This window comes from Cervus canadensis, chromosome 30, assembly GCF_019320065.1.
Source record: "Cervus canadensis isolate Bull #8, Minnesota chromosome 30, ASM1932006v1, whole genome shotgun sequence".
Lineage (NCBI taxonomy): Eukaryota > Metazoa > Chordata > Mammalia > Artiodactyla > Cervidae > Cervus > Cervus canadensis.
In genome coordinates, this window is record NC_057415.1 from 17,869,674 (window position 1) to 18,158,031 (window position 288,358).

General features: G+C 45.0%; 2 protein-coding genes across 4 annotated transcripts; both read left to right on the top strand.

The window, feature by feature from the left end:
• Positions 1-1,525: 1,525 nt before the first annotated feature.
• FAM120A (family with sequence similarity 120A) lies at positions 1,526-123,906 on the top strand. Its single transcript, XM_043453807.1, has 18 exons — positions 1,526-2,212; positions 25,892-26,138; positions 29,766-29,848; positions 52,438-52,566; positions 53,317-53,413; positions 71,372-71,469; positions 71,709-71,986; positions 82,111-82,198; positions 85,205-85,432; positions 87,956-88,130; positions 97,952-98,201; positions 104,781-104,895; positions 110,217-110,426; positions 112,412-112,595; positions 113,181-113,318; positions 115,447-115,588; positions 115,891-115,987; positions 121,991-123,906. Exons 1-18 carry the CDS (start codon positions 1,739-1,741, stop codon positions 122,300-122,302), a joined length of 3,345 nt encoding a protein of 1,114 aa, XP_043309742.1. The 5' UTR covers positions 1,526-1,738; the 3' UTR covers positions 122,303-123,906.
• A 13,986-nt stretch (positions 123,907-137,892) lies between these two features.
• On the top strand, positions 137,893-220,480 carry PHF2 (PHD finger protein 2). Of its 3 annotated transcripts, none has more exons than XM_043453146.1 (22): positions 137,893-138,386; positions 183,981-184,066; positions 189,071-189,185; positions 194,742-194,902; positions 197,682-197,823; positions 198,621-198,807; positions 199,885-200,047; positions 201,016-201,103; positions 201,574-201,680; positions 203,264-203,355; positions 204,662-204,751; positions 205,362-205,721; positions 206,938-207,057; positions 207,492-207,610; positions 209,391-209,569; positions 209,716-209,786; positions 210,629-210,792; positions 215,063-215,316; positions 216,119-216,214; positions 216,733-216,842; positions 217,431-217,836; positions 218,489-220,480. In XM_043453146.1, exons 1-22 carry the CDS (start codon positions 138,289-138,291, stop codon positions 218,575-218,577), a joined length of 3,297 nt encoding a protein of 1,098 aa, XP_043309081.1. In that variant the 5' UTR covers positions 137,893-138,288; the 3' UTR covers positions 218,578-220,480. The 3 variants fall into 3 exon arrangements, with proteins under 3 accessions (XP_043309081.1, XP_043309080.1, XP_043309082.1); XM_043453145.1 differs by having other exon boundaries at positions 137,895-138,386; positions 215,042-215,316; XM_043453147.1 differs by lacking the exon at positions 137,893-138,386 and adding an exon at positions 138,817-138,956 and having other exon boundaries at positions 215,042-215,316.
• Positions 220,481-288,358: the final 67,878 nt, after the last annotated feature.

A 288,358-nucleotide genomic window follows, 5' to 3' on the forward strand; every position in this document is an offset into this window, starting at 1 on the left:
GCAAGAAGGATTTAAATCATTTTCCTTAGGAGGGGCTGCACAGTCTCCGGAAAGCGAGAGTTAGAGAAGATAGATATTTCACAGTTGGAACCAAATAGAAGGGAGGCATTTCACGTGCTGTAACAGATCTGCTGTTTTTAAAGTCTCTTTGGTGATATCTGACACTAAGGCTACTTGTATATTACATTATAGATTGTCATTTCAGTGCTGGGCTATGAAATGTTACTAGTGTGAAAACAAAAAAGAGGAGCCTCCGGCTCCTTCAGACAGTGAGAGCACTTTGAGTGCGTTGAGTCAGATCTATCTGGAGGGAGATCTGCTACCTCAAAGGGAACCACCAATGAGGATTCTGCTCACGTGGCTCTTAGATTTCTCCCAAAAAACCAGTGAAGCAGTAAACCCAGCAGGCAGTGGGGTCAATCTGCCACTTTTCCAACTTCCTCAGAATTACCACCCTACTCCTGTGAACAACCAAAAGTCTGGAGAGTTATTTCCCAAGTTAAAGATACCGATGCAATTAAGGTGAGAGAGCAGGTGATCATTTCTAAAACCCGGTTGCTACACTTGGGCACACAGCGCAGAAACCGATTTCCGTTTGGGACTTGTGCTCACTCCTCCCCCTAGACACATCCCGACTTCCAGTTCCTGACCATCTCTACCTCTGCAGCCGCCTCGGCCAGGGCACTGGTCCCACCTTGGGAAGACTGGCCCTGTGGGACTAGGACGGGATCTCTTTGGGGTGATCAGACCCCAGGCATTAGGCCTTCTCAGATGACTGGCTCTCAAAACGAACGCTGCCTCCTCGAGTTGACGAGATCCCAAGATTGGGTTGGGGCCTTCTCAGGGTGACCAGCTCCTGGGGATGGAACTTGGGACTCCTCAGGTGGCCGACTCCCGAGAATAAGGCCTTCTCGGGGGTGACCGGGCACAGGGACAGGAAAGGGCCTCCTCTGGGTGACCGGTCCTTGGGGACGAAACAGGGCCTCTTCGGAATAACGGGACCCGGGGAAGAAGATGGGGCTTCCTTAGGGTGACTGACTTCCGGGATGAGGCTTCTTTCAGGGTAACCAGATCCGTAGGTCCGAACGCGGCCTCCGTGAGGTGACCGGCTCCGATCGTGGACGGGGACAAGGCTGCCTGACCGGCTTCCGGGGACAAGGCCGTCCCGGGGTGACCAGATCCTGGAGCCGGGGATGTGGTCCTCGGTGACCAGCTCTGGGAGACCAGGAAGGGGACGAGATGAAGCTACCGCCCCGACACCTCCTGGGAACTCGCGCAGGCACAGCTGCGTCGCTTGGACCCGAGAGCTCCTTTCCCTGGGCTGGGCCTCGCGGACTCTGCCAGGGCTGGGACCGAAGTTCGGAGCCGGAGTCCGAGTCCTGGGCCGCCCGGCACCGGCCCCTCTTCTGGTTACCGGCTCCTCAGTTCGCAGCACCGCCTCTTCCGCCCCTTCCGCCGGCCCGCGTACGTCAGCTGGCGCCGCCCCGCCCCGCCGCCGCCCGCCCGCCCGCGCGAGGCCGCCTCAGCTTGGCCTGGGCCTGGAGCGGCGCACGGCGCAGGTCCCTCCCCGCCATGGCCCTGGGAGGCGGCAGCACATGGCGGCCGCAGCGGCCATGAGCGCGCCCGCGGCTCGGCCCGGCCCCCCCTAGAGCCCGCCGCCCCGGCCCCGGCCCGCGCCACGGCCCCGCCGCCCCCGGCCCCGCCGCCCCGCCGCCCCGCGCCCGCCGCCGCCGCCGCCATGGGCGTGCAGGGCTTCCAGGACTACATCGAGAAGCACTGCCCGAGCGCCGTGGTGCCGGTGGAGCTGCAGAAGCTGGCCCGGGGCAGCCTGGTGGGCGGCGGGCGGCAGCGGCCCCCGCACACGCCGCTGCGCCTGCTGGTGGACGCCGACAACTGCCTGCATCGCCTCTACGGCGGCTTCTACACCGACTGGGTGAGCGGCGGCCAGTGGAACCACATGCTCGGCTACCTGGCCGCGCTAGCCAAGGCCTGCTTCGGCGGCAACATCGAGCTCTTCGTCTTCTTCAACGGCGCGCTTGAGAAGGCGCGGCTGCACGAGTGGGTCAAGCGGCAGGGCAACGAGCGCCAGACGGCGCAGCAGATCGTCAGCCATGTCCAGAACAAGGGCACCCCGCCGCCCAAGGTCTGGTTCCTGCCGCCCGTCTGCATGGCGCACTGCATCCGCCTGGCGCTCATCCGCTTCCACGTCAAGGTGCGGCCAGCCGGGCGGGCGGGCGGACTGGGGTCCGCGTGGGCCGGGGGCGGGGTTGGAGACCGGGGCCGGGCGTGGGTCTGCGTGAATTTAAGGGGTCGCTTGAATTTGAGGGTGGGTCGGGGTTAGACTGGAGTTTGGGGGACCAGGGATGGGCCAGGGGTCTGGGCCTGAGTCCGGGTGTGGGGTCTGGGGTCAGGGTCCAGGCCTGGGTCGGAGTCTGGAATTCGGTTGGGGTCTGGGTCTGGGCTCCGGGCAGGCCAGGGTCTGAAGTTGGAGCTGGGTCGGGTTTGGGGGTCTGGGCGCGGGGGACCGCAGGCGCCTCTCCCCTCCAGGTCTGACCTGCTGCAAAATGGACGCGCCGCCTGGATCCCGGCCGGCTGCGAGTGCCCGGGGTCTGGGAACCTGGGCTACACCAGGCCGGCCGAGAACCGTAGGACCAGCGGATAGCTGCAGGCTTGGAAGGTGCAGTGGCACTCGCTGAGATCCCGAGTATTCCTCCACACTTTGAAGCAGGCATATTACTAACCTGAACTTTTATGAGTCCTGGTTTTCGATTTCGGAAGGCTTGAAAAGCAACAGGTTTTTTGCGGGATCAAGTGGGCTAGATGGCGACAGCAAGGGGTCTCCAGCCTCTGAGGGTGGATAGAAGGTCTGCCTACTGCTGTCACCCCGGTTCGACCTGGGCAAGGCCTGTGGAGTTGGCTTTCTCTTGAGAACACAGGGCTAGGACCAGGTTCCCAGTAAGATAATAGTTTTTAGAGAAATTGTCGGATTTTTGTGTGTTGGGTTTTAAAGAACCATATAGTTTGACATGATGGAATATTTTAAGTGCTGTGATTTGGTCTGCGTGAAAAAGTCTTTGGTTCTGTGTGTCTGATGTGAAGAGAGTAGTCCAGAGTCAGGCAAAGTCAGTGAATCAGAGTTTCCAGGATTTATTTCTCCCTGCACAGAAAGAACTCCACCACTTTGGGCTGTGCACTCAGGTAATCAGAGCTTTGGGTGTCCAGCATTCTGCTGTCCTTTTGGCAGAGGGCTCCTCCCTGAACTCAGGCTAAGGAGTGCTTCAGGACCTAGCAGCCAGGGCAGAGATAACATGCAAACCAGTGACCCTTGACTTGAGTTTTGATTGCTTCGTTTTTCATTGTTCTTCTTTACAATTCTTAGGGGGGGCTGCTTTATTTTTCTGACTTTGGCCACTCTGCCTTCCAATGTGTTTGTCATTCCTTTATTTCTGCTTGAACTGTGCTTGATCCCAAAGTTTGTGAAATTCGAACTTCCTTACTGCTCTTTGCCTGTGCTGAGATGGTGGTGGTTAAGCCTAAAGTGATAGCGGAAGTCCCACCCCGATCCTAACGCAATTGGTGACAGGGTTTCTAAGTCTGCGGGTCGAGGCTGCTGGAAGAGCTGCGATTGGTCTGTGAATATGGCAGAGACCTAGCCTGTGTCCCTGGGGAAGATCGGGTGAGAGTAAGGGACTACTGCTGGCATTTTCTGCCTTGGAGCCTGGGCTCTCCGAGAAGTGAGACGGTGTAATTCCCCAGTGTGATCCATCTCCAGAAGATGCTTTGAGTGTTAACACTTTTGTCTTGTGCAAAGATGGAAATTACTTACTACTGAAAAGACGATGAGCTTTTTAGTCAAATGGCTTTGAAAGGAACATCATAATTTTTACTTAGGATTAGATTCAGTGTTTGTACATGTTCTCTATCTTTTGAAAGAACTGCTATATACTTTTTTAGTTGTAAAATTTCTTGATATTTCTCTTTGTGCCCCTATAAATGTCTCACCTGCTAGGTGCTTAGAATTTTGACCAATGTGTGAGTAAGTAAGAAACTAGAATTAAGATCATTACTTCCACTTAGATTTCTGGACGCAAGGTATAATTGAGTGTATAATCACTTTGCTTTAGATGAACTTTGAATTCCTGATATAGAATCACAATATAACATTAATTTTACAGTTTAATATAGTAGTGACTCAATTCCCTGGTGTACACTTACCAGGCAGACTCACCTTTTTGGAAAATGCCTAAGAAACTTAGCTACTAAAAATTTCTCAGCAGTCAAATGAGAGGTCAGGAAGTTTTGGCATAGTGATCCAAAAAGAAAAGAAAAAGCTTCCTGTTTCCTCATTGAAGAATCAACGTTTCTCCCTTGTAGACTGCCCTCTCGTTTTCAGATGTAATTCTGATAAGCTTAGTTACCTGTTTCTAAACTCAGCTTGAGAAAAGGGTGCAGAGGAAAGTCTGACATAGGCAAGCGCACCATTAATAGCAAGAAGTGACTCTTTACCAGGGAGAAGATAGAAAATGCTATAAAAAGCACACATAATTCTGGGGCATCTTTAGAAACAAAGAAAACAACCCTATGTACTTCAGTAGCCCCTGAGGGATAGTATGGTTTACTCTGTGAGGATGGTTTGGGGGAAAATGTATGTTCAGCATTCTTCAAAGAAGTGAAGCAGCATGTACTGTTTTTTAGAAAAATGCCTATTAAAATGGTTAAGTGAATTAAAACCATGATGGCATATCACTACATACTTGTTAGAATGGCTAAAATAAGTAATTCCGGCAATGCCAGAATGCTGGCAAGAATGCTGAGCAACTGGAATCGTCCCACATGGCTGGTGGGAATGCAAGATGGTATGCCACCCTGAAAAATAGCTCCCTAGTTTCTTATAAGATGGGTTTACCATATGATCCAGCAGTTGTACTCCTGGGTATTTTCCTAATGAAACTATTATTCACAGAACAACTATACTTGATTGTTCATAGTAGTTTTGTTCATAATAGCTCAAACTGGAAACAAGCAAAATATCCTTTAATAGGTAAATAGTTAAGCTATGGTACCAAGCAATACTACTTAGCAATAAAAAGGGAGAAACTACTGATACACACAAGGAAGCCAGGCTCAAAAGGTATAATTCTATTTATATGACATTCTCTTGCAGATAAGGCTGTAGATGGGGACCAGATGACAGGTTACACGAAGGTGTGAATGTAAAGGGACAGCAGGAGGGAGCTTTTTGAGGTGATGGAACTGTTCTGTAGCCTGATGGTTGTGGTGGTAGCATGTTTTAAAATTGTAGAACTTACATCAAAAGTAAATAAAAGTTAATTTTGTTGTATGATTTTTTTAAATAAAGGTTAAGTAAAAACTGGCAAAGCAATTTACACAAGCATCTCACCATATATAATGTTGGGTATATGAAGCATTTTTCTTATAAAAATCTACCATTGTATTGGCCTTCTCCAGGGTTCTGTAAACTGGCAGAAAGTCTTAATTTCCTGTCAGCTTTGCTTCAAGAAATGTTTTTTGGCTTAGAAGTGTGTGTCTTCACTAGAGTAATAATTGTATTTCTTTAACCATTAGAAGTTGGCCCACACATCAACTAATTTTGTTCAGGTCATTAAACTGCCTGGCCTGAATTTGGCTTCTGTTCGTTACTAGGAGCATTTCCTCTTGTGTGCCTTGAGTCATCATAACCTTTGAAACTTATTGAGGAGTGATGTTTACTTAAAAATCTTGGTGGCGTTAAATCCCTGGAACTTTCCTAAATGTTTCTGCCTCAAGACTTGTGGTGGTGTTGGTGTGCAAGTTTATAATGAAGTCCTTGTGTATTCACTGAGATCTCACTTAAAGCAAAGCTGGTGTTTTAAGTCACTGGAGGAATGTGAGATTAGACTGTGGCCTGAGATCTTGTGGTGATGATCTTTCTTTGTGTACTTGATGGGGATAGAGGGAATGCTCTGTAGGGTGCCAGTTCCATGCTGGGTTCTCTCTCCTGGTGCTGTCTCATTTAGCCCTCAGCGTTTTGTTGCCAATTTTATATGGCTAGAAATGGGATTGAGCAGTGTCTGGGGAAAGGTAACCAGTAACCTCTTTAAGAGGGAAGTAGTGTGCTGAAGTCAAAGTTCAGTTTCATTGTGTAAGAATGCTATAGGGGTGTGCCTACCTGCAGTTCACTCTCAGGTCAGACCTGATAGCAAAAATGCTTTTGCTAGGTAGCACAGTTTCTATCCAGGAGACACTGAAAACTAGCAATATACTTTTATTCTTAACGATCACAAATTGATCAGGGAATACTTAGAATTCTAAACTGACCACATTATAAGTCAAACCAGCCATCCATTTAAAATACTCATTTAAAAATATCTATTTCCTTCAAGTGTGCCAGTTTGGTGACTGGTTTATTTCATTTAGCCTAATGTCTTCAAGGCTCATCCATATTATAACACTGTGTCAGAATTTCCTTCCTTTTTTCTGTCTGAATAATACTCTGTTGTATGGATGAGCCACATTTACTTTATGGATTCTTGGGTTACTTCCCCTTTCTGCTCTTGTGAAATAGCCAAATGAATAGCCCTAATGAGTAGTGCTCTGGTGAACACGGTTGTGCAAAAATCTTTTGGCAGTCCCTGTTGTCAGTTCTTTGGGATGTATATCCACGAGTGGAATTGCAGGGTCATTTGGTATTTCTATGTTTAATTTCTCAAGGACTCACCCTACTGTTTCCCACAGCAGCTCCCTATGTATATTTTATTTATCATATATTATCATAGTAGTTTTAGTTTTAACATTAGTGTGATCACTACATTATTCAGCAGTTTGCTTTCTTTATAAGTATATAAAAAATCTTTTCATGTCTATACTTACAGTTCTGATTCTTTTTAATGCCATAGTGTTCCATAATTTATCCATCTCCTACAAATGGTATGACACACATACTTGGTGGATCCAAGAGTGTGCACATTTTAAAAGCCTTACAAGACTATAGAGGCAACTTTGCCAGACCTTGAGATTTTCAAGGAAGTTAGAAATACAGATTTTTATTTGAAATCATCCCCTTTAAAAAACACCTTTGAGCCAAGTAAAATGGACTCCAGGCTACATTCAGCTCTTAAGACACCAATTTGTGACTTAAGCACTGACATTTATCAACAATTACCACCCATTTCTAAATCTTCCCCCCTTCTGACCTTTTTTACGATTAAAGTTAGACTTATCAAAGCCCACTGCCTCTTCTCTTCTGCCTTGTTGAACCCTTTTTGTTTATCAAAGCACTTCCATTTCCTCGAGTTACTGAAATACAGCTTTCCACAAATGCCATAATTCTCTGGAACTTTTCTGTTTTATTGTTGTTGTTTAGTTTCTAAGTTGTTTCCAGCTCTTTTGCAACCTGATGAACTGTAGCCCACCAGGCTCCATGTAATTTCAATTTCCCAAGAATACTGGAGTGAGTTGCCATTTCCTTCTCCAGGGGATCTTCCCAACCCAGGGACTGATGGATTCTTTATCAGTGAGCCACCAGGGAAGTCTATACATAGTATCAACTTCAAAAGAGATTATTTTGGGGATTATGAGAAGAGTATATAATGGAGAGGGCTTCCCTGGTGGCTCAGTGGCAAAGAATTGTGGCTTCAATCCCTGAGTTGGGGAGATCCTCTGGAGAAGGACATGGCAGCCCACCCCAGTATTCTTGCTTGGGAAGTCCCATGGACAGAGGAGCCTGGCGAGTTACACTCCATGGGGGTCTCAAAAGATTTGGGAATTACTTAGCGACTAAAAACAAAACTATGCACATACTCTTTCAGCTTTCAGCTTTTGACAGATTCCAGTGCACCCTTTTACTGTTCTCAAAGACTTGAGCAGCTAGTTTAGCTAGTTTTATATACTTAAAGATTATTTCTACAATATCCCGTTCAGCACACAAACTGACTATTTTCATCTCTCATCTGGTCTCAGATTACTCACCTCTTAGTGACTGTTGTAATTTCACTTTAGCTACCCTAGAGTTTGTTCCCCATGATTATCAGGAAGATGATAAGTCTTCAAACTGCATGTCCCCCCCGCCCCCCCGGCCCCGAACCTGACTGCTACTGATGTATCCTTCATTCTTTTTTCACTTTCCACAATTTTCTCTTCTCCCAGTCTGTTCTGGTTTCACTTTTAGCCCTAACTGGTTTGAACCTCATGGTCACCCACTTCCAAGTTAACACTTAAGCACCCTAGAATCATCTTTGGCATTTTTATCATTCCGTCCTCCACTCCCTGCAGTGTGACACGTCAGTTCTAGCCCAGCAGCCTCTCACACTTCTCTTCCTCATTTCTAGTATCGCCAACCTGTGAACTCACCAAATTTACCGAAAAGGCCTAAGTGCCTTGCACACATGCTGGTGGGTTGTAAAACCGAATTATTGGGTGTTTATTGGCATTTAGAAAAGTTGACACAGAATGAAATAGAATAAAAAGTAGAATGCAAGACATATCCTAAGGGTAAATATCATATTAAATCGTGTCTTTACTGTGGGTGGTAGTCTGGATTGCCTCTGGATCTGACTGGTCCCCCACCCTGGTGTCAGCAGGGGAACTCGACCTGTACGCAGTGTCAGAGCAGCCTGCAGGGTCGTCAGGTGAGTCACTCTCCTGGCAACCCTTAATCCAAACTTACTATTTAGGCTTTTAGACCCTCCTGCAATCTGAATCCGTTCTATCTTCTGTCATATTCACAATTCTTCTATTATACTTTTAAAATGCTCCCAACCAGACTGTTCACTGTTTCCTAACTGCTGATGTTGCTCCCTCTTGTCTACCCCACTTTTGCTTGTTAGAATTTTACTTCCACCACAAAGCTCATCTCAAAAACTTTATTATAGCTACCTGTGTATGTATCTCTCCCATTAACTATAAGCTACTTGAGACTGGGGACTAATTTTACTCCTCCTGTATGTTTAGTATAGGCATTCAGCTTGTTAATCATATATTTGCCTTGTTCTATTTATATAGGCAGACAAATGTAATTATTTTCTTTTAAAACCTGGATCAATGGCCATTAAGTAAGATTTATTTTCTCACCTTAAATTTCTCATACTCTCTTTTCTGACTTGTTCCCAGTGATGATTCATGCTCCCTTTAGCAAATATTGAGTGCCTGTTATAGGCCAGGCATGGAGGAGTGAATATAACAGAAAAGAATGGAGTCCTTTAAGGAGTTTAATGGAAGCTGGGACTCCTTTACATCATTTTCCCCAGTCAGTGTTTGGAATTTTCTTTGATGCCATAGGACAGTCTGTTGAGTCAGTGAAGAGTAGTGAGTGGTTCTCAACCGGGGCTGGGGATTGGTGGTTTTGACAATGTCTAGAGACATTTTTGACTGTCACAACTGAAGCATTTCAGCTGCAGGCTAGGGTTGCTGCTAAACGTTCTGCAATGCACAGTTCAGCCCCACAGTAAAGAATTACCCATTCCCAAGTATCAGCAGTGCCAGTGCTAGGAAATCCTGGTGATCACAAGTCAGAAAATTCTAGGCTTTGGGCCTTAGTTCAGTTCAGTTCAGTCGCTCAGTTGTGTCTGACTCTTTGCGAGCCCATGAATTACAGCACGCCAGGCCTCCCTGTCCATCACCAACTCCTGGAGTTTACTCAAACTCATGCCTGTTGAGTCGGTGATGCCATCCAGCCATCTCATCCTCTGTCGTCCCCTTCTCCTTCTGCCCCCAATCCCTCCCAGTATCAGGGTCTTTTCTAATGAGTCAACTCATCACATGAGGTGGCCATAGTATTGGAGTTTCAGCTTCAGCATCAGTCCTTCCAAGGAACACCCAGGACTGATCTCCTTTAGGATGGACTGGTTGGATCTCCTTGCAGTCCAAGGGACTCCCAAGAGTCTTCTCCAACACCACAGTTCAAAAGCATAAATTCTTCGGCACTCAGCTTACTTTATAGTCCAACTCTTATATCCATACACAACTACTGGAAAAACCATAGCTTTGACAAGATGGACATTTGTCGACAAAGTAATGTCTCTGCTTTTTAATATGCTATCTAGGTTGGTCATAACTTTGCATCCAAGGAGTAAGTGTCTTTTAATTTCATGGCTGCAGTCACCATCTGCAGTGATTTTGGAGCCCAAAAAATAAAATCTGACACTGTTTCCACTGTCTCCCCGTCTATTTTGGGCCTTAGTAAAGCCATATAAATGTTTGAAACAGGAAGAAAAGTAATTAAAAAGAATTGCAACTTAGTTTTCTATATAAGATACACACATATACATACCTTCTCTCTAGTATATTTCTAGACCCACAGTGCTCTTCATTTTGTTTTATACAGTGAGAATTCATACAGTGGACAGAAATGAATTAAAACATACTCCACATTCCAGTCTTAGTAAGAAATTGACCACAGGAATAAATGCCTTGTAGTATGAAGAGGAGTTACTTTTTTAAAAACATTGAGATGTAGTGGACATACAGCATTATATTAGTTTCAGGTGCACGGCATCATGATTCATTATATTTATATATTTTGAAATGATCACAGTAGGTCTAGTTAACATCGATCACCATACATATACTTTTTTTTTCTCATGATGAGAATTTTTAAGCCCTCTCAGCAACTTTCAAGGATACTGTGCTTAGTCTCTAAGTGGACGTGTCCTACTCTTTGCAACCCCGTGGACTGTGTAGCCCGCCAGGCTCCTGTGTCCATGGGGATTCTCCAGGCAAGAATCCTGGAGTGTGTTGCCATGCCCTCCTCCAAATAGAGATGACCCTTGAATAGCACCAAGTTTGAACAGTGCAGCTCCACTTACATGTGGATTTTTTTTCAATAGTAAATATTACAGCCCTACAACCAAATCTGTGGTTGGTTGAGTCAGTGGATGCAGAACCGTGGATGGAGGACTAACTATAAAGCTGTACACAGATTTTTGACTGTGTGGAGGATTGGTGCCCCTAAGCACCTCCCTCCCAGTTGTTCAGGGTCAGCTATAACTGGAAGTTTGTACTTTTGATTTTCTTTACCCATTTTCTCAACCCTCACCCTAAGAAAATGATACTTTAGAATTTGAAAAGTTAGATTGATTTTCCAGTAGATTTATATAGAGAATTTTATAAGTAGAACAATTAGATATAAATGAATCAGAGTTCAGATAGAAATACTCTAAAATCCTGCAGATGTCTCTGTATAGCTGACGTTGTTTGTTCTTTACTTATGTTTATGTTTTCTCAGAGTCTGACACAGCTTAGTGCCTAATAACATTTTCTCTAGAGAGTAAGTCCTTTGATGGATGACCAGCATTCCTCAGTCCCCTTTGCGAGACAGTGATAGCAGAAAGATGGTAGAAAGTTTGTGTTCAAACCCAGACTCTTGTCATTCCCACAGATAAGTAGTCTCAGCTTGGTTACCTGGTGCAGAGGCTTTATCTTTGAGTAAACCGTTTATGCTGCTTAATTTAGGAGTCGTGTTGAAGAATAAAAAGGGTGACTGCTTAGGGTAATTGGCTGAAGTTAGCCATCGTTTCTCCCTTCTTATACGTGACTTTTATCAAACATTGTTTCTAGGCATTTTAGAACTAGTGTCGAGTTGAATTTGGCACTCTGATTTATCTGCGAAGGTGATGGTGAATCTGTGGAATTAAGGGTCTGTGATCTAGAAGCGTGTTTCTTTTGTACCCTGGTTACTTGCCTCCCACTTGTCACTTGGAATAAATTTATTTCTTTGGAAAAATTGAAGCTACCCTGTTGATATTAGGCTAAATATTGTAGGGAGATATACTGAAAGGGATATTACTGGAGGGTTGAGTTTTCATGGCTCTGGAGTGTATTGTTCATCTTCATGAGCAGGAGTGCCAGCCAGTCCAGACAGGGAGGGCCTCACTTGACTGCTTGGATAAGCATAGGCTCCATGGGTTTTCAATCTCCTGTACTTATGTGGGGGCTTCCCTCGTGGCTCAGGCAGTAAAGAATCTGCCTGCAGTTTGGGAGACCTGGATTCGATCCCTGTGTTGGGAGGATTCCCCTGGAGAAGGGAACGGCTCCCCACTCCAATATGCTTGCCTGGAGAATTCCAAGGACAGAGGAGCCTGGAGGACTCTCATCATGGGGTTGCAAAGAGTTGGACATGACTGAGTGACTTAACACTTTAACTTTCACTCCTGTGAACCATGCCTGTGTACTTATGTGAGCCATAAAATTTTTAAATAAAAGAGTTTGCAAGTGTCACCCCCTTGAAATAGATTGCATCAATCTGAGATTCATTTTTCTAAATTCCAAAACTTGAATTTTGATGTTCTGTAACTAGATTTTTAAAAAGAATAGTATTGCTGGAAGTTAACTGAAATCATTAGATTAGTATAGTAGGCTGAATAAACACTGAATACAAATGATGTTGGTGTTTCTACAATCCTTTTATCATTTTATTTTAAAAACTTACGAAGTTTAACTTGCATTTCTTTTATGACATTCACTCTTAAATTTTTTTAAGCAGAGAAAGAAAACTGTTTTATTATTGAATGAGCGTTGAAACAGATTGCAGTTGCATCACAGACAACATGCTAAAGAGATTGCAAAGAAGAAATCTCACCCTTTTATGTAAGCTGGCAGATATAATACATTACATATATATTGTCATTACTCCAAGGAAAGATAAAACTTCTCTTTTGACAAGTAGGAAGTTATGTCTTGGCACCAAGTGCCTAGGTTTCCTGAGAAGACAGGGAGATGGGGTGCCACTCTCTTATTATTATATATTTTTATTTTTTAAATTGTGATAACCTATATACGTAACAAAAGCTTTACCATTTTAAATATTTTTAAATGGAATTAAGCTTAATGGAATTAAGTACAATCTTCCCTTGGGTATATGCAGATGACTGATTCCAGGATCCCCCTCAGATACCAAAATCCAAAGATGCTGAAATCCCTGATGTAAAATGACATAGTACAGTGAGTGTAGTCAGCCCTCCATATCAGCGGATGCACAACCACTTTCACATTGTCATGCAATCATCACTGCCATCAATCTTCAGAACTTTCTCATCTTTCCCAAGTGAAACTGTGCTCATTGAACACTAACTCCCCATTCACCTCTGCCTGCCTCTGGCAGCCACCATTTTACTTTCTTGTCTCCATGAATCTGACTACCTCATATGAGTGGGATCACACAGAATTAATTTTTTTAACTGCATTTATTTCACTGAGCATAATGTCCTTGAGGTTCATTATATTTAGCATTTGTCAGAATTTCCTTCCTTTTTGAGGCTGAATAATAATTTGTTGTGTGGATAGACCCCATTTTGCTTATCTGTTCTTCTGTCAGTGGACAGTTAAGTTGCTTCTACCTCTTGGCTATCATGAATAATATTGCTGTGAAAATGGGGGTGCAAATATCTGTTTGAATCCTTGCCTTCAATTCTTTTGAGTATATGCCCACAAATGGAATTGCTAGTTCATATGATGATTTTATATTTTGAGATCTGTTATATCATTTTCCTTAGCAACTGCATCATTTCACATTTCCACCAGCAGCATGTGAGGGTTCAGGTTTTTCCAAATACTCGCCAACACTTGCTTACTTCTGTCTTTTTTATAGTAGCCATCTTAATTTGTGTGAAATGGTATCTCATTGTGGTTTTGATATACATTTCCCTATGACTAATGAAGTTGAGAATATTTTCATGTGCCAGTCCCTTATTTTAAAAGAAATTGCTTCCCTTGCTTTTAAGACCACTGTAAACAATTCTTATAGAATGACCAAGAGCTGTATAAGGTAAAAGAGTTTGTTCAGCCCCAATTTCAGATTTCCTGAAGAGGAGAGATTTACTTTTAGAGACATTGCTAATGTATGTCATGACACTGAAATTGCTCTTTTAAACAACAGTAAAATCTTCCACCAAATTGGCATTGACTTTCATGTTCTCACTTTTCAGCTCTACTTGTTCAGTTGTCAGACTGTCGTTCAGTCAGTCAGTCGTGTCTGACTGTTTGTGACCCCCTGGACTGCAGCATGCCAGGCTTCCCTGTCCATCACCAACTCCCGGAGTTTACTCAAACTCCTGTCCATCGAGTCGGTGATGCCATCCAACCATCTCATCCTCTGTCGACCTCTTCTCCCATCTTCAATCTTTCCTAGCATCAGGGTATTTTCCAATGAGTCAATTCTTTGCATCAGCTGGCCAAAGTATTGGAGCTTCAGCTTTAGCATCAGTCCTTCCAATGAATATTCAGGACTGATTTCCTTTAGGATGGACTGGTTGGATCTCCTTGCAGTCCAAGGGACTCTCAAGAGTCTTCTCCAACAATACAGTCCAAAAGCATCAATTCTTCAGTGCTCAACTTTCTTTATAGTCTAACTCTCACCTCTCTACATGACTACTGGAAAAACCATAGCTTTGACTAGATGAACCTTTATTGGGAAAGTAATGTCTCTGCTTTTTAATATGCTATCTAGGTTGGTCATAGCTTTTCTTCCAAGGAGCAAGCGTCTTTTAATTTCATGGCTGCAGTCACCATCTGCAGTGATTTTGGAGCCCAAGAAAATAAAGTCTGTCACTGTTTCCACTGTTTCCCCATCTGTTTGCTGTGAAGTGGTGGGACCAGATGCCATGATCTTAGTTTTCTGAAGGTTGAGTTTTAAGCCAACTTTTTCACTCTCCTCTCTGATTTTCATCAAGACGCTCTTTAGTTCTTCTTCACTTTCTGCCATAAGGGTGGTGTCATCTGCATATCTGAGGTTACTGATATTTCTCCCGGCAGTCTTGGTTCCAGACTGTGCTTCACCCAGTCCAGCATTTCACATAATGTACTCTGCACATAAGTTAAATAAGCAGGGTGACAATATGCAGCCTTGATGTACTCCTTTCCCGATTTGGAAGCAGTCTATTGTTCCATGTCCGGTGCTAACTGTTACTTCTTGACCTGCATACAGATTTCTCGGGGCAGATCAGGTGGTCTGGTATTCCCATCTCTTGAAGAATTTTCCACAGTTTGTTGTGATCCACACAGTCAAAGGCTTTGGCATAGTCAGTAAAGCAGAAGTAGATGTTTTTCTGGAACTCTCTTGCTTTTTCTATGATCCAACGGATGTTGGCAGTTTGACCTCTGGTTCCTTTGCCTTTTTAAAATCCAGCTTGAACATCTGGAAGTTCACGGTTCATGTACTGTTGAAGCCTGTCTCAGAGAATTTTGAGCATTCCTTTGCTAGCATGTGAAATGAGTGCAATTGTGCAGTAGTTTGAGCATTCTTTGACGTTGCCTTTCTTTGGTATTGAAATGAAAACTGACCTTTTTCAGTCCTGTGGCCACTGCTAAGTTTTCCAAATTTGCTGGCATATTGAGTGCAGCGCTTTCACAGCATCATCTTTTAGGATTTGGAATAGTTCAACTGGAATTCCGTCACCTCCACTAGTTTTGTTCATAGTGATGCTTCCTAAGGCCCACTTGACTTTGCGTTCCAGGATGTCTGGCTCTAGGTGAGTGATCACACCATCGTGGTTATCTGGGTCATTAAGATCTTTTGTGGTATAGTTCTTCTCTGTATTCTTGTCACCTCTTCTTAATATCTTCTGCTTCTGTTAGGTCCATACCATTTCTGTCCTTTATTGTGCTCTACTTTGCATGAAATGTTCCCTTGGTATCTAATTTTCTTGAAGAGACCTCTAATCTTTCCCATTCTGTTGTTTTCCTCTATTTCTTTGCATTGATCACTGAGGAAGCCTTTCTTATCTCTCCTTGCTCTTCTTTGGAACTCTGCATTCAAATGGGTATATCTTTACTTTTCTCCTTTGCCTTTAACTTCTCTTTTTTCTCAGCTATATGTAAGGCCTCCTCAGACAGCCATTTGCCTTTTGCATTTCTTCTTCTTGGGGATGGTCTTGATCCCTGCCTCGTGTACGGTTTCACAAACCTTCATCCATAGTTCTTCACAGGCACTCTATCAGATCTAATCCCTTGAATCTACTTGTCACTTCCACTGTGTAGTCATAAGAGATTTGATTTAGGTCAAACCTGAATGGTCTAGTGGTTTTCCCTACTTTCTTTGATTTAAGTCTGAATTTGGCAATAAGGAGTTCATGATCTGAGCCACAGTCAGCTCCTGGTCTTGTTTTTGCTGACTGTATAGAGCCTCTCCATCTTTGGCTGCAAAGAATATAATCAGTCTGATTTCGGTATTGACCATCTGGTGATGTCCATGTGCAGAGTCTTCTCTTGTGTTGTTGGGAGAGGGTGTTTGCTCTGATCAGTGCCTTCCCTTGGGAAAACTGATAGCCTTTGCTCTGCTTCATTCTGTACTCCAAGGCCAAATTTGCCTGTTACTCCAAGTATCTCTTGACTTCCTACTTTTGCATTCCAGTTCTGTATAATAAAAAGGACTTCTTTTGGAGGGGTTAGTTCCAGAAGGTCTTGTAAGTGTTCATGAAGTGAAGTGAAGTCGCTCAGTTGTGTCCGACTCTTTGCGACCCCATGGACTGTAGCCTAACAGGATCCTCAGTCCATGGAATTTTCCAGGCAAGAATATTGGAGTGGGTGACCATATAGAACTGTTCAACTTCATCCTCTTCAGCATTAGTGTTTGGGGCGTGGACTTGGATTTCTGTGATGTTGAATGGTTTGCCTTGGAAACTAACTGAGATCATCCTGTCATTTTTGAGATTGCAACCATTTTGAGTACTGCATTTTGGACTCTTTTGTTGACTATAGGGGCTATTCCTTTCCTTCTAAGGGATTCTTGTCCACAGCTGTAGATATAATGGTCATGTGAAGTAAATTCACTCATTTCCATCCACTTTAGTTCACTGATTTCTGAAATGTCGATATTCACTCTTGCCATCTCCTGCTTGACCACTTCTAACTTACCTTGATTCATGGACCTCATATTCCAGGTTCATAAGTCATATCCACAACTGGGTGTTGTTTTTGCTTTGGCTCCATTTCTTCATTCTTTCTGGAGTTCTCTCTCCACTCTTCTCCAGGAGCATATTGGGCACCTACTGACCTGGGGAGTTCATCTTTCAGTGTCCTATCTTATTGCTTTTTCATGCTGTTCATGGGGTTCTCAAGGCAAGAATACTGAAGTGGTTGCCGTTCCCTTCTCCAGTGGACCACGTTTTGTCAGGACTCTCCACCATGACCCGTCTGTCTTGAGTGGCCCTACACGGCATGTCTCATAATTTCATTGAATTAGACAAGGCTGTGGTCCATGTGATCAGTTTGATTAGTTTTCTGTGATTGTGGTTTTCATTCTTTCTGACCTCTGATGGATAAGGATAAGAGGCTTATGGAAACTTCCTGATGGGAGAGACTGACTGTGAGGGGGAAACTGGTCTGCTTGAAACAGCTCTACTTGAGTAGGTAGTAAATAGCCTGAGTAAGTCTTACCCATCTAAAACCTAGTGTCTAGAATTCTTTGGATAAAGGTCAGAGCCTGATTTTTTTTTTTTCCTTCAGAATTTAGCTCAACTTATATCCTCTTCTGTTCAGGTTAAGTTACGTCTTTTAAATCTGGCAGTTGGTTGGAGGATGTGTCACGAAATTCCCTGAGCTTCTGAAAATTATTCTAAAGAAGAACCACATAGGATATTTTTTTCTTTGTGTCAGAAAATCTAAGAACTCATAGTGTTTTAGGTCCTGCATGAAAAGTGTGAACAAGCAGATCCTTTCTCACAGAGCTTACTAAAAGTAAATAGTAGCTGACATTTGTTGAGTGCTTATTTTTTATGAATGATTCTGAGCTGTTTACACGTAGTAACTCATTTAATCATCACGGCTACCCTCTAAGGTAGGGGAGTACTATTATTTTTACAGATGAATAAATGGAAGTACAGAAAGTAGGTAGTGGATCTGGTGCCAGAGATACAAAACCTCACTGTACAAGTGCTTCTTCACTGGAGATTAGGAGTAAGTAACAGTGTTACTTTTTCATTGTTACTGGATTTTCCCCATAGCTGCTTTCAGCATTAATAAATAAATACATTTGCAAAGTAAGCTTGAGAATTCTTTAGTCATTATTCTTTGTAAAAATAGTGAATTTTTGATATATCTGCCTTTTTAATAATGAAAATTAAAACTATTAAGATAAAAAGATTTACCTAAGATTCTGTGGCAGAAATATAGTAGCATAAAGTTACCCCTAGGTAAATATGAAGTACTTCACTGGGACCAAAAATAGGGTGCTTTGCCAAGTACTGAAGCTCTTCCACATGGATTGTGTACACTGTGTTTCCTGGTGACACTGTGTTTCTGGGTGGAGAGATGAGGTGAGATGTTTGGTGGTTCCCAGCCTGGTTGTGATACCAAAACACATATCAAGAGTCAACATTGAACGCTCTATGCTGTGTACACAGGAGCTCCAGGGTTTCACACTCTTGATCTGGAGTTGCATTTTGATGCAGTGATGATGGCAGCCATGTCTAAAATCAGTCAAGGCCTAGTGCCTTTTAAGGTGGTGGGTGGTCTTTGGTTCTTAGCCTGGGGTTTTCTCTAAGAAGGCTATGCATAATTCCAAATCTAGCTCACTCTCACTGGAGGCCTTAACCCCTTCTTTATCACCTGTAAGTAGGTAGGTCTCAGGGCTTAATTTTTTAGCTTGCTTTATACTCTTTGGGAGTTCAAATTGAAATAATCTTCGCAGCATTGTATTTGATAGTTTTTACTCATTTCTAAAATAAGAATTAGGCACACCATGTTCGTTAAGCATCATATGCCCAGTCTGAGCCAGGAGCTGGAAGGCTGGGGAATTGGAGAAACGGAACACAGGGAAAGGGATAGAGTAGATAAGATGGGAAACAGGAGGGGAAGATGTTCAGACCAGAAGAAAGACACAACTGGTACCTGTTAGACCCTGATTCTCAGAAGCTGAACCTCTAGAATTTAATTTTTAGTTTTAATTAAATAACTGCCTCTCAGGTTTTGTTTTGATACAACCCAGGCATTTTCCTATCCTCACCCAAACCTTGCATCGAGTCTTCTTTTCATCCCATCCAGTTCTCTGGCCCAGATTCTTTACCAGGCTCTTTGATGTGAGTCTTGAATTGTTCCCTGGACCTTTTGCAGGTATTCTTGGTTGTTGAAGTTCATCCATCCGTTCATAGGTTTATGCCATCTGTGCTGGGCGTTCCTACTTCCCTCAGTTGGACTGTCTGGGGAGAGTTACATTTTCATATGATAGACTCCCGGAGACTTTACCTTTCATGCCTTTCAGTGCTTTGTTCACCTCATGAAATAGTTTAAAACAGTCTTTAAAACAGTCTCCTGGTGTCTTGTAGACTTTTTTTTTTTCTTTTTAAAATAAACTTACTTGGGAATAATTCTGGTTTATAGAAAAGTTGCAAAAATGGTACAGAGAGTTCCTAAATATCCTTCACTCAGCTTCCATACATGTTAACATCCTATGAATTAGTGCAAGTATTAAAACTAAAAAAATTAACTTTGGTACCTCAGATATGCAGATAATACCACTCTAATGGCAGAAAGCAAAAAGCAACTAAAGAGCCTCTTGATGAGGGTTAAAGAGAAGAGTGAGAAAGCTGGCCTTAAAACAACATTCAAAAAACCAAGATCATGGCATCCAGTCCCATCACTTCATGGCAAATAGGTGGGGAAAAAGTAGAAACAGTGGCAGATTTTATTTTCTTGGGCTCCAAAATCACTGTGGATGGTCACTGCAGCCATGAAGTTAAAAGATGCTTGTTCCTTGGAAGAAAAGCTATGACAGACCTGGACAGTGTATTAAAAATCAGAGACATCACTTTGCTGACAAAGGTCTGTATAGTCAAAGCTATGGTTTTTTCGGTAGTCATGTATGGATGTGAGAGTTGGACCATGAAGAAGGCTGAGCACTGAAGAATTGATGCTTTTTTATTGTGGTGCTGGAGAAGAAACTTGAGAGCCCCTTGGACTGCAAGGAGATCAAACCAGTCAATCCTAAAGGAAATCAACCTTAAATATTCATTGGAAGGCCTGATGCAGAAGCTCAAATACTTTGGCCACCTGACGTGAAGAGCCAACTCATTGGAAAAGACCCTGATGCTGGGAAAGATTGAGGGCAGGAGAAGAGGGCAACAGAAGAGGAGATGGTTAGGTGGCATCATCAACTCAATGGACATGAGTTTGAGCAAACACTGGGTGTTTAGTGAAATAGTGAAGGACAGGGAAACCTGGTGTGCTACAGTTCATGGGGTCACAAAGAGTCAGACATGACTTCGTGACTTAACAGCAACACAAATGTACCATTAACCGCATTGTGTATTTCATTCAGATTTCTTCCATTTTCCACGTGTATCCATTTTGGAGTCCCTGTTGCCTTTAGGCATCTTGTCTCCCTTAGTGACCTCTGGCTTCTGCTTGTCTCTGTGTGACCTCAACACTTTTGGAGAATTGATCAGGCATTTTGTAGGCTGGCCTCCAGTTTGAGCTGTCTGATGTTTTCTTGTGATTTGGGGAGAATGCCCCAGGGCTGCAGTGCCCTCCTTCTCTTCAGTGGTATTTACAGGGCATCTGCTCGGTGCCGTGTCTGTTGTCCTCTTTGCTGGTTTGGTTCTTTGGAGCTGTCATAAAGTGCAGCATACATCCAGAGGGAGGGGTGGGGGTTAAACGGCAGCTGTTGGGAAGGAGTTTTACGTTACTATTTGAATTCTTCTGAGGGGAAGATTTGTCTTTTTTTTTTCCCCTCTTTATTTCATTATTTGTATCAATATCGACTTATGTGTTCATTGTGCATTTTGGTTATACCCAGCACTACAATATTTATTTTGTAGCACAGATTGTTTCAGCTTTGGTCATTGGGCATCTTTCAGGTGGGCTTTTGTGTGCCGCTGACATACCGCATCCTTTGTTTTGTGAACACTACCTTCCTTCCTGGCACCGCAAGGTAGATGTTCCAGGCTCACCTTGGACTTCTCTGCCCTGGCGTTACCCACTTTTTTCCCAGAGGCTCTGGGCCCTTTTAGTGAAGAATGGTATTTAGAAACCCAACTGGAGTATAGAGGTTCTTTCTCCTGGAGTGCTGCTGCTGCTTGGCTCTCTGCTGACAGATAGGAGATGTATGTGTGTGTTTATAGACCAGCCCGCGTGTATATGCTTACCTCTGATGATTTCTGTGACTGTCTGTGTTGTCATCTGTGGATCTTTCCATGGCTAGCCTAACACCACAGGAGCATGCTAGCCTCTTCCCTTTGCGTATTTGTAACCCTATTCTCTGACAGGGAGACACCCAGATCATCTCCTGTCCATTTACCCCAACCTTACACATGTGAAAATGATTGCAGAGTTGTTCACCGGCACCCCTGTGACAGACAGTTTATAGTACAGTTCAGTACATTTGTCAGTTTGCATCTGTACTAGCATTCCTGACTGCTGGCTAATTTTTTTTACATTGTGCATATTAAAGTTTATTCTCTGTATGAGGTGTACAATGATGTGTGCTTGTACAGATGCAGTCATGTTGTATTCATCAACCAGACTCTCATTTAGGTGTTTTGTGAGGTTTTTATTTCCCTAATTGAGAAACTGTTAGACCATACTTCCATTGTTCATTTACTGAAAAGGATTTAATGTTTAATGTTCTGTACTCAGTCATGTTCGACCCTTTGCAACCCCATGGACTATAGCCTGCCAGGCTCCTCTGTCCATGGGATTATACCATCTAGAATACTGGAATGGGTTGCTATTTCCTACTCCAAGGGATCTTCCTGACCTGAGGATCTAACCTGCGTCTCCTGCATTGGCAGGCAGTTTCTTTACCACTGAGCCACTAGGGAAGTTTGCACTTCTGTTACCCTGTGGCTCTTAATGCCATGTAGCCTCTCCTCAGATAAAGGCATAATAGATGTTAACTAGTAGGGAAGAATACTAGAATTTTAGAAGGTGAAAGAACCTTGAAGATTCATGAATTTTATTTTCCTCACCAGATAGGTTGGGCATCAAGCCAGAACTGGAACCTGGTCTTTTTGGTTTTCCTCCCCATCACTCATGGTACTTGAAATAGGAAAGATGAACAGGATGAAAGATGAGCAAAGGGCACAGATTGCTTGACCTTGCTTTATTATTGTTATTATTTATTGAAGTACAGTTGATTGGCTTCCCTGATAGCTCAGTTGGTAAAGAATCCACCTGCAATGCAGGAGATCCTGGTTGATTCCTGGGTTGGGAAGATCCCCTGGAGAAGGGATAGGCTACCCACTCCAGTATTCTTGGGCTTCCCTTGTGGCTCAGCTGGTAAAGAACCCACCTGCAATGCAGGAGATCTGGGTTTGATCCCTGGGTTTGATCCCTGGGTTGGAAAGATCCCCTGGAGAAGGGAAAGGCTACCCACTCCAGTATTCTGGCCTGGAGAATTCCCTCGACTGTATGGTCCATGGGGTGGCAAAGAGTCGGACACGACTGAGCGACTTTCACTTGATTTACAATGTTGTGTTAGTTTCTGGTGTACGGCAAAGTGACTCAGTTATATGCCTTGCTTTAGATTTTAAGTCTGTGCTTACTTAAGGGTGGGATTCCGTTATCTTTTGTTTTAGGTCATTAATTGGTCTTCCCTGGTGGCTCAGATGGTAAAGAATCCTCCTGCAATGCAGGAGACCTGGGTTTGATCCCTGGGTCAGGAAGATCCCCGTGAGAAGGGAATGGCTAGAGAATTCTATGGATAGAGGAGCCTGGCAGGCTACAGTCTGTGGGGTTGCAAAGAGTCAGACACGACTGAGCAGGTTCTTTTATCTTTTGTTTTAGGAGATTAATTCTAGCAGACAACTATTTGTTTCATGTTAGATGTGCTTTGGGAGAGGATTAAGATATTTAATCAAATGAACTTACAAAACAGAAACAGATTCACAGACTTGGAGAACAAATTTATGGTTGCATGGGAAAGGAGGAGGATGGGGTAAAAGATACTTAAGGAGTTTGGGATGGACCTGTACACACGGCTGTATTTAAAATGGATAACCAACGAGGTCCTACTGTATAGCACATGGAATTCTGATTGATGTTATCTGGCAGCCTGGATGGGAGGGGAGTTTGGGGGAGAATGGATACATGTATATGTATGACTGAAACTTAGCTGTTCACCTGAAACTGTCACAACATTGTTAATTGGCTGTGCCCCAATACAAAATAAAAAGTAAAAAAGAAGAAAGATAGTGTTAATCATTTGCAAATTAGTCTTGTAGTGAATTATTAATAGTTCATTTACCTCACTTTTTAATGCCAGTCTGAAATAAGTGTTCTGAATGAACAGGAAATTGTGTTTGGGGAAGGGTCTGTGGAAGGAAATGACTGTGAAAAGTGCTATATGCCACTCTCTCCACATAGATGAAACCACTCTGTAAGGCTCTGAGGGATGTTGGTTTCTACTGATTAGAGTTTATCCTATTAACCTTTATAGATACTTTAAAGACTGGGGGCCTCTGAACTGGGACCTGCAGAGTTTTTCATTTCTTAAGTAGTTTTTACTGTATGCCAGGCACCAAACTAGACCCTTGATACTCAGATGAGCAAGTTGTATGCCTTGTCTGGTGAGAGATGCATATGAAAGGAGGAATATTTGACCCCAGGGCAGTGGCATAGAGATGGCCTTTTACTTTGAAAAAAAGTTTTTTTCTTTAAAAAAAGCATAATTGCATCACCCTCAACAACCATGTCAGTTTTTGCTTATTCCTTTGTGGTTGTGTGTACTGAATACTGTGTTCTGAAATGGTTTTGTTTAATATTTTGTTCCAGGCTTTTCTCAGGTTTCTTCACAACATTGTGTAGTTTCTGTATTTGCCCAGCTCCTTAATATTATATTATTTTTCCCATAGAAGGCTACCTTCATCCTTTTCATGTTCCCAGCATTTTTTTTATCTGGTAGGTTGGTTTCTTAGGCTGTATTTCCTGGAGTAAGATTACTCCAGGGTCAAAGAGTATGAGTGCTTTACAGCTCTGGAAATGTATTGCCTGTTGTTTTCCGTTGCCAGTAGCCTTCCTTGAAAACCTGCTATAGACCTGTCCCACCTGCTCTGACTCCATCACCAGCTGCTTACCCCTGGGTCACTAGGATGGGGCTGCAGATACCACACTCACGTCTGAGCCAGTACACTGGCTCTTCCGCTGCTTTTTGAACACCCTTCTGAGTGACCACACAGGGCTGGCTCCTTTCCCCTTGCAGGTTATTGTGAGGGTAATGAGGTAATATGCTGTGAGGCATGTAGACACAGGGTGCTCAGGGAGGGTGCCTCTGGACTGCTCTCATCCTAGAGCTGGGTAGAGCTAGGTTCTGAACTGCTCTTAGCCTCAGTTTCCCAGAATAGGTTAGTAAACTCTTGCAAAACATACATTATACACTGACTCAACTCATACCTTTAATTCTGCTCCATCTGGTGGCTCAGTGGTAAAGAATCTGCCTGCCAAAGGAGGAGACACAGTTTCGATCCCTGGGTCGGGAAGAGTCCCTGGAGCAGGGAATGGCTACACACTCCAGTATTCTTGCCTGGGAAATCCCATGGACAGAGAAACCTGGGATGCTATCCTCCATGGGGTCAAAAAGAGTCAGATGTGATTTAGCAACTATGTAACAACAATCTCCTTTACAGGATATCTGATTCTGTGAAGCAAGCAGCCATGCTGCCTTTTTTGATCTCCTGTGAGGGGAGTGGAGCAAGGAAATGGTAACTTACAGTCTCTTTTCATTTCAGAAACCTCTTAGGAGATTATGCAGGCTTAATGTTAAAGATGTCTGGAAAACAGGAATCACTGGTGATTTTTAAAATGCCTTAAGACATTGCTGTAAATATAAAATTCTACATAATAAAGTGATTTGATGTAGAGAGCATGGACTTGAAGATTATCATTTCTAGATGCAGCTGACCTAATTTTAGAATTTTTTTAATTATAGTTTTCTGTACTCTCACATCCATACATACTGGAAAAACCATAGCTTTGACTAGACAGACCTTTGTCGACAGAAATGTGAGAATTGGACCATAAGGAAAGCTGAGCGCTGAAGAATTGATGCTTTTGAACTGTGGTGTTGGAGGAGACTCTTGAGAGTCCCTTGGACTGCAAGGAGATCAAACAAGTCAGTCCTAAAGGAAATCAGTCCTGAATATTCATTGGAAGGACTGATGCTGAAGCTGAAGCTCCAGTACTTTGGCCACCTGATGGGAAGAACTGACTCATTGGAAAAGACCCTGATGCTGGGAAAGATTGAAGGCAGGAGGAGAAGGGGTCGACAGAGGATGAGATGGTTGGATGGCATCACTGACTCGATGGACACAAGTTTAAGCAAGCTCTGGGAGTTGATGATGGACAGGGAAGCCTGGCGTGCTGTAGTCAATGGAGAAGCGAAGAGTCAGACACGACTGAACTGAACTGAACACATGTTCATTCTTATTATCCCATACACTCAGTGCTTCGGGATCTGTATTAACTAGTGGACAGATAGGTGGTGGATAATACTTGGCTTTTATTTTTGTTTAGAAAATCCTTCCGATTATTTCACCTATTTGCTATGGTCTTTGAAGAAATTATTTTGGTTTCACTGAAAGTGGCTGGCTTCTTCCTTTATCTCCTTCCTTTTCACGTCATTTTCCTGCTCTGTCTTCCCCTTCTCCCCCCGCCCCTTCCTTCAAAATACTGTCACAGGGGCCACCTGGTGGTGTGTATTTTTTAAATAGGGTGATCTTTGAATTTGATAAGAATTGAAAATTAATCTGCAGTATGGTTGGGATCATAAGTTAGTGACCGGAGATATTTCTCACTGAAATTCTTCTTTGGGCAATGTGCCTCATGCTTTATTATGGCAGTTTTGACTATTTGGCTCTCTCGCATATCGTCCATATCTGGCAATTGCAGATTCTGTACAAATATGTCTGCATGTTGAGCACATGCTGCAGTGGTACTGGCCTCTGATGAAGTGCTCTTCTTACTTGCACAGGTTGCACAGAGCATCGAGGACCATCATCAAGAAGTGATCGGTTTCTGCAGAGAAAACGGCTTCCATGGCTTGGTTGCATACGACTCTGATTATGCACTGTGCAACATCCCCTACTACTTCAGTGCCCACGCCCTAAAACTGAGCCGGAATGGGAAGAGTCTCACCACGAGCCAATACCTGATGCATGAGGTTGCCAAGCAGCTGGACCTGAACCCAAACCGCTTCCCTATCTTTGCCGCTCTCTTAGGTAAGTGGCAGTGTTAAAGCTCTCTCATTTTGTGAAAAAGTTCTGTGTATCAGGAACATAATATTTTGGATTGTGTCTTAAATTTAAAAAAACCAGGGAATGGGTTCCTTTTCAGTAATATTCTTTACTCATTATTTTTTGCTGTTAATGTGCTTCTTTTGTTCTTAAGTGTTTGTTTATGTATTGTTTTATCTAGGCCAATACACTAATTTTGGGGAAAAAATGCTCTTAAATTTTGGGGGAAATAACATTTAAAAATCACAAATGCTAATACATTCTCACCGTGAAAAACATTTAAACCTTTGACACAAATTACAGAAGAGAATTTGCTGTGAAGTTAGCACTGTTCTGTGTTCCCCACTTTTTCAGGATTCTCACTACTTTAAAAGGAAAACAATAGAAATAAACTATCCTACCTTTGTTTCCAAAGCCGGCATCTTAAGTAAATGTATAGATATCTTTAAAAACTCCCTTGGAGGAATTGTTTATGCTGAATATCTTAAAAGGATGAAATCTTGTTTTCAGTTTCAGTTCAGTCGTTCAGTCGTGTCTGATTCTTTGCGACCCCATGCAGCACACCAGGCCTCCCTGTCCATCACCAACTCATGGAGTCCACCCAAACCCATGTCCATTGAGTCGATGATGCCATCCAACCATCTCATCCTCTGTCATCCCCTTCTCCTCCTGCCCTCAGTCTTTCCCAGCATCAGGGTCTTTTCCAATGAGTCAGCTCTTCGTATGAGGTAGCCAAAGTATTAGAGTTTCAGCTTCAACGTCAGGTCAGCCCTTCCAATGAACATCCAGGACTGATCCCGTTTAGGAGGGACTGGTTGGATCTCCTTGCAGTCCAAGGGACTCTCAAGAGCCTTCTCCAACACCACAGTTCGAAAGCATTGATTCTTCAGTGTTCAACTTTGTTTATAGTCCAACTCTCACATAAATTTTTCTCTTCAAAGTAACTTGGTAATAGGTAATCCATTTATTTATCACTTTATGTCTGTAGTTTGTAGTTATTTCTATCTTTTCTGTCAGTTTCCCTTTCTTGTGCTTGGAATGTGCATGTCTCTTAGCTACTTGAGTATCTGGCTCTAGTTTGCTGAGAGTTTGTAACAATTGTGTCCACAGTATAAGTAAATGTGTTCTGAGCAAGACCCTTACTGTGCAGGCTCCTCTGTCCATTTTCCCACTGGAAAATCCCATGGACAGAGGAGCCTGGTCAGCTACAGTCCATGGGGTCACAAAGAGTCAGACACCACTGAGCGACTTCTCTCTCTGTCTCTCCTGTGAGTAAAACCCAAGAACTTCAGTGATGAGATTGAGAGCTGTTTGGGATACTCAGGCCCTCGTTGAGAGATGTGTGCTTTTAAGAAAAAGTGAGATCTTACTGTACTCTCTCAGTTTTTATTCTGCAGTGCTTAGCAACAGGTTCTGGTTGTGCTTACGAGGGGGTCTTTTAGACCCCCTATTGTGGGCTCTTTTAGAAATTCCTAATTAGCAGATTTTTCTAATTAGCAGATTTTTCAATAAGCATTCCAAAAGAGTTTTATACAACTAGAAATTATAGTGAGGGAGCCATAATTTTTCATATGTTATTTGGTGATAACATTTCAAATTGTGTAACTACAAATTAATAAAAAATATTTTTGATTTTACAAGTTGTCTTTATTTGGTTCCAATCTCAAATACATGTTTTTAAGTTAGTACTTGGCTATTTTCTGTCCATTTTCTTAGTGAACTCCTGTGAGTTGGGATTCAGAGGATTAAAACCTAATTTCTAAATGCATATAGTACTTTTATATTTTCAGATATTAAAATATAAAAGGATATTTCCTCAAATGTTAAAAAGTGATGAAGTGGATGGACACATGAAAAGTTTCATATTTATTTAAATGTTACACCCATTGACTTGGGCATGTTAATTGACTTTAAATGAATGGGAATATTGTATACTTGTAGAATATGGGTACCTTAGCTACCCTGGGAAGGATATTTGTTTATGATATTTAAGAAACATTGAATAAATTTCTTGGGAGATAATACCAACTAATAGTTTATGAAATATTAAAAGAAATGAAAAATAATAACATTGTGAATAATTTAGTAATAATTTAAGGCTTGAAATTTCTTCAAAAAAATTAGGCAAATTATAAACTCTTAATTGGGTGAACATTTTTTTTTTTTTTTTTAAAGTCTTTATTGAATCTGTTACAAGATTGCTTCCGTTTTATGTTTTAGTTTTTTGGCCCCAAAGCATGTGGGATCTTAACTCCCTGCCAGAGATCGAACCCTCACCCCCTGCATTGGAAGGCAAAGTCTTAACCACTGGACCGCCAGGGAAGTCCCTGGGTGAACATTTTTAGAGCATTTTAGTTTAGATTTTTGTGAAAATTTGAGTGTCCTCAAATGAGAAATATTATTTTCCTTTTTTTTAAATAGAAAGTATAATTTCTCCTTTTTGTAATAGAAAGCATAGCAATATAAGATGTTTTCTTTTAGAAAAGTTGAGTGAAAATGAGTGAATACTCATTTAAGTATTTGGCCCAAGTTTTAACAGACTATATTTGGTGTTGGAATTGGCTTAATATTTTTTCAGATAGTAGCTTCAAAAACAAATCTCAGATACTTTATACTTCACAGTAAAGTTCTGCAGTATCTATGAGCAGAGGAAAGTAATACAGAACTCAATAACTGGACACTTTGGACCTAGCTCTGCGCTTGTGAATATCATGACAGTTTGGTACACCTGTATCATGTGCCTGTGTTTAGAGTATTATGATTAGCAATGCTGAGATGCACTCACTTTGTTTTACCTTTTGTTAGCAGCTCAGTAATGCATCTGCTTAGTGTGGAGGTGACTAAATCATAATATACAATTCACAGAATTATTTAGGAAGTCATTGCTTTTAAATTGTATCAAAACAACTAGCAAATATGTTAGTGTATCAGGCATCCAAGCATTATAATGAAGGGAGAATGTTCACCCCAAAAATGTAGTTTCTCATCTGAATGTAGTTCTTACTTGTGACACGGCCCTGGTGATAGTGCAAAGAGCTGATTGACACTTCTTGGTGGTAGTGTAGTCTGTGCTTTGTACATCTATTTTTTGGGTGGTGCTAGAAATTTAAGGAGGAGGGTGTTGATCCATGTCACAAACTGCAAGCATTGTCACTTAACCTTAGGTTTTATAACTGTGTAGATTCTGCATCTGGTGTCGAACCTACTTCACAGAATGTAGTTTGAGCCATAGTCTCTCATAAACACATGAAAACTTGTATCAGATTGGTATTTGGCATCTGTCATTATCAGACTGGCCTTAATACTGTGCTGGGGAGTTACTTAGGTTTTTATACAGTTTATTCAGTTTGAATGCTGTTAAGCCTATAATGGAAATGTACTTGAAGCAGCTTCAAGAAGTTGGCCTGCTGTATGTTTTGTGTTAAAAGATGAAGAAATATTCTCAATGTCTGTGTGGAAGTTTTATGTGGTGTATTAAACAAGGTGGTCCTAAGGAGTCATATTGCAAAGTCTTAAAACTAACAAAGATAATCTACAGATTATAACATGCAATGATATTAAGTTTCCCCCATGTCAGTAATGGCTTTTGTGGTATCCCTGTTTGTATTCCAGGAAATCACATTCTACCTGATGAAGATCTGGCTTCCTTTCATTGGAGTTTACTTGGTCCAGAACATCCACTAGCTTCACTTAAGGTACAGATTCATTTTATTTCCAACATTTGTTGCTTTTCCTTTTCCTTTCATAATCTAAGTAGTGTTTCTTTATTGTAGAAGGAAATATACCTCAAAATTAGCAATATCATGCTTCCCCTTAACTTCAGAATCTGTGCTGCCTTAAAAAAAAAACCTACCTTATATTGTTCCCAGCACCCATATTTTAGGGAAATATATACAAATGTTGTTTAAAATTCCCTCAGATGAATTCTTCATGTCATGTACCTAGATAGGTGTAAATTTTTTAGCTAAAGTTTTTATGTATTAATTTTATTTTCTTACAAATATTATTTTTTCAGTAGATAATATCACCTTCTGTTATGGATCAATATCTTAGCAGAGTTTGAATTTCATAATTTTCTTACTGATTTTCTAATATTGTAAAAATCTATAGTTTTAATGCTTTTTGAGTGATCAAGGAGACCCAAATTCACTAGAAAAATGGTCTATTTGTACTGTTCCATTAATATTTATTTTCTTATTTTTCTCCCCTTCCTGTTTGAAAGTAATGAACATCCAAGAAGATGTACTTAACTTTGATTTTCTGAAGTGGGAAGGTTTACAGTTTGATGTGAGTGTCGTAGTGGAATGGTATGAGTCACTAGGGAACTTGTAGTTGTGCGTGGCTTCCTGTGATTCTCCGAATTCCCTTTGCTGGGTAAATTGGTGTGGTGTTGTCTGCTGTCAGTGTTGTGGGCATAGATGCCACTGACTAGATAGGGAGTTGGGGATTCTGAACCTAGACTGGCCTGCAGCCCGGGCCTCAGTTCCTTGTGGTAACGGGGAGGTTGCATGGAGTGGTTTCTGAACGCACGTTTTCCTATTGTCAGAATTGTCCTCCAAATAGGATTTTTCAGTGTTTAGCTTACAGCAAGCTTTTGTGATACTTGGAAGTTCAGGTGGCATTCCTCTCCTGCCTCTTTCATCTTGTTCCTTGGTGCCTAGAACCCTTTTTTTTCCATTTCTTATTGATGGGCCCTGATGTTTTCCTTTTTATCCTAACAGTTCTTGGTATGGGGCTTTTCAGCTTCTGTTGGAAGATCAGTTTTTCTCCTTTTGTTTGAGATTACTTGTTTTCTTTTGCCTTTTTTTTCCCCCCTGAAGGAAAACAGCTCTCTATTTGCTATTGGCCAGAGAGTTCTTCATGTGTGTTTTCATTTACAAAGTACTACAATTTTTAAGCTTGATTCCAAGCTCCTGGTGATACCATTAATGACTCGCAGAATGGGAAACGTACAGTCTGAAATCAGGTAGACTCAGAAGTATTATGCTCATTAGCTTATTAAACAGTATGCTTTTATAAGTTGAGACAAAATGAAAGCTCGTTTTTTACAGGGTTTGTATTGTTTTGAGTAGCAGGGGTGAGTGAGAGGCTCCCAGGATCCCCAAACTGTATCAGTCAGGTCAGTTCAGTTCAGTTCAGTTCAGTTCAGTCGTGTCCGACTCTCTGCGACCCCATGAATCGCAGCACGCCAGGCCTCCCTGTCCATCACAAACTCCTGGAGTTTATTCAAACTCATGCCCATCGAGTCGGTGATGCCATCCAGCCATCTCATCCTCTGTTGCCCCCTTCTCCTCCTGCCCCCAATCCCTCCCGGCATCAGGGTCTTTTCCAACGAGTCAACTCTTCGCATGAGGTGGCCAAAGTATTGGAGTTTCAGCCTCAGCATCAGTCCTTCCAAGGAACACCCAGGACTGATCTCCTTTAGGATGGACTGGTTGGATCTCCTTGCAGTCCAAGGGACTCTCAAGAGTCTTCTCCAACACCATAGTTCAAAAGCATCAATTTTTCGGTGCTCAGCTTTCTTCACAGTCCAACTCTCACATCCATACATGACCACTGGAAAAACCATAGCCTTGACCAGATGGACCTTTGTTGGCAAGGTAATGTCTCTGCTTTTTAATATGCTATGTAGCTTGGCCAAACTGTATACATATGTTTAAATTGAGCTCGCCTTATCTCGTGTGTCAGAGGTTAGAAGTAAGGAACAGTTTGAAGAATTATTGGAAAACTAACTCAGTCCACTGATAGGTCACAAGCATCATTATCATGTATTTTTCCTAATAGTTTGTTAATAAAAATAAAAATATATAAAAAGTTGAAATAGAAAATATCTATTCATATATCCATCACCTTGGTTCACCTGTTGTTAACAGTTTGCTGTAAAGTATATTTGTATCTGTGTGTTTTTTAACTCAACTATTGGGAAGTAAGTTGCAGACATCATAACACTTCACCTGTGAAAACTTTGGTTTACATCTGCTGCTGCTACTGCTCCGTCGTATCTAACTATTTGTGACCCTGTGGACTGTAGCCTGCTAGGCGCCTCTGTCCATGAAATTTTCCAGACAACAATACTGGACTGAGTTGCCATTTCTTACTCCAGGGGATCTTCCTGACCCAAGGATTGAACTAGCATCTTCTGAATTGTCAGGCAGGTTCTTTAGCCCTGAGCCATCTGTGAATCCCTTGGTTTATATCAACACCACCACCTAAAAAGAAGGATAATTTCTTAATTATATTACTATTATCACATCAACTAAATTAATGTCATTTAATATAAGTCCACATTGACATTTTTCTGTTTTCTCTCAAAGTTGTTTGTAGGATTGTGTGTGTGTGTGTGTGTGTGTGTGTTTTAAAATTATTTGTATATTTTTGGTTGCGTTGGGTCTTCGTTGCTGTGCACAGGCTTTCTCTAGTTGTGGTGCGCGGGAGCTATTCTTCGTTGTGGTGCGCAGGCTTCTCACTGCAGTAGCTTCTCTTGTTGTGGGACACAGGGTCAGTAGTTGAAGCTTGTGGGCTTTGTTGCCTTTGGGCACGTGGAATCTTCCTGGACCAGGGATCAAACCCATGTCCCCTGCATTGGCAGCAGATTCCTATCCACTTGTGGATTTTTTAAAAAATCAAATTTTTTTCATTATCAACATGCATATTTTAAATATTAGCTAGGTATTTTTATGGCATAATAGCGAAGCAGTCCAGCATAATTTTTCAATGACTTGATAAGTTGTAGGATTTTTTAAAGTCACATTATGAAAAGTAAAACGTCTGGCTTTGAGTTAAAAAATTGCAAAACTGTTATGTTTTGATCTTAATACATAGTTTCTCTGTGTAGTATCATTTTAACAAAGACTGGGATTTTTTTTGTCTTTTTAAGTGGAGTATTGCTTTATAATGTTGTGTCAGCTTCTGCCATACAAAAACATGAAGCAGGCATAAGCATACGTATGTCCTCTCCCTCTCAAACCTCCTACTCACCCCCCTGCCCCATCCCATCCCATCCCTCTCGGTTGTCACAGAGCACATTGCTGAGCCCCCTGTATCGCGCAGCAACTTCCCACTGTCTGTTTTACGTATGGTAATGTATTTGTTTCAGGGCTACTCTCAATTCCTCTTGCTCTTTCCTCCCCCCACTGTGTCCACCTGTGTGTTCTCTATGTCTGTGTGTCTGTTTTTGCCTTGCAGATAGGTTCATCAGTACCGTTTTTCTAGATTTCATATATATGCATTAATGTATGATATTTGTTTTTCTCTTTCTGACCTGACTCTGTGTAACTAGACTGTGGGATATTCAATATGGTTTTTTTTTCTCATGAACCTTACTACTGTTTAGAATTGTCTGTACCCATCTGCTTTTTTAGTTGCTTCTTCTTCCCAGTAATAAAACTAACTACATCTTTTGAAAATTTGGTTAGTTGTTGATTATAAAACTTTATCATGGGGGAGGAGCCAAGATGGCGGAGGAGTAGGACGGGGAGACCACTTTCTCTCCCACAAATTCATCAAAAGAATAACTGAACGCAGAGCAAACTTCGCAAAACAACTTCGGATGGCTAGCTGAGGTCATCAGGCGCCCAGAAAAGCAGCCCATTGTCTTCGAAAGGAGGTAGGACAAAATATAAAAGATAAAAAGTGAGACAAAAGAGCTAAGGACGGAGATCCGTCCCGGGAGCTCTTAGGTGGCATTGCTTGGGGTAGGGTCCGGCCCGAGTGCCCTGAGGACAATCGGAGGGAACTTCTGTGAGTTTCCAACTTGAACTGTGGGAGACCAAAAGAGAGAGAGTAAATTAACCGCCCGAACACACTGCCGGCCGTTCGCAGAACAAAGAGACCGAGAGGGTCCAGAGAGGAGCTCGCAGGCTGCGGACCGGCCCAGCCCCGCCGGAGGCAGGAGGCAGGGGGGAGGGGAAGGTCGCGGCGAGACACAGGGCGCAGGCACCCGACCGGCGCGGGCGGGGACTGGGGCTGGGGACGCGGAGGGCAGAAGGCGCACGCACCCGACTGGCGCCAGCGGAAACTGAGTCTGGGTCCGCGGAAGGGAGGGGGCGCGCCACACCTGGGTAGAGTGCGCCCACCAAGCCCCTGGCTGCCTGGACCGCTCTGACGGGGAAGGCACAGAGAGCAGGCGCAGCTTTTCCTTCCGCGCTTTTGTGGAACACCCGAGGGCTGGAACCTCGCGCAGCGCGGGGCGCGCTCCATATAGAACAGCCGGGAGCCTGAGCAGCACAGACGGAGAAAGCAGCGTCAGCCCCTCCCGGCAGCGCCAGCCCGTCCCCCGCAGCGCCAGCCCGTCCCCATAGCGCAAGCCCCTCACTGCGCCGCAGAGCGACGGAACTAGCTACCTGAATAAGAGTCCACCTCCGCCCGCCTGTGTCAGGGCGGAAATGAGGCTCTGAAGAGACGGCAAACAGAAGCCAAATAAACAAAGGGAACCGCTTCAGAAGGGACTGGTGCAACAGATTAAAATCCCTCTAGGAAACGCTGACTACACCGGAGGGGCCTGTAGATATCGAGGAGCGTAAGCTGGAACGAGGAGCTATCTGAAACTGAGCCGAACCCACACTGACCGCAACAGCTCCAGAGAAACTCCTAGATATAATTTTACTTTTTTCTCTTTTTTTTTAAAATTTTTTTTCTTTTTTTTCTTTTTTTCCTTTTTTCTTTCTTCTCTTTTATTTTCCTTTAAAATCCCCTATTACTCCCCCATTACTCCTTAACTTTCATTTCCACAGACTTTTACGATTTTTTTATTTAGTGGAAAAAAAATTTTTTTCTTTTTCATTCTTCAATACACTAATAACCTTACCAAAAAAAAAAAACAGAAGAGAAGGCCCTATTTTATAAAACCGAAGATTATTCTCTCCAATCTGCTCTCTGTTTCTACCTCAGAACACCTCTATTTCTCCTTTCCCCCTTTCTCTTCAATCAGATTCTGTGAATCCTTGTAGGGTGACGTGGGCTACGGAGAAACACTCTGGGAACAGGAACAGCTGCGGTAGATCTCTCTCTCCTCTTGAGTCCCCCTTTTCTCCTCCTGCTCATCTCTATCTCCCTCCTCCCTCTCCTCTTCTTCATGTAACTCTGTGAACCTCTCTGGGTGTCCCTAACAGGGGAGAATCTTTTTGCCATTAACCTAGAAGTTTTCTTATCAGTGCTGTATAGTTGGAGAAGTCCTGAGACTACTGAAAGAATAAAACTGAAATCCACAGGCAGGAGACTTAAGCCCAAAACCTGAGAACACCAGAAAACTCCTGACTACATGGAACTTTAAGTAATAAGTGACTGTCCAAAAGCCTCCATACCTACACTGAAACCAACCACCACCCAAAGCAATAATTTTTAGAAGCAAACATACCACGCAAATTCTCCAGCAACGCAAGGAAACATAGCCTGAACATTCAACAACAGCTGCCCAGACACACCTAACACATAGACCCATCTCAAAATCATTACTGGGCATCCATTGCTCTCCAAAGAGAAGAAATCAAGTTCCACGCACCAGAACACTGAACGCAGCTCCCCTAAACCAGGAAATCTTGACAAGCCAATTCGTCTAACCCCACCCATGGTTAATCCTCCACCAATAAAAGGAACACAGACCTCCAGAAACAGAAAGGCCCACTCCAATACAAGCAATCTAGAACAAGATGAAAAGCAAAGAAAATACCCAACAGTAAAGGAACATGAAAAATGCCCACCAAGTCAAACAAAAGAGGAGGAGATAGGAATCTTACCTGGAAATAGAATTTAGAATTAATATAATAAAACATATCCAAAATCTTGAAAACGAAAATGGAGTTACAGATTAAATAGCCTGAAAACAAAGATTGAAAGATTCAAGAACTGTTTAAAAGACCTAGAAGAAATAAAAAAGAGTCAATTAAAAAATGAATAAGTGCAAGATGAGATCAAAAACACTTGGAGGGAAACCAAGAGTAGAATAACCGCCGAGCAGAAGATTAGGAAGTTGAGTAGAAGATAAAATGGTGGAAATAAAGAAGCAGAGAGGAAAAAAGAAAAAAGGTCAAAAGAAATGGGACACCTCAGGACTCTGGACACTGGAAACCACGCCAACATTCGAATCATAGGAGGTCCAGAAGAAGAAGACAAAAAGAAAGGCCATGAGAAAATACTCGAGGAGATAATAGCTGAAAACTTCCCTAAAATGGGGAAGGAAATAGCCACCCAAATCCAAGAAACCCAGAGAGTCCCAAACAGGATAAACCCAAGGCAAAACACCCCAAGACACATATTAATCAAATTAACAAAGATCAAACACAAAGAACAAATATTAAAAGCAGCTAGGGAGAAACAACAAATAACACACAAAGGATTCCCATAAGGATAACAGCTGATCTATCAATAGAAACCCTCCAGGCCAGAAGGGAATGGCAGGACGTCCTGAAAGTAATGAAAGAGAATAACCCTACAACCTAGATTACTGTATCCAGCAAGGATCTCATTCAGATATGAAGGAGAATTCAAAAGCTTTACAGATAAGCAAAAGCTGAGAGAATTCAGCACCACCAAACCAGCTCTTCAACAAATGCTAAAGGATCTTCTCTAGACAGGAAATACAGAAAGGTTGTATAAACGTGAACCCAAAACAACAAAGTAAATGGCAACGGGACCACACCTATCAATAATTACCCTAAATGTAAATGGGTTGAATGCCCCAACCAAAAGACAAAGATTGGCTGAATGGATACAAAAACAAGACCCCTATATATGCTGTCTACAAGAGACCCACCTCAAAACAAGAGACACATACAGACTAAAAGTGAAGGGCTGGAAAAAAATATTTCATGCAAACGGAGACCAAAAGAAAGCAGGAGTCGCAATACTCATATCAGATAAAAAAGACTTTCAAATAAAAGATGTGGAAAAGAGACAAGAAGGACACTACTAATGATCAAGATCAACAAAGAAGAAATATAACAATTAAATATATATGCACCCCACACCCCCAATAGGACACCACAATATGTAAGGGAAACACTAACGAGTATGAAAGAGGAAATTAATAGTAACACAATAATAGTGGAGACTTTAATACCCCACTCACAACCATGGATAGATCAACTAAACAGAAAATTAACAAGGAAACACAAACCTTAAATGACACAATGGACCAGCTAGACCTGATTGATATCTATAGGACATTTCACCCCAAAACAATCAACTTCACCTTTTTCTCAAGTGCACACGGAACCTTCTCCAGAATAGATCACATCCTGGGCCATAAATCTAGTCTTGGAAAATTCAAAAAAATGGAAATCATTCCAGTCATCTTTTCTGACCACAGTGCAGTAAGATTAGATCTCAATTACAGGAAAAACATTGTTAAAAAACTTCAAACATAGGAGGCTAAATAACACACTTCTGAATAACCATACAAATCATAGAAGAAATCAAAAAAGAAATCAAAATATGTATAAAATGAATGAAAATGAAAACACAACAACCCAAACCTATGGAACACTGTAAAGCAGTTGCTAAAGGGGAAGGTTCGATAGCAACAGGCTTAATCAAGAAAAGAAAAAAACCAAATAAATAACCTAACTCACACCTAAAGCATTAGAGAGGAGAAAATTGAAGAACCCCAGGGTTAGCAGAAGGAAAGAAATCTTAAAAATCAGGGCAGAAATAAATGGAAAAGAAACTAAAGAGACCATAGCAAAAATCAACAAAGCTAAAAGCTGGTTTTTTGAAAAAATAAACAAAATTGACAAACCATTAGCAAGACTCATTAAGAAACAAAGAGAGAAGAACCAAATAACAAAATTAGAAATGAAAATGGAGAGATCACAACAGACAACATGAACAGAACCAAAGGATCATAAGAGACTACTACCAGCAGCTCTATGCCAATAAAATGGACAACTTGGATGAAATGGACAAATTCTTAGAAAAGTATAACTTTCCAAAACTGAACCAGGAAGAAATAGAAGATCTTAACAGACCCATCACAAGCAAGGAAATCGAAACTGTCATCAAAATCTTCCAGCAAACAAAAGCCCAGGACCAGATGGCTTCACAGCTGAATTCTACCAAAAATTTAGAGAAGAGCTAACACCTATCTTACTCAAACTCTTCCAGAAAATTGCAGATGAAGGTAAGCTTCCAAACTCATTCTATGAGGCCACCATCACCCTAATTCCAAAACCAGACAAAGATGCCACAAAAAAAGAAAACTACAGGCCAATATCACTGATGAACATAGATGCAAAAATCCTTAACAAAATTCTAGCAAACAGAATCCAACAACATATTTAAAAAAATCATACACCATGACCAAGTGGGCTTTATCCCAGGAATGCAAGGATTCTTTAATATCCGCAAATCAATCAATGTAATACACCACATTAACAAATTGAAAGATAAAAACCATATGATTATCTCAATAGATGCAGAGAAAGCCTTTGACAAAATTCAACACTCATTTATGATTAAACTCTCCAAAAAGCAGGAATAGAAGGAACATACCTCAACATAATAAAAGCTATATATGACAAACCCACAGCAAGCATCACCCTCAATGGTGAAAAATTGAAGGCATTTCCCCTGAAAATCAGGAACAAGACAAGGGTGCCCACTCTCACCACTACTATTCAACATAGTGTTGGAAGTTTTGGCCACAGCAATCAGAGCAGAAAAAGAAGTAAAAGGAATCCAGATAGGAAAAGAAGAAGTAAAACTCTCACTGTTTGCAGATGACATGATCCTCTACATAGAAAACCCTAAAGACTCTACCAGAAAATTACTAGAGCTAATCAATGAATATAGTAAAGTTGCAGGATATAAAATTAACACACAGAAATCCCTTGCATTCCTATATACTAACAATGAAAAAACAGAAAGAGAAATTAAGGAAACAATACCATTCACCATTGCAACAAAAAGAATAAAATACTTAGAGTATATCTACCTAAAGAAACAAAGGACCTATACATAGAAAACTATAAAACACTGATGAAAGAAATCAAAGAGGACACAAACAGATGGAGAAACATACCGTGTTCATGGATTGGAAGAATCAATATTGTCAAAATGGCTATTCCACCCAAAGCAATCTATAGATTCAATGCAATCCCTATCAAGCTACCAACGGTATTTTTCACAGAACTAGACCAAAGAATTTCACAATTTGTATGGAAATACAAAAAACCTCGAATAGCCAAAGTAATCTTGAGAAAGAAGAATGGAACTGGAGGAATCAACCTGCCTGACTTCAGACTCTACTACAAAGCCACAGTCATCAAGACAGTATGGTACTGGCACAAAGACAGAAATATAGATCAATGGAACAGAATAGAAAGCCCAGAGATAAATCCACGAACCTATGGACACCTTATCTTTGACAAAGGAGGCAAGGATATACAATGGAAAAAAGACAACCTCTTTAACAAGTGGTGCTGGGAAAACTGGTCAACCACTTGTAAAAGAATGAAACTAGAACACTTTCTAACACCATACACAAAAATAAACTCAAAATGGATTAAAGATCTAAATGTAAGACCAGAAACTATAAAACTCCTAGAGGAGAACATAGGCAAAACACTCTCCGACATAAATCACAGCAAGATCCTCTATGACCCACCTCCCAGAATATTGGAAATAAAAGCAAAACTAAACAAATGGGACCTAATGAAACTTAAAAGCTTTTGCACTACAAAGGAAACTATAAGTAAGGTGAAAAGACAGCCCTCAGATTGGGAGAAAATAATAGCAAATGAAGAAACAGACAAAGGATTAATCTCAAAAATATACAAGCAACTCCTGCAGCTCAATTCCAGAAAAATAAATGACCCAATCAAAAAATGGGCCAAAGAACTAAACAGACATTTCTCCAAAGAAGACATACAGATGGCTAACAAACACATGAAAAGATGCTCAACATCACTCATTATCAGAGAAATGCAAATCAAAACCACAATGAGGTACCATTACACGCCAGTCAGGATGGCTGCTATCCAAAAGTCTACAAGCAATAAATGCTGGAGAGGGTGTGGAGAAAAGGGAACCCTCTTACACTGTTGGTGGGAATGCAAACTAGTACAGCCACTATGGAGAACAGTGTGGAGATTTCTTAAAAAACTGGAAATAGAACTGCCATATGACCCAGCAATCCCACTTCTGGGCATACACACTGAGGAAACCAGATCTGAAAGAGACACGTGCACCCCAATGTTCATCGCAGCACTGTTTATAATAGCCAGGACATGGAAGCAACCTAGATGCCCATCAGCAGATGAATGGATAAGGAAGCTGTGGTACATATACACCATGGAATATTACTCAGCCATTAAAAAGAATTCATTTGAACCAGTCCTAATGAGATGGATGAAGCTGGAGCCCCTTATACAGAGTGAAGTAAGCCAGAAAGATAAAGAACATTACAGCATACTAACACATATATATGGAATTTAGAAAGATGGTAACGATAACCCTATATGCAAAACAGCAAAAGAGACACAGAAATACAAAACAGACTTTTGAACTCTGTGGGAGAAGGTGAGGGTGGGATGTTTCAAAAGAACAGCATGTATACTATCTATGGTGAAACAGATCACCAGCCCAGGTGGGATGCATGAGACAAGTGCTCCGGCCTGGTGCACTGGGAAGACCCAGAGGAATCGGGTGGAGAGGGAGGTGGGAGGGGGGATCGGGATTGGGAATACATGTAAATCCATGGCTGATTCATATCAATGTATGACAAAACCCACTGGGAAAAAAAAAAAAAAAAACTTTATCATGATTTTTATTCCTTTTCAGCAGAGTATGTTGTATATAGTTTTTAAGGATACTTGATTTTGCTTCCCGAATTTCAAGCATTCCTTTTCTCCTACTTTATTTTGCCAAAGTATTTCACTGAGTTCGTATCTACTAGTTTATTGTTCACAGAGGGTTGGTGTTATATGAACTTATTATCTAATAATTCAAATCCCCCCTTAACATGTAATATCATAATCGTATCCCTGTCAACATTTCGACATCGCCATTCACAGTGCTGGTTGGGCCAAGAGGAGAGAGCGGCTGGGGTTCTGGATTCAGAAGCAGAAGCAGAACCTGGAGTGGCTGGTGATAAACAGCTGAGGCAGTTGGATCATGAAGTGATGGCCATACGCATGTGCCAAATGAGTGCCTTTTTTATATGTGCTTTTTGAATTTTTAAAAATGGTTTTATGATTTTGAGTCCTTGAAAGTTACGGAACTTCTTATTTGGGTTTGGCATTGAATTTTTAAACTGGAAGTGTTTTCTTAAGTAGAATCATAAGTTGCAGGTCTTTGTATTCATTTTAATGCTTTTTGTGTTGCTAAACTTCATATTCAGTTTCATGTATTTTGAGTTTTATCCCTGTCAGTCATTCCTGAGCCCCAAGTATTTCCTGCCCCAGAGTCCCTTTGTCATTTCCGCTTTGCAAGTTTTATGCTCAGCTTTCCTCTCCTTAGACTTCCTACAAGTGTTGTTCTCCTGTATAGCTCTTCAGGTTCTATTTTGATCTCTCTATATCACTTCCCGAGTTGTGGCAAGCGGGCAGAGGAGGCCTTCCCCTGGACACAACTGCCCACGCCACCATCACCACCCCACTGCCCCAGCCCAGCTCTGCCCATCAGCCACAGGCTAGGCAGGTGCTGGTTCCTCTTGAACTCCTCCCTGTGTGTGTCCAGTTAAAATGTCTCCTCGAAAACATCCTTGCTTGCTTCTGGCTCTTCTCAAAATCTAAATCCTAGCTCTTGTACATGTCTCTTTCTGATTTAAATGGTCTTTAGTGTTTATACCTCTACCTTTGGATTCACTTTTTAGTCACCTTTCTTTACCAGCAATATCTTTTCCCTGAGGCAGCTGTATACCAGGGCACTCTAGCAGGTCACCTCAGGAATGTTTTGTTTTAAAGTTATCTAGAATTTTACTAAAAGTTATCTCTGTATGTTTTACATCTTACTGTCTGCCACCAAAAGTCACTGAGTAATCCTTTTTACAAGTGTCTTTAGGGACAGGATGTGGCGGTTGACCCTGGGGAGAAGGGAGTCTGGTTCTGGGAAAGTAGCCTGTCAGGGTCCCCAGGGATGTGGAGGTGGACAGAAGAGCCGTCTGTGTCTCATTGTGCAGGCCACACAACCCCAGCATTCTCAAAGTCATGGCAGATGGCACGGCTTGCAGTGGGCCCTCAGAATGAAGGACTTCATCTCCTCTCTCTTGGCTTCCCAGAATGGGCTCCATGGGTAGCACCTGCACCTGCTGACCAGTGTCCAGCCAACCAGTGATTTTCATCTCCACTCCACATGGCCCCTCTCTGGGTTTCACACCATGGAGCCAGCTTCAGAGAGAAGAGCAGCATGATTTCAGGCCTTTTGAAGTTTTACGGTATATCTAACATACTGTGCAACTTTACTAGAGTGAGATTGGTGATCAGACTTTCTGGAATCTTTTTTGAAAGAAAGTTGACTGTAACTTGTGCATGAATAGAAAGATGGGCTTCATTTATTTTAAAGAGTTCTACCTTTTAAGGATCGCAAGAGGTGGCAGCGTGGGCACTGTAGAACATCCTAAAGAAGGAATTCCTGCTTGTATGTTAGTGTTAATTGAAGTTAACTCATACCTTTTTTCCCCCTCAAAAAGTTGTTGTATTATAAGAGCTAAAAAGTACTTCCTAAAACCCAAGGACTTTGGGGGCTCTAGAGAAAATATTGTTAGGGACCTAGAAGCTTGAAAAACTCAACCATTATGCAGTGTGTTAATGGGAGCTATTTATAATTTCACTCTTGGAAGAGAACCACTTTTAACAGATTGATATTTGTACTCCAAAATTGTTTTAAAATGTACACCCTACTAATATTATTATTACAATGTCATGCATTCAGTGAGCTGCACATTATTAACAGTCTATGGTATTTCAGTGCACAGATTCATGGTGCTGGGATGTAAGCTTTTAGGTCGTGGAAACTTAGGTAAGAAGTTTTATTCTTTGCTTATTTAAAATTTATATAAGGAATCCTTAGATGGAAAATATGAGACTGAACTCAAAAGATCTTTGCTTATTTGTATCTTATCTGAACTTCTTTCCCTGTTCCCAGTTGCTTTTAGAGTAAAGATGGAAAGCTTGGTGTTCGAGGGAATCTTCTGGGATCACTGCGACTCAATAGCTTTTCTGTCTTTGGACAGAAGTCACTTTGCTGGGAAAGAGGGACAGAGTCATGGGAGGAGTCTGTGTTTCCTAGTTGTTGCAGGGTTACTTTTAGCTTAGCTCCTTTCTGTAGGGACTGTGCCTGCCCGCAGAACTCTTCCTGAGTGAGCCAAAATGCATAACCTGGTCAGGAAGAGAGATTCATGGTTCAAAAGCCGTCTGAAAGATACAGTGTTTGTAGTGACTGACTTCTCATGCCTGTGGTGGTGAGTGGTAGGGTAAGTTAAACAAAAGGAAGCTTACTGGAGTACTTTTGGTTTTTCTGTTTGTTCTCATGACCTGGAATCTTCTAGTCTTATGTTTATTTAACTAAGTGACATATCCTCAGTTTTTAAAATGTGTGCAGACAGTTTCAAGTGTGTTTTCTCCCCTCTGGGTCCAGAACCTCAGCATTGTTCCTAAATAGGTCGTCTCCATCTCTCTAACAGAATAGATCACTTCTGCTGAAAATGTGACTTGCTTGGCAGCTTCCTCACCCTGTGTCTTGGGTGCATGCAGCTATACCCCTCACCTTGCCAGTGGTCTCTGCCCTGGGCACTTCTAGGCAACTCAACCAGAGATGTCACTTTTCTTGATCCCAATCTGGGGCCAGGAAGATGTGACAAAACTGGGATTTGCTGGCAGTTTACTTCCAAACTGCCATTCCTGATTAGAATGTGTTTAAAATTTTCTTTTTATAACAGTTTTATTGAGATACAATCACATGGCATAAAATTTACCCCTTTAAAATACAGTTCAGGGCTTCCGAGGTGGCTCAGTGGTAAAGAATCCACCTGCCAGTGCAGGAGATGCAAGAGACATGGGTTCAATCCCTGGGGTGGGAAGATCCCCTGGAGAAGCAAATAGCAATTCACTCCAGTATTCTTGCCTGAAAAATTCCATCAATAGAGGACCTTAGTGGGCTACAGTCCATGAGGTTGCAAAAAGTCGGGCACAACTGAGTTAGCATGTATGCAAAATGTATAATTCAACGGTTTTTAGCTTTCACAAAGTTTATGCATCTATCATCACTGTCTGGTTTTAAAGTACTTTCATTCCCCCCAAAAGAAACCCAGTACCTCACCTGCTAGCAGTCACTTCCTACTTCTCTCCGTCCTCTACCCCTTGACAACCACTAGTCTACTTTTTTCTCTATGGATTTGCCTCTTCTGGACATTTCATATAAGTGGAATTATATGACCTCTTGTGTCTGGCTTCTTTCATTGAGCATTTTTTCCCCCCAAGGTTGAGTCACATTGTCGCATGTATCAGTACTTCATTTTTATTAATGGCCAAATAACAGTCTGTTGTGTGGGTATACCTACCACGTTCAGTCTGTTCATCAGTCAGTGGACATTCAGATTGTTAGCCACAGTTTGGCTACTGTAATGCTGCTGTGAATATTCAGGTACAAGTGTTTGTATAGACATGTTTTCATTTCTCTCAGGCGTATGCCTTGGACCGGAATTGCTGGTCATCTAGTAATTCTGTGCTTAACTTTTTGAGGTACCGTTTTCCACAGCAGCTACACTGTTCACACTTACCAGCGATGTGTGAGGATTCTGACTTCTCCATGTCCTCACCAACACTTGTCTGTTTTATTTCTAATTGTCACAGTGGATGTGTCATAGTGGATGTGATATGGTTTTGATTTGCATTTCTCTGATGACTAATGATGTTGAACACCCTTCCTTTGCTCACTGGCCATTTGTATACCTTCTTTGGATAAATATCTATTCATATCTTTTGTCCATTGAAAAATTTTTTTTATTGGGTATATGAGTTTGTTTTTTTTTAAATATATTCTGGAATTTAAGTCCTTATCAGATACATAATTTGCAAACACTTTCTCGCTTTTTGTGGGTTGTCTTTTCACTTTCATGATGGTGTCCTTTGATAACTCTTTAGAGACTCAGGCACGGTCATGTACTAGAGTTTACCCACAGATAACTTGGCTGCATATTCTTTCTTTGTCTCCAGTGGTGTCTTCTATACTGCAGCCTTCTACGCCAAGTCATACACTGGGTCTTCTCCCAGAAGAGTTCTGATTCCTATCTTACACTTAATATCCTTTTGTCTCTGTTGCTTCTATCTTTAGTATTCTCACAAGCTGACACTTCATTCTTTCACCCACCCTGGGGCTGTCTGCCCATTTACTCACTGTTTCTTTCTTCCCTAGCTGGCCTGGACCTCTTGATGGGTCATCTTGAACCAAGTGTATCAGCGTCACCCTTCTGTTGCTCCTTCTTCCATCTCACCCATCCAGCAGACTTCTCCACCCTAGATAGGTACTATCTAGAGAAGATCTTGAGAACCACACAGCTGATGGATGCCACTGCAAATTTATGATCTAAGTTAAAGAAGGATCTAAATAAATGAGGAAATGTATGTGTTTATGGTTCAAAAGACTGTTGTTATATAGATTTACTACATCCTCATCAAAATCCACCCTGTAGAAGGGAACAGCTACCCACTCCAGTATTCTGGCTTGGAGAATTCCGTGGGCTCTATAGTCCATGGGGTTGCAAAGAGTCAGACACGACTGAATGACTTTCACTTCACTTTCACATCAAAATCCAAGCAAGCTTTGTTTTAAAGTGGAAATGGAAAAGCTGGTTTTAAAATTCATGTGGAACTGCAAAGCACCTAGAATAGCAACAAAGATGTTGAAAAGAAAGAACAAATTTGAAGGACTTAGTGTTACCTAATTTCAGTATGACTTTAAAGCTGTAATAACCAACTCAGTGTAGTACTGACATCAGGGTGTTGAATAGATCAATGGAACAGAGCAAGTTCAGAAATAAACCTGTATATACATGGACTTCACTGGAAGTCCATAAGTAACTAAATGGGGAAGGGTTAGTCTTTATAATAGCTGGATAGTCATATGCAAAAATTAAAAATATAAAAATTATTCTAGGAGAAAGTAGAAGATCTTTATGACCTGGAGTTAGAGATTTCTTAGTTAAAAGAATGAAAAGCAAGCAACAACAGTGAGAGAAGCTATTTGCACAATATAATTCTTACCAGAGGACTTGTATTCAGAATATATAAAGAACAACACAATGATAAGATACACAACCCAACAACAAAGAAAAAGACGGGCAAAATTTTGAACAGACATTTTACAGAATATTCAATAAGCACACAAGGAGATGCTCCATGCCATTAGGTGATGCAGATTAAAACCACCATGAGCTGCGCTACTAACCACTAGAATGGGCGAAATTAAGGAGACAGATGATGAGAAGTGTCAGTGCATGTCAGCACCTGCAGCTCTGCGATGTGGCTGTTGGGAAGCAGAATCCAGAATGGTCACTTTGAAAACAATCTGACAAAGTTTCTCACAAAGTTAAACATACACCTGTCATATAACCCAGCAATCCCACTACTAGACATTTACTCATGAAGAATGAAATCCTCTGTTCATGCAAATGATTCAGTCTGAGTCTCCGGGCAACTTGATCTATTAGTCTCAAAGACACTAGGCAGTAGTCAGCTAGTGAATGGATGAATAGATTGTGGCACAGTCTTAAAATGAAATGCTGATAGCAGAGAAAGGACCAACTAGTTTCTTGCAGTATGTATGAATCTTAAAGCATTATCTTAAGTGAAGAGTCAAAAACAAAGGAAATAATTGGTTTTATGTAAAATCCTAGAAAAGGCAAAAGTATAGTGCTAGAAAGCAGGTTAGTGGTTGCCTAGGGCTATGATGGGAAGGGGAACAGGAAACTGTTTGAGGTGATGGAAAAATTGTATTTCATAATTGTGGTAGCTTCTCTAATTGGAGAAGGAAATGGCAACCCATTGCAGTACTCTTGCCGGGATAATCCCACGAACACAGGGGGCCTGGCAGGCTACAGTCCATGGGGTCACAAAGAGCCGAACATGATTGAGTGACTGAGCATGCATTACACTAATGTATGCATTTGTCAGAGCTCAGTGAATTATCTGCCTAAAATTGGTGAATTTTACTGTAAGTAAAATATCTCAGTAAAACTGATATTTAAAATTACGGTCTCCAACTTCAATCAAGCTATCAATATCAACAGTTAATCTTTTTATTCTCCTTAATATTTATCTTAAACATTGATCATGTTTACAGAGAGGTCTTTTGTCTAAGGACGATGAGAGTCCTTAGCTTTTTGTTGCCCTGTTTGCCTTCTTCTTCATCCAGGCTCACTTTACTTCCCTTTTCCAGCCTGAGACTGGACTATCCTGACATTGTTGAGCCCGTGTCACTGAATGCATCTGGGGAGCCCTTCCTTGCCTCATCCGGTCACCTCCTTGCTCCTATGTAGACACTGCCTCTTTGGGTCCTTGATCCTCAGTTTGTAAATGTGGTCTAGTCTCCCATGTTCTCCTAACTCTCTTTTCTCATCCTCGAATCTTCCAAGGGCAGTCTTCCACAGTGTCCCCAACAGCTTAACCCACCCTCACTGCCCGCTGTGCCCCTCCCCACCTATTTCTAGCAGACACAGGTGGGTCTTTGTCCAAGGCTGTGGATTTGACAAATGATTTGTCAAATGATTTTCAACCTGTTTGGAGCATTTGACAGTGTCAGTTCTCCTGTTCTCTTCACCCCTCTGGGAAATTCCTGCCTTGATTCCAAGACCCCAACTTCATTCTGTATTCCTTATTTCTGCATCCTTTCCTTAACTCTCCTGTGAGCTGGCTTCCCTTGATTGCATGTGCATTCTTTAGGGTCCATCTGTACCTTGCTGTGATCCTCACACTTTCTTTCTGGCATGTCTCATTTGCCTTTAAGGCTATAAGTACCATCTCTGTGTTGATGATTCTCCAGTGTACTTCTTCCACTGAGACCCCTTCCTTGAACTGCAGGGTGTATCCTACTAAGTCATTTCCACTTGGGCATTCCACCTGTGCACCAAATTTGATGTTTCTAAAAATGTCATCACCCTGCCTAAATGGTTTTGTCTTCCTGTGTTATGTTTCTCAGCTAGTGATACCACTGTCCCTGTCGTCATCTGGTTAGAAATTGGGAGTTATATTTGATTCTTCCTCTCGCTGGGTCTAACTCATCTGCCCTTTTGCAACTTGCTCATCCTAGCCTTCTCTGCCACCTGTGTTGTTGTTGCTTGAGTTTGAGCAGGAGCTGCTAATGTTCCCTCCTTTGTTCCTTTGCCTTCATGCCCATCCTCCACATGTCTGACACCAGGCCTGATCTCATACCTCCCCTGTTGACAGTCTTTCTGTAGCTCCTTTCATCAACAACAGGAGTTTGGATTTCATAGATCTCTTGGGGGAGGGGAAAGTTGGGAGGGCTACTGTTGTGTTGCCAACTTCTAATTTTTCTAAATAAGGATGTTAGAAGAATAAGGAGCTCGCTATCGACCATCATTTTACAGAAAAGGACATTTAATGCTAAGAGAGGCATAATTTAGAAGACAACTAGGCCAGAGTGTGGTGGTCAAGTGTGCAGTCTTGCGGTCGGGTAGAGGCCCAGCTACTCACCTTGTTGACTCCTATGGGTGCCGTAATGAGCTTCTGTCAAATGGGAAGTACATTGAAGAGTGCACCTCACAGCATTGTTCTGTGGATTAAATGAAGCGATGCGTGCCAAGAGCAGTGTGTGGCATACAGTCTAGAGGAACTCAGTCACAGTACCCTGCAGCCCCAGCTGGATGCAGACACTTCTGCAGGAGGGAGCCCGAGCCTGCCCGCCTTTCCATCAGAGCCTCCGGGGACCCTTGCTCACAACATGTGATGGAACTTTTCTTTGTTTACAGTTAACACTTTAAATTCAAATCTGTTGAAGTCTTCGGTATGTCTGCGTAACAGTTTCCATGTGCAGGGCTCTCGTTTAGCATTGTGTGTGATTAATTCCATTTTAACATCCTTTTCAAGCTTGATGGCGCTAATGGTAAAGAACCTGCCTGCCAATGCAGGACACGAAAGAGATGTGGGTTCAATCCTTTGGTCAGGAAGATCCTGTAGAGGAGGGCATGTCATCCACTCCAGTGTCCTTGCCTGGAGAAGCCCATGGACAGAGAAGCCTGGTGGGCTATGGTCCGTAGGATCACAAAGAGTTGGACATGACTGAAGCGACCTAGCATGCATGCATGTACAAGAGATTGATTCATGTCACAACTTTTTAAGAATCTCAAGGCATAGCCACTGGTAGTTACCTATGATTATAGTGTTTAAATGTTTTCCTTACTCTTGACTCTTCTAGAAACTACTAGGCTTCAGGGTGTGTTCAGTAATGCAATGGTTAGAGGGCTTATTACAACAAACTGCCTTAGCCCCCTCACATAACTCTTTTCATTGGTCTGGGGGCACTAAGGCTGCACTCAGTTGGATCTCAGGGCTATGCTTTAAGAATCACAAAGGATGCAGAAACCTTTCTTCCTCCTCAGCTGGGCCATGATTTTCCTCCAGGCTGTCCTCTGAGGTCTCTTTTGGAGTTTGGTCAGCATTTTTTTCTCCAATAAGAGTGTGAGCTTCTTGAATTCAAGTACTGGGGAACTGCCCCATATTCTTGTTTCTAGAATAATGCCTTACTCACAAGTGAACGTTGATCAAATCAGGTTTCTAGTTTTCTTCCTGAAAATTGCCAAAATTTGGCCAAATTGCCAAAATCATTTCCATGTTGCTGTTTTCCAAATGGCAGTGAAGTGGGTCAGGTTCTTCTGCTTCAGCAATGATATTATGTGCAACTTGTGTTCATACTGAGTTTCATTTAAAAAGCAGTTAAGAGATAGTTTGGGAGCAGTAGCACCAACAGTCTCAGAGGAAGATGTGGCTGCTCACCCTGAGCTAGATTTGGAAGTCTGGATTGGGAATGAAGCTGGGGGAACGAGGAGGGGGTGAGGTGTGAGGGAAGAGTCTGGGCCATGGGAAATTATAAAGGATATAGTTGACGGTGGTGTTAAATTAGCCGCTCAGAAGGATTCAGGGGCCCTCTAATGACAGGATCTGTTCACTTCAAGGATTATATAGCCTTAGTGTTGTAGAAGGTAGGAGTAGAGAAGACAAGGAGATCCATAGGGGCAAAAGCGACAGACTGTCCTTTTCATTTGAGGTGGGATGGGGCAGTGTGTGGCTGCCCAGTCTGTTGTTCATCCCCTGGGAGAGGCTGCCTGCACCACCCCATTAGCTCTCACCTCCTGGAGAAAAGCCCTTTTCATATTGTGGACATTTTTATTTCTAATAAACTCTTGTTCTCACTATGTTAGTTGTCATTTGTTCTCTATATAAACTCTTTCTGCAATGGCTGGCTTTTCCAGTACTCTGCAGCATAATGAGGTCACCATAGACTTTGAGACAGCCAAGGGGTGTTCTGAGGCCAGCTAGCCTCGAACTGTAGTCAGAGACAGAAGGTTGAGGCCCAGAGAAGGGGGTGTCCAGGGGCCTCAAGTCTGGTGGCCACGCAGGCTGTTCCCTCCCCTGTAGTGTGTGCTCACTGAGAGTGAAGTGTTGATGGTAGGAGGGCTCAGGGTTTCTCTTCTGGCTTGTCACTCCTGGGGCCGCCAGCAGCTGGCCCTCCTCCCTGCCCTGCTGTGGGACTGTTAAACACCCCAAAAGACAGAGAGTGGACAAAACTTCCATTTCTCCCAGACTGACTGGAATGTGCTATTCCAGGGACCTCTTCACCGTGGAGCATGTATATGTCAATAGTTTTTCATTCTATAGAGGGGGAATTGGGTTTCTAGGAATGTGCTTGTGGTCTGCAGCCATGGACATCTTACTAGTTCCCTGGAGTTCATTATGATGGGATTGACCTTTATCAAACACTGACCAGAACAAGGAGACAAACCCTCTAGGAGACAGAGCAGCTAACGTTTTTCAAACATGGAAAACATTGTTTTAAAAAAAAGATTGCTTTTCCAAAATGAAATTGAATATACTCTTGTGTGTTTGAAAATTTGTGTGATACTGTAATAGTGTAAGTATCTTATTTTTCCAGAGGTTCTTCCATTCTGTTTATGTTGAGTTTCTCTGATTTTCTTCTTTTGTTTTTTCTTTCATTTTTTCCTCTATTATTTATGTTTGGTGTCTTAAAACATCACAAAGTTAATAATCTTACAGTTACAGAGATCACAACCAAAGTGGGTCTCACTGGGCTAAAAGCAAGGTGCGAGAGGGCCACGTTTCTTCTGGAGGCTCCAGGGAGAGTGCCTCCTGCCTTTTTAGCTTCTGTAGGTGCTGTATTCTGTGGCTCACAGCCCTTCTTCCATCATCAAAGCCGTCAGTGGCCAATAGGGTCCTGTGCTCCCTCATGTATGAAACCTGCTCCTCTGCCTTCCTTTTACATTAGAGGATCTGTGATGACACTGGACCCATCGGCATCATCCAGGGTAACAGCCCGGCCTGAGGTTAGCAGTCTGCCCACCTCTTCCCTCCTGCTGTGTGACGTACCACATTTATAGGTGTGGCGGGCCGGAGTGCACAGCTCTGAAACCACAGCATTGGCCTTTAGAAGCTTTTGCCATCTTATTTATCTTGATGATCTTTGTGACTAAACAGGACATAAAACATCATTTTATATAATCATTAAATTAAAAATTTTATAAACCAGGTTCGTATGTGATTCATCTTTGTTTCAAAGAATATGGGCATACCTTAATTTTGCTAAATCAAGGTATCTTTCTTTCTTCATTTTTTTTTTTTTTTTAGTTTTTGTGAAAAAGTCCAAAAGAAACCTTTTTTAAAAAAAATATCCTTACTTACCATTTCCTGGTGTCAAGTGTAAAATATTCCTACACTTTATTCCGTGTGTCTTTCACCAGATGTGCCCCTCAGCACTCAGGGATACTGTTTTCCATCCATTCCGAGCTGACCTTGGCTCTTTTAGTGGACTCGGGAGCTTGGGGCTGCATAGCCTTCTGCTGTGCTCACATGAGCAGGTTGCAGACATCTCTGAAATGATGGAAGGCTGTCAGATGCTTTTTAACATAGTCAGGTTGAAGCCGCTGAGTTGTATTTCAAAAATTGAAAGGGAGATCCAGGGCTTAACCCTTAGACTTTCAAAGTCTTAGGGACAAGAACTTACAAATTGATAATAAGCAGGCCCTTCTAAGGATAGCATTACCTGTAGTTTCTGGGCCCTGTGTTTGGAATTAGTGTATTGACACGTGTGCTTGTTTTCTTAGGTCCGGGCCCACCAGCTGGTCTTGCCACCGTGCGATGTGGTGATCAAGGCTGTGGCTGACTATGTCCGCAACATCCAGGATACCTCGGACTTGGATGCCATAGCTAAAGATGTTTTCCAGCATTCTCAGGTAGAAATGCAAGCTCTTGGGTAGTGCTTCGTGCTCTGGTGTGTGCTGAATTTGGAAGGGTCTTGAGAGGCACACACCAGCCATGCCCAGGAGTGCTCCCAGCTGTCAGGCCTTGGTGGCCAGCCGGGAGGGCTGGCCCCTCGCCTGGCTGCTTCTCTAGCCTCTCTGGCCTGCACAGAGGCAGACAGATAGTAAGGCCTCTGCTGCTCCTAGATCCTCCATCATAGTTCAGTGGGATTTCTACTAAGACAGACGGATCAAATGGGCAGACAGAATTGTGGATCTGATTTGTCCATCCCTCCAGTTGATGGTTAGGGATTTCTTCTTCCTTTTTTGAAAAGTAAGAAATTCAAGGGAGGTTGGACTTTAATAGAAGCGATGAAGTTTGTGTGACTTCCTGTTTGGTCTCTGAAGAGCTAAAATTGTACCTCCACTTTGCTAGAGATGGCAAGTAAAACCTTTGCAGGTAGCGTCAGAGACCTTGCCAAGGAAAAGTTGGAGGACTGCATCCCAGAACTCAGGTCTCCTGACTGCCATGTCAGACTCTGATAAGTACAGTGTTCTAAGAGAATTAATGTTTGATTTGTTTCTTTAATGATAATCTGTTGATTTTCCTTAAAGGTTTTAATGTTTATTCTAAACTCTCCTCTAGCTTTAAAGGCTACAGACTTATACATGTGTTGAATTATATTAATATACACATGACCAGTGGCATACTAATTTACAAAGGTTTTCCTGCATTTGTTTCAGTCTAGAACAGATGACAAAGTTATTCGATTTAAGAGAGCAATTGGCTATTATTCAGCGACTAGCAAGCCTATGGCATTTCACCCACCACATTACCTAGGTAAGTAATTCGAGGCCTCTGTGATGCTAACCATGCAGTAATCAAAGAGTTTTAAATATTCAGCCAATAATCTTGTGAGTTTATTGTTTTGAAATAAGATTTCTATCATTATACAAATAAGTACTAGCAGAACTTCCTGGGCAGACTCAGTAGTAATTCCTGGAAGTGTTGAAAAGCAAGAGAAAACTTTTGAGACTTAAGAGATTGGAAGAGAAAAGGAGGCAGCCATAAGGACCAAGGCTAGCAGTAATGGTGATGCGTAAATCTGTGTCTGTGAGGTGTGGTCTTATAGAGTGCACCAGGGACACACAAGACCCACCCCATCTTTAGGTGCCTTCAGCGCAGTGGATTGATGTCTCCTCTTTGTTGCCTTTTTGGGCAAAAGATCAGATTTCTCTCAGAGAGTTGAAATTGGGGAATTAAAAACAATTGTAAACTGCCTGAAGGCTGCTTGATAGTAAATATCGCATGGGAGGTTGTAAAGCACTAACCCTAAGTACCAACCTCCTTCCTAAGTCGGATTGCGTTTTTTAGGTTCCAGATCAGTAAAGCTATGAGAAATCATCCTGCCAGCTGTTGCTGCAGTTGTGCTTATTTTATATCATTTTATATCAATGAGACTTTTAACTGATTTCATATTAACCCTGTGGTTGAAAATGTTCCTGACCGTGCCCTTTGCATGATAGTATGCACTCACCCATTTAAGCAGTGTGACTGTGCTGTGTATGTGGTTGGTGGGGGCGGGGGGGACGACACAGATACAGGTAAGTGCTGGCTTTTGATGGCAGTCTCCGTGCGTGGGTAACAACAAGTGCATATGGATTGTGACTGTGGACAAGTGAATATGCTGTGTGATCAAGGAGGGTACAGGCCATTTCATCTGATGACCCAGTTCCCCATCATGGGATACCCACCCCTCTGTCCCTAGCAGTTTCTTTCTTCCCAGTAGTCAGAGTAGTGTTTAAAAATGTCAGTCAGCCTATTCCGTTCCTCTCATGCTTATAACGAACTCCCAGCTGCATACCTGCTTCCTGCCCCCACATCAAGCTCCTTCTCTTGCTGGCTTCTGCCCCTCACCCTCCAGGCCCCGCCTTCTTTCTTGGGTGAAATGTACCACACTGGCTTCTGCTGTGGGGTCTCGGCACTGGCTGTGGACCTGGAGCTCTCTCCCTGACTTCCTGGGCCCGGGGCATTCCCATTTCTGTTGTCCAGGCTTCACTGTCACCTTTCTTGGCTCCACTAGGCCATCCTGTCAAGTGATTCTCTGCACATCTCCTCAGACATGCCCTCCGAACCCCTAAGAATGTCAGGGGTCCAGGGATGGACAACCCCAGGATCTCAGCTGCCACCTTCATCCTTTATAAGAGTGGGGAAATATTTGCCCAAATGGCTTAATCCATGAAGAGCTGCTGAATCAGAAAAGTGAAATGATTAGATGTAACTTAAGGTTACTCTTGGAAAGGCGGACAGGGAGTGCTGGGTGGGGGAACTCAATACCATGTGTCGCTTCAGTGAAGGTGAGATGTAACAGGGGCAGGTTGTGGTGGCTGTGTTTTACTGCTGGCACGGGAATAGATGCTGTTGAGACAGGTGAGTGGCCGGGGTACTGATGCCAGGTTGTGGACATCTCTTTTCCATTGCCTCCTGGCTTCGTTTTTCCTGTTTTATTATTAAAATGGGATACTTATGTTAATATTTAAAGGGGAAATATAGGTAAAGTGCTTTAATGAATGCTTGTTACAAGCAGATACTGTCATTTTTATTCTTGTAGGAAGGATGTCTGGCAAAAGCTCTGAATGTTGAATGATCAGATAGCCTGAAAGAAGTTAACACAAAGACGTACTTGGTGCCTCATATATCTGTAGTGAAGTTTTAGTCCTCATATGACAGTTGTACTTTAAACATTCATTATAATATACTTGGGACCGGGCTTCCCAGGTGGCTCATTTTGGTAAAGAATCTGCCTTCAGTGCAAGAGATATAGGAAACTCAGATTTGACCCTGGGTTGGAAATATCCCCTGGAGGAGGAAATGACAACCCACTCCAGTATTCTTGCCTGGAGAATCCAACGGACAGAAGAGGCTGGTGGGCTACAATCCATGGGGTTATGCAGAATTGGATACGACTGAAGTGACTGAGCATGCACGTGTAGTTGGGACTAGAGCATTTATTAGAGAAGGAGAATAGGTGGGAGAAGGAGAGAGACAGGATAGATTGACTTACCATTTGGCATTTACCTGAGCTGATACAGTTCGAAAGATGTTCTGAAGAGGAAGATGAGTTTTAAATTAGGTTTAAATTTGAGCTGCTTAAAGATATTTGCTGTTCTATAAAGTGCTTTCTTGTTCTTATTAAATCGTCAAAGAACATTATGGGGTAAGTATTTTATAAAAGAAGTTAATACTCTTAAAATTCTCTTTCACTTTCACTCAGTGGTTTATGAAGAACAGTGGTGTAATTGGTAAAGAACTGGGGATATTTAGAGTGATGTTCTCAAGCAGGTTAATGTAGGTGATAACCACCTACAACATCGTTCTATAAAGCGTTTCCTTTTGCTTCTGACTATTGCAGTAATCTTAATTGTTCAGCAAGGGACTTAAGAAAGCACAGGCACAGACAGTTTGGGGCAGTGTGGAGTTCAGTGTGTGACCATATACTGACCTTGAGAGAGGGTGAGGCAAGATTGGGAAGGAAGGTTTATTTCAAGCAGAACCAGCAGAATCAGATAAATGTAAAAATCACTCCTATTTTTTTTTTTTCTGGTAAGTATAAAGAAACAAAAGTATCTGGAAACAGTGCTCACTGATTTTTGTCTACATGTGCTGCTGCTGCTGCTGTTTAGTCACCGACTCTTTGCAACCCCATGGTCTGTAGCACGCCAGGTCTCCCTGTTCTTCACCATCTCCTAAAGTTTGCCTAAGTTCATGTCCATTGCATCAGTAATGCCATCTAGCTGTCTCATCCTCTGATGCCTTCTCTTCCTTCTGCCCTCAGTCTTTCCCAGCATCAGGAACTTTTCCAGTGAGTCGGCTGTTTGTACCAGGTGGCCCGAATCCTAGAGCTTCAGCTTCAGCATCAGTCCTTCGAATGAGTTTTCAGGGTTGATTTCCCTTAAGATTGAGTGGTTTGATCTCTTTGCTGTCCAGGAGACTCTCAAGAGTCTTCTCCAGGACCACAGTTTGAAGGCATCAATTCTTTGGTGCTCTTCCTTCTTTATGGTCCAGCTCTCACAATCATACATGACCACTGGAAAGACCATAACTTTGATTGTATGGAACTGTGTCGGCAAAGTGATGTCCTTGCTTTCAACACACTGTCTAGGTTTGTCATAGCTTTCCTGCCAAGAAGCGGTCGTCTTCGGTTTCATGGCTGCAGTCACCATCTGTAGTGATTTTAGAGCCCACCAAAAGGAAATCTGTCACTACTTTGACCTTTTACCCTTCTATTTGCCATGAAGTAATGGGGCCGGGATCTTAGTTTTTTAAATATTTAGTTTTAAGCCGGCTTTTTCACTCTCCTCCTCCTTCTTCACAAGAGAGTCTTTAGTTCTATTTCGCTTTCTGTCATTAGAGTGGTGTCATCCGCATATCTGAGGTTGTTGGTGTTTCTCCTGCCTATCTTGATTCCAGCTTGTAACTCGTACAAGCCCGGCATTTCTCATGATGTGCTCAGCGTATAGGTTAAATAAGCAGAGTGACAGCAGACAGCCCTGTCGTACTCCTTTCTCAATCATGAACCAATCAGTTTGTTCCGTACAGAATTTTAACTTGCTTCTTGACCCACATACAGGTTTCTCAGGAGACAGGTAAGATGGTCTGGTATTCCCATCTCTTTAAGAGTTTTCCACAGTTTGTTATGATCTGCACAGTCAAAGGCTTTAGGTAGATGCTTTTCTGATGATCCCTTGCTTTTTCTGTGATACAGCGGATGTTGACAATTTGATCTCTGGTTCCTCTGTCTTTTTTAAACCCCGCTTGGACATCTGAAAGTTCATTGTTCGTGTAATGCTAAAGCCTAGCATGCAAGATTTTAAGCATGACCTCACTATCATGAGACTTCCCTAGTGGCTTAGCTGGTAAAGAATCCACCTGCAATGCGGGAGACCTGGGTTGGAAAGATCCCCTGGAGAAGGGAAAGGCTACTCACTCCAGAATTTCATGAACTGTGTAGTTCATGGGGTTGCAAAGAGTCGACCAGGACTGAGTGACTTTCCTTTTCACTTTACTAGCATGGGAGACGAGTGCAGTTGTCTGATGAACATTAGTACTACGCTTCTTGGGAATTGGGATGAGGATTGACCTTTTCGAGTCCTGTGGTCACTGCTGGATCTTCCAGATTTGCTGACATATTGAGTGCAACATGTTGATAGCATCATCCTTCAGGGTGTTGAATGGCTCTACTGGAATTCCGTCACATCCATTAGCTTTATTGACAGCAGTGCTTCCTAAGACCCACTTAACCTCACACTCCAGAATGTCTGGCTGTGGGTGACAGACCACACCATCATAGTTATTCAGTTCATTAAGATCTTTTTGTGGTACAGTTCTTCCATATATTCCTTTCATCTCTTCTTGATCTCTTCAGCATCTACTAGGTCTCTACCATTTCTGTCCTTTATTGTGCCCATCTTTGGGCGAAATGTTCTCTTGATATTTCCAGTTTTCCTGAAGAGATTTCTCATCTTTTCTCTTCTGTTATTTTCCTCTATTTTTATGCACTATTCATTGAAGAAGGCCTTCTTGTCTCTCCTTGCTATTCTTTGGGACTCTGCGTTTAGATGGATGTACCTTTCCCTTTCTCCCTTGCTTTTCACTTCTGTCTTCAGCTATTTGTAAAGCCTCCTCAGAAGGCAAAAGCCATTTTGCCTTCTTGCTTTTCTTTTTCTTTGCAGGGATCCTCTAAATGAAGAGTGATGACTGAAATGGCAATCAGAAGCCTCGAAGAGTTAGGGAAATGCTTTCTTGAGTTAGGGAAATACTTTCTTGGCATGCCACATGAGCACCTAAGACATATTTTCAACAGAAAATATTCCTAAAAGCAGTAGGTTGATCATAAGTGGTCTTTTCAAATCATAGTTCGTTATGTTATTCTACAAGAAAACACATTCAGAATTTCGAACAACCAATAGCAGAACATAACTTTCTTGTTCATAGAAGCTGTCTCTATTAATCATTTTAGAAACTGGAATATGTGTAGAGTTTTGGAAAATATCTTACAGAATCATTGTAGAAGCTCAGGAGTATGACTACTGAGAATAAAAATGGGGAGAGTTGATTTTATCCCAAGTTCTTAATCTGGCTAGAATTTTAGGTTCTACCACAGAATAGTTTTCAGAATCTTATTTGGCTTCAGGATTCTGTATTTTCAAAAGAAAAACCTTCCTGGCCAGATCCATGTGGACTGGCATTAGGAGGTGACTGCTGAGTCTTACATGCTTTTCCTTCTGAGTCTAGGTAGTTTTCTGCAGGATTGAAGACAAAAACCTCAGACCTCCATACTGGATGGTGTGGAATATATAGAAGGAAGTGAACATGCTCCCTGACCCATTGCTGGGAGGCCTCGTCTGCGTGATGTATAGTCCCTTTCTTTTTCCAGTCCATACTGTATTTATACTGAGGACTCCCAGAAATTATATATTATAGATTAAGAATATATATAATAATGGATATATATAATATCAGTCTGTGTTTATATATTTATGAATTATATCTACTAGGTAGATTTTTTAAGTAAGTTACAGGTGAGATTAATATTAATTTTTAAGCATTTACTGTATCAGAAACACTGTGTTGGGAATTGGGGATCTAGAGATGAGTATACTTTTTCCCTTTCCATCATTGCATTGAATGTCCACCATCACCAGAGAACCCTCAGTCTAAATGTAAGCACAAATAACATATGTCAAAATTGAGTTGTCAGTAGTATTTGGCTCCCTGATTGAACAAGTAGTTCTTAAACCTTAGCTGTGCTCCAGAATCATTGACAGAGTTAAAGAATAACAAAAACACAGAGATGTTAGAGGCCACCTCAAGTCCTTGCATATGGATTCTGTAGGCATGAGCCAATCCTTGTCTATTTGTGAAAAGTCATGCAAATGATACAGAGGCCCACTGCATCAGTAAAAGCATGAAGTGTGTCCTCTTGGCCTTCCTCAGTAAAAAACGGATGAGCTATCCCTGCATACCTACTAGAATAGCCACAGTCCACACACTGTCACCACCAAATGCTGGTGAGGTTGTGGGACACAGAGATCCTCACTCCGAGCTGGTAGGAGTACAATATGAAGGTAAAGCCACTCTGAAGACATGGTGGCAGTTTCTTACAAACCCGAACATACTCTTACCATAAGATCCAGTAACCCTGCTGCGTGGTATTTACCCAAAGGAGCTGAATACTGATGTTCACACAGAAACCTGCACATGAGTGTTTATAGCAGCTTTATTCATAGTTGCCAAGACATGGAAGTAACTAGGATATCCTTAACTAGGTGAATGGATAAATAAACTGCTATATCCAGACAATGGGCTATTATTATCTAGTGCTGAAAAGAGATTGGCTATTTAGCCATGAAAAGACATGGAAAAACCTTAAATATACATTGAAAGAAGCTAATCTGAAAGGCGATATACTGTTTGATTCCAACTGTGACATTCTGGGAAAGACAAAGCTATGGACACAGTAAGATAGTCAGGGGTTCCAGGGTTGGAGGGTGAGAGAGGAGTGAATAGGCAAAGCATGGAGTATTTAGAGCAGTGAAAATAATGCTTTAGTTATGTCATTGTAAATTTGTCCAAACCCACAGAATGCACACCACAAAGAGGAAATCCTAATGTGAACTATAGACTTTAGTTAATAGTAATGTATCTAAGCCAGGCTTCAACAGTGCATGAACCGTGAACTTCCAGATGGTCAAGCTGGATTTAGAAAAGGCAGAGGAACCAAAGATCAAATTGCCAACATCTGTTGGATCATGGAAAAAGCACAAGAGTTCCAGAAAAACATCTATTTCTGCTTTATTGACTATGCCAAAGCCTTTGACTGTGTGGATCACAACAAACTGGAAAATTCTTCAAGAGATGGGAATACCAGACCACCTGACCTGCCTCCTGAGAAATCTGTATGCAGGTCAGGAAGCAACAGTTAGAACTGGACATTGAACAACAGACTGGTTCCAAATAGGAAAAGGAGTACGTCAAGGCTGTGTATTGTTACCCTGCTTATTTAACTTATATGCAGAGTACATCATGAGAAACGCTGGGCTGGAAGAAGCACAAGCTGGAATCAAGATTGCCGGGAGAAATATCAGTAACCTCAGATATGCGGATGACACCACCCTTATGGCAGAAACGCAAAGAAGAACTAAGGAGCCTCTTGGTGAAAGTGAAAGAGGAGAGTGAAAAAGTTGGCTTAAAGCTCAACATTCAGAAAACTAGGATCATGGCATCTGGTCCCATCACTTCGTGGCAAATATATGGGGAAACAGAGGAAACATTGACAGACTTTATTTTCTTTGGCTCCAAAATCACTGCAGATGGTGACTACAGCCATGAGATTAAAAGACGCTTGCTCCTTGAAAGAAAAGTTATGACCAACCTAGACAGCATATTAAAAAAGCAGAGACATTACTTTGCCAACAAAGGTCAATTTTGTTAAGGCTGTGGTTTTTCCAGTAGTCATGTATGGTTGTGAGAGTTGGACTATAAAGAAAGCTGAGCGCTGAAGAATTGATGCTTTTGAACTGTGGTGTTGAAGAAGACTTGAGAGTCCCTTGGACTGCAAGGAGATCCAGCCAGTCCATCCTAAAGGAGATCAGTCCTGGGTATTCATTTGAAGGACTGATGTTGAAGCTGAAACTCTAATACTTTGGCTACCTCATGTGAAGAGCTGACTCATTGGAAGAGACCCTGATGCTGGGAAAGACTGAGGGCAGGAGGAGAAGGGGTCGACAGAGGATGAGATGGTTGGATGGCATCATGGAGTCAATGGACATGGGTTTGGGTGGACTCCGGGAGTTGGTGATAGACAGGGAGGCCTGGTGTGCTGTGGTTCATGGGGTCGCAAGGAGTCGGACATGACTGAGCAACTGAACTGAATGTATCAATATTGGATCATCAGTTGTAACAAATGTACCATAGTAATGCAAGGTGTGTACTTTGCTTATGTTTTCTGTAAAGTATAACTCCTCAAAAAATAGTCTATAATAATTTTTTTAAAAAGAGTAGATTAGCTGCTTGATATGTTTACTTCCTACCAGGCACTGTGCTGAGTGTTGAACAAGGTAGTAGACAGGACAGATGTCATTGTTGTTCTTTTAGATGACTGAGATGAGGAATAATACAGGAATGTAACAAGACAGTCAAGGAATACCAGCCTGGTTAAAACAATACTTGATTAAACCAGTGTTTGGTTCTGTTCAATTAAATTAATGTTTAGGTGAGGTTTGAGTGTGAAGTAGGAATTTAGCAAGATTATAATAGAGAGGAAGAATACATACAGAGGAGACAGAAGGTGTAAAGGTTCGTAGGTGGAGGACAGGATGTAGAAGAAACAAGAATGTGGTTGGAACATAGGAAAGCAAGGGAAGGAGTAGTAGGTGATGCTTGTTGGGCTGGAGTGCAGTGGCCATGTAGGACCTTAGACTTTAGACTTACTCTTTGGACCATGAAAGCTCACTGGAGGCTTTTTCACTGTAAAAACTTAAAATTATTTTGAAACTATCATACGCACAGTATATGTGTACAGTAAATAAAGCAGACATCAGTGGAGTATTACTAGTATCAGAGTCCTATCCTTGTCTCTCCATGGACACATTCCCCTGCACTCCAGCACCGTGAATTTTGTATTAATGTCTCCTTGCTTTTCTTTATTGTGTCTGTGCCCTGAGTACTAATTAGAGCTGTGGAAATGGGTGGGATTCCTTGGGGAGGTTTTTTGTGGAGGGCACTCTGTAGGGAGGTCTTGAGATAGTGTGCCTCAGGTCGAGGAAAGGGGGTGGAGTTGGGGACACAGGGAGAGCAGTGTAACAGCCAGAGAAGTTGTGGCAGGAACAGTTGTCAGAAGAGGGGACGAGGAGGTGCCTGCGGCACTCAGAGCTCCCAGACCCCGGGCAGGTGCATGTGGCTGCCTGGTTCTCAGCACGGTGTGAGGGATCCTAGGGAAAATAGTGTTTTAGCTTTGCACCTTCTTCTGTACTGTAAAATATGGAAGAGGTAGGATAGGTGGCCAGCACCAGTCCCCCAAATCTACCTGAGTTGTTTCCATAAAGGATAGGACTTGAAATGGGAGGGAGGTTTGAACATACTTAACCTTTTAGGTGGATGACGAAATCTGAGAGGGGGGCTGTGAAGGGAGATGGAAGTTGGGAGGTGATCGTGGCCCCAGGTCCCTTGGAGCACAGATGTAGGCATCTGGTGGGGACCAAGGGATCCATCAGGGCAGCAGTGCATGTGCAAATAATAGAGAATTGTGCAGAGAGAACCATATTGAAATAGGAGCTTCACCACTAAAGCAAAGAACACATTCTATATAGTGACCACAAAGAAAGGACCTCTGGCTATAGATACTTCGTAGGTGCTGGTAGAGAGGCCCCATGGGCGTTGTATCTGGATAGGCTTGCCCAGGTCAGGGGCCTGCACCAGCCTGTGTCCTGACATACCCTCAAGGCTGGCCACATTCTTCCAGACTGGGTCAGAGGATCCTGATTTACAAAATGATGAATGGCAAACTTCAGTTCCAACCACTGGTGACCCATCTACAGGAGAACATAAATGCCTCCTGTCTTAACAGGAATAATTAGACACTGTAGTTGGTGCTCCTGGACCCCAGCTCTTGGGACTGGGGCTCAGAAAGATGCAAGTTCTAGTATAAGGGAAAAATAAGAACCATTCAGTGGGCTGTCATTCTGGACCATGACTTTGCTGGAAGGCATCACTTTCTGTTGTCTTGAGAAGGTGGCTTCCTGTGGATGTACAGTCTGCACGGTGCTCAGCAAACTTGTGTTTTTTGTTGCCGGGCTTTCTAGGTTGTGTTGACAATCTTTGAAAATATAACTCTACCTCCCCGACAACATGCATTCTCAGCATGGGAGGGAATGGTCAGGTAATGTCCCCTCTGAACATGAAGACAGTCTGTGAAGAAAGATATGGTGCCTGCTGAGCTTCCTTGGCTGATGAGAAGAGGCTGTGAGGTCTGCAGGACCCGGGGCTGCCTGTTCAGGCCCACTGTGGGACACAGTAGCTGTGCAGAGTCCATGGTGTGACCTGACCAGAACAGAGGGTGATGGCGTTGCTCCTGTGGCTCTGTTGAGCTCCTCAGCTGTCACTGCGCGCCAGGTGACGTTGCCCTGAGGACCTCACCCACCTGCTGCCATTGCCTGTGCACCCAGGCTCACTATGCAGGGTCTCCTGCCTAGCCAGGCCACGGGATCCATATAAGGCAACTTGCCTTGTTCCCACCCAACAGTGTACCTTTGGGACTTCGTTGTGACTTCACAAAGGTTTGTTTTCGTAGTAGGTTTTTTTTTTCTGCTTTAGTATTTTTAAAGCTCGTCTAATGTTTCACAGTGGGGATGCGCTGTAGTCTACTTAACCATGTCCTGTGGTTATCATCTAGAATATTAAATGTTTTTTTTTTTTTTTTACTGTTACAGTGATCATTTAAAAAATTTTTTATTGCCACCAAGTATTTGACATTATACTGTTGCTATACTTCAGTAATAAGTTCTTGAAATTTGGCATTCTTTAAAAAAGTTATATAATATTCATTCTTTAAAACTTTGTTTACTAAGCCCACTTTTTCCAGTATTTTTGCTTAAATTTTCTTACCATGAAAAGCTTTAAATGTAACTGAAAAATACAGAGGATAGTATCACGAGCATTAGGGTACCCACTAAACAGGTGGAACAGATGTCTTCAAAGAAATACATTAGGCTTTTCTAAAAGTCATGTCTGTCCCCCTCTTAAGGTTTTTATATTTCTTTACCTCATATATGGAATAATAATTCATAGTTTTGATTGTTAATTAAATGCTGTATTGTACCTGCCATTCTGTATTTGCGCCCCCCCCCCTTTTTTTTTTTGAGATGTGTGCATGCTCATCTTTTTCAGTTTTTATCTTTTTAAAGCTAATGCAGATGGCATTGATGTCAAGCCCCCAGGGGTCTGGCAGAATAGATACTGCCAGAGAGAAGCTAGGAAGTTTTCATGTTAAATAGAAAGTCCATTTATTCTTTCTCCTTCTTTCTCGTTAATTCTCATGCAGGTCATGGGAGTCTCTCATTCCATTCCTGTGACCTTTCATTCAGTTCCTAGTGAGTTTATTTCAGTGGATGTGGTATGAAGTGCTATAGGCTGTCTGGTCTTGTGGTATTTTGGAAGATCATTAAAAAAAAAAACCCTGAAAATTAAATCATTTTGGAAGAACTGAAAATCCGTCTCCTTTTACTTATCTGGTTTAAAAGACTGCAAGGGTGTCTTCCTGAGGTGGACACAGCTTGTCATCGGGTCTGTTGGTAGCTTCTCAGTATTCAGTGACAGAAGGGGACTGCCAGTTCAGTTTATCAGTGACTTCTGAATAAAGGCCTTTAGACTTTTCTTTGAGGTTGTGCTCTTTAGAATTCACAGATGGACAGGAACTACTTTGTCTTGATTTACCATAAACTGTGTAGGTGACTAGATGAGATTTAAGAGTTCTTTTCTTTTGCTGTTTAATGCCTGCAATTCAAACCTGATTAAGTGAACCCAGGAATCTAATAGATTTGAGTGAAATTTGGGATAAACTTGTCACTGCTCTGTAAGACTCAGATAACACGTGGATTTGAATCATGCTGTATCCTTTGAGGTCATGCACATGCTGTTTAAACTCAGGGGCAGAAGAAATTTGGATAGCCAGGGATTCTGTGTAAGCACCTGGCTACCTCCCGACTATGGAATATTGCTAAGGGTTAAGTGCTCAAAGCAGTGCCGTCATTGGTGAGCTGCTCCAGTTCTCAGAAGGGTCTTTATATTTATGTTGACCTGAAATGTGCTTCCCCAGGTTGTTTTTCATTGCTTATAATTCTTTCAGGTACCTACTTCTTTATTCATGATCTTACTTTTCTTGGCCCCATACTTAATCTTCCATTGTGGGGGCTTCTCTCCTGAACGGTGACCTCTGACTTTTCACTGTGTGGTCTTGCGGGCTGATGCTGCATCAGCTGCCCCAGCTCTGAGCTCTTGGGAGTTGGTACTCACTGGAAAATAAGTTCAGTCTTCTAAAAGCCCAGGACGACTTCTGTCTCCCCCTCCCCAGAAAGCCCCATGACTCCCTTGGCTGAGCCCACATACCTGGTCTTCAGTCCAGCCAGAACTACCAGGCTTCATAGGCCACACCAGTGTCCTATTGGTTCACACTGTCCCCTACCCGAACTTGCCTTTAGAAGTTATTCATTTGGGAGAGGTGTTAGTTGCTCAGTCATGTCTGACTCTTTGTGACCCCATGGACCTGTAGCCCATCAGACTCCTCTTGTCCATGGGATTCTCCAGGCAAAAATCCTGGAATGGGCTGCCATTTCCTTCTCCAGGGTATCTTCCCAAACCACAGGGATGGAACCCAGGTCTCCTGCATTGCAGGTGGATTCTTTACAGTCTGAGCCACCAGGGAAGCCCAAGGATGAAAACAAATTATGTAAAATTCTCCTTCATATAACTTTGCCTTAACTTCTGTAGAATATTGGTATTGAGTAAATGTGTCAAAATGGTTACCATAGTTCGAAAATTTTGCATTGTGTTTTATAGGCACCGAAAGCTAGTTGGTGGTAGGGAATATACTGATTTATTTCATCTTTAATTTTTCAAAGCTATGTTTTTTGTGTAACACTTGAAAATCATGTATCAGCACCCATCTCAAATATTTTTAGAATATTACTTTGTTACTGATGTTTATTTAATGTAGCAACGTCACAGTAACAGGCCTAGTAATAGATGAATAAATCTTACTTTTAATCTAGAGAAAAACTGGTTAGCTTCATACAGGCACAGTGAGTAATTCAAGAGAGTGGATACTACACAACGTGTCTCATGAGAGTTCACGGCTAACTAAGAACAGTTGAAAGGGCTGCAATGCATGCTTTCTTTCTCTTATTCTCAAGTGTTTAATATTTACATATGTTTTAATTAAGATATTTTTCATGTAGTAATCGAACACTTTTTTCTCCTTTCCTCTGTCTGCATGCTGCATACTTGAACAGAAGTCTACCTCTGTTAGTAAGCATTTGTGAAAGGAAGAGAATGAGAACCTGGTGGTGGTAATCTCCGCTCAGTGCACTGGTGTCAGTTTTGAGAAAGACGCCTTGTCACACAGAAGACAGACAATGATTCTGCTTAGCTGCATGAGGGCATTGAGAACAAGAACTGATTTACAAGAAGGCACGCAATACGCAGAGGCAGGCTCTTGCTTATCAGGCATTTCTGCAGCCATCAGAGAAATGTAGACAAATTAATTCACTTAATAGACTAGGTTATGACAGAAGAGTAACTAGTTCTGTGGGTTCTCAAAGGTTTGTTTGAGGTCAGTGATTGAAATATGACTTTAGAAAAATATTCTCTCCTTGGGAATTTTTGCTTTTAAGTTATAATTTTGTGTGTATGTTTGTATTGGAGGATTTCTTTCTTTCATTTTTTTTTTAGGGAAAGTGTGTGCTTTCAGAAAGTTTGTAGCGTATGATGGTCAAAAATAGAGTGAAACATAAGTGTTCATCCTCACTTGAAAACTGCTGCATAGTTGAAGGGTCCAGTCTCTCATTCTTATTACTTGGAAGTTAAGTATGGCAGGTCAGCTATAAGGGACTGTAAACTAGACCTTTTACAGTGATTTAAGTTATAGTATTAGAGCTTGAGTGGACTTCATAATACTCTCACCCAAAATCTGGCTAAAATTCCTGATCACCAGGTGAGGGACTTTAACAGTTATGGCATCATGTATCTCATACTTGGAGGTTTGTTAACTCATGGACTTACCTGTTTGATCAGGAGTGTCTCCGTGTGTGTGTGAGTGCACGGAAATGTGCATGTATGTCTGTGTAGTGAAGGTATGTGTTCGTGTGAGTGTGTGAGGTGAGCATTTGCCTGTATGTGAGCATGTGGACATGTGTGTAGATGGGCCGTCAGCTCCATATGCACATGTACCAATGTCAGCATTCCCAGCTCTTTGTCCTGCAGCCGTCTCTGTTCAGCGAAAGGTGGAAGCTGGGCCACTGTTTGTGTCCGTGCGAGCTGGGATCAGAGAATTGTGGCATTTCCAACTTGAGCTCCAGGAACTAGGAGATGGGATCTTCCAACAGACCATGACTTCCGAGGCTCCTGACTCTCTAGGGTAGTAAGAAGTGAGCAATGGCCCAAGCCTCAGTGCTCGAGTGTTCTTTCAGTGAATGAGAGGGTGCATTTGGGGGCATGTTATTATTTTGGGGGGGCTATCACATGTACATTACCAGATGGTCAGTACTGAAATCAAATTGATTATATTGTTTGCAGCCAAAGATGGAGAAACTCTATACAGTCAAAAACAAGACCTGGAGCTGACTTGGCTCAAATCATCAGCTCTTTTTTGCAAAATTCAGCCTTAGACTGAAGAAAGTAGGGAAAACCACTAGGCCATTCAGGTATGACCTAAAACAGATCCCTTATGATTATACAGTGTAAATGACAAATAGATTCAAGGGGTTAGATCTGATAGACAGTGTGCCTGAAAAACTATGGATGGAGGTTAACATTGTACAGGAGGCAGTGACCAAAACCATCCCGAAGAAAAAGAAATGCAAGAAGGCAAAGTGAGAAAGGGAAAGATATACCCAACTGAATGCAGAGTTCCAGAGAATAGCAAGGAGACATAAGAAAGCCTTCTTCAGTGAGCAATACAAAGAAATAGAGGAAAACAATAGAATGAGAAAAGACTAGAGATCTCCACAAGAAAATTAGAGATACCAAGGGAAAATGTCATGCAAAGATAGGCACAATGAAGGGCAGAAACTACAAGGAGCTAACAGAAGTAGATGAGATTAAAAAGAGGTGGAAAGAATACATAGAACTGTATTAAAAAGGTCCTAATGACCCAGATAGCAGTCATAATGTGGTCACTACTCTAGAACCAGACATCCTGGAGTGTGAAAAGTGGGCCTTAGGAAGCATTATTGCAAACAAAGCTAGTAGAGGTGATGGAATTCCAGTTGACCTATTTCAAATCCTAAAAGATGATGCTGATAAACTGCTACACTCAACATGCCAGCAAATTTGGAAAACTCAGCAGTGGCCACAGGACTGGAAAAGGTCAGTTTTCTTTCCAATCCCAAAGAAGGGCAGTGCCAAAGAATGTTCAAACTACTGTACAATTGTGCTCATTTCACGTGCTGGCAAGGTAATGCTCAGAATCCTTCAAGCTAGGCTTCAGCGTATGTGAACCGAGAACTTCCATACGTGCAAGCTGGATTTAGAAAAAGCAGAAGAACCAGGGATCAAATTGCCAACATCCATTGCATCATAGAAAAAGCTAGAGGATTCTGAAAAAACATCTACTTCTGCTTCATTGATTATGCTAAAAACTTTGACTGTGTGGATCACAACAAAATGTGGAAAACTCTTAAAGAGATGGGAATACCAGACCACCTTACCTGTCTCCTGGGAAACCTGAATGCAGGTCAAGAAGCAACAGTTAGAACTTTACCTGAAACAATGGACTGGTTCAAAATTGGGAAAGGAGTACATTAAGGTGTTTATTGTCACCCTGCTTATTTGACTTCTCTGCAGAGTACATCATGTGAAATGCCAGGCTGGATGAATCACAAGGTGGAATCAGGATCGTTGGGAGAAATATCAACAACCTCAGATATGCAGGTGATACCACTTTAATGGCAGAAAGTGAAGAGGAACTCAAGAACCTGTTGATGAAGGTGAAAGAAGAGAGTGAAAAAGCTAGCTTAAAACTCAGCATTCAAAAAACTAAGATCATGGCATCTGGTCCTATCACGTCATAGCAAATAGATGGGGAAAAAATGGAAACAGTGACAGATTTTATTTTCTTGGACTCCAAAATCACTGCGGATGGTGACTGCAGCCGTGAAATTAAAAGACACTTGCTCCTCGGAAGGAAAACTATGACAAACCTAGACAGCATATTAAAAAGGAGAGACATTACTTTACCAACAAAGATCTGTCTAGTCAAAGCTATGGTTTTTCCAGTAGTCATGTATGGATGTGAGAGTTGGATCATGAAGAAGGCTAGGTGCCCAAATTTGATGCTTTTGAATTGTGGTGCTGGAGAAGACTCTTGAGAGTCCCTTGGACAGCAAGGAGATCAAACCAGTAAATCCTAAAGGAAATTAACCCTGAATATTCATTGAAAGGACTCATGCTGAAGCTCCAATATTTTGGTCATCTGATGTGAAGAGCCAACTCATTGGAAAAGACCCTGATGCTGGGAAAGATAGAGGGCAGGAGGAGAAGGTGGTGGCAGAGGATGAGATGGTTGGATGGCATCACTGACTCAATGGACATGAATTTGAGCAAATTCCAGAAGATAGTGAAGGACAGGGAAGCCTGTGTGCTGCAGTTCATGGGGTCGTAAAGAGTCAGACATGACTTAGCCACTGAACAGCAACAGTTATTTTTTGAATTAAATTAAATGTGTGTTTATTTTTCTTGACAAATTGTGATTTGTGGGTTGTTTGTTTTTCACCTGGTGTCACTTGGATTTTGAGGTAAGGAAAGCACTCTTCCTGTGCTAAATGATGTTTGTGTTGTGGTAACTCTAGACTTGGTTTTGTTCTGTTTTTAAATGAAACCTAATGAGATCGTGTGGCCATGGGCGTTTCAGTAGCGTCTACCGTGTGTTCTCTCAGGGTGTGTTTTCCGCGTTTAATGCAGTCTGAGTCCTGATGCCACCCTCGGGTCTCGTAGTATCCATGCTTTCCCTCATAGGCTGTCTTCTCAGACACCCCACAAAACCCTAAGGAGTCTCCTCATTTTTATCACATCAGTAAACCGTGATATTTTGAAATGTATTTAGCCCAAGGGCCACACTAAACCCCTGTCACTGCATGCGCAGGCCATTGGCCTGCCGGCCTTGCTCATGCTGGCCCCTCTTCTCCTCAGATTTGCAAGGAGACCAAATGTTGTGGATGTGGAGTTTTCTGGACCTTGGACTGAGTTGATTGCTTTATGTCATGTCTTTAAGCTGATAGGCCACCCAGTCCTGCCTGATGCTGTGTTTGGGGCTACTTCGCTACATGGTTTCCATTCTGTGCTTCAGTTTTTTAAGTTAGCAGGAGGATAATGAAGAGTGAACACCAGCGTACATCAGAACCGGTTTATAAAGTCATCTTCTAAGGAAGCACAAAATCCCAAGTTACTGACTCTGCACTGCCTGTGTAATGCATGTGTAACCTGATCATGGCTTCCTTAACAGTGAAAAAAACAAAACAGGAATATATATAGCAACTACCACATTTCACTTTTTATACTTAAAAGTGTGCTAGTGGCTTAGAACCTAATTTTGGTTTAAATTGAAGAATTTTGTTGCCTCACATACGGTAGGGGAAGTGCTGTGTCCTTTTATTCGTTTCGGACCTAGAGTACTACAGGGCTTCCAGCTTTGTCAGCAATGAGCAGAGAAGGAGAACATCTGTTAGGTTACAGACAGAGACAAACCAGGCATTCAAGGAAATGAACCTAAACAGAAACACTGTCAGATAGTAAATGAAAATTCTTGAAAGTTAGAAATCTAGCCCTAGTGTATGAAATTGATCATCATCAGATTAAATATTTTTTAATATTAAACATGAATTTCTAAAGGTGTCTGGGAAGTGGGGCCGGTGATGTGCTTGCACCCTGGAGGTGTAAGTCAGATGGCAATGTGTGTTAGCTGTATGTGTCTTGGGGAATGTCCTGCTCACAGTTGTTTATTGTTTTCTTTCCGTATTGATGAAACAGCCAGACCAAATCCGTTTGGAATGCCTGGGATAGTGCCACCGTATGTCCCCCCCCAGATGCTCAACATTCCACAGACCTCTCTGCAAGCAAAGCCTGTGGTAAGGCCTTTCCTGTCCATCCGCAGCTGGTCTGCCCAGCCTTGGTGTGGGGGCCAGCTGCCTTGAAAGCTGCATATGAATCAAATCTTAATGAATGCTAAGATAATTTCTTAACACTCATAATATGTAAAGCAGGGGCCAGACTTTGTTGAATTAAAATTTAGCCAAGACGGGGTTATGCTAATGTGTTCTGGGTCATGCAGTGTGTGTGCATGCGTGATTTGTATGCTCTGTTTAAGGCCCCCCAGGTGCCCAGCCCAGGCGCTCCGGGCCAGGGTCCACACCCGTACAACCTCGCTGAGCCGGCTCTCACCTTGGAAACCAGCGGAAAGAATCTGACTGAGCAGAACTACAGTAACATTCCTCATGAAGGAAAACATACCCCACTGTATGAACGGTCCTCCCCAATCAACCCAGCTCCAAGCGGCAGTCCCAATCACGTGGACTCAGCATACTTTCCTGGTTCTTCTACGTCGTCATCTTCAGACAATGATGAAGGCAGTGGAGGAGCTGCAAAGTGAGTGGTGTACGGAGTAGCTGCTGCTTCCTGGTAGTGTAGCAGCTGCATTAGGCTACTTAAGTAGCTTGTAGTCCCCAGGGAAGCCGCCGTCTGGCTGGGGCTGGCCGGCCCACAGCACTGATGGTGGTGCTCAGAGATGCTGTTTGTTCTGGGTAGGTGACAGTTCCCCTTTGCTTGACTGGGATTCCTCAGACCAAGAGAAAAGGTTAGACATTTCCTCTGGGCTTCCAAGGTTGAAAGTGTGTACTATGCCAGCCCAAATTCTTGGGTTCCCCTCTTTTTTGGATGTAATTTTAGGAAAATTAGTTTGTGTGACCACCAAATGTGGTAAAGTTATCTGATCAAGTTCTACCTGACTCTCTTTGGACTGTGATTTCCCTACTCCCACCCTCAGAAAGCATTTTAAGTTAGACTCGTATGGTTTTCAGTCTCTTGGCTCCTGGGTTGAAGGGGAATCAGAATTTCCTTCTGAATTCAGTAACTAGAATCCTAGCTCCCCAGATCATAGGACTATTCTTGACATAAGACTGTTCACCTAACCAAAACCGTAGAAAGCTGCCAGACCCAGGCTGAAATTCTCCTTGTAGAGAGGAATATTTTAAGCAGTGTGTGTCCGTGAATAAATGAATTTTCAAATATTAATTTGTTAGAATCTGATCGAGAAAGTCTTGAAACGCATAGTCCTCCTCCTCCCCTTACATAACCTTATGTTTCTAAGAAACCTGGTTCAAAAAAAGAAAGAAGAAAGGAACAGTCTTCCTCTTTGCATCTGCATCTCTTTTCCTCAGTTTGAACTCTGATTCACAGTAGATGCCCGAGGCTAGTTATTGCTATGTCAGTTTCTGCTGAAAGAAAATCTGAGACACAATTTCCAATCTTCCTGCAAGTTCTTATGGGTGTGTCACCTGAAGCCAGAGAATTTTCCTTTTTTGTACTCTTTCTCTCCATCTGTAAAATGGGCACTAAGTCTGCTGACCTCCCCAGCAGGGAGGTCACCAAGTCACCACTTAGTCACCACTAAGTCCCCAAATGGGCAGTTACTGAGGAATTTGCTGCCATCCAGGGATGTATGCTGTTCTGAAACAGAGAAGCATAAAGTGCACAAATGTTTACTTGCTGTATGTGCAGTTCTAAAATTCTAAAAATGAAGTAAAAAGTTGTAATTTATTGTTCAGACTTTTAAATTAACCTTCTAGGAAGGTAACATATTGAAGACCTACCGAATGAGAATTGCTCTGTTGGGGCTTAGAAATCTGCATGTGTAAATGACACCATGTGACTCTTTAGTGCAGAAAGTTTGAGAGCAGCTGATAGATGCCTTAGGAGCCCTTTCACTCTCTAAGGAACTATATTGAGTGAGTGAAGTAGCTCAGTCGTGTCCGACTCTTTGCAGTCCCCTGGACTATAGCCTACCAGGCTCCTCTCTCCATGGGATTCTCCAGGCAGGAATACGGGAGTGGGTTGCCATTTCCTTCTCCAGGGGATCGTCCCGAACCAGGGATCAAACCCGGGTCTCCCACAATGCAGGCAGACGATTTAACCTCTGAGCCACCTTCTCTTAAAAATCGACTCATGTCAGCAAGACCAAAGTATCTATAGTATACAGTGGTAAAGATCTGCCTGCGTGCAGGAGATGCAGGTTTGATCCCTGGGTTGGGAAAATCCCCTAGAGAAGAAATGGCAGCCCACTCCCATATTCTTGCCTGGAGAATCCCATGGACAGAGTATCCTGGTAGGCTACTATCCATGGGGTTGCAAAAGAGTCCGACACAACTGAATGACTAAGCAACAAGAGCAAATTCTTTCTAGACTCCGAAACATGGGTAGGAATAAAACACAGAGCCACTCTTTGTGGCTCAGAGTGCTGTGCAGATGACAAGCTTGGTGAGCAAAGAAAGGCCCTGGTCTGGGGAGGTCCAGTGTCGATCCTGTTCCCATGGGTGGAGTTGCGGAGCTAATGTGAGTTGCCTCCTTAATTTGGCAAACTGCCCTGTTAGGAAATGAGCTGGACTTGAGTGAATAAGATTGAGAGTGACTCCCTCTTTCTGTGCATACTCAGCTCTGCCCTGTTCCCAAAGGTTCTGAGCAGTTGCCTTCCCTGGAGCTTTTTCTCAGTCTTAGTTGTCTCTCTTACCTCTAAGCTCTGTAGCACTTAACTGTCTGTTCCCCCAACTGAGGGCATTTTTATTGCATTTTTCTGGAAGCGCCTCTCTAAGATCTCCATATGTGGGAGTAGCGTGGGTGTCTCACCCTCTCATGGTGTGAATTGTGGTGAAAAAGGCAGAGCACATCCACAATCTGGAATTGAAAGATTGCTAAGATTGGATCAAGTTATATGGCTTAGGAATGTTTTCATTTCCTTGAATCCGTTTTTCCATTTATTATAACAAATAAGAAGTAGATGTGGCTGAGACGGTAAAGAATCTGCCTGCAGTGTGGAAGACTCAGGTTCAGTCCCTGCGTTGGGAAGATCCCCTGGAGAAGGGAATGGCAACCCACTCCAGTGTTCTTGTCTGGAGAGTTCCATGGACAGAGGAGCCTAGCGGGCTACAGTCCATGGGGTCACAAAGAATGAGACGTGCCTGAGTGAATAACACACAAGAGGTAGACATGTTAAAACTGAGAGGAATGACAAAAGGAAAAGGGAATAGGGAACTTGTACCAGAGGTTCAAGGTCATGAGCCAGGCAGAGTAGGACCTGGGATCAACCCTGATTATGGGCACCCCTTTCAAAAACAGTGTTCATTATTTCAGGGTGAGGATTCTGGTTGAATAAGTTGTGTGTGTGCACTTTTGAGGCCATGCAGAGGACAGAGGATTCCTTTCCTAGTTTAGAAACTAAGTAGGGGCAGTAAGTCAGTTAAGATTTGGTTTACCTTTGGTTTGGACTTAAGATTGGAACTCCTGGGTCTACACTGTGCTCTCAGGATGGTCTTGAGGGAAAGAAATCATCAGTTCATTTAGCCAAGCAACACTTAAGCACTTGCTGTCTATCAGTGAGCATGGTGGTAGGCAGCACCCACCTGATGAGCATGTGAAGCAAGCACCAGATGAGTGGGCCCGGATGAGAGTGCTTCCAGAGAGGCAGGATTTGAGCCATGACGGAATGGGGAGAAAGCTGGACGAGAATGCAGGGTGGAAGAAGGGGAAGCCAGTGTGGCTGCGGTGTCAAGTGAGATGGAGGCTGGATGGTGCGGAGTCTTGAGTTCTAAGTGTGACAGAAAGCATCCAGTATTTGCTTGGAATGATCCTGGGGCTGTAAAGATGCCAGAGTTTCTTGGGAAACGAGTTTGCTCTGATCTGGGTGCTCTTTGCCCTGGGGATGGACAGGTGTCTGGGTCACCAGGCCATTTGGCTGGGGAAATTACTGTACAGTTTAACTGAAGTGCAACTGTTCGTACCAGCTTCTACAGATTGACTGTAGAAGCGTTTGTAATTGCCCTTCCCTCAGACACTGAGTTGTTCAGTAGAGAAGAGGGAGGCCTGTACTGCCCCTGGCTGGGTGTGCCCTTTCCTGTTCGATTCCCTCAGGCGTTTCCACCATGTTCCCCATGGTCCTGGGAAATAATCTTGAACCTGGAAGATTACAAAATAAGTGACCTCATTTCCCCAATGGAAAGGGAATGGCTTTTTTTTTTTTTTAAATGATGGTGTGGACAAGTAATGGGGACCGTTATAAGAGTTAACCCTATATAAAAAAAAAAAAGAGTTAACCCTCCCCAAAATACCCTGCCCCAGAATTAACACCCAAATAAGCCCCTCCTCCCTCCAAAAAACACCCAGCTTCCTACAAATTAAAAAGAATATAAACATGTGATTCACAGAGGAAACAGATGGTCAATAACATAAAAGGATGTTGCTTACTCTCATTTAAAGAAAAAAAAAAAAAGGTAACTTTAAACTCAACAGTATCTTTTTAACCTATGAAATTGGCAAATATTGGTGTTTTTTCTTTGGTATTTATCTTTATGTATTTATTTATTTGGCTCTGCCAAGTCTTCGTTGTAACAGGCAGGATCTTTGGTCTTTAGCTGCAGCATGCAGACTCCTAGTTGTGGCACGCGGGAGGGACCTAGTTCCCTGACCAGGGATCGAACCAGGGCACCTGCACTGGGAGCACGGAGTCTTAGCCACTGGACCAGCAGGGAAGTCCCACATTGGTTTTTGAAGATAAAGTTCAGTGGGGGACATTGGTGGAGTTGGTGGGGCATGAGGTTTGGGCTTTCCTGGCACGTCCTTGGTCTTTGCGCAACCTATAAAAGGTTGCTGTCAGTGCCCGAGGGACTGCTGACCACTGCAGAGACCCAGTGCTGTCAGGACCCAGTCCCCCAACCTCCCGTGAATCGTCTTGCTAGGTACTAGTTGCCACTTGTAACCACAAGTGTGTGGCCTGGAGCTCCATGGGCCCAATGCTCCCAATGTGAATAGGAGATCTTTGGGTTGTATATGGTTTAAATTAGTTGATGAGTGACCACAGTAAGTGACAGCTATCACGGTTATTTAAAAAATAACCATGGAGCCAATAAAATATCAAAACATTTACTTCACTCTTAATGTAAAATACCTCAAGAATTTCATTTAGCATCCTTCATATAGTGTCCCAGGAAACATGCTTCTTCTAATGCATCTTTTTTCCTTTAAGTGGTATTGGTGTTCTACATTTCTAACATCTTCTGAGAAAAACTATTCTGAATTACTTTTACGCTTGGTTGAAAATACTTATTATCTTTGCCATCAAAGGTGGAGGGTCTGTGTAAGTTCTAGCCACTCAGTGACCCATGCAGGCATTTTATGTCCAGCTGGTATTGAAGTCCTGTCAGGCTTCCTTTCCAAAGAAACTGTTGATGAAGATAGTTACATTTTACCCTGACCCTAGGGTACCCAGTCCCAGACAGGCTAAATAAGCTGCAGTTTTCCTTTCAGATTGTTACACTGTGTGCCAGACAAATGGCTACTTTACATTTATATTTTGAGTTTTTTTTTTTAGTACCAGGTAACACTTATAATATCTTTTGAGAAAAGCTATTCTGAATTATTTTTATGTTTGGTTAAAATTAATTATTACCTTTGCCATCATAGGTGGAGGGTCTGTGTAAGTTCTAGCCACTTACTGACCCATGTAGGCATTTTTTGTCGAGCTCTTCTGACTCGAGTGTTTCTAAACATTCGCTTGGGTAGGAAAAGCCGTGAGAAGTCCTCTGGCAAACACGTAAGAGGAGTGTTCAGGACACGAGCTCCATCCTGACTGCTGCAAAGAATGAGACAAGTACTTCTGAAAGAATCTGAATGTATGTGACCCTAGCTTAATTTGGGGCATAGGGAGATGTACCTATAAAGGATATTTAAGTATGTGATACTCTTGTGGCCTCCCTTACCAGGAAGCACAAATCTTCACCCTCTGTAGTAGGAACACCTGGCAATCAGAACTCTTGGGGGCCTGTTGAATGAGAGCAGGCTGTGGGTCAAGTCTCTCTTCCTTTCCTGGGAGCAGATGAAAATGAAAATGTATGTACGTTTGTTGAAATGCTCACATGGTTTAACCATATCTATGGCCTTATCCACATACACTAGATAGTGCTACTGAGGATTTGATCTTGCTCATGTTTTACTTCTTCCCTTTTGTTTTTCTTAATTAATTAATTAATTTTTGGCTTCCCTAGCTCTTTGTCATGTGGGCAGTAGAGGCAGGTGGGGGCTACGCTCTAGTTGCAATGTGTGGGCTTCTCATTGCGGGGATTTTCTTGTTGCAGAGCACGGGCTCTAGAGCACTCTGGCCTCAGTAGTTGAGGCTCAAGGACTCTAGAGCGCGGGCTCAGTAGTTGTGGCACATGGGCTCAGGTGCCCCACCGCATGTGGGATCTTAGTTTCCAGACCAAGGATCAAACCTGTGTCCCCTGCATTGACAGGCAGATGCTTAACCCCTGGAAAGCCCCACTTTTTGTTTTATTTGCCTTTTCTTCCTTTTTTGTTGACAAATAAGTCAGCTTGCGGTCAATGCTATCTTCCTTTTCTGTTCCACAAGAGCAAGCCACACCCAGGACAGCTGTGCCTGAGTGAGAAGTCACTGTGATGGGTCAGACACTTGGTATAAATCTGGACACCAGTCTACTTCCATCCTAGCATCACCAACCTGCTAACTAAAAAAATGGGTTTGCGAGAATTCAGTGGTTAGGACTGTTGGCTACTTTCAACCAGCCTTAGTGCAGAAATAGTCCCAGGTGTCCAGGACCGAAGTGAGGCTTTGCATCGCCTGTTGAGAATTCACAGAGCCTGGTGAATTCTGTGTGGTGCTGGCCTTCCCCTTGCCACCAATCTGGATATGAGGGTAGTTCTTTTCTGTTGATTGCCTGCTGCATCATAAATGCATTTCATGGCTTTCTGGTAATAGCATGGGGTAATGTCTGGAATGGTGGGTCTAGGTGCTGTGGCTGTGAATGGATTCCTGAACCTGAATTTTACCCGCAGAGAGTTGTGCCTTTGGCTGAGCAGGAAAATTCAAATCCAGAACACATGCAGGCTTCCTGCCCTGCCCCATCCACTTCCCTGTGGCCTGCCTGGGTTTCAGCAGGTTTTCTCAGGGCAGAGCTGATGAAACTTCATGACACCGTTAGCAGTTCCAAGTGTAATCATAAGGTGGGAACAGTTGTGCAAAATGGAACCTAACTGAATATGCAAATATCCAGAAATTTCTAATCCATCTTGTTCTTCAAAGTACGGCATTTGTTGTATCAAATATTTTGTTTTCTTACGTTATAAAGTCATATAATTATCCTATTGAAATATTCTGAACTTTAAAAAATTAGCCACTGTCAAGATGATTTTCAGACAGAATTTTTGATTTTATAGGACAGTATTAAAAAATCTTGCAAACATTTAGGTTATGATAACATTTTAGTTTGGTAATCTTTATAAAACAAAAGTAAGATTTATAAATAAAAATTGTATGTCATCTTAAGTGGGACAAGCTTCCACGTTAGTCACATGGCATGATCTCCCCACTACAGTGTATCCGTATAAAACCCAGATTTTATGCCTTTTTTGCCATATCCATTTAGGCTACAGTTACGTGATTTAGTCATTCAACTATTGAACTATTGCACACCTGTTCTGTAGTGACTATGGTTTTATTATCTTTGTAGAGTTCATGACTGAGTGATACAGACAGTAATTAGAAATAGTACTGAATGTGATGCATACCATGAAACACAGAAATGAGAATAGCGAGCACAGGGTGGTTCGGGAAGGCTGCACCCAGTCGCAGCCAACTTGTACAAGATGAGGCATCACATGTGGCCGTTCTTTAGTCACCCAGTTGTGTCCAACTCTTGGCGACCCCTGCAGCACACAAGGCCTCCCTGTCCCTCACCATCTTCCGGAGATTGCCCAAGTTCATGTCCATTGCATCAGTGATGCCATCCAGCCATCTCATCCTCTGGTGCCCTCTTCTCCTTCTGCCCTCAGTCTTTCCCAGCATCAGGGACTTTTCCAATGAGTCAGCTGTTCACATCAGGGCGTCACTTGCAAAAGCTTAAATCTGTCGTAGGGAGGGAGGGGCGTCAGACCAGTAGGACATGGAAGATAATTGCAGTCTATGGACCTGACCAAGAACCTGTATCCAGAACAGATGATGACTTCCTGTAAGTCCTTAAGAGCATTCTGCATGTTGTCCACTTACTGTAGAATGTCTGAACAGGCACGCCACAAAAGAAAGTATCACACATGGGAAGATGCCCATCTTCATTATTATCAGAGAAGTGCAAATTAGACTGTGCTGAGTCACTGCTTTTCCTCCCAAAAGGCCAACCGAAGAACAACAGAAAATACTAGGTGCTTCCGGGGCAGGGATTTCCTGTAGGACTGGGTTGTAGACCCAGCTGTGGTGTGCCCCACAGTGCTGAGTGCATGTGGCCCTGAGACGGAGCCAGCGCTGCAATAATATTGTTGAGCCCAAACTCTCAGACATAAAAAGTGTACAAATGCATGACTCTGTGTATACGGTGTATAAAAGCAGTCTTTGCTGTTAGAAGTCATAATAACTATTGCCCTTGAGGAAGTCTCAGGAGCAGGTCAAGAAGGGGATTCTGGGATGTCAGTCCTGTGTTGCTTATGTGGTGTGTTTGTAGATACTCATTAAGCTGTTCATGTGTGCATTTTGTAGATAGGATATCCTTAAATATATAAAATTGTAGGTAATAAATGTTATATTTCTTTATAAACCATGTGTCAAGTAATTTGTTCTAAACTTTCACACAATAAATGTTACTGACTTTTTAAGCAACTCTATTTATACCACCTTCTAAATAAACCACTTCAGAGAAGCTCACTTTTCCTCCCCTTTGCTTGAAATGCTCACTTTGGACATGTGTATGACAAGATTGTACACCTTCTGATTCCCTATTTCACGGGTCTTGACATAGTTATCACATGACAAGTCCTGATCAGTTGAATAATTGCCTGACCAATCAGTTTGTCCAGCTTCTTATCTGCTCACTCATGTAGTAGCTGCTCTTTTGGATTTCAAATAGGATGGATCACTATGCTCTTAGAATACTTGTATTTATTTTTATGCCTTCTCATCCCTAGAGTTTCCTCTGGTTTTGCAAAGTTGTAGCCTGAGATTGTACACATGAGTAAGAAACTTGGACAGAGCAGTGGTTTCTCTGAGTCTTCACTGAAGCCTAGGAGCCTGGATGCTTGGATAACCTTGTTTGTTGTGGGGGTATTGGGGTGACTGGCATCAAGGAACTAGACTCCAAAATATCACGACATGGGACATGATTCTTGGTTTAAGATGGGTCAGTCTCACTCTCCTCTTTTTGTAATGCCTTTTTTTTTTTAAATAGAACTAAAATGAAGTTGATTGGAAGATGGAATTACCAGGTTTTAAAATCTCTTGTCACACAAGTCAGATAAGGCAAGCCAAATAAAAGCTCTCTGTGTTGGCTTGTCTTGTGGCCAGCACTGGTTTTAGAAGATAATTTTGGCTTGGAGCACTGCAGGGAGGGGGCAAGTGAAGGGTGGATGCGTGTGGTGGCTCAAGTGATCCCCGTGATCGTCAGCATCTCGTCCCACTCAAGCCCCTCTAGATTCCCTACTCCCTCCAGGATACTGCTTTTCACAAAGTTTGTCCAGGTACCAAAGTAAATTTTCTTTTACATTGTGGCCCGTAATACACAAATGGAGAAAGAGTTTTTGAAGTAATGGGATTCATACCACACTTGCTGCATCTGGTCTATTCTGTTTCTCTCTCCCCTCCGGCATGTGGAACCATAGTTTCCTGACCAGGGGTCAAACCCGTGCCACCTGCAGTGACAGTGAGGAGTCTGGTCTGCCTGGGAAGTCCCCATTTCCTTTTTTTTTTTTTTAAATGCTTGTTAAATCCCCTACATTGTTTTCTCAGACTGCTAATTGGTCACAACCCACAGTTTTTAAGAACGTTGATTGAAAAATACTTCATTCTGGTGTTTAAGATACATTGTAATCTTCTGCATCTCTTTTCCCACTTTTACTTTGCCAAAGAACATCATTCCCCAAGTAAGATTCAGGTAGCTTCTTATTCTCTGCACTCACAAATCCGTTGCCTCTCCTTAGGCCTGCAAGGCGCACACCTCTGAGTGAGTTAGCGCTAGCCTTAGCTCCCATGCTCCCTACCATGAATAGGAATGCCCCCCATGAATTGTCATTGGCATATAATACTTTACATTTATTTATAAATTATGAGTAACATTTGACCCGGATAACATTTAATCTTCTACTGCCTGACGATTGTCAATTGAATGTGATGTCTTATTTCTCCAAGATGACTGAGCTCCCAAAGGCAAGGCCTGCGTTTGTCTCCTGGATACCCGCAGCACTAGCACATCCTAGACCATCTCTAAGCCGAGCCGTGAGGCATAGGTCAGGTGCTTGATTTCTCTTGCCCAGTGGGTGGTTACCGCTGAAGTAGGTGGAAGGTGTTGTTGTGATAGGATTTTCTCTGGACATAGGTGGTGTCACAAGGTGGGATCAGTAAAGCCTAGGTATCCTTGGTTTGTAGGCTCAGGGCAGGCCCTTCTTATCATCATGAGTACATGTGGGAAGTGGTCAACACTAATTGGTATTTTTGTTCATTTTATGTTCAGCCATATCAGTGGGAACAAGATTGGCTGGGAGAAGACAGGAAGCCATTCAGAACCTCAAGCACGGGGAGACCCAGGAGACCAAACAAAGGTAGTAACTCTGTGCCTTCTCTTCTTTCAGGTTCTCATTCTCTCAGCATGTAGTGCCAGGGATTGATTTAAAGTAACATTCTCTCTCTCTCTTTTTTTAAGCATGTTATTTATGAGTGATACACTGGCAAGGGTGAGTGGGGAAGGGCTATGCTACCCCCGGTTTGCTCTCTCCCAGGGCAGGGTGGTGACCTAGGAGAGATCCTCTTCTGTCTGCTCACTACATAGCCTTTCAGAGCCCTCATTTCTTGTAAGGTTTTGTCATGATTAGGTGAGAAAAGTTTTGTGATGTATACATTAAAAATGAAAAAATAAAAATAAAACTAAATTTTATCCCCCCCCCCCTTTTTTTCTATTTCTACTTGTTAATATTCATCTCCAGATGAATATCCTAAACTTACAAAGCCACATCTGTCCCCACCTGTGGTCACTTAGGATGAGCTGGTCTCTGGCTGGAAGAGGGCTTGTTTTTATACAGGATGATGGAATGTTGGAAATATGTGTAAAACTCTGAAATATTCTCACTGTTGAATGATTATCCTGAGAATAAATAACAGAAATGCTTTCTGGATACATACTCCTTGCAAAGTACCTCCCAAAGCATTTTCAGTTGTTTATGTCTACATGCTGTGGAATGGAAAGTGTAGAAAACTTTCGTGAGTTATCCATGAATTCTTCTTAAGGCTCATTTTGGCACTTTGTGTTTTAAAGGATGAAATTAAGCACTGAATGCATACCACTAAAAGAATACATTATGTTTCAGAACAGAAAAATTAATATTTTTTGTTGTTATTGTTGTTCAGTCTCTAAGTTGTATCTGACTCCTTGTAACCACATGAACTGCAGTGCACCAGGCTTCCTTGTCCTTCACTATCTTCCAGAGTTTGCTCAAACTCGTCCATTGAGTTAGTGATGCCATCCAACATCTCATCTGCTGTCATCCCCTTCTCCTTCTGCCCTCTAGTCTTTCCCAGAATCAAGTCTTTTCCAGTGAGTCAGCTGTTCATATCAGGTGGTCAAAGTATTGGAGCTTCAACATCAGCATCAGTCCTTCCAATGAACATTCACGGTTGATTTCCTTTAAGACTGTTCAAGGGACTTTCAAGAGTCTTCTCCAGCATCACAGTTTGAAAGCATCAACTCTTGGGCACCCAGCCTTTTTTATGGTCCAACTCTCACATCCATACATGACTACTGGAAAAGCCATAGCTTTGACTAGATGGACCTTTGTTGGTAAAGTAATGTCTTTCCTTTTTAATACGCTGTCTAAGTTTGTCATAATTTTCCTTCCAAGGAGCAAGTGTCTTTTAATTTCATGGCTGCAGTGATTTGGGAAGCCCAAGAAAATAAAATCTGCCACTGTTTCCATTTTTTCCCCATCTATTTGCCATGACATGATGGGACCAGATGACATGATCTTAGTTTTTTGAATACTGAGTTTTAAGCCAGCTTTTTCACTCACCTCTTTCACCTTCATCAAGAGGTTCTTGAATTCCTCTTCACTTTCTGCCATTAAAGTGGTATTGTCTGCATATCTGAGGTTGTTTTATTTCTCCTGGCAGTCTTGATTCTAGCTTGTGAGTCATCCAGCCCAGCATTTCGCTTGATGTACTCTGCGTAGACGTTAAATAAGCAGGGTGTAATACACAGCCTTGATGTACTGCTTTCCCAATTTTGAACCAATCTATTGTTCCATGTCCAGTTCTGTTACTTCTTGTCCCGCATATAGGTGTCTCAGAGACAGGTAAAGTGGTCTGGTATTCCTGTTTCTTTAAGAATTTCCAACAGTTTGTTGAGATCCACACAGTCAAAGCTTTAGCGTAGTCAATGAAGCAGAAGTAGATTTTTTTTTAAATTCCTTGCTTTTTCTATGATCCGGCAGATGTTGGCAATTTGATCTCTGGTTTCTCTGCCGTTTCTCAATCCAACTTGTACATCTGGAAGTTCTCAGTTCACGTACAGCTGAAGTCTAGCTTTAAGATTTTTGAGCATAATCTTGTTAACATGTGAAATGAGTGTAATTGTACAGTAGTTTGAACATTCTCTGGCATTGCCTTTCTTTGTACATTTTTTAAGGTGCCACAGAAGCGGTAAGTGAGCAATTTTTATTTCTAGAATTTATGGTGAGGAAAAAAGTTTGCTGCAAAAATAATACTTGCTCTTAGTAAACAATTAGGACTCTGCTAAAATTTGTGAAGAGAAAACTAAGAATCTCCCTTCAGCACTGAGGTAGCCATTTGGTGTCCATACTCTTTCCTATTCATGTACATATATTCTGTATTTTGGTGATTGGTTGTACAGAGTGGATATTTTTCACCTAACAATTTACCATGCACATATTTCTGTGTCAGTTTATGTAGATCTGACTCATCAGTTTTAATGGTTTTAGCTTGTTCTTTGGTTTTAATTTTTGGCAGACAGTTCCCTCTGTATACTTTATTTGGGACTTTAAGTACCCTAAGAGAATACTTGGGGTTTGGTTTTTATTTCTTCTTTAAATAAGAACTGTGGTGGTGGTGAGGACCTAGTGTGGTGGACTGAGACCCAGTTTTAGTCCCAGTTCACTAGTTACTGGTCTCATTACCACAGACAAGAGACATCCCCTCCTGGAGAATTGGTTTTTTCATCTGTAGAGAGGATGCTACCCATTGAGTTGAGGAAGGGTCTCCCAGGAAAGCAGAATCACAAGAGTTGGTCACATGGGGGAGCCAGATGGGGCTTCGGTTAGCAACCACGAAGGCTGTTCATCTCGTGGGGATCCCCAAGGGAGGAGCCATGAGTGGGATCACCCAGCGGAAGCTGCAGCAGTTCTCTAGGTTCCCATCCCTGACACAGGCACAGTGGGTGTCCATTCACATTTCCTCTGTTCAAGGAGGAGTGAGTCATGGCTCCCCTTGTCCTCACTGAAGTTGTTAATCACATCTCTCTGTGTTACAATTGGACAGACAGGTTAAAGGAGTGGGAATGGACATGAACCCATTTTTTCCTCTCACCCATTGCTCTGCAGGCAGAAGGTTCGTCCACTGCCTCTTCTGGCAGCCAGCTTGCTGAAGGAAAGGGGAACCAGATTGGCACTGTTCAGCCAATTCCGTGCCTCCTGTCCATGCCCACCAGGAACCACATGGACATCACCACCCCACCCCTGCCTCCTGTCGCGCCTGAGGTGCTGAGAGTGGCCGAGCACCGGCACAAGAAGGGGCTGATGTACCCCTACATCTTCCACGTCCTGACAAAGGTATGCCCTGGGGCCGTGCGTGTGGCCGTCGCCTCTCAGTGGTCGCTCTCGTGGGGTGTGTCCTTGTTCCTGCTGGAACTGCTTTTTATCTTACAAGGTATTTGAAATGAAGTTCATTTTCCCCTTTCTAATCTTGGAGGAAAAAGATGGATATTTATATCTATAATCAGAATAAAATTAGAACTTGGGAAAAGTCTTTATTTTTCTCGTCAATTTAACCCAAAATTATTTTTGAAACTTCTGATTAATGGCACTTCGTGTTATTCTCTGGTTTGTAATTTTACTTGTATTTCTAATTTCAAAGTTTCCTGCATGTTTTTGCTGTAGTGTCAAGTTTAATTGTGATGTCAACATACTATATCTGGTTTATCATCTGTCCTAGAGGCTCCCAACTTCTGAGTGGCTGATAGCACTTCATACTTTGACTTATTCCTCTACCTCATTGAGTACTTACAGCAAACAATGGAATATGGGGCTTCATCACTTTATTAGTATCTTCCTAAATGTATGCTTAAATAGATATACAGTGTGACATTAATTGTTTCTGAATCTTGGTGTTTTGAACAGATCTGTGTTTATTTAAATTTCCTCAGTGACTTGTCATATTTATGTTTATAATCATAGATCCACAATTTAACTTGGTGACCAGATATCTGGTATAAAATTGGTTCGTTACTATATGTATTTTATTATGTTTTCATCTGTATATGTACCACCATATATAATCAAACTTTTCTTATTTTATACAGTCCATGTATGGTTTATAGAATGGAGTCAGTAATTACAAGTGACTTCCATTCCACAGCACTCTTGAGCTGCACTTTTAACCGTTAATTGACTAATTTGAACTGCTTAATTTTATATTTTATAAAATAAAGGACAGGAAGACCAGTGCTATTATTTGGGTCCTTTAATGTATTTTTGAATTGTCTTGCCTCCAAGTCTCATCTGTTATTTGATATGGGTATGCATGTGTGGTATCACTTCTCACATTATGGTTATAAAGTAAAAATTTTATCTTTCAGGTCCAACATAGATTATAAGGGTAAGTGAGGGTAACTGTTACGGGAAAAGGATTTTGCTGAGTTTAAAGGGACTCGAGCGTTGGGAAGGCTGTGCCCTTTCACTCTGGGGTTGTTGGGGTACAAGGTCCCTGGACTCCCTGCTGTTTGTGCCTGCCATGCTCGTGGGTCTGACTCAGGGACTTTTGGTTAAGTCAGTCTGAGTGATGCAAAACTGCCTTTCCTCCTCTTCAGTACTCACTGATTTCAAGGGCAAATACTGATGAAATGACTGTGGTTGAGAAAAGTGAACTTGACTATCTTCAGATTTTAAGGTGTCACCTAAAATTTTTCAGTATATTTGGGGAAAGTTTAGACTGAAATGTGTGCTGTCCTGCAAGCTGAGTGGCTCTGGTGTTAAATTTTCCAGGCTGAGACATTTGCCGTGAATTCAAGCTTGAAGTGAGAATGTAGAGAATCGTCAAAGCCTCATAATTTTGGGAGAGTAAATACTCACTAGATGAGTGTTGACCACATCTGTAGCTATTAGATTAATGAGTATGAAGGTTCTGATAAGGGAAAAGATCAATTCTAAATTAAATTTATGTGAAAGAAAGAATGAATGTTATGACATGATTAAAAGAGTACATATCAATAAGTTTACTAGACATTGGGGTCATAAATATATTTTTACATTAAGAATATGCATAATTAAATTCCTTGTGAAGTCTCTTGAGATGTCCCATGATAGCATAAAATATTTAGGACAGGACCACAGAGTTTTTGGACTGATCTCAGGTGCAGGTGGTCACAGAGTCATTTGTCTCCTGGAGCCACAAGGAAGCCCTTGCTATGTTGGCAGAGAGGAGTGGGGGTGGGATGAACAGAACAGGGCTTCCTTCATGTCCAGCCCCTGGTGGCTGTCTCATTCAGTGGGACTCGTCTGTTGAGTTATGTGATGCACTGGGGCAGAGGCCTGATACATGCTGAATACTTTAAAAACAAATACCACTTAAAAGAGTTCTCTTAGGTAGGTTTTTTGTACATGATAGTTTTTTATGAAAGAGCTTGGTAAAGAAAATTTGTGACCATTTTATTTTTAGGGTGCTCTTTTCTTGGATTTCATATAGGTCATTGAAAATTATGAATTACATTACATATGACCATCTTGACATAAAATTTGACAGTTCTCAGCATTTTCTATTCTATTTGTTGTCTGGTGTTACCTATCTAGATTTTTTTGAAGACTTTGGAAGCATTTACATGGTTTTTGTTCTTGTTGTTGTTCTAGGTTAAAAATAAAACAATGTAGGTTTTATTTTGACTCTTTGAGCATATATTTTGACTAAACCTGCTGAATGAACTCTCCCTAAACATCTTGATATAGGCAACTTGTTAAGCAATTGATTTGGAATAGAATTGCAATTTCGTTAACTGGAGATAATACAGTATATTTCTGTGAGTTTATTGTAAATTCAACATGAAAAATGTGCAATATTATTCTGCTTTCTTCCATGCAAAGGGTGAAATCAAAATTGCTGTTTCTATTGAAGATGAAGCCAGCAAAGACCTGCCTCCCGCCGCCCTGCTCTATAGGCCAGTTCGTCAGTATGTTTACGGAGTCCTGTTTAGCTTGGCAGAAAGCAGAAAGAAAACTGAGAGACTTGCTTTTAGAAAGAACAGACTTCCACCAGAATGTATGTACTGTAAAATCCATTGTTTGTTTTCCTCGGTACCTCGTAATCTCTTGTGCATTTTTAAAGCCTTAGAAGAATCGTGACTGAGTTCACCCTGAGAGTCCCCACATAAAGGAGATGGGCTCCATCGGGGCTCTTACGAAAGGAGGACAAGCCACAGGTTGTTTTCCTCAGTAACATCCAAGCAGTGGTGTTTATTCAGTAAAATGATAAAACAACAGGTTTACACTTCAAACTGAACGTTGATCTGGAAACAGTCCTGACGGTCGCCATCCTCGTGGCTAACGTGTCCTGGGCAGACTGACAGCAGTTTCTGCTGTGGTGTCCACGAGATGTAGTTGGTTCCCTCTTTGCAGAAATCAGTGTTCCTGGGGAGGTCCCACAGGCTGCCCACTGGGCTGCTTCTGTGCAGTTGCTGATCACATCCCTGAAGCCAAGAGGGGACTTGTAACGATTTCCCTCAGAGGCCTCCAGCTGATCCATTCTGGGGATGGAGGGGGTAGCGGGAAGACGGAAACTGTTTGAAATTTGGGCAAAAGTCGAGGTCAAAGTATTTCCATCTTCAGCGGGCCAATGTAATTTTGGAGGAGAAAATCATGCCTTTCTGTTCTAGGTAATTTTATCTACTAATGTAGGGAATATAAAAGTCACTGTATATTTAGTAGGAAATACAGAAATGTTTCCCAAAATGTGCAATCTAAGAGCATTATGAAGTGTGGAAATTGTAGATTACTAAGTCATCCTCTAAACTGAGGATATTTAGTGACAGATCACCTGCTTGAATGGCAGGTCACTGCAGGCCTGGTGACATGGGTGAAGCTGAGCTCAAGGACAAGTATGAGAGTAGATCTTACCTTTGGAACTCAAAACTGGAGAGGTTCTAGCAATTTTATCTAAACACACAGTTCTATAGATTCTCTGTTTCTATTACTGTGACAAAATTGTGATTCTGTAAGCCTTTTAAATGAAGCCATCTGTCACTTCCCTTACTTGAAGATAGTCATACCTAGTGTGGCTGCAGAGCTATTTGTGTGACTGTAGCCGGAGAAGGTGATGCCGGCTGCACAGGGCCTCCTCTAGCTGATGTTTCTACCACCTTGATCAGGCCGGAGGCATCATGTGAAACACCAAGTGTGTCAGTGGACACTTTTCAAAGGCCCAGTACATTCCAGGTATACAAATTCTTTTCCCTTTCTCCCACTGTGTGACTTATTTGCTCAGAAAAGAAGACCTTTTTAACTTTGCACAGGATTGGCCAGTTTTCTGTGCTGGCCCTCCCAGGCCACCCTGGCCCCACAGCTGTGACCTCCAGTTCACCACCAGCCCTGAGCATCTTAGTCCCTGTAGCCTCTTGGGTCTCTGTTGGGCCTGGAATGCCGCATCCCATGCGGCCCTACTTCCTGCTGTGTCCTCAGCTCCATAGCACCATATTGGCTTTCATGGTGAAAGGCTGTTCTTCATTTGCTTGTGTGTTCCAGAAACACAGTTATCTTTACACAGAAAATCCTCAAGAGTTTTCAGTGATCAAAACCTGAATACCCTCAAGTATATCCCAGGTTGGGCTCCCCTTAGCAGTGTCCATAGCTTCATAGAGCAACCTGCATAGGGCTCGTGTGCTCTGTTCATGTCCTCAGCAGTGGGCGCTGTGCATCCCTCACCTGTTTCAGGGAGTTCTCTGTCACAGGTGAGCTGCAGGTGCCAGGTGCTCTTGGGAAGTAAGAGTCTTGGTCTCGTCTGCCCTGCTGCCGGTCTGTGACTTTAAAACACTGTGAAACACACAGCTGGCAGCACCTTACGTGCCCCACTCCCTCATCAGTGGACTTGTACCTAGTTGATACAGGTGTCTTACTGGCCTGGGAGAGGCTGGCCTTTTAGACAATAGGGGAAGCAGAAGCCAGGGGAGAGTATTGACTAAGTAGATTAGCATCCTCTAAACATAAGCAAGAGGGAGGCAAACTGTGGTAAAGAGCTGAATGTACAAACCACACCATAGGGCCCAATGCAGCTCTCACAGAGAAATGACTAGGTCGGCCTGCCTTTGGCAGGTCAGTTCTGGCTAGGGCTGGAGGGCATGGGGAATGGCATGATCAAGGGAAGGAGAAGGGTGGAAAAGTCTGAGGTGACTCAAATGAGCTCTTAGAGGCTCTGGATGGAGGTCTCTTGACCTCATTTGGAGGCTGGGAGGCAGAGGGAATACAAAAGAAAGGAGGAAAGTGTCCCAGTGTGAGGTGGATGGGGGAAGGGTCGGTGAGTGGGAGAAAGCCTTAACTTCAAAGAGAATTTGGCAGGCATGTCTGTTTCCTTTCCTCCTGCCTCTGCTCCCCTCCCCACTCCACTGACTTCTTTTCAAGGATGGCACACAGTCATTTGTCGTTGCTCTGTTACTTTGGGCCAGTGGAAAACACTGACTCTTACAATGCCACTGGTTTAGGTTTCCATACCTGAAACATCTACTAAGTGACTATTTTATGGAGAAAATATTGTAGCTTCTTTATGACCTGGATGAGGTGGGAAAATAACAATGTCTGATCATGCCAGAGAGACTAACCTTGTGCAGTTTCTCAGGAGTTCTTGGTTGATAATATTTGAAATCTTGTTTTACCTACACTTATTCATAGACCATATGTAGATGAAATTTTAAAATCAGTGGCACTTTGCACATGAAAGTGCACCATAAGGTCCTTGGGACAGATTTGTTCTCCACGTGCCTGCTGCCTTTGTCTTCCACTTTGGTAGCCAAATCTGAGCTGTGTGGGTTCCAGGTAAACCCTCCTACTCATGTGGGTGATGTAGCTACTTCTGAATGTGAGGGTTTTGATCTAACATGGTTTCAAAATGCTGTGCATACAGATGAATGTTCTTGGTGTGGTCACTGTGGCAATCAAGAATTTTCTCAGGAGGGGTTTGTTGTCAGAACTAGTCAAAGGGCATATTGAAGCCTATAGGGTTGTTCAAAAATACTTAGCTCCCATTAGATGTAAGACATGTATCCATTTGGAATTATTTCTCTTGATTAAGTCATATGATAAAATGTTCATAATCTACAATGAATATTCATATGACTTACCAAAGTTTCATTTTTTAAAATATGGCTAAAGTAGGATATATGCAGTCAAATCCTTAAAAAATCACAGCCATCTAGAGAAAATGGACTTGTGGACACAGTGGGAAAGGGAGAGAGTGGGATGAATGGAGAAAGTAGCCTCGACATATATACTCTATCACATGTAAAATAGATAGGTGGTGAGACGTTGCTGTGTAACCAGGGAGCCCAGTCTGGCTCTCTGCAGTGACCTAGAATGGTGGGGTGAGGGGAGGGAAGGAGGGCTCAGGTGGGAGGTGATATGTGTACAATTATGACTGAGCTGCGTTGTTGTATGGCAGAAAGCAACACAACATTGTAAAGCAATTTTCCTCTTGTTGAAGAATAAGTTATTAAAAAATTAAGATTAGATGATATGAAACATTCAGCTTATTCATCGTCATTTGACAATTCCAAAAATAATTTTGAAGAAATACAAACATAAGGGGGAAAAAAAATTTTAGCCTTTGAAAATCATATTGAATTACATGCTGGCAGTTTATTTTTCTGTTCTTCCCTGTGCATTTCCAGGTTCTATCATTTTGCTTTTAGGAGAGTAATAAGAATACTTGTTTATTGTGGGAGAATGCTACTGAAGTCACTGTTGTGGAATTCGCGGTCCTACCAGTGGGTCAAGGAGCAGACTGTTGACCCAGCACAGTCTCACCCATATGGGCTAAATGGTGATGGTGGCAGTTGCTCTGGGGAGAGGTGGGCCCAGGGAGCTAGCTATCTCTACAGCTGCTGCAATAGGGGCTGGGCCTGGAGCCAGGTACCTGGTCTGAGCTGGCCCTGGCCTCCAGACCTGTATGCGTGAGATCCAGGTGACGTGGCTGCTCCTCACAGGCACTTCTGCCCTGGAAGCAGCTCTGACCTTTAGTACCGTAGTGACTCTTCTTCTCCCTGGGGATGCTCCTCAGCCACCCAGGTACTCCCCAGTGATGAGTGGGAAGGACCAGAAGAAAGGAATCTGGTACTACAAAGACTACAGGATGATGAGTCACCTCAGCTATAGTTGAAGAGAAAAAACAGGCTTGGGAATTCCTTGGCAGTCCAATGGTTAGATCTCCACTGCAGGGGGCAAGGGTTTGACCCCTAGCCCGAGAACTAAGATCCCACAAACAATATGGTGTTGCCCCCCCCCCCCCCAATAGCAAGTTTATATACTATGCTTATATTTACTATACTCGTACTATGTTTAGGGCTTCCCCGATCGCTCGGCAGGTAAAGAATCTGCCTGCAAGAGACAGGAGATGCTGGTTTGATCCCTGGGTGAGGAAGATCCCTTGGAGAAGGAAATGGCAACCACTCCAGTATTCTTGCCTGAAAAATCCCATGGACAGGGGAGCCTGGCGGATACAGTTCAATGGATTGCAAAGAAACAAACATGACTGAGTGACTAATCACACAATACTACATTTGTATTTCCCTATATTTACTCTCTTCTTTCTAAACTGTCAAGAAAAGCCAAAAGGAACACATTGATTCTCCCCACCACCGCTGATCCAATTTGCTTTAGAAATTTTGTTAGTGCCAAGTCATTGGGATTGCTGATTGAAAATAAATTTGTTCATTGTGAATCACATTATAAAACAATACTTTAACATGACCAATATTAATTAGTGTATTGTTTTCATATGTGTGAAAATTGGTTGTCATAAACATTTTTCTTACGATTCTGTGAAGGCTGTTTGTATATTAATCTGAATTTTTTTATTCCTCAAAGCTTTTCAGGAGTAGCATTAGCAAACTGCTTTTCCCTCGCAGAACTTTGAGTGGCTGAGCTCGAGAGACATCTGTGGGAAGAGCAGTGTTGTCTGACAGGAATTGTTTGATGGTACTCTTTTGAATTAATGTTTATGTCCTTGAACTCCGGAGTTTCTAATACAGTAGGAATGACGTAAATGGGGAAACTGAAGTCTAGGAATAGTGTTAGCAAGTGTCTAACACCATGTAACACTGTGTTCTCCCTGCCCTGTGGCCTACTGAGCATGTATATGTTTGTGGACTGTAAGATACTCCCAGCCTCAGATATAAAAAGTTTAAGGAGAAAATTCATAGCCTTTTACTTTGCAGAATCATGGAGGGTACTCAAACGTGTCAGTATGAGGAAATGAGGGGCTAGTTGGACACCCAGCCTGCACACACAGGTGCTTGGAAGTTAACCGGCAGTTTTCCCATAAGAAGGATAGACCAGCTGTCGTTGTGCCCGTTTTCCCGTTTCTGATAAAACTCTGACATGAAGGAGTTGGAGTTCTGTTTTTATTTATTGTGTGTGTGTGTTTTCCTCTAAGTCCAGAAGAGCTCGGGGAGTAAAACAGCGGCTTCTCCCCAAATGCACACTGCACGACCCAGACCAGAGGTCCAGTCGGCGCTAGCCCTGGAGGTTGTTTGTACCCACCTTTTCCCTTATCTTCTAACCATATTGTGTGCGTGCTATAAAGCTCACCACTCATGGTGCTCTGGAATGAGCTTAGAGACGTAATTCATCGTATGGCACTGTAGGCAGCCACTACCGGTCAGTTGAAGTAGGCTCACAAAATGAAACATGTTCATTATTCCTGGCCTGGGATGGATCCCAAAATCAGTATTATAACCGATTCCTGAGATAGCTGGTTGTCATTTGTATGAATGTGAAAATAGAAGATTAACAACTGATGGAAAACATTGGGTTTTTACTAACAATTTAAGTCTTCAGCAGTGTTTTATGTCTTGAAATTGTATTTTGAAGAGGTGCTTCCAGCAAAGAAACTGTGTTACAAATTTAGCCGCTGGTAGTAACAGAAAACTGGTACCCTGGAGTTGCTTTTTGCCAGTGTAAAAATTCAGTTTAGTTTCAGGTAGGGAAAACAACCTGATGTTCAGATTTTTCAAGGTAGTCCACTTGAAATCCTGAGTTTTTCCTGTCAGTAGAAAAGACAAAACGAATCTTTATTGATGGTGATACATGAAGATTTATTCATGTACAGTAGCTAGATTAGCTGACCTCTGGGATTCGGAGAAGGCAATGGCACCCCACTCCAGTACTCTTGCCTGGAAAATCCCATCGATAGAGGAGCCTGGTAGGCTGCGGTCCATGGGGTCGCTAAGAGTTGGACACGACTGAGCGACTTCACTTTCACTTTTCACTTTCACACATTGGAGAAGGAAATGGCAACCCACTCCAGTGTTCTTGCCTGGAGAATCCCAGGGACAGGGGAGCCTGGTGGGCTGCCATCTATGGGATCACACAGAGTTGGACATGACTGAAGTGACTTAGCAGCAGCAGCAGGAATTCTCTTATTCTTGTTTTAACAAGGAGGCATGAACATGTCTTTCTAAATTGGTGCCTTCACAGAGAGGGTTTTATACCCCAGTGCTCTTGTCTGCACACAGAGTGTTCCCATAATCCAACTGTGCCATACCACTTGGATAATCCCTGTATAACTTTTTTTTTTTTTTGCAAAAATGCTAAGATCCCAGATTACGTGCTACTAGCTGGCTGCCTTGCATCGGCTTATCCCTGTGAGCTTCGGGAGAGCTCAGGGAGTAAAACAGCGGGCAGCAGCAGCTTGGGAAGAAGCGCAGGGCCAGAGGGAGAGAAGGTGCCCTGTTGGCATCAGCCACCCCACTGGAGGAACTTACAACACAGAGGCTGCTGTGTGTCTACCTGAAAAGGGGATGTCCCTTGGAATTCATTCATTTATAAAACACTAACCTTTAATTAATCTAATGTTATGAGCCTATAAACATAAGTTGGCCTCACATAGTCGTAAGCACGTAACAGAGGTGCAAGGTGTCTTTGCGTTTCCTCAACTGGACTGTGCGACAGAGTGAGTTGTTGGCCTGCCTTATTTTAGTGCCTGGTTCTAGGGCTGTGCTGGGGTAAGGGAAGTGAGGGACCCAAGCCTCAGAATTTAGGAAGACCCTTATTTTTCACACAGGCACATGGTGGTTGACATCTGAGCCCTGGGTACTTTTCCAACCTCACCCACTCCATAGTAGATGCTCAATAAATATCTGTTGGGTGATTGGCCAAAGTTTCCATAGCTCTAAAGTGGTGGTGTACACAAAAGATCTCCAAGTATTCAGTTTAAAAACAGATACATGTAAAAAATAAAGCAAATCAGGGCATCTTTGCTTTCGGAACAAAGCTTTTTTGTTACTGCACATTTATTTTCTCTGAGAACATGTATTTCCCAAATTAGACCTGAACATTCTAGTCATGAATAGTGCAGATAGCAACAAAAATGCTTAGAATATAAGAGGAAGCTAGTATATCTAATACTTCTTTACAGCTACAGTCTCCCCTGCATGTACTGGGGAAGTCCGTTTACCAGGACGTGGGAGGGATGGCCAGGTGAGTATTAGGTGGCAGTTCTCAGGCACAGGTGTGTGCTCATCTGTAGCCTTTGCAGGCTGAATAGGCTGTGATCACACAGCATCAGGCCAGGTAAATTCAGGCACACTTGGAGCCCCAGCTGGTGTAAACAGCTGTCTAGGGCAGCTTCAGGGAACACTCAGGAGAACTTGTGAAGGGACTGTTGGCATCTCTGACCTCCACTTCACTTTAGTGTAGGGTTTGAAGCATAAAGTATATACAGGTCTAAGCCTTTTGACCTTGAGAATGAAAATCTTCCACCAAAAATTTATTTCTAGAATGAAAACAATAAAACGATTGCTGAAAATTATTAAAGAGATACAAGAGCAGAGATGACAAAGGGGAAAGATATAAATAGATGAATATAGTTTTAATAAGAATGCTTCTATTGAGAAAACTCAAAGGAGACCCTGGCATTATAAACTGAGTTTTTTAAGATGCAGTAAGCTTAAGCATTGTTTGTGTGCACGCATGTGTGTGTGTGCGTGTGTGTGTGTATTTGGGGGGAAGAACATGAGAGACCTTAGATAACTAGGTTATTAACCCACATTAACAGCCAAAGATAAAATATAATTAGTTCCATTAAATAAATCTTTGTCACGAAAATGAAGATGCTACATGGAAGAAATAAATTTATTCATTTTTACTGTGGAGGGGCATGAAAATAAACTTTGTGGACTGAATGGAAACGCAGTGTACTGGTTAACGGCTTATCTTGTAACCTCCTTTCACTTGTTTTCTTGGGGCTGACAGCGTGCCAGCCTCTGTGAATGTAGTTGGAACAAAAGGAGGTGGGGTGTACTGCACCTAGGAGGGTGTTGGGTGGTGACACCTCTGCATACAGGTGGCAATCTATGGAGCGGTGTGCGCTGGAGTTCAGCAGGAACGGGGGTGGGTGGCTAGATTGTGAGTCCAAGGACAGGGTCTGCTGGACAGTAGGGACCTCACGAGTTTGTGTCTGGCACCTAAAATATAGATAAATTTAAAGATGCATGTATTTATTTATACATGTGTCTCTCTGTTTTGACTCGATGGACTTTAAACCTTCTAAGTTTAGAATTTTTTTAAACATTTAAACACTAAGATACTCAAATGTGATTTAAAGGGATTTCCTCAATGACAAAACAGTTACTTTTTTGTAAAAGAATTTTCAGAAACTGTCTTGATTTTGCACCCCTGCTCAAGCAGCCTGCTTCTAGGGATTGGGGTCCCTGCAGAATGGCTGGTCATGGAGCACCTCTGCAGCATACTCCCACCTGACTTGACTGGGGTTGATTGTGCAAAGCTTGCTTTTCCTGTTGCTAACAATCGTGCCTATCCAAGTATCTAACGCCTAAAATTCTTCATGACATTGGAAGAGATGATTGTCTAGACTTGGTGTGGAGCTGGAGATGAGCCAGTTAATCATTTACTTTTGTCGGGATTTGGGTTCTTCATAGTCTTCAGTTTGCCTCAGGTGTTACTTTAAGGAAAATGAGCCCAGGAAGAGGGTATGGTTATTTGGATAGAATTGACATGTCCAAGATCGCATTAGAATCATAGCACCATCCTGGCTTCTGTACCTGCTGTCAGCCCTGTGAGGGGAGGATGGGGGTCTCCATGTGGCCCTTCTTCAGCTCTCATGTTTATTGACCAAAGTAAGCTATTTGTTACAAAATGCACACCCACGTTTTACCATCTGACTGTTTATGTCAATGCACTTTGGGGAGAAGTTTTAACATATGTCTGTGCAGTGTGCTTTATCTCGATTGTTCTCCTTTCCCCATCACCGTTTTTCCCTTAAGTTATTTGGGAATCTTGTGGAGAAATGTGCATGTTTGTATTTCCAGAATTAATTCCTGCTAATAGTGGTAAAACTACTGTGGATAAAAAGTTATTTACGGAGTTTAAAAGTTATACTTGTTACAGTAGGAGATGCTTCAGTAAAGTGGCTACCAAGTGCAAATTATTTCTCAGATCTAATTAGTAAAAACATGGAGAAAAAGATCAGCTATCTAAATTGGATTTTCCATGATTTCTGTGATGATCACAAAATATGTATAAGTTGTACCCATTGTTATTACTAAAACTATTAATGGATTTATAATATTAAAGCAAATTTTGTCTAACATCCTTGATTTATACATACTAGTGAGAATCTTTGGTTGAGAAAAAATTTATTGATGGTCTGACTGAAATTCTGAATGAGTCACTTAAGTGCATAGAGTAGAAAACAAAATATTTTAGAGTTGAGAATTGATGACTGATGGCTTACTAATGAGAGAATGCATTGTTACCCAAGAAGTGACATCTTCATACTGTAATTACTAGAGCTGTTTTTGTGGGGCTTGAAGTAGCTAAGATAGGGCATAAATGGTTCTCTCATTTTCCTTTCTGTAGTTTCACCAGTGATCATTAAAGAGTGGGCAGCTTACAAAGGGAAATCGCCGCAAACCCCGGAATTGGTGGAAGCTCTTGCCTTCAGGGAATGGACCTGCCCCAATCTGAAGAGACTGTGGCTGGGGAAGGCGGTGGAGGACAAGAACCGCAGAATGAGGGCCTTCCTGGCCTGCATGAGGTCAGACACACCAGCCATGCTCAATCCAGCCAGTGTGCCCACTCATCTCACGGTGCTGTGCTGCGTGCTACGGTAGGTGCCGCTGGCCGCCCCTTCAGCCACTGCGTGTTCTCCAGCAGGCGCTTGTACAAATGCCTCTCAAAGAAGTGTCCTGTCTGAAGTTACAGTACAGTACCCCAGATTCACCTGGGGCTATTCCAGATGAATCACGTTGTCAACTGAATTTGTCCTCATCTAATATTTTCATATATTATAGAAACATAGGCCATGTAAATACAACATGAGTTTGAGCTGATGCTATTTAGTGTGTTTATAGAATAGGTAACATTTGATGAACCTGTATTTTATGTAGATATCATAATGATTTTAAACATAGTTTATCCTTTAAATGTTAAAGCTTTTGAAGACTCTTTTGGGGCTATAATATATGTTTATATATTAGTAAGTTTTCTTTGGTAAAATGTGTCTCTTCTTCCTCCTTCATTTATTTAATCATATGTAGATCAGTATGGACTTACGGTTATCTCTCTTTCTAGGGTTATGACCAGATAGAACCTTGTTATTTGGTTGTTCAGTTTGTTCCAGCTCAGGCCTTGGGATCTTGTTAAGTGGCTCCTATGTCCTTTGGCCCCCCCACCCCCCTCCAGCATGTCCTTGCTTTCTGGCACCATAGGATGCCCAGGTTCGTCCTGTGTCTGCCCTGCCCTGGAAGCTGCCGTCTCTAAAGGGCTGACTCCTGCCTTGGAGAGAAGGTTAAAAACCCAGATATGTGCACTGTGTTCTTCCAGACTCTTATCAGCCAATGGGCCACAAACGCCTGGGTGGAAACTGTTGGATTTTGGAGTAATTCAGTGGTGAAATTCTCGTCTGCTGTGCGGGAGGCCTGGGTTCAGTTCCCGGCCAATGCAAAAGCAGCTCTGTTGAGCTTCCCAGGTGGTGCCAGTGGTAAAGAATCCACCTGCCAGTGCAGAAGACACAGGAGATGCAGGTTCAGTCCGTGGGTCAGGAGGATCCCTTGGAGTCGGAAATCTCAATCCACTCCAGTATTCTTGCCTGGAAAATTCCCTGGACAGAGGAGCCTGGCAGGATATGGGGTTGCAAAAAAGTCAGACATGCCTTAACAGCTCAACAACAACAGCAATATAGCATGGAATATAGGTTTCTTATCTTTATCTCCATTGAGGATTGGCCTAGTGGGAAAGACTAATTTTTTCATTTTGGTTTTAGAATCTTCTTCTGATTTCCTCTGATGGAATTCATTTTATATTAGCCAAAACATTAAGACTTTGGGTTACTCAAAGATCAAATAGCAGTAGTGAATTTGGTTACTTTGTGTTTCTCTCTTCCAAGTTTAAAATGATGTGTGGCATTTAATCTGTTGGGTAGACAGCTAACTGTCTACTGTATGCCTGGCTTGAAGGTCCCATTGGGCCCTGAGTAAGAACGATGTGTGTGGCACTTGAGGCTTGTTTGGTTGCCCCTTGGCCAGAAGCAGCCATGCGTTAGTGCGGGACAGCCTCTGTTGATGCTTGCACAGTGCTCAAAGTATTTCATGATGCTTGGGATTGTGGTGCCTTCACGTCTTGTCTGTCCATTCACTGGACCTCATGGGGTACTGGGATACCTAGCAAGTGCAGACTGGACAGTGATCAGGCCCCACTCTTTGGCTCAGTCCTCCTGACTTCCTTGGCTATTACTCCAGAAATAGCTCTGCCTCTTTTAGGCACTGTTCAGATGGCCTCTGGAAAGTCATGATTTCAGGATTGTCCTGGTTCCCATTTGTTTGTTTTATAGTTGTTTATAAAAAAATACTCATTTTAGAACTTGAAAAGGTTAATAAATGCAATGAGTAATCTTGAGTTTGATTGAACCTCCTCCTGTGTTCATCTCAAGAAGCTTCAAGTGAGTACAGCACAGGTTCCCTCATACTTGCTACTTGGGTGGAAGCCAGAAAGCTTGCTTGGTTGTACAGAGACTGTTGTGTGCAGTGTGGGCTTGAAGCCATGGAGTTTCCCACTTGGTAAGACTCACAGAGTTTCGGATCCTGAGGACGAGGGACTGGTTGGGAAGAGATGAGAGAGAGTGGCTTGTGGGACAGGTCTCAGGATTTCTGGTCAGGACATCAGTAAATGGGTTGGTCCATCTCTGTGAAGAGAATTTGTTCTACCTTCACTAGTGTTTTGGGCCACAGGGACAAGCAGGTAAAGTTTACCCTGCATGGCCTGTTTGATTGATGGGTATGGCCTGCTAAGAATGTGGAATGAAGGGCATGGGAGTGGAGGCAGGGGCAGGTGCAAATGAGTAAGAAGGTTGGTGTGTGTCTCCAAGGGCTTGCCAAGGACAGGCTATAGTCTAGGACCCATGGGCCCAGTGGTCTTTCTCTGGAGAAATTGCAGCTATGTGACAGCGGTCTGCTGAGCTTGGGGGAGGGGCATCAAAGGGCAGCTTCTGTGTCCCCGATATGGTGAGGCCCTGTTGGAGGCCATGCAGCATGACCCTTGGCCTTGATGGCTGGGCTGGGCAAATGTCAGCAGCCACAAGGCCAGGCTGTCATCCCAAAGGCTCTTCCCTTCCTTAATCTTTTCTTTTTTTTTTTTTTTTAACATAATTTTAAACTTGAAATTCCAAGATTAGTACAAAGAGTTGGTGGCTATTTTTCACTCAGTTTCCCCACATATTAAATGTTTATTGCGGTGGCTTTCTCCTCTTCTCTCCTGGGTGTTTGTCTAGAATCCCTTGAATGGAAGCTGTGAGTATGATACCCCCCTTATCCCTAATCTCTTTGTTTCCTTTAAAAAAAAAAAAAAAAGGACATCCTCAAAATCAGAAAAATACTGATACATCTCATCTACAGATACTCAGATTTTTCTTGTTATCACAGTAACATCCTTTATTAGTAACGAAATCTTGCCTTGTTCTTGTGTTCAGGTGCCTTGTCTCCTCCAAGCTTCTCAGGTTTCTTTGGGTTGATGCAGAGATGTTTCTGAAGAGTAAACACTGGTGTGTTTTGTAGATCAAGGATCTGGAGATCATGTCTTTTAGACAACATGTGAACTAATGGTTGTGGCTGCTCCAGGAAATTGTGTTTCAAAACAGTCAGCCAGCCCCTGGGTGCAGTTGGTCAATCTCTGGGTAGACTTTTCCTCAGTCTAGATTTGCTGATGTTCTTTCGTGATGAGGTTCCACTTCTGCCTTTGGGGCAGGCATAACCTAGTGATGTCAGCACCCACATGTTACATATGTTGCAAATGTGACATTGCAAGAGCAATCAGGACTTCACTGGTGGTCCAGTGGTTAAGAATTCCCTGCCCATGCAAGGGACACGGATTCCATTCCTGGTCTGGGAGGATCCTGCCTGCCCTGGGGCAGCTAGTCCCATTCACAGCAAATGCTGAGCCTGTGTGCCACCACTTCTGAAGCCTACACGCCCTGGAGCCCGGACCCCGCAACGAGAGATGCTGACGCAGTGAGAAGCTGGCGAGCCACAACCAGAGAAAGCCAGTGTGCAGCAGTGAAGACCCAGCATAGCCATAAATAAGTGAACGAATGAACAGAGCAATCAGAAAGGGAGAGAATGATAGCCAAATCTCTCGAATCCTTGTAGAGTCGCCAAGGAGTGGCCAGCATCTGAGCAGAGGTTCAGTGTGAGGGCAAAGCATGTGTCCAGGATGAAACAGAAAGCAGCCTTCCTGGGGGACAGCTGAGACCAGACAAACAAGGTCCTCATCCAAGAGAGCTTCTGAGAAGAGAAACTGAGTTACGTTCTGGAGGAACTTAATGAATTCAGTAAGGCAGATAGAGGGTTTGAGCCCCCCAAACAAGTGCAGCTTGTTGCAACACCCCCAGGAGCATAGCCAGGGTTCAGCTGCCCAACTGTGCCGGTCAGAGGCAGACCACGTTGGTTCTGTCCACCAAGCGACTTGGAGACCTGCTTCTAGTCCCGCTTCCATGCTTCTAAAGGGCAGTGAGAGGAGAGGTGACTAGCAGCGAACTCAGATGCCCTCAGACTCCAGTGGTAGGAAACTTAAAGCCTGGCCCAGGAGGAAGACATGGAAAAGAGTGTCTGGAGAAAACAGAAACATAAAGAGATTGAGAACACTGTCAGTGCACAGATAAGGATAGCGTGGACACAGGAGATCACCGAGGGTCAGCTTTAGTTCACTGCAGTGCCTGTGGTACTGTCCACGTTCTGTGGTATTTAAGCTGGCTCTCTGTGTGTATGCATATCTTTAGGAACACACATCATGCTCTTTGTATATACAGAAGGTCCTTCTGAGGACTTGAATTGAAAAAGAGATAAAGGTTAACTTTTAAAAAATGTAAATAGAAAGTCAGATGAAGGAAATGGTAGGTATTGGGATTCTCTCGTAGCTAAGTTGGTAAAGAATCTGCCTGCCATGAAGGAGACCCAGGTTTGATCTCCTGGCTCGGGAGATTCTGTGAAGAAGGAAATGGCAACCCACTCCAGTATTCTTGCCTGGGAAATCCCATGGACAGAGGAGCCTGGCGGGCTACAGTGCATGAGGTCGCAAAGAGTCGGACACAACTTAGTGACTAAACCACCACTAACCCAAAAGACTTTCTATTACAGCTAAACTGAGTGCTGAGTGTCTTTGCTGCCAGGAAAACCAGGGAAGAACTTGAGAAAAAGAACCTGTCCATGAAATTGTCTTTTCCTGAATCATAATATTTAAAGAAACATCTAGCTTTAGGACTAGGGGATGAAAAGGGGAATTAGTGTTTGCAGGATGAAAAGAGTTGTAGTGATGGATGGTGGGGGATGTCTGTTGGAATACAGTGAATATATCTAATGCTGTTGCACTGTCCATTTAAAAATGATTAAAATGCTAGATTTTTTGTTATGTGTATTTTGAAGTGTTGGCTGCTCAGATGTTATGTGTATTTTACCACAGTTTTTAAGAAATAAAAGGGATGCATAATATGGATACTTAGGCAAAGAATGTTTTATATTGAGGACAATCTTTCCACAATAATTTTTTTCAGAGAGAAATAGGGAGACTTTCTTCAGACTTGCTGTTTCTTGCATCAAACTCTGGTTAAAACTCAGTAAGACTTTTGTTTAAGATGTTTGGCACTCAACCAATTGCATAGGGTATTATTTTTATCTTTGTAAGTGTTGACAGTTTAATGAAATAAAACTTTTACATCACACTACTAAGTATATCTGATCGAATCTAAATACCATAGAGATTTAACACCCACCTTGTTTACCTTGTTTGTTTACCTTGAAGTTGCATTTCCTTTCTGCTTCTACTGCATGATTTGACCATGAAGTACATAAGCTCTGTGCCTCCACTGCACCATCTCTATAATGGGACAGTAAAGGTTCCTGCCTCAGAGTGGCTGTGACCACTTAAGGAATCAGGTGTGTGTAAATACTCAGACTAGCGCCTGGCACCAGCGAGCACGTTGGTTTTTCTATTGGGATTTTTACTGAAGATACTCCTCTTAATCATTTGGATAGAACTTCCTTCTTCCACTTTTATGTTTACGTTCTTGTGGATGAATATTAATTATTACCGAAATGAGAGAAGGCTCTGCACTAACCCTGATCCTAATTTTTCTCAACTTAAATTTTAAGCACTGAGAAACCTTTCTCAGCAGACAGTCCTGGAAAAGAGCTTTGTTAGGCATATCACAGTTCTCCAGACTCCTTTTAAACTATTTGCCAGAGATCACATAGGGATCACCAGGAGTTATTTGGGGGGATCAGCTGGCAACTTGATTAGGTTATCCTTCAAGTTTGCTGAATGTAGACTTAGGAACCATTGGATATGCAGTGAGACTTATGATGAAGTTCTTAATGGCTGGCTCCTCACTCTCTCACACCCAAATACTGTTTGGGGTTGTGCCCTTACCTAGTGCTCTGGAGGTTGCCACTGGGCCAGTGCTGAGCGGCAAGGTGAGTAAAGGGGAAGTGATCCGTAGAGAAAAGGGACTGTGGACACCTGGCAGTTCTCAGGCAGATAGTACAAATGGAAGTTTGAAGATTTAGAAATTGATTTCCCTTTAGGTGCTCACACCAGGGTGGCCCCAGTAAGTCTGCACTGACCCCAGGGATTGCAGGCACTAGTTCTTCAGGTGCCGGTTCTGACGCCTGAAGCTTTATTGTCCCTGCTATCACTTCCTGTTCCACTGCAGGGCATTCACCCGCCACCACCAGAGCCCCTTCTGTGCAGGTGATTTACACAAGACCTAACTCTTCATCAGGAGGTAAATCTTGCTTATTTGGACTTAGGGCCTGCCTCCCAGGTACCCTGTGTTGAATTAAAATAGATAAATCATATAAATTGGTGCTTAACATATATTTTCAGAGTTTAAACCCCTCAGAAAAATATATAAGTTGTATCAAAAAAAAAAAAAATCACCAGCTGGTTTGCAGTGTGTTCTTATTTAGTGTGCTATTTTTAATTATTCCAGATCAAACATTCTGATCAGCCCAGCTAATGATTAGGTTTCCATTTGTAACTGACATCATCCAGTGAAACTAGAGAAGCTGGCTAAGAAATCCATCTAGGCCTCCTTGGTTTGCGTCATCCTGACTCTCCCTAGAACCGGAACACCAGGTTGTGCGTGTGACTGGTGACTGCTCCATCCTGACACCAGACCCTCTCTCTCCGCCCCCTGTAGGTATATGGTGCAGTGGCCTGGAGCACGGATACTGCGTCGCCAGGAGCTGGATGCCTTCCTGGCTCAGGCGCTGTCCCCCAAACTCTATGAGCCTGATCAGCTGCAGGAGCTCAAGGTAATCTGCAAACCTCATTCTTTGTTTTGGGAGGTCTTGTTTCGGAGCCATGGCTCAACGAGCAGCCACTCAGTGCACTAAACTAGTAATACTAATGACGTGAACTTGAGAGCCTTCAGGGCAAAAGGAATTTCCTTCCCGGTTATAGAAACAGTCAAGTCTACTTTTGTGCGATAAAGATTTTTCCCTTGTTTACCAGTGGGTGTTTATTCTTGTTTTTCACATCAGGAAGTAAACTTGCCTTTTATTTCAGGTGGGGATCCCAAACCCTGGGAGGGCTTAGTCCTAAGAGTTTACTAACATCTGACCAGGATTCTTTTTCTTATTTCGTTCTATTATTCCTAAATACAACATTCGTTTTCTCTAAAAAAAAAAAAAAAAAAAAAGTCTTTGCCCTCCTGGTATTATAAATCCCTTTTAAAAAACCACTTGAAGAACAATGTTATGTCATCATTCCTGTGCCCTCTTAGTCAGCATTTAACATCGTATTCCTTTTAATTTTCCCTTCTAGTATTCTTTTTTTCCTTTGATTGTTTTGACAGTATTAGTTTTGTCCATTTTGTCACCTGATTTTTTGGTGTGCTTATCTTTTCAGTGCACTTTTGTTAGTCACTGTGTCCATGTGGCTGTACTTGCTTTCTAATTTCTACACTAAATTTTAGAAAGTTCAAGACTTCAGAGTTAGCTAAATTAGTGGATCCGCCTTTTCTTTTTAATGTGCAGGGTTTTGGTTTTTTCTTTGCCATTGGTTTGATTTTTTTGTTGTGGTTTGTGTTTTTTGTTTGTTTTTTTTACAAAATTTGATTTGTAATCAAGTAATCTCTTTTGACAAAATCGCCTTCACTTTTAGACCATTCTCTATGAAGGCGTTCTTTCCCTGCAGAAGAGTTTGAGGCTCATTTGATGGGTTTTCAGTATTCTACTGTTGGGGCGCAATAAATCTGTGGTTGCCCCTAAATTATGGAGTTAAATTCAGTAATCCAGTGTTGACCCTCAACTGTGTGGAGCCCATGTCATTTGTGATCGCCTTAGGCTTCTGATGACTTTGAAACAAGCTAAACCAAAGACAACCAAACTTAGGAGAGTCTACCTCAAATTATATTCTTTACTTTGTAGTTTAAACTTTTCTGTTAGACAGACATTTTTTTTTTAATGGTTTTGAATTTAAGTTTTCGTTCTAGAATGTTTGGCCGGGTGTCCCCTGAGAGGCTGGTACTAAGTGCAGGCTCTGCGTCCTGTATCCCAGAGTGTGGTGCCATCACCACCATCTTCATCAGCAGACTGTGCTCAGGGGTGTTGTAAATACTTTTACTAGAGTGTGGTGCCATCCCTCTACCTCTACTTCCTGTTTCTCTTATTTAGATTATTACATCAGTATTGACATCCCAGTTCTGAAAATCAGACCGCCAGGTATCAGGTATGCCCACCAAGCCTTATTCACCATCAACTTGCTTTTACTCAAAGTTCATCTTCTCCCATATCCTTTTCATTTTTGGATCAACACATAGGATATAACTTTTGAAAGACAGTCACACTTTAAGCTTTCATTTTGGTTCTTTTGAGGTCTTAGTGCTTTCATGATTTTCTCCTGATTCTTCATCTAAAGCCAGGCATTTCTAGAGCTGTGTTTAGAAAGACCCATTTTATGTGCAGTTACTTCAAGCCCACCACTATCCCTTTGGGTCTTGCTGGTCTGGAGGTCTATGTTCCTTTCACCAAGGACAGCCTGCATCATTAGTGCTTCATTCACGAGCACCATAAATTCTGAAAGAGCTGAAAGGGAAAATAACAGCATTCACTGGGGGAAGAAATAGTTGGGGTGTTTTGTTTTGCTTTGTTTTTTAAGATCAGTGATCCTCTCAGTTATCAGATTGAGAACTAATCATTTAAATGAACAAAAATCCTTATGCAGAGACTGAGAGTCCCAAAATTCAGTGATAGAAAAGTAAATTTCAAAATTGCTTTTTCACTTAACCATTCAAGTTGTTTTGCTATTTCAAAAGCAGTGACAATGCTTTTCTATAAAACACCATTTTCCTGCTTAGGATATAGTCAACTCTTGATTTTTGTTGTTGTTTTAGAGGCCATTATCCAGTTTGTGGATTGCCCAGATCCTGTTTTTCTTCTCCCATTTTTGCCCATCATGTGCTTTGAGAATAAAGAGGAGAAGAGAAAAGACCTAATTTTGACAGTTTGCCCTCTTGATGGCTATTCTGATGGGAGGTTTGGGAAAAGATGTTGAAACCATTGGTTTAAATGAATTTGCAAGAGTTTCATCTTGTCCATTCTCTGTCCTCCCGCCACAACCCTGAACAATTGAGTGTTCTGCGTGGCTCAGTGATTGACAGCCCTCACTTTTTCCCTGTTATTTTATTTTTTTTTTTTGGCACTTCTTCTAGGTTACCAGCACAAACATAAAGACTAAGGTAAAATCAGCACTGATGCTGTATTTGAAGGAGGGTGGGTAAAGGATGAAGAGAAAGATCTTTGTACAGTTTTAATATTTATCCAGTTTCTTTCTCCCTTGCTCTTGACATCCCTATAATTGCCTTAAATTCTTTTAACAGTTTCACATGCCAAGTGCAGAATTAAAAGATGGAAAATGAAGAGCTTTAAAGACAGTATTAGGGACGTGCAGCATGTCTGTGATACCTGTAAGAATTGTTGTGCATATAGGTAAATATGCCAAATCAAAGTAAGAGTCTGTTGCCCAGTAATTAGAAGTTGGACAAAGTAAACCTCACTGGAATTTGGTTCTTCAACTAATTGGCTGGAGATACATTCCATATTTGTGTTTCCTATAAGATCAGAAAATCTTGTCAGTATTTTTCTAGTTGAGGAACTTTGAATAATGGTGAATATTTTATCTTCTGTGGTATAAGAGAATGAGGTTAAAATGTGAATATTACAGCCATTTCTGTGACCACGGGTTCAGATTCTGGTGCTACCAGTTATCAGTTTTGTGACCTTGAGCTCTCTGTGACTCAGTTTCTCCATCTCCGAAATGGAGTTCTAACAGAAGTATCACACATACAGTTGTTGAGATGCTAATGAAGTAATATATGAAAAAATACTTAGTGTGGTATCTGATACATATTTATTAAGTGCCCCATAAATATTAGATAGTGTTATATGTATAATTAACATGTAGGGAATGAAATATAAAGTGCCATGTAAAATAATTAAAATTAAAAAAAAATTTTTTGAATAAAGTGAATCCACACAGCAATTGAGATTTTATTCACTTTATTTAGACAATTTCTAAGAATTTTCCTCTACTGAATTAATAGTAGTTGCTATTTCTAAAATGAATTGACTTGAAAATCATTTTTTAAACCCATAAAAACAAAGTTCATTAAGTAATGATAAGGTCATTTAAAATAAATACATGTGTGTGGGTAAGGTAGACGTAGCCATCCCTCCCATCAGCTCACTGGGAAGTTACTTGTTTTAACTCCGGTGCTTCTGTGTTTCAGCTCTTATTTCTTAGCCTCAGCACTCAGATGGCCATCTGCCAGAGTGGTTTTGAGCCCTGTTAGTTAAGTAAGGCCTGAGGGTGGGTCTGATCAGCACCGCCAGCCACTAAGAAATGACAGTAGGGTCGAATTTCCCCAGAAGGACGCTGCTGGCACTGTGTTTTCTTCAGAGCAGCATCAGCACCATCGTTGCCCCCCCCCCCCCCCCACCCCAGCCTTGACCAGGCCCGCCCTCCCCTGGCCTCGAAGACTGTGCACTGGCAACAAGAGAGTGGCTAGAGGCCTCGCTGCCACCGTCCCTGCGGAGAGGCCAGGATGGGTGCTGCGCGGGCAGCCTCCAAGCTCAGGCTGGCATCACTGCTGTGACACTTTCCTACAGCGTCAGTGTTTAGGAAGGAGAAACTCTCTCTTTCTGCCTCGAGACTCAGAAGAAAGGAATTTCCACTTCCTTTCTGCGGTGCAGAGAGAGGCAGAGTCAGTGGGGATCTAAGTAAGTTAGGTGACTTTTTTTTTTTTTTCCATTTTGCGCCCGCCCCGCTTTCTGCTCATAAATATAAAAATTCATCTATCATCCCGAACCCACCTGCCCTCAACTGAATATGCTTATTAGTTACTCTTTCCAGCACTACACTGGAGAAGCAGAAGCCAGCAGGTGTGGGCTGGGAGGGGTGGACAGACTTCTCCAGATTCAGGAAGTTCTTCACTGCATTGACTTCAAGTTTTGTTTTTTTGTGTTTTTTTTTTTTTTTTTTAAGTTGAAAAATATGGTGTTAGCTGATAATGGGGAATGTTGACACTGACAGCACGAAACGTCAGATAATCATAAATTCATTAGTATTTGTCACTGGAGTCATCTTTTTTCTCTTTAATGAAAAGCTAGTTTACCTGCCACAATTAGGCATTGCTTAGTTTGGTACTCATAAAGACTGCATTCTCAAGATACCACCACCTTAGAAAATAAGCATGCATGGTGGGAAGACAGAAACCAGGACAGTTAAAACTCAGTCCTGGATAATCCACAAACTAGGTCCTTCACAGATAATCAAGAGTTGACTGTATTTGTCTTGTGCATTATCTTGTGCATTAGCTGCTAGAAGAAAGGGCTGTGTGTACTTCAGGAAGGCTCATAGCATCAATGACTTGAGGGAAAAGAACCCAGAAATGCAAGTCTCTAGATTCTGATAGTCTGCATGGTTCAGATACAGTGTTTTTGCTGTTGTGTTCTTTCATTTATAAGCTATCCATTTCTCCTAAAACATTTTGACAGTCTCATTAATAAGTTGCTATCTAAAACATTAACATATAAAATAATGTAGACATAAAATGTAAGCGTTAGAATGAAATTACACCAAGTAATTTCTTTCCAAATAATTTTTTTAAGATAACTACTTTAAAAATGTAGAATCTTAATACAATATTCCTTTTTACCACATTTCTGTTAATATAGTACCAGTGTTTAGAATCTACAGTATAAAATTTTATTTCATAAATGAATTGTGGGCTTCTTAACTGCTAAGGAGACCATGAATGATGTGTTACGTTGTCATGTGTCCACCTTAAATACAGTATTGCTTTACACTTGTATAGCTCTTTACAAATTCCAAATTGAAATATTTCAGTATGTTTATAAAACAGCTTCTTAAACTTAAATTTGTTAAATAACATAAAAAGTCTTTCTGTTCAGATAGGTCAGTGTTAAGTCACTGTAAGATAGTGATAGGGCTTCTTAGGGGGCATTTGGTTGAGGGGTGTCCTTATGACCCATGGAGAGTTATAGTCAGACATTGCAAGAGTTGGATGCTGTAGTACTCTTACTCCATAGAAATAATTCTTTTCCATTTAAAGATTGAGAACCTCGACCCCCGAGGCATTCAGCTGTCAGCTCTCTTCATGAGTGGCGTGGACATGGCCCTGTTTGCAAACGACGCATGTGGCCAGCCAGTACCCTGGGAACACTGCTGTCCTTGGATGTATTTTGATGGGAAGCTCTTCCAGTCCAAACTCCTCAAAGCAAGCCGGGAAAAGACCCCACTCATCGACCTCTGTGATGGTCAGGTCAGTTGCAGGAAAGCAGGCTGGGTGGGGCAGGGAGGAGGGGGTGGCCACTTCTAACCAGAATGAAATAATGCTCACTAGCTAATCTCTTGTCTTTCCTACTGAATTTGTAATGAGCCCATGCAACAAGAATTTAATTTAGATTGAGCCCAGCCCAGCGTGTAACTAAATGTCAGTTCAGTGCCCACATGAGCTGAGCCCAGGACATACACTTGGTTCTCATTATTCACAGTAATTGTACTGTATGACTTCGCCTTGAACACTGAATTAGCAAATACTGAATCTTTGCACTTAGGGGAAATACAGGGTTAGGGTCCTGCAAGCCTTCCGTTGCATCATCTTCATCAATCAGTCAATAAAACAATAACCTTGATGCATATATATTGTTAACTCACTCACATTGAACTTATGACTGGCAGCGTTATAACTTAGCTTCAACAAAGCTCATTTAACTAACACACGCATTTTCTCTGTACGGCACACCACAGCCTGGCACTTGGGAACATTAGCCAATACCCAGCACTGTGCTATTCTAACAGCAAAATCATTCACAAAAACACAGAACGTGGGGCACTAAGGAGACAGTGGCAGGACACATGTTTGCAGGAGAAAAGCTGGAACGTGAAGGCAGTGCTGTGCTTTCTTTAACCTCAGGTGGCCACTCAAGCATTATTCCACTCAGTGAATGTCTTCAGATGACTATGAAAATGCTAGGAGTATTGATTTTGAGTTTATAAATAGATTTTAGCAAGTGGCTGAGTTTGCAGATGTGGAACTCAAGAATAGTTAGGATTGAGTGTACTTTTTAAAGTTCTAATTTAAAAATAAAGTGAAGTAGGTCATCAGGTTATCTTGTCCCTTTGTATAAAAGAAGCTCACATATGCTGCAAGCTTTTTGCTTTTTAACCTTAGACTACAAAACATGTATTCTTCCACATGCCGCTTAAATTAAGCTCAGTTTAAAGAAAAATTTACAGAGTAAGCAGATTTTCAGGTTCTCTGATTAAAGATTGGTTGCTGGTATAGCGACTTAGCACATACATATTTATGTATTTATTAACAAAAGACACTCTGTTTTTTCACATTATAATTTGACATACACAAGTTGTATTGTTCACATTTGTGCAGGCTACCTCACTGGTAGCCCCATGGACAGGTCAATTGGTCTATTGTCCCTTTCTCTATTAAAGAGCTCCGTGCATCCCTTAAGAAGCATCTGCTACTCTTTGCCTCAGTTCCTTTTCTGTAAAGTGCATGTTTGACCTAAAATTAAATTGATAGGAAAGTAAATTTTAAAGATGTGAACTAGGCATCATCTACTCCCTGGTGCATGAGTGGAAGGAAGGCTGTAAGCATGACCTGTCTGGACTTGGTCATTGATTTTGAGAACCAAATTTATTTTCAGTTAATAAATTTTATTGTAAATGGTTCTTGTTTTATAAGATTAAGATTATGAAATGAAGTATCTTTTTTTTTTTTTTTTGGCATTTTTTTTTTGTGGTCAGGTTTGCATTCTGTGGCCTTCCCTGGTGGCTCAGTGGTAAAGAATCCGCCTGACAATGCAGGAGACGTGGGAGATACAGGTTCGATCTCTGGGTCAGGAAGATCCTCTGGAGAAGGAAATGGCAAGCCACTCCAGTTACTCTTGCCTGGAAAATCCCATGCACAGAGGAGCGTGGTGGGCCACAGTCCATGTGTCAGACAGGACTTAGGACTATACTACAACCACAGCAACAACATTGCATTCTGTAAAAAGTGTCACTGAGCAGATTGTGGTTGTGTTATTTATGGGTAAATAAGCACGGACAGAGGAGCCTAGCGGGCTACAGCCCATGATGTCACAAAGAGTAGGACATGACTAAGCGGTTAACACACGTGTAGGTGTAGCATAGTGGTCAGCATGTCTTATTTCTTTCCTGTTCATTCCAATTCAATTGAATTGAATTTGTGAATGAAGTTTTCACATGCCAGTCCTTGACTTCCAGGCCGAGCAAGCTGCCAAGGTAGAAAAGATGCGACAGAGCATCCTGGAAGGGCTGAACTTCTCCCGGCAGAGCCACCCACTCCCCTTCCCACCGCCAGCGGCGCTGCCTTTCTACCCCACCTCTGTGTACCCACGGCACTTCGGGCCCGTCCCCCCGGCCCAGGGCCGAGGGCGGGGCTTTGCAGGTGAGTGTGTCCACCACAGTAGGTAGAGACTTCCTAGTGTGGGGAGACAGACACACACAACATGCAGGCCTTCTCAGTGAGCTGTATCCTGCTGTGTTGAGACCTTGTAAATAATTCTCAGCCTTAGTTATGAAGTTTGCAGCAACAGCTCTTCACATTAGAAAGGGACAAACTTGATCCTGGAAGAGATTACGAATGGGAAAGGGAGTGGGAGCTATAGAAGCTATTGCAGAGATACGATTTTAAAATTGGTCAGTGTAGCCAAAAACTCTGCTGACATTTGTGGTTTAAGATTTTCTCATGTTGTGGGGTCAGCGGAACTCTCCTCCACTAAGGCTGCCTCCCAAGCCTGTGGCAGAGCCCATAGCAATAGTGTTTGGTCTCCAGAGGCTCCTCCAAGAGCAGGCAAGGTGACATTTCTGTGTTGCTGGTGAGAAGAAGGGTCAGGAGGCTCTTCCCTGGCAGCTGATGGTGTAAGAACAACTGAAGGACATGGGGGTCTCTCTGCCTGAAAGCCCACGGGTGGCTTTCCCTAAGCCCAGTTCCTCATGGCTTCTCCCATCTCTCTCCACCCGGGTCCCACAGGAGTCTGTGGCTTTGGAGGCCCCTATGGGGAAACTGTAGCGACAGGCGCTTACCGTGCCTTCCGAGTGGCGACAGCAACAGGACACTGTGGAGCCTTCTCAGGCAGTGACAGCAGCAGGACTAGCAAGTCACAGGGCGGTAATTATGCCACACCTCCTCCTAGAGCTTTTGTCCACCAGCAGCTTCCCGCTCCTTCTGGCTCTTCTTCCTCCTTGTCTGTCCTGACTCCAGCACTAAGTCCTTTCTGATAGGCCCCCACTCTGGTATTTGCCGCTGCTCATCTGCCAGCCTCTGCCTGCCCCCAGGTCTCTGCGGCAGCTTTGCTCTGACCCATCTCTGTCTTCCAGCGGGACCAGTGTGTCCACACACAGCCCTTCTGTGCACCTGCCTCCTAGTCATTGCCTCTTGTGATAGAACAGGTTGCCCATTCATTCCCAGGGATGTTTTTTTTCTTTTGTGTTCTTTAACAGCCCTCTCTCAGTAAAGAGGATTATGCTTGTATAGAAGAGTCTGAGGGCACTGTACAGTTTTTGGCATAAAAGAGTTTTTCATAGTTTGTTTCAGAGAAACATTAGTAAAGAAAAACCTAATAAAATAGTCTGGTTTAAATTTCCATTGCTTCTCTTCTCATTCATGTTAGGCTTGTGAGGGTGAGAAAAAGTCTTAACATTGAGTTTTGAAATATTATCTTGTGATTTTGCTGTACTTTGAAGCCCATGACTTGTAACTTTGTCATAAATGCCACATTTTGGGACTGCAAATCTAAACCTGTCAAGTCTGTGTTACAGGATTACTCAAATACAGTTTTGAAGAACTTTTAGGATAGGCAAGCCTTTCTTGATCAGAAATATTTTTCCAGTTGAGTTACTTGGGTTCTTACCGAAGCTACTAGAGACATCTTTTGTAACAGTAACACTCTTATGGATGAATGCTGCCCTCTCTCTGTAGCTGTAGAAGCCACTTTTCTTCCACTGGACTTGCATGCCCTCTCCTGCCTCCCCTTAGTTCTCCTGGCTCTCCAGGGTGCTTCCCTCCTGTTCCTGCGCATCACACAATGCACAGTAACGTGTGTTCTCTGCTTTACAATCAGCTTCAGCTTTTTGCAACCCTTGCCTGGAAACTCATGCTGGCCTGCAGTTGTGATAAAATACTGTTGCGGGGGTGGGGAGGAGTCCTGACTCTGAACATTGCTCTATCAGAAGTGATTTAGTCTGAAATGACAATAGGAACGTGCTTCCTAACTTCTACCAATTTGTGTCTGGAATTCAGACCTCCACTGTCCAATATAGTAGCCGCTGGCCACATGTGGCTTTCGAGCACTTGAACTGTGGCTTATCCAAACTGAGCTGTGTCCTAAGCGCACATCTAATTTTACAGACTTAACATAGAAAGAAAGAATGCAAAATATCTCAGTAGTAGTTTTTTATCTTGATTACATGTTATTTTGGGTATATTGGGTTAAATAAAATATATGTTATTAATATTTACTTCATGTGTAGCCACTTTTTTAATGTGGCTACTAGAAAATGTAAGACTTATTTGTAGGTTTTGTTGGACAGCGCTACCTGGCTGTTAATGGTCATGGCTAACACCAGGATGATGGAGAATTTATTATAATCCTTTCCATCTCCCAGAAAAGAAGATGCTTGAGGTTCTGTTTTGTTTTGTTTTTGTCAGAAATTTTGGTTATCAGTTAATTGTCTAAGCATTTTCTTAGGTAAGTTAGAAAACTTTGGAATATTCAAGCTACCAGTAATTAATAGAAGTTAGTGAATACAAAGAATATTTGTAACCCTGCCTAAGGAAATTATCATTTAATAACACAATAAAACTTAACAGGCTAGCTTTACTGATGAATTTCCGTAATGTTTGGTTAAGGTAGTAAAGTCTAAGTAATTACCCAAAGAGAAAAACATTTGAATTTGCAGATTTCTATCTTGATAATGTAGAAGGTGTGCCATATATATCCAGTACTTTACTGGATCTGTTTCTACCTAACAGCTGTACTCATTTTTAAGTCATAACTTAATTTCAGTTGTGATTTCTTCCAATAGCCAACACAGTTGTCTTACTTTCAGATATATTTTTAATGACAAATTAAAATCAAACTGTGTGCAAAGATAGTTCACATAATAAACAAGAAGTTTTTACAAAGGAAGAGAAAGGGCTTCATATGAAATAGAAACCACATTTGAAAGGAAATGCTTGCTTGTTTCTCTTTGCTATTTCTGTGATTGTCAAGAGTTTTTCATCTACTTTTGTGCAGGAATCCAACCTATACCTTCTCAGGGAGGGAAGCTAGAAATAGCTGGCACCGTGGTTGGCCACTGGGCTGGGAGCAGACGGGGCCGAGGAGGCCGTGGGCCTTTCCCCCTGCAGGTAGTTTCTGTTGGAGGACCAGCAAGAGGGTGAGTTCTGAACAATGAAAATGTATTTGTATAAATAAAACCAACCTCTTACTTGTTACTTTAATTATAAGCTTACTAGTAACATCTTTATGTCATTAAATATATTCTTAGTGGTTATGTAGGATTCCATTATATACAACATTATGTAATTATTTACACCATTGTTAAATAATTATCCAGAAATTAAAGTCTGTGCTTCCTATAGCATAGATTAGACACCTTTAAATCCATTTGATATGATTTTAAATGTTATCTTGAACAGATACAAGTCTGTTTGCTTTTGTCCTCTTTGATGTGTTTAGGCGTCCAAGAGGAGTTATTTCCACTCCAGTGATCCGAACATTTGGAAGAGGTGGAAGGTACTATGGCAGAGGCTATAAAAACCAGGGTGCGATTCAGGTAATAACACAGCCTAGTGCTGGTGCCAGCTCACTTCTGGGCGCCTGCTCTCCCCGGCAGTGTCTCGGTGCCCCTGATCAGGGAGGAGGGGCGTCAGAAGGTTTCTGTAGCTGCTGAGCTTCTAGCCCAGTAGTGGCACATGGTGGCTTTCAAATGTACCTTCCCTCAAACCCAGGCCGCTTCAGCATCGTTCGGGGTAAAGAGTGTGAGCTCATGTTTGCGTGCTGTACCTGGGAATTTAGCTGAGAATAATCCAGAAGCTGTTAATGCTATCTATATTATAAACCATTATTTAGGTAAGTCACATCTAGGATTTAAAAAGAAGTTGTGACTTTGTAAGTGCTAGAACAGTGCATCTTCTTTTCCTCCTGCACCATCTTGACTAGTTCTTCCATGAAAGGATCAGCTCATGAGAAAATAAAGTCACATGTCTGTCTTCATGAAAGAGCTAGAACTTTCTTCCTCTTTGGATACTCCATTTTAGCACCTGGATTCTGATGACTTTCCCCTTGAGAATGATGTTTTTAAAAGACCAATCAACCCTAACACTGTATCACGTTGTCTCTTATTGAATTATGGCTTTAATCAAAGTGCACAATTTTTTCTCATAGCATCCTTGTAAACATTAAGAGGAGTACACTTGTGTGACTCATTTATTAATTAATAATCCTAATTTGGAAATACTTGGCCAAGAGAAAATAAAACTTCTGCCTTGGGCAGGTGATCTTAGCATCTTGATAGCTTCTGTTTTGATGAAATACATCAAATGAGTCAAGTACAGAAACAGTCTCTTGCCTGAAAACAGGTCCAGGCAACCCCTGTTTGCCGTGCAGCATCCAGCAAGGGGGAGGTCCTCAGCTCATTCCGGCTCCCCTGTAGTCCCACCCTGACCGTCCTCAGCCTTCATCAAAATGCTCTTTTGAGCCAGAGGTACTCCCAGTCTCTCGGCAGGTTTATGAGAAGGAGGAGAACTTTCTTTCTTCTCCAGCCTGAAGCTTGTCCTGTAAAATGCCTCTGGTTTTTCATTACAGTCATCCTTGGTGGGTACAAGGGCCTTTCCTGAGCTAGTAGTGGGAAATATGTATCCTCGTATTGCTTAAGCACTTTTATTTTCATTATAAAACCTAGATACCAAAAAAACCACACACATGTATATCAAAATGTAGTTTAATGAGATATAAGGCAAATAGCCATGTAGCCATCACCCATGTGATGAATAACATTTTCCCAGCTCTTTCCAAGAGCCTCACAGGCCCAATCACAACACTAACCTCCGGCCTCCTTCTGCACAACATAACCACAACGCTGGAGTTTTGCACTTACTAATTTCTCCCTTGTCACTTTCTGGTTTTTTATCACTCATATGTGCCTTCCTAAGCACTTGTTGACCCACTCCAGTGTTATTGCCTGGAGAATCCTAGGGACGAGGGAGCCTGGTGGGCTGCCATCTATGGGGTCGCACAGAGTCAGACATGCCTGAAGTGACTTAGCAGCAGCAGCAGCAGACACTTGTTGAATTGTATTTGTTTTCTTTAGTTTGCTATGTCTTCTAAGTCTCTCTGAATCAAGAGGTTTCCCTCCCTCCCTTTTTCCTTCATTTATCAACTGAAGGACAATTCAGGCTATTTCACCTTCAGAATCCTGGCTTTTGCTGAGTGCACACTCACGGTGCTGTTCCTTGTGTGACTCTGACCTTTCTTGCCCACTAGTAGCTGGATCTGGATGCTTCATTGTACTTTGGTTTGTCCCTGTGGCAAGACTGCAGTGGAGTCATGTGCTTTCCTGTCTGCTTATCTTTTTTTATGTGTCAGAACTTCTTGGTCTATTCATATATTGCAGATTGCAAAATGAAGATACTCTCGTTCCATCATTTGTTTTTCTTTATTGGGATATTTTTATAAAGAGATGCTTCCCATCGCTTTCTATTTGGTGCCTCAGGGTTACAGCCCTTTGGGAAAGCTATATATCAACACATGGTTCTGTAGCTCAACTCACCTGTCCTTGGCCACTGGGACCCTTTGCTGTGACCTCTAGTCTTCAGTAGCTTCCTATCTGGTGTATCACCCAGCCCAGCAAACCAGTGACAGTCATTTCTCTTTGTTTCTTGGTTTCTTCAGTGAGAAACAGCATTTCAAGACCACAGTAAGAGCACTCCCTGATGGACATAAGCTGCCATAGTGTCAGTCGCTGTTCCTAGTGTTCTGTGTACATAGACACACACAGTCCTATTTCTTTATGTATATAAACACACACACAAATGATATGCTTTTTATTATGTTTTTTAAAGGTAGGATTCTGTTGAATTCACACTGATGTTTCCAGTTTAAACTGAAGACTGTGAGGCTTTTATTTAGTCTCATCTCTGTTACATCTGTATGTTCTTTCTTCTAGACCAAGTCACCATTTCTGGGCTTTTCCTATGAACAGACCTAGAGGGAAAAGGTGTACCCATACACGCTCATGTATAATGCACATGCAAACATATATACATGTAATCTGCTGTTCCCCCTCCCACCCCAATTAAATTGACTTCTAATTCAAATTCAGAATTTCAGGAATTTGACTTAAAGTTTACTATTTATGTCAGTATGTCCTTTCTTCCCTCCTGAGAATCTTGGTTCCTAAGAACCCAGAGAATGATTAAATTAGAACATCCCATAACTCATCATTTATTTCATCCCACGTTGCATACACAGTCTGTTGCTGCTGCTGCTAAGTCACTTCAGTAGTGTCCAACCCTGTGCGACCCCATGGACTGCAGCCCACCAGGTTCCTCCATCCATGGGGTTTTCCAGGCAAGAGTACTGGAGTGGGGTGCCATTGCCTTCTCCTACACAGTCTGTTAGGAATAGCTAATACTTCCATCACCAGCACAATCACAGGAAACAAAGTGTTGGTATATGCTTCCCCCATTTCCCCCCACCATTCTCACATTTTAAAAAGTAGCTATGCTACTACTGTCTGCATTGTCCAAGGTACATTATTCTTTCAGCTACATTTGTCCAGGGTCTGTAGATAACTATGTCCTGTGTCCCATACGCCTTAAGGCTGCTGGTCCATTTTGTCCCTCTGAGGCTCTTTTCTTTAGTGAGTTCCTAGGGAGGACTTAGGATAACAGTATTTAATTTGGAAGTAGTTTATTTTCTCAATAATTAGAAATATTGGTTCACATCTTCTCAAGAGACTTTTACACATGTTATATGATTTCCTTCTGTCATAAAGCTTTGCTTTATGACTAATAAAGACTAATAATAATTGAATTATCTTTCCCTTTGAAGTTTTGACCTAAATGCCTAAGTTGTTTTCTGCCCCCCTTCCCCTCACAACCCTTGTTTTCATTTTTTTGCTCAAGTTTAGTGACATGCCCTGCTGCTGGTCTTTCTTGGGTCATTGCACTCAGTATGCAATACTTTCTTTCCAAGCGCAATTTCAAATTTTATGTCAGAAAATTTTGTTGAATTACTTCTTTTTCATTTCAGTTCTTTTGCTTTGGTTTCTTTTCATCTCTGGTGCTCTGTCTTCAGTGTTTGGCATACTCTGGATTCCTTTTTGTCTCAAGATGTGACTCATATGCTATGCAGTTCACCTGTTTAAAGTGTACAATTCAGTGTATTCTCAAGGTCATAGAGCAATCACCCCTAATTCCAGAACACTTATCACCCCGAAAGAAACCCTTCACTCATGAGCAGTCACACCCTACCCTCAGACTCTGATGATCTGCTTTCTGTCTGGACTTGCCCTCTGTACATACCATGTAAATGCACCTGTTGTACCCCAAACTGGGGCTTCATTCTCTATTATTGCTGAGTGATGCCCCACTGTCTAGATAATACTACATTTTGTTTACTTGTTCATCAGTTGATGAATGTTTAGATTATTTCCACTTTTTTGCTATCATGAATAATGTTGCTGTGAACACATATATACAGGTTTTGTTTTCTTCCCCCCAAGTTTTAATGAGATATAGTTGACAATATTATATCAGTTTAATTTATACATCATAATGATTTGATACTTGTATTTACAAAATGATCACCAGAGTAAGTCTAGTTAACATCCATCACTGCACATAATTACAGATTCCGTTTTCTTGTGATGGGAATATATCTTTTAAGATATTCTCTCTTAGCAACTTTTAAATATATAATAGAGCACTGTTAATTGTAGTCTTAATGTGCAAGTTTTTGTGTGGACACATTTTCATTTCTCTTGAGTGTATATGTAAAAGTGAATTTCTGGGTCATACGGTAACTCTATGTTTAAGCATTTGAGGAGCCACAAAATTTCCAAAGTGACTGCATTTTCCATTCCTGTTTGCAATGTATGAAGATTCCAATACTATACATTCATGGCAACACTTGCTACTCTCTGTTATGGAGTTTATCTGTCCTCGTAGGTGTAAAATGGGATCTCATTGTGAGTTTGATCCGCATTTCCCTTTGTCTCTGATTTTAAAATTGTTCTTCTTTAGCCTTCAGGTATTATATGATGTTTATTTAGTGGTGTTTCTTCTAGTTTAGTGGTTTTTTCTGGAATTATTTTTTCTTTTATTTTTAATTCTTCCCTAAGGTTTTCACCTCACTTGATGGCTTTTCCTGGTTTAATATGTGTTCCTCTTCATCCTGTCCTGTCATAGCCTGTTTTAAAATCAGAGGAAGAAGTCTTAATCATTTACTGGTGTGCCATCCTGACATATTTCATTGTCCTTGGGGATGCTGTTCCATCTTTTATTGGTATAATGTGTGAATTCACCGTGGTACTTCCTGTTGCTCATTTTTAAGTGAAAGTAGTATTCTTGCCCCTTGAGAAGGACAGATGGTAGCTGGCACCTTGTTTGCTGAGTCGCTGGCCTTCCTGTCTCTGTTCTTGCCGTCCTGATGGGGCAGTTCTGAGAGGCTGCGTCCGTGGGACAAGAGGCAGTGCCGCCCCGTGCTCAGGGTGCTTATAGTGGTGGGCGAACCTTGCAGTGGTCTGGGCTCATGGGAAGAATTTGCTGTAGAGAGAGGGAGTGTCTGTTTCCAAACAGCTGCAGGCTGGCTTTCCTTCTTGGTCTTCCTGCATCCTTCATAGGTTCCCTATTAAGCAGGCCCCTCAAAGCATTTCCTGTAGCAGGCATCTGTGAGGGAACTGCTTCATCACCACTGGCATTACTGCACCAAGTATGTGTTTAGTCTGGGAAGTGGACTTTTCCTTAAGAGAGTGAGGGCTTTGAGATTTGAAAGCATGTACTTGAAATCTTCAGTATTATCTTTCTTCCCTTTTGGCCCTCCTGTATTTTTATATTAATTACTTTCCTCAAGGTTCCTAGAGAATGACAGAAGTATTGACTTCTAGAAAAGTTTACATGAGTATTTTTGAACTGCAGGATTCAAAACTAAAATGAGAAGACACTGTGTGAAAATGAGCCCCGATGGGAAACATGATAACCCCTGGTGTACAGGAGGGTGTCTCTAAAAGCCAGGGTGATAGGTACCTCCAGTTCTACTCTGTATATGGACTGCAGAGTGGACAGAGTATATAACAGAATGAATAGAGCAGATACAGAGTGTATAATATAGACTGTGTATGTATTATAGAGTGTATATGTATTATAGAGTGTATATGGGCTATGAAGTTGACCTTGGACAACATGCAGTCAAAAATCCACATATAACTTTATAGTCAGCCTTCAGTCCACAGTCCACATTCGCAGATTCATTTAGTGCTGTAGTATGTATTGATTGAAAAAAATCCATATAATGGTGGACTTGGGCAGTTCAAATCCATGTTGATCAAGGGTCAGCTGTATAGAGAATATAAAGAGTATATAATAGAGTGCATAGGGTATATTATAGTGTATAACATGCATAGGGTAGAGAGTACGTACAGTGAGGGACACAGCCACACATTCACTGCATTCTATTCTTGAATCTGCAGTGAGTCACCAGGCCTCAGTTGGTGTCTCCTTTCTACCGCTGTTTATCAAACACTGCCTTATTGCTTGCTGTCTTTCATTGTTAACAGGGCAAGCCTCCTTATGCTGCTTCAGCAGAAGAAGTGGCCAAAGAACTGAAGTCGAGATCCGGGGAATCTAAATCCTCCGCCATGTCTTCAGACGGGTCCCTGGCTGAAAATGGAGCGGTGGCTGAGGAGAAGCCGGCTCCCCAGATGAACGGGAGCGCGGGCGACACCAGGGCCCCCGGCCACTCGGAAAGTGCCTTGAACAATGACTCTAAGACGTGCAATACGAATCCTCACTTAAATGCACTAAGTACAGACAGTGCTTGCCGCAGGGCTGATGCTCTGGAGGCAGCTGTCTTAAAGAAAGAAGAGTAAACTTATTTTTTATAGAGGGTGAAGGATGCTGGAAGGGTAAGGATTTAGGAATATCTGGAGAGAAAGAGAGCCTACAGTTATGTACATTTTTTCCTTTCCGTAAGAGAAAAATGAGGACTTTGGAAATTCGGATCCCTCTTTGATATCAGAGATTTAAACAACACATTTTTAGTTTTAACCAGTTGTAGTCAAAATGCTACAATAAAACAAAAAGAGAGAAAGAAAATGAAGAGCATTTGACTCCCACACTTAAAATGAAGTACACACAAAGTTTAAACTGGTTAATGACAAAAGCCTATAGTTGTGTTTCTTGAACTATAAAGAAAACAAATTTTGGCAGTCTTTAAGTATATATAGCTTAAAATATCATTTTTAGCATTTGGCACCATATGTATGCCATTATCTTTGATTTTGCATTACTGTTCACAAGAAAGCTTTGTCTAAGGCTTTGATTTTATGATTATGAAAGAAATAAGGCACAACCACAGTTTTTCTTTCTTACTTAAAATTCATCACTGTTGATGTGGTTCTTTTGTGTTAAGAAAAAAAGTGCAACTATCAAAACAAAAAATTATAGAGTAATATTGCCGTTCTGCTGATTTTAAATATACAGTACATCATACATACTTTACAAGCAAGTTAAATGGAGATAAAGTTGAAATCATAGAAGATGCAAATGACCTTTCAAAATCAACACAATGTGTTCTGAAACTTTTCGTGACTTAATACCATGCATCTGTGATCAATGAACTATGTGGTTTTGAATCGGATGTAGACCATTAGTGCTACTTACTTGAGCTAAACTTCTGCATGGTTCATAATTTTTAAAGTGTGTAGTTAATATTATGCATGTTATTGTCCTTTCTTCCATTCTTACCAGTATGTGCCCATTTGCAAAACAAAAATGCTAATAATCAGTAATAGTCCTATAAAAGATGTTAACTCTGTTTAGTCATTGACTGATCTTGCTCTAACCTTAAAATTTTGTGATTATTGACCTCTGTTGCATTTATTCTAAAACCCCCCAAATTATCTAGCTGTTTCAAATATCAACATTACCCTGGTGTATTCACTGCTGTATGCATTATTGTTCTTTGTTGCTGTTTTATGCCTTCATATTAGCAAAATATGAAATTCTGTGAAAAACAAAAAAAAATCCCTTTGATCTTTAAAAGAAAAAACAAAAAAAAAACAACCCCCCCTTCTGTAGCAGGAAACAAATTGCTTGTTCTTGAGAACTTTCCCATCAAGAATTTAGTAGAAGCAGGTATACTTATATCATTTTGATGTTTTTGTTAATGTTTCCAAACAATGTACTTTGAAATCAGAATCACTTCTTATTCGTTTTCATATAATTCTCCTGATGCTCTTCATCACACATTAGTGATCAGAAATGAGATGTAATTCCCCAATCCCTGCCCGCAAGACCTGAGTAGGATCTTACTGTAAGTTGAAGGGAGTTTTGCCCTAACTCATGGATTGTGCAAGAATGAACTGCTGTTGGGTTTGACTGATTGTAGATGGGTTGTGGTGTGGTGTATCTGAAGGCTATTGAATGCAACTTACAATGCTTAATAAAAATCTTTATTCTTTTAGTATAAAAATGGTGTGGCTTTAAATTCTTTGTAAGAACGTCCATTTTACTGAGGTTTAATGCCAAATGAAACGACTAATAAAGAGCCTAGTCAAATAACCAAAATTTAGAAGTATTTTGCCCATTGCAAGTAATTCCGTTTCTTGCTCTAAAGGAACATGTGTTGTTGAAGTGCAAGTTATGTTGATGCTGATGTCTGAATGTCATAATTACAAAAAAGACACTTTGATAGAGCAGGCCTAGAAATAGAAATTTAATTTTTTTTAAAAAAAGCCCAAGGAAGAAATACATTTGATCTTGATTAAACCACTTTTAAAAAAGCCAAATCCATAGTGTATTTGTTTAGTTTTTACTTAGTGCACTTTTTTGTTCTAGCACATTACATTTAGCTGTTTACATCTAGCACATTTTTTGTTCTACCACATTACATTTAGCTGTCATGTCGCCTTAGGCTCTTCATTGTGACAGGGTCTCAGACTTTGTTTTTGATGACCTTGTGACAGCCTTGAGGAGTAGCAAGATATTTTGCCAAATGTACCTTAACTGTTATTTGTCTGATTTTTTTTTCATGAATGGACCGGAGTTAGGCTATGTAAAATTAGCGTTCCTTATTACCGTTGATGGTGACCTTAATAATCAACTGACTGAGTTAGTGTTGTCAGGTCTCCTCACTGTAAAGCTGACCAACCCTATCTCCTTTCCACGGGTTTCCCTGGTGGCCCTGGTGGTAAAGAACTCGCCTGCCAATGCAGAAGACCTAAGAAATGCGAGTTCGATCCCTGGGTGGGGAAGATCCCCTGGAGGAGGGCATGGCAACCCATTCCAGTATTCTTGCCTGGAGAGTCTCATGGACAGAGGAGCCCGGCGGGCTACAGTCCATGGGGTCACAAAGAGTCGGACGCGACAGAGCAGGCAGGCACTCCTTTCTGTACTGTGCTCTTTGAAAGAGCCACCGTGTTTCAGCCCTGAGTGGGAAGTCATGCTTGAGTTAACTAGTAAAATCATTTGGAATTGTGAGTGGCAAATTTGTCCCTTCTTTCATTTCTCCATATGTTTTTACATCATCGAGTTCTGAGTGCTTAGCATCGAATGGCAGGCATTTAATACATATTATCGGTCCTTGTGAACATTCATTGCAAACCTCTCAGATTATAATAACACCTTAAATGATGACATACTTTTTTAGAAGCACTACTCAAGGTTTTTGTTTTGTTTTTCAGATTCTTTAATGTTCACAACAGTGCTGTCAGTATGGCATTATCACCACCAAAGATTATTTTTAACTTATTGGAGGCCACCCTGCTAGTGAGCGGTGGAAACGGGATCTGAGTCTGTGCCCGTCTGAGCCTACGCTAGGAACCTTGCAGACACCCGGTGGTCTATCAGTCCCCTCTGCCCGGCTCCTCCGGAATCGTTTCTTCGGGCCTGGCGGGGACGTGGGGCTGCGTCCCCGCCTCCAGTGGGTGGGCAGGAGGGGAGGAGCCGCAAGGGAGAGTAGGAGCCGTGGGGAGGAGGAGCGATGTTAGAAGACTCGGTATCAAAGATACAGGGACTGCGGGCGCCCGCTCAGGACCTACCGCGCGGAACCCCGGGGAGGAGAGGGGCGGGCCGCCTCAGGGCCCCGCCCTCCCTCCTAGACGGAGGAAGACGCACCCGGGATGCGCGCTTCCGGCCTTGCGTGCAGCGGGGCGGGGCCGTGCGTGGGGCGGGCCGGGGCGGGGCGTTGGCAGGGTCGGCGGGTTGTTGTCCTGTGCTGACTGCGCGCGCACCTCTCCTCCCGAGCTTAGGGCCCGCGTTCCGGTGCGAGCCTTTGCAGCTCCCTAGGCGAGGCCCGAGGCGACCGCCAGAAGCCGGCGAAGGCCAGTTCGGTACCTACACCGCGGGCACTGGGACTGAAATCCGCGCTCAGAGCGCCGACCGGATCCTCGGGGACCGTGAGGGTTGGGCCGGGGTTCCCCACACGGTCAGCACTCAAGTTCGTTCCTGGAACCCGATCGATCGCAGAAAATCCCGCCTGTCCTGGGGCTGGGCGCCGGCACCACGTTCCCTGTAGCCAGGGGCTCTGCGCCTCTGTGAGACCGACCGTGGTCCCTGGTCCCCGGTCCCCGGGGCTGACCAGCCACTGTCCTGAGCTAACCCGTTCCAGGCAAGCCCTGGTCCTGACGGGTGTACCGTTAACCCTCTGCTCCTTCAGACTGTGGCTCTGAGATCAGGAGGAAATAAACACCCACACTTCTCCCTGACTCTTGTTTGGTCAGTTGTGCTGGCCTCACCATTCCTCAGGAACTTGGATTTGAGCTCCTCCGCGTTCTATCGTGCTCTGTTCCACCGTACCAAGGGCCACTGTACGCCCCACCTCCGCCCCCTCCCCCGGTCCCCCGTCCTTGCTAGTCCTCGTTTTGTGAGACACTGGGGAGCAGGGAGGGCTTCCGTTTTACAGAAAACACAGTTCCAGGGAGGACTCGCTATACGGCTCCCCTGAGTTTGTACCCGGAGCACTTAATCCAGTGTCCATTGCAAATGCCTGGCGAGGTTCTCTTTGGGGAGGGCTGTATTCAGTGCCACTGGCCTCTGCCCCCAGATGCCAGCGGGAGCTCCCCACCAAGACAACTACAACCTTTCCTTCCCCACCACCCCCGCCGCGTTTCTCCTCTCTGGAGCAGGTCCTCCCCGCTGAAGAAGAACCCTGTGTGCTGGAGAAGAGAGAGAGACAGGCGCAGGAAGCAAAGGGCCACTGAGGACCCCATGCTTTCTTGGGGATGGGCTGGCCGATTGTCCCACATCAAGAGTCACAAGGGACAGCCTGCGTGGCATCTGGAGATTCGCAAAGAGCCAACAGCTGTGGGTGGCCAAGCTGGGGCTCAAGGCAGCTGGATTCTGACCCTGGCATTGACCCCTGGACAATCCCCACACTCTCCTGGGCTGACGGTTACTTTCCCCTTTCTTTTTGAAAAAATAGCTTCTACTGATTTTTTTGTTTCAAAAGTAATATGTTTATTGTTGTTGTTTTTCAGTTGCTAAGTCGACCCCATGCACTGCAGCACTCCAGGCTCCTCTGTCCTCCACTGTCTACCTGAGTTTGCTCAGACTCACGTCCAATGAGTCAGTGATGCCATCTAACCATTTCATCCTCTGCCACCCCCTCTCCTTTTGCCTCTAATCTTTCCCAGCTTCAGGGTCTTTGCCAGAGTCAGTTCTTTGCATCAGGTGGCCAAAGTACTGTTAACATTGTTAATTACCATACTGTTAATTTTCAGCCTTTATCTTTTTTTCCATGCAATGTATAATTTTTTTGTTTTTACAGAAAATGATAAAATCATTATACGTATTTTGTCACATTTTCTCCCTACCTAGAAAAATTTTATGGCTCTCTAAAGTTTCATATTCTGCCATAGTCCCACAGTTCCATGGGTGGCTGCTCCATGAGGTACCTGCTTGCCCAGTGTGGCTGGACATGGCTTTACTTTGGCATCCTCCAGTATTGATGGAGGATCTGTGTTGGGTACTGCCCTAGGCCTGGAGACTCAAAGAGGACAGCAAGGGCCCTGCCTTTGAGAGCATTTACAACTGGGGGCTGGGGGAAGTATACATGTGTACAGATAAAACTCTGACAGAGAAGATGAGGAAAATAAAATGGGGTGATGGTTGCATAGCAGGGCAGACCTCTGGAATGAGGAATGAGAAGGATAATGTCTGTGGAGTGTGCGGTCAGGCGTGGGCCCAGGGAAGGAAGTAGTGTGTCCATGAGTAAGGGGGAAGGGCAGCGCCGCAGGGTGAGGGTTTGGGGCATGCTGGTGGCCCTTTGGAGGTTGTGACCAGTCTCCAGGTGGTTACAGCCTGGGAGGCATGCAAACCCTACAGGTGATTAGCATTTTACCAACAGGACTGCCTAAGGTGGGATGTGAGGGCAGGTTGTCTTGGTCCTTGGTGTTGGCCAGACCTTGACTCTTTGCTAGAATGACGCAGAAGATGGGTTTCTGGTTTTCATCTGCATTGCTTTGATTGCTAGCAAGGGTAATATATCCCTTCTTAGGTTTACCGTGCCCTCAGTTTACCATTTTCTAATTGTCAAAAGAATGTCTAATGTCCTGGCTCTTTTATGATTCTGAAATGCCAGGCCAAGGCAAGAATGTTAAGAAATAAGTCACCATTTGTACCCTTATCCATACAATCACCTGTAAGGACAAAGGGAGTTTCGGACACCTCCCTCCTCACCCTCCCTCTCATACTTGGCCTCAGAGTCTGTTGGTACACTGGGTGCCAGTTCTTTCCTGATGTAGGTCCAACTTACTCTACCGTCAGATTTCCTGAGAATTACTAAATTTATTTAGTCATTTACTCCTTAATCCCCACTTGGTAGAGTGACCCTTGCAGAGGCCACTTTGCCTGGAGCCCTGTCTTTGCTCTCCCCATGTGGGCCTAGGCTATTGAATGCTTGGCCTATGCTCCTTGTCCTGTTGGCTGCTGTGGACAGCCTGGGCCACAGGTGACCAGTGGACCCGTACACAAGGCTAAAATAGCTCTGCATTAGATGATTTACCTTGTGCTATGAGCTGGACTGTGTCCCCCCAAGTTTCATATGTTGGAGCCCTATACCCCAGTCCCTCAGAGTGGGACATTATTTGGAAATAGGGTTGTTGTAAATGTAATTAGTTAGGTTAGGATGATGTCATCCTGGAGTGGGTTGGGCCCTAACCCAACAAATCTGTTGTCTCTATAAAAAGGGGAAATTTGGACAGAAACAGACACCCACAAAGAAAATGATGATATGAAGACTGGACTAATGCTACCACAAGCCAAGAAACTACCAGAAGCTGGAGAGAAGCCTAGAACAGACACTTCCTGGGGTCTTCAGAGGCAGCATGGCCTTGTTGGCACCTTGATCCCAGACTTCTGGCCTCTGGAACCCTGAGACAACACATTTCAGTGGTCCTAAGTCACTCAATGTAGTACCTTGCAAGGAAGCCCCAGGAAGCTTGATATACTCTGCATGCTGCTGTCCTGGTAAGTTGCAAACTGTGTTCTGTCCAAGGGTCTCTGAAATCATGGGGGGGGGAACACCACCATGCCAGACCCTTAGCTGGGTGTGACTTAGCTCTGGATGCATGTGTTTCTTTTTTCTTGACACCCAGAACAGTGACCAGAAATGGCCCAGTCAGAGCTGAGTGCAAATGGTTCCACTTGGAATGAACCTGCCTGGTAGCAAGAACTATGGCCCTGCCTCTCAGGCAGGCAGAGGCTAATTTCAGGCTGAAGATCTTAGGTCTTTCTTGCTTAGAGAGATTCCTGGCTCTCCACTGGACTCTTTTTTTTTTTTTTCCCCACTGGACTCTTTATCCATCTGTTGGTCCCCTGGCTGCTTGGAGACTCAGCCATGAGTAGAACAGAGACCTGTCCATGCTGGTTCACTTCCTCTGAGTGGACAGTCATGTGGAAATGCAATGCAAAATTAAACCCATGTGAAAATGCAATAGCAATGATAATACACTCTATGAAGGAAAATGCAGAGGAAAGTAGGAACTTAACTATGATGGAGGAGGGTATCCCTCTGAGGGAAGATGTGGAAGCCAGGTGGGAATTACCCAGGAGAGCTTGAGCTGCTTCAGGGTAGGTATCCTGGCTGGCCTTAGCCTGCTGTGCCTGGCAGGCACTAGCACCCATGGTAGACCTAGCCAGACCTGTTCACATCACCTCTTGGCATTTTTGCATGTCCATTCCTGCAGACCTGACTAACCCAACAGTGGGCTATAGGAGGGCCACCTTATCCCAGTTTGACCAGAATAGCCTTGTTTTTCCCTGTTCTGGTGTTTTATTACCAGCACGTTTTTGGATAGTAAATTATATGATCATCCAGCTGAGGGACCTTGATCTACAAACTCATAACTTCCAAACATCACTGGGCCATCCTAGAGATGGACAAAAAGAAGGCCAGTCTTTCATCAGTTCAGTTCAGTTACTCAGTCGTGTCCAACTCTTTGTGACCCCAGGGACTGCAGCATACCAGGCTTTCCTGTCCATCACCAACTCTCAGAGTTTACCCAGACTCATGTCCATTGAGTCGGTGATGCCATCCAACCATCTCATCCTCTGTCATCCCCTCTCGTCCTGCCTTCAATCTCCCCCAGCATCAGGGTCTTTTCCAATGAGTCAGCTCTTCACATCAGGTGGCCAAAGTATTGGTGTTTCAGCTTCAACATAAGTCCTTCCAATGAACACTCAGGACTGACTTTCTTTAGGATGGACTGGTTGGATCTCCTTGCTGTCCAAGGGACTCTCAAGAGTCTTCTCCAATCAATTCTTCGGTGTTCAGCTTTCTTTATAGTCCAACTCTCACATCTACACATGACTACTGGAAAAACCATAGCCTTGACTAGACAAACCTTTGTTGGCAAAGTAATGCCTCTGCTTTATTATATGCTGTCTATATTGGTCACAACTTTCCTTCCAAAGAGTAAGTGTCTTTTAATTTCATGGCTGCAGTCACCATCTGCAGTGATTTTGGAGCCCCCAAAGATAAAGTCTGCTACTGTTTCCACTGTTATTCCATCTATTTGCCATGAAGTGATGGGACCAGATGCCATGACCTTAGTTTTCTGAATGTTGAGCTTTAAGCCAACTTTTTCACTCTTCTCTTTCACTTTCATCAAGAGGCTTTTTAGTTCCTCTTCACTTTCTGCCATAAGGATGGTATCTTCTGCATATCTGAGAGCCCCATGAACAGTATGAAAAGGCACACTTTCATACCTATCAGAAAAACCCAGAAGGCTTCTGAAGTTCCCATGGCTTACTGTTCATTTCAACTGCTTCTGGTTTAGCTCACTGAGGTCCAGGTAATCCAAGAAGAGCCTGCTCTTAGACCTTTCTTTGCATTCATCACATGAACTCGTCCACTAACAAAAGCACACACCCAACCTTGAATTAGTATCTCCTTTCTGACATCTCTCCCATGACAGCTATTAGTTGTCTGTTTCCTGCTCTGGCATATGAGGTAGGAATGGTGTATGCCTTGTCCATTACTATAACATATGCACTAGTTGTGTGCCAACACATTGGATAATCTAGATTAAATGAACAAATTCCTAGAAACACACAGCCTACCCAAATTGAATCATGGAAAAATAGAACATCTGAATAGATCTAAAGAAAAACTCATAATTTAGCTTCACTGAATTCTATCATGCATTTAAAGAAAAATTAACACCAATCCTTCCTAAAGTCTTCCCAAAAACTAAAGAGGAGGGAATATTTCCTAGTCCTTTCTATGAAGCCAGGATTACCTTGACAAAAGCCAAATAAAGATTCTGCAAGAAGACTACAAAACAATATCCTTTATAAACATATGTTGAGGATGCAGAATCCTCAACAAACTACTAGGAAACCCAACTCAACAGCATATTCAAAGGATCATACACTCTAACCAAATGGGATTTATTCCTGGGATGTAAGGATGGTTCAATATCCTTAAACTCAATTCTAAAAAATCAGTGTAATACAGACCACATTAACAGAATGAAGGGGAGAAAAACAACCATATGATCATCTCAATTGTTGCCAGGAAAAAGCATTTGACACAAAACAAACAAACAAAAAATAAACAACAACAACAAAAAAATCTACAGACTAAGAATAGAAAGAAACTTCTTCAATATAGTAAAGGCCATATATGAAAAGCCCAAACCAAACATCATACTCATACTTTCACCTACTCAATGGTGAAAGACTAAAAGCTAAAAAAAAGAAAAAAGAGAGATCAGGAACAAGAGAAAGATGTCCACTTTCATCACTTCTATTCAATGTGCTATTGGAAGTTTAGCCAGAGTAATTGGGCAAAATAAATAAATAAATGAAAGAAAGAAAGAAAAGGCATTCAAATTAGAAAGGAAGATGTAAAATTATTTCTCTTCATAGATAACATGATCTTACATAAAATCATCAATATTTAAGAACTCTGAGGACTCTACAAATAACAAAACTAAAAAACAAACTCAGCAAACATAGAACATACTGAATCAATAACAAAAATCAGTTTGTTTCCAAATACTAAGAATGCACAATCCAAAAAGGAAATTAGAAACACAACTCCACTTAAAATAGCATCCAACAAATAAAATACCTAGAAATAAACTGAGCCAAGGAGACAAAACATTTATACACTGAAAATGATAAAACATTGCTGAAAGCAATTTAAAAAGACATCCCATGTTCATGGATCAGAAGACATACTGTTGTTAAGATGTCAATACTACCCAAAGTGTTCTATGGATTCAATGCAATCCTTGTCAAAATTACAATAGCCCTTGTGCAGAAAGGAGAGGCCAATCCTCATGGCACAGATGGTAGAGAATCTGCCTGCAATGTAGGAGACCTGGATCAATCTCTGGGTTGGGAAGGTCCTCTGGAGAAGAAAATGGCAATCCACTCCAGTATTCTTGCCGAGAGAATCCCATGGACAGAGAAGGCAGGCAGGCTACAATCCATGGGATCACAAAGAGTTGGACACAACTGAGTGACTAACACACAATCCTCAAATTAATATGGAATTGCATGGGGCCCAGAAAAGATACAAGCTTGAAAAAGAAAAGCCAAGTTGGAGGTCTCATCCTACCAAATTTCAAAGCTTACTACAGAGTCATAGTAATCAAAATAATGTGGTACTGGCATAAAGATACACAAACCAATGAAATACAATAGAGAACCCAGAAATAAACCCTGGTCCAAATGGTCAAATGATTTTTGACAAGGGTATGATGACCATTCAGTGGGGAAAGGACAGTTCTTTCAACAAATGGTGCTGGGAAAACTGGATATTCACGTATGAAAGAACTAAGATGAACCCTTACTTCACACATCCTATACAAAAATTAATTGAAAATGGACCAAAGTCCTAAACTTAAGAACTAAAACACTTTTTTTCTTTTTTATATTCTTAGTTTATTTTTTAGATTGCATATGTGAGTAATAACATACAGTGTTTGTCTTTCTCTGACTTATTTTACTAAGGATAATTCTTTCAAGGTCCATCCGTGTAAAATTACAACACTCTTAGATGAAAACATATGGAGGAAAGCTTCATGATACTGAATTCAGCAAAGATTTCTTGGATATGACATCAAATGCACAGGCAACAAAACAAAAAATAGATGAATTGGGCTTCATCAAAATTAAAAACTTAAAGTGCACAGGATGGGAGAAGATAATTGCAAATCATATATCTGATAGGCAATTAATATCCAGAATATATTAAAAAATCTGCAACTTAGCAAAAAGCAACCAACTCAAATCAAAAATGAGGAAAGGATTAGACTAGACATTTTCCAAAGAATATATATAGATAGCCACTAAACACACAAAAGATGCTCAACATCACTAATCATTAGGGAAATGCAAATCAAGGCCACAGTGATCATGGAGTTTCAGTGGAACTAAATTTTTGCCATTAAAAATTGGTATTATATTGGACTATATATTGAGAAATCAATCAAAATAGAAAAAAATGTACTTCAAAAAAAAAAAAAGAAAAACACAATGAGACACCACTTCCCACACATTAGGATGGCTACAAAAAATAGAAACAAACAAACAAAACCCAAACCAGAAATAATGTGTTGATGAAGATGTGGAGAAATTAGAACCCTTGTGCACTGTTGGTGGAAATTGAAAATGCTATAGCTGCTATGAAAAACAGTATGGTGGTTCCTTAAAAAGTTAAAAATAGAATTACCACATGATTCAGCAATTTCACTTCTGGGTATACATACAACAGAAGTGAAAGCAGGGACTTAAGCAGATATTTGTACACCCGTGCTCTTAGCCAAATGGCAGGGACAACCTGTGTCTAACAACAGTGAGCAAATAAAGCAAATGTGGCACATCCATACAATGAAGTATCTTAAAGTCTTAAAAAGTAAGGAAATTCTGACACATGCTACACCATGGATAAACTTTGAGGACATTCTGCTCAGTGAAATAAGCATCACAAAAGGATAAATAATATATGATGCCACATATTGAGGTCCCTAGAGCAATCAAATTCATAAAGACAGAAAGTAGATTGGTAGTTACCAGGGGCTGGAGGTAAGAGGTATTGGGGAGTTAGGGTCAGAATTTCAGTTTGGAAAGATGAGAGTAGTTGTAGAGATGGATAAGCTTGATGGCTGCACAATATTGTAAGTATACTTAATGCAACAGAGCTGTACACTGAAAAATGGTTAAAATGGTAAATTTTATGTTATGTACATTACCACAATGGAAAATCGTGCACCTGCCTGTGTACATTTTGTTGAGTAGTAGGTGAATGAATAAACACATACTGGAAGATGCTGCTTTTCCACTGGGTAATAAGGTGACTGAAGCACGTCGTGTCCTCAGACGCTTTCTGCAGAGTATGCAGCACTGCAGTCATGCTTCACCAGAGCGCCAGGGTGGAGGGGCAGTGCGTGGGCCATGCAGTTTGGCAGCCTACAGTATGCCAGGGGTGAGTGGTGAGGTCTCGGACGCTTGCACAGACTCACGGGTGATGTGCCACGAGGAATGGGGCAAACTTGGCGGAATGGGTGTTGAGGCAAGGGGCAGACCACATGGAGGGCCACTGATCTTAGGGTGGAAGAGTACCAAGGCCACCCCCCATTTTTTTCTAGGTCTTTCCATGTACGTTCCCTTTGTTTTTCTTCCCCGACTCACCACTTCTAGGCCTCTGCTTTCAGGTCACCTGAGAAGCTCTCCAACTCTGCCCAGCCCTGACCCTGTGCCAGTTTTCATAGGGCGCTATGGTGCCCAGCCCACTACATGTGTTGCCGACTCCCTTAACAACCATATGAGCATCACGGCACTTGGGGCTGCTAAGTGCTCTGTGGCTACAACACTGCTCAGGACACAGCAGGTGTTCAATATATGTTGACATCAATATATATGGAAATAAATGACAGAGAGGGAGGGCACAAAGATAAGGCAGGCTTTCTGACAGAGGATAAGAGAGAAGTCATAGGGAGAAAGTCTCTTCCAAAGAGAGGAAGAGTCTGGGACCCATATTGAGACATTTTAGTCTGTAACTGGCAGGCAGCCTTGGAAGTGCTTTGAGTATTAGGAAAGTATCTCAAAAGACACTTCCAGATACAAGAGGTCATGGGTGTAGACAGGGGAGTCCTTGAGGGCAGGGGGTGGAGATGGGTGGGGTGGGGTGGCCAGAGCCACCCCAGAGGTCTGCAGTGAATGACCTGGGGTGGAGGACGGGCTCCCATGCCTACGGCATGTGCTCGGGGTGCCCTTGGAGGCGACCAAGGGGTGGCAGTGCAGGCCTAGGCCCCGGAGAAGTCTGGGTTCCTGGCTTGCTCCTTCCTCTCACTAGTCAGCTGACTTTCTCCATTCAACTGCTCTGAGCCTCAGTTTTCACTTTCAGAAAATGGCATCAATACTCTACCACGTCTATTAGTTGCTCGGTCGTGTCTGACTCTTTGCGACCCCATGGACTGTAGCCCGCCAGGCTCCTCTGTCCGTGGGATTTTCCAGGCAAGCATATGGGAGTGGGTTGCCATTTTCTCCTCCAGGGGATCTTCCCAATCCAAGAATCAAACCCCTGTCTCCTGCATTGCAGGCAGATTCGTTACCACCTGGGCCACCAGGGAAGCCCTGTACCTCTCTACAACACCTGTTTATATACCTATCTCTAAAGTGGCAGCAGTAACACCTAAGGTGTCAATGTGAGTGCTGAGTTTGTAATAATCACTACCCAGGGGATATGCTAAGTGCTTTACAAGCAGCTGGGTGAGTTCTGGTCCATGTCTGAAGAACTAAACGCAGTGCACTGTACCTGGTAAGCATTTGATAAATGCTGGGTACCTATTATCATTATTTGTAAAGTAGGAAATGGAAGTGTCAGAGATGAGGACTGCCCACAGTCAGGATGGCTTACCCTGGACCACAGTCAAGTTGGTCTCTAGAAGTTTCTGGCTCCAACAGATGACAAGTGGAGGGATGGGGATATTGCTGATTTAAGTGCTTCAGTACTGCCATGAAAAGTGGAAAGTAGTGAAACTGTTCATCCCTCAGTCGTGTCTGACTCTTTGTGACCCCATGGACTGTAGCCCACCAGGCTCCTCTGTCCATGGGATTCTCCAGGCAACAGTGCTGGAGTGGGTAGTCATTCCCTTCTCCAGGGCATCTTCCTGACCCAGGAATTAAACCTAGGTCTCCTGCATTGCAGGCAGATTCTTTACCATTTGAACCACCAGGGAAGCCCATTCAGTACTGACACGGGAGAAGGTAACTCAGCAGTGCCCAGGCCAGGCTCTTTGGGCCTCCCCGCAGACTTTGATCTACAGGCTGAGCACTGTTTACTTGCACCAATTCACATCAGGGTGTTAATTGTGGACCATGCTTAATAGTTACTCCCTTTCCAGGGCCATCCAGGCTGTCATCAGAAGGATCAGAAGGAAGGACTCTGGAAGGGAGGATAACAGCTGGAATTCAGATAGGAAGGTAGTCCAGATCCTGGGCAGCTCACCAATGTCTAAGAGTGTGTGTGTGTGTGTGTGGGGGGGGGGGGGGAACAGAGATAATTCCTTTCTCCTCACTTCCCCTTTCTCCAGCTTCTTTTCCCCACTGTCACCTAGTCCCTCCCAGCTAAGGCCCAGCTCTGGGCATTGCTCAGGCTGCAGTTGAGGGGTCACCTGTAGAGGGAAGGTGGGCAACAATGTGAAGGCAGATTTTGACTCAACAGGAGAGAGGGCTTCAACTGAGCTGCCTACAAGTGGAGCAAGTGACCCTTAGGAGCTGTAGGCCTTGGTCGGGTACCTGTCAGGGATGCTTCTGTGAAGTGAGCTGGACCGGGTTTCCTGCCCAAAATCTGGAATTCTGTGCTTGTGGCGGCCAGCATCTCCTAGCACCATACAGGGAAGATGGGGAAGACCAAAAGAGTGAGGGAGCACAGACAGGTTCCTTACTTTGAATCAGGAGCCAGCTCTGCTCTAGCATCCTGAGATGATCTCAGATGCTCAAAGTATGCAGCAGCTGGGTAGCAGGCAGGGGAGAGTCTGCTATAGAATGCCTTGGGAAAAGATTCCTCAGAGCCAGGGCCTGAACTCCTCACCCCCCACCCCCCAAAGACCCTGACCATCATAGGTGAGGCGGGATGACCACTAGCCCAGAGCAACATGGCAGCCCTCTCCTCCTATATCCTTGTTTCTCGTCCTCCTATATCCTTGTTGCCACGAGCAGAACTCAGCAGTTTGGGACACAGACAGGAGGCCTGGGGCCTACTGTCCTTCCTGCAGCTTAGGTCTCCCAGGCCTGGGAAGTCCCACCAGGGCTCCTGGGCAGCTCAAATTCCAGGTAACCTCTTCCTCTTCACAGAGCTGACCCGTGCCGGCGTGCTTCTGGAACCTTTGAACTATGTCCTCCTCTGCGGGCTCAGCATCAAGGGAAGTCCACAGATCTTGTGAAGGAGGGAGGGCAGTCCCCAGCCAGGAATGAGGGAGAAAGGGAAGTTGTATTCCAGCCAGAAACTCAGTTGGGAAGGCAGGAGGGAGGAGGGAACAGGAGGAACAACCCCCAAGCTGCCCCCCTGCTCTGCTGCTTATCAGAAGAAACTTAAGAGTCAAGTAGTAGCTCCTCTGCCTTCTTAACCAGGAAGGACGTTTTCCTTCTCCTCCTCTAGGGTCTCACCCCACACTCAGGGGTCTCCCAGACCTGCTTTCCCCTTGTATCCTCAGTCCACCTTCTAACCCGGGAATCCCCTGACCCACCTTCTTCCAGGTGACGGTCTTCCAGCTCCCCTTCTCCCCTTCAGGGGTCTCCTTGCCCACTTTCTCCCTTGGCAGGGTCTCCCCAGCCCACCATCTCTCCCTGCAGGTCCCCCGACCCACCTTCTCCTGGCAGGGTCTTCTGGTCCCTCTTCTCCCCCAGCACGGTTCCCCCGGACCACTTTCTCCCCCGGCAGAGGGGTACCCCGGCCCGCCTTCCCCGCGGTCCCCGGCCCGCCTTCCCGCGGCGGGAGCGGCGGCCCTGGCTGGCGGGCGGAGGCGGCGCCACCCGGGGCGCTGACGTAGAGGCCGCTCGGCGGCCGGGGGTCCCTTCGGTGGGGCCGCGGCTCCCCGCCCGCCGCCCCCGCGCGTCCATTCCCTTTTGTGTCCCGCGCGCGGCCCGCTCCCCGCGCACACTCGCGCCCTGCGCCCCGCGGGCCGGCGGGCGGCTCCCGGCGCGGCCCTGCACCGCGCGCCCCGCTTTGTGTGGACGCGCCGGCCGGGTGCGCGCGGGCTGTCGTGCGCCCCCGGCCCCGTCCCCGGCCCCGGCTCCGGCCCCGGCCCCGGCCCCGGCCCCGGCCCCCGCCCGGCCCGGCCCGCCTGGCCCGACCCGGGAGCGCAGCGCGGGCCGAGGGGCGGGCGGGCGGCGCGCGAACATGGCGACGGTGCCCGTGTACTGCGTCTGCCGGCTCCCCTACGACGTTACCCGCTTCATGATCGAGTGCGACGCCTGCAAGGACTGGTTCCACGGCAGGTGAGCGCGCAGCCGCCCGGCCCCGGACCCGGCCCCGGCCCCGATCCCCGGCCCCCGGGCCCCCGGCCCCCCGGCCCCGGCCCGGTCCGGTGAGCGCCCTGCAGGCCCCCGCCCGCCGCCTCCCGCCGGCCGCGCGCCCTTTTGTGCCCGGGGCGGGGGCCGGGGGCCGGGGCCGGGCGGGCGCCCCTCACCGCCGCCGCGCACAAAGCGGGTCCGCGGGGGGCGGCGGGCGGGGGCCGGGCCGGGAAGTTGAGGCGCCGAGCAGGCCGGACCGCCTGACAGCGGGCCCGCGGAGGCCGGGCTCCCGAGGCCCAGGCCCGGCGCCTCCCCCGCGAAGTTGCAGGAACTTTCCCCGCGCGGGCCCGGGAGACGCGCGAGTGGCGGGCTCGGACGCCGGCGGGGCTGGGACGGACGTGGGGCCCGGCCAGGTGGCGGCGGCGCGCCCACCGTCCGCCGCAGCCCGGAGCTCCGGCACCATGTCCGGGAGGCAGGGACCCCTGCCCGGCCCCAGCGGGGCTCCTGGACTCGGCCGGCCTGCACATCCCCGGCAGGAGTGTGGGTGACAGAATGGTGGGTCTATGTGGGTGTTGTGGCTTTGCCGCCTCCTCTTTGGCCGTCACGTTTCCCCGTTCCCCTCCTCTGTGTTCCAGACACAGGCCCACCCTGGTTTTGACTTGACCTTCTGCTCTCAGAGGAAGATGGGGTGGGGGGAGGTGAAGCTTGGCCTTTGCCCGTGACCATGACCTGGCCCTGTGCCGAGTTTTCAAAAGCCAGAGGCCCCTTCCCACCCAGAAGTAAGTGGCAGAGGAGGAAGAGGAGGTGATCCTGGTGCCCAAACTGCTCCAACAGGTTCTCCAGTGTTTGGGCCTCAGCGGAACCGCCAGAGGCTGGCCAGGGTAGTGTGCCCTCCTAGGCTCCAGTCTTAGACCCAGCCGGAGTAGGGCTGGGGGCAAGAGACTGCGTGTGTGCTGGTAGGTGGTCCCTCAACTTCCAGAGAGGCGAGTCCCATCCCCCCCGCCCCCCACCCCGGTTTTAACTGTGGATGGGCGAGTGGCCCTTAAAGGTAGGTTGTGTTATCTACTTCTGACAGTATGCATGTGTGGGGCTAGGCAGCCAGATGTGACAGGGCTTGCTGAGGTTGGTTAGTGCCAAGCCTGAGTCCCAGCTCAGTGCCCGTGACAGGGACTCCAGTGAGGAGGGGTGAGACTCCATGGGATAGGAGCTCCCACTGAAATTGTGGGGCTCCTAGGCTGCCTTCCCAGGACTGTGGAGACCCTGCAGAGCCGTGGAGGCTGGAGTCTGAGCACCCGGCTCTGCCCAGAACAGTGCTGCTATGCACACCCACCAGTTGGCATCCTCTGAGCTCATGTCTGGATCAAGGGTGAGAGCTGCCATATGATCGTTCATGGCTCCTCAGGTCCAGAGATGCTGAGAAGCTGGCCTGGAATGCCCTGAAAGTGGTGGGACCTCTCCCTCCTCCCCCGCCCCTACCCAGGGCCTGCATACTTGCCCAAGGTGCCCAGGCTGGAGGAGTGTGAGGGCCTGGGAGGACCGTTGCCTGGCTTCCCTCCTTTGAGTTGGGCAGGCAAAGCCAGTTCTGAGCTGGACTTTGAGAAGGGGTGTAGTGAGTGGGAGGAGCGGAGGGAGTATGAGAGCAAGCCGGGGAAAGGGGCTGAGGGCTGGCCTGAGGGGATGGTGGCATTTACTGGATTGGCTTAGGTGGAGACAGGGAGAAAGATGCGCCCTGACACCTCAGAGGGGATGTTTTGGGGAAGTCTTATCTCTTTATTTCTTATTTCTCATGTGACATCTTTGATTTAATCTGATATACACATAGATCATTTGATCAGCACAGATTCATTTCCACCCATGTGGGGTCACCCTACGGTCTGAAAGGGGCTGTGTTTCCCTTGTGCCACGGGGCACATCTTCTCTGTGTAATCAAGGGTTGCTTACAGAAGTGAGTGAACCCTGAGGGGCCAGAACACCTCCTGTAGTCCTTAGTCTCCTGAGTGGCTCAGGGGAGGTGCTGGGATGGGAGAACACCGGGTCAGAGTTTGGGACCATTATTGGCGAGGCTGGGCAAGGCTATATGCGGCCCTCACACCCCTGGGCAAACCTCCCACCTCTCTTCTCATGACCCTTCTCCCCTGTGACAGAAAGGTGTGTGACATGATCCACAATGTTTCCAAATCTCCAGATATTCCTGGATGGATGACCCGCTACTCTTTGCAGATCCATGTACCATCTGTACTGTTGTTCACTTCATATCCAACATCTCAACTCACTTTCTAAAAGTTTGAATACTTTGTAACTTTTTATCTTGAGAGAATTTGAAGAGTTACAAAAAAAGGTACAATTTCCCTATACCCCACACCCTGCCTCCCCTGAAGTTAACATCTTATCAAATTATGTTGCAAGCATAGAAACAGGCAGAAACACTGGGGCTGCACTGCTAACCAAACTTCAGGCCTTGGACAGATTTATTTAGTTCCAGGACCCCACATTGCATTTCACTCTGGTGTCTCCTTACTCTCCTGAATCTTTCTGTTCCAAGGAAAGTTCGTATCATTCCCTGAAATAGAACATTAGTATAACTTGCTGTAGACAGTACTTGTAAAAATAAACATAACTGTGAAAGTAACAGGCTCCCTCTTGTTCCACCTGTGACCCTTCACATCCCTACAATGCACCCCACTTTGGATGGATTGGAAGGGAGTCTCTGAAGTTACTTTCACTCCCAGTGGCCATAGGACTCTAGCAGCAGTGCTGGCTGAGATCATGGTTGGGGCAGTCTCCTTCTATAGGGGAAGAACCTGCTCCCAGGATGTGTCCACCATGGCAGGAAGCCTGTAGAACCCTGACTACCCCTTCTGGCATTCTCTGCGGTGGTCTTGCTGCCGGACTGAGCTGGTACTTGGGCAGCCAGGAAGGCAGGAGCTCATGTTCCACCCTGTCTTGACCATGACTGGTCACTCCTGGGGCTAGGATAACTTGTCAACCCAATCTGCCTTCCTTGCACTCACTGCAGTGTCACCTGGAAATTGACTTTGACTAGGAAGGGATGGATTTTGTGGCTGGATGTCCTTAGAGCTGTCTTATGTGTCTGAGCAGATATGGCAGTGCTCAGGCACTGGGAACCTTCCTCCTCAATTAGGGTGTCACAAAGCCAGTTCGGCCAAGCAGTGGGGGGCTTCTCATGCTCTGCCTCCTGCCAGACCCTGTGTGTCCCTCCATCCCTGTCTTTGGCAAGGCATCTGACTGTAGACCAGTAGCTCTAGGGAGTGACCTGGGCATCTCACCTTCTTACTATCTTGATGTGAAGCATCTCTGTGGAATATAGAAATGCTTCTGTTGAAATATCAGAGATCCTGAAGCTTCCTCACCCTCTTTAAGCTCCTGTTGTGTTGAGCTTGAAGGGTTTTGGGAGGCATAATCAGTAAAGTTGATTTTAAAGAGTTTGAAAGCCGGGGTGCTGTGCCAGTCCTTTAGAGGCGTAAGTTCCATTTATTCCTCAGCAAGTACTATGGGGTGCATGTTCTGTGTGGGGTGCAGTGCTAGTTTTGTGGTTTCCTGGGGGTAACAAGGCAGATCCCCTTGCCCCTTACAGGTTTTCTTCTGTGGGAGCCAAACTTGTAGGCTGGGAGTTCCATCCCAGCCTGGGGAGTGTTTCAGAGCCTGAGGGAGCACTGCAGGGGCAGGGAGGCTGCATCAGGGACAGCCCGCAGGTGTGGCTGGAGACGGGAACCCCTCTGGGGTGCTGAGCAGAGCAGTAGGAGGGGACTGAGGACTTGACAGGGCCCCTCTGGATGCTGTGCGCGCAGCTGGGGAAGAGGACAGGAACAGGAGCCCCTGCCCAGGTGAGAGGTGACAGGCAGGGCCTGGGGGTGAGGACTGGGGTGGGGGAAGGGGTTGAATTCTACAAGTACTCAAAGGTGGGCTGGCAAGACTTGCCTGATGTAGATCCCCTCTGATTCCTGTGTGTTTGTCCTGCCCTCTGGACTGCGCGTGCCCTCCTTGCCAAGGTCCTATCTCTGTGCCCATCCTCCCCAGGACTGGTTGGCCTCTGTGGGCTTTTGCCATGTCTTTCACCAGCTTTCAGCTTTTTAGGGCAGATCCTCTTCCTGGGTCCTTGGCCCTCATAGCTGCTCAGTACCATAGAGTGGGATGGTGGCTAGCTCTGTTGGCCAGCGAACTATGTGCACTTGCAGAGAAAGAAGGGCCTGCCAGGGCTCAGGCCTCAGTGTTGTGATCTGGGAGAGCAGAGCTGACAATTAAATCTTCCAATGTGAGATCCCTTAATACAGTGGGAAGTGCCCTTCACATGGCGACCGAGTTGTGGCATGTTTGACGTGGTTAGGAATAATGATTTGTCATTTGAAAATGAAGAATTCTCACTGAATGAGCTTAAGAAGTTCCAGAAGAGGTTGGGGGAATGTCCTGCCAAATTATAGAGGGCAGAACAGATATCCCCTGTCCATCGATCCTTTCCAAATGAGATGAATCTCAAAGGAAGCTACTTGGAGCTCATGGTAATCACCAGAATGTTTGCCTTTATTGAAAATATTGGCCTGGAAGCATGCTTGATGTGAGCCTCTGCACTGCAGCCTACGTTTGTTTGGGGCCTCTTGGGCTTAGGTGCGGCTGCAGATGGCCTGAGTTTGGGCAAAGTTTGGGATACTTGAAGTGGACCCTGCCCCTCTCTGGTACCATCTGTGGTTCTGTCCCCTCACCTCTGTGATCATGGCACTTGGCCATGTGGAGGGCCTTTTTTCCAAAATAATGAGAAGTTTTGCTGTTGGGAGGGAGTGTTGGCCAGAAAATAATGTTCCACAACAAAGTATGCTAGAAGAATCTTAACTGCTAAGATTCTGGTGTGGGTAAAGCAAAGCTGTCAGTTGACTTCTAAGTGACTGATGTGACTAGTAGCACTGCAAGGCTCACACTCTGTCTGGCTTTTACGGTGTCAGGATTAGTTCCCAGTCATCCTTTTTTATTGGATGGTGGTGGGCCGGACGGGCCACCTTGGCCTCCCACTTATAGTAGAGGGAGAGGGCCCTTGTCTCCTCACCCACAGCTGGTGTATGCATCTTTGCCAGGGGTGGGGGCAGAAGTGGCATTTGGCATATTCTGGCTCAAGTATGTTGAAAACTCCATACCTGCCCACGGTTTTGAAAATGCAATGTGGGTAGAGACATCTTCTCAGCAGAAAGGCCACATCCAGTGGCAGGTAGAGAAGCTGGGCTCTCTGCAGCACCCTTGGTGTCTCAGGTGTCCCCAGCATCCCCTTGGCCCCCCACTTAGAGCTGCATCTCCATCTCTGCACCTTGCCTCCACGTCTCACTCCAGCTCCATCCCCTACTGTCTGTCTCACTTCTCAGCTTTTGGGCTCGGTGGTGAGGCTAACGGCGCTCTTTGGAATGGGTCTTGGCCCTGTGCTTTAGGACACAGGGTCTCTTCACTTCCCCCCAAAGTGTTGGGTCATCTGTGGAAAAACGTAGTTAGAATTCCAGCTGGTGACTGGCTTTGCCTCTCAGCATAAGAACTGAAGGTTCTTGTGGTGTTTGTCCAGGCAAATGGAGAAAAGAGCCTCTCATCCTTTTTTAAAAAATTAGGGTGAAATTCACATGCCGTGAAATTAACTGTTTTATAGTGCACAGTTAATAGCATTTAATACATTGAGGATATTTTGCAGCTGTCACCTCTGTCTAGGTTGTGAACATTTTTATCACCTCAAAAGAAAACCCATTCGACAACTTCCCCATTCCTCCTCCCGTCAGTCTTGGACAACCACCCATCTGTTTTCTGTCCCTGTGGATTTATCTATTCTGGACATTTCGTATAAATGGAATCATACTGTATGTAGCCTTCTGTGTCTGTCTTCTTTCACTTAGCATAATGTATTTTTAGGATCATCCACATTGTGGTGTGTATCAGAACTTCTTTGATTTTTTATGGCTGAATAATACTCCAGTGTAAGGATATACCACAGTTTGTATATACATTCATCTGTTTATGGTTATTTGGGCTTTTTCCACCAAATATTGTCAGTAGTGCTGCTGTGAACATTTGTGTGGAAATATTTGTTTAAAGACTTGTTTTCAATTATTTAGGGAATTGCTGGGTCATATGATCATTCTATGTTTAACTTTTTGAGTAACGAGCAAACTGTTTTTCTATAGCAGCTGCACCATTTTAACATTCTTACCATCAATGTGGGAGCACTCTGATTTCTCTTCATCCTTACCAACACGTTGTTTTCTATTTTTAAAATTATGGGCGTCCTAGTGGGTGAGAGGTGGTATCTCATTATGATTTCATTTTGCATTTCCATAATGGCTGATGATGTTGAATATGTTCTCATGCATTTGTCCATTTATATATCTTCTTTGGAGAAATGTCTGTTGAAACAGGTTGCCCATTTGAAATTTTTTTTTTTTTTAAAAATTTTAAGAGTTCTTTATATATTCTGGACAATAGACCCTTATCAGATACAAAATTTGCACGTGTTTTTCCACTCCATGGGTTGTCTTTTCACTTCTGTGTTAATGCCCATTGATGTACAAATGTTTTTAATTTTGATGAAGTCTAATTTGTCTTTTTTTCCTGTTGCTTATGCTTTTGGTGTTATATCTAAGAATCCATTGCCAGATCTGGAGGTCATGAAGATTTACCCCTTTGATTTCTTGTAAGAGTTTTACAGTTTAGTTCTTATATTTAGTTTTTGATTCATTTTCAGTTAATTTTTATATATGATTTGAAATATGGATCCCACATCATTTGTTTCCATGTGGATGTCCAGTTGTCCCAGAACCATTTGTTGAAAAGACTATTTTTTTCCCTATTGAAAGTCTTGGTAGCCTTGCTGAAAATCATTTGACCATATACACGAGGATTTAATTCTGTACTCTATTCCATTCCATGGTCTATATGTCTATCCTCAGGCTAGTACCACACTGTTTTGGTTACTGTGGCTTTGTAGTAAGTTGGAAGTGTGAGACTTCCAACCTCGTTCTTTTTAAAAAATTTCTTGAATTTTTGGGACTCCTTGCAAATTCCATATGAATTTGAGAATTAGCTTCTCCATTTCTGCATAAAGGGCTTTTGGAATTTTGACAGGGATTGCATTGAATCTGTAGATCACTCTGGGTAGTACTGACATTTTAGTATTACATCTTCTGATGTATGAGCATGGGGTGTCTTTCCATTTATTTAGATTTATGTATTCCCTGATTGCTTTCAGCAATGTTTTGTAGTTTTCAGTGTACAAGTTTGAAATTTCTTGATTGAGTTTATTCGTAGGTACCCCATCCTCTTGGATGCAACTGTAAGTAGGATTGTTTTTGTAATATCTTTTTTTTGTATTGTTCATTGCTAGTGCTCTTACCCATTTTTATTTAAAAAAAAAAAATCAGCTTTTAACATGTGGCAGTGAAATTTCCTGAACCAGACATGCTTGGGGTGCAGGTGCTGAGGTATTCACACACTCAGCTGCACGCCTTTGGATGTCTTGTGTCCAGAGTGTCTGCATGCCCTGGGAGGGGTGCTACTTTCCTTTTTAATCTTAAGTGTTCATTGAGCCTTCCCTCTGTCACATCCTGGGTTAGGCAGTTTTCATACACGTGTGGTGGGGGTGCTTCTTGTGTTGTCTGGGGATTGCCGTGCAGGTCTCTACATCCTTTATGGTGACCGTTGAGGAAGCTGCAGCTGAGTAGTCAGGGCTCGCTGCTGGGCATGTAGTGTATGTGGCCTTGCTGACCTTCCCACTGCCTCTGAGTGCTTGGTGGTGGGCTTTTCTGAGGCGAGCAAGCTGAGGCTAGAAAGATCAGCTCTCTGAGGTCAGCACTACAACATGATAGGCTGGGACAACAGCAGCTCCCTCTGCCAGTGCCCCTTCATTGATGTTAATGACAGGGTTCAGTGCCCAGGACCCCAGAAGGCGAGAGTTCCCAGCGGTTGTGAACCTGCGGGTTGGGTCAGCACTGCGCCTTGGGCTGAGCAGGGCGTGAGGGCAGTGAATAAGCTCCTGGGATGGTAGTGCAAGCTGCTGACTAAACCGTGAGCCTTATGCTGGGGTAGGCCACTTGCCCAGGAAGCTTTGGGCCCAGTCTCTGGCTGGGTGCATCTGGGTCTGGGTCTCTCCAGTAGGGTGCCGTTTTCTGCTTCACATAGAAGTGCAGGGTGGAACTCGTTTCTTGTGCTCTACACAGCGTGGGCTGGGCACAGGTCCCATGGTACTGGATAAGTGTGAGTGGCTGGACAGGCCTTGGAGACTACCCTGGGGCCAGGTCTGAGCTCATAGATGCCTCCCCCTGGGACAGCCAGACTTGGGCTGGTAATCCCAGACTGATGCATGATCAGCCCAACTGCATGGACTCTGATACTTGAAAATCTTTTTGTAACTTTGTGACTTTGCCTCTCATTTTATCCAACCCCAAAGAACTGCCCCCAGATCAGAGTCTGGATGTGAATCCCAGCGAGGTTGGGCTGGAAGGGGAGTGAGAAAGTGCTTTCTGGGAACAGTGGGGGCACATAGGCCCTTCCCTGCCCAGGCTCCGTCTCACCACCCTCCTGGGCTGACTTGCTGTCACCTGGAGAGATGACACAGATTTAGGGGTTCAGCCCCCATCTCCTGCAGAAGAGGCTGAGGCCTGGGGCCCTGTGCAATATGACTCGGCATCCTGGGACAATCAAGAAACTGCAGCCTGGTCCATTCTGCCTTCCAGATGAAAAGGCCCAGGGAGGTGTGCAGTGAGCTCCCTAGGAGGACAGCCCGGACTCTGTGGGGAGGGAGATCCCACAGCATCCCGTGAAGCAACACAGCGGGTGTGCATCAGAGCTGGGATGGGTTCTCACTAAACATCCTTCTGCTGCCATTTGCAAAACTCCAGGGTTAGTTGCCTTTGTTGGTACTTGTGGAGTCTCTTTCCTGGAAAGAGACTATGGCTAATCTCCCAGCTGTTTTGGAGCTATTGCTCATAAAAAAAGGGGTACCTGGGGGTGGTGGATGGGTGTTTCTTGCCTCATTGCTCCCAGCAAAAGATACTTTCTGTCATTCCCTTGTTCTTTCAGCAGCTCCCTGAGGGCACTACACTTGGGTCTGCTTAGGAGAATTTGGCTTGGAGAGGGCCAGCAGCTGGCCTGGGTCGCTGGCTGATAAGTGGCACGTGTGGCTTTGCCACCCTGCCTTCCCCTTGGCACATTCAAAGTCTGGCAGGCGCTGCTTCCCCCGTGCTGTTGGAGGGTTAAAGTCTTAGCTGCTGTCTGGTCTTGTGGTCCTCATGATACCCTGTTGTCATGGTAACCTTTTGATCACAGTTTGGGTACTTATGTAGCCGACCCCCGTCCTATCCTGGTACTGCCCCTGGGCCTCTCCAGCATCCCTCTCAGAATCCTGGGCCCCTGTCTGCCAGAACCCCTGCTCCCTGCCCAGTGTGTAAGCATCAGGTATTTGCATTTCAGTCCCTGGCTCCAGAAGTGGAGGTGGACAGGTGAACCTGGGAGTAACTCACTAAGGGAGGGTGGGGCATCTTTGTGAGTCCTGGGGCCATGTTGTATTATACCCCCTCACTTCACGGGGCCATGGCTAGGTGTGGGACTAGGGCTCTGAAGACCTTTTCCCTAGGTTCTGCCTCAAAAGCCGTGCTTTCCCAGACCCTCCACACCATGTCCCAGTCCTGCCCATCCGGTACCCTTCTCCAGCTCCCCAGGGCACGTGGTTCCTTTCCTTTCCTCCACAGACAGTGTGACCCTCTGGAATAGAAGGTGGGTGTTGGTGGGACCAACATGTGGCTCTGCTCCTCCCAGCGCTCAGCAGCCGAGATCCGGAGGTGCAGCCCTGCGTGATCCTTCTGCAGAGCAGCCGTCCCAACCTCAGGGCTGTGAAAAAACCAAGTGCTGGATTGAAGCTTGGAGAAAGAGGCGGACAGACTTGCATTCAATTTGAGAAAAAACTTTTTGATAATTGAAATCGGCCCCAGACTGGACATATCTGGGGAAATACACCATGCACGTTACAGCAGGATCTCTCCACCTGGGCTCTGTGAACACTGGGACCAGAAAGTTCTTTGCTCTGCGGGATGTGGAGCAACCTTGGCCTTTGCCTACTAATCCAGGAACACCCACCCCCTCATCTGTGACAACAAAAGTGCCTCCAGGCATAGGCTGATGTCCTTCAGGGGATAGTTGTCCCTGGTGGAGGCGAAGAGGTGACTGAACATCTGCAGAAACATATTCATTTTTGTTGGGTGGAAAATGGAGCTTCTGACCCCTTTTCTTTTTTTATGTTTATTGTGATAGGAATAACTGCATTTATTCACTTAAAAATAGTTATTTGAACAAATTGCAAGTGGAACACTAGGACATGGCTTTTTAAAAAGGAGTGTGAAGGAATCGGTAGTGAAAAGCTATCTTCTCTCCAGAACCAACTCGATTGCAGCTCTTTAGGAAAAGCTCCAGGGAGATTTCTGTTTATACAGCATTTGTGTGGCGCAGCCCTCTCCCTTTCCTCAGGCACACAGGCGCATAGGCACATGCTGTGGGCACAGTTCTGCCTGGGATAGGGTTCTCACAGAGGGCTCCGTTGTGCCATCTGCGCTCAGGGATGCATTTTCCTGACTCCTCAGTCCTGGTTGGCGTTAAGCTTGCTTCTCATCTGTAGCAACTACAGTTTTGTGCAGGGAGCATCCTGGTACATACAGTTATGTGGTCACATGTACAACTTTATCTGTTGGATAAATCCCAAGATATAAGGCTGCTGAGTTGAAGGGGACCGCATTATAGGCTTTAAAATTGCCAGATAGGTTGTACAGATTTCTCTACACACTGGCAACGCATTTTCTGAACTTTTTGATTTTTTTTTTTTTTTTCAACTCTGTCTAGAAGGTGAAAAATTGTTTATCTCACTGTGGTTTTAGAGTACAGTTTTTATATATTATTATTTCAGTTTGTAGTTGTGTAGTTATTAACTCACTTTTAAATTCTTTTCACCCTGCAATTGTAGGATTTTGGAAATGGCCCTGATGCTTTCTAATAAAGACAACAAGAGCAGGTTGAATCTGAGAAGTAAAATGAGAGGCAGCCTTCTTCTGTTGGGTCAGGGCAGGGTGGGATGGGGGTGTCACTCCCGTGCTCTCCCTCCTCCTGCCCCAGTAGTACTCTGAGCCCCTGCAAACCTCTAGGACTGGCAGAGGGTGAAAGCTCACTTGTTTGCTAAATACTGCCTCTCCCTTCCTTTTTAAAATAATTTTACTTATTTATTTTGCTGTGCTAGGTCTTTGTTGCTCCGTAGGCTTTTTTCTAGTTGCAGCGAGCGGGGGCTACTCACTGCTTTAATGAACTACTTCTCATCACGGTGGTTTCTCTTACTGTGGAACACAGGCTCTAGGGCATGCGGACTTTAGTTGTTTTGGATCCCGGGCTCTAGAGCACAGGCTCAATAGTTGTGGTGCATAGGCTTAGTTGCTCTGTGGCATGTGAGTTTTTCCTGGATCAGGGATCAAACCCATGTCTCCTTCACTGGCAGGTGGATTCTTTACCATTGAGCCACCAGGGAAGCCCCCCCCGCCCCGCCCCGCCACCTCTCCTTTCCTTTTGAATCTTATTGTGAGGTCAGCCTCATTTGCTTTTAATTCTTTATCAACTTTTATTTTAGACTTGTTTTAGGTTTGTAGAAAATTTGCAGCCTTGGTTGAGTTTGTGCATACCCTGGCTTAGTTTCCCTGACTGTTAGCTTCTCACATCACTGTCCTACCCTGGTCACAGAGCAGGAGTTCACGTTGTTCCATTGCCATACACTCCCAGCTCCTCGTCCTCCCCACAGAACCAGGTTTACTGGAGGCTTTGCATGCCTTGTCGTGGCCTCTCAGATCCCTTTGTCCTCTGATCCTGACACTGAAGACCCTCCAGAGTTTGTGTACCTTTGAGGAGCCATGTCTCTGGCTTGTGTGACTTCCTCATGGCACCTTCACACACCCCTAAGCCTGGGACCCCAGCCCCAACATGGGCACTCTAACTGCTCTTGGGGCTGTCTGTGATCCTGTGAGAGAGCTGGGCATCACTCAGCAGCCCCATGGTGGTCCCTGAGGCACAGACGTGGGGTGTATTCCACGTGGTCCTGATCACAAGAGCTGCCATTTAGGATCATGGTGCTGCTTCCCTTTTCACAGTTTCTTCTAGATCTCAGACTTGTTCTGTTTTATTAGATATCAAACTACTCTTTGGAAAAGAAAGATGTAATTAGAGTGGTCTTTTGCACCTCCTCTCTGAAAAGCTGACTGAGAGAGTGGTCCCTCCCCATCCCTTGTGCTCCGCCTTAGGGACCAGTGTTACCACCATCCAGACACTTCAATGGCTCCTGCCCTCCGGACACACCACTGGAGTAGGATGTGCGAGTGGGGGTGTCCCAGGGAGCATTTGGTCCAGGCCGCTCTTTTGCAAATGAAAAATGGAGGCTGCCCATCAATCTGTGTCCTCTCTTAGCCTGGTGCTCTTTCCAGACCCTGGGGCGTTCCCCACAGATGGGCTGGAACTCTCTTGGTTGGTTCTGCCCTTGGGAAGGCCCCCTGCCACCGGTGCTGAGAAGCACGTTTGAGTGCTGGAAGCCATGTATCCTCGTGATTCAGTGAGTGACGACTGTGAGCCCCTATTTGCCCTGTGGTCAGGCTGCCTATCTGCAGTGGGAGGCTGTGACCAACTGGCCTTGAGGTTCTGGGGTCAGTAGGAGGCGGCCTGATGCTGTCCTGGTAGAGGCGTGCCCACTGCTGGGTTATTCTGCTGGAGCCTCCCCTCTCTGCCTGCCCTTTTGCCCTGTCCGCAGAGCCTCTATCACCTAGGAGGCCTGGCCAGCTCCCCGAGGTCCCTTGTTGGAACTGTGGATCAGGATCCAGCCTGTCTTTGACACCCCCTGCCACCTCAGAGCTGGTCACTAGAGGCCTGAGGGATGGTAGAGCTGGGCCTGGTTGTGGTCTTGCCACTTCCCTGCTGACACTCTGGGATTGCAGGATTCAGTTCATTTTTAAACTCCTGGGGGAGTCCATGTACAGATGGTCCCTGTGCTGGGGCCGTGGGTCTGGATGATGGCTCACGGTCACAGCACCCCGTTGTACCAGGGGCTCCTCTGGGAGCGCACAGTCACCTCACAGTGCTGGCCTGTTCACCGTGATCTGCACGCACTGCGAGTTAGTGAAGGAAAAGGCTCTTGGCGAAATCACCCGGCAGCGATTGGCAGCCTGCCACTCTTACCAGTCGCTTGGCCGGAGAATCTTCAAGGCCTTTCCGGAAGTGTCCAGTCTGTGGGGTGGAGCTATGGACACGGCCCAGCTTGCTGGCATTGTCAGTGTCGGATGGACAGAGGGCCCTGGTGCCCCTGTACAGTGAGATCTGGGGTCTTTGTGTGCCTCATCTCATCCGCAGGGCCTGTTCCAGGAGCCAGGTGAGGCCCCTAACTTAGGCTGGATGTGGTCAAGCGCAGCTAGTGTCCTTTCATCATGCTCACTGCCCGCTGGCTATGCTGGCTGTGCTGCTAAAGTGTCCCTTGAGGCCCAGCTTGTACCATCCTAGTCTCGTGGCCTGGTCCCCTGCGGGATAGGTCCATCAAAAGGTGCATCATAAGATGCTTATCTCAGAGGGCCGCAGCACATGTCTGCTCCAGGCCCCACACCTTGTGTTTGTGCATTCTGAGAGTCTGGAGCAAGGGCCCACTGGAGCCCATCCAAGTTTCCATATCCTGATCTTTGCTTTTCTTGTCCTCTATGGTAAACACATGAACACACACATACACACACAGGCCAAAAAAAAAAAAGCAAAGGACAGATACTAGAATGTTCCAGCAGGATAGAAGCACACCAGTGAGTCCTCTATCCAGATGTAGCCACACTACAACCAGAGCACACCCTTCATCTGCGCTGTCACTTGGAGGGTCATAGCACAGACCTCGATCCCAGGCCCTACCCCTAAACACCCTCCAAGGGGTATATGTTAGGGGCTGAGGACAGGCACCTCACCTCCCCGGGCCTCGAGTGTTATTTCTGTTGATATGACCTTGGATTGCATTTGCTCTCAGGTCAAATTTGTCTTCCCAGCCACCTTGTGAGTCTCTGAGGGTTTTATCCAGATGGAAGGCTGTAATTCCCAGAGCTTCTTTTTGCTCTATATCTGCATACAATTGGTTTCCTTAGAAACTGCTGGAATAAATGCTCCAGAACCTGCTTCTGATTTTTAAAGAGAACATGCCATTTATCTGGAATATCTACTAAAAATTCACCGGAACAGGTTTAAAAATATATAAAGAGACATTTTGAATATTCGTTTAATATATCAAGGATTCTAGACTCTTATTAGATTGAGAGGATGATTAAATAAATTATAATGTACTCACAATAGGAAATTATCCAGTCATAAACAGTGATGTTTATGACAAGATTTTAATGATATGGGAAAACATTTATGCTATAATATTAAGTAGGAAAATAAAACAAGATGCTATATCATCTATATAGGATGTTAGTTGGTATGAATCAATTAAAACAGAAGACATGCTGGAAGAAAATGTTAAGAGGGTTGAGAGTGTTTTTTTTTTTCCTGTTGCTTTCATACTTATCTGTACTTTTCAGCTTGTTTTCTAGGAACATAAGGTTACTTTTATAATCAGAACTAAAATAAGCATGAAAATAAGATTGTCAGAGTGTAGAGGTCATCCTGCCCTTCCTTGCATTTCACAGGTTTTGTAGACTATAGTAAGGCCCCTGTATATGAACAAGCTCTGTTCTGAGAGCAGGTTTGTTAAGTCCAATGAAGTTAGCCTAGGTACCTAACTAACACAACTGGCTATATAGTACTACACTATGATAGGTTTGTATTACTTTTCACACAAATGATACATAACAAACAAACACAAAAAATAAATACCATATTTTTAATCTTACAGTACAGTGCCTTAAAAAGCACAGTAGTGCCAGCTATATTGCTACTGCTTTTACGCTTGTTTCCAGACATCTTGGGCTTGAAACAGACACTATACTATGGAACTCTATACATTACTGTAGTAAATACACAAAAGTACAACTGCTTGTAGAGAATGCACACATGTGACACTTGTGTGATTGTACATGAGAATGTACATTCGCGTCTTTGAAAATTCTCGAGTTGAAGGTTCTTATGTAGGGGACTTACTCTATAGGTTTTATAGACACTAGGGAATGAGTGTCTCCCAACCTCACAGTCGCCTGGAAGCTAGGCTGAGGGCAGCCTTCTTTAGGACCCTTGACTCTGAACGTCCTTCAGGCAACCCTTCTTCTGATGCTATCCCCCCCAACCCCCAGTAATGCTTAGTAGCCTGGCCTGCAAACTGTCTGCTGAGAAGGGGCTCTGTCTGCCACCCTTGTGGAACTTCAAGCCTCATAGGACCCTGTACCCACTTTGGATCTCCCAGGGATGGGGCCTCAGGCTAATGGGTTGAGGTAGGCCCCTCAGCTAACTAGGAGCAGTGTCTGAAGCCCTGTGACCACTTCCCAGAGCAGCAGGACCATCCTGTCACCAGCTGCTCTCATGTTGGAGTGTCCCACTCTAGATGGGGACCCAAGAGTGCAGCCAGCTTTGGAGGACAGAGCCTGTAAGCCAAGCTCCTTCTGGTCTGTCCTCACATTTCTCTTCTTTAGACTGGCAGCTAAGCCCCTAGTTACTGCGCTCCATGTGGGGGATGAGCAAGTGGGGCCTCAGTGCCCCAAAATGTGGTTTGCAAGGCTTATGGGGGTGTAACCCAAGAGGGGGCCCTTGGGGAGATACCAGCAGACAGCAGTCTTACCAGACATGCTAAAGGCACAGAGCTTTAAGCCGTGACTTAGACATGCCAAATAGTTGCTCATATGTACTTGGATACTAACAGATACTAAATTAATAGAGTAACCTAAGGCCAAAAGTATGGAGAGCTACTTTCAATTGGATCTACTTTAGGGATGATAGCAAAGAATTCTGAAAATACAATATAAGTCATAAGAGATTTAGGATTTGGTGTTATAGAAAATATTTCCTGACCACATGCACTGTGTGACCCTTCATTTTCAAAATGCTGATTCTGGAATGCCCTGAGAACGTGTGCATCTGTGTGTCTGTGCACATGTCCTTTCTAAGTGTGCCAGGTGGCGGAACATCCCACAGACGCACCTGCTGGGCACGTGCCCTTCCCAAGTACGCCTGTCCACACAGCTGGTTTGCACCAAATACGTGCATATTCAAAGAGGCCCTATTCTTTTTTTCTTATGCATTTTACAAAATTCAGTTTTATTCTTTCCAGCTTTATTGAGTTACAACTGACAAAATTGTAATATATTTAAAGTGTACAATGTGATGATTTAATATAGGTATACATTGTGAAAAGATCCCTACAATTGAGTAAATTAACTTATCCATCATCTCACATAGTTAATTTTTTTTTTTTTTGGGTTGGAACACAAGTTTTAGTCTCTTGGCAAATTTCAGTTATATAATACAGTATTATGAACGCTAGTCCTGTGTTATACATTAGATCCTCAGACTTGGCCCTTTTACCAGCCTCCCCAACTCCCCACAAAGATGCCTTGTCTTGGAGGGATGGTAGACCTGGGATTCCTAAGATGACCCCATCAAACAGAACGTCAACATCCCTAAGTTAAGTCACTTTCTCTACTTCGCTGAGCTCGTATTACTGTTAGTTTTACTCCCATCACACAGGTCATACAGTACTGTTTCAGATTTGAGAACTGGTTTCTGTTTGAATTGTGTCTGTGGCAGTCAGCAGGAGTGGATGTTTTCCCAGTTGCTCACTTTCCAACCGTCCATCCTTTTGGGTGAGCTGAACCCAACTATTCCTGACTTTTCTTTGGAGCCAGGCTCCTCCTCTCCTGTTTTCTGGATATGGGGTCTGTGCTGAGACAGCTGCAGGGTGCTTGAAGCAGAAGGGGCAGAACCAGGTTGAGTGGGTGGCCCTCCTGGGGGGCAACCTTGAACAGCTGTGGGTGAGGAGAAGTCAAGAAGTCAAGGAGGTTTGCTTGTTTCTGTTAGGACCCTGTGCCCTGAACAGGAGGGAGGGAAACTGCATGTAGCACTGGGTCAGCAACCCAAAGGGGTCTGGAGGTACCCACCGAGAACCAGAGCAGAGACCACCCTGCAGAGTCTGGTAGCCTTGTTGGGCCTTGCCTTCTCCACCTAGCCCAATCCCGTGTTGCACGGGCAGGTACTGGGGCTCTGGAAATGATGAGCAGGCTGTCAGGTGTGGCTGAGACCTCTAGAGGAGGAGAAGATGATGTCAAATACTTTCCCAGCCCTAAAGTCCTGCGCTTCTTGAATGTGATTGTTTTCTATGGTTGGTTGGGTCTATCCTGGGGAGAGAGAGGGTGTCTGGCCATTGCAGCTGGTCCCCAGAGCTTTGAAGAGCTGGTAGGCAGGGCCAATGGGTAGAGTTGTTCTAGCTTCTTGGGGGCTTGCCTCCTGGGATGATGCTGATGCCGACAACTAAAGGTGTGTCTCTGGACGGAGTTAGGGCAATTGTGCCTGAGAGTCTCAGAATTTCTGCCAAGTCCTAAAAAAAATACAAAGTGCCTGGCTCCAAGGTACTGGGAAGTGTGCAGCAGGAGAGGCAGGCATTCTGGGACCTTTGTTCTGGTTCCTCTTTGCTCCTGGACCCCTACCTGCTGGCTATGGGAAGGGGGAAGACAGAGCTCTGGAAGGAAGGAGAGCAGAGGCTGCCAAACCTCAGTTGCCCCACCTGCGGAATTGGAAGTGGCTGCTGCTGGGTGTGTGGGGCGGTGGACATGCAGTGCCCAGAGTGGTGTGGCTTAACAGCTCTGCTAAGAACGTGAGAGATGGCTGAGTGTTCTGAGGTCTGCTGGGGAAAGGCCCCTGATGTCTCTTGGGGGAACCTGGCACATCCTCTCAGGAGTCTGGGACCTATCCTGTAGGTGACATTTCAGTTTCCCAGCTGCTGAAGCCCTGTCATTCATCTCCTACTGCTTTTATGGACTCTTTCAACCTCGCTTTCTATTCAGTGTGGGAAATACGCGAACAGCCACGAGTAGGGGGTTTTAAAGAACTCCTCTCTTCCTAGCTCTCTGTTTCTCTGATTTTCCAACTCCTTCCCTGTCCAGGAGAGCACCTCAGCCTGGCATCTTCCTCCTGTAACACCCAGAAGGGGGATGACCGGATGTGTACCGTGGTGCTCAGGAGCACCCTCTTAAGTTTCAACACTTCATGCAGCTCAACTCACAGGCCTCTGCACTTCATCTTTCTGGAGGGCCAGCCAGTCTGCCCCTGTGGCCTTTGGCTGCTCAGCCTTGGTGGGAGGCCTGCTGCCTATCTCATGACCACCAAAGTCCAGAGGCCCCTAAGAGAAGACAGGAGAGCCTGATCCATTCAGGCACAAAGCCCCCTGTGAACCCTGTTTATTCTGACAGGTGAGAATCGGGCTGACAGATAATGATGACGCCAATTCCCTATGAACGTGGCTATGCTTTGTGGGAGCCTTGCCGACTTCCTCGTTGCCAGATTGTTGACACTTGGCTCCCATCCCACCAGAAAGGCCATGACAAGGGGCATTGGGTATTTGCAAGGGATGGGCAGCCAGCAGGGACCCCATGAGCTGGATGCAACTTCCACAGGTGGTGGTGATGAGTAGGGAAAGCCACCAGCCTCAATCAGAGTGCTGTGCGCCCGCTCGTCCTGGCCCTGGCGGCTGTCCTCTGGAGGAGGGCATGGCCCTGCATCCTGGCCCTTCCTGGGAGGTCCCGCTCACCTTTCAGGCTGTGAGAAGGCCCAGCAGGGTGGCCCTGAGGCTTGGGGTGGGGTCCCCTTGGTCGGGAAGATGGACTGAAGAGGAGCACAGGCCTTTTAGGCCAGGCTGGCTCCACAACTGGAGTCTTGGTTGCCGTGTGCTCAGGTCTCATCCTTGTTTCGTGTCCCCAAGAATGGCACCCTCAATGCTGGCCCCTGTGGGCCTAGATCTCTTTGCCCCAGGACTGGCTGTGATCCAGAGAAGAGCCCAGGAGGGTGTCCTATTGATCTTCTGAGCCCCAGAAAGTACAGTTGTCCTCTGGAGAATTCTACCACGGGCATATGCTGTTGAGTGTGTCCTGGCGGGTCAGCCGCCTCTGACCCCAGGAGAGGATCCGGCACAGAGGTCCCTGTGCAGGGGACTTGATCACTCCCAGGAGGGCATTTCCCTGAGGCCCCACTCTGCCCCCGCGCTACTGGGGGTCCAGCACGAGCCCCCACCTTTCCACATGAGTGCTTCTTGCCTGTACCCTCAAAAACTGTTTTTATTGTGTGTGTTCTTTGTAAGTGATTTCATTTGTACCAGTTTTGTTCCGCAGCCCCTGCTTCCCCTTCACTGCAGGCCTCAGCAGACCAGCCCTGCTGGACACCCTTGGTTGTCCCAGAGTCCCAGGGTGAGGTCTGCTGACCGGCCCCCGCGTGAAGGTGGAGCCGCTGAGACACCTATGGACCCTGCAGAGGCTCCCAAGGGCAGTTTCAGGGGTGGCTTCTGGGGCTGGGGCTACCCTCAGGGTTAGTTTTCATGTCCCGTACATTCACCTTCCTGGGGCGGTGACAGGCAGGGAATCAGGTGGCACTGGGCTGGCCCGGAGGCAGACATGCACTGCCCCGGAGCAGGCTCACGGGGCGCACACTGCTGCCGCCCCTCCACAACCCTGGGTCAGCCTCTCTGATCTGTAGGTCCAAGAAGTGAGTTTCCAGAGGGATCAAGGAGGGGGTTTCAGACAGATTCTGGGTGAGCGATGGTCAAGGTTTTGTAAGGAGATGGGGAGTGCCCAGAGGATAAAAGGCCAAGTAAAAGGAGTGTGCTACATTCATTGTTTGAATGCCAGTGTTTCAAAACAAGACCCAGTGCCAGTAAACAGCTCGTGAGGGAGCCAGCCTGCCACCTGGAGTGTTTGATGGTCACGCCCGCATTTCACCTTTCCTGGTCTCCACTAAAGCATGCAGTGTCTCAGCCGAGACAGGTGGGGTCCAACCACCGTTTCACACATTGTGGGGGTTCAGAGCCAGAAGGGACTTAGACATGCAGGTAGGAGTGCTAGATAAAATTAGTTTCAGTTTCTATTTATCAGAAATTCATATCTGACTGGGTGTCCAGTATTTCCACTTGCTAACTCTGGCCACTCTATAGCCCACACCTGTATCTTTGTCAGCCAGGAAAGGTGGACTCCCAGGCTCCCAGCACTTTGCAGGGAGGGAATCTGGCCATTGGGGTGCCTTGTGTCCCCCAGATTGATCCAGCCCGCTTTACCAGTGAGAGGAGAACCTTGCAGTGGTGTGTGTGTGTGTATATATGGAGTACATGTGGGGGATGTAGTGTACACGTGTAGAGTGTATATGTGTGTAGTGTGTGGCATGTGGGGTATGTGTATATGTGTTGTGGTGTATTTGTATATTTGTGTGTGTATATGTGTATATGTATTTTTGTATATGTGTATGGTGTGTTTGTGAGTGTGTTTGCATGTATATGTGTATGGTGTGTGTGTGTTATGTGTGGGGGGTGTGTGTGTGTGGCAGCCACAGAGCAATACAGTAGCATATGGCCACCTGTGTCAGCACCCTGAGAATTTGGGAGGGCCCTTGTAAAACGTCGAGGCCATGGATGCTGCACATGCTTTCTCCAGAGGGGAAAAAGCAGACACACTAGGAGGAGAGTCTAAGAATTTTCCTGAGCATCACCTTGTGAATCTCTTGGTCAGAAATCTGCCCTCACTGTGGGAGCCCAGGACAGTGCTCCACTGATCTGAGACCGCCTGGCCTTCCTACAGGGTGGGATGGTTTTGCACCCTCGGATCTGTGCAGCCTCCTTCAGCACCTGGCCTGAGTGAGCCCCTCACCTGTCCCAGCTTCTCACCTGTAAAGTGAAAGTGGTAGGACCACTTTGAAGGTTGTCATGCAGATTGAGTCCCAGGCCAGCAGCCACGCTGTGATCACACCCTTGTGGCCTGTCAAACTCAGCAGGCCAGTGTGGACAGGGTCTCAGCCCTCTAGCCTGGAGGCAGTCAGCTAGAGCCCCCTTGGCTCAGCAGGGAAAGTTTCAAGTAGCGTTATGTCATAAAAGAGGTAAGCTTTGCTCAGGCCTGAGAGAGGGAAAGACTGTCATGACACCACAGTCATGTTGAGTTTATAGCCAGGCTCTGACTGGTGGAAAACACACAAAGCGGGGTCTAATCATTTTTTTTTTTTTTGATGTGTTTATTTGGTAAAAATTAGAGAAGAAATTAGGCAAATGGACTTTAAAAACCAGAGTTTTGGGTTACTTGGCATTTCGGAAGGGGTAATTGATTGCTGGCAGGAGAATTGGCATCCTCATCCCTTTCACTGTTGCCAGGAGGGTCTCCATGGGCCTGAGAGGACCTGGGAGGTAGCTCAGTGCCCAGTGAGAGCCCCAGCGCCTAATGGGCACACCAGAAAGGCTCCCAGGAGGGTGGGAGCAAAGCCAAAACATTGTTTCTGGAGGACGAAGGAGGGATTGTTCGTTCCCTAGGATGTTCCAGGTATTGAAGCAACTGGTCCCCCCACTCCCTATGAACATGATGGCAGCAATGGGAAGAGGTTCTTGGAGAAAGGCAGGCAGGGCTATGCAGGTGGCACCAAGGTGGACATTGGGCTTCTCCAGCTATTTATGTTCCATCTTGCCCTGGCTTTGTGTCCTAGAGCTGAGCTAGGCCTTTCTTAGATTGCACACAGCCCTCAGTGTCCATATCTTAGCCTTCCTTCCATCCTCCTTTCACCTCCTGGAGCTGTTTTTCTCTTGGTTGGGCCTTCTCATTCTCTTTCACGGCCCTTAACTTTGCTTTCACATATTCCCATGTCTTTTTCTTTGTGTGTTACATTCTTGGTGACTCCATTTCACCAATTCTGTGGACTCCATGGACACACTTTAAAAAATGTGTCTAGTTGGTTACTTAAACTGTCCATGGGATTTTAAATTTTAATACCATTTTTCATTTCTAGAAGTTGAAGTTTTTCAGATTTGTCTGATCATTTTTTCCCCCCAGCATGTGTGAGTATGTGTTTCATGCTTTTGAATCTTTTCTTCCCCCCTCCAATTATTTAAAATTGTTTTATATCTTCTACTAGATGACTATTATATAATGTACTTGGGGGTTTAGTCCTACTTTCCCTCAGGGTAGGTCATCTACTGTGTTTAAAATTCTGTTCCCCTGAGATCTCAGAGAGCTGCTATTCCCCTTCCACTCCAAGGGGCGGTGAGGCTCGCCCCTGCCCCACAGCGTAGTTTCTGGGGGCTGTTGGAGCATCTGAGATGGCCCCCTAAAGTGACCCCCTGTGTTTTTTCCATGGCCTCAGTTTTCCCAGGGTGTGGCTCCCCGTGAGTGCCTTGGTTAGTGGCATCTGTGCTTCAGGCCTCCTGTGTGGGATGCCCAGTGCATCAGAAACATCCTGGGTTCTTTGGAATCACCTCTTTGGGGGCAGTCCCAGCAGTGAACTTGTGTGGTCAAAGGAAAGGACCTGAGGCTGGCAGTATGGCTCACTTGTTGCAATATTGCCCCCTCGGAGCACACAGGAGTGGTTCTTGTGCTATGACGGACTGGTGAGGCCACAGGGAGCTGGAACTTTCTAATTCTTCCAAAGCCTGGGGCTGGGGGCTCTGCCTGAGTCTTTCCATCAGGGAGGAGTGAAGGACCCCTCCCTAAGAGGGAGAACCCCTGAATCTCCTGGACCAGCGGGGGCACAGATGTGGGAAGGGAGCTGAGACATGGAGATGGACTCCCAGATCTGTGGTTTCCCTTCCCAGGGTCCAAGGCTGCAGAGGCAGTTGGCCCAGGTGATGGCACTGGTGCTGGGAGCCTCACAGTGGTGCCCTGGGTCATGGTGCCCAGTTAGGACAAGGCCCAGTCTAGACCCCGAGCCCCCTCCCCCAGGGCTCTTTCACCACTTGGTGGGCACTGGCAGGCAGTGAACACAGTCTGTCCTTTGGTTGACTCTGACGTGCCATGGGACCCCCAAAGTACTGCTGGCGCTGGATTCCAGCTGCCCACACATCTGGGGTCACAGTCCCTCCCTCCTCCCCAGGCTAGCCCTCACCTCGGGGCTTTTTCAGTTGGTTTCTGCCTGCAGCCTCCCTTCACTCAAGCCAGCCTGTACCTGCTGCCCGAACATTCTCTCCTCTAGGGCTGACCACATGGAGACCTGGATGCCCACAGTGTCTGCAGATGCCCGTGGCAACCCTCAGCCTGGGTTGGGACATGCTGGGTGCCCCTGAATCCTTGCCAGCCTGTCTCGAGTCAGGACCACACAGGCTTCTTGATGCACCCTATACCTTTGTCCAGCGGCACCCCTTACCTGCAGACCTGCTTGTGGAAGGAAGCCTTATTCTCCCTTCAGGCTGGCTTGTTCCGGATACTGCTGGAGCTTTTATCTGATCGCATCCCCATGGGATTGTATGTTGGGCCTGGCCGAGTGCACTCACCTTCAATGCTCACCTTGTCGTTGCCCCGTTAGTCAGCATCTGGAGGCTGCCCAGTGGCCACCTCTGAATCCCCAGGCCACAGCCAGTTCTGGTCCTGATGGGCTCAGGGTCTGGGGTGGTCCACCCTGCACTCACTCAACCCGGCTAGAGTGTCTGTGGCCATCTCAGAAGCCTGCTGGCCAAGGGGGCATTTTTGCTATTTGAGGGGACACCCTGATCCTGACCTGGGAGCATATGCAGGAGCACCGAGAGGGGGAAGGAGGAGATCCTGAGATAAGGAGGCCCCTCTGAGGTGGGAGACAGATGTGCTCCAGATATGAGACCAAGAGGCAGATGGTGGGTGGTGGGTGGAGGAGCCGCTTCACCAGGTGGGTGCTGAGGGTCAGGGGGCCTCAGCCTGGAGCCCTGAGCTCTGCTTCTGGCATCAGGGAATGAGGGAGAAGAGTGAGCTTAATGGGGGCGAACAGGAGGCCTAGGCCTTGCTTTTCAATTTAGAGAGATGATTTACATTTGTATCGGGTTCCAAAATTAAACAGCAGCATATTTCACCATCTCATTACCCAGTAAGTCAGCATTTCTTATATCCTAGTTTTTGTCTGTTTGCTTGCTCATTTTTAAGTTGTTTTAGGTAATCTGTGAGATATATATTGTTTCTATAGGTTTTTATTAATATTTCCTTCATAAGGTTTTCGTAGCTTTTCTCCAGCATTCTCACTGGATGGCTCCTCCCCATGTCTCTCTGGGATTTTTCAGTTAGTAAGCATGTGGACACACCTGGAACTTTTCCATGTGATTAAAAAAAGACTTTTTAAAAGTAGTTTTAGATTTACAGGAAGATTGTGTGGAAAGTGCAGAGTCCCCATGTATCCCTTCATACTCATCTTGTCAGTGTGATGTATTTGTTATAATTCATGAGCCAGTATTGATATGCTATTACTAACTAAAGTCCGTAGTTTACATTGAGATTCACTCTTGGTGTTTTACACTCTATGGGTTTGGACAAATGTATAATGACATGTATTCTCCATTATAGATATATTACTGAGTATTTTCACTGCCTTAAAAATCCTCTGTGATCTCTCCCCCCATCCATACGCCCTGGCAACCACTGATCTTTTACTGTTTCCATAGTTTTGACTTTTCCAGAATGTCATATAGTTGGAATCATACAGTATGTAGTCTTTTTAGGTTGGTTTCTTTCACTTAGTAATATGTATTTAAGTTTTCTCCATGTCTTCTCCTGGCTTGATGGCTCATTTCTTTTTAGTGCTAAGTAGTATTCATCATGGCATGGATATGCCACAGCTTTTTTATCTGTTCAGCAACTAAAGGACATCTTGTTGCTTCTAAGCTGAATAAAGCTGCTAAAAACACCCATGTGTAGGTTTTTGTGGGAATGTTAAGGTTTTAATTTATTTGAATAAAAACCAAAGAGTGCCATTTCTGGATTGAATGATAAGAGTACACTGAGCTTTTTTTTTTTAAATTGAACTATTTATTTTGTATTGGAGATTAGCTGATTAACAATATTATGATAATTTCAGATGGACAGCAAAGCGACTCAGTCACACATATACATGTAACCATTCTCCCCCAAACTCCCCTTTCATCTAGACTCCTACATAACATTGAGCAGAGTTCCCTGTGCTGTACAGTAGGTCCTTGTTGGCTATCCATTTTAAATATAGCAGTGTGTACCTATCCATCCCTAACTCCCAAACTGTCCCTTACCCCTGGTAGTCATAAATTCTTTCTTGAAGTCTGTGAGTCTGTTTCATAAATAAGTTCATTTGTATTGTGTCTTTTTGAATTTACATATAAAGGATGTCATATGTTATTCTGCTTCTCTAACTTCTCCACTCAGTGTGATAATCTCCAAGTCCATCCTTATTGCTGCAAATGGCATTATTTCATTCTTTTTAATGACTAATATTCCACTATGTATATGTACTACATCATCTTTATCTGTTCCTCTGTTGATGGATGTTTTAGGTTGCTTCTGTGTGCACCCCTATGTTTATTGCAGCACTGTTTACAATAGCCAAGGATACACTTAGTTTTCAAAGAAACTGACAAGCTGTTTTCCAAAGTGGCTATACCATTTGCATTCCCACCAGCAATGCATGAGAGCACCTACTGTTCCACATCCTTCCCAGCTTTTGGTGTTATTAGTGTCCCGGATTTTGACCATTCTAATTGGTGGAGCTGTATCTCATTGTTTTAATTTGCATTTCCCTGATGACACATGATGTAGACCATTTTTTCATATACTTATTTACCAGCTATGTACCTTTCTTGGTGAGATGTCTGTTAATGTCTTTGATTCATTTTTAAATTGGGTTGGTTTTTTCTTTTTTTCATTTAATTAATTTATTTTAATTGGAGGATAATTACTTTACAATATTGTGGTGGTTTTTGTCATACATTGTTGAGTTTTTAATAGTTCTCTCTGTATTTTGGATACTAGTAATTTTTCATATATATGCTTTGCAAAAATTTTCTTTCAGTTTGTGGCTTATCTTTTCATTCTCTTAAAAGTGTCTTTTGCAGAGCAGAAGTTTTTAATTTTAGTGAAGTTCAGTTTATCAATTTTTTCTTTCAGAATCATGCTTTTTATTGTATCTAAAAGTCATAACCAAACCAAGGTTATCTAGGTTTTCTTGTATGTTATCTTCTAGGAAATGTATAGTTTTGCATTTTATACTTAGGTCTCCCACCCACCTCCTTTAAACAAATATTATTTATTTATTTTTGGCTGCACTGGGTCTTAGGTGAGACATGTGACTCTTTTCTGTGGCCTGTGGACTTCTCTCTAAGTTGTGGCACGTGGTCTCCAGAGCACATGGGCGTGGTAGTTTGTGGCACATGGCCTCTCTAATTGAGGCACATGGGCACAGTTGTGGCACACAGGCTTCGTTTCCCTTTGGCATATGGAATCTTAGTTCCACAACCAGGAATCCAGCCTTCATCCTCTGCTTTGAAGGGTGTATTCTTAACCACTGGACTGCCACTTTTTGCATGTGGATATTCAGTTGTTCCAGCACCATTCATTGAAATGACCATCTTTCTCCATTGTTTTACCTTTGTTTCTTTATCAAGGATCAGTTAACCATGTGTATGTGAGTCTATTTCTGTCTTTCTTTTGCTGCATTGATCTGTTTATCCATTCTTTCACTGATACCACGCTATCTTGATTACTTCTGTTTAATATTAGTAAGTCTTGAAGTTGGGTAGTCAGTCCTCCAACTTCTTTCTTCTTCTTTAGGGTTGGCTATTTTGTTTAAAATTTAGAATCAGTTTGTCAGTATCCACAAAGTAACCTGCTTTCTTTTTGATTGAGATTGCCTTAAATCTGTAAAGCAAGTTGTGAAGAACTAACATCTTGACAGTGTTGATTCTTTGTGTCCATCAATATGGAGTATTTTCCCATTTATTTAGTTCTCATTCATCAAAGTTTTATATTATGGTTTTCCTCATATAGACCTGTGCCTATTGTGTTAGATTTATACCTCAGTATTTCTTTTTTGGGGGTGCAAATGTAAATTGTAAAGTGTTTTTAATTTTAATTTGTCATTGTGGTATATAAAAAGCAGTTTACTTTTGTATATTAACATTGGTATCACACAACCTTGCACTAATCACTTATAGTTTCAGAGATTCTTTTGTTGATTGCTTAGGACTTTCTACATAGACGTCATGTCTCTTGTAAATAAGAATAGTTTTATTTCTTCCTTCCCAATCTGCATATTTTTATTTCCTTTTCTTGTCTTATATTATGAGCTATATTTTAGGAGCTTCTAGTACCGTGTTGAATGAGAATGGTGGTAATTAATATTTTTGCCTTATTCCTGATCTGGTTTCTCATATTAAGTATGATGTTAGTTGTGGGGGGGTTTTGTGTGTTTTTTGTTTACTTGTTTTTTTAGGTCTTTTTTACCAAGTAGAGGAAATTCCCCTCTGTTCCTAGTTAGCTGTGAATTTTACATGAAGGAATGTTGGATTTTGTCAAATACTTTTTCTACAGCTATTGATATGATTATATAATTTTTCTTCTTTAGCCTGTTTTGTGGTGGACTGTGTTACATTTTCAAATATTGAACCAATATTGCTTATAGGGGAAATAAATCCCTCTTGGTCTTTTTATATACTGTTGAATTTGTTGCTAACATTTTGTAGAAGATTTTTGTGTCAATGTTCATGTGAGATATTGGTCCATCGTTTTCCTTTCTGTAGTCTTTGTCAGTCTGCTATTCCTTTCTCTGTCTCTGTCTGGTTTTAGTATTGAGGTAATGATGGCCTCATAGAATGAGATTGCAAGTATTTCCTTTGCTTCTAATTTCTAGAAGAGATTGTAGAGAATTGGTATAATATTGTCCTTAAATGTCTGGTAGAATTAATCAGGGAGCCCATCTGGGCCTAATGCTTTCTGTTTTGGAAAGTTTTAAAATGTTGATTCAATTTTTTTAATATAATAGTTATATAGTCATCAGCAGATTATTTCTCCTTGTGTGAGGTAGATTGACCTTTTAAAAAAAGTTGGTTCATTTAATCTAGGTTATCAAATTTTTGAGCACAGAGTTGTTCATAATATTCCCTCATTAACTTTTCAGTGTCCGTGGAGTCTGTAGTGATGGCCCCCTTTCATTTCTACATTGTGTTGTCTCCCTTTTTTTCTTTGTTAACCTGGCTAGAGGCTCATCAATGGACTGATCTTTCCCAAGAACCATACTTTGCTTTCTTTGATTTTTTTCTATTGGCTATTTTCAATTACATTAACTTTTGCTCTTATTTTTATTATTTGTTTCCTATGCTCACCTTGGATTTAGTTTTCTTTGTCTAGTGCCTCTAGTGGAAGCAGAGATAATTGAGATTAGATCTTTTGTGGTGTTTGCATTCAGTGCTATAAATTTCCCTCTAAGCACTACTTTTACTACATCCCATAAATTTTCTGAAGTTGTGTTTCATTTTCATTTAGATAGAAATATATTGAAATTTCTCCTTAGACTTAGTCTCTGTGTTATTTAGAAGTGAGTTGTTTAATCTCCAAGTCTTTGGAGGGAGGGGAGTTTCTAGGTATCTTTTTTTTACTTGTTTCCAGTATAATTCCATTGTGGTATGTGAGCATCCTTTGTATGACTTCTAGTCTTTTAAATTTGTTAGTGTGTGTTTTATTGCCCAGAAATGTGATCTTTCTTGGTGAATGTTCTGTGTGAGCTTGAGAAGAATGTTTATTCTGCTTTTGTTGGATGATGTATTGTATAAATGTCAATTAGATCAACTTTGTTGGTGGTGGTGTTCTGTTCAATTATGTCCTTACTTAGGTTTTGGACTGTTGGATATGTCAACTATTGTTAGAGGATGTGAAAATCTCTAATATAATAATGAATTTGTCTATTTCTCCTTCAGCTTATCAGTTTTTGCCTTTGGTATTTTGATGCTCCTTTATTAGGCATAGACACATTCAGGATTGGTATATCTTCTTGGAAATTGAACCCATTTATCATTATGTAATGCCTTTCTTTATCCTGATGATTTTTGTTCCTCTGAAGTTTATTTTGTCTGAAATTAGCTACTCTGGCTTTCTTTTTCACTAGTGTAAGCAACAATATATATTTCTTCATCCTTTTGCATTTTCCCCTTCATCTAAAATTTTTTACTTATTTCCTAATAGACTTTTAATTTTTAGAGCAGTTTTAGATTCAAACTGAGCAGAAAGCGCAGAGAGCACCCATCCTGCCCCACCCCCACATTGTCCCTTTACTTTTAATCTCTCTCTTAATATTTAAAGTGAGTTTCTGGTAGAAAACATATGTTTTATTCCCCCCACTCTTATTGTCTCTTTTAGTTTGTATATTTAGATCATTGATGTTTAAAGTGTTTATTGAAAATGTTGGATTAATATCTATTTGTTTTCTTTTTCTGTTTGTTGTCCTTGCTATTTGTTTCGGTTTTTGTCATCCAGTCTTTTTCTACCTTCTCTGGTTTTAATTGAGCATTTTATATGATTTTATTTTTTCTCCTCTCTTAGTATATACTTCTTTTTAAACTGTTTTTTTTTAGTGATTGTCCTTGAGTTTGCAATATATATATATTTATGGCTAAGCCAAGTCCACTTTCAAATACACTCTACCACTTATGGATAGCTCAGGTTCCTTATAACAGTGTCCCCTACTCCTCCTTTTCATCTCCTATGATGTGGCCATCGTCCATTTCACTTATCCATAAGCTATAACCATCAAATTCATTGTTGCTATTATTATTGTGAACAAATAAGACTGGGCACGCAGTCTTCAGTAGTTGCAACACGCTGTCTTCAGTAATTGTGGGACATAGGCTTAGTTCCTCTGAGGCATATGGAGTCTTCCCAGACCAGGGATCACACCAGTGTCCTAGCACTTCCTCTGTTCCTTTCTTAGGATTTCCATCTCTGAGCTCACCTGGCCCATCTGTTCTTACATGTTGTCCATTTATTCCATTAAAACCCTTAACAAAGTGATCATGTGCTGTGCTTTGCTGCTTTGGTCGTGTCTGACTCTTTGTGACCCCATGGACTGTATGTAGCCCGCTGGGCTCCTCTGTCCCTGGGGATTCTCCAGGCAAGAATCCTGGAGTGGGGTGCCATACCCTCCTCCAGGGGGATCTTCCCGACCCAGGAATTAAACCCACATCTATCATATTGCAGGCAGATTCTTTACCGTCTAAACCACCAGGAAAGCCCATATAGTAATCATAGTTATTTTAATTCCTTATCTGATAATTCCAACATCCCTGCTTTCTCTCTCTCTCACATATCTCATGCTTTCTCTGTTTCTTCAGACTTTTTTTTTTTTTTGCCTTTTAGTATGCTTATTTTTTTTTGTTCCAAAAAAACATTTTAACGACAAGAAAACTGTCCCCTCTCCAGTGATGCTCACTTGTAACCAGTGTTCCCGGTCACCTCCCTCCCGTCTCTCGTGTGTGGATGTCGGGATGAAGCAGTGTGCCGCTTCCTGTATTACAGCATAAGCGTATCACTGTCAGTACACACCTTTGGATGCGTAATGATCTGATAGATGGAAACTGACTGAACAGCTCCCCTGTGGTTGGGTACTTTAGTTTGTGAGTTTTTTAGTCTCTCCTGACCTGGGGAGGCTGGAAAGCAGGTTTTCTTGCTGTAGTTTATGGACACGGAGGCTGAGAGAGGCCTAGAGGGGCAGCCCCCCTCCCGCCCCCAGCCACCCTTCTGCATCCTGCTCACCCCGATGCTGCTGCAGGCCTGGGTGGGACTAGGACTCTTGGCATCCCGGCGTCGTGGCGTTCCACGTACTAGCTGTGCTGTTAGTTCTGCAGGTCAGGGTCCCGGGGGAGCTCCAGGCCCAGGGTCTCCTGGGACAGATGCAGTCCCTTTGCTGCTGTACTGCCTTCCAGCCAGAATGTGTGCAGACCCCGTGCTGGTGGGGAAAGAGGGGTTGCTTCCCCAGACATCACTGAGGCCTAGTCAAGGACATCACTGGAAGGCCTCAGAGGCTAGTGGCACCTCTCACTACCCTGACACTGGGCCGCGCAGGAGGGCCTCCGCTGGGCTCAGCTGCCCAGAGCAAGGGGGTACCTTCTGACCTTGCTTGCAAGGGGTGGAGCTTGCAAACTGCCCACTGGACCACAGGTGTGTGCTGGGCCATGATGTTGGTCCACACAGGGTTTTCAAAAAGAGTTCCATTAGCTACAACATACTAAAATCATGAGTTCCCTGGTGGCTCAGATGGTAAAGCGTCTGCCTGCAATGCAGGAGACCTGGGTTTGATCCCTGCATCAGGAAGATCCCCTGGAGAAGGAAATGGCAACCCACTCCAGTACTCCTGCCTGGACAATTCCATGGATGGAGGAGCCTGGTAGGCTATAGTCCGTGGGATCGCAAAGAGTCAAACACGACTGAGTAACTTTACTGGTTCCCTGGTCACATAAAGATGCGCATTCCTAGGTTTTCTTGAACAGTTGGGAGATCTGACAGAGCTCAGTGCGCATCCAGTGGGCATCCACAAGGTGCCCCCAGGGGCCTGCTCGGCCCTGGGCTGTGGTATCCTCATCTCCATCGCTCGCTGAGCTGAGCTGCACGTGCCCGCTTTGCCCTGTGGCCCGCGTGCAGCGTCCACTGTGCAGTCAGGGCCCACTTGGCAGGTTGTTCTGGATGACCCTTAGATCCCCGCCGTGCAGACATGTGGTGGGTGTCTGAGGGCCGGCCGCATGGAGACCTGTGAGCGCCAGGCTTCTGTTGTGTTGTTAGAGCTGTGTCGGGGAAGGCTGTCCCCGTGCACTAGGCAGCCTGCTTCCCGCCGTGTCCCAGAACAATGCTAAACGAGATTCGTTAAAGGAATTAAAGCAGGGTGGGCAGGCCGGCTGACCATACTTAGCCTCAGTGTCCTTGTCTCACAAATGAGAGGCTGGACGGGATGGATTTTTGCTGAGAGTACTTTCATTTCTGATGCTACAAGAGCCTTTAATTCCAACCTGCTTGAAGCAGCTCTCAGAAAGTTCTGAGCACATACCATAAGCACATGCCAGCACTTGTTTATGACCCACATTCTATGCAGATTTATTTTCAAGAGCCTAAAGAGTATTTCTTTAAAAGTTTATTTGTATATACTTAAAAAATTCAAATAGCTCTGATGTGAATCAAATCAATTTATTGGGATTACAGTTGTTTTTTATAATGTTTAAACGGAGATAGCAATATGTACACACAGGAAAAAACTTGTCTTCAGTGACAAGTCTGTCTCCTCCCTACTGACCACGGGGTTTCTCCAAAGGTAGCCACTGGGGTTCGGTTTCTGAGTCTTTCCAGAACATTCTGATTACAGAGGAGCATGTGTTTGCATTTTCTTCAGTTCAGTTCAGTTCAGTCACTCAGTTGTGTCCGACTCTGAGACCCCATGAACCACAGCATGCCAGGCCTCCCTGTCCATCCCTAACTCCCAGAGTTCACCCAAACTCATGTCCATTGAGTTGGTGATGCCATCCAACCATCTCATCCTCTGTCGTCCCCTTCTCCTCCTGCCTTCAATCCTCCCCAGCATCCGGGTCTTTTCCAATGAGTCAGTTCTTTGCATCAGGTGGCCAAAGTATTGGAGTTTCAGCTTCAACATCAGTCCTTCCAATGAACACCCAGGACTGATCTCCTTTAGGATGGACTGGTTGGACCTCCTTGCAGTCCAAGGGCCTCTCAAGAGTCTTCTCCAACACCACAGTTCAAAAGCATCAATTCTTCAGCGCTCAGTTTTCTTTATAGTCCAACTCTCACATCCATACATGACTACTGGAAAAACCATAGCCTTGATGAGACGGACCTTTGTTGGCAAAGTAATGTCTCTGCTTTTAAATATGCTGTCTAGGTTGGTCATAACTTTCCTTCCAAGGAGTAAGCGTCTTTTCATTTCCTTCAGTGCCCTCCAAAATGAGTTGTGTGCCCTGCCCCCTCCTGCAATTTGTGCTCTTTGCTGCACAGTATATCCTGGAGATTGCTCAGATAGCAAGTGTAGAGTTTGTATTTCTTGGTGCTCCAGACATTTGCCCAAGTCTCCCCTGGATGGGGACCTGGCTGCTGCTGCATTTAATGCCCTATGCACACCTTCGCTAGTGTACCTTTGCATTCTTGGAAGAGGGTCGCAGACAGGATGCACACGTTCCCAGTATCGGCAGCTCCCATCCTAGAGGCTTTGCCAGTGTGTGTTTTCGCTGAGAACATAGAATGCTTGTCTGTCTATGGTGTCACACACCAAGTACTCTCCAACGTCTTAGGGCTGTGCCGGCTAACAGGTGGGAAATCTTGCAGTTTTAGTTTGCATGTCTTACTACAAGTGCTGTTGCATCCCTTTCCATGTGTTGAAAAACCACTTTGTCCCTTTCTATACATTGTTTACTTAAAGCCATGATTTCAATCACTGGTCAGGCAGTTTCACTGTTTTTTTTTTTTTTTTTCCCTACAAAAAGTCTTCCTACTGTTTCCACCATTCTTGACATGTGGTCCAGACCTAAACTGAGGTCTCCCCGAGGCACATAGCTCTCCACAGAAAGCTGTCATTGATTTGGGTACTTGGTGTTTTTGACTCCTGCTGCTGCTGTTCATTGTTTGGAGTTATTTGGATTTTTGTGTCCCTGAGGCCAGAAGCAGGGCACCCGTTCAGGGCCGTGGGGAGGTGTTCCCCGCAGCTGCATCTCTGTGGGGTGCGGGAAGGGCCCGCTTTCCCTCGGGGCCCATGACCAGCCCTGATGTGGCCTTGGTTAATTAATGAGTGCCAGGAGCCTCTGTGTCCTGCTTGCTTCTCTCCAACAAATACTTGCCTATGCAAAACCTGCAGATGTGGTTTTATACTTTAACATGCTTTAGGGGTAAGATTTTAAGAAGGCAACCCTTCAGTTCAGTTCAGTTCAGTTGCTCAGCTGTGTCCGACTCTTTGCGACCCCATGAATCGCAGCACGCCAGGCCTCCCTGTCCATCACCAACTCCCGGAGTTTACTCAAACTCTTACCCATCGACCCTTAGGAGGATAGTTTTAGCTGCCTCTGCATGAGCATCATGGGGCCTTCAGTGCTGACCTCCCTCTGGTCCCCTCCTGTTCTTGTTTGCTCATGGTTGGGGGGTGTCTCTGCTCCATGCCGTTCTCTACTGGGGCCTCTGTGCTGACTGGAAATCAAGGACTTCCCTGCTTCCTCTGGGATGGGGCTGCCTGTGAGTTTCTAGATTGTGGAATTTCAGTGCTGTTGGGACTTGGGAGGTGCACTGGGCAAAGCAGTTTGCTTAGGGCTGAGTAACAGGGTTCATGGAGGATAAGTGACTTATGTCCCACGTGGAGGGGGTCTGCTCCACCTGTGGTTTCCACCAGTCAGTCGCTCTGGGGGTTTTCCTTTAGCAAATATAGTCAAGAAATGAGGCTGAGCAGTGAATTCTAGCTGAAGCTGGCACCTGGGCACAGATCATGGCCGAGGGCCAAGGAAGCTGACCGGGAGCAAGCCTGGGACTCATGCTGTGCATGTGGCCTGCTTTTCTGCAAGGGGTTGTAGCCCAGTGAAGGAAGTTATAGCCCCAGTGGCTCACAGAAACCCCAGGTGAGAGCTGAAAAGAGCACAGGCTTGGCCCCACCTGGCTTCCTAAAATAGGCCCTGCTCTCGCAGCTCCTAGGCCCAGCTTGTCTTTAGAAATGGGTCTGATCCAGTAAGTTAGGTGGGGCTTGGGATCCAGATCTTCAAAGCCTTCCCAGAAGTTGTCTAGACATACTGCCAAGACAATATATTTGCCAGGACATATTGTTAAGTGGAAACCCCAGGGCAATAACTGGGTCAGCCCTGGACACTGAGGCCGTAGGTCAGACGTTGCAGGGGCAACAGAGTGACCCCCCCTCGCCCCCAGAGTCCCTTCTTTTTGACCTGGTAGTGGGCCTGTCCCACCCCGGAGACTCCAATCTGCATGTCCATAGGGGCACAGCTTGACGCATGGGGGCACAGCTTGACTCAAGTCTGTGATCTATGCCAGCGCTCCGCATGGGGCACTCGTGTCAGAAATGCAGCTCAGGTGTGGTCGTGCAGAAACACCAGGCAGTCCGGAATGCAGTGTACATAGGAGACCACCGGCCTGGAGCCTGCAAAAGGCAACAGCACCAAAGAAAAATAGTACCCCCTCCCCCATTTAGGACTTCCCTGGTAACTCAGCTGGTTATCCAGAATCTGCGGGAGACCTGGGTTTGATCCCTGGGTGGGAAAGAGCCCCTGGAGGAGGGCATGGCAACCCACTATAGTATTCTTGCCTGGAGAATCCCCATGGACAAAGGAGCCTAATGGGCTACAGTCCGTGGGGTCACAGAGTCGGACACAACTGAGCAACGAAGCACACACAGCAGCGCCCCCATTTCAGGAGCCAGAGGCTGGGCAGCTGGTGCCATGTGTGATCTGGGGTCAAATACAAACAGCTGTGAGGAATGTTGTTGAGACAACTGGGAAAATATGGATATGTAGACATGTGCTTTAGGATATGTCTTATGGTGTTAACTTTGATGTTGTGGTTATGGTGGAGACAGCTCAGTTCTTAGGAGACTGCAGGGTGATGAATTAGGGGGCCGGTCCTCACGTCTGTAACAGATTTGCAAATGTTTCAGAAAAAAAAAAAAAACTACAGAGATATAAAGCAAATGAGGGGCATTGTTAACCATTGGAGAACCTGAGTGAAGGGGACACAGGTATCCACTGCATTTTTTCTGTAGGGTTTAAGATTTCAAAACGGGCAGTGGGTTGGGAGAGCCCTCTCAGGTGATGGTGACATTGGGTGGACAGCACGCTGTCACCTGTCTGCCTCTGCCTGTGTCTCTCACCTTTGTTGGGGAGAGTCCTGTCTGTCCCAGAGTGGCACCTGGGTGTAGACTCCCCAAGGCTGCACTCTGCCTCCCTTGGGACCCTTCCCAGGCCCCTGTGCTCGCTCCCCCGACGCCGCTGCTCTCTGTCCTGCCAATCCTCTCACTGCCCCTCGCACTGCCTTTGTGCCTGTACCAGATGAAGGAGACTAGGAACATGAGCCATTTGCCTCAAGGTGGCTGGCAGAAGAGGTATGTGAACATGGGGGACCTTGACCTCCACCTCTACCCATTAGAGTGAGCGACATCAGTTTATAAGGTCATGACCCACCTTGTTTAAACCTTTGAACTGGGAGAGAGGAGTTTCTTCCCCTACAATGATGCTTCCTTCAGATTGCTGTGAGTGGTGCTCTTGGGTTGGCCTGGAGGATGAGGGACACTCCTGTCCATGCTTGTCTGCCTATGGCTTCTATCCCCCTGGGGCTTTGATCCCCCCATTGCTTTGTCCCCCATGGCTTCCATTCCCCCATATCTTCCACCCCCCTGGAAGCTTATGTTCCCCTGGGTGCCCCATCCTGCTGAGGGAAATGTGGAAAAGCACTAACAAAGACATTACAGCCAGGCAGGAAAAGCTGTGGGCACGATGGGGTGGGTCTCAGCTGATCAGAGACCACTGGCCCCTCATTCTCTCCTTGGAGACAGGCAGGGCTGGCTGGAGTCCATTCACCTCTGAGTCCTGGAGGAGTGGACATGACACATCTGGGAATAGGAATAGATGTTGGCATTCTTTCCATGCAGATTCTTTGTTTTGCGCTGGAATTTTGCTCTTTCTCAGCCACTTGCTGACAGAAGGGAGAGCTTGTGTCATGATCCATCAGCTCATCAGGAGAAAATGATGACAATGACGATGCTGGTGATGCTGGTGATGATGATAGTGGTGATGGTGTTGATCATGATGGTGATGACTATAGTGACCGTGATGGTGATGGTGAAGGTGGTGATGACTACAGCAGGCAGTAAACTGTCTTTGCAGGCTCTTGCATTGTGTCAGGCATGGCGCTGGGCATTGTACATACAATCCTTTCTGAGCTTACTTGCCTCACCGGCAGGGGTTAGGAGAACAATTGTCCTTCATCTTCTGGAACCTCTTTTCATTTCTTCCGAGTATTCAGTCCCTCCCCACAGCCCTAGTTATCTGTGACTGTGTAATAGCCACCCCCAAATGAGGTGGCTTCTGACAATACCTGTCTGGGTTTTTTGTTCAAGTTTACATCTGGGCTCAGCACCACCAAATGGGGGGCTTTGCCCCCAGCAAAGCTCTGTCATTGCTCTATAACTGGGTCCCCACAAGGTCCAGATGGAAGCCACATGGTCTGTGTGACCCTTGTTGTTCAGTCTCTAAGTGATATCCAGCACTTTGCGCCCCCATGGACTGCAGCATGCCAGGCCTCCCTGTCCCAGACTATCGCCTGGAGTTTGCCCAAGTTCATGTCCATTGAATCGGTGATGCTGTCTAACCATCTCATCCTCTACCTCTTCCCTTCTCCTTTTGCCTTCAATCTTACCCAGTCAAGGTCTTTTCCAATGAGTTGGCTCTTCACATCAGATGACCAAGATATTGGAGCTTCAGCTTCAGCATCAGTCCTTCCAATAAATATTCAGGGTTGATTTCCTTTAGGATTGACTGGTTTGATCTCCTTGCAGTCCAAGGGACCCTCAGGAGTCTTCTGCAGCACCACAGTTTGAAAGCATCAATTCTTTGGTGCGCAGCCTTCTTTATGGTCCAACTCTCACATCCCTACATGACTACTGTAAAAACCATAGCTTTGACTCTACGGACCTTTGTCAGCAAAATGATGTTTCTGTTGTTCAATCTGCTGTCTAGGTTTGTCAGAGCTTTCCTTTCAAGGAGCAAGCGAGCATTTTTTAATTTCATGGCTGCAGTAACCAGTGATTTTGGAGCCCAAGAAGAAAAAAATCTGTCATTGCTTCCACTTTTCCCCCTCTATTTGCCATGAAGTGGCATGAAGGGACCAGATGCCATGATCTTAGTTTTTTGACTGCTGAGTTTTAAGCCAGCTTTTTCCCTCTCCTCTTTCACCCTCATCAAGAGGCTGTTTAGTTCCTCTTCACTTTCTGCCATTAGAGTGGTATCATCTGCATGTGTGACCCTTGGGGGTCCTGATATACTGAGTCCTCAGGCTGACTGCCTTCCAGAGTTGGGAGCAAGACCCTCCTCTGTGGCACAGTGTCAACTTCTGCTGCCCCCCCACCCCGCCCCGCCCCAGGCCATGGCTGGCACTCTGTCATCCCGGGCACACAGGCAACCCACTGGCAGGCTCTTCCAGCTGGGCCAGGTCTGGCTGTTTCCTCTTTTCTGTTCCTCTTTATGAACTTGTCCTTTGAGGGCTCAGCTGCACCGAGGGTCCAGTCCTTATTGCACCCCCACCTCCTTCTGTGGCAGAGTGTTTGCTACCCACTTCTGCACAGCAGGCCTTGGCTGGCTGGGAGCTGTGAGGGCTCCTGAGATGCATACGAGGTGTGGGGTGCAGACAGACCCGGCTGACCTCACCTGCTCTTGCCCCACTTCTGTGTGCTCTGGGCAAATGTGGACCTCTCTGGGCCTCAGTTTCCCCCTTGCATACCATACCTGAGGGTCTTAGGGTGAAACCACAAAACCTGTGGACAGCTGCTGCCTGGGAGCGTCTTGGGAGCACCAGACATATTGTCTTGAGCCCCTGTATGGCTCTGAAGGTGTCAAATCCCTTCTCCCGCTGTGATTTCTCCCCGTCGTGTGGAGGTTGTGCAGCTCCTGGACTCGAGGCTGGGCACTCAGAGAGTGGTTGCTCATGTGACCACCTTAAGTTTGATGATGTGTGGCTGGTGACCGTCTTGAAGCAGAGTTGTGACTGAGTTGTGGTCCCTATGGCTTTGTCGTGTGGAAATGTGCCAGTGACCAGTTTCTGGGCACCTGCTGGAGACTGCAGGCAGGAATGTGGGAGAGTGCAGGAGGAAGGGGATGGCCCTGAAGTGGGGCTGGCTTGACATGGGGTGAGGTCATCATGAGGGGAATCGCTGAGCACCCCCAGGCCTTCTGGGGTTCCCTGGCCCACCCAGGCTTGCATGCAGGTGTCCACCCACCCTGCCTCTCCCTGTTGTCTGCAGCGTGGATTCTTCCCTCCACCAAGCTCCCAGGGGAGACCCAGGGGCCCTGAGATGGGTGTCCCCGGATGGACAGCTCAGGAACCCTTCTCAGCGGGATACCAGGACCTGAGAAATGTGGAGGAGATGAGCTAGGAAGGGACATGGTTCTCATCTTCTGAATAAAGCAAGTCTTTTGCTACTTGTTATGAAAAGGAATACATACTCATTTCAGTGATTTAGGAAAATACAAAAAGTGTAAAGAGAAAATAAGCTTGCCATTGCCCGGTACCAGTGTGGAGCCCTCTTGTGTCAGTATGTGCCGGGGCTGTAGTTTGAGTGTCTGCACATTGTGAACACGTAAACTCAAAAATGTATAAAACCTGAGTTTTGACGGCTGTGTGATATCCTGCTATGTGAGCATAGCATGACCTGGGTCTCTGACCTCCTGGCTGGAAGAGTTTACGGTTCTTAATTTTTCGCTATTGTGAATAATCATGGGGTGGACCATCTTGCATGTGAATCTTGTGTGCATTTCTACTTTCTGCCTTATACTAGGTTTGAGATTGTGGAATTACTGGCCCAAAGGACGGAAACCTTTTTTAAACCCAGGCACACACGACTGTGTCTGGGGAGGCTTCTTCCCATGTTAGTTCCTCCACGGGCAGGATGAGCCCAAGTGGCCCCACGTGCCATGACCATTATTGACACATCAGCTGTGCCACCTCTGCCCTCCTCGGTGCTTCACAGTGCGGGCGCTGGAACATGAGGGGAGTTCTGCCCTTCCACCTTCCCTCTGGAATTAAAAGAGGCCACCTCCTTTTTTGGAGGCTCCTCCTCTAACTTAAAAAAATCAAAACTGTTACAGAAGTTGTGATTTACGGTAAATCAACATCCTTGACAACACAATAGGAAAAAACCACAATGCAGTCTAATTTTGGATTCATGAGAAAATTCCAACCTTGATTCTCAAAGACTGAGCAGAAGAGAGTGGTGCCCAGGCTGGGCCAGGAGCCTATGCCCTGGGGAGCTCCTCTGGCAGGGCCATTACCACGAGGTCATACCTTGCTTGCTTGGGGGTAGGATTCTAGAACGTGCTACTGGAAGTTACCCTACTGGCAGGCAGAACTGGGATTCCTGTGGGATGGCCACAGAAGAGCTGTTCCTCCCTTGATCCCCCTTGGCCCTTGGTTCACGAGGGTCTCACAACCGGAGCATCTCCAAGGGGTAGTTTTGGATTTTTCACAAAGAACAGGGAACCCAGGCTTCCTTGGCAGCAGGACTTCCTGGAGGGGGGATAGCCGCTTTGACATTTCTGACCTCATTTTGCCACCTTTGCAAGTGTCTGAAACTTGCAGCATCAAACTCCTCAGTTCTCTTTTTCTTGTTCATCTTTGGTGTCTTATCTCCCACTCACCTCTGTCTTTGAAAATTCTGTTGTCTTTCTACTTACTGGGCTCTGGGCACCAAATGAACATAACACTTGTTTGGGGTAGGCTTTCTGGCATGCTGGGGTCCCTGGTAGCTCAGATCAAACCAGTCCCTAGCCTCACCAGGTCATGAGCCCCTGAAAATGCAGTAGAAACATCACTCATTCATTTCAGCCTTCTCCTAGGGACCTGGGGTCCTGGGTGCTGACCACCTGGATTTTCTCCAAGGTAGGGAACGTGGGGTCAGCAAGGTCCATGGTGATGTCTTAGGTGGTCCTGGCAGTCTGTGCTTCTGCCTGCTGTCCACCACCTGGGTGGACCACAGCTTTCCACCCTGGGCACTGGGGCTGGGCAGGCTGGATTTGACCCTCACAACTTCCTGTCCTTTAAGAAGGCATGTGGCCTGTGGGGTGCTTGGGGGACCACTATTCTCATCAGAATTAAAAAGGACAAATGCTACAATTATCTGGCTGCCTGTGTCTTTTTGCCAAGGTGTCAGAGCTGTTGAAGCTGTTCTGTTTTTGAACGGATATCCTGGGTGACATTTGTCCCCATCTAGCCTCTGAGGTCTACGTAGGGTTCCCCTGCCTTGGTCCCACAGCACCTCTCCCAGCTTCTGGTCTTTCCCTTCTGCCCTGAGCTGCCTGCCTCCACTTTCCCTCTCTCTTGCTCCCCTCCCCTGCCTCACCCTCAGGCTCTCCCCAGTCTGCTCACCTGGCCAGCTCTGCCTGAGGCCTGGCTGACTCTCCCAGGCTACACTTGGGACTGCCTTGTGCGGTTGTGATGATCCTAGGGACACAGATGCAGCTGGGCCCAGCCACGTTTGAACCCTTTGAACCCTTGCTTGGGCCTGGAGTGTGTGGCAAGCTTCAGTGCCTGCTTCCCAGGAGGGCAATACCCACCTTCCATTGAGAAGCTCCTGAGTCTGGGGCAGGGTGCTGCGAGGACCATTTTCACCGCCTCTTTGGCTCACTGTGTCCACAGAGAGCCTTTGCCTGCTGCAGTTCCACCAGGGGCATGGACAGGCGAGGACCTTGGGCACCTTGCCACAGATGCAGAAGGACTAGGAGGCTGGGCCTGCTGAGCTCCGTGTCCATCCAGAGAAGTCCTTGGGTGCCCAGCTCTTGTTGTGAACCAACAGGGGTCTCCAGTGGAGGGAGGGCCTTCCAAATTCAGTACAGTCTGGCTGCTTGGGTTCAGGTGGCCCTTAACAGGGCTCCTGTGGAGGGCATGCATGTGCAGGCACATGCATATTTGGAATTTTCTTCAAACTGATACTCCTTGGTGGCTCAGCAGTAGAGAATCCACCTGCAATGCCCAGAGCTGCAGGAGGTTCAGGTCCGATCCCTGGGTCGGGAAGCTTCCCTGGAGGTGGAAATGGCAACCCACTCCAGTATTCTTGCCTGGAGAATTTCATGGACAGAGGAGCCTGGCAGGCTACAGTCCATAGGGTCGCGAAGAGTCAGACAAAACCGAAGTGACTTAACGTGCATGCTGAATGCTCTTTAATTATTGATACTTGCCCACTGTACTTAGTGAGGGCAAGGCAGGGGTTTGGTGTGTATTAATGTGAAATGTGTGCTTCTTTTTTTGTCTTTAAATATTGACTCATCACACTAGCAGCCACTTAATGTGAATACGTCTGCATTTCTCTTCTCACCATGGGATGGCATTAATCACGCACACTAAACGTGTGATCGATGTAGGTGCAAGTTGGGGTGACAGTCTCCATCAGAACAGCAGTGTCTTTGCTTCTGGCTTTGGGGCAAGAAAAATGCTTCTGATGTTTCTGTTGTTCTGATTTTTTATAATTCCTCAAATAATTTCTTAGGAGCCCTCAGAAAGGCTTAATGTTGGGATAATAAAATAAAAGAACTGTTTTCAGTAAACAACGCTGACAGAATGGCAGTGAGCAGATGTGGTCTAGTGCTCTGCACACAGGATCTTGAACTGGGCAGTGGGTCCCGGGACCCTTAAGACAGGATTAGGGGCGGTTCCCCCCTGCACATGGTACACCCAATGGGCTGGATCTGGGGACTTCATTTCCACATGCCAGGTGGCCTTGTTAGGGTCATGGGCACAGACAGGCAGGGTGGTGATGCATCTCTCTAGGGGGGGAGTTGCTGCTGGTATTTCCCATTAGGAGAGGGCAGGCGTGCCTGGGGTCACCCCACTGGGTGGCCCAAGCCCTGGGTTGCTCTCCTAGGTGAGGGGCAGCCCTCAAGTGTGCCCAGCAGAATGGGGCCCACCTTCCTTGTCTCTCACTTTCGCTTTCAGTCCTGGGGCCTTCCTGCTCAACACAACAAACAGCCAGACCCATCCTGGCCCAGGTGAGACCTGTGCCCCCCAGGTGGTGGTATTCTAAAGAGGGGGCTCCCAGGGGTGGGGTGGGGGTATTTGCATGCACAGTTCACATGGCTGTGACCTCTGGGTCTCAGTTTCCCCATCTGTCACAGAGGCCCCTGCTGTGGGCCTTCCAGAGCATGATGAGGCTTCAGTGATGTGTGGGATCAGCAGGTGGTGTTTGGGGGAGCCAGTCCCAGGAAGTAGGCCTGAGAAATGCCAACTGGGGGGGTTGTATTTAAGGCGCTTTGGTTTCCTTCCCTTTGATTGACTTGAAACTCAACCCTTATGAGGCCTTTGGGTGGGAGTGGTCCCCCCTCTGCCCTTAGAGCCTACGTTGGAGAAGCCCCTTGGGCCTGCCATGGTACACCTGACTCCTGACCTGTTGAATGGGCCTTGTGTCACCTGACCTGAGACCTTCTGCCTGCCTGCAGGGTCAGTGCTGGCACATAGAGGCCTTGCAGCAGAACCATTGCAGCCCTTCTCATTTGTCCTTGGGTCCCTGGGCAGGCGGGGGTTCGCAGTGGGCTGTGGGTATGCATGACCTCTGCTGGGACAGAGACAGACCCTTCAGGGGAGGTCGCCATCCTCAGCGTTTGTGAGCTCCAGGAGCTGCCAGTGAGGAGCAGCCTAGAGCCAGTGCCCAGTGTGGACATGCAGTCTGCACGGTTGATCTAAACTAATAACACAGCCAGCTATTTTACCAGCAAAATGGGTTTATTCAGGCACAACAAAGAATTATGGTTTGAGACATGCAGTCTCTGGTGAGCACAGGCAAGTCCAGGGAACAGAGGAGAGGACCATTCTTTTATGGAGGAAAAGGGAGAGTTGGGAGGAGCTGCTGTTAACAGAGGCCCTTGGAGGAAACTGGGAATTTGAAGTGTAGTGGCGCTACCAGTAGGTCTCCGTCTTTCTACATTTACCTATGCTGGGTGTGATCATCTGAATGGAATCACAGTTTGTGGCCTTCTATGCCTGGCTTCCTTTGCTCAGCACAATGCTTTTCAGGTTCATCTTTGTTGTAGTGTGTATCAGCACTTTGTTCCTTTTTAAGGCCGAAGAGCACTTCGTTGTATGGCAGCGTTGCAATTTGTTTATCCATTCATCAGTTAGTGGACATTTGGGTTGCCTACATCTTTTGGTTCTTGCAACTACCGCTGCTGTGAATATTTGTGTACAAGGATTTGTTTGAGAAACTGTTCTTAGTTCTTTTGGGTCTATACCTTGGAGTGGAATTGCTGGGTCATCTGATACTTTTATGTTTAACTTTTTGAGGAACTGCCATACTGTTTTTACATAGAAATTGTACCATTTAACATTCCTACCTGTGATATGTAAACCATTGTGAAAGTCACTCAGTTGTGTCTGACTCTTTGTGACCCCATGGACTGTAGCCTGCCATTGTCTTCTGTCCATGGAATTCTCCAGGCAAGAATACTGGAGTGGGTTGCTGTTCCCTTTTCCAGGGGATCTTCCCGACCCAGAGATCGAACCCGGGTCTCCTTCCTTGCAGGTAGATTCTTTACTATCTGAGCCACTAGGAAAGCCCTGTGATAGGAGAGCATTCTAATTTCTTTGCATCCTCACCAGTCCTTGCTCTTTTCCCATTTTCTTTTTTTCAACTATAGCCATCCTAGTGAATGTGCAGTTGTATCTCATGGTTTTGATTTGCATTTCAGTCGCATCCAGATGACTAACAATGTTGAGAATCTCTTCGTGAGCTTGTTGGCCACTTCTGTTTCCTTGGAGAAATTTCTATGTGGAAACTTTGACCATTTTATTTATTTATTTTGACCATTTTAAAATTGATATGTCTTTTTTGTTGTTGAGTTGTGAGGTTCTTTATTCATTTCAGTGATAGACCCTTATTAGGAATATGATTTGCAGGTATTTTCTCCCATTCTGTACAGTGAAAAGCCTTTTCACTTTCTTGATGTCCTTTAATGCAGAAAAGTTCTAAATTTTAATGATGTCCAATTTATCTCTTTTTCCTTTTGTTGCTTGTATTTTTTTTTTTTTTAACTTTTAGTTACTTTGTCTTTTATTCACAATGTTTGGGCATATTAATTTTATCTTTTTTTTAAATGCTATTTTTAAGCAACAGTGGAGGTAAGAAAATATCTTTTACTCTTGAAAATATTGTTAGCATGGTCTTCTTTAGTTGCTAAGTCATGTCTGATTGTTTGTGACTCCATGGGCATAGCCTGCTAGGTTTCTCTGTCTGTGAGATTTCTCAGGCAAGAATCCTGGAGTAGACTGCCATTTCCTTCTCGTGTTGCTTATACTTTTGATGTCCTATCCGTGCCCAAATCCAAGGTCGTAAAGATTCACCCCTGTGTTTTCTTCTAAGAGTGTTATAGTTTTAGCTCTCATGTTTAGATTGTTAATCCATTTTCAGTTAATTTTTGTGTGTGTGGTGTGAGGTAATTGTTCAGTTTCACCCTTCTGATATCTAGTTGTCCTAGCTCCCTGGTTCAGCTCCCTGGGGAAGGTGACTTACAGCAGTCCTCTTCATGGGGTCCGGAGGGGCCCTGCCCACGGCTGCAGACTCTATGCTGAAATGATGGGAGTGCCTGGGCTCTGAGACACCCCACCTCCCGCCTCCTGCCTCAGCCTCTCTGGACTCTGTAGTGACAGGTAGTGATGGCTCTCTTGGAGGCAAGCCTAAAGTCTGGCCAGTCCCCTCTGCCTCTCCCAGTCACACATGGTGAGGCCTTCCTTGACCCTCCCTCTCCATTTTGAGTCCAGTCCCCCACCCCATCCCTGTGAGCTACTGTTGCTTCACATACTCTGCCCCAACTGCCCTCACACCACCTTCCCTTTCTCCTGAGGTGTTGCCGAGCTTTGCAGGGGAAGCACTTAAGGAGTTGCTGACTGCTGGTGATAATCTGTTTCTCCTCCGTTTCAGCTGTGTTGGGGTGGAAGAGGAGGAGGCCCCGGACATCGACATATACCACTGCCCAAACTGTGAGAAGACCCACGGCAAGTCCACCTGTAAGTATGGCCCATGCTGCTGCCCCTCGCGTCTGACGGTGCAGCTGAGGTCTCTGCGTGACCTTGATCCCAGCCCCAACTGGACCCTACCTTGCTGGAGTCAACTGCCCTGTGAAGCTGCAGCCAGGGGCCTCTGGTGCCTAGGGACCTCCTCCTGTCTCATTTATTGCCCCTCATGGCCTTAGTGGGCTGGCTGTGGCCATCCTGATCATCCTCTGCCTGCAGATGCAGCTAGGGCCCCTCATGGCCTTTGCAGAGAGCCCGCCAGCCTCCAAAGGCCTGGTCTAGGGTTGCAAACTCAAGCATTTGCAGTGACCAGGCAATGTGAGATGGGGACATAGACTGGGAGATGTCCAAGGGGCCATCCATCCCATCTCTGCCCAGCTCTGCCCAGCTGGCCACTTCTTATCTGTGTAGCGGTCTAGGAATGTGCATTATTGCATTATTGGGGACTTGTTCTCCTTCCCATCTCTAGCACTCCTTGCTTGGAATCTTAGGTGATCCCCTTTATCTTTTTTTCAGCAATGAAAAGCATTTTATTTCCTGTCGGTTCCACATTATTAATAAATAAGAGTATAGAGAGGACAACTAATAGTTTTTTTTTTTCTTAATTGAAGTATATGGCCAAGGAATTTTGTATTTTTGAAATGCAAAAGAATTCCCATTCTCACACTACTATTTGTGCATCACAAAGACTTTATCATGCTCCCCTTCCATGTGGCCCTTTGGGGGTATGGGGGAGGCCCAGTGGGTGCTCTCCAAGGCATGGGCTCATCCAGGGTGGCTCTAAAGGGCCCCACATCAAGGCTGGGAGGCAAGTTCCAAGGCCAGGTCCACATGGGAGGAGAACCATGATCTGCCGGGGCTGGAGCCCTGGAGCCCTGGTGGGGTGACCCTGTGGATCCAGTGGGCATAGAGGTGTGGAGTCCTGTGGATCCACTGGTGCAGGGTGAGCCCACCCCCAGCAGATCCCCAGCAGTCCTGTTCTGTAGGTTGAGGCCGGCCAAGGGAGCCCATCTAGCCCTTTGGGAAGCTGGGTGAAGAGCAGTCTTGTCTCACCTTGACCTTTCTTGGGCCTCTCTTTTTGCCTAGCCTGTGCTCCATCATCACTGAGTGACCGTAGAACTGTATTCGTTTTGGCTCTTGTGCCCTGCTCTCCAGCTCATTGTGGGCATGTGGTAAATGCATGAGCAGAAGATGAGAAGGCCTGGTGGCTTCTGAACTTCCCAGGCGTGAAGGTTCTCAAGTTCCTAACTTACCCTCACAACCCTAGAAGTTGACAGCACTGATGCTCACAATATATCTGCCCTAAATTACCCCATCCTTCTGATAATGGCTTCACAGCAGACACAGGAGGATGTCTGTCGCCCCGTGGCTAGTCTGCATTTGTAACACCTTGTGAAACTCCAGGAAGGCTTGGAGGCTAGGGGAGATGAACAGGGTATGCACTCAGGCCTGCCCCTCATGGCCCTGGGAGTGGGATGGGGGGCCAATAAGGGCTGGAGCTGGGAGACACCTCCCATATAGATCTGAGTGCCAGGGTAGGCACTACCCTGGGGTGTGCTCAGGGAGGGTGGGGGGCCAGGACGCCTCTATAGCACTGTTCTAGATCAGCAGTGTGGGACTTCAGCCTGGGGGGACCTGGAAACCCCTCCCTGACTGTGTGCATTGCGTGTGTGCATGCACATGTGTGTGCATATGTGCTTTATAAATTCTGTGGATGAGACTCCCGTGATGGGCTGTGTGTCCAGCAGGGATGAAGGCACACCTTCCGCCAGTGCGCATTCCTACACTGCCCGTCACCCTTCATTTTACATGTGTGTGCCCTGACCCGAGCCTGTCTGTGACAGACGGGTTGGTTTCTGCTGCGTGGACTCCAGTCACACCTTCTGCAGGAAGGCCCCTTGATGACCCTGTGCCCCCTGGGAACCACCCAAGCCCACCTGCCTGCCTCGTTTCCCTGTTCTGGCCTGGGTGCGGTTTGTGGTGGGCACAGTGAGGTGAGGCCAGCAGGAAGAGGGCCAGGACAGGATGGAGTGGGGGATGGAGCACTAGGGATGGATGGAGGCAGGGCTCCCAGAGCCAGCTGGACCTGAGGCCACATCCCTCGTGCTTTGCCTGTCTTTACGAGATCACAGGGTTCCCCCTCCACGCTGCTGCCATCTGTCCCTTGGAGTGATTTTGGTTTGTGACTCTCAGGCCCACAGGTTTACCCATGAAGGCTCATGGGAGTCAGGTGACATGACCCTTAAAGTGATTTTGAGTCCTAGTGTTGCCTCTTGTTAGCTCCATGACTGCTTAAGAGGTTTTGTTGTTGTTCAGTCGCTCATTCGAGTCCGACTCTTTACGACCCCATAGGCTGCAGCACGCCAGGTTTCCCTGTCCTTCACTATCTCCCGGAGCTTGCTCAAACTCATGTCCATTGAGTGGGTGATGCCATCCAACCATCTCTCTGTTGTCCTCTTCTCCTCCTGCCTTCGATCTTTCCCAGCATCAGGGTCTTTTCTAATGAGTCGGCTCTTCTCATCAGGTGGCCAAAGTATTGGAGCTTAGGCTTCAGCGTCACTCCTTCCAATGAATATTCAGGATTGATTTCCTTTAGAATTTAAGGAAATTTTTAAGAGGTTACTTACTAATTTCTTACTTTCCTTCTCCCTGAGGCAAGCATCGCTGTCACACCTTTGGGATGGGGCAAACCATGCTTAGGAGGATGGGCTCGATTGTATTGCCGAATGTCTTAGGGATACCTATTGCCCCTGTAACCCGGGGGATCCGCTGAGTCCCCGCCAGCTTCCATCCGTCCCCTGGGTACCTTGTCAGAGGGTGTCTTGGGCCACCCACAGGCAGGGAAGGCTCAGCCTTAGAGCTCAGGAGGGTCTTAGACCCTGGGGAGGGAAGGAGCCCACCAGTCAGGGCTGTAGAGGTGTTCAAGAGTAGCCCTGTGAGCTCAGACCTGCCTCACAGCTTCATCTTTGGCTGTTGTCCTAGCATCCCTGCTCCAGCCACAGTATCAGGCATATTCCAGCCTCTACATGAGGTACTTGAAGCTGTCCAGTCCCGAGTGAAGGCCCGGGAAGCCCAGATGGCCCAAGACTGCCACTGGCTGCTGGTCAGCAGGGGCTCCAGGCCTGGCTCCTGGCAGACAGAGGAGATGCTGCTTCTTTCTTCTGCTGCCCACTGCTGTATGCATGGGCCCCCTGCATGTCTGCTGTCTCTGGGCTGTATGCCCCCTCCAAGACTCAGTCACCCCCTGTGTCTCCTGGCACAGGGCCCTCCATACTCAGGAGGAGCCCAGAAGGCCAGGACCAGCATTAAAGATGAGACAGAGAGACACCCAGTAACTTGCCTAGAGTCACACAGCTACAGGATAGGTGGGCAAGAAAGATTTGGACTCCTCTCTGGGTCTGGTGGGGCTTCCCTTGTGACTCAGATGGTAAAGAATCTGCCTGCAATGCGGGAGACCTGGGTTTGATCCCTGGGTTGGGAAGATCTCCAGGAGAAGGGAAGGGCTACCCACTCCAGTATTCTTGCCTGGAGAATTCCATGGACTATAGTCCATGGTGTTGCAAAGAGTTAGACATGACTGAGCGACTTTCACTTTCACTGGGTCTGGTGTTACCACCAGAAGTTCTAGCTCCAGCCCCTCCTTTCTAGGACCTGGCCTGATTTCCATAATATGCATTTGCACTTTGGTCTGGGAGATCAAGCATGATGTAAATATCACCTATTTTAGGAGACAGTCTCAGGGAACTCTGACTTGATGAGACAGGGAAGAGGCGGCAATTTGGAGCAGAGGTCAGCTCAGCCACCCTGCACCCAGTGCCTTCCTCTTCCTGCTTTAGGCAGGTCCCACCCAGTAGTCGTCAGCTCCCTTCATCCCCACAACCACTGAAATGCAGGCGGACTGCAGCCCCCACCTGATCCCTGTCTGTGAAAGACAGACATTCTAAGGGCCCCGCCAGCTCTCCCTCACCTCCAGTCACACCTCTGCCTGAGGATCATGTTTAAAACCCCGACAGGCAGCCCCCCAGGATGGGTCTCCATGCCTGGCCCATCTTCACTCACTGAGTTATCCATGGCTGCCCTGAATAGGGCAGAAGGTATTACGGAAATAGCTTCCTTCCCTCTGGGAGTTCGAAGTCCAGTAGGAGCGTACGTTAGTGTGTGTGCATATTTGTCCTTATATTTGTGTGTGTCCTAGTGTACATGTGCGTGTCCTGGCCCAGTAAGGGCATGTGTGCTTACATGTGGATGTGCATATGTGTATGTGCGTGAGCATGTGTCGCAGTCCAGGAGGGACAGGTGTGCATTCTCATGTGTAAAAGTCCAAGATGCGTGTGTCCAGTGCCCTGGGAGCAGGTGTGATAATAGGATACCCTGAGGATGGGCAGGCAGTGGCGGGCAGGGCGTGGGGAGGGCAGTGGGCATAGAAGATACCCTGAGGATGGGCAGGCAGTGGTGGGCAGGGCGTGGGGAGGGCAGTGGGCATAGAAGATGAGTCTGGCCTGCCCTGCCTGCGAGTTGTGGGCTGTCATGGCAGCAAAGATCCCAGTAGGGAAGAGCAGTGGTCTGTCTATTTAAGGGCAAGTCTGAGCGTAAGACAGGTGAGAGGGGTCCTGAAAAGTGAGCCTGGGTGGGAGCTTCTCAGGGGTCACCTCTGATGAGTTCTCAGCGGACTGAGTGCTGAGTGAGGTGGGGCCCTAGGAAGCCCCAGCTTTTGAGTGCCATTGTCTGAGTCAGCAGGATGGGGAGTATGGGGTAAGAGGTGAAGTGGGGGCTGTGACTCAGGATGTGAGAGGTGGGAGTTCCTGACCATGTGTCACCCCCGGGTCCTGAGAGGCTGGGGAGGCTGGGTGGGTGGGGGCCAGGGAACCCCAACTTCTTTGCCTCTGAGAGGTCTGAGTCTTGCAGCATTCATGGTGGCTGCCCTCCTGGCTGGGTCTCTGCAGGCATGGGGAGAGGCGGGGGTTGCAGGTGATGACCTGCCTCCTGTTTCCCCCACAGTGAAGAAGAAGCGAACCTGGCATAAACATGGCCCCGGGCAGACGCCGGAAGTGAAACCCGTGCAGAACGGCAGCCAGCTCTTCATCAAGGAGCTGCGGAGCCGGACCTTTCCCAGGTGAGCAGGCCTTTTCCTCTCCAGCCTGAGGTCTGGATATGCACCCTGCACTGGGGCTCCAGGGCCATCAGCTTCCCTCCAGGGGAAGCAGCAAAGTCCCAGAAGCTCCAGGTGCTCCCAGCACGGGAGCTGATCTGTCCCTTCTCAGCACCTCCGAGGATAGGTGATTGTGACCCTCTTCACAGCCCTGGAGGGAAGAGTCTTATCTCCCCTACCTGGTATGGCCCTTCCCACAGCACATTCCTGAGAGACAGCCACTGTCCTCACTTTATGGACCAGGAGTGGGGGCTGGTATCCAGCCTGAGACCACCCTTTGGATGTGGCGGGTCCTGGTGTCATATAGCCGTGGGCTTTCCTCCGTGCGCATGGCCTGCTGGCGTGTCCCTGTTCTTCTTAGAGTGCCCCTCCCCCTGTACACCCTTGTCTCATGTGAGGGCAGAGGGCAGGATCAGGGTCACAGGAAATCACTTCTAGTGGGGGGGCACCCTGACTGCGTGGATATGTGGTTGTACAGACAGCTGCTCTGAACCACCCTTGGCCCTTCACAGCTGGAAGATAGCTTCTGTTTGTCTGACAAAGTCTTTCCTTCTTTTTTGAAGGATAATTTGATGGACACAGATTCCTAAGTTGGTGGGTTTTTTCTTTTAACATTTTAAATGACTCATTCCATTCTCTACTTGAGTGCATGGTTTCTGGTGAGAAATTCAGTGCAACTCTTTTCCTTGCTGCTCTGTGGATAAGGTATTTCCCCTCTCTGGCTTCTTTCTTATTTTCTTTTTTCCCATCTTTATTGAGATATAATTCATATACCATGCAATCCATCTATTTGAAGGGTAGAGTTCAGTGTATTCCCAGCTCTGGGCACCACCTCCAGTTAATTTTGGAGGGTTTCCATCACCTCAAAAATAAATTGATGATCCACATTCCTCCCAGAAGTCCTGCCACTAGTCATGCTTTCTATCACTGTAGATTTGCCTATTATGAACATTTCCTCTAAAGGAAATCATATAATATGTGGCCCTTGTGACTGGCTTATTTCACTTAGCATAATGTCCTCAAGGTTCATCCAGAGAGTAGCAAGAGTCAGTGCTTCTTTCCTTTTTTTATGGCTGAGTAATATTCCTTTTGGATAGATCACACTTTGTTTGTTCATTCATCAGCTGATAGAAATTTGAGTTATTTCTGATTTTTGACTACTGTGAAGAATTCTACCATAAATGTTCTTGTAAAATGCTTACTTTGGACATATATTTTCATTTTTTTAGGGGTTACTTAATATATAATTGTTGGAAGAATTGCCAGACTGTTTTCTTTTTTTTTAAATTAATTAATTTTTTAAATTGAAGGATAATTGCTTTACAGAACTGTGTCGGTTCCTGCCAAACATCAACATGAATTAGCCATAGATATACGTATGCTCCCTCCTTCTTGAACCTCCCTCCTCCCTCCCTCCCCATCCCACCCTTCTAGGCGTAAGAGGGTTCCCTTTTCTCCACACCCTCTCCAGTATTTATTGCTTGTAGACTTTTGGATAGCAGCCCTCCTGACTGGCGTGTCATGGTACCTCATTGTGGTTTTGATTTGCATTTCTCTGATAATGAGTGACGTTGAGCATCCTTTCATGTGTTTGTTAGCCATCTGTATGTCTTCTTTGGAGAAATGTCCGTTTAGTTCTTTGGCCCCCCTCTAGGTGTTACAGGGCCCTGGTTTGAGTTCCCTGAGTCATACAGAAAATTCCCACACCACTTTCCCTTCCCACCAGCAGTGTCTGAGGGTTTCAGTTCGTGTCCTCACTAGAATTTGCTATTATCTGACTTTTTGAGTTGCTTCCCTTGTGGCTCAGCTGGTAAAGAATCTGCGTGCAATGTGGGGGACCTGGGTTCGATCCCTGGGTTGGGAAGATCCCCTGGAGAAGGAAAAGGCTCCCCATTCCAGTATTCTGGCCTGGAGAATTCCATGGACTGTATCGTCCATGGGGTCACAAAGAGTTGAACACAACTGAGTGACTTTCACTTTCATGGTGATTCTATCTATCTATCCTTGCAGGTGTGAAGTGGTCTCTCACTGTGGTTTTAATTTGAATTCCCCTGATGACTAGTGATGTTGAGTACCTTTTCATGTTCTTGTTGGCTATTTGTCATTTGCTCATTGGAAGTTGTTTTTTGTCTTTTTGAGTTGTAAGAGTTCTTTGTGTATTTTAGATACAGACTCCTTATTGGATATATGATGTACAAATCCTTTCTCCAATTTTGTGGTTTGTCTTTTCACTTTTTTGGTGTCTTTTGAAGCACAAAAGTTTTAAATTTTCATTAGGTCCAAGTTATTTTTTCTGTTGCTGCTTGTGTTTTTAGACAAAAACAAAAAGAAACTATTGCTAAATTTAAGGTCATGAAGATTTATGCCTATGTTTTCTTCTAAAAGTTTTGTAGTTTTAGCTCTTATATTTAGGACTTTAACTCATTTTGAGTTAATTTTTGTATGTGGTATGAGGTAAGGGTCCAACTTCATGCTTTTGCATGTGTATATCCAGTTCTCCCAGTTATTAAAATAATTATTCATTTGCCATTGAATTATCATGATACCCTTGATGAAAAGCAGTTAACCATAGATGTTTGGGTTTTTTCTGGACACTCAATTCTGTTCCACTGATCCATATGTCTCGTATTATGCCAATACCACACAATCTTGATTACTGTAGCTTTGTAGTGAATCTTGAAATTGGAAAGTAACCCTCCAACTTGTTCTTCATAAAAAATATTTTGGTCATCTGTGTGCCTTGTATTTCCTTCAGTATTTTAAGTTCATCATGTCGTTTTCTGCAGAATAGTCAGGTGGCATTAAGATAGGGATTGTGTGGAATCTGGAGATCAGTCTTCCATTATTTCTTGAACCCCACTCCTTCCTTCAAGATTTGGTTTCCTCCTTGTTGAGGAGGAGGAGTAGTTCTTTCAAAAAAGCTCTATAAAAATATTCTCTATGTCTGAAAATATGTTTATTTCATCTTTATTTTTGCATGATTCTAATTTTCTAAAATGAATCTAAAATTCTGGTTATAAGTTATTTTCCTTTAACTCCAGAGATATTATAATATTTTGTTTCTTTTGACATTTCTTGTTACTGATATCAGCCTAGTTGCTGGAGTTTTTGTTTTGTTCTATTTTCATTTTTGGTGAATAATCTGATTTTTTCTCTGGAAACTTTTGAGATTTTTAAAAAATTTTTCATATACCATACGTATAATGCAATGCTTCTAATGTGTTGCTTTTATTTATCCTTCTCAGGACTCAGTAAGCACTTTTAATTTGAGGAATCATATTTTATCTACGTTCTGAAACATATTCTGTTCTCTGTTTTAATAGCACTTCTTCCCTATTTGCTCTTACTTTTTCAGATCTTTTTTTTTTTCAATCAAATTCAATGTTGTTTAGCCAGCTACCGTATAATATATCTGCTGAGTTGTAAAAATTTCAATCATCATATTTTTCTTTTCTATAATTCCTATTCCTTTTCATTGTTACCTGTTCTTTCCCCTCCTCTTCTGTTCTCTGCTTTATCTTCTCTTTATTCCTTTGAATGGGTTTAACGTATTTGTCTTAAAATCCCCTTTACGATTATCCTATTATCCTCAGTTCTTAGGCTCTACTTCTCTGGGCAGAAGAGGCTTCTGGCTCTTCCTCCTGAGGGTTTACCTCCTTGTGTGATGCGTGATCTTCAGAGGGCAAGATTCCCCTGGCAGCCAGTCTGCCCTGGGCTCTGAGGTGTCCCCACACGATGGTTTCATATTTGCCTCTTGCTGGGTCCTCATGGGTTTTGTAGCTGCAGATCCAATCCACTGGGTATGGTGTGAATCCGGAACTCTCACTAGTGACTAGAAAAGAGCCTGGGATTCCAGCTCGTCAAGGGCAGCCTTATACCTCCCGCTACCTTGTGGCTTCCACGGCTGACTCTGCTGTCCCAGTGCTCCCAGAGCTTCTCACCGCAGTTGCCCAGCACACTCCTCCTTCTTCCTCACTCTCCGCTCTCTCCTTCTGGTTTATCCCTAACACTCCGCCCAAACCCCAGAATCACTCTTCAGTCCTCGCTTTCACTGGCCCCAGTTAACATATGGCAGTGGTGCGGGCACCCCTCCTGGAGTCCTGGCCTCCGTGGAGACCGTGACACCATGCTCTGCTGGCTGTCCTGCCCTCCTGTCTCCTCCTCTGCTCTTCCTGAGGGATTCTGGGGCCTCCACTCACTCCCCACCCTCTGTTTCTCTGGTCTCATAGATTGTCGCTTGGCCAGCGGTTCCTCAGCTTCTTTCTCCAGCCCCTAGTCCTTCTGAGTTCCTGACCTGTCTGGATGTGCACCTGCATCCACTGGCCAGTCCCAACAAGTGTGTCCCTCCTCAGTTCTGGGTCTGCTCCAACCCCACTCCTGCCCCATCCCCAGGCCTCAGTCAGCGGCCCCAGTCCCTTGATCACAATGACCAGTCCCTCGGCTGCTCACCTTTGCCCACACATCATCTGATTCTTGAGTCCGCCACCCCCCTCTCACTGTCCCCTTCTGGTCCAGGCACCGCACGCTGAGCCTCCTCCTCCGTGGTCACCTGCCCCACCCTGGTCCTGTAGGTCTGCAGAGCCGCCAGATGAACCTCTGACTGTCCCTGCCCTGCTCACGCTGGCCAGTGGCTCCCCGGTCCTCTTGGCATGGTGGCCTGGCCCACCACTGACTTGGGTGCTTCCCTCTGCCCCCCTGCCCCAGCCACCCAGGTTCTTCTCATTCCTCACACTTGTCGCATTTTCCTCTCCCCAAGGCCTTTGCTAGTACATGCTTTCTGCTCAGACCCTGCCCCTCTCACTCCCATTCCCCCAGGCTTCAACAGGCCCTGTCTGATCCCGCTTCCTTCCCTCTCTGCTGTAGCACTGCTCTCAGCTGTGGGTTAATGGCATTGCATGCTCGTCTGATGAAAACCCCTCTCCAGCATCAGCACACAGGGGTCTTTGCAGCTGGGCCCCGCAGGTCCCTGGTGCCCAGGGTGGCATCCAGCGCACAGGAGACAGGAGAGCTGCTGACCACAGCACCCCAGCCCAGCCCTGGGTCCTGTGCTTAGCTTGTCCAGGGGTAGGTTCTCTCTGAAAGGAGGTTTATCTCCATCAGCTGTGCCCATAGGATCTAACCCCTGTGCAGCAGTTTGACCTCTGAGTACTCAAGAAGCGTACTATTGAATGAGAGGCGAGTGGAGAGCAGGGAGGTCGAGGAGGGATCTTGCTCACATCTCTCAAGCCTCCCTGTGTCGTAAGAGGGACAGGTGTGGTGCGTCCCCATTCTCCACTCACCCTGGCCCTGGACTCCTGGACCTCGAGGGTCTTGTGATGAGTGTGTGTGTGGAACCCTGCCGTGCCTACCCTGTGACCACTGAGTGAGGTACTGCCGCAGGTCCTCCTCCTGGGGCGTGGGGGCCGGGGTGGTATGGCTCGAGCTCAGGCTCCGTGTCTCCGGCCCTGAGGCCCTGTCCAGGCCTGTCATGGAGGCTGGGGCCTGGGCTTGACGTGACCTCCGACTTGTACTTCCCTGCAGTGCAGAAGATGTGGTAGCCCGCGTGTCGGGCAGCCAGCTCACGCTGGGCTACATGGAAGAGCATGGCTTCACCGAGCCCATCCTTGTCCCCAAGAAAGATGGGCTGGGCCTGGCGGTCCCAGCCCCCACCTTCTACGTCAGTGACGTCGAGAACTACGTGGGTAAGTGTCGTCCTCTGCGAGTGAGTTATGGGTTCCCTGAGCCAGGAGCCCCTGTGTACACTGTCAGCTGGTATGACTCTGGATCCCTCCCCATGCTCCATTATGGGTGCTCTTAGAACGAGACCCCATGCCCCAGCAAATGACGTGTGACCCAGGCCCCCTCCCTTCTCCCTGCCCACACAATTGAGGCTGCATGGGGTCCCCTGGCTTCTGCCAGCTACAGATTTCGTTATTGTTGGGCGCTAATGACAGTCGTGCCTGGGAGGGCCTCGACTGTGTGGTCCTCTGCCCCTGAGGTTTGGGCCGTGTCCTCCCCAGCTGACCTCCCTTGTTTGCCCCAGACATGCCTTCCCGTGGCCCGAGGGCTTCCTGTCCTTCTGGATCCCTTTGGGTTCTCGCTGGAGCTGTCGGTGCTCTGTCTTGTGTTCCCCGCAGCTCTCAGTGCTGTGGACACACTTGATCAGGACACCTCTGGGTGGAGCAGATGCTTGTATGTGCTGGCATCATCTGGCACAGAGAGGCCAGATGTAGCCTCTCTCCAGATAGCCCAGCATCATCTGGCACAGAGGCCAGCACACGCTTGCAGTGACCTTGGAGGGGCTGGTGGCCACACGGCCCTGGCTCTGAGGCTCTCATGGTTGCCAGGGCTTGGGGTGGTCACACGGATGCCTGGGTGGCCAGTGCAGAGAGGGGAGAGGAAAGAGCCTAAAAAGGCAAATGCCCCAAGCCCGCTTTGGCCACATACCAGACAGGAGGGTTCAGGTACTTGAGGCGCTCAGACAAGTTGTTCAGTCTATGAGCTCTTGACCCTCTGCATCCCTGATGCTGTGAGTTGGGGGTGGGGGGCAGATGGGTGTGAGAATTCAGGGAGATCATCTGTACAAGCCATTCAGGAAGTCAGTGGCATTCTGGAGAATGGGGCTGGGGTGGGGAACACTCCTTCTCTAGAGCCCACCAGGGGAGAACCCAAGGATGACCAGCTCGTGGCGGGGAGGAAGAAAGGACTCACATTTTCATTCTGGCTGTGACCACCGTCCAGGGCAGTTTCTGCCATGTCGTAGCACCTATAATAACAGGTAATATCTAGTGAGTGCCTGCCAGGTGTCAGGCATTTTTATAAGCAATTTCTACATAGGAGCTAGTGTTGTCCTGCTCACAACTCTGTCCCCAGGCCCCAGGCTCAGCCAGCTGCAAAGGGCAGGGCCAGCCCTGACTCGGATGCTGCCTCTCCTGCTCCCCAACCAGCTGTGCCTACAGGAGTGGGAAGAGGCTTACCGAATAAGGGAGGAGATGGTTCAGAGGTTTAAAGGTCTTTCTTTCACTTCTTAGTTAGTTTTTTTTTTTTTTTAATGCAGCTTTTCATACACACACATAATAAGAGAAGTAAGCAGTGAACCCCTATGTATCCAGTACTGGTCACAGAACCCATCAGCTTTGAGCTGTTTATCCATCTCCCCAACTCTGTCCTCCCCCAATTATTTGAAAGCAAATTTCTGGTACATAACGTCATTTAACCCATGAAGATTCCAGTACACAGCACTAACAGTTTTCAAAAATATATAATCATTATTATATATTCCATTATTATTGTTATATTATGTAGTTATATATTATATAGTTATATAATTATATATTATATAATTATTATTATATAGTTCCATTATTTCCCTTTATGACACTAATAATAATTCCTCAAAATCACCTAAGGCTCACCTGCATTGTCCCTAAATGCCTCAAAAACACTTTTCTTTGTGTCTGGATGTTTGAATCTGAATCCACACGAGACCCTCACACTGCATTTTGGGTTTTATGTCCCTTCAGTCTCTTCTGTATCAGCCCCCATCCTTTTCCCATTCCCTTGGTTTGTTGGAGAAATGAGGTTGTTACTCCTGGAGAGTCTTTCATATTTGTGACTTGGGAAAATCTTCTATTGGGGATTTGGTTGACAGCATCCCTGTGGTGTCATCTAATGTGTTCTTCTGTCCCAAGTGGTTCCTGTAACAGGTGGTTAGAGGTTGCTTAGATTTGAGTTCATGTTGTCGGCAGGACTCCTTAGGGTAGGGGTGTTGCCACCCACTTCTTCTCAGTGGTCAAGGCAGTGCGGTCTCAACTCTCCACAGAAAGCTCCATCAGCCTTTCAGCTCATTGTTGAGCAGTGGTGAGGACTGTTGCAAAGGAAGAGTTGGCTGCTTCTGTCCTTTTCTCTTCTTCTATTATGAGTCTTCTGTAAAGAACTGTTCCTCATTACTTGGTTATTCAGAATGCTATGTCTGTCATTAAAACATTTTTACCCTGAACTTTCCCCATCAACTATATAAAATGTAGGATCAATGTTTTTCCTTTTATTTAATCAACCTTCAGAATGTGGAGTTGGCGGCCTAGAAATGCAATTTTTTGATTTAAGAAGTTTTTAAGTGTAAATATGTCCCATGCGTTATTTTGGACATATCTACACTAAAAGCACCTCCATTGTTTAGCTGAAGTTTAAGTTCATGTGGTGTCCTGTATTTTTATTTGCTTATCTGGCTGCCTCGGCTGAGGCTCCTGGTTGTGCCACCCCACTGCACCAGGGGATCTTCATGGTCACCCAAGGGCAGGAGTGGGCAGGGCAGGTGGGAGGAGGGTCGGATTTTAGAGCCTAGAGCCTCAGCTTTCCGCCCTCCCCTCAGTTGTCTTCAGAGGGTGAGTGAGCATTCTCTCTGCACATCCTGGCCCCCGACCTCATGGGAGGCCACATCACCATCCTGGGTGCACTCACCCTCCCCTGCTGCCTCCCCAGGCCCAGAGCGAAGTGTGGATGTGACAGACGTCACCAAGCAGAAGGATTGCAAGATGAAGCTGAAGGAGTTTGTGGACTATTACTACAGCACCAACCGCAAGCGGGTCCTTAACCTCACCAACCTTGAGTTCTCTGACACCAGGTGAGTGGGGCCAGGGCGGAGGGATAGAGAGAAACGTGGGTTTGGAACATGTGGAAGATTTAAAGAGGAGGGCCTGTGACAGGCTGTTGAGGTCAGGGTGGCCTAGTTTATGATTTGTGACTGTCTTGTCTGAGCAGGCATGACCCTGAAGGCAGAGATGTGCCCAAGGCAGCAGGAACACTGAAGCCCTGTCCTTAGCTTGGCTGAGGTGTCACCGCACAGGTGCTGCTGAGCTGGACGCTTTCGATGCAGTATTGTGCGTTCTGTCCAGGACAGTGCCATTGAACAGAATCACAGGCTGTCTTTGCCTTTTCTTGTCTTCCCTGGAGATGAGCTCTCTGGTCTGACATGGCCCAGCCTGGTGAGGAGTTGCCGCAGCCTGTTGTCTGTTCTGGAGGGCGGTGGCTTTTCCTTTGCCCGGGCTATTCACGAGCAATGACGTTTACTTTCAAGGCCCCATCGTTCCAAGTGATGCTAGCATGAGCCCACCTGAAGTCTCTTTCCAGTTCTCCAAGAAGGAAGTTATTTCCGGGGTGGATAGTTCTCGGGCCTTCTCTTTGGGTGGAGAGCCCAGTGTTAGATGCCTGCCATAGCTACACCTGGTAGCTGGGCTCCTTCCTGCTCTGTGAACCTCGGTTTGCTACCCGGGAGAATGGGAGCAATGCCCTGTAGCCTGAGGTGGAGAAATAGGTGTGGGACCCATATCGCAGAGCACCTTGCCCTTCTTCCCCAGGGGCATAACAAATGTGCTGACGGTTCCTGTCACTGTTGACCGCCCTTCTTGTCCCTGACCCCAGAATGTCCAGCTTCGTGGAGCCTCCTGACATCGTGAAGAAGCTGTCCTGGGTAGAAAACTACTGGCCTGACGACGCACTACTGGCCAAGCCCAAGGTGACCAAGTACTGCCTGATCTGTGTGAAGGACAGCTACACCGACTTTCACATCGACTCCGGGGGCGCCTCTGCGTGGTACCATGTGCTCAAGGTGAGCGCTGGCCTCTGCTTCCCACTGGGGCCCTACCTGAGCCTTGAGGGCAAGACCTGCTCTTGACCAGAGCTGGCAGGACTGTCTGTAGTCCCCACAGGCCCTAAGAGTGGCCAGCGTCAGGTGGGAGGAGGGACAAGATGTTTCTTCACAGAAAGGACACAGATGTTGGGCCCTTGGGGAGCAACTCAGGACCAGAGCAGCACACGTGTGGTGCTTTTTCTAAAGATTGAGGCTCATGAAGCAATGGGAGGAGGCCCACTGTAGTGGTGACCAAGAGCTGTGTCTGGGGAAGGGAGAACAGTGCTGGGGAACCTTCCTGAAAGAGGGGGTGAGGGAATATCCCTCACTTGGAGAATGAGGGGTTGGCTGGGGGCCAGGGAACAAGGCTGCGGTGGCATCTGAGCAGCAGAGAGAGCTAGGGGACTTCTGGCTGGGAACATATAGGGAAGCTAGAGGAAAAGGGAAATGTGAAAACAAGACCCTAAGCATCAGGCTCACCATCCCGACTGGAGTCTCCCAGACATGCTGGAGCCTGGGCTAGGATAGGTGGCTCAACTTCTGATTCCAGCCCTTTGAGGGCCTGAGCAAGTCCTACCACCCACTCCTGCACCTTTTGTGTATCTCCTGGCCTCAGCCTGTCTGCCCTGGGAGTGAGGACCTATCGATCTCCCTAGACGAAGCACAGAGCTGGGCTATAGCTGGCAGGGGGTACCATCCTTCCATCTCCAGTGGTACCCAGGCTACTCTCAAGAGAAGAGCTTTCTTAGAACTCGTCAGACTACAGGTCACAACTTTGTTCCCCTTGGCATGTACAGCATCCATAGTGCTTCAAAGATATGGAGTGTGGAGTGGCAGGGGTTGCCCTGAACATGCTGGAGCCACCTATGCCCAGGATCTTCCTGACATGCACACTTCTGGATTGCAAAGCACATGTGGCCCCAGTGTTTCAGGGGAGGAATGGTGGGCCTGGGAGGATGGTGTTGAAGCTGGGACCCATCCAGGGACATGGTGGGCATTACCCACCCCCAGCATCCCAGCATATGACAGTTTCTGCCAATGGCCTTTTGTTGGCAGGGAGAGAAGATCTTCTATCTCATCAAGCCAGCTTCAGCCAACATCTCCCTGTATGAGCGCTGGCAGTCGGCCTCAAACCACAGCGAGATGTTTTTTGCCGATCAGGTGGACAAATGCTACAAGTGCACCCTCAAACAGGGTCAGACCCTCTTCATCCCTTCGGGTGAGTGCCCTGCCCCTGTGTTATGTCCCCCACCTCTGATGTTTGGGAGGTCATGCCCTGGCTGTGTGCTGCCTTGCCTTGGGGTCAGTCCTGCTCTGTGGTCATTTCTGGGGCCACCTCGGGGCCATGAGGCCCTTCAGCCTCCAGCCTGGCTGTACTCCTGGAGGCCAGGCCTGTGGGATTGCGTGGGGCCCTGAGAGCCCAGCCCAGAGAGCCCAGTCACACTGTCAGAGGTGGTGTTTGCTGATCTGGACATTTCGAACACAAAGGGGAAACCAGGATACAAGCAGATAATGCCCTTTACAGATGTCACTTTGCTTTACCTGTAAATACTTCACCTTTTAAGGTGAAGGTATCTGTAAGTTTTCTTTTTAAAAATAACATAATTACAATACTATCATCATGCTTTAAAAATGAACAGTTAACCATTCCAGTATTACCCAACGGCCAATCAGTGTTCAGATTTTCTGGTTGTCATATATGGAGGCCCTCACATTTCCACTGACTTATGTGCCTCTGAGTCCTTCCTGATCTAGCCCCTACTCCTGTTCCCTACAACCACAGTTATTTCCCAGAGTCTGGGGGGACAAACTCAGCTCTCCTGGGAGTTGTGGCAGCTCTGCCTGTCCGTCCGTCCTGCATGTGGAGATCAGGAATGCCAGGCAGCCCACCCCTGGGTTGGGCCTGAGCAAGTCTCCTGGGCTCCTGGGCCTGGGTTTCCCTGTCTATACCACACAGGGCTGGATAGAACAGACTGGGCCAGTTCGAACACAGGCTGTCCTGGGAGGGCACACCCACTCATTACATAGAAGCCAGGGCCAGAGCACCTGCCGGGGCCCCGGATGGATGGGGGCACAGAGGAAGGGCTGGCAGGAGCCGGAGCCCATGCTGGCTGGAGTCAGGCCAGGTATGCCACGAGCCTGGCATGAGAATGCTGTGAAGAGGTGGCCTCATCCCTGTCCCCGCAGGCTGGATTTACGCCACTCTGACGCCTGTGGACTGCCTGGCCTTCGCGGGACATTTCCTCCACAGCCTGAGTGTGGAGATGCAGATGAGGTAGGGCCATACCTGACTCCCAGGCTCCACCACGGTATGATGATACCTCCCCTGAGTCCTGGCTGGGCCCAGCCCATGGGTGACCCTCGGCATGGCTGTTTGCTTAGCCAGGTGTCTGCGTGGTGGGGAGGAAGGAGGAGATGAGCTGTGATCCTCCCAGGGCTCCTGAGTTGCCTGGTTGCCGGACAGCCTCAGGCCTGTAATAGACTTGGGGGGAACTAAAAGGCCAAGCCGCCTTCTCCTTGGGCACTGACCCAGAGCTCTAGAAGCCATGGCCCATGGGGCTCACCTTCATGCCAAGTGGTCATCCTGAGGTGGTCCCCTGGTTCACCTTGCTATTAAGGCCCCGCAGGGAGGCCTGAGTGGGCATGGCTGCAGTGTAGCCTCTGGTTGTGGCGTGGGTTCACCTTCCTTTAGCATTACCTGCTCAGGGCTTCATACACTGAATAGTTCTTTGCTGTGGCTTCCAGAGCATACGAAGTGGAAAGAAGGTTGAAACTGGGCAGCCTGACTCAGTTTCCCAACTTCGAAACTGCCTGCTGGTACATGGGGAAGCACCTGCTGGAGGCATTCAAAAGTACGTCATCTCCCGGTCAGCGTCTTTGCCTGTGGCTGTGGGCAGTTTGCGGGCAGAGCTCAGGGATGCCGGAGAGTGGTCACAGTTCTGCCATCATGCAGCAGGGCGGCTGGGCCCTGGGGCACAGGCTGAGCGCTGCCCTCATGGGGCCTGAGCAGAAAGTCCCCGCAGCTCCCAGGCCTTGCTTTCCCTGTCTGTGTGCTATGGGGCTGGAGTGGGCTCTTGCCTGCAGAGTTGTCTGGTGTTGCAGAAGGAGCTCTGGCCACATGTTTCCAGACCTGGTGTGTGTTCTGCTAGGTCCCTGTGGCCCTGTGTGGTTACTGACAAGGCTCAGTTGGGACATCGAGAGGCCTGGGGTCTGCCTGGCTACCAGCCGAGGGACCCCAGTAGCATCCCTGCTGTACTGGGGGAGTGTGGATGCCAGAGTCCCCCGGGGAAGGCTGTGGGGTGGATGGGCTTTGCTGGGTCCCTGCCCTCCATGAACATGGCCCTGCCTCCTACGTCCTGCCAGCCCTGCCTTTGGGATCAGCTCCAGGTGGCCAGCTCCTGCTCAGGTCTCCAGACTTTCTGCAGCCATGTGAGGGATACAGGAGGAGCATTTGCTTTCATGGAGAGCTTCCTTTTTCAGCAGCACCTGCCTTCCAGGAAGCTGCTGTTTTGTGTTCTGATAAGAGCCGCAAGTAGAGACCTTCTTATCAGGACTCCTTTGTACTTTGACTCTGATTTGAGATCAGAAAGCTGAAAATGGTTCTTAACCTGGGCTGGCTAGGTTTCAATGAAATTCATCCATCATTTTCTAAACTTCAGCCCTGTACTCCAGACAGAAGGAGTGCCCTGCTCTGGGGTTTCTTGCTGGGGAGATGGAACGGGGGTCGTGTGGGCAGAATCACACCCTGGGGACCTGGGGACAGCTTGACCTGGGTGACTGCTGACTAGCTGGGCCTTGCTGGGCTGCCCTCGCCTCTCTGCCCTGGGCCTTCCTCTGTGATGGGACTGACAGCTCAGCAGCCTCAGAGCCGAGAGGGCCCAGGCGTTTGCCACAGGCCAGACATGGTCCTCTGGTGGTGTCAGAGCTCAGGGCTGCTCCGCCTCCACGGTGAACTCTCTGCCTGAAGGGGGAACACTCTGTCCCTTCTGTTTGGGGGCAGCTCTGGCTCCCAAGGATGTGATTGAGGTGGTGCTTGCCTTGGGCTACCCCATTGGGAAGTGGGCCCACTGCCTCAGCTATGCAGGGGGCTGTGAGAGGGTGGGAATCAGAAAGCATCGGGGATGCTTGGTTTGGGGCATGACTGTGGTCCCTCACTGTTGCAGGCTGGGGACCAGTGGAGGGGGGAGCCAGCCCACCTGCCTGAGGGGCCTGGTGGGCGGACAATGGGAAGGCCAGGCCTGCCCCTTGCAGAGCATCTTAGATGGGCATCCCCTGGGTTCCAAGAGGAACCGTTGGCAGTTGGGCAGGTGGTGGTGGGCACATGCCTCTGAAAGGTCTGGCCCTGAATATCCCCTACCACCGGGGCTTTAAGTCACCTGCAGGTGGCAGGGGAAAGTGGGTACCCTCCTGAGCAAACCCGTCCGTCTTCCCCCAGGTTCTCACAAATCTGGGAAGCAGCTGCCCCCTCATTTAGTCCAAGGAGCTAAAATTCTCAATGGTGCTTTCAGATCATGGACGAGAAAGCAGGTAGGGAAGTGTGCTAGGTGTGACCCAGGGCAGAAGGGAGGGTGGCAGGCGGGGCGTCACCCCTCGGGCTTGTCCTTCCTTCAGTGGGAACTAGCATGTGAGGAGCAGGTGGGGGCTGCCTGGCCAGTCACATATCTGTTGGTGGGGGCAGATGAGGGAGAGGGCCCGCCACCTAGGGACCTGGCCTGAGGGGTGGGGCTGGGTGGCAGGGAGATTCAGTGAGAGGAAATGAGGTGGTAGAGACAGCGCTGTGTGGACCTTGAAGGCCAGGGAGTGGGGAGGACTTGGGTCAGTGACTGGCTGGAGGTTCACGTTCTGAAAAGGAGAGTGGAGATGTTCTCGTTGTCCCACTGACTGGTGCAGGCGTCACCTCAGGGGCTGGCTTTGCCCCAGTGACTAGGACAGCCCCTTTGCCCTATGCCCCTCCATCCCCCCCACCCCCAACCACAGGAGCACTGCCCTGTGCCCCTCATGACTCCCTTGAAGCAGCATTTCTGGGTCCCCCCCACATTGAAAGCATTAGCACCCTCACTAGCATCCATGCAGTGGTTACTTCTTCTTAGGGAGACTCCAGAAAAGCAACTTCCAACTTCCCTTGGCATCCTGCCTGGATTGTTGGTACAGAGGGAGGGGAGAGGCCTGGTGAGCCTTGGGGCTCCCTGTCTACTGCCTTGGGAACCCCTGCCAGTCAGGGGTGCCAGCATAGTCTGAGCAGATCCCACCAGGCCCCCGGAAAGTCTTGAGGAAGTGGGGAGTCCAAGAGGGGAGCACTGTGCATCTCTCATGGGTGGGCTGAGTGGGGTGGGGCAGCAGGTACCCTCCTAGGGCCCTCCTTCGGTTTTCAAAGCCTGGAGTGGGACAGGGTGCCCCCGACTCACACCAGTTGTCTGGCCAGGTGAAGTGGCCTTCTGCCCAGGAAGAAGGGATGGCCCACATTCACATCACAGCTGGTAGTAGCACTGGGCACCCTCTCCCCTCTGGGACTTACTTGTCCATCTGTAAGAGTGGAATCATGGCAGAGCCTCCTCGTTGGCACAGTGTCTGGCTAGAGTGGGCTAACTCCCTTAGGGGCCCCAGCAGCCAGTCCATGCCTGTGACAGGGCCTTCCCCTCTGCCTGTCTGGGCAGCAGTGGTGCTGGAGGTCCTGGCTGGGTAAATGGGGGACAGCCTGGAGGGACAGAGGGCATGAGTCAGGAACCACAGCAGCTGAGCCTCCTTGGGGCCCCTGTGAGTGGAGGGGGGGGTGGGCGTCTGTGCCCAGACTTGGCAGCTGACCCGCTGACCCTGTGCATGGGCTGTCCTGCAGGCTTTGGCAGAACATGAGGACGAGCTCCCAGAGCACTTCAAACCCTCGCAGCTCATCAAAGACCTTGCCAAAGAGATCCGGCTCAGTGAGGTAGGGCTCACCCTGGTGGCCTGCTGACCCCGTTGGAGGGATGTCTCTGCCTGTCTTCCCTGGTCATCCTGTGAGGGTCGGCCACGTGAGAGGCAGCCCCTCCTCCAGCCCTCTGGGGCAGGGTCGCCTGCACGATGACGCTGAATCCTAGGCCCTGGGGGCAGACTCGCAGTCTCCTGGTGGGATCCTCGGGAATGAGAGAGTGTGGGGACGTTTGTGCAGCCCCCTGTGGGGTGGGGAATGACTCTGCAGCAAGGACTACTTCAGCCCCTTGAGACCCAGCTTGTGCGAGCTTGTCCAGCCCCCAGCCTCCCCGTGCCTTAGGCTGGGACAGCAGTCCCCACCAAGGAGGTAGAGGGGTCAAGTGGCTGCTGATGTGGATGGTGTGAGACAGGTGTGGAATTGTCATATGGATGGTATAGATGGTGTGACTGTGTTCATAGATGGTGTAGGTGGGTGTGAGCTTGTGATACAGATGGTGTAGGATACATGTGAGCGTGTTACCAGTGATGCAGACAGATGCCCCTTTTCTGCCTGTTTCCCATGGCCTGGGGCTGTGAGACCCTCCTAGCAGGGCACTCTTGGTCACTTCTCCCTGTCCTTTTCCCAGAATGCCTCCAAGGCCTCCCGACCTGAAGTGACTGCGGCTGTCTCCTCAGACGAGGTCTGTTTTGGGGACCGGGAAAAAGAGGAGCCCCCATCCCCCATTGAGGCCAGCCCCCCACGGTCCTTCCTGGAGAAAGTGTCCAAAAAAAAGACTCCCAAAACCGTGAAGATGCCCAAGCCATCCAAAGTTCCCAAGCCCCCCAAGCCCCCCAAGCCTCCCAAATCACTGAAGCTGAAGGATGGGAGCAAGAAGAAAGGGAAGAAGTGCAGGGGCTCAGCGTCACCCACCATCCCCAACCTGGACCTGTTGGAGGCCCACACCAAGGAGGCACTGACCAAGATCGAGCCTCCTAAGAAGGGCAAGGTGGGTGGTCTTGCCCTCCCTACCTGTAGTCAGTGGGCCTGCAGACACCTCTGGGGGGCAGGCCTGTGGACTGGTGCTGGACCTGCTGTGTCCTTGTGCTGGAGACCCAGGGCAGCTGGGCTCTGCCCCAGCAAGCTTGGTATAGTGGGCAACTGGGGAGAGACCCTCATGATAAAGGCAGCGGAGTCTGTCCTGGGTCAGGGTGGTACCATTAAGGGTCACCTGGGGGGACAAGCCAACTGAGTCTTCCCTGGGGCCCAGACATTGGCTGAAACCTAAAGGTGGGTGAGGCACCCAGTGGAGGGCAATGGGGAGGCAGAAATGGAGGTGGTGATGGGGCCAGGCTTCCTTGGGGCCCTGAGCCTCTGTGACAGTAAGAGAAGCAGGCCTGGCCCTGAAGACCCGTCAATGTGAGTAGAGGGTCTTAGGTATGGACGTTGGGGACTATGAGTCTCTGAAAGCAGGCCATACTGAATGATTCCTGCTAGTGGGAGATCATTACCCAATGTTTCAGGGCTTAAGTGGGACACATTGGTTTTCCTTTTCTCAATGCAAAGAGGGTAGATGAATGTATGAATTAATAGATGGGTGGGTGGATGGAAAGAAGAGAGGGAGGAAGGAAAGGTAGGAGGAGGAAGAGTGGTTGAATGAATGGGTGGGTGAATGGCTTATGAGTGGGTGAGTGGATGGATGAATGGTTGGTGAATGAATGAGTGGATGGGTGGGTGGATGGTTGGATGGTGGGGGTGGATGGGTGGGTGGGTGGGTGGATGGTGGGTGGGTGGGTGGATAGTGGATAGTGGATGGTGGGTGGTGGATAGGTGGATAGTGGATGGTGGATAATTGGATGGGTGGGTGGATGGATGGATGGTGTGGATGGATGGGTGGGTGGGTGGATATGTGGATAATGGTGGGTGGGTGAATAGGTGCATAGTGGATGGTGGGTGGGTGGATAGATGGATGGTGGGTGGGTGGATAGGTGGATAGTGGATGGTGAGTGGTAGATAGATGGATGGTGGATAATTGGATGGGTGGGCAGATGGATGGATGGCTAGTTGGATACGTGGTTGGGTATATTGATGGATGGATGAACTGATGTATGTAGGCCAGCAGGAGGTGGGGACTCTGTGCTGTGAGGTTCTCACTTTGCACTGTAGCCTGATGAACCCTGCTGCCCTCCCATGTCTGCTACTAGATCATGGCTAGTATTTTCTAGGCCACAAAGAATGTCCTGAGTGTGCCCAACAAGGAGGTGGTCAGCACGCAGAATGACGTGGAGCGGCTGGAAATCCGAGAGCAAACTAAGAGCAAGTCAGAGGCCAAGTGGAAGTACAAGGTGAGGGGGGTGTGTGTGCAGGTGTGCTGGTGAGTGCGTCTAACCCCAGGGAGGGCTGTGTTAGTGAAAGAGGGTGGTGTGTGATGCAGCTGTGGGCTCGGTGGTGTGTGCTTGTAGGATATGTCAGGTGTGTGCTGTGAAGGTCTTTGAGGGTCTGGACATGCACCTAGCCTCCTGGAGCCACCTTCTGAGGGTTGGTGAGGACACGTCTTAGCCTAAGAAGATGGACAGTGTTGCCCTTAATGGCCTGCCCTGGTTCAAGCTGGCAATCCCTGGAGCTGGTCAGCATCCGAGGGCAGTTCCTGTGGACCTGGGGCTGCGTGGGCATGGGTCCTCAGGTGACATGTCAGAGGGAGGAGGCTGGCCTGTCCTGCTGCCTCTGCCCACTGGTCACCTGCATGGGGTTCAGGGACGGTCCTGGGTTTGCTTTGCAGAACAGCAAACCCGACTCCCTGCTGAAGATGGAGGAAGAGCAGAAGCTGGAGAAGTCTCCTCTGTCAGGGAACAAGGACACCAAGTTCTCCTTCTCCTTCTCCAACAAGAAACTGCTTGGGTACGTGAGTGCTTGTGCCAGGAGGGGCTGGTTGTACACTTACCACATGTCGCACACACATACCCTGAGCGTCCCCTCTCCACATCACACACACACATGCCCTGCTTGTGCCCACCTCACACACACACACACACTCTCCTGGAGGACTCTGCAGGTGAGCCCTTGTCCTGAGCTAGAGGATGTGGCCAGGCACACCCCTCATGAGGGTCTCACCAGGCTGACCCCTTTCCTGCTTCCTAAACCAAAGAGCTCAGGTAGGTAGGCATGGAGCAGTGGTGTGTGCGGCAAGGAGGGGAGGGTATGATTGGGCAGATATTATCTAAGTGCTGTCCTGGGCTGTCACAGAGGACATGCTAGGGGTCAGGATCTCGGCCTAGGAGTCCAGAGGCCAGTGGGGAGAGGCTGGTGTGAGCCCAATACTGTCAAATCCACCTGAAATGATGGCTGTGATTGGGGCCATGGAAGAAGGATCTGTGGGGCCTGGGGTGCTATGGAGTCCTTGGTTGCCCAAGGGAATCGGTGGGAGGGCTTCCTGGAGGAGACTGCCCTAAGCTGAGAGGTGGGGTACCCAGCCTGGGTGTGTCTAGGTGTGTGAGCTGGTGTGTTTAGGTCCCAGACTGTATAAGGGATCTTGGTCGGCTGACTAGTGTGGTGGGCTGGCCAGATCGGAGGTGGGTGGGCCAGGAACCCCATGCCCACTGAGAAGCCCCTCGCTGGCCTTGGTCTGACAGTTGTATGCTGAATCCAAAGTGCAGTGTGGGTGCCTGACAAACAGGAGGTAGACACATCCCAGTGGGAATGGGGCCACTTTACGCCTGTGGAGCTGTTTTCTCCTCTGCAAAATGGGAGAAGGCCATTTTCAGGTGGTGTGGGACAGAGCTGTCAGTGTCTGGTGGTCTTGCAGAGCCCGGCACAGGTGGGCCTATTTTTCCCAAGAGCTCATGGCAGTGTGCCAAGGCCTCTTGGCAAGCAGATGGGTTGGATCTGTTGCCATGACTTCATGGCCCTGGGCATGTCCTTGATTTATCTGAAGCTCAGCTGGTGGGTGCCGGGGAGCTTTTGACGGCCTTAACTGTATGACTGACTGACCGTGCTAGAGCTTAGAAATGGAAGGGAGAGAAGGAGACATGACTCTATAACCATGTGTGTACATGGGGATGTGTGTGTACACGTGTATGTGTGTTGCATGATGTAGCTCATGCCCACACCCAGTAGGGCTCACTGCCAGCTGTCCTTGGTGTTTCCATGGTTGGGAATCAGATCTGTACCCATTGGGAATTGCAGACGCCTGTGCCCTGCACAAGTGTGCACTTATGCCCTCAGCTGACCCCGGGGGCAGCAGCTGGAGCATCGAACTCTCCTCGTTTGCAGTAGCCCTGTAGCCCCAGGATTTGTTATGTTGTTCCTACACCTCAGCCCTGAAATTATTTTTCCATAATAACTGTGTGAATAAAAAACCCAGGCCGGTTGGCACTGGCTGTGTCTGACTCTGAGCTTGTATCAGGCCCCAGAGCAGACTGACAGAAGTCTGTGCTCATCCAGCGGCTAGGATTGGGGAGCAGTTAGGGGCACAACCTCACACAGCCTGAGGAAGGGCCAGGCTATCCCGGGGGTTGTGTGCTATCCTTGCTGGGGTCATGGCGTTGGAGAGGAGTCTGTGGGGTTGGGAGGGGCCCAGCCCTTACTGTTGGTCTTCCAAGGCCTGTTGAGGGGTGGAGTGCTGGGGACACTGGCCTGGCTGTGCAGATGCCCACTGACCGACCCTTTTATTCCACCCCAGCTCCAAGGCCATCAAGCCGCAGCCTGGCCCAGGGGTGTTCGGGGCCTTGCAGAACTTCAAGGAGGACAAGCCTCAGCCGGTGCGGGATGAGTATGAATATGTGTCGGATGATGGGGAGCTCAAGATTGACGAATTCCCTATTAGGAGGAAGAAAAATGCTCCAAAGAGGGACTTATCCTGTGAGTTGGGGGGACACAGGGAGGGAGCAGGCCCAGCCCTGTAGGGTCCATCTCGGGCATGTGGAGTGGACGTTGGATGTAGCTGGACTAGGGTCCCCCTCTGCCCCTCTAAAGTTGCCATTGACTCCCATCTGCTCTGCTTTCAGTCTTACTGGACAAGAAGGAGCCGCTGCCCACGCCTGTTACGAAGCCAAAGCTGGACTCGGCGCTCTACAAGGTAAGCAATTGCCTTCTGGGACACTGGTCACAGGAGTGAGCGAGACAGCTATCCCTGCGTCTGGCTGTTCTTGAGGCAGTGGCCCGCCTACCACTTGGTGGGACATCTCTGACTGAGCTTTCTGGGTGGAGCGTGGAGGGGAACATTTTCCTGGGGAGGCTGGCTGGGCTCCAGATGTGGGACTGTGAGCCCTGGGGCCCTGCGCAAAGGGGCAAAAGCAAAGTCGGGACTTGCAGAAGGTCTCTAGGTGTCTGGCGCTGCACTCCTCAGTCAGATCCACGAGTTTCCTTGATGTTTGAGGATGGTGGTACAGAGGGTAGCAGGCCAGGCTGCTGGGGGTTGGTTATGGGGGTTACGTTATGGGGGAGGTATGGGGGTTACGTTAGATAACCCCCAAGGCCGTGCATGTCCAGCCCAGGATGTGGTGGCCATCTCCCAGGAAGCCAAGTTCCAGGAAGACGGGTGATACCCTACCTGCAGAGCCCAGGGTGTCCCTGCGGAGCCACCGGCCAGGGGCTGTTAACTGGTGTCCTTCAGGTGCAGGGTCACCCGCCTGATCCCTGTCCAACCACAGCAGCTTCTCTTGTATCTGTGCTCAGTACTGGGGCTCTCACATAAGGTTCTGTAAGCCAGGGCTCATTTGGGAAAGTGGTGCAGGTGGGGCACCAGGCTCCCAGCGCAAAGCTCTGGCGCCCACGCTCTGCAGTATGTGTCTGGTCAGTCAGCCTCCCGGTGCTCAGCACAAGGACAAGCTCTTTAAAAACCTGTTTTTCTCACTGGCGTGAAAGAGTCCCTATCTCTACCCCCAAGCCCTTTTCTGACTGGCTGCTCTGTCCCTGCAGCAGAGCGATGACTCCTCTGATGAGGGCTCACTGCACATAGACACGGACACCAAGCCCGCCCGCAATGCCAAAGTGAAGAAGGACAGCGGGGGTTCAGCCGCGGGCATCCTGGACCTGCTTCAGGCCAGCGAGGAGGTTGGCGCACTCGAGTACAACCCCAACAGGTAGGCCTGGTGCCCTTGGGGAACTGGGGGGAGTGGGTGCTTCCATGGAGTTGGGCCAAACAGGACTCCATCAGCCCACGTGCTGGAGGCTGGACAGTCGGAGTGGGACGCCTGCCTGGCAGAGGTGGTGCCAGGTGGCCAGGGAGGTGAGCGGGGGCTGGCTATGTAGGTCCTTCGTGTTGCAGAGCTCCTGTGTGAGGACTGTGGGGCCACCATACCTGTGGGAGCCTGCGGGGAAGCAGGGCCAGGCTGGGTACCTGGAGGGTATTGGGGTGTTTCCAGACTGGGACGTCCAGCTGTCTCTGCCTCATCATTTCCCAAATGTCATAAAAATGACCTAAGAAAATTCCACGGTGTGTGCCCGGTGTCAGGGTAAAGAGCATTCATGGGCCTCTCTGGGACCCCAAGCTGGCTTCCCTGCAGAGCCATCATCTGCAGCAAGGGAGATGATGGCTTCAGAGCTTGGGGTGTGAGAGCCCACTCCCTGAGAAGGGGCTGGATCAGCTAGGGTCCCAGGCTCCCACCCCAACTGGGAGTGTGTGGGAGCTAAGCCAGGCTGCTGTTGAGACCTGTTTGAGTCCACATGTGTGGCCTCAGGCCCCACTCACTGCTGGTGTATATGCTGCCCTTTCCCAGAGGCCCTGAGCTTCCAGGCGATCAGAAAGGCCAGGACATGTGTGTGCTCAGCTCAGGTGGTCCTCCCTGCCTAGGCCTGCCCAGTTTCAGTCCTTTGATTTGAGAGAAATGGATTAATTCTCATGGGGTTTTGCATTGGATGGGATGCCATGGGGCTTGTTTTTCTCATGATTGTTGTCATTTAGTCGCTCAGTCATATCTGACTCTTTGTGACCCCATGGACTGTAGCCCAGCAGGCTCCTCTGTCCATGGGATTTCCCAGGCAAGAATACTGGAGTGGTTTGCCATTTCCTTCTCCAGGGGATCTTCCCAACCCAGGTATTGAACCCAAGTCTCCTGCCTTGTAGGTGGGTTCTTTACCACTGGGCCTCCAGGGAAGCCCCTTTTTTCAGGATGGTCCCAGTTAAATTCCCTTTTGGTCCCAATTGGCTCTTGTTTTCAAGCATCATGGGGCATTTTTTTCCCCCACATGGAATTTCTACAAGTACCACAGACAGACAACCAAGGGATGGAGGCCTGTGCCCCCTGCAGCCTCCCCATCCTGGAGATGTCTGCCACCATGGTGAGGGCTGGCTCCCTTCCTAGTTCTTGAGTCATCAGGAGATTCCTGCTGCATCGATGGGGAAACTGAGGCTGAGAGAGCTCAGGTGGCTTGCTTAAGGCCACACAGCTAGGAGGCAGCAGATAGGATTAGAAGCTCCATTTGCTAATGATGGAGCCCAAGCCTGGGGTTCCTGGAAGGCTGACCATGCTAGACGGTGTCATCCAGCCAGGGCGGGGTGACTTGGCCTGAGGGAGGCAGGGCTTACATGGTCTGCTTGGCATTTGTTTGGTCCTCCAGATCTGCCTTTCAGCCCATGCTACCAGGATTGAGGTCGGAGGGCTACCTGAGCTGGTGGAGGCACATGTCAGCCCCATCTCAGACAGCGGGGCTGCAGCAGGAGGATTAGGGCTTGATTGAAAAGTGTTCTTCCTAAATCAAATGGTTGTATTCTCTTTCACGGATTACCATTTTTTGTGCAGTGTTATGCTCACAGATAGCCATAGGCGCCTTCTCTCATGGGAGTGGAGTATGGTTGGAGGCTTCTACAGAGCTGCGGGGGTACAGATTTCCTGTTCAGCATGAAGTAGTTTCTGTAGATAAAGCAGACCCAATCCCCTCAACTGCAGAGATGCCCTGGTGGTGGTGGCAGGAGGGACCCTGGCCTGGGACCCCTTTGCCGGGAGGAGAAGCCTGGCTGTGAGCCCCCTTCTGCTGGAGGGGGCTGGCACCTGGGCTGGCCCTGCACCTCTTCAGAGGTGCTTATTTTCTGGGAATGCTCTGGCTAGCTGGCACCTCAGTGACTGAATGACGCTCACCCAGGTCCCCTGTGAGCTCCATGGAGAGCTCCCGCCAAAACCGGATGAGGGCAGATGAGGCTGGTGCCAGAATTCTGCCTGGAGCTGGGACACAGGGCCTGCAGCTTGGGCTCCTGACGGAGCCTGGGCATGGCCTGTTGGGAGAGGGTGGCCAGTCTGTGGATGCACTGTGAACTGATCTGTATGTACACACGTGTGTACTCACACATGCCTGCATGTGCCTGCCGGGGCTGGCCTCCTTGGCTGCCGCAGGCAGTTCCTTTCCCAAGTCTCCCATTTGGAGTGTAGGTCAGTGTTTGATGGTCCATTTGCTCTGTTTTAAGTATTTGCTTTTTTGGAAAAAAACAGCTGAAGAAAATGGAGGAAAATATGTTAATTTCTTGTGGATGGTTTGCTGAGTGTTTACCGCCAGGGGGAAAGGAGAGGATTTTGGTATGATAATTGGAGGATTAAGGTATTATTTTCCATGCACACTGGTTAGACTTTGCTCCTTGATTCGCTGGCCCACGTGGCCAGTCTGCAGCCCTGGGCTCCAAGGCCCCTCCCTCTCAGTTGCAGCTGAGCTGGGCTGGGACCACGACGTCCAGATGGCACAGGCAGGCGGCTGGCTTCCATGCTGGCTCCCGGAGGACCCTCGTGGTGGGTGTCCTGGCCCCCACCCTCCCATCCCTGCAGGAAGTCTGGCGTTTGTCCAGGCCATGAGGCTGGGTGAGGATGCCTGAGACCTTCAGGGCCTCACCCGCAGAGCACTGGAGAGCCTGGTGCGGAGCGTGGGGGGCCATCTATCAGCTCTTGCTGGCTCTCATACTTGGCCGGGGGTGGGGGTCTGTCCTGCTCAGAAAGCATCAGTGATGATGGTGTAGCAATGATACTGCCATTACCAAACGACATGTGCTCCTGACTGGGTCCGGGCATCCCTTTGCCCTCATGGCACGGGATAGTGGGGGTTGGGAGGACACTGGGGCAGGTGGAAGGCCTGGTGGAGGGCTCCTAACTCTCCACAGCGGTCTGATCATACTTGATTTTTCCCACTGTTTGTGGCTTTGGAACCATAATCCATCCACTTCTAGCAAAAGCCCAAAACACTGCGGTCCAGTATGTCTCCGGCGGGGCTGGGGGAAGTGGTATTCATGGAGTACTGCCCAGAGAGGCGCCCGCCCGTCGCTGCCTCCTGGCTTAGGGCAGAGTCCCTGGCCTGGAGCCAGCAGTACCCCTCGCAGGACGACTTTTGTCCAAGCTTGTCTTGGTGGGCCCCCAGGAACACAGGGGACCACCTTCTGTGTCTGTGCTTCCTGGGGCCAGCTCCATCTCCCTGCACCCTCCAACCTCAGTCTTGGGAACCTTATGTCTGAGCAGGGATTTCTTCTCATTTTAATGTCTTACTAGAGATACTTCAAACACTTCTTGGAAGTGGGGGAGGGGGCGGAGACCATGCAGAACCACCAGGGTGGTTCTGTGGGGACACTTTTGGCCGCTGCTTTTGTGTTCTGGCAGCCCTGTGGGTGTGTCCATCCCCCGGGGGCACATGAGACAGGCTGGAGGGGGCCTGAGTGTCACACATGCAGGACGGGCCCGCTGCTGGGCCTCCGGGGCCTCCTGGGTCTGTGACCAGGGAGAAAGCCAAGCGGTGCCCCATTCCAGGCCCTGCTTCCTCAGGAACCAGGGGGCAATGAGAGGTATAGCCAGGCTCTCCAGAGGCTGGGGTGGGCTGTCCTGACCCAGGTGGACAAATGTCTGGGGTGATGAAGGGTGAGGGTGTGGGTGCAGGTGAAAAGACGGTGTGGGTCACCAGGGGAGATCGAGTGCCATGGGAGGGAGAGGCCTGAGCCACCCCATCTCAGGTGCTGGATGAGATGTGGGGGAAGCACCCATGACTGGGGCTTAGTGCAGGAGCCCATGGTGGGCTCAGGGGTGCACAGAGAATGGAAGAGGGAGAGGGAGGTGGCCTGGGCCCCTGGGGGGAATCTGCTTCATGATAGGAGAGATCAGGAGTACCTCTGTCTGCCCCTCCCTCGACCCCTCCCTCCACTTCCCCTCCCTCTTTTCTCTATGTATGCCCCTCTCTGTCCCAAGGCCTCCAGCCCTCCCTTCTATGTTGGGGGGGTGGGGGGCAGAGGGTAGAGGAAGCGGGTAGCTGGTCCTTTCCATGGGGAAATCATCAGCCGCCTCCGTCCTCCCCCCACGCCCTCTGCTGGCCGCTGAGTGGGAGGATGTGTGGGCCGTGGGCTGAGTGCCTGTCTCTCTGTGCCTCCAGCCAGCCCCCCGCCTCCCCCAGCACACAGGAAGCCATTCAGGGAATGCTGTCCATGGCCAACCTGCAGGCTTCCGACTCCTGCCTGCAGACCACGTGGGGTGCTGGCCAGGCCAAGGGCAGCTCGCTGGCCGCCCATGGCGCCCGGAAGAACGGGGCTGGTGGGAAGAGCGCAGGCAAGCGGTTGCTGAAGAGGGCGGCCAAGAACAGTGTGGATCTGGATGATTATGAGGAGGAGCAGGACCACCTGGATGCCTGCTTCAAGGACTCGGACTACGGTGAGCGTGCCTGTCCTGGGGGCTGGGAGCCAGACCTTCTTGCAGATGTAATCCACAGACCTTAGACGTTTCCCTTTAGAAGCATGCAACTCAGTGGTGCTTGGTGTATTCAGGGGGATGGATGTGCCGCTGTCAGCACCCCCAATTGGAGAACACTTCATCAAAGGAAACCCTGCCCTGTGCCCATTAAGAGTCAATATGCCTCCCCTGATTTACGCTGATTTATGCCAACGCATAGATTTTCCTCATCTGGATGTGTCATGTGAACACAATTGCACAGTACTTGGTCTTTGGTGCCTGGCTTCTTTCATTAGCATACTCTTTTTTTTTTTTTAACTTACAGTAACACATTATTTATTTATGCATTTTTTTTGGCTGCGCTGGTCCTCATTGGTGCATGTGGGCTCTCTCGAGTTGCGGTGAGCGGGGTCTACTCTTCTTGTGGTGCACGGGCTTCTCACTGTGGTGGCTTCTCTTGTCGTGGAGCACAGGCACACAGGTTTCAGTACTTGCCACACGCAAGCTCAATAGTTGCCGTGTGTGGGCTCTAGCGTGTGCAGGCTTTGTTAGTTGCTCCCCAGCATGTGAAACATTCTTCCTGGACCCCAAGGGTGCCTGGGCTGAATGATTTCAGAGGCCAGCTGTGCCTATGCACGGGGCAGCCACTCCGGGAGGGCTGGTGCTATGGAGCGTGCAGACAGCCCCGGGGGATGCCGGTCACAAGGTCTGCCAGCAGCCTGCAGCACCCATCCTCCTGGGGCCATACCAGAAGCTCAGTCCTTCCTCCTCTTTCCCCCTCTAGTTTACCCCTCCCTGGAGTCAGATGAGGACAGTCCTGTTTTCAAGTCCCGGTCCAAGAAGAGGAAAGGCTCGGATGACGCCCCCTATAGCCCGACAGGTAGCGCTGGGGGCTGGGAGGGGAGCTCCGTCCACACGGAATGCCAACAGTCGTGTTGCACACCCACTGGCTCTGTGGCTCAGACAGGGTGTCTGTTGCCTGTAGGAGCCCGATTGGGGTTCCACTTCAGTCCCGGGACCTCAGCCAAGTGCTCTCGCAAACATTCAAAGGCGCCCCGGCTCCTGCCGGGGGGCAGTGCAGTGTCCCTGGGGTGCGCTGGCCCTTGGCCTTGGTTCTCATCAACGAGAAACACTGGGAGGGTCCCGTGTGCCCCTGGCCCCCATCATGGCAGCCAACAGAGTGAGGTCTGGTTCCCCTAACACGCTCCCTTCCTGACCCCTCCCTTCCTGCTGGTGTAGGGCAACCAACCCCACATGAAGTTGGGGCTCTTGCTGACCTTCCCCAAAATGTGACTTGTCCCTGGGCTTCAGGGGCAGATGAGGGCAAGGCTGGGAGATCCGGGAGGGCGCTCAGGTGCTGGGTGGCGACTCGAGGTAGGCTGACCTTCTTTCCTGCAGCGCGGGTCGGCCCATCGGTGCCAAGGCAAGACAGGCCTGTGCGTGAGGGGACCAGAGTGGCCTCCATTGAGACTGGGCTGGCAGCTGCTGCAGCCAAACTGTCCCAGCAGGTGAGGAGAGCGTCCCCGCCTGGGCTTAGGCTCCCCCCGATGCCTTTGTGCCCCCCACTGTCATGCACGGGGATCACCCAGACTGGGGCTGTCACAGCCTTGGGGACATTTGGGTATTGCTGACCCTGGTTCCTTCAGGTTCCCAGGTCCACGCTAGTGGGAAGCAGAGAAGCTGAGAACTGGTGTCAGATGCCCCATGGCAGCTCACAGTGGGGTGGCGGGGAATGGGGGGTTAGGGAGATGGGGGAGGGGGCCCATACTACATGTCCACCAGTAGGTAAGCTCAGATTGGGCATGAGTGCTGATGCCATGTCCTGCACATCCCCATGTCCAGGACGGCCTGCCTCACAGAGTGGGGCCTGGTGGCCTCTCCACAGACCCCCGTACTGTTCTGGGGGGCTGGTGGTGGCTGGAGGTGGGCTCGGGCATGGTCCAGCCCTTTCTGCTCCTGCAGTGCTGCCTTGCTTAGCTCCATGGGAGAAGACTTGTCCACAGTAGACCAGGCTGCTCCCAGGCTGCAGGCTGCTCCCCAGGGTCTGAGGTCTGGCCAGCCCTGTGGGGTGACACATCTGCATGCTTTGTTCAAAGGAGGAGCAGAAAAGCAAAAAGAAAAAGAACACCAAAAGGAAGCTGGCTCCCAACACCACCTCCCCCTCTGCCTCCGCCTCTGCCGGCACCACCTCGGCCAGCACCACCTCGGCCAGCACCACCTCGGCCTCCACCACCTCGGCCTCCACCACCTCGGCCTCCACCACCCCGGCCTCCACCACCCCAGCCTCCACCAGCACGGCCAGCAGCCAGGCCTCACAGGAGGGCAGCTCACCCGAGCCCCCGCCAGAGTCCCACAGCAGCAGCCTGGTCGACCACGAGTACACAGCAGCCGGCACCTTCGCTGGGGCCCAAGCCGGCCGTGCCTCTCAGCCCATGGCCCCTGGGGTCTTCCTCACGCAGAGGAGGCCCTCCTCATCATCCCCCAACAACACCGCTGCCAAAGGTACCTTGCTTGTCGACCCTGAGTGGCCTGTGAGTGACCACAGGTCTCTGTCCCTGCAGCCATGGGTTTCTGGGGCCAGGCCCTCAGTCAGTGTGTGAGAGAAATGGCTCCTTTCAAGACGTGAGACCTCTGGTTACTCACCAGGGGGGTTCTGGGTACCTTGGAGCTAGGTCCATTCCTTTAGACTACCAGGGCCTTGGCTTTGGGTCCTGGCCTGGAGACAGTGTGGGTGATGGTTTGCTGAGGGTTCACTGGGAGTGGCCTAAGGTGGCCCAGGCTCCTCCGTGTGATTTAGGGGTGGAACAGCTGGCTGGGTCCTGTGGTATCCCCACTGTCACCCCAGGCCCGCTGCGCCCTGGCCGTGAGCCCCAGCCAGCCATGGACATGGGGAATGTGGCTGTAGGTAGCCCTAACGCCATCCCTAGACTGTCCCTGCTGCACATGCCATGCCCTAGCCCCTTGTCGACATGGCCGCTGAGTGGGGCATCTTGTGGACAGTTGATGGTTTTGGAGGGATGCAGAGCTCCCTGTCCTTGGGCATCGCACGCCCATCTTACAGAAAGGGTGTGGGCTCAGTGAGGGATTACAGACCCGCATCCCATGTGCTGCTCCTCTCACTTACCTGTCTTTTTTGTGTCTCCACCTCCCCCAGGAAAACGTACAAAAAAGGGCATGGCCACTGCCAAACAGAGGCTGGGGAAAATTTTGAAAATTCATCGGAATGGAAAACTGCTCCTTTAAAGTTTGGAAAGCCAGGATCCTTCTGCTCCACTCAGGACCCCCGGAGCCCCGCTAGAACATCAGCCCCCAGGAGGGTGGCCTTGCTGCCTCACCCAGGGAGGGCCTGGCCTCCTCCCAGCAACCACCCCCCTCACATGAGCATCTGTTGCTTCAGCAGGCGGAGCTCGCCAACGTGGATGGACAGACGTCCTTTCTCAAGTCGCTTAGAGTGACCAGTTCCCGAAACATGGCCCCGCCCATTTGAGGACCATTCCAGTTTCAGGACAGCCTCCAGGCATCCCCGAGCATGGGTGTGATTGCAGGGCCTCTGCAGCCCTGCTGGGAGCATGAGTCCTTCAAGGAAGGAGGAGTGAGCCAATGCTCACCAGGCCCAGAGTCTGAGCTGGCCACAGACTGGTAGCCTCCAGAGGCTTAAAAAAAGGCAAAGAACACTAGAGAGGAAGAGGAGGAGAAATCGGGGTGTGTGTGTGCCCCCCTTCTCTTCCCAAGTGATTCTCAGACAAGTCCAGAGAGTGTTCGGTCCGGTTAGGAGAGGAGCCTCTGTGCTCCCCGGATAGTGGGTGGTGGGCCGGATGGTGGGTGTTGTGCCCTGAATGTCTAGGGCATTTCTTGGGGCCGGCTGGGGCTGGCAGCAGGGTCGGTGTGTCAGTGGGGGCGAACTGGAGCCATCATGGGGTCCCCGGGGAAGGGCTCGGGCCCAGCCACAGTGTGGCACCCCGGGGGCCCAGGCTAAGCCACGTGGGTGGGCCTCATCCAGCCTGACCATCTATACTCCGAGAAGCACTTCCCAGCCAAAGCACTCCGCCATGTGCCTGGTGGGGCAGGTGGTGGCCGGGTGGCCCAAGGACTTGGGGGCCAGGCACTTCTATCTTGTCACTTGTTGACGTTTGGTGTCGAGTGCATGGGTGGCTCCTGGACCACGTGTCTGCCCATCGACACGGAGGGGCTGGATTTGTTTCTCAGGCAATCCTGTATTTTAATTTTAGATGTATTTCCTGAAGCATATTTTTCATAGAATGTAGCGTGTAAATAGCTTTTTAAATAACTTCTTTTTTATAAGAGTAAAAGTATCTTTAGGAATTTCTTTCTATAGAGTCCTTCATTAACATTTATACGAGTTTTTTGCCGAGTATGATGAACAGTTGGGTTTCCGATGCTTTTCCTTTTCCTTCTTTCTTTGTATTATTATGGTTATTATTATTATTTTTTCTTTTAGGAACTAAGGTATTGCCTGAAAAACAAGTGATGTTTGTGCAGCCTTATATCTGTCTTTACAGAAGCAAACAGTACACAAAAGATCTATTTCAGACACATTTGAAGAGGAATCTTCAACTTGAATACCAGCTCTTTCTTTCCTTCTTGTTGATGAAGGGGGTGGGGGTACAGTTATTTTACTAGCACCTTGTGAAGTGTTTCTGTGTTTTGTGATGCTGTAATTTATTAATGTTTGTAGCTTTTTATATTTGTACATTTCTTATGAGCTTTGTTTATATGCCCATCCCTGGGTGTTCTGTCCATGAGGAGAGGCAGCTTCGTGTGGGCCTTGCCATTCTTGCTCATCCTGTTTGGGGGACACAGCCCCAGGGCCCAGAGGCTGGAAGGGGCGAGCCTCACGGGGCCCTGACTATTCTGACTCAGCGTTTTGAAGGTTTCCTTTCCTGTCCTTGTTGAACATTTATATAATCTAACCTGGCCATCAAGCTGTTCTCTCTCTTCCTCTCTTTTATTTTTTTAATTTTATTATTATTATTTTGGCAACATGTACATTTCTAACAAAGTTTATTGTGGCTATTAAAGTGTTTTATTTCCCAATTCATATTACTCTTGTATCAAGTCCATGAGGTCTAAGGTAACTTAGATCAAAGTTTTAAAAGAGTAAAAATATTTCCGGTTTTGTACAGAACCATGTCTTTGTCGTTTCTGCCTCGTTCGCTGTTGTCCACTCTGCAGTGAAGATGGTGGGGGTCTCGGACACTGGGGAGAGGAGTGGACCAGTGTGGTGGGCTGCGTTTGAGGGTGGGCAGTCAGGCCAGGCCCCCTAGCCAGGCCCAGGCCCTGGCTGCCAGCATTCCCCATGGAAAGCCCTTGGGTTGCCCATAGGGCATATGTACTGTCCTGTACCCCAAAGCTACAGCACCCTGAGCCAGCCTGTAGGAGCAGGCAGAAGAGACCCTCGGTCAGCGTGGGCAGCCTTTGAGACCCTGGCGATACCAGCCCCAGCGCCAAGCATCCTCAGGTGCCTATACATTCTGTGTCTCAGTGTTCACAGGCATGCAGTTTAGTGAGTCCAGTGACAGGCACCCGAGAGTGTGTGCAGGATTTCAGTCTAAATCTGATGTTATTTACAACGGATGAACAAAAGCAGACTTCCCCCTCCCCCCAATCCCACCCTAACAGATGCACAGTGAAGGGCACAGTGCCCTTCAAAGATTAGGGAGAAAGAGCAGCTAGCCAGAGGGGACTGCCACAGAGGAGACGTTGGGCTCACACAGGGGCTGCCCCAGCTGCCTGGCATCTCAGACTTTGCTGGGCCCTGGGATGCAGTGTTCAGCTGCACAGCCTGAATCCGCTCTGCTGGACACCACAACTGTGGCCTCTGCACACCCCCAGGTTGGGCACTCACCCTGTCTGGCAGCTCTCCTATCCCTGCCCAGATCCAGCCAGATTTTGTCCTATGGCTCCCCAAGAGGTCCCCACACCCTCATCCCATAGCCGCTGAGAGACCATGCTGAGCCCTGGGCTGTTCTGAGCATCCTGCCCACCCCCAGGACTGGCTCTGGCTGCCCAGCCTCTGAGTTGGAGTCCTTGAGGCTGAGTTATCTGGGTGCTCCTTGGGCCTCCCTACCCCAGCATGGCTGTGGGGATTGTGTCTTCAGAGGGCCACCTGAGACCTGGGGCCCTGGGCTTGGGGAGGGCTCCCAGAAGGTGCCCATAGTCTCTTTCCTGGCCGTAGGCCCTGTCCTGGGCTGTACCCACATCGTCCTGGGGCAGCCTGGCCTGGTTTTGCCCTGGGCCCTCGCTGTGACCCCAGCAGTCCACATGTCCAGGAATGACTGTAGGCGGACCCAGGCTGTGCTTTTCTCGGTATGCCTGTAGCGGGGGCAGCAAGGGGCCTGTGTTGCTCCATGCTTGGTGCTGACTGGCCCTGCTGGGGTCTTCTCATCTCCATGCAAGGCCACTGAGAAAGCTCCCTGCCTGGCCCCACGGACCCAGCCCCTCACTTGACAGATAAACTAAGGCTCAGACTGAAGCCCTCCGTGGATGAGACTTGAGTGCTCCGGGATCGTCCCTTGCTCAATCATTATTTCTCAACCTCCTGGCAACAGGTGGCTGGCCATGTAGGTGGAACACCACCATCGTATCAAGGCAGCTCCAGGGGGCCACAGGATACTGGAAGCAGGGTCCTGGAGAGCCATCTGACCAGCAACAAACTTCTCAAAAGGAAAAGTAAAAGGTTGCGTGTTAAGCCTCTGAGATGCTGGAGCTGTTTGTTTGTTATTGCAGGCTGCCCTGGCTCTGCCTGAGACTCGCGAGTGGCTGGTGTCCTGTGCACTGAACATAGCATAAATAACAAATTGCCTCAACTCAACTTACAAATTTGAGCTGAATTTTGCAGTCATTTTCCTGAGCACCTATTGAGTTCCAGGCTTCATGTTGAGAAACTTACAGAGGCTTCATCAGGGTCGATTTTGCCAAGGGGAAATTTTGCCTCACCTGGGACTCACAGTCACCTGCTCCCTTGTGCAGTAGGACAGTCTGTGATGAGACATCCATGGTGTCGTCTTACACTCCAGGTGAAAGAAGGGAGTTTGGGAGGTTCCCTGGAGCAGCCCATGAGATGAAAATGTCTTCAGCAACACAAGCAAAGGCCTCAGGGCAGGTGACCAGACCTCAGGGTGATCAGATGGTGGGAGGGGGGGCAGCAGCTGGCTCAGAGCCGCGGAGGGTGTCCACACAGTAGGGATGTGGCAGGCCCTGCAGGGGAGCAAGCAGCCTGCTGCAGGAGGCTGAGGAAAAGGGGATTACTTTCCACCTGGGCTCCTGTCCCCCTAGGGTCCCGCTCCTTCTAGGGCTCCCTCCCCTTCTGACATCTCCCCCCGCCACCCCCCTCTACCCTTGTGCCCATCAGGCACATGTTACCATTGTTCAAGTGGAAAGGGAGCTCAGCACCACCAGCAGCCCAATCTGCTTTGCATGGTCCTGCCTAGATGCTCAGCCTTAAACCCACCCAGGGCCAGTCCCCAAACTTGCAGGAAAGGGTCCCGTGTGGTGCCTTGGGGCAATACTGAGAGTGACCACCAGGGGGCAGGGGAGGGCCAGGAACGACCTGTCCTCCAGCGACAGCAACGTGAATTCATTTAGTGCTAGGTGTCCTTCAGGCAAGACCCTGGGGCTGATGGCGGAAGGGACTGATGTGGGCAAACAGAAGTTACCAGCATGCTGTGAGGGTTGGGAGGGAGATGATAATAATCGGTTCACCTTGGTCCTGAACTATTTAAGCGCTGGATGTGCCGGGGCCTGTTTAAGTATCTGGTATATATTATTAGCACATTCACGCCTCACAACTGTCCTCTGACGAAGGTCCTACAATTGTCTCTGTCTCACCAAGGGGGACGCTGAGGTACAGGCTCACAGCTGGTGGAGCTAGGGTGCAAGTCAAGTCCAGGGAGGACAGTTACAGGGCCCCTGAGCTTATGAGAGACACCCTGCTGCAGACTCCCCAAGATGGCAGGAGAAAGAGCTGTGCCAGAGGAGAAAGGAGCGACTGTTCAAAGGCCCCGAGGTGGGGACAAGGGGAAGTCCCATCTCTGAGGATGGATGGAGTAGAGGATGAGCAGAGGGGAGGGGACAGAAATCAGGCAGGGCAGCAGTTTTCTTGCCTGACTCTCTGCTCCATCACAGGGGTCTCCCCCTTTCCCAGTCTGCACAGAGACCTTCAAATCCCCCCTCCCCAAACCCCATGTTCCCCTCTGGACCCAGCCCACCCTCCCTCTGTGCACAGCCCTGAACAAGGAGCCCTCTTTGCAGATGAGGACCCTGAGGCAGGTCTTCTGTTGGACATGTGGCTACCGGGGGTCTCTGCTTCCTTGCCCATGGTTCTGGGAGGCTGCACAGTGTGTGGGAGAAAGAGTGAAGAGTGCTTACCATCCAAGGTTTAAAGAAAAAGATGCTGCTGATATAAAACTTACGACTGTGTTCCCAGCCCTGTGGGGAAAAAAACCCTTAGCAGTAAGGATAATGGTACATAAAATTCATGTCAAAGACATTAGATGCTGGTGCTGAATTCCATGGGTTTCATGTTGTGATTATGCTGCCAGTGTGGTACACTTTCCTGAGTGCCTACTGTGTGCTGGACAGAATGCCATGCAGTTTCCCAATACTAACCGCTTACCACAGCCCCCCTACACCTCAGGTTTGGGTCCTGGGGCTGGGAGGCCTTTCTGAGAGGTGACCTTTGGGCAGAGCCCAGAGATCGTGGGGGAAGAGTGCCAAGGCCAAGTGAACAGTAGAGCAAAGGCCCAGGGACAGGATCAGGCTTTGTGAGGAACCGTGGGGATGGTGTGAGTGGAGAGCTTGGCAGGGCCTGGGTTCCAGCAAGGCTTCTTCTGCCCCAGTCCTTGGTCCAGGTTGTGTCCTCTGCCATGAGTGGCTGTATTTCTGACCCAAGGAGCCCATGGAAGACCTCACCTCGCCTGGCTGTGGAAACTTGGGGCTGGCTTCAGCTTCTTCATCTTGAGTGACCGATATCTCAAACCCACACAGAAATTCCATGGGGCCGACTTCTCCCTATGGGTCACCATTCCCACCTGGCCCTTTGCTGGAGCACACTCCTGTCTTCCACCTGCCTGACCCGGCAGCCTGTTGGCTGTGTTGTCTCAGGCAGGTCACTTCCCCTCTCTGGGCCTCTTCTTCCATCAGCCTTCCTGATGATGAGGAGAGGGATGAAGCCGGAAGCTGGAGATAAAGGGGTGGAATGTCCCCACCTGGTCTCCCCCAGATCTTCTCTGCTATGGCCTGCAGACAACTGCCCACTCAGGAGGGAAGCTGCAACAGGACAGAAGACACAGCCAGGCCTCAGGTGGCCAGGCCTGGCCCGAGGGGTCTGCCAATGGACAGGCCATGCACACCCCGACTTGCAGAGGTGTGTGGAGCAGAGGCTGCGCCCTGGGCTGGCTGTGAACCCAGGTGGTTGTGTCGATGCTCAATTAAATGTTTGCTCACTTCCAGCTTGCAGTCTCCTTCCCATACTTTGGAGCGGATCCTTGCTTCTCACGACTCAGGGTTTTGCGTCCCCAGAGTGCTTTGGATGGAGGGACGCCGGGCGGGGCTGCGGAGCTGAGGAAGGGTGGTGGTGGGAGGGGTGCTCTGTGGGCTGTCGGGCAGCCTGACAAATGGGCTCCCTCCTTAGCCGCTAGCCCGCCTTTCCCAGGCCGAGTCCCATCGGCTGCCTCATCCAAACATCCCAGGGGATGCCACCTCGGCAGAAAAATGATGCTGTTCCATTAACATCTGACACGGATTTGCAGGCCCCAAACAGACGAGCGTGCATGTAAACACCCGGCCTAGCTGGGCCCTCGCCCGGCTCAAAGCGGGATCCTCGTAATTAATTGTCCGCCTGCCGGCCCACCGGCCTGAACCCACACTCCAGCCAGTGTTATTTCAATCCCTCCTGCCACCCCCGCTCCCAAGCTGCATTCACCAAACGGCGGCTGTGCTGGAGCTTGTAGGAAGGAGAATGGAGATGGCCTTGGCGCTGCAGGCCTCGGCTTCCTCCCTGCAAAATAGAGGCGTCGTCCTCGCCTCTGCGACGGTCAGGGGAATGGGGCCCCTGTGCCTGGCTCATGTTGGGCCAGAGCACCCGCACACCCACAGGCACGCTGCCTCGGCTGCCTGGCCCGAGTGGATCAGGTGCTAAGCGAGCAGCTTCCACAGGTCAATGGGGTCTCCCACGCCCCGGATGTACACTCAACGTGCCTGGCATTGCCGCTTATCTTTTCTCCTCATTTTGACTGATTTAGTAAGTATGTAAAACTACATGTGTTACAACATGTGATTTTTTTACCCTGAAGAGGGCGGATTTTTGTAGACTGCTGTTCTAGAATGTGGTCTCCAATCAGTCTGTATAGGTACACCACAAATACTTCTGCTTTTCAAAGAGAAATAGCGTATGAATGGGCTACACATTTTGTAGAGTAAGCTTTGGTCTGCCACATTTATCTTTCCTTCCTTTTTTGGTTCACTTCTCTTAGAGTTTAGGAAAACTGCATGATTTTGCCTGTCATGGGGTCTCAGGGACTCCTTGCTCTGCACCTGCAGCTGATGGAGATGCCACCTCTAGGAGCTGCAACATGGGGGCAGATATTTTACCTCTGATGGAGTCATAGGGATAAACCAATGCCAGGCTCACAGATAGGTTCCTGCAATGTGTTCTGAGGTCAGTATCTTCGCTCAAGTGTCATTTACTTCACCTCTAAATCTGGGGGAAAACCCAGTCTTATTTTCTTATCCTTTTCTTTTTGGACCACCTAACTGTGATCCGCTGTGGTGAACTGTAATGACCAAGAGTTAAGATCCTGAGTCTATCCTCCATTGACATACAGGCATTTGTGACCCATATCACATAGAAGGTTATTGGTGGCTTTCTCTCAGTGGCTGCGGATTAAGCCCTGGAAAGTTTATTGGTGTCTGTTCTCTGCTCTTTCCACGGGGTTACCAGGAGAAGTGTCAGGGTTAGGAGATGTGTGTGTGTGTGTGTGTGTGTGTGTGTGTGTGTGTGTGTGAGTGTGTGTGTGTGGCGGGAGAGGTTCCTTGAGAAGGAGACATCTGGGGGTGTGTGTGGCAAATGTGAATAAGGATGCTTTCTGGGGAATTTTTTCTTTTTTCCTCTCTGTTTCATCCATTCTGACTCAGACCATACAGTTTTCGTGCTTGCAGCTTTAGGATGTATTTCCAATCTCTCAGACCTTCCCTTTGCTTCTTGAATTACTGTGCTACAATCTGTGAAGCAGTTGTGAAGGTGGGGAAAGGTGTCCTCCAGTTACAGTCTCCACTCGGGAAGGAGGGGTGCCCTCCCTGTCTGTTCAAACCCTCCCTCCTCCTCTCCCCAGATGCAGACATTCTCTGGGCTTAGCTCTCCAGGCTCCACCCTGCAGTCTTCTGGAGGACCCTCAGCTGCGCTCACTCAGCTGCTCTAGACTCTCATTTCTCACTGCCTTGGGCTTCAGAGGTCCTTTCTGTCCTTCTGCCAACACGCTTAGATGGGTTGGTTCTGGCTCCATCAGGTCTCATGGCCCTGCTGGCCCCACCTTAGCCTTCCCCAGAATGCCTTGCACCAGCCCTGCATTGACTCTGTTTCCCTGATTCCCTTCTTCACAGTCCCCAAATTCAGCCCCAAACACTACCTCCTCTGGTCAGTCTTAAGCTCAGCCGCTGTCTGCCTGCAGTATCCCCACATCCCAGGCCTTCCATCCTTTCATGCCTCAACTCCTAGAGCCCCATCAGGGGTGCTCTGTGTGGTCAAATGGACCCCCTCCTGACCTATTTCACTCTAGAAGGTAGTTTATGTACTTGATGTGGGCCCTGGAGCCATGGGGAGCCCCTGGTCCAGGGCAGGCAAGGGTACCGGTGGCAGGTAGATGGTGGGAAAGCAAGGTGGATCAAGGACCCTAGAGAAGGGAGGAAACAGAAAGGAGGGAGGGGGACAAAAGAGGACTTTGAGAAGAGGGGTATTCAAATAGGGGGAGGGAGCTTACAAGGAAGGGCGCTCCAGACGGAGAAGCTCATGGAGTGTGTGGAACAAGGGCTATTAATTCCTGCCCTGCAGGGGTGGATTAGGACAAGCAGCCAGGGCAGCCCTTCTGGGACCTGGGGTTATCACTGCTTCCTCTTGTAAGGCTGCTGGTGATTCATGGCCTGAGGGCTGATGGGCAGGTGGTCAGGGGCATGGTTAGGCCAGCAGGGAGGGGTCATAGACATTCCTATTGTGGTGGACCGGGCTGACCTGTGCAGGCAGGACCAGGCTCCTGGGAGCCTGGGTGGCAGAGTGCGAGATCCCCTAGCTATAGCCTGGGAGCCCACTTCAGACAAGTGCTGTCTGGCCTTCAACCCCACACCCCTGATACCTCTGGTGGGGCATGAACATCTTCCTGGATTCTCTGACTCACTCTTAAACTTGGCTGAACTCAGAGATCTGGAACTTGCCCTCTTAGGCTGGCTCTGGAAGGACTGGAGAGGAGGTACTCTGGGGCTTATGTCATAAACCAGGTCCAAGAGGAGGAGCCCTGCAGCTCTGGGGCAATTTTTCCTATCCCCGTTTTCTGGTGGTCCACTGGGTGACTGAAGCCATGTGGTGCAAATGACATGGATGTTCTTGGTCACCCATTTAAAAGTGGGGGCTGCTTCTAGAAAGCATAACCCAGGCCTATAGGGGAAATAGATCATGCTCTGCTGGGAAGTCCTGTGGGGCTCAGGTAATGGGAGCATTGTGATTTGAGAAAGGTGGTGTAGGGACATATCACTGTGTTGGAGGCTCCCTCTGGAAGCAAAGGTGGAGAATGAGAGGTGGCAAAGGGATCAAGAAGAAGGGAGGTGGCCACAAAGCCTGAGATGGGACCAAGGCCAGAGTCATCAACAGGACAGGGTGGTTTCAAGAGCCACCTGGCCCTCCCAAGACCCCCAAGAAACTTAGAAAATGTCTAGTTAGGAGAGGTGAGATCTATTGAGAAAACAGATCTTCCACCCTTTGGAACAGTGCTGACCAATAAACTATTTTCAATGGAGAAAATGTTCATATAGTACAGTTAAACACTTGAAATATGGCTAGTGTGGCTGAGTTTTGAATTCTTACTTTTTATTTACTTTTACTTTTAAGTTTACATTTAAATGGCTATGTGAAACAATTACATAGAAAATGGAAAAATATAAAGAAAATTAATGAACTCCCAATTTGGTTCTTTGTAAAGATCAATAACATTGATAAATCTCTAGCAGGAAAGGTAAGAAAATGGAGAAGATACACATTTTCAATATAAGAGTGAAAGGATGGTCATTACTGCTGATCTTGCAGTCATTAAAAAAAACAACAAAAGCATGTATGATCAACTTTATATAAATTTTTGACAACTGCCATAACATGGACAAATTCCTTGAAAGGCACAAACAACCAAAATTGATGTAAGGAGAGAAAATCTGGATAGTCTTCTGTGTGTAAAATTTTTTGAATTAATAATTAAAAAGCCCCCATTAAAAAAAAAAAATTCCAGGCCCAGATTGCTTTACTAGTGAATTCTAATGTCTAGAAATTTATCCATATGTATATGGTTTATTGATTTCTAACAAAGTTACCAAGGCTTTGATATGAATTCAAATTCACTATGAAAAGAAAATTCACTATGAAAAGAAAACTCTTTTCAACAAATGGTACTGGACAAACTAGATGTCTACCAGGAAAAAAAGGACTTTGATCCTTACCTCATTCACACTCAAAAATTAAGGTCAAAAGGATTAGAGACCTTAAAATGATAAAACTATACATCTTTAAGAAAACATAGGAGAAAACCTTCATGACATTGAATAGGTAAAGATTTTTTAGAAAGGACAAAAAATAATTTAAAAATTGGCAAATTGAATTATATCAAAATAAAAATGTTTTGCTTTCTGTAAGTTTCCACTAAAAAAATAAAAACCAAGCCATATGAAAGATATAAACATTCAGATTCAAGAAGTTGAGTGTTTCCAAATAAGATGAATCCAAAGAAATCCATACCAACCAGACACGTCAGAGTTAAACTTGTGAAATGCAAAGACAAAGGAAAAATTTTATTTATTAAAAATATTTATTTTGGGGCCACACTGCATGGTTTGTGGGGTCCTAGTTCCCTGACCAGGGGTTGACTCCAGGCCTCAGCAGTGAAAGCACAGAGTCCTAACCTTTTGACCACCAGGGAATTCCCTAAAGAAAAAATAATTTTAAAATTCAGAAAAATATTTCAGTGGGTTTTGTCATACATTGATATGCATCAGCCATAGAGTTACACATATTCCCCATCCTGATCCCCCCTCCCACCTCCCTCTCCACCCGATTCCTCTGGGTCTTCCCAGTGCACTAATAAAAAAAATAAATAAATAAAAAATAAAAATTAAAAAAAAAATTCAGAAAAATAAATACAATAAAGAAAGTCTAGGAACTTCCCTGGTGGTTCATTGGTTAAGAATTTGCCTTCCAATGCTGGGGATGCAGGTTTGATCCCTGGTCAGGGAACTAAGATCCCACATGTCACAGAGCAACTAAGCCCATAAGCCACAGCTAGAGAGCCCTCCGGCAGGACCACTGAAGTCGACGTGTTCTGGAGCCCACATGCTGCAACTTCTGAGCCTGTGCATCACAACTAGAGAGTCCATGCCCTACAATCAAGTATCCCAGGTGCCGCAACTAAGACTTGGTGAGCCAAATAAATAAATGTTTTTAAAATGTTTAGATTGAAGAGAGGCTTCTGCACATCACTCAGACTGGTAAAATAGCTATACCACTAGGCTGTGATAAGTAGTATCTGGTGTGGTAATACCGTGAGCCACCACTAATGAAACTATACAGATCAATGTATTTAAAGTTATTTAAAACTATTGTAAATAAGTCTGGTTAGCCTTATTACTTAAAAAAGTAATCTCAGAAATGTTCAAATAACCTATCGGAAGCCGAGAAAAAATAAACAGAGGGATAGATACAAAAGGAACAAACAGAAAATAACAATGAAATGACAGATTTAAGCACTAACATGTCAGTAATTGCTCTAAATGTAAATGATACAAGTACATCAATTAAAGAGACAGATATTGATAAAGTGATAAAAATGTTCCAATTATAAGCTCTCATCAAGAAATTCACTTCATATATCTTTCCATAAACATTATAAGGTAGGGATGAGACTATTCTATGAAATTAAGAAACAGTTTACCTAAACAAGATATCTCCTTGAATACAAGGCCACCTCACTTCTGGTAGATGAAACATCTGGAAGCAGGGCCAAAGTTTTGTTCAGAAAACCCTTCTGAGTTTATCACGTTAAATATACAAATGACTGATATGCATTTGTTTGCACTGGAGGACAAGACAGCAGAGACCATAAAATATTGATCAGAGCCATAAAAAGAGAAAAAGAGGAAAAAATAAGTCTCTTTGTGACATTAAATTTAAATAATGTGTTTTTTCAAGTTAATGGGAACTGTATACATATTGACTTCCTATAGGGTCATCTATAAGCCAGTAACATATTCAGTATAATCTGTCCAGCATAATGACTTGGGTTTCAAAGAAATTGATCTCTTTTTTTATTCACAGCAAACAGAATAAAACTTATCTCATGAATTAAAAAAAAAATCACTTCAAACATAATGGCGTAGATAGGTTGAAAGTGAAAGAATGGAAAAAGACATATACATTCCAAGCACCAATTTTAAAAAGGATGAGTGACTATGTTAATATCACATAGAGTAGAATTTAGAGCAAAGAAAATTCCTAGGAACAAAGAGGAACATTACATAATAATAGAAGCACCAATAATCCACTAAGAAGATACAGCAATTAAATATTATGCATGAAACAACAATTCTCTCATGTGAATTGATAGAGATGAAAGGAGAAATAAACAAAGCCATAATTATGCTTGAGAATTCAACATCTCACTCTCAGCAGTGAGAGAACACAGAATATATTACCAAGCAACAACAGAATACACATTCCTTTCAAACAGCCGTGGGATGTTTACCAAGATAGGCTATAATCTAGGCCATAAAACAAACCTCAACTTATTTAAAAGAACTGAAATCATGCAGAGAAATCAATAAGGTAAAGACAAAAGGAACATCTCCAAATACTTGGAAAGTAATCATCAACATATTTCTAAATAAACCATGGAGCAAAAAGGGAACTTCAAAGAAAACATAATAATAAATAGAACTGGATAAAAATAAAAACATAGCGTATCAAAAATTGTGGGATACAGCAAAAGCCATGCTAAGAGGAAAATTTATAGCCCTTTTTGTTGTTCAGTCTCTCAATTGTGTCTGATTCTTTGCAACTTCATGGACTGCAGCACCCCAGGTTTCTCTGTTCTTCACCATCTCCCTGAGCTTGCTCAAACACTTGTCCATTGAGTTGGTGATGGCATCTAATCATCTCCTCTGTCGCCCCCTTCTCCTCCTGCCCTGTCTTTCCCACCATAGGGGACTTTTCCAGTGAGTCAGCCCTTTGCAAGAGGTGGCCAAAGTTTTGGAGCTTCAGCCTCAGCATCAGTCCTTCCAATGAATATTCAGTCAATCCTTTAGGATTGACTGGTTTGACCTCCTCGCAGTGCAAGGGACTCTCAAGAGTCTTCTTCAACACTACAGTTCAAAAGCAGTTCTTCAGTGCTCAGCCTTCCTTATGGTCCAACTCTCACATCCATACATGACTACTGGAAAAACCATAGATTTGACTATATGGACCTTTGTCAGCAAAGTGATGTTCCTGATTTTTAATATGTTGTCTAGGTTTGTTATAGCTTTTCTTCCAAAGAGCAAGCATCTTTTAATTTCATGGCTGCAGTGACCATCTGCAGTGATTTTGGAGCCCAAGAAAATAAATCTGTCACTGTTTCTAATTTTTCCCCATTTATTTGCCATGAAATGATGGGATCAGATGCCATGATCTTGGTTTAATCCTAAATGCTTATGTTAGGAATGAGGAAAGTTCTCAAAACAATAATACATGCTCATACCTCAAGAAGTTAGGAAAAAAAAAAAAGCAAAATATACCCAATGCAATTTAAAGGAAGAACTAATAAAGGTAAGAGCATAAATTTATGACATTGAAGAGAAATAAAACAATACAGAAAATTAATGAAAAATATCATTAAAATTGATAATCTTTTAGCAAGGCTAAGATAAATAAAAGACCCAAATCATCAATATCAAGAATGAAACAGGAGATATTACAAGAGATCCTGCAGTCATTTAAAACATAGTAAGGGAATACTACAATAAACTCTATGAAAATAAATTTGACAACTTAGAAAAAACCAATTGACTAATTCCTCAAACATTACAACAACTAAAATTCAATCAAGGTGAATGAGACAAACTGAGTAGTAACGTAACTGTTAAATGAATCAGATTGGTAGTTTTAAAACTCCTGAAAAAAAAAGAAAACAAAACTGAAAAAGAAATCCGCAGGCCAAAATTACTTCAATGGAAAGCTCTAGAAAACATTTAGAGAATTATCACTACTTCTGCAAAATCTATCTCAGAAAATATAAAAAGAGGGAATACTTGCCAACTTATTTTAGGAGACCAATGTTATTTTGATACCAAGACCAGAGAAAGTACAAATAGACAGATAGAAATAGAATGAAAAACTACTATGTTTTGAGAACCTAGAAGCAAAAGTCTTCAGCAAAATATAAGCAAATCAAATCCAGGAGTATAAAGCAAAACGTTATATACTCACAGTAGGATTTATTTCAGAATTCAAGTTTGGTTTAATATTTTAAAATCAACCAATACCACGAGCATCAACCAGTCAAAGGCAAAAAATATGATTATACCCATGGATGCAGGAAAACAATGTGACAAATCCAATAGCCAATTTTTATTTTCAAAAGCCTCAACAAACTTAAAATAGAGAGGTGAACTCATTCAACTTGCTAAAGAAAATCTACCAAAGTACCTACAGCTAATATCATGATATACTTAATGTTAAAGAACTAAATACTTTATTTTTAAAAATTTTTATTAGGGTACAGTTGATTTTGGCTTCCCAGTTTGTGCTAGTGGTAAAGAATCGTCTGCCAATGCAGGAGACATAAGAGACACAGGTTCGACCCATGTCAGGAATAACCTCTGGAGGAGGGCATGGCAACCCACTCTTGCCATGTAGGCAAGTATTCTTGCCTAGAGAATCCCATGGACAGAGGAGCCTGATGGGCTATTATAGTCTATAGGGTCGCAAAGAGTCAGATACGACTGAAGCGACTTAGCACACATAGTTGATTTACGATTTTCTGTTAGTTTCAGGTGTACAATAAAATGAATCTTTTGTCAAATACATATATCCACTCTTTTTTGTATTGTTTTCCCGTATAAGGGCTTAAATGCTTTCTTTCTGAATTTGGGAACAAGGGAGAGATGCTTGTTCTTACCACTGTTATTTCACGTAGTGCTAGAAGTTCTAGCCACTGTGATAAGAAAAGGAAAAAAGGCACACAAATTATAAAGGAAGAAATTTAACTGTCCCTATTTGTAGATAACATTATGGTATATGTATAAAATCCAAAGGAATCTACAAAATATGACAACAAGCTCTTAGAGGTAATAAGCATGTTCAGCAAGGTTAAAAGATAAATGATCAAAAACCAAAAGTTTACTTTATTTCTATATACTAACAATGAACATTTGAAAATTGACATTAAAGCCATAATACCATTTATACTCACTCCAAAGAAAATCAAACTCTTAGGTGCAAGTGTAACAAAACATATATAGGATCTGAAAAGCTGACAATTATAAAATGTTGATGAAAGAAATCAAAGGAGACCTAAACAAATGCAGACCCAAACCATGTTCATGAACTGCATGACTTAACATGGTAAACAAGTCAGTTCTCCCCGTATTTGGAGATTTGTGACCTTATTTGGTGATACAGTCTTTTTTTTTTTAATTTAAAAGATCTAATTGGCTTTATTGAACAACTCATGAATCAGGCAGCATCTCATCTAACACGTCAAGGGGAACTGGAGACTACTTCATAGCCATGGTCTGCAAGACCCGAACCAATCAAAATCAAATAAGTCAAAGAAAGACCCCATTGAAAGAGTCACCTTTTTACACCAAGTGACTTGTTCAGTGATCTCATGTAATCGAGTCTCAGTGGAGACAGTTTTTACTGAAGTAATCAAGTCAAAATGAGGTGACTAGGGTGGGCCGTAATTCAAAGAAGTGAACCTCAGTCTCAATGTAGCACCTTGTACAAATATGAATTCAAAACAGATTATAGATTTAAATGTAAAACTAAATAAATTTTAGGAAAAAACAGGACAAAATCTTTGGGACCTAGACTAGGCAAAGAGTTCTTAGGCCTGACATCAAAAGAATGATCCATAAAAGGAAAATAAATCAAAAGTAAAAATTTTTGCCCCCTCTATGAAAGATCCTTATTGAGAGGATGAAAAAATAAATTGCAGACTTGGAGAAAAATTTTGTAAGCCACATACATGACAAAATACTAATGCCTGCAATATATATGGACCTCTCAAAATCTAACACTAAGAGACAAACAATTCCATTAGGAAATGGGCAAAACACATAAACAGGCATTTCACCAGAGATGATTCACAGATGGCAAATAAGGTTGTGAAAAGATACTCAAAGGCAATAATCACTAGGGAACTGTGATATTATTACATGCCTATCAGAACAGCTAAAACAAAAAAGTGTGGCAACACCAAATCCTGTGGGATTCAGAGAAACTGGATCCCTCCTACAGTTCTGGTTGAAATGTATGATGGCGCAGCCACTTTGTAAAATACTCGGGCAATTCCTTTTCAACTTATTAATGGAGTTACTAGAAAACCCAGCAATTGTACTCTTGGGCATTTATCCCAGAAAATGAAAATGTATTTTCACACAGAAATTTGGACAGGAATGTTTATTTGTAATAGCTGAAGTTTGGAGAGGATCCAGTGACCCTCAGTGAGTGAGTATGGAAATACTGGTACATCCATAGCATGATACACACTGCTCGGCAAGAGAAAGGAATGAGTATTGACACACACAGAAATATGGATGAATCTCCCGGGAACAAGGCTCAGTAAACAAAAGCCAATTTCAAAAGGACACATACTGTGGATTCCTTTTATATAACATTTATTAAATAACATAATTATGGAGATGGAGATCTGATTACTGGTTGCCATGAGGTAGGGATGGGATGGGAGTGGCTATAAAGGGGTAGCATGAGGTAGTCCTGTGGAGTATCTTGATCTCGCTAACAGTTACATTAAGCTACATGTGATAAAATTGCATAGAGCTACACACACACACACACGCATACACGCACACACACACACATGCATGAGTGTATTTATAACTAGAGGTATCTGAATAAGCTCCATGGATCACATCAACGTGAATCTCCTCATTTCGAGGCACATCGTGGGGGCACCAGGCTAGAGCGTTTTCTAACACTTTCTTGTCACACGATATCTTAGGTTTGGGGGGAAGTGAGGTGAAGAATGTAAAGGACTCCTCATACATTTTTTTGCAACATGCTTTAAATCTATAGTTATTTCAAAATAAAAAGGTATAAAAGAAAGGCAAGCTAAAACTCAGAAGGGAAAAAAATCTAAATAGAATGCGTGTAACCAAAACACACAAAGAACTCTTACATATCAGTAGTAAGACAAACATCAAAAATAGGCAGAAGAGTTGAAAGATCCTTTTCAAAAGAAGATATTCGGATGGCCAGTAAGCACTTGGAACGGTCTCGAGTACTGAAGTGGGTTACCATTTCCTTTCTCCAGGGGATCTTCCCAACGTAGGAGAACTCGCGTCTCCTGCCCATATTTCCGGCATTACAGGCAGATTCTTTACCACTGAGCCACTGGGAAAGCCCATATTATTCATCAGGGAAATGCAAATTACAACTGTAATGAGCTGTCACTCACTAGGTATCCATTAGAATGCAGATATTACTTTGACTGAAAATGCCATGAGTTGAAGAAAAAGTGGAGCATGTTGGAACTTGCATACACTGCAGGTAGCATATCAAATGGGTCACCCTGGGGGAAACATCTTGGTGGTTTCTTGTTAAGTTGAACACATAGTTACCCTAAGACCCAATACCTCAGTAAGGTTGACTTAGTAACATGTTACATGTCTCCCTTCATCGGAGGCCGAGATCCTGCTCTTTTAACAACCCTCAGTGGCCCAGCTTGGCTGAATGGCTCACCATGTACCTCTGGAGTGGAATCTTCCATGTGAAAGCATTTTTCTTCTTGTCTGCTTTAGGTGACTACATACAAACCACTGACCCTCTTTGGTCCTGGTTGGCCTCCTCTCAGGGCACTCTTCTCTCACAGGGCCTTCCTTCACTCCTGGTCTGTCCTCTCCTTCTTTATCCTTCTAGTGTTTGGTTCAGGGAGTTCTTCCTTCCAGAAGCTTCCCCTGATTCCCCAGGCTGAATCAGGTCTTCTGTGGGTCCCCCAGTGTCCATGTGATGCGGCTCTGTCTCCCCCTCTCCTGGGATTCCCTCTGGGCTAAGACCTCTGTGTCTGGCTGGCACAGGGTCTTCACATGTTTACTGCTGGGTACACAGAGCCTGCCTCCTGTTCCAGGCTTCTACTCCACGTGGGAGACAGAAACCTGCATCCAATCTCCTGAGCACCCATACCTGTGTTTGGAAATGCAAGCCTGACAGGTGGGTTGGGCTGGTACTCGAGTTCAGGGCTGATTCGTTAAAAGGTTTTATGAAAGCATGCTAAATAGACCGTGCAATTGTGAGAGTAAGTCCTTCTCTGGTGGAAATTACTCAGCCATTTGGTTTTTATTTTTGCAAACGCAGTTCGGCCCTTTTGAACACTCACTTGATACGCCTTTGCTGCCAAAGCAACAGGAAGATATGCTTTGAATTCTCTGTAAAACCCCCATGTAAACACCAGGCTTACGGGTAATTGCAACAGAGCACCGGCTCCACTCCGGGAGCTTTCACATGGCCTGCCTTCCCCGACTACTGCGGGTAAACACACATTACCCTTGGGAGCCCCTGCCTGCCCCCAGAGCACCCACCCCCAAAAGCTTCAAGGGTCGAAAATGAGACAGTTGGGTCCCCACCCTAGTCTGAGAGGCAGGGCTTTTAGAAGGGTTCTCTCTGTGGAGAAAGGAGGCTTCCATCTTCCTGAGGCTTCTGGCCTCGGGAAGCACTGTCTCCCCACCTCTGCTGGTTAGTTTTGTTTGCCCCTTAACTTCAGTCGACAGAGTCTAGTCCTGGGGATCCTTTCCTGCCTTGGCTCAGGTCTGAACAGCTCTTGCCCAGCTTTTGGATGGTGTCCAGCCTCCAGGCCCACTCCTGCAGCTTATCTTGCAGGTTTCCCCAGCTGGGCCTGCCCCCTCCGACCTCAGCTTGGAGAACGCTCTAGCCTGGTGCCCCCACGATGTGCCCCCAGCCTGCTTGGCTCTCCTTGCCCAGCTCCCGGGGAGGCTGTTGCCTGGAACTGGCCATTTGCAATTCCATTCAGTGCTCACCTCCCGCTACACCTCAGCACAGCCCTTCCAGTGCTCCCAGTTACATGACTTTCTCTTGCTTCACAGCTTTCCTGAACTTTCTCCAGGTCCTGTGTGTGGTCTGCCTGCATATCCGGGCCCTGAGTTGGGGCCCATGCTTGCCTGGGAAGCCTTATCCAGGGTTCAGTTCAGTTCAGTTCAGTTGCTGAGTTGTGTCCGACTCTTTGCCACCCCATGGACTGCAGCATGCCAGGCTTCCCTGTCCATCCCCAACTCGGAGCCTGCTCAAACTCACGTCCATCAAGTCAGTGATGCCATCCAACCATCTCATCCTTTGTCATCCCTTTCTCCTCCCGCCTCCAGTCTTTCCCAGCATCAGGGTCTTTTCCAATGAGTCAGTTCTTCGCATCAGGTGGCCAAAGAATTGGAGCTTCAGCTTCAGCGTCAGGCCTTCCAATGAATATTCAGTATTGATTTCCTTTAGGAGCAAGGGTTCAGGACTGTTGAATGGAAGTTTCAGTCAAAGTCCCCTGATACAGTAGATGGGACATTCCAGAGGCAGATTTGGAATTTCTGCAACTCTAACCAGCACGGCCCAGGGAAAGGGGTCAGGGTCCTGTGGGACCTACAGAGGCTTGTCTCTTCTGCTGACAGACCCCTAGCTTAGAGGAGCAGAGAGGGTCACCAGGGGTTGCTGGTCAAAGCTTTATCTCCAGGACTGGGATGCAACTGGCATGGGGACCCCACTCTGTCTCCTGGAACCTAGGCCATACTCTGGGTGGGTCTGATGGTTGCCCCTGCCACACACTCTATGCAGCATCAGGTTAGAAATGAGAGTAACTGTATGATGGCTCACCGTCTAGGACCTGGAGAAGTCTGGATAGGCTGGTGTCCATCCCGGGTAGGCATGGGGGTGCACTAGGCACATGGAAAGGGATGGAGTGGGCATCTCATCTCATCCCTGGATGAGATGGCTTCAGGGAGCTATGTGTTTATACCCCCATAACGTTGTGAGGAGCTGGACACCAGAGCCCAGAGAAGAGTCCTTCTCTTTTGTTATTTATTCACTAGTCACCCCTCCTCATCCACCAGCACCTTCTGCTAGGCTTTGCTCTGATCCAGTGTGAATCCTTGAGGGGCCCATGCCAGTGGGGAGGTTGATGCAGAAATGCACGCAACCCCGGAAGAACTTCGGAGCTTCGGAGCCCAGGGGGACCCCTGGCCCAGCCCAGGGAGGACCTGAGAAGGGGCTGGCCAGGTGGGGGATGGTGTGATGGGTGATACTATGCTCCAGGTGGGGGACAACACAAAGGCCTAGGTATGATAGTGGTGTAGGTGGGGGCTGCATGTGGCCAGGGGAGGGGCCTCTTTTTCCTATGGCACACAGGCCCATGGAACTTGGGGGTCAGAGGGTTTGAAGGCCCCCTAGTCCAGCCTCCACCCAAGACTGGAAGCTTTGTCCTGACCCAGGGTGACCTGCCTCTGCTCATGTGCCAGCAGTCCCACCCCTCCCCCGGCATCTCCCTCCATCCTGGCTGAGCTGGGAGGATGTGCCTCCCACAGAACCACTGGGGTCTGAACTGGGCAGATATTGAGGCAGAGATAGTGCAGAGATGAGTCTTTGAGGGGCAGAAAAGGACCTGCAAGTATTTGGGTGTCAGGACTCTCTGTGGCTTTGGGGGTCACAATGGACTCAGTAACTCAGCCTCATTCTGCCTCAGTTTCTTCATCTATAAAAAGATGGGGCTGTTCGTCTTGAACTTGTAGGACTGTGTTGAGTATTAAGGATAGTTACATGGGAAATTCTTACCTCCTTTGAGCATGTGATGGATATGAGTTACTGACACAATTATTGACTCTAGAAATGCCCTCACTCTCGAGCCAGGGCCCCACCTCTCGGGTACATGGGACTGAAGGGCTTGAAAAATCATGGGTACAGCTGGCTGTGGGCACTGGTTCTGGTGACTCTTATCCTGAGATGCAGGGGCTCACTTCCATTCACAGGGATTCAGAGACTCTGACCTGCCTGGTGGGACTGGGTGACCCTCAGCCCCTGATATTACAGTGTTCTGGAATCTCTGCAGCTCAGGGCAGACAAGGAGATAGGGAGCAGACTTGACTCTATTATGGGGAACCCCAGTCACCTTATTCTTGTTATAAATGTTACCAAGAGCAAAACTCAAACCAGCTAGATAGTTGTGCTGGGGAAGAATGGCTCATTTCCTTGCTGTGGGGCTGTGGCAGTCCATGTCCTTCACCTTGGCCTACAGATATCCCATCATCCATTACCACTGACAATTGTCCTTCATTCCAGTGAAGAGATGGAGGTCCAGAGGGGCTGGCTCCTCCTCAATCAGACTCAATCAAGGGTCTGAGTGCAGCAGTGAGTGGGAGGAGCCCCGGGAAATGCCAGAAGAAGGAGGAAGGGAGTCAGGGAGGAAAGAGCCCAGCAAAGTATGTGTCTTCTGGCCAGCACCCTTGTAGGTGTTCATGCACAAGTCCAATCTCAGTTTCCCCACCTGAGTGAGTTGGGCACATCTGCTGCCACTGCTGTCAGCAAAGTGCACTTGACCCTGGTCCATCTCTCAAGGACACAGAGAATCTGGCTCCCTGTCACATCTCCATGCCTAGAACTTGGCTCGGCCCAGAGATGAAACCCATACATTCCAAGTGGGGCCTAACTTGGAAGACTCAAATGACTGCAGACCTCCAGAACCATCTGGAAGATTCTTCCTCACAGGCCCAGCACATCCAAGAGAAAACCTCACTTTTTGATGAAATGTCAGAGGATTTGTAGCCATGTTGAACACCACCATTTAATGTGTTGGATGCTGGTCTGGGAGTTTTGCAGGCTCAGGACACTGCTGTCTCCAGCCAGACCCTTGAGGAGGTGGGTGGTACAGGTAGATTTAACTCGGTTTCCTTCTGAGCTCTAGATCCCTCCCCTCGCCCCGCTTCTGTAAACCACTGAACTTCATTCTTGCATGAAAAACTTCTTCATTCTGACAGCAAATGTTTACTGAGTTCTAGTCATGGTGACCAAGCTGGATGTGGCCCCTGTTTCCTGGCGTTCACGCACAGGGCTCAGAAAACAAGGAACCGTTGTTGGGCTGGGCTTGGGTCGGGTGAGTGAGGGTGCTGTGCGGAGGTGTCCTGTGGCAAAGAGCCTGGGAAGGCGACTCTGAGAAAGTGACTTTCCATCTAAGATGGCAGAGCAAAGAAGGCCTGAGGTGAGTGCAAACCTGGGCAAGGGCTCTCTAGGCTTTGAGACTAGCTTGTGCAAAGGCCCGAGAGGGCTGCTGAGCTGGAGCATCTGAGGGCTGAAAGAAATGAGTCAGGAGGAGAGGGAGAGGCTATGAGTGCAGAGGTATGGAGCTGTCATGAGGGCCTTGCAAAGTCTTGAGTCTTGAGGAAGAAATGGGATGGAGGAATACATGAACTGTCCACGGGGCTACCTCAAACCCAAACCTTCTTTACCCACAGGCCACATTTGAGGTCTGCAGGGCTGGCCCCATGGGGACTGGGCCAGCTCTGTGGCCAGATGCTCTCCTCCTTCTCCCGCTCCTACCCTCTGTTCTGGGGTCCCTGTCAGGGAGCAGGGCACAGGCGGTGTGGATCAAAAGCCCCCTGGGGGCTCGGCCTTGCCCATCAGGCAAACATCACATTGCTCTGGAATGAGGTGATTTCGAGCAGCCGATGCGAGGAAATGGGTATTTATGTAACGGTGGGCATGGTTTTTATTTTCCCTAATTTTCAGATTACTTTCGATTAGGCCTCTTCGGAGTAGAAAAGGCTTGAAGTGAAATAGATCCTGCCTAAATCATTATGGCCCGCCCGGCCCCGGGCTGCCTCTGCAGACAATTACCCCAGACCCTGGGGTTAGGGGGCAAACTCCAGGCCGGGGCACTTCCTCCGTGTTCGCAAGGCAGGGAGAGCCCAGGTCTCAGCTACACGGCCTTTTGTGCCGTGTGGACACACAGCGGCCATTGATTCCACTGTCCCTCTGGCCAGAGGGGCTGGGGGGAGGGAGAAAAGAGAAGTTAATTCCCACCAACATCTGGACTCTATCTCTTCTCCCCACCCCCAACTCAGGACAAGGCGGGGGAGGGGGAGAAGGAAAAAGGAAAAAAAATGCCCAAGCCAAATTCAAATGCTTTCATAAATTTTGCACCAGAAATGTTTTGACGTGAATATTTTTGTCAGTCTCCAGCGTTTGCCAAAAGAAACTCAACTCCACACGACAGCTCGAATATACTCCATAGATGACTCTGGAGCCGCTGGGAGGCTGGGCAGCCTGGGCCCCCAGCACCTGCAAGGCACGCGGAGCCTGGCGCCTGGCCTATGGTGGGCAGAGGGGGAGGTGCTGGGGACCCGAGGCCCTGTGGGTGTGTGACCTTGAGCAGCACTGGCCTCCACGGAGGGAAGGCCTGGTGTGGCACCTGGAGGCCAAGGAGCTCTTCCCAACGCCCACCCATGAGGTAGCAGAACCACCCAGCCCAGCTGAGCCCAGGGCAATTAGCTGCAAACGACACCTACAGGAGGTAAACCGAAGGATGGATTGACCGCATGTTGATACCTCTGGAGGCAAGCATACACATGTGTTAAAGGTGGGTTTCTTCTGCAAAATTGAAAAAAGTGATCATTTTTTATTTTCTTTTTTTTCTCAACTGTATTTTCCCCACTTTCTTGCAATCAATGTAAATTATTAAAAGATTCATTAAAAAATCTCTCTCTCTCTCAAACAATATATATAGAATTGTCATATATCTAATAATTCCACTTCTGGATAAATATGCCCCCAAAAATTGAGATCAGGGTCTTGAAGAGATATTTGCACTCCCATGTTCATAGAAGTATTATTCACAAGCGCAAAGGGGAAGCAACTCACTGATGTATGAATGGATAAGCAAAATATGGTATAGCCATACAGTGGAATACTATTCAAACTTAAAAACAAAATTCTGACAGAAGTTAAAGCACAGATGAAACTTGAGGATATCTTGCTAAGTGAAATAAGGCAGTTACAAAAGGACAAACACTGTGTGATTCCACTTATACGAGGTTACTAGAGTAGTTAGACTCAGAGACAGAAAATAGAAAGGTGGGTGCCAGGGGCTGGGGGAGAAGGGACTGGGGAGTTAGTGTTTAAGGATGATTGAGTTATGGTTATGCAAGATGCAGATATTCTGGAGATGGATGATGGTGATGCTTGCACAACACAGTGAAGGTACCTAGCACTACTCAGTTGTCACTTAAAATTGGCTAAAATGGTCAACTTCATCTTATGTATATTTTACCACAATTAAAGATAATTTGACAATGTGATCTACACCTTGCCAAATCAATTATCCCATCTAGTGTAGTGGCTCTATCCAAAGTTGCTCCCTGGGGGCGGTGGTCTGGCTGGGATGTGCCCCAATGCTGGCTGGCCCTGTGAACTTGTTTTTTCTCATCTGTAGAATGGGACGCTGCCTCTCTTCAGCATGAGACAATGGAGCGGATACCCCATCAGGTGTCCAAGATCAACATGGGGGCACTAAGGACTGAGCTGAGTGGACGTTGTCTTTGGACTTGCCTGGCTTCCAGGAGTTAGATACCCCCTGTTGACATCCAGTGCATCAAGAGCTTTCTAGAGGGGGTGAAGGAGATGGAACCCAGGGTTGGTTCTGAGCCTGCAGGCAGGAAGGACAAGGCCCCAGAGCTGACGTAGCCCGTGGTGGGCAGGCCAGCACAGCCCCCTCCTCACTCTACGGCCCTCAGGTGGCTGTTGGGAGTTGGTGGAGGCCGTGGCTAAAGGCAAGCTATATGCCTCAGTCTCCCCATCTGTAGACCAGGAAGATAATGCTAACCTCAAGGGCTGCTGTGAGGAATAAATGAGAGCAGGTTTTGCCACACAGGAAGCACACAGTACCCAGTGCTGGGTTATTAGGCTAGTGCTTGCCACAATCACAGAAAACTAAACAATCTGATCATGTGGACCACAGCCTTGTCTAACTCAGTGAAACTATGAGCCATGCTGTGTCATGGTGGAGAGTTCTGACAAAATGTGGTCCCATGGAAAAGGGAATGGCAAACCACTTCAGTATTCTTGCCTTGAGAACCCCATGAACAGTATGAAAAGGTAAAAAGATAGGACACTGAAAGATGAACTCCCCAGGTCGGTAGGTGCCCAATATGCTACTGGAGATCAGTGGAGAAATAACTCCAGAAAGAATGAACAGACAGAGCCAAAGCAAAAGCAACACCCAGTCGTGGATGTGACTGGTGACAGAAGTAAAGTCCGATGTGTAAATAGCAATATCGCATGGGAACCTGGAATGTTAGGTCCATGAATCAAGGCAAATTGGAAGTGGTCAAACAGGAGATGGCACGAGTGAACATAGACATTTTAGGAATCAGCGAATTAAAATGGATTGGAATGGATGAATTTAACTCAGATGACCATTATATATACTACTGTGGGCAAGAATCCCTTAGAAGAAATGGAGTAGGCAAAATAGTCAACAAAAGAGTCCGAAATGCAGTACTTGGATGCAATCTCAAAAATGACAGAATAATCTCTGTTCGTTTCCAAGGCAAACCATTCAATATCACGTAATCCAAGTCTATGCCCCGACCAGTAATGCTGAAGAGGCTGAAGTTGAATGGTTCTATGAAGACTTACAAGACCTTCTAGAATTAATACCCAAAAAAGATGTCTTTTTCATTATTGGGGACTGGAATGCAAAAGTAGGGAGTCAAGAAATACCTGGAGTAACAAGCAAATTTGTCCTTGGAGTACAGAATGAAGCAGGGCAAAGGCTAATAGAGTTTTACCAAGAGAACACACTGGTCATAGCAAACACCCTCTTCCAATGACACAAGAGAAGACTCTACACGTGGATATCACCAGAAATCAGATTGATTATATTCTTTGTAGCCAAAGATGGAGAAGCTCTATACAGTCAGCAAAAACAAGACCAGGAGCTGACTGTGGCTCAGATCATGAACTCCTTATTGCCAAATTCAGACTTAAATTGAAGAAAGTAGGGAAAACCACCAGACCATTCAGGTATGACCTAAGTCAAATCCCTTACGATTATACAGTGGAAGTGAGAAATAGATTCGAGGGATTAGATCTGATAGATAGAGTGCTTAAAGAACTATGGGTGGAGGTTCGTAACATTGTACAGGAGACAGGGATCAAGACTATCCCCAAGAAGAAGAAACGCAAAATGGCAAAATGGTTATTTGAGGAGGCCTTACAAATAGCTGAGAAAAAAAGAGAAGCAAAAGGCAAAGGAGAAAAGGAAAGATATACCTATTTGAATGCAGAGTTCCAAAGAATAACAAGGAGAGATGAGAAAGGCTTCCTCAGTGATCAGTGCAAAGAAATAGAGGAAAACAATAGAATGGGAAAGACGAGAGATCACTTCAAGAAAATTAGAGATACCAAGGGAACATTTCATGCAAAGATAGGCACAATAAAGGACAGAAATAGTATGGATCTAACAGAAGCAGAAGATATTAAGATGAGGGGCAAGAATACACAGAAGAACTACACAAAAAAGATCTTCGTGATGCAGATAATCATGATGGTGTGATCACACACCTAGAGCCAGACATCCTAAAATGTGTAGTCAAGTGGGCCTTAGGAAGCATCTCTACGAACAAAGCTAGTGGAGGTGATGGAATTCCAGTTGAGCTATTTCAAATCCTCAAAGATGATGCTGTGAAAGTGTTGCACTCAATATGCCAGCAAACCTGGAAAACTCAGCAGTGGCCACAGGACTGGAAAAGGTCAGTTTTCATTCCAATCCTAAAGAAAGGCAATGCCAAAGAATGCTCAAACTACTGCACAATTGCACTCATCTCACATGCTAATAAAGTAATGCTCAAAATTCCCCAAGTCAGGCTTCAAGAGTATGTGAACTGTGAACCTCCAGATATTCAAGCTTGATTTAGAAAAGGCAGAGGAACCAGAGATCAAATTGCCAACATCCGTTGGATCATAGAAAAAGTGAGAGCATTCCAGAAAAACATCTTCTTCTGCTTTATTAACTATGCCAAAGCCTTTGACTGCGTGGATCACAACAAACTGTGGAAAATTCTGAAAGAGATGGGAATACCATACCACTTGACTTGTCTCTTGAGAAATCTGTATGCAAGTCAGGAAGCAACAGTTAGAACTGGACATGGAACAATAGACTAGTTCCAAATAGGGAAAGGAGTACGTCAAGGCTGTATACTGTCACCCTGCTTACTTAACTTATATGCAGAGTACATCATGAGAAACACTGTGCTGGACAAAGCACAGCTGGAATCAAGATTGCTGGGAGAAATATCAATAAACTCAGATATGCAGATGGCACCACACTTCTGGCAAAAAGCAAAGAAGAACAGAACCAAAGAGCCTCTTGATGAAAGTGAAAGAGGAGAGTGAAAAAGTTGGCTCAAATCTCAACATTCAGAAAACTAAGATCATGGCATCTGGTTCCATCACTTCACGGTAAATAGATGGGGAAACAGTGGAAACAATGAGAGACTTTAATTTTGGGGGCTCTGAAATCATTGCAGATTGTGATTGCAGCCATGAAATTAAAAGACGCTTGCTCCTTGGAAGAAAAGTTATGACCAACCTAGATAGTTTATTAAAAAGCAGAGACATTGCTCTGCCAACAAAGGTCTGTTGGTCTGTCTAGTCAAAGCTATGGTTTTTCCAGTAGTCATGCATGGATGTGAGAGTTGGACTTTAAAGAAAGCCAAGCACCGAAGAATTGATGCTTTTGAACTGTTGTGTTGGAGAAGACCCTTGAGAGTCCCTTGGACAGCAAGGAAATCCAACCAGTCCATCCTAAAGGAAATCAGTCCTGAATATTCATTGGAAGGACTGATGCTAAAGCTGGATTTCCAATACTTTGGCCACCTGATGTGAAGAACTGACTCATTGGAAAAGACCCTGATGCTGGGAAAGATTGAAGGCTGGAGGAGAAGGGGACGACAGGGTATGAGATGGTAGGATGGCATCACCAACTCAATGCACATGAGTTTGAGTAAACTCCGGGAGCTGGTGATGGACAGGGATGCCTGGCATGCTGCAGTCCATGGAGTTGCAAAGAGTTGGACACGACTGAGTCACTGAACTGACTGACTAAGTGCCTTAGTACTCAACATGGGCAAATGAGCAACAGTATTGGCTGCAATAACTTTTATGTGAAAATGGGGATCCCATGTGCTCATTTGTTGTTCCTTCCAAACTACTGAGTACCTGTCCTATGAGTCTGGAATTGGGACGGGGCTGGCCCTTCTTGGGGGCTGCAGTTCAACTAGGAGGACAGGAACAATGGGATGATCCCAGACAAAAAGGTCAAAGGGCAGGAGGGAGCCTGCTGAGAATACGTACTCACAGGCCTGACGGATAGGATTCTTGAGAGGTACCTTCTTTGGGGAGAGGAGGAACGGTTAGGGCAGGGAGTGATGGTGTTTACCAATCCCTGCACACACGGGATGGGCAGCCTCTGTGTTTAGCTATCTGCCACGTCTGGCTTCCAGCACCTCTCGTTACTATCTCATAGTCCCTGGACACAACCCTGTGTGCTTGGGCCACATCCTACCTGAGATGGGTTCTGTGTGGCCTGCAGGCCGACGCCAGCCTTGACTCACCAGGAGATGGGATGGCTAGCTGTGGGCTTAGCTGGGACTTCGTCCAAAGGTTGTGGATGACTTGTACCCCATGGTCCATGGGGCCCTGTGGATGAGCAAAGGTGATGTGTCCTTTCCGGGTCTGAGCATTTGACTGTAAGGGAGGGCGACTCTACAGTGCTTTCTCCTTGGTGCGGAGACATCTGGGATGGAGGCAGCTCCTCCAGCCACACAGAAAAAATCCTCTCCATGAGTCACACAGGACAAAAATCATGGTAAACCATGGGAATGAGGGGCTCCTGAAGATTTTGTGGGACACAGACAATGAGTGAGCAAGGTGGAAAAAAAAGGCTATCTTGTTTCCAGCCCCTGGGATTTGAGGTTGTTTTCTACTGCAGCAGAACCAAGATTGCCTTGTGTGATACAGATATTTTACATAATGATCCGGATGTCTGAATTTTTAGAAAAAGTTGGGAGTTCTGGCCACATGAGGCTAAATTTTCCACAAGACCCTGAGCGGATGGGCTGAGTGGCAGCTTTATTGGAGGGCAAGACTGTCCCACTCTGCCTCAGTTTCCCCTGTATTCACTCATGCTGCCACTACCCCTAGAGGCCTCTGTCACTCTGAATCTACCACTACTGTGAACCTCTGCTCCAAGGAGATGCTCGGAGACTCTGACATCCTGATGTGGGAGGGAAAACTACCCTCTAGGGACCTGGCATCCAGGACTTGGGATGGTAGATGTTCATACTGTGTTTGCTACTAATGAACTCTTGCGCTCAAGAAATGACACAATCAGTGGAAGGAGTTGCCCTCACGTGGAAGTCTGACCACACCCATGGCCATCTCTTCTACAGTCAGACTGCACAGATTCTATTCTCAGGGCTCAGAGGAAGATGGTAGACACTGGGAATAAGAGGCTCCTAGGTGACCTGATCAAAGTCACACAGTAAGTGCAGAGAGGATGCGGCTGGCCAGAAGCCAATGCTTACATTTGCTCACAGGATTTCCTTGTGCAGCTCCCCTGGGGAACGGAAAGCTCTCCTGCTTCTCCACCTACTTTCCTCAAAGGTCATCAGGCTTTGTAAGGTCTCCAAAAGATACTTAGTCTTACTCCTTTCCAGAGGAGAAATCACCTTGGTACACTGCATCAAGGGGCTGCTTGTCCAGTTACAAGCAAATCCCTTGCTTTCCCTCCTGGGTGATCACTCTGCTTTGAGAGCCTATTTTCTTATACTTCCATCTTAACATTTCTGGAGGAAAAATATATCAGACCAAGAGAATGTGCCTCTTTCAAGGTGTCCATGTGAAACACATTGAAGGAATCAGGCCAGCCACCAGTAAATCTCCCCCAAAGGAGCTTATAGACGATGCACCACAGCAACACAGCAGAGCCCAGCTACAAGTCCATTGAGGCAGATTCTGATCCTCCTTTTACTGATGAGGAAAGCAAGGCACAGAAAGATGGAACAACTGGACCAAAGACATACAGTGAGCTGGGGGCAAAGACTTGAGCTAAACCTTCTGCTTTCAAATCCTGCATTTCACCACCTCTGTTATTATAAATTCTCCTTCTATTCCTAGAAATCAGGAGAAAAGATTCAAGCAAACCTGGATTTTGTTATAGACTATTCCACGTACTATGACTGTGAGACATGGGCAAATCTCAATGCCTCTCTGAGCCTGGGATTCTTTGTTAGTAACATGGGGTAAGCACACTCCATTCACCACATGGGAGGATTAGTTCTGACTGTGGGAGGCTCATGTGTGATTAGTTCTATCCTGTCACTCATAACCCTGGGATATTTCTAGAGCTACTCCACTTGGAACGCAGAGTCCCCTTTGTGAAATGCTGGGATTTCCATCTGGAAACAGAATGAGTATTTCCTCTTCACCTGAAAAATTAAGACTGCAAGAACAGGAGAAATTTCTCCCCTCCTTCAACTCTCTTCTTTGGGGATTAAATTATCCTTCTGTTTACTTTGGAAGTATACATACCCAGCCTAAGAGATCGTTTGTAAGGAGGCTGGATCAGGAAAGGCAGTCCACTGGCACTGTCAGGCACGGATAACAGCCAGGCTGTTTCATCTTTCCTTCCTTTCCTTCTCCTTCCCCTTCCTTCTTCCCTTCCTCCCTCCTTCCCTCTCATCCTTCCCTTTCCTGATTATATCTTATTGGGCAAAATATATATAACAAAATTTACCATTTTACCCATTTAAAAATATACATAATTTTAAAGTGATGAAACTAAGTCTCTACCATGTCTCCAGAACTTCTAAAAAATCATCTCAAATAAAAACTCCATAGCCTCTAAGCAATAACTCCCCATTCCCCACTCTACCAGCCCCTGGAAACCACCTTTCTATTCTCTGTCTAGGTTTCTGATACAAGTAGAATCATGCAATACATGTCCTTTTGTGTCTGGCTTATTTCACTTAGCATAGTGTCTTCAAGGTTCCTTCATGTTGTAGCATTATCAGGATTTCATTCCTTTAATGGCTGGATAAAATTCCATTGTATGTACATATCAAATTTATTTATCCATTCATCTGTTGGTGAACCTTTGGGTTGTTTCTACCTTTTAGCTATTGTGAATAATGCTTCTATGAACATGGGTGTACAATGTCTGAGTCTTTGCTTTCAGTTCTTCTGGGTATATGCTTAGACGTGGGAATGCTGCGTCATATCATGGTGGTGGTGGTTTAGTTGTTAAGTCGTGTCTGACTCTTGCGAACCCATGGACTGTAGCCTGTTAGGATTCTCTGTCCATGGGATTCTCCAGGCAAGAATATTGGAGTCGGTTGCCATTTCCTTCTCCAGCATCATACGGTATTCTATGTTTATCTTTCTGAAGAACTGCCATACTGTTTTCCATTATGGCTGGACCATTTTACATTCCTATCAACAATATGTGATATTTGTGATTTTCATATCCTCATCAACACTTGTTATTTTTGCTTTATGTTTTTTGTTATTGAGTGGTAGGAGTTCCTTTTACATTTTAAATATTAATCCTTGATCAGATACTGATTTGCAAATATTTTCTCCTGTTTTCTGGGTTGTCTTCCCACTCTCCTGGCTGTGATCTTTGATGTACAAAAGTTTTTAATTTTGATGAATCCAATTCATCTACTTTTCTTTTTTTATATTTTGTTTCTTTTAATTAGAGGATAATTATTTTTACAATATTGTGATGGTTTTTGCCATACATCAGCATGAATCAGCATTAGGTATACATATGTCCCCTCTCTCTTGAACACCCCTCTCACTTTCCTCCCCATCCCTACCCCTCTAGGTTGTCACAGAACACTGGCTTTGGGTTCCCTGCATTTTACATCAAACTCCACTGGCTATCTATTTTACATATGGTAATGTATATGTTTCAATGTTATTCTCTCTTTTGTTGCCTGCGTTTTTGGTGTCAAAACTAAGGAATCATTGATAAATCCAATGTTGTGAAGATTATTCCCTATTTTTCTCACTATGATTTCTGTAGTTTTAACTCTTATGTTTAGGTCTTGATACATTTTGAGAAAACTTTTGTATATGGGATAAAGTAAAGGTAAATTTCATTATTTTTCATGTGGATATGTAGTTTTCCTAGTGCCACTTGTTGAAAAAACTTTGTTCCACTGAATGTTCTTGGCAACCTTGTTGAAAGTCATTTAATCAAATATATGAGGGTTTATTTCTCTGGTATTTATTCTATTCCATTGGTCTATATGTCCATCATGCCAGATGACACTATTTTTAAAAAAATTTATGTATTTATTTATTGGCTATGCTGGGTTTTTATTGCTGCTTGGGCTTTCCTCTGGTTACAGAGAATAGGGGCTACTCTCTAGTGGTGCATAGGCTTCTCATTGCAGTGACTTCTCTTGAAGTCACTTGCAGAGCACGGGCTGTAGAGCACAGGCACAATATTTGTGGCACACAGGCTTAGTTGCTCCAAGACATGTGGGATCTTCCTGATCCAGGGATTGAACCAGTGTCTCCTGCATCGGCAGGTGGGTTCTTTACCACTGAGCCACCAGGGAAGCCCAGATCATACTGTTTTGATTATTGTATTTTTTTAAGCAAAATTTGAAATTAGGAAGTATGAATACTCCAACTTTGCTCTTCTTTTTCAATATTCCCCTGGCTATTTTGGTTATTTAAGATTCCATATAAATTTTAGAGACAGTTGTTCTGTGTCTACAAAAAATGCTGTAGATATTTTTTATAAAGATTGCATTAAATTTGTAGGTCACTTTTGGCAGCATTGTGATCTTGACAATATTAAATCTTCCAGTTCATGAACACAGGATATCTTTAGCTCTATGTCTTCTTTAATCTCTTTCAGCAACGTTTTGTAGTTTTCAATGCGCAAGTCTTTTGTATACTTTGTTAAATTTATTCCTGAGTATTTTATTCTTTCTTGATGCTATTGTTAATAAGAATATTTTCTTAATTCCCTTTTCATTGTAACTGTATAGAAATGCAACTGATTTGGACCTATTGATTTGGTATCATGCAAATTTGTTGAATTCATATATTAACTCTGATAGCTGCATGTGTGTGTAGATTCTTTAGTGTTTTCTATATATAATATCATGTCATATTTGAACAGAAATAATGTGTTGGAGAAGACTCTTGAGAGTCCCTTGGACTGCAAGGAGATCCAACCAGTCCATCCTAAAGGACATCAGTCCAGGGTGTTCATTGGAAGGACTGATGCTGAAGCTGAAACTCCAGTACTTTGGCCACCTCATGTGAAGAGCTTACTCATTGGAAAAGACCCTGATGCTGGGATGGATTGAGGGGAAGAGGTGAAGGGGCGACAGAGAATGAGATGGTTGGATGGCATCACCGACTTGATGGACATGGGTTTGAGTAAACTCCGGGAGTTGGTGATGGACAGGGAGGCCTGGTGTGCTGCGATTCATGGGGTCGCAAAGAGTCGGACATGACTGAGCGACTGACCTGACTGACTGAATTTTACTTCTTCCTTTCCTATTTGGATAACATTTATTTCTTTTTCTTTCCTAATTGATCTGACTAGAATTTCAGTATTATGTTCACTGTTGTTGTTCTTATTGAAGAATAAATGACATACAGGGGATTCCCAGGTGGCTCAGTGATAAAGAATTTGCCTGGCAATGCAAGAGATGTAGGGATAGGGGTTGGATCAGAAAGATCCCTGGAGGAGGAAATAGTAACCCACTCCAGTATTCTTTTTTTTTTTTTTTTTTTATTCTTTGAATCAGCCATGGATTTACATGTATTCCCAATCCCGATCCCCCCTCCCACCTCCCTCTCCACCCGATTCCTCTGGGTCTTCCCAGTGCACCAGGCCGGAGCACTTGTCTCATGCATCCCACCTGGGCTGGTGATCTCTTTCACCATAGATAGTATACATGCTGTTCTTTTGAAATATCCCACCCTCACCTTCTCCCACAGAGTTCAAAAGTCTGTTCTGTATTTCTGTGTCTCTTTTTCTGTTTTGCATATAGGGTTATCGTTATCACCTTTCTAAATTCCATATATATGTGTTAGTATGCTGTAATGTTCTTTATCTTTCTGGCTTACTTCACTCTGTATAATGGGCTCCAGCTTCATCCATCTCATTAGGACTGGTTCAAATGAATTCTTTTTAATGGCTGAGTAATATTCCATGGTGTATATGTACCACAGCTTCCTTATCCATTCATCTGCTGATGGGCATCTAGGTTGCTTCCATGTCCTGGCTATTATAAACAGTGCTGCGATGAACATTGGGGTGCACGTGTCTCTTTCAGATCTGGTTTCCTCAGTGTGTATGCCCAGAAGTGGGATTGCTGGGTCATATGGCAGTTCTATTTCCAGTTTTTTAAGAAATCTCCACACTGTTTTCCATAGCGGCTGTACTAGTTTGCATTCCCACCAACAGTGTAAGAGGGTTCCCTTTTCTCCACACCCTCTCCAGCATTTATTGCTTGTAGACTTTTGGATAGCAGCCATCCTGACTGGCGTGTAATGGTACCTCATTGTGGTTTTGATTTGCATTTCTCTAATAATGTCCACTCCAGTATTCTTGCCTGGAAAATGCCATGGACAAAGGAGCCTGGTAGGCTACGTCCTGAGGGTTGCAAAGAGTCGGATATGACTGAGCACAAACACATAGAGATGACATACAATATTATATTAGTTTCAAGTACAGAATAATGATCTGACTTTTAGGTTGATGTAGTCCCATTTGTTTATTTTTGCTTTTGTTGCCTTTGCCTGAGGAGACTGATACAAAAAAAATATTTTGCTAAGATCAAGGTCAAAGAGAGTATTGCCAAGGTTTTCTTCTAGGAGTTTTATGGTTTCAGGTCTTACATTTAGACCTTTAATCCATTTTGGGTTTATTTTTGTGTATGGTGTAAGAAAGTGACCCACTTTCATTCTTTTGCATTAGACTATGTCTAGCTTTCCCAACATCATTTATTGAAGTGACTCTCTTTTCCTCACTTTTTATTCTTGTCCCTTTGCCATAAACTAATTGGCCACACAAGTGTGGATTTGTTTCTGGGCTCTCTGTTCTATTCCATTGTCTGTTTTTGTGTCAGTATCATGCAGTTTTATATTACTATAGCTTTGCAGTATAGTTCAAAATCAGGGCACATGATACCTCCAGTTTTGTTCTTTTCCCTTGAAATTGTTTTGGTGATTTGGGGTCTTTTGCGATTCCATAAAAATTTTAGGATTATTTATTCCAGTTCTTTACAAAAATATCACTATTATTTTGACAGGGATTGCATTGAATCTGTAGGTGGCTTTGGATAGTATGGACATTTTAACAATAATTCTTCCAAGTTATGAGCATGATAACTCTTTCCTTTCATTTGTGTTGTCTTCAGTTTCTTTCATCAGTGTCTTATGGTTTTCAGAGTATAGATCTTTCATTTTCTTAATTTAGTTTATTCCTAGGTATTTAATCAGTTTTGATGCACTTGTAAATGGGATTGTTTTCTTTTTTCTAAATTTCTCTTTCTTACGGTCATTATTAGTGCACAGAAATGCAACCAATTCATGTGTATCATTTTTGCATCTCTCAGCATTACTTAAATTATTAGTTCTAATAGTTTATTGATGGGGTCTTTAGGATTTCTATATATAAAATCACATCATCTACAAATAGAGACAGTTTGGCTTGTTCCTTTCCTTTTTTAAAACAATTTTTTCCTTTTTAATTTATTTATTTTTATTGAAGGATAATTGCTATACAGAATTTTGTTGTTTTCTGTCAAACCTCAACATGAATCAGCCACAGGTATAGATATATCCCCTCCTGTTTGAACCTCCCTCCCCATCCCACCCCTCTAGATTGATACAGAGTCTCTGTTTGAGTTTCCTGAGCCACACAGCAAATTCCCGTTGGCTATCTATTTTATACAGGGTAATGTAAGTTTCCCCATCACCTCATGGGAAATAGATGGAGAGACAGTGGAAACAGTGTCAGACGTCATTTTTTTGGGCTCCAAAATCACTGTGGATGGTGATTACAGCCATGAAATTAAAAGACGCTTACTCCTTGGAAGGAAAGTTATGACCAACCTAGATAGCATATTAAAAAGTAGAGACATTACTTTGCCAGCAAAGGTCCATCTGGTCAAGGCTATTGTTTTTCCAGTGGTCATGTATGGATGTGAGAGTTGGACTGTGAAGAAAGCTGAGCGCCGAAAAGTTGATGCTTTTGAACTGTGGTGTTGGAGGACTCTTGAGAGTCCCTTGGACAGCAAGGAGATCCAACCAGTCCATCCTAAGGAGATCAGTCCTGGGTGTTCGTTGGAAGGACTGATGCTGAAGCTGAAACTCCAGTACTTTGGCCACCTCATGCGAAGAGTTGACTCATTGGAAAAGACCCTGATGCTGGGAAGGATTGGGGCAGGAGGAGAAGGGGGCGACAGAGGATGAGATGGTTGGATGGCATCACCAACTCGATGGGCATGAGTTTGAGTAAACTCCAGGAGTTGGTGATGGACAGGGAGGCCTGGTGTGCTGCGATTCATGGGGTCGCAAAGAGTCGGACACAACTGAGCGACTGAACTGAACTGAACTGAATGTAAGTCTCCATGTTACTCTTCCCATACATTCACCCTCTCCTCCTCTCTCCCCATGTCCATAAGTCTATTCTCTATGTCTGTGTCTCCATTGCTGCCCTGTAAATAAATTCTTCAGTACCATTTTTCTAGATTCTGTATATATGCATTAGAATATGATATTTATCTTTCTCTAACTCACTTCACTCTGTATAATAGATTCTAGGTTCATCCACCTCATCAGAACTGACTCAAATGCATTCCTTTTTTAAGATTGAGTAATATCCCATTGTATATATATACCACAACTTCTTTATCCATTCATCTGTCGATGGACCTCTAGGTTGCCTCTATGTTCTAGCTATTGTAAATAGTGCTGCAGTGAACAATGGGATATATGTGTCTTTTTCAATTTTGGTTTCCTCAGGGTATATGCCTCAGAGTGGGATTGCTGGGTCACATGGTGGTTTTATTGGAAGTTTTTAAAGGAATCTCCATACCATCTTCCATAGTGGTTGTATCAGTTTACATTCCTACCAACAGGGCAAGAGCGTTCCCTTTTCTCCACACTCTTGCTGGCATTTATTTTTTGTAGACTTTTTGATGATGGCCATTTTGACTGGTGTGAGGTGATATTTCATTGTAGTTTTGATTTGCACTTCTCTAATAATGAGTGATATTGTACATCTTTTCATGTGTTTGTTAGCTATCTCTATGTCTTCTTTGGAGAAATGTCTGTTTAGGTCTTTTGCCCACTTTTTGATTGGGTTGTTTGTTTTTCTAGCATTAAGTTGTATGAGCTGCTTGTATATTTTGGAAATTAATCTTCTGTCAGCTGTTTCATTTGCTATTATTTTCTCCCATTCTAAGGGTTGTCTTTTCACCTTGCTTATAGTTTCCTTTGCTGTGCAAAAGCTTTTAAGTTTAGTCGGGTCCTACTTGTTTGCTTTTGTTTTTATTTCCATTACTCTAGGAGGTGGGTCATAGAGGATCTTGCTTTGATTTATGTCCTCAAGTGTTCTGCCTATGTTTTCCTCTAAGAGTTTTACAGTTTCTGGTCTTATATTTAGGTCTTTAATCCATTTTGAGTTTACCTTTGTGTATGGTGTTAGGAAGTGTTCTAACTTCATTATTTTACATGTAGCTGTCCAGTTTTCCCAGCACTGTTTACTGAAGAGGCTATCTTTGCCCCATTGTAAGTTCTTGCCTCCTTTGTCAGAAGCAAAGTACCCATAGATGCATGGGTTTATTTCTTGGCTTTCTATCTTGTTCCATTGGTCTATATTTCTGTTTTTGTGCCAGTGCCATATTGTCTTGATGACTGTAGCTTTGTAGTATAATCTGAAGTCAGGAAGGTTGATTCCTCTAGCTCCATTCTTCTTTCTCAAGACTGTTTTGGCTATTCAGAGTCTTTGATATTTCCATATGAGTTGTGAAATTTTTGTTCAAGTTCTGTGAAAAATGCCATTGATTCAATTTGCATTGAATCTGTAGATTGCATTTGGTAGTATAGTCATTTTTACAATATTGATTCTTCCTACCGAGGAACGCGAAATGTCTCTCCATCTGTTTATGTCGTCTTTGATTTCTTTCACCAGTGTCTTATAATTTTCTGTGTACAGTTCTTTTGTCTCCTTAGTTAAGTTCATTCCTAGATATTTAATTCTTTTTGTTGTGATGGTGAATGTAATTGATTCCTTAATTTCTATTTCTAATTTTCCATTGTTAGTATATAGAAATGCAAGTGATTTCTGTGTATAGATTTTGTACCCTGCAACTTTGCTAAATTCACTGATTAGCTTTAGAAATTTTCTGATGCTATCTTTCGGGTTTTCTATGTACAGTATCATGTCATCTACAAACAGTGAGAGATTTACTTCTTCTTTTCTGATCTGGATTCCTTTCATTTCTTTTTCTTCTCTGATTACTATAGCTAGGACTTCCAGAACTATGTTGAATGATAGTGGTGAAAGTGGACACCCTTGTCTTTTTCCTGGTGTTAAGAGTAATGCTTTCAGTTTTTCACCATTGAGAATAATGTTTGCTGTAGTCTTATCATATATGGCCTTTACTATATTGAGGTAGATTCCTTCTATGCCCATTTTTTGAAGTTTTAATCATAAATGGGTGCTGAATTTTGTCAAAGGCTTTTTCTGCATCTATTGAGATTATCAAGTGGTTTTTATCTTTCAATTTGTTAATATGGTTTATCACATTGATCGATTTGCATATATTGAATCCTTGCATTCCTGGAATAAATCCAACTTGGTCATGGTGTTTTAGGTTTTTGATGTATTACTGAATTCTGTTTGCTAAAATTTTGTTGAACATTTTTGCATCTGTGTTCATCAGTGACATTGGCCTGTAGTTTTCTTTTTTGTGTGTTGTCTTTGGTTTTGGTATCAGGGTGATGGTGGCCTCATAAAATGAGTTTGGAAGTGTTCCTTCCTCTACAATTTTTTGAAAGAGTTTTAGAAGGATGGACATTAGCTCTTGTCTAAATGTCTGATAGAATTCTGTAAAGCCATCTGGTCCTGGGCTTTTGTTTTTTGGGAGATTTTTGATCACAGCTTCAATTTCAGAGCTTGTAATTGGGTTGTTCATAATTTCTATTTCTTCCTGGTTCAGTCTTGCAAAATTGAACTTATCTAAGAATCTGTCCATTTCTTCCCGGTTATCCATTTTATTGCCATGTAGTTGTTCATAATAGTCTCTTATAATCTTTTGTATTTCTGCACTGTCTGTTGTAACCTCTTCTTTTTCATTTCTAATTTTGTTGATTTGATTCTTCTCTGCCTTTTTCTTGATGAGTCTGACTAAAGGCTTGTCAATTTTGTTTATCTTCTCAAAGAACCAGCTTTTAGTTTTATTAATCTTTTCTATTGTTTTTTTCATTTCTTTTTCATTTATTTCTGCTCAGATCTCTATGATTTCTTTCCTTCTACTAATTTTGGCTTTTTTTTTTGTTCTTCTTTTTCCAGTTGTTTTAGGTGTAAAGTTAGGTTGTCAATTCAATGTTTTTCTTGTTTCTTGAGGTAGGACTCTATTGCTATAAACTTCCCTATGAGAACTGCTTTTGCTGCATCACATAGATTTTGAGTTGTCTTGTTTTCATTGTCATTTGTTTTTAGAAATGTTTGATTTCCCTTTTGATATCTTCAGTAACCTGTTGGTTATTTAGAAACGTGTTGTTTCATCTCCATGTGTTTGTGTTTGTTACAGTTTTGTTCTTGTAATTGATATCTAGTCTCACAGTGTTGTGGTTGGAGAAGATGCTTGATATGATTTCAATTTTCTTAAATTTACTGAGGTTTGATTTGTGACGAAAGATGTGGTCTATCCTGGAGAATGTTCCATGTGCACTTGAGAAGAAGGTGTATTTGTCTGCATTTGGATGGAATGTCCTGAACATATCAATGCGATCCATCTCATCTAATGTATCATTTAAGACTTGTGTTTCCTTATTAATTTTCTGTTCTGATGATCTGTCCATTGGTGTGAGTGGGGTGTTAAAGTCTCCTACTATCATTGTGTTACTGTCATTTTCTCCCTTTATGTCTGTTAGTGTTTGTCTTATGTATTGAGGTGCTCCTATGTTGGGTGCATAAATATTTACAATTGTCATGGCTTCCTCCTGGATTGATCCCTTGATCATTATGTACTGTCCTTCCTTATCTCTTGTAATCTTTATTTTAAGGTCTATTTTGTCTGAATGAAGATTGCTACTCCAGCTTTCTTTTGCTTCCCATTTGCATGGAATATATTTTTCCATCCTCTCACTTTCAGTCTATATGTGGCATGAGGTCTGAAGTGGGTTTCTTGTAGACAGCATGTAAATGGGCCTTGTTTTTGAATCCATTCAGCCAGTCTGTGTCTTTTGGTTGGAGCATTTAATCCATTTACATTTAAAGTAATTATTGATATATATGTTCCTATTGCCATTTTCTTAATTGTTTGGGGTTGATTTTGTAGATTTTTTCCCCTCTCTTGTATTTCTTGACTGTGGAAGCCCCTTTAACATTTGTTGTAAAGTTGGTTTGGTAGTACTGAATTCTCTTAACTTTTGCTTGTCTGAAAAGGTTTTTATTTCTCCATCAATTTTGAATGAGATCCTTGCTGGGTACAGTAATCTTGGTTGTAGATTTTCCCCTTTCAGTACTTTATATATATCCTGCCAATCCCTTCTGGCCTGCAGAGTTTCTGCTGAAAGATCAGCTGTTAAGCGTATGGAGTTTCCCTTGTATGTTACTTGTTGCTTCTCCCTTGCTGCTTTTAATATTCTTTCTTTGTGTTCAGTTTTTGTCAGATTAATCAGTATGTGTCTTGGTGTGTTTCTCCTTGGGTTTATCCTATGTAGGGCTCTTTGTGCCTCTTGGACTTGATTGACTATTTCCTTTTTCATGTTGGGGAAATTTTCAACTATAATTGCTTCAAAAATTTTCTCATACCCTTTCTTTTCCTCTTTTCTTCTGGGACCCCTATTATTCAAATGTTGGTGCTTTTGATATTGTCCCAGAGGTCTCTGAGACTATCCTCAGTTCTTTTCATTCTTTTTACTTTATTCTGCTCTTCAGAAGTTATTTCCACCATTTTATCTTCCAGCTCACTGATTCGTTCTTCTGCTTCAGATATTCTGCTATTGATTCCTTCCAGAGTATTTTTAATTTCAGTAATTGTGTTGTTTGCCTTCGTATATTTATTCCTTAATTCTTCTAGTTCTTTGTTAATTGATTCTTGTGTTTTCTTCATTTTGCTTTCAAGGTTTTTGATCACCTTTACTATCATTATTCTGAATTCTTTTTCAGGTGGTTTGCTTGTTTCCTCTTCATTTATTTGGACTTCTGTGTTTCTAGCTTGTTCCTTCATTTGCGTAGTATTTCTCTGCCTTTTCATTATTTATCTATTTATTTTTTACTTATTGTGCTTGAGGTCTCCTTTTCCCAGGCTTCAAGTTTGAGTTCTTTCTTCCTTTTGGCTTCTGCCCTCCTCAGGTTGGTGCAGTGGTTTGTGTAAGCGTCATATAGGGTGAGATTTGTGCTGAGTTTTTGTTTGCTTGTTTGTTTTTCCTCTGATGGGCAAGGCTGAGTGAGGTGTTAATCCTGTCTGCTGATGATTGGATTTGTATTTTTGTTTTGTTTGTTGTTTAGATGGGGTGTCCTACACATGGTGCTACTGGTGATCGGGTGGTGCTGGGTCTTGTATTCAAGTGGTTTCCTTTGTGTGAGTTCTCACTGTTTGACACTCCCCCAGTGACTTAGCAGCAGCAGCAGCAGCAGGGTTAGTTCTCTGGTAGTCTAGGGTCTTGGAGTCAGTGCTCCCACTCCAAAAGCTCAGGGCTTGATCTATGGTCAGGAACAAAGATTCCACAAGTGGTTTGTTATGGCATTAAGTGAGATTAAAACAAACACCCCGAAATAAGAAACCAAAGATGAACCCCAGACAAACGGCAGTTACAAAATCAGGCAAATAATAATTAAAATAATGGAATATACACATATACATCTGAGTAAAGTCATGAGAGTCCAACAAAAATGAAGTACAGTAGATTGACTTGGTAAACAAAAGAAATAAAAAATTATATTCACCAGTTAAGAACAAAACTAACAAATGAAAAAAAAAAAAAAGAACAAAACTAACTAAAGCACAAACTGGAAAACAAAACTAAAACAAGGTGTCAGTTAGGGAATAAAGCCACGAAAACAAAATTAACAAATATGTTGAGAGGAAAGAAAAGAAAAGGATAGATATGCAAAGTTAAATAGAGGTATATGAAGAAGATTTATATACATTAAAGATTAACTGCAAGGGGAAAAGAACAGTAGAAAAGCAAACAAAGGAATAAATGTAGAAAAAATAATAATACATTAAAAAATTAAAAATTAAAAAAAGAGAAAATAAATTAAAAAAAAAAAAGGAAAACTCCACAGAACTGCAAAAGCCCAACATAGAGGCAGAGGTTAATAACAATAAAAAATGTGACTGAGGAAAAATAAAGCTCAAAAGCTTAATTATATTTCACAATGCCAATAAAATTGACAACTGCAACAGCAGGGAAAAAAAGGAAAAAAAAGAATAAAATCCAAAAGAATCTACAGAACAAGTCAAAATATAAGAATAATAAATGTTTTTCTTGAGTCACTGCTGTCTGAGTCCTTTCCCTCGCTGGGAGTCACAGTCCACCTCACCTCCCTAGCATGTCCTCCAACACTGTACTGGTCTTTGGACCTGCTGTGGGGGCAGCTCAGATTCTAATCGTGCCCTGCTCCTATGTGTTCTAGCCTCCAATGTCCACAGCTACCAGGACTAGTGCGTTTTCTTTTGTGGGAGCTCTCAATGACCTTTTCTATATTCCATAGACACAGAGTCTGCCTAGTTGATCATGTGGATTTAATCTGCAGCTTGTACAGGTGGTGGGAAAGTTTTGGGTCTTCTTCCATAGCCATAATGCCCCTGGGTTTCAACTGTGGTTTTATTTCCACCTCTCGATATGGGTCATTCACTGGGGTTTACTCCTGAGGCTGCCCTGGAGGACTTGGGTCTGCCCCAGTGAGGGCCAGGTGTGGAGGTGGTGCAGCTGCTTGGGTCTCAGGGGTTCTGGCAGCACCAGGTACTCAGGTGAGTTGGCTGCTAGGGCAGCAGGAAATACAGTGTTCTAGAAGGGGATGGCAACCAGCATTGGCCAATATGCTCCAGTATTCTTGCCTAGAGAACCCCCCTCCCTGATAGAGAAGCCTGGCAGGCCACAGTCTACGTGGTCGCCAAGAGTCAGACACAACTGAAGGGATCCGGCATGCATAGAGCAAGACTTATTTTGCCTGAGGCAGCTCTGCCCCAGTGAGAGCTGAGCATGAAGGTGGTGCAGCTGCTTGGCTTGCGGGGACCCTCATGGCGACAAGTGTGCAGGGACATAGCCTGTCTCCGTTGCTGGAGTTATGGCCCTATCAGAGGCTTTTTACTTGTAGGTGGCGATCAGAAGGCCTCTTTGGCCAGTCCTTCTCTGTAGCTCCACCCGTTCAGGCACTTAGAGGGCTCCCTTGCCTGGGGTCCTTCTCTGCTGTTCTGTGCGTCAGGCACATAGAGGGGCCCCTCTGGCTGGGGTTCTACTCTGTAAGTTCAGGGCACTCTGGCTGGGGTCCTACTCTGTAGTTCAGGGTGTCAGGCGTTTGCTGGGCCAACCTCTGTCTTGTTCAGCTGCTGATGCTGGCATGTGGGGAGAGAGAGGCTATGGTGATGGCTCCACCTGCTATGTGTGACTCAGCAGTATCACCTTGTTTCTATGGCTGCCTGGCTTTCCTCCACAGGCATTTCCCACCATTATCTTCTCCCTCACATTCCCTCGATCTGTCTCTCCATAGTCAACAGCAGCCCTCGCCCTGGGATTGCTCCACAATCCCTGAACTCCAGCTCCCAGCCACTGTGCCTTCTAGAGGACCCATGTCCCTGTCTGGGGTATGTATGGCTGCAGCAAAGACTGTCTAATTCTCATTCCATTTAGGCTGCCACAGATCACCTTTTTCACTCTCAGCCTGAAATGTTTCTCCTCTGACTCAGACAACTTCCCCGATGTGGGAATTGGACCCCTGCTTTAGTTCCCCTATCCGCCAAGGGCAGGTCCAGTCCTACTAACACTCCTGTTTTTCCCCCTAGTTCCTTTGTCCTACCAAATTTTGCATGGTTCTATATATTCTTTTCCTCTGTATGCAGGTCAGGAAGCAACAGTTAGAACTGGACATGGAACAACAGACTGGTTCCAAATAGGAAAAGGAGTACGTCAAGGCTATATATTGTCATCCTGCTTATTTAACTTATATGCAGAGCACATCATGAGAAATGCTGGGCTGGAGGAAGTACAGGCTGGAATCAAGATGGCTGGGAGAAATATCAATAACCTCAGATATGCAGATGATGCCACCCTTATGGCAGAAAGTGAAGAAGAACTAAAGAGCCTCCTGATGAAAGTGAAAGAGGAGAGTGAAAACGTTGGCTTAAAACTCAACATTCAGAAAACTAAGATCATGTCATCTGGTCCCATCACTTCATGGCAAATAGATGGGGAAACAGTGGAAACAGTGGCTGACTTTATTTTTCTGGGCTCGAAAATCACTGCAGATGGTGATTGCAGCCATGAAATTAAAAGATGCTTGCTCCTTGGAAGGAAGGTTATGATCAACCTAGACAGCATATTAAAAAGCAGAGACATTACTTTGCTGACAAAGGTCCTTATATTCAAAGCTATGGTTTTTCCAGTAGTCATGTTATGGATATGAGAGTTGGACTATAAAGAAAGCTGAGCACTGAAGAATTGATGCTTTTGAACTGTGGTGTTGGAGAAGACTCTTGGGAGTCCCTTGGACAGCAAGGAGATCCAACCAGTCCATCCTAAGGAGATCAGTCCTGGGTGTTCATTGGAAGAACTGATGTTGAAGCTGAAACTCCAATACTTTGGCCACCTGTTGCAAAGAGCTGACTCATTTGAAAAGACCCTGATGCTGGGAAAGATTGAGGGCAGGAGGAGAAGGGGATGACAGAAGATAAGATAGTGGGATGGCATCACCGACTCAATGGACATGGGTTTGGGTGGACTCTGGGAGTTGGTGATAAACAGGGAGGCCTGGCGTGCTGCAGTTCATGGGGTTGCAGAGTCGGACACGACTGAATGACGACTGAACTGAACTGAACTTGTCAGGTGCTCCTGTCTGCTCTTAGCTGGTGTTCTGCATGCGCTTCTGTGTCTGAAGGTGTATTCCTGATGTATCCATGGAGAGAGATGTACTCCACATCCACCTACTCCTCCATCATCTTGTTCTCTTGTTCCTTTCTAATTTGGATGACTTCTGTATTTTTCTTATCTAATTGCTGTGCTATGAATTACACTACTATGTTGAATAAAAGTGGCAATAGTAAGTATCCTTGTCTTGTTCTTGAGCTTACAGCAAAGCACTCAGCTTTTCACCACTGAGTGTGATGCTCATTGTGGGTTTGTCATATATGGCCTTTATTATGTTGAGGTATGTTCCTTCATGAGCAAGGTGGCAAGAAAACACAGAACTGTGCAAAAAAGATCTTAGTGACCGATAACCACATGGTGTGGTCACTTATCTTGAGCCAGGCAACCTGGAGTGTGAAGTCAAGTGGGCCTTAGGAAATATTGCTGCCAATAAAGCTAGTGGAGATGCTATTTAAAATCCTAAAAACGATGCTATTAAAGTGCTGCACTCAATATGTCAGCAAATTTGAAAAACCAAGCAGTGGCCACAGGACTGGAAAATGTCAATCTTCATACCAATTCCCAAGAAGGACAGTACTAAAGAATGTTCAGACTACCAGACAGCCACACCCATTTCCCATGCTAGAAGGTTATGCTCAAAATCCTTCAAGCTAGGCTTCAGAGTACTTGAATCAAGAACTCCCAGATGTACAGGCTGGGTTCAGAAATGGCAGAGGAATCAGAGATCAAATTACCAGCAATTGCTGAACCATAGAGAAAGCAAGGGAATTCCAGAAAACATTTACTTCTGCTTCATTGACTATGCTAAAGCCTTTGACTGTGGATCACAACAAATTTTGGAAAAATTTTAAAGAGATGGGAATATCAGACCATCTTACCTGCCTCCTGAGAAACATGTATGCAGGTCAAGAAGCAACAGTTAGAACCAGACATGGAACAATGGACTGGTTCAAAATTGGGACAGGAATACGTCAATGCTGTATACTGCCACCCTGCTTATTTAACTTATATGCAGAGCACATCATGCAAAATGCTGGGCTGCATGAAGCTAAGGTGGAATCTAAATTGCTGGCGAATTATCAATAACCTCAGATATGCAGTTGACACCACCCTAATGGTAGAAAACAAAGAGGAACTAAAGAGCCTGTTGATGAATGTGAAAGAGGAGAGTGAGAAAGCTGGCTCAAAACTCAACATTCAAAAAACTAAGATCATGGCATCCAGTCCCATCATTTCATGGTGAGTAAATGGGGAAACAATGGAAACAGGAAACAATGGAAACAGAGACAGACTTTATTTTCTTGAGCTCCAAAATCACTGTGGATGGTGATTGCAGCCATGAAATTAAAAGACACTTGCTCCTTGGAAGAAAAGCTATGATGAACCTCGACAGTATATAAAAAGCAGAGACATCACTTTGTTGACAAAGGTCCATATAGTCAAAGCTATGATTTTTCCAGTAGTCACATGCAGATATGAGAGCTGGACCATAAAGAAGCCTTGGTGCTGAAGATTTGATGCTTTTGAACTGTGGTGTTGGGAAAGACTCTTGAGAGTCCATTGGACTGCAAAATCAAACCAGTCAATCCTAAAGGAAATCAATCCTGAATATTCATTGGAAGGACTGATGCTGAAGCCGAAGCTCCAATAATTTGGCCACCTGATGCGAAGAGCCAGCTCATTGGAAAAGACCCTGATGGTGGGAAATATTGAGGGCAGAGGGAGAAGAGCAGAACAGAGGATGAGATGGTTGGATGGTTTCATCTATTCAATGGACATCAGTTTGAGCAAACTAAGGGAAATAGTGAAGGACAGGGAAGTCTGGCATGCTGCAGTCAGTTCATGGGGTTGCAAAGAGTTGGACACAACTGAGCTACTGAACAACATCAATCACATTGATTAATTTGTAGATATTGAAAAATCCTCACATCCCTAGGATAAACCTCACTTGATCATGGTGTATGATCCTTCTAATGTATTGCTGGATTCAGTTTACTAACATTTTGTTGAGGATTTTTGCATATGTATTTATCAGTGATATTGGCCTATAATATTTTTTTGTGTGATATCTTTCTGGTATTGGTATCAGGGGATGATGGCCTCATAGAAAGAATTTGGAAATGTCCCTTCCTCTGCAGTTTCTTGGAATAGTTTCAGAAGGATAGCTTTTAACTCTTCTCTAAATGTTTGTTAGAATTCACCTGTGAAGCCATCTGGTCCTGCAATTTTGTTTGTTGCGAGTTTTTAAATTACTGACTCAACATCATTACTGATAATTGGTCCATTCATATTTTCTATTTCTTCCTGCTTTAGTCTTGGAAGATTGTACATTTCTAAGAATTTATGTTTCTTCTAGATTTTTCGGGCTTCCCTCATAGCTCAGTTGGTAAAAAGTCTGCCTGAAATGTAGGAGACCCCAGTTCAATTCCTGGGTCAGGAAGATCTGCTGGAGAAGGGATAGGCTACCCACTCCAGTATTCTTGGGCTTCCCTTGTGGCTCAGCTGGTAAAAATCTGCCTGCAATGCGGGAGACCTGGGTTTGATCCCTCGGTTGGGAAGTTCCCCTGGAGAACGGAAAGGCTACCCACTCCAGTATTCTGGCCTGGAGAATTCCATGGACTGTATAGTCCAGGTGGTCACAAAGAGTCAGACACAACTTTCACTTTCTAGACTGCTCATTTTATTTGCACATAGTTGTTTGTAGTAGTCTCCTAAGATTCTTTGTATTTGTGTTGTCCGTCATAACTTCTTCTTCATTTCTGATTTTATTGACTTGGGTCCTCTCCCTTTTTTCTTGAGGCTGACTAGAGTTTACCAATTTTGTTCATCATTTCGAAAAATAGACTTTTAGTTTCATTGACCTTTTCTATCTTTTCAAATCTTCCTGATCCGGGGCCCAAACCCCTAAGGAGCATCACTCCCTTGCCTATTCTACAGTGGGCCAGCAGTGCCACCTGGGCCATGGCACCTCAAATTGCTCTGCCTTCTGCAGCCGTGCGTTCAGCCTCTTCCCACGTGGAGCGGCACTTCTTCCAGTGCTGTTCCTCTGCTCATCATTGCCTCACCTGTGGAGCTGCTCCTGGCCCTCAGTGTGAGGGGGATTCGTGACTGGGCTTGATGCTGTTATGACAGTCTATGTGTGTGTACTTGTGTGCTCACAAATGTGCATTGTTCTGGCACGCGGCCCCAGATCTTCAAAATATTCTCTAAGAGGCTTGTGAGTCCCAGGCATTTAGCTCACATTCCCATCAGGATTCAAGTTCATAGCACCCTTGACCCACTCCTTCTCCAGGGTTCACACCATAAACAGCTTTGACCCTATAGCCATCACACCTTCTGTTTGTGGAGTCTATTTTCTGGGCTGTTAGAGATTTGTGAACAAGTTTCCATGATTGTCTCCTTAGTGACCACAATGATGATTACCCGATTGAGCAGATTCTAATGTTTTCCTTGGGATCAGCTTCCTAACAGGCTTTTGTTTGTTTGTTTGTTTGTTTTTTTTACTGAGTTTTAACTATTAAAATTTTTTCTTGTAAACATTTTTAACTGTATTTATAATATATGTGCTTCTGTGCATGCTAAGTCAATCAGTCATGTCTGACTCTTTGCAACGTTATGGACTATAGCCCGCCAGACTCCTCATCCGTGGATTCTACAGGCAAGAATACTGGAGTGGGTTGCCGTGCCCTCCTCCAGGGAATCTCTCTGACCCAGGAATTGAACCCACATCTCTTATGTCTCCTACATTGGCAGGCAGGTTCTTTACCACTAGTGCCGCCTGGAAAGACCTATGTGTGTGTTTGTTTTAGTTGCTCAGCTGTGTCAATCTCTGCGACCCCAAGGACTGTAACCCACCAGGCTCCTTTATCCATGGAATTCTTCAGGCAAGAATACTGGAGTGGTTTGCCATTTCCTTCTCCAGGGGATCTTCCCAACCCAGGGACTGAACTCAGATCTCCTGCATTGCAGGCAGATTCTTCACTGTCTGAGACATATCTGCTTCATTATAGGGGAACCCTGGAAAAAAAAAAATATATATATATATATACACACACACACATGTATACACATATACCTGTATCTATTCATTTTCAAATTCTTTCCGCATTTAGATTATTACAAAATACTGAGCAGAGTTCCTTGTGCTATAGAGTAAGTCCTTGTTGGTTATCTATTTTAAATACAGTAGTGTATGTATCAGTCTCAAATTCCCAATTTATCCCTCCCCACCACTTTTCCCCTTTGGTAACCAGAGTTTGTTTTTTAAATCTATGTGCCTGTTTCTGTTCTGTAAATAAATTCATTTGTATCATTTTTATATTCCACATATAAGCAATATCATATATTTGTCTTACTTTGTCTGACTTACTTCACTTACTATGGTAGTTTCCAGGTCTATCCATATTGCTGCAAATGGCATTGTTTCATTCTTTTTTAATGGCTGAGTAATAGTCCATGGTGTATACATACCACATTTTTTTAATCCAAACTTTAAACTTTTTATTTTGTATTGAGGTATAGCTGATTAAAAATGTAGTGGTAGTCTCAGGAGAAGAGTGAAGGACTCAGCCATACATATACAAGTATCCATTCTCCCGTAAGCCCCCCTCCCCTTCCCATCCAGGCTGGCACATAACATTGAGCAGAGTTCCATATGCTATACAATAGGTCCTTGTTGGTTACCCATTTTAAATACAGCAGTGTGTACATGACCTTCCCAAGGTCCCTAACCTTTCCCCCTGGCAATCATAAGTTAGTTTTCTAAGTCTGTGAGTCTCTTTCTGTTTTGTAGGCAAGTTCATTTGTATCATTTTCTTTTTAGATTCCACACATAAGGGATACCATGCCATATTTCTCCTTCTCTGACTTACTTACTATGACACTCTCTAGGTCCATCCACATAGCTGCAAATGGAATTATTTAATTCTTTTTAATGGCTGAGTAGTGGCTAGATAGCATCACCGATTCAACAGACTTGAATCTGAGCAAACGCTGGGAAACAGTGACAGGGAAGCTTGGTGTGCTGCAGCCCAGGAGAGAGCAAAGAGTTGGGCACAACTTAGCAACTGAGCAGCAACAACAACATTCTATTGTATATACGTGACAAATTTTTATACATTCCTCTGTTGATGGACATTTAGGTTGTTTCCAAGTCTAGGCTTTTGTAAGCAGTGCTGTGGTAATCATTGTGGTGTATGTAAACTTTTGGATTATGCTTTTCTCCAGATATATGCCTAGGAGGCAGATTGCAGGGTCATATGGTAGTTTTATTTTTAGTTTTTTAAGGAACCTTCATACCCCATTTTTAAGGAACCTCCATACCCCATTTTTAAGGAACCTCTATACTCCATTCCCCATGGGGTCATACCAGTTTATATTCCCACCAACATTGTAGGAGGGTTCCCTTCTCTCCACACCCTCTCCAGCATTTGTTGTTTGTGTACCACATCTTCTTTATCCACTCATCTATCCATAGACATTTAGGTTGCTTCCATGTCTGGGCTATTGTAAACAGGGTTGCAATAAACATTGCAATGCATATATCCTTTTGAACCATGGTTTTCTCTAGCTCCTGGGATTTCTCCAGGAGCTGTCATATGGTAGCTCTATTTTTGCGTTTAAAGGAAACTCCATACTGTTCTCCATAGTTGCTGTGCCAATTTACATTCCCACCAACAGTGTAAGAGGGTTGGTTCCCTTCTTTCCACACAACCTCTAGTATTTGTTATTTGTAGACTTTTAAACGATGGCCAGTGTCAGGTGGTACCTTATTGTAGTTTTGATCTGCATTTCTCTAATAATTAGTGACAATGAGAATCTTTTCACGTGCTTGTTGGCCATCTATATGTGTTCTTTGGAGAAATACTTTTTTAGGTCCTTGGCTCATTGTTTGATCAGGTTGTTTGCTTTTTCAATATTGAGCTGCATGAGCTTATTTTGGAGATTAATCCCTTGTTGTTCACATCATTTCCAAGTATTTTCTCCCATTCTGTGGGTTATCTTTTTGTTTTGTGTATGGTTTCCTTTGCTGTGCAAATGCTTTTGAGTTTAACTAGGTCCCATTTGTTTATTTTTGTTTTTATTTACATTACTCTAGGAGATAGATCAAAAAAGATATTGCTGTGATTTATGTCAAAGTGTATTTTGCCTATGTTTTCCTCTAAGAGTTTCATACTATTGAGTCTTCCTCTGAGGTCTTTAATCCATTTTGAGTTTATTTTTGTGTATGATTTTAAAGAATGTTCTAATTTCATTCTTTTGAATATAGCTGTCTAGTGTTCCCAGCAATGTTTATGGAAGAGACTGTCTTTTCTCCATTGGATAGTTTTTTTTTTTTTTCTTCTTTGTTGTAGATTAATTGACCTTAGGTGCATGGGTTTAGCTCTGGGTTTTCCATTCTGCTCCATTGATCCATATTTCTGTCTTTGTGCCAGTACCATACTGTTTTGATGACTGTAGCTTCAGAGTATAACTTGAACTCAGGGAGCCTGATTCCCCAGTTCCATTTTAATTTCTCAAGATTGCTTTGGGTATTCAGGGTCTTTTGTGTTTCCATAAAAATTAAATTTTTTTGTTCTAGTTCTATGAAAAATGCCATCAGTAATTTGATAAGGATTGCATTGAATCTGTAGGTTGCCTTGAGTAGTATAGTAATTTTGACAATATTAATTCTTCCAGTCCAAAGACATGGTATATCTTTCCATCTATTAGTGTCATCTTTGATATCTTTCATCAGTGACTTATATTTTTCAGAATATAGGTTTTTTACCTCAGGTGATTTTCTTTAATATGATAAAATATATTTTATTTTATTTTTTAAAACTTTTGTTTTATATTGGAGTTTAGTTGATTAACAAGGCTGTGTTGGTTTCAGGTGTATAGCAAATTGATTCATTATACATATACATGTATCTATTCTTTTAAAATTCTTTTCCCATTTAGGTTGTTCCATAATATTGAGCAGGCTTCCTTGATAGCTTAGTTGGTAAAGAATCCACCTGCAATGCAGGAGACCCCAGTTCGATTCCTGGGTCAGGAAGATCCACTGGAGAAGGGGTAGGCTACCCACTCCAGTATTCTTGGGCTTCCCTTGTGGCTCAGCTGGTAAAGAATCTGCCTGCAATGTGGGAGACCTGGGTTCAATCCCCCTGAGTTGGGAAGATCCCCTGGAGAAGGAAAGGCTACCCTCTCCTATATTCTGACCTGGAGAATTCCATGGACTGTATGGTCCATGGGGTTGCAAAGAATCAGACAAGACTGAGCAACTTTCACTTTCACTTTCATAATACTGAGCAGAGTTCCCTGTGCTATACAATTGTATTATATACAGCATTGTCTATGTTCACTACACTGTGCATTAGATTTCCAGGGCTTATTTATAGTACTAATTCATTACAAATTTGTACCCTTAAACAGCAACTATCTTATCCTCCACCCACTGTCCCCTGGTAGCTATCATTTTACTCTCTGTTTTTATGAGTTTGATTTTTCTTAGATTATACACGTAAGTGATATCATACAGTATTTATTTTTCTTTGTCTGATTTATCTCACTTAGCATCACACCCTCAATTTTCATCCGTGTTGTCACAAATAGCAGGATTTCCTTCTCTCTCATGGCTGAATAATATTCCATTATATATATATATATATATTCTGCCTCTTTTTTTATTACCAATTTATCCATTGATGGGCACTATATTTCAAATACTACAAATTTTGCTGTAAGCACTATTTTAGCTGCATCCCACAAATTTGAATATGATGTGCTTTTATTTTATTTAGTTATATGTATTTTCGAATTTCCTTTGAGACTTTCTCCTTGTCCCATGGATTATTTGGAAGTGTATTGTTTCACTTTAAAGCCTTTAGAAATTTTTCTCTTGTCTTTCTCTTATTGATTTCTTGTTTGATTCCATTCTGTTTAAAGAACACATATGTATAATATTAGTCTTTAAAAAATTTGTTGAGGATTGTTTTATGGTGCAGTATATGGTCTATTTTTGTGACTGTCTTATAGGTGCTTGAAAAGATGTCTGTTTTGCTTTTGTTGAGTGGAGTGGTTTATAAATGTCATTTAGATTATTTTGGTTGGTTTTACTGTCAAGTTCTTCTGTATTTATGCTGTTTTTCTGTCTAGCAGCATATCAGTTACTGAGTAAAGCTTGTTAAAGTTCTCAGATGTAATTCCAGTTTTTCCCATTTTTCTTTTAAGATCTAGTAGTTTTTTGCTTCCAGCTCAAGATGGTAGAGTAGAAGGATGTGCACTCATCTCCTATGGGTACACCAAAATTGCAACTAGCTGTTGAAAAACCATCGACAGGAGGATGCTGAAACCCACCAAAAAGGGATACACCATGTCCAAAGACAAAGAAGTAGCTGCAACGAGATGGTAGGGGCACAATCATAATAAAGTCAAGTCCCATACCCACCAGGTGGGTTACCCACAAACTGGAGAAATATAATACCAAAGAGATTTTCCACTGTTGTGACAGTTCTGAACCCCATGTCAGGCTTCCTACCCTGGGGATCCAACAAAGGGACCGGGAATCCCCAGAGAATTTGACCTTGAAGGCCAGTGGGATTTGATTATAGGTCTTCCACAGGACTGGGGGAAACAGGGACTCCAGTCTTGGAGGGCACAAAATCTTCCTTGCACCAAGACCCAGAGGAAAGGAGCAGTGACCTCACAGGAGACTGAACCAGAACTACCTGTTAGTGTTGGAGGGTCTCCTGTGGAGATGTGGGCTAGCAGTGGCTCGCCACAGGGACTGGAGCAGTGGCAGCAGTGGTCCTGGAAGGTCCCCGTCAGTGTAAGGCCTCTTGGAGGTCACCATTAACCCTACCACAGAGCCCTGTAGACCCCAGGGCTGGGTTGCCTCAGGCCAAACCACTAACAGGGAGAGAGCACAACCCCACTCATCAGCAAATAATTGGATTAAAGCTTTACTGAGCAAGGCCCTGCCCACCAGAGCAAGATCCAGTTTTTCCCACCACCAGTCCCTCCCATCAGGAAGCTTACACCAGCCTCTTAGCCTCCTCTATCAGAGGGCAGACAGAAGAAGCAGAAGAACCACAATCCCACAGTGGCTAGAACAAAAACCACGTTACAGAAAGTTAAGCAGGATGAAAAAGCAGAAACTTATGTCCTAGATGAAGGGACAAGACAACTCCCCAGAAAAACAACTAAATGAAGTGGAGATAGACAACTTTCCCCCAAAATAATTCAGAATAATGATGTGAAGATGATCCAGGATCTCAGGAAAACAATGAAGAAGATGCAAGAAATGTTTACCAAAGAACTAAAGAGCAAACAAACAGAGGTGAATAATACACTATAAGGAATCAATAGCAGAATTACTGAGGCAGAAGATCAGATAAATGGCCAGGAGGGCAGAATGGTGGAAATCACTGCCACAGAACAGAATATAGAAAAAAGAATGAAAAAAATGATGACAGCTTAAGAGACCTCTGGGACAACATTAAATGCACCAACATTCACATTATAGGGGTCCCAGAAGGAGAAGAGAGAGAGAGAAAGGACCTGAGAAGATATTTGAAGAGATAATAGCTGAAAGCTTCCTGAACACGGGAAAAGAAATAGTCAACCAAGTCCAGGAAGCACAGAGAGTCCCAGTCAGGAAAAAACCAAGGATGAACAAACCAAGACACATGGTAATCAAACTGAGAAAAATTAAAGACAAAGATAAAATATTAAAAGCAACAAGGGAAAAATGACAAATAACACACAAGGGAACTCCCATCAGATTATTAGCTTATTTCTCAACATAACCTCTACAAGCCAGAAGAGAATGAATGGCACTATATGTTTAAAGTGACGAAAGGGAAGAACCTATCATCAAGAATACCTTACCCAGCAAGACTTTCCTTTAGACTTAATGGAGAAACCAAAAGCTTTCCATACAATCAAAAGTTGAAGAGAATACATCACTACCAAATCAGCTTTATAAAAAATGCTGAAGGAACTTCTCTAGGCAAGAAATACAAATGAAGAAAAGGACCTGCAGAATAAGCTCTTCTCAGGAGGTCTTCCAAGATGTCCAGCTAAAACTTGAACCCATCTCCTTGACTCTCATTTGTTATTTCTCATCCCTGACTTTTGTTTTTTTCCTTCTCCTTTGCATTATTATCTATCATACTGCTGCTGCTGCTGCAAAGTCGCTTCAGTGGTGTCCGACTCTGTGCGACCCCATAGATGGCAGCCCACCAGGATTCCCCGTCCCTGGGATTCTCCAGGCAAGAACACTGAAGTGGGTTGCCATTTCCTTCTCCAATGCATGAACATGAAAAGTGAAAGTGAAGTCGCTCAGTCGTGTCCAACTCTTAGCGACCCCATGGACTGTAGCCCACCAGGCTTCCTCCGTCCATGGGATTTTCCAGGCAAGAGTACTGGAGTGGGGTGCCATTGCCTTCTCCGATCTACCATACTAACCTTGCTCTCATTTCACCTGGTTAATTTGGCTTATTATCCCTTCCTACTGGAACGGAACTCTCCTAGTGTTTTCATCTGTTTTGTTCATCAAACAAAACAAACTCCTATCATCAACAATGCCTGGATACCTAGATAAACATCAATTGAAAAACAAAATCACTGTTAACATTTAAAAGTTACAGAGTTTTATTTTAATTTAAAATTTAACAGAAAAAAAAAGATATTGTAGTAGAATGAAGGAATTGCTGAACATCAGATTATGGGTTCCTAAAAGATCCTTCTGAAGTTAAAAAATATATATATGAAATCATTGAGGTTGGAGGCAGTATATTTTTGTCTTTTTTTTTAATTGTTCATTTCTTAATGGGCATAAGTTTAAATTTGCAGACAGCAAAACCTAGTTACTTCTTTCTAAACATCAGAATAAATGTTGCCAATATTTAAAGAAAGAAAGTAAAGATCTAGTCTTTTTTTTGCTTCATATAATTTGGTTGTGTTGTCTTGTGCATGCACAGTTAGGGTCATTATGACTTCATGGCAGATCAATTTTTTAGTTGCTATGTAATGTCTCTCTCTTTAGTATTTTTATTTTCTTTGCTAATGTTCAAATAGCCAATCCTATTTTTTAGAAAAATATTTTCATGGCCCATCTAGTTCTACCCTTTAAGTTACAATTTACCTAAGTTATTGTATTTGAATTGAGTTTCTTCTGGTCAGAATATTGTTGGAATCACAATTTTATCCAGTCTACCAATTTCTGTCTTTTAATCAGTGTATTTAGACTATTTTCATTTAAGGTAGTTATTGATAACGTTATGACTAAAGTCTGACACTTTATTATGCTTTATTTGTTTGTTTCTTTTATTTTTCAGTCCTCTGTTTCTCTCAATATCTTTTTATGGAGTTCTTGACAATTTTTAGTGTTCTCTTTTGATTCATATATATAGTGTTTTTTCAGTATATTGGGAAGCGTGGGAGACTTAATTTACTTTATGTTCTATACCTTCCCCATTTACAAATATATCTTTTGTGTTTTTTCTTTCTATATTGAGCACATCAGATTACATTATAATTTTGATTCCATCATCAAATATGATTTAAAAACTCATGAGAAGTAAGATAGTCTCTTACATTCACTCCTATTTTTACCCATGTTAATGTTGTTCTTTCCTTTCTGACATTCCAAACATTTTTCTTTCACCATTTCCTTTCTGTTTACAGAACTTTCTTTAGCCATCATTTAAGAGAATGTCTTATAACAATAAATTTTCTTAAATTTCTTTTATCCTTCATTACTTGAAGGATAGTTTCATTGGATTTGGTATTCATGGTTGACAGTTCTTTCAGCACTTGAAAAATGTTGTGCCTACATAGTTCCTGATGAGAAATCTGCTATAATTCAAATTTATGTTTCTTATAAGTAATGTGTCTTTTCTCCTGGTCATTTTCAAGATTTTTTTTTCTATACCTATAGTTTCCAGAATTTTAGGTATGTTGTGTCTTAGAGTGGATTTCCTTAGGGTTACCTTATTTAATATTTTCTCACCTTGAATATACAGGCTGTTATTTTTGACTAGAAGTTCCATATATGATGAACGCAAAGAGGAAAAGAGCAAGACAAATTATTGTTATAATGACAACAATTAAAGATAAAGAAAAATATTAAAAACAGCAGAGGAAAAGCAAAAAATAACATGGAAAAACCTACAACCAAGAATATTCTACTTAGAAGGGCTCTCATTCAGATTCGAAAGAGAGATCAAAAGCTTTACAGACAGGTAAAAACTAATAGAATTCAGTGTCCCAAAACCAGCTTTACACCAAATGTCAAAGGAACTTCTCTAGGTAAAAAAGAAAAGGCCACAACTATAAATAATAAAATTACAAAATAAAAAGCTCACCTATAAAGGTGAACATATAATAAAGTTAAGAAATCATCCACACACAAAGCTATTAGGGTGGTTAAAAGACACAAGTAATAAAAATCATCTGTAACAACAATAAGCAGTCATGGGATACAGAAAGCAATTAGACACAAAATATGATATTAAAGATAGCAATTATATATATACATATACACATATATGGATTCTTTACCACTAGTGCCACCTGGGAACCATATATATATATATATATATATATATATATGTATATATGTATGTGTATATATATATACACACTCATGTGTGTGTGTGTGTGTGTGTATACACATATATGCATACACAGCTGCATAAAAATTGCATGGTAACCACAGACGAAAAATCTATAATTAATATACACCAAAAAGAGATCCAAATATAACCAAATATAACCCTAAAGATAGTCATCAAATAGTCATCAAGTTACAAGAAAACAGAAGGAGAAAAAAACCCCTACAAAAACAAACCAAAAACAGTGAACAAAATGATGATAAGAATATGCATATTGATGTTTACCTTAAGTGTAAATGGAATACTACAACCAAAAGTTACAGAGTGATTGAATGTATACAAACCTAAGACTTGCATTGAGGCTACCTATAGGAACTCACTTCAGATCAGAAACACACACAGACTGAAAGGGAGGGCATGGGAAAAGGTATTCCATGCAAAGGAAAAATCAAAAGAAAGCCAAAGTAGCTATACTTACAACAGAATAAATAGACTTTAAAGTAAAGACTCTTACAAGAGACAAATGCATGTGGAATGTTCTCCAGAATAGATCACATATTAGGCCTCAAAACAAGTCTTGATAAATTTAAGAAAACTGAAATTATATCAAGCATCTTTTCCAACCACAACACTATGAGACTAGAAATCAACTATAAGAAAAAACTGCAAAAACACAAATACATGGAGGTTTAAATAATATGTTACTGAAAAATTGATGGATTGACTGAAGAAATCAAAGAAGAAATAAAAAAACACCTAGAGACAAATGAAAACATGGTGATTAAAAAACCATCAGAGGCAGCAAAAGCAGTTCTAAGAGGGAAGTTTATGGCAATATAAGCTTACCTCAGGAAGCAAGAAAAATCTCAAATAAATGATCTAAACTTACATCTAAAGGAACTAGAGAAAGAAGAACCAAAAAAAAAAATTCAAAATTAGTATAAGGAAAGAAATCATGAAGATGAGAGAATAAATAAATGAAGTAGAGACTTAAAAAACAGACTGAAAGCCTATTCTTTGAAAAGATAAACAATACTGATAAACCCTAGTCAGTCTCATCAAGAAAAAAAGGGACAGGGCCCAAATCAATAAAATCAGAAATGAAATTATGACAGACACCACAGAAATACAACTGATCCTAAGAGATTACTTAAGAGATTACTATGAACAACTATATGCCAATAAAATTGAGATTACTTAAGAGATTACTTAAGAGATTACTATGAACAATTATATGTCAATAAAATGGACAATCTAGAAGAAACAGACAAGTTCTTAGAAATGTACACTCTCCCAAGACTAAACCAGGAAGAAATAGAAAATATGAATGGACCAATAACCAGTAATGATGTGGAATCAGTAATTTGAAAGCTCCCAACAAACAAAATTTCAGGACTAGGTGGCTTCACAAGTGAATTCTAGCAAACATTTAGAGAAGAGTTAACACCTATCCTTCTGAAACTATTTCAAAATATTGAAGAGGAAGGAACATTTCCAAATTCGTTCTATGAGGCCATCATCACCTTGATATCAATACCAGACAAAGATATCACACAAAAAAGAAAATTACAGGTCAATATCACTGGTGAACATACATGCAAAAATCCTCAACAAAATTCAGCACACTGAATCCAGCAACACATTAGAAGAATCATATACTATGATCAAGTGAGATTTATCCCAGGGATGCAAAGATTTTTCAATATCTGCAAATCAATGAATGTGATACATCACAATTACAAATTGAAGAATAAATATCATATGATCATCTCAGTAGTTGCAGAACAAGCTTTTGACAAAACTGAACATTCGTTTACTATAAAAACTCTCTGGAACATGGGCATAGAGGGAATATACCTCAACACAATAAAGGCCATATATGACAAAACCACAGATAACATTATACTCAATGGTAAAAAGCTGAAAAATTTTCTCTAAAATCTGGAACAAGACAAGGATGCCCACTCTGATCACTTTTACTCAACATAGTTTTGGAAGTCCTAGTCACAGCAATGAGAAGAAAAAGAAATTTAAAAAACTAAATTGAAAAGGAAGAAGTAAAACCAGCATTGTTTGCAGATGACATGATAGTATAAATAGAAAATCTAAAGACACCACCAGAAAACTACTAGAGCTCATCAATAAACGGAATAATGTTTCAGGATGCAAAATTAATAAACACAAATTTGTTGTATTTCTATATACTAACAAAATACTGTGAGAAAGAGGAATTAAGGAAACAATCTCATTGACCATTGCACCAAAAAATAATAAAATATCTAGGAATATCCTTACCTAGTGTTGAAAAATACTTGTACTTGGAAATGTAGGAGCACTGATGAAAGAAATTGAAGATGACACAAATAGATGGAAAGATACATTGTGTTAATGAATTGGAAAAAGTATTAGTAAGATGACCATACTATCAAAGGCAATCTACAGATTCAATGCAATCCCTAACAAAATGTCAGTGGTATTTTTCACAGAACTAGAACAAATAATTTTAAAATTCGTATGAAAACATTGAAGACCTTCAAAACCAAAACAATCTTGAGAAAGAAAAATAAAACTGGAAGTATCATGCCCCCTGACTTTGGACTATAAACTGCAGTAATCAAAACAGTGTGGTACTGGCCCAAAAGCAGAAATAGAGATCAATAGAACAGGATAGAAAGTTCAGAGATAAACCCATTCACCTATAGTCACCTAGTCTATGATAATATATGCAAGAGTATACAATAGAGAAAAGACAGTCTCTTCAAAAAGTGGTGTTGAAAAAATTGAAAGCTACCTGTAAATGAATGAAATTAGAAGTTTTTTTAAACATTGTATACAAAAATAAACTCAGAATGGATTAAAGACATAAATGTAAAACCAGATACTGTAAAACTCTTACTGGAAAACTTGGGCAGAACACTCTTCTTCTTCTTCTTTTTTTAGTATTTATTTATTTATTTATTTTTCTTTTCTATTTTTATTTATTTATTTTTCCATTTATTTTTATTAGTTGGAGGCTAATTACTTTACAATATTATAGTGGTTTTTGCCATACATTGACATGAATCAGCCATGGATTTACATGTGTTCCCCATCCCGATCCCCCCCTCCCACCTCCCTCTCCACCCGATCCCTCTGGGTCTTCCCAGTGCACCAGCCCCGAGCACTTGTCTCATGCATCCAACCTGGGCTGGTGATCTGTTTCACCCTTGATAATATACATGTTTTGATGCTGTTCTCTCAAAACATCCCACCCTCGCCTTCTCCCACAGAGTCCAAAAGTCTGTTCTGTACATCTGTGTCTCTTTTTCTGTTTTTGCATATAGGGTTATCATTACCATCTTTCTAAATTCCATATATATGCATTAGTATACTGTATTGGTGTTTGTCTTTCTGGCTTACTTCACTCTGTATAATGGGCTCCAGTTTCATCCATCTCATTGGAACTGATTCAAATGAATTCTTTTTAATGGCTGAGTAATATTCCATTGTGTATATGTACCACAGCTTCCTTATCTATTCATCTGCTGATGGACATCTAGATTGCTTCCATGTCCTGGCTATTATAAATAGTGCTGTGATGAACATTGGGGTACACGTGTCTCTTTCAGATCTGGTTTCCTGGGTGTGTATGCCCAGAAGTGGGATTGCTGGGTCATATGGCAGTTCTATTTCCAGTTTTTTAAGAAAACTCCACACTGCAGAACACTCTTCTTAACATAAATTGTATTACTATTTTTATATCCATTTCCTTGAGCAAAGGAAATAAAGCAAAAATAAACAAATAGAACATAATTAAGCTTAAAAGCGTTTGCATAACAATGGAAACCATCGACAAAATGAAAAGACAACTCACAGAAGGGGAGAAAGTATTTGCTAATGATATGACTAATAAAGGGTTAATATCCAAATATACAAAGAGCTCATAAAACTCAACATCAAAAGACAAACAATCTGATTTTAAAAATGGGCAGTAAAACCAATCAGACGTTTTTCCAAAGAGAAAATACAGATGGTCAACAGACTCATGAAAAGATGCTCAGCATTATCAGGGAAATGCAAATCAAAACCACACCTCTCAGAATTGCTATCACTAAAAGAACAAAAATAACAAATTTTGGTGAGGATAAAGGGAGAGTAAAGGGAACCCTTCTACAGTCTTGGTGGGAATACAAATTGGTACAGCCATTGTGGAAAATAATATGGTATGGCTGTTTCTCAAAAACTAAAAATTGAATTGTCATATGATCCAGCATATGATCCAGGTTCAAAATTGGGAAAAGAGTACATCAAGGCTGTATATCATCACATTATTTATTTAACTTATATGCAGGGTTCATCATGCAAAATGCTGGACTGAATGAAGCACAGTTCAGTTCAGTTCAGTTCAGTTGCCCAGTCGTGTCCTACTCTTTGCAACCCCATGGACTGCAGCACGCCAAGCTTCCTTGTCCAGCATCAACTCCTTGAGCTTGCTCAAATTCATGTCTTTTGAGTTGGTGATGCCATCCAACCATCTCATCCTTTGTCGTTCCATTTTCCTCCTGCCTTCAATCTTTCCCAGCATCAGGATCTTTTCCAAGGAGTCAATTATTCGCATCAGATGGCCAAAATGTTGGAGTTTCAGCACCAATTCAGCATTGAGGTGAAGCGGAAGCATTGGGATGAAGCACAAGCTGGAATCAAAATTGCCGGCAGAAATATCAACAACCTCAGATATGCAGATGACACCACCGTTATGGCAGAAAGTGAAGAGGAACTGAAGAGCCTCTTGATGAAAGTGAAAGTGGAGAGTGAAAAAGCTGGCTTAAAACTTAACATTCAAAAGACTAAGATCATGGCATTCAGTCCCACCACTTCATGGCAAATAGATGGGGAAACAATGGCAACACCGAGAGACTATTCTCTTGGGCTCCAAAATCACTGTGGATAGTGACTGCAGCCATGAAATTAAAAGATGTTTGCTCCTTGGAAGAAAAGTTATGATGAACTCAGCACGTTAAAAAGCAGAGACATAAATACCTTGCCGACAAAGGTCTGTGTAGTCAAAGCTATGGTTTTTGCAGTAGTCACGTATGGATGTGAGAGTTGGACCATAGAGAAAGTTGAGCACTGAAGAATTGATGCGTTTGAACTGTGGTGTTGGAGAAGGCTCTCGAGAGTCCCTTAGACTGCAATATCAAAGCAGTCAGTTGTAAAGGAAATCAGTCCCGAATATTCATTGGAGGGACTGACGCTGAAGCTGAAGCTCTAATACTTTGGCTACCTGATGCAAAGAATTGACTCCTTGGAAAAGACTGATGCTGGGAAAGACTGAAGGCAGGAGGAGAACAGGACGACACAGGATGAGATGGTTGAATGGTATCACCGACTCGATGAATGTAAGTTTGAGTAAGCTCTGGGAGTTGGTGATGGACAGGGAAGCCTGGGGTGCTGCAGTCCATGGGGTGGCAAAGAGTCAGACACAATTGAGTGACTGAACTGAATTGATGATCCAGCAATTCCATGCCTGGGTATATATATGAAAAAAAAACAAAACACTAATTTGAAAACACCCATGTACCCCAGTTTTCATAGCAGCATATTTACAATTGCCATGTTATGGAAGCAACCGAAATGTCCATCAGGAGATGAATGGATAAAGAAGATGTGGTATATCTGACACACACACACATACACACACATAGTGAATACTGCTACTGCTACTGCTAAGTCACTTCAGTCGTGTCCGACTCTGTGCGACCCTCCTCAGTCATAAAAAATAATGAAAAATTGCCGTTTGCAGCAACATGGGTGGACTTGGAGGGTATTATGCCAGGTAAAGCAAGTCAGATAAGTAATGACAAATACTGTATAATATCTCATATATATGGAATCTAAAAATATAACACACCAGTGAGTATAACAAAAAAGAATCAGACTCACAGATATAGAGGACAAACTAATGGTTACCACTGTTAGGGGGTGGACAATATAGGGGTAAGAAAGTAAGAGATACAAACCCTTAGTAAGCTGCAAGAGTATATTGTTACAAGCTTTTGCACAGAAAAGGAAACCAAAAAACAGAATGAAAGGCAACCTACAGAATGGGAGAAAATATTTGCAAAGGAGGGATTGACAAGGGTTTAATTTCCAAAATATACAAACAGCTCATAAACCTCAACAGCAAAAAAAAAGAACAACCCAATCAAAAGATGGTCATAAAACCGCAGTAGACATTTCTCCAAAGAATAATACAGATGGCCACTAGGCACACAAAAAGATGCTCAATATCACTAATTATTAGAGAAATGCAAATCAAAACTACAATGAGGTACCAATTTATGCTGGTCAGAATGGCCATCATTAACATCTACAAATGAAAAATGCTGGAGCAGGTGTGGAGAAAAGGGAATCTTCCCACACTGTTTTTGAGAATGTAAGTTGGTGTAGCCAATGTGGAAAACAGTATGGAGGTTCCTCAGAAAACTAAAAATAGAATTTACCATATGATCCAGCAATCCCATCCCTGGACATATATCCAGACAAGACCATAATTCAGAAATATGCATGCATCTCTGTGTTCATAGCAGCACTATACACAATAGCCAAGATATGGAAACAATTTAAATGTCTGTTGAAGATGTAAAGAACAGACTGTTGGACTCTGTGGGAGAAGGCGAGGGTGGGATGATTTGAAAGAATAGCATTGAAACATGTATATTATTGTATGTGAAATAGATCGCCAGTCCAGGTTCGATGCATGAAGCAGGGTGCTCAGGGCTGGTGCACTGGGATGACCCTGAGGGATGGGATGGGGAGGGAGGTGGGAGGGAGGGTCAGGATGGGGAAACACATGTATACCCATGGCTAATTCATGTGAATGCATGGCAAAAACCACCACAATATTGTAAAGTAATTAGCCTCCAATTAAAATAAAAAAAATAAATGTCTGTGGACAGATGAATGAATAAAGAAGCTGTGGTACATATATACAGCGGAATGCTATTTGCAGCAACATGAATCGACCCAGAGATTATCATACTAAATGAAATAAGTCATAAAGAGAAAAGGCAGATACTATATATGTCACTTATGTGTGGAATCTAAAGTATGACACAAATGAACTATCTATGAGACAGAAAAAGAATTAGGGACATAGAGAATAGACTGGTGGTTACCAAGGTGGGTGGATACAAGAGGGCTGGATTGGAAATTTGGGATTAGCAGATGCTAACTAGTATATATAGAATGGATAAACAACAAAATCCTACTGCACGAGGGAACTATATTCAATATCCTGTGATAAACTGTAATGGAAAAGAATATGAAAAAGAATGTATATGTAACTGAATCAATTTGCTGTATATAAGTAATTAATACAACTCCGTAATTCAACTATATTTCAATAAAAATAAATTTAGAAAAGAGTCTATGACATGGTGAATATAGCAAGTATTAATTCCTACAAATAGAATATAACCTCTAAAAATTGTGAAACACTATATTATACATCTGTTACTCTATAATATTGTATATCAACTATCCTTGAATTCTTTATCAGCTATCCTTATCAACTATGACAAACTTAGCAGCATATTAAAAAGCAGAAACATGACTTCACCAACAAAGGTCCACACAGTCAAAGCTATGGTTTTTGTAGTAGTCATGTGTGGATATGAGAGTTGGACCATAAAGAAGGCTGAGTGCCAAAGAATTGATGCTTTTGAATGGTGATGTTGAAGAAGACTCTTGAGAGTCCCTTGGACTGCAAGGAGATCAAACCAGTCAATCCTAAAGGAAATAAACCCTGAATATTCATTGGAAGGACTGATGCTGAAGCTGCACTCCAATCCTTTGACCGTGTGATGCGAAGAGCCGACTCATTGGAAAAGACCTCGATGCTTGGAAAGATTGAAGGCAGACGGATAAAGGGACAACAGAGGACCAGATGGTTGGATGGCATCCCTGACTCAATGGACATTAGTTTGAGCAAGCTCTGGGAGATGGTGAAGGACAGGGAAGCCACAGTCCATGGTGTTGCAAAGAGTCCAATGTGACTGAGCTACTAACTGCTGCTGCTACTGCTAAGTCACTTCAGTCGTGTCCGACTCTGTGCGCCTCCATAGATGGCAGCCCATCAGGCTCCCCTGTCCCTGGGATTCTCCAGGCAAGAACACTGGAGTGGGTTGCCATTTCCTTCCCCAATGCATGAAAGTGAAAAGTGAAAGTGAAGTCGCTCAGTCGTATCCGACCCTTCCAGACCCCATGGACCGCAGCCTACCAGGCTCCTCCATCCATGGAATTTCCCAGGCAAGAGTACTGGAGTGGGGTGCCATTGCCTTCTCTGGACTAAGCTACTAAACAAAAACAAATCCTTCAATTAAAAAAAGTTAAACAAAAAGCCAGAAAAGTTTTAAAGTATCAAATAAGGTAGTTTTTTTATTTTAAAAAGTCTCTTTTTTATATAATTTTATTTATCTATTTATTTTTGGCTGTGTTGGGTCTTCTTTGCTGCGTGGGCTTTTCTCTAGTTGTGATGACCAGGGGCTTACTCTCTAGTTGTGGTGCATTGGCTTCTCATTGCAATGGATTCTTCTGTGGAGCACAGGCTATAAGGCACACAGGCTTCAGTAGTTAGTTGCAGCACATGGGCTCAATGCTTGAGGCTCCCAGGCCTTAGAGCACAGGCTCAATAGTTGTGGCACATAGGCTTGGTTGTTCTGTGGCATGTGGGTTCTTCCTGGATCAGGGATCGAACCCATGTCTCCTGCATTGGCAGGCAGATATTTTACCACTGAGTCACTAGGGAAACCCAACAATATCTCTTTTCTATGGTTCAAAATTCAGAAGGGACAGAAGGGTACACAGGAAAATCCTGCCCCTTGCACTGCAGGTCAACCACCCTATCCTGCCCATTTCCTGCCTACGCCTTTAGAATGTCTTTATGCAGAAACAAGCATTTTGTCTATGTGTTATTTCATTTTTGTCTAACTGTGCAAACCTTTGTGCTTTTGTTTTTCCTTTACTGATACATCTTGGAAAATGTCTTCATGAGTGTGAAGAAAGACTCTTATTACTTTCCCTCATCCTCTTCCCAATTCTTAGCACAGGATCTTTGGAAGGCAGGGTCAAGGACAGAGGCCCTAACAGCCCTATCACTCACCTGAGACCCTTGCAAGAGCATGACTTTCTTGCTGACAGCCCCTTGGGACATTCTGGGGAAGACTCAAGTCTCTTAAGATGTTGCTCCCACTCTTCCTCATCAGATGAAGCTGAGTATAATAGAGGGAGATGAGGGAGGGAGAAAAGGTGGGGAGGTAAGAGTAGTCCAGTCCAACCCCTGACAGGTATTACAGCTTCTGTCCTGCTTGTAGCAGCCCCACTGCGGGGCTGAGAGTCCACCAAAGAGTGCCTAGGCAAGATCTCCTGTGACATCCCACAGACACCAGATGGAAGAAAGGAGGGAATACTGTACCTGGTAGGTAAGGAGATAAGAGCCAGGCTGAACAAGACCTGGCCCATGTGCTAAAGCTGACAAGTGACTTGCTCCCCTGTAAGAATCGATGAATACACTTTTCTGTTTTCATTTCTCTAAGGAGAACAGTCTGCTGAGCCTGGACTTTGGGATTAGATGGTCCCAACTGCACTCCTAGCAGAGGTGCATCCCTGGGCACATTCCTTGACTTCACTGGATGCAGGTTCACATCTGGGATACAATTCTGCAGCTCAGGGCATTGATGGCTCCTGGACAGTGCCTGGTACTATGTTAGAAGGAGCCCCCCACTCACCCTGACTGGGGCTGAGTGCACCTTACACCATTAACAGGATACAGTCCTCCAGCTCCTGCCTCTGGCCCATGATCCTTTCTAGAGGGCACAGAAGGCCCCAGCTTGCCCTTCTCAGAATTCTGGTCGCCCTTTCTGTGGCTGTCTGATAATTTGGCATAGGAGTGTGTTCTCAGGTGACTTCAGATGGATTGGTCTCTTCCTCTCTCTGGCTCTTGACTCTTAGTATAGGGCTGGGGTGCTGCCAGACGCAGTTGGAACCACCAGTTCCAGAGAAAAGGAGGCTGTGAGACGACAGTTCCTTTGAGAAATCTCTAGAATCCACCCCCATGTGCCAGCAGGGGCAGGAAGTGGGATGTGATGACAGGACTGCCTAACACTTTGTCTAGACCTGGATGTGCCTGGTCACTGAGAGGGTAGGGGAGTGGGTGGCTGTTTATGTTGCCCATTCTCTGTCTTGCCATCTCTCTTTTCCTTTGAAGGCCCACAGCTCTCTCTCCTGGTCCAGGTGGTTTAGGTGGGGCCGAACCTGGGGTCCGGTTCTGGCCAGTCAGACCATGGCATTCTCCTGTGTCATGATAAGCTCAGGAGTAGGCACATGAATGGATTAGGACTTGAATGGATACAAAAGCACCATAAAACGTTGTACTGTTTATAAGAACATCACTTTAAATGCAATGGTATAGGTAAGATGAAAATAGAAGATTGGAAAAGTCATATCAAGCAAATATTAATTTTTTAAATGTAGAAGTGGCTACACAAATATCAAATAAAGTAGATCTCAAAGAAAAGAAAATTACTAGAGATAAGGGAGACATTACGTAATGAGAAAAGATCAGTCTACCAGGAAGCTTAACAGTCCTAATCCTCCAAAACAGACCCTCAATATACATGAGGCAAAAACTGGTAAAACTAAAGGGAGAAACAGACAAATCCACAATTATATTTAGAGACTTCAATACCCTTATCTCAGTAACTGATAGAGCCACAAAATAGAAAACTAGCAATGCTTAGAAGAATTGAACAAAACAGTCTACTAACAGAATCTAGTTAACACTTATAGAACACTCCATCTAGCAACAGCAGAACGCACATTCTTTTCAAGTGTCCATGTAGCATTCACCAAGATAGACCATATTCTGGGCCATAAAAAGACCCTCAACAAAGTTTTAAAAATAGAAATCTTGCAGAGTGTATTCTCTCACTATAATGGCGTGAAGCTAGAAATCAACAAGAGAAAGATAAGAGGAAAACCTCTAGACACTTGGAAATTAAACAACACACTTCTAAGTAATCTGTGGGTCAAAGAGGAAGTCTCAAAGGAAAAAATCTAAAATGTGTGATTCAACTCTATGGTGCTGAGAAGATACTTTACAGCACTTAAATGCTTACATTAGAAGGGAAGAAAGGTCTCAAATACATAATCTTAAGTTTCTACCTCAAGATATTAAAAAAAGGGGAAAAATAAGTTAGAAAGAAATAATAAAATGCAGGAAGGAAATAAAAGCCTTCCCAGGTGGCACTAGTGGTAAAGAACCTGCCTGCCAATACAGGAGACATAGAGATGTGGGTTTGATCCCTTGGTCAGGAAGATTCCCTGGAGGAGGGCGTGGCAATCCACTCCAGTATTCTTGCTTGGAGACTCTCCATGGACAGAGGAGCCTGGTGGGCTACACTCCATAGGGTCACAAAGAGTCAGATAAAACTGAAGTGACTTAACACTCACCCACAGGAAGGAAATGATAAAAATAAGAGCAGAAGTTAATGAA

Coding starts and splice junctions, on each gene's coding strand:
- FAM120A (XM_043453807.1), top strand. CDS start 1,739: ATGGGCGTGCAGGGCTTCCAGGACTACATCGAGAAGCACTGCCCGAGC. Junction 26,139..29,765: donor TATCTTTGCCGCTCTCTTAG/GTAAGTGGCAGT, acceptor TTTGTATTCCAG/GAAATCACATTCTACCTGAT. Junction 112,596..113,180: donor CCGAGGGCGGGGCTTTGCAG/GTGAGTGTGTCC, acceptor CGGGTCCCACAG/GAGTCTGTGGCTTTGGAGGC.
- PHF2 (XM_043453145.1), top strand. CDS start 138,289: ATGGCGACGGTGCCCGTGTACTGCGTCTGCCGGCTCCCCTACGACGTT. Junction 204,752..205,361: donor AAGAGATCCGGCTCAGTGAG/GTAGGGCTCACC, acceptor TCCTTTTCCCAG/AATGCCTCCAAGGCCTCCCG. Junction 205,722..206,937: donor AGCCTCCTAAGAAGGGCAAG/GTGGGTGGTCTT, acceptor AGTATTTTCTAG/GCCACAAAGAATGTCCTGAG.